The sequence below is a fragment of the Antennarius striatus genome, chromosome 9, assembly GCF_040054535.1.
Source record: "Antennarius striatus isolate MH-2024 chromosome 9, ASM4005453v1, whole genome shotgun sequence".
Classification (NCBI taxonomy): Eukaryota; Metazoa; Chordata; class Actinopteri; order Lophiiformes; family Antennariidae; genus Antennarius; species Antennarius striatus.
The window spans coordinates 12537641-12790978 of record NC_090784.1 but is presented as its reverse complement, the minus strand read 5'-3'; the positions used below and the strand labels follow the sequence as shown (position 1 = coordinate 12790978).

General features: G+C 39.9%; 16 protein-coding genes and 1 long non-coding RNA gene across 29 annotated transcripts; 8 read left to right on the top strand and 9 right to left on the bottom strand.

Annotated features, from left to right (window-relative positions):
* Positions 1-57035: 57035 nt before the first annotated feature.
* kirrel3l (kirre like nephrin family adhesion molecule 3, like) lies at positions 57036-91297 on the top strand. Of its 2 annotated transcripts, none has more exons than XM_068324517.1 (15): positions 57036-57651; positions 78958-79113; positions 79805-79954; positions 81984-82141; positions 83661-83811; positions 83909-84014; positions 84336-84484; positions 84604-84731; positions 85880-86006; positions 86172-86272; positions 86971-87169; positions 87916-88023; positions 88241-88350; positions 88510-88599; positions 89088-91297. In XM_068324517.1, exons 1-15 carry the CDS (start codon positions 57612-57614, stop codon positions 89577-89579), a joined length of 2265 nt encoding a protein of 754 aa, XP_068180618.1. In that variant the 5' UTR covers positions 57036-57611; the 3' UTR covers positions 89580-91297. The 2 variants fall into 2 exon arrangements, with proteins under 2 accessions (XP_068180618.1, XP_068180617.1); XM_068324516.1 differs by having other exon boundaries at positions 87916-88035.
* Positions 91298-91712: 415 nt separating this feature from the next.
* Positions 91713-112379, bottom strand: st14 (ST14 transmembrane serine protease matriptase). Of its 3 annotated transcripts, none has more exons than XM_068324636.1 (19): positions 112138-112379; positions 105262-105415; positions 104382-104542; positions 103376-103446; positions 102957-103129; positions 102295-102330; positions 101590-101818; positions 100208-100347; positions 99840-99943; positions 99348-99457; positions 98858-98988; positions 98299-98403; positions 97543-97650; positions 97258-97371; positions 96649-96768; positions 95996-96176; positions 94767-95035; positions 94080-94216; positions 91713-93954 (listed from the first exon to the last, which is right to left on the bottom strand). In XM_068324636.1, the coding sequence occupies exons 1-19, from the start codon at positions 112162-112164 to the stop codon at positions 93793-93795; spliced, it is 2532 nt and encodes an 843-aa protein (XP_068180737.1). In that variant the 5' UTR covers positions 112165-112379; the 3' UTR covers positions 91713-93792. The 3 variants fall into 3 exon arrangements, with proteins under 3 accessions (XP_068180737.1, XP_068180738.1, XP_068180739.1); XM_068324637.1 differs by having other exon boundaries at positions 101590-101815; XM_068324638.1 differs by having other exon boundaries at positions 104382-104536.
* Positions 112380-113817: 1438 nt separating this feature from the next.
* aplp1 (amyloid beta (A4) precursor-like protein 1) lies at positions 113818-145807 on the top strand. Of its 4 annotated transcripts, none has more exons than XM_068324643.1 (18): positions 113818-113926; positions 114017-114103; positions 135207-135386; positions 136354-136483; positions 137755-137867; positions 138183-138376; positions 138458-138759; positions 140004-140131; positions 140884-140958; positions 141072-141230; positions 141373-141501; positions 141759-141858; positions 141969-142136; positions 142258-142278; positions 142379-142437; positions 142545-142610; positions 142701-142844; positions 143045-145807. In XM_068324643.1, the coding sequence occupies exons 2-18, from the start codon at positions 114038-114040 to the stop codon at positions 143144-143146; spliced, it is 2136 nt and encodes a 711-aa protein (XP_068180744.1). In that variant the 5' UTR covers positions 113818-113926; positions 114017-114037; the 3' UTR covers positions 143147-145807. The 4 variants fall into 4 exon arrangements, with proteins under 4 accessions (XP_068180744.1, XP_068180740.1, XP_068180745.1 ...); XM_068324639.1 differs by having other exon boundaries at positions 141036-141230; XM_068324644.1 differs by having other exon boundaries at positions 113819-113926; positions 143048-145807.
* A 4052-nt stretch (positions 145808-149859) lies between these two features.
* zbtb32 (zinc finger and BTB domain containing 32) lies at positions 149860-160710 on the top strand. 2 transcript variants are annotated; one of them, XM_068324647.1, is made up of 5 exons: positions 149860-149936; positions 152153-153186; positions 156271-156380; positions 157975-158139; positions 159630-160710. In XM_068324647.1, exons 2-5 carry the CDS (start codon positions 152183-152185, stop codon positions 159857-159859), a joined length of 1509 nt encoding a protein of 502 aa, XP_068180748.1. In that variant the 5' UTR covers positions 149860-149936; positions 152153-152182; the 3' UTR covers positions 159860-160710. The 2 variants fall into 2 exon arrangements, with proteins under 2 accessions (XP_068180748.1, XP_068180749.1); XM_068324648.1 differs by lacking the exon at positions 157975-158139.
* Positions 160711-161545: 835 nt separating this feature from the next.
* kmt2bb (lysine (K)-specific methyltransferase 2Bb) lies at positions 161546-187441 on the bottom strand. 2 transcript variants are annotated; one of them, XM_068324635.1, is made up of 37 exons: positions 187136-187441; positions 185610-185688; positions 181717-185406; positions 181464-181642; positions 181172-181288; positions 180765-180951; positions 180181-180412; positions 180015-180082; positions 179685-179927; positions 179428-179534; positions 177024-177134; positions 175578-175691; positions 175251-175397; positions 175078-175170; positions 174852-174969; positions 174634-174747; positions 174019-174203; positions 173750-173851; positions 173504-173614; positions 173084-173160; positions 172580-172797; positions 172376-172479; positions 172106-172243; positions 171759-171917; positions 171316-171433; positions 171136-171214; positions 170889-171049; positions 170624-170788; positions 167384-170516; positions 166983-167083; positions 166681-166818; positions 166282-166534; positions 165952-166059; positions 165670-165753; positions 164169-164298; positions 163734-164048; positions 161546-162041 (listed from the first exon to the last, which is right to left on the bottom strand). In XM_068324635.1, exons 1-36 carry the CDS (start codon positions 187439-187441, stop codon positions 163773-163775), a joined length of 11745 nt encoding a protein of 3914 aa, XP_068180736.1. In that variant the 3' UTR covers positions 161546-162041; positions 163734-163772. The 2 variants fall into 2 exon arrangements, with proteins under 2 accessions (XP_068180736.1, XP_068180735.1); XM_068324634.1 differs by having other exon boundaries at positions 161546-164048.
* Positions 187442-189306: 1865 nt separating this feature from the next.
* psenen (presenilin enhancer, gamma-secretase subunit) lies at positions 189307-192910 on the top strand. The gene is made up of 4 exons (XM_068324653.1): positions 189307-189399; positions 190027-190102; positions 190322-190426; positions 191830-192910. The coding sequence occupies exons 2-4, from the start codon at positions 190042-190044 to the stop codon at positions 191967-191969; spliced, it is 306 nt and encodes a 101-aa protein (XP_068180754.1). The 5' UTR covers positions 189307-189399; positions 190027-190041; the 3' UTR covers positions 191970-192910.
* A 126-nt stretch (positions 192911-193036) lies between these two features.
* Positions 193037-194830, top strand: hspb6 (heat shock protein, alpha-crystallin-related, b6). Of its 2 annotated transcripts, XM_068324652.1 has the most exons (4): positions 193037-193577; positions 193660-193817; positions 194152-194274; positions 194366-194829. In XM_068324652.1, exons 2-4 carry the CDS (start codon positions 193662-193664, stop codon positions 194528-194530), a joined length of 444 nt encoding a protein of 147 aa, XP_068180753.1. In that variant the 5' UTR covers positions 193037-193577; positions 193660-193661; the 3' UTR covers positions 194531-194829. The 2 variants fall into 2 exon arrangements, with proteins under 2 accessions (XP_068180753.1, XP_068180752.1); XM_068324651.1 differs by having other exon boundaries at positions 193037-193817; positions 194366-194830.
* Positions 194827-199476, bottom strand: proser3 (proline and serine rich 3). 2 transcript variants are annotated; one of them, XM_068324645.1, is made up of 13 exons: positions 199084-199476; positions 198853-198961; positions 198463-198737; positions 198175-198320; positions 197930-198033; positions 197291-197376; positions 197077-197210; positions 196686-196924; positions 196092-196579; positions 195851-196019; positions 195412-195580; positions 195107-195188; positions 194827-194945 (listed from the first exon to the last, which is right to left on the bottom strand). In XM_068324645.1, exons 1-13 carry the CDS (start codon positions 199092-199094, stop codon positions 194879-194881), a joined length of 2079 nt encoding a protein of 692 aa, XP_068180746.1. In that variant the 5' UTR covers positions 199095-199476; the 3' UTR covers positions 194827-194878. The 2 variants fall into 2 exon arrangements, with proteins under 2 accessions (XP_068180746.1, XP_068180747.1); XM_068324646.1 differs by having other exon boundaries at positions 197098-197210.
* Positions 199477-199628: 152 nt separating this feature from the next.
* On the top strand, positions 199629-202963 carry lin37 (lin-37 DREAM MuvB core complex component). Its single transcript, XM_068324650.1, has 9 exons — positions 199629-200085; positions 200415-200490; positions 200573-200623; positions 200771-200800; positions 200974-201059; positions 201189-201349; positions 201733-201864; positions 202009-202082; positions 202607-202963. The coding sequence occupies exons 1-9, from the start codon at positions 200052-200054 to the stop codon at positions 202692-202694; spliced, it is 732 nt and encodes a 243-aa protein (XP_068180751.1). The 5' UTR covers positions 199629-200051; the 3' UTR covers positions 202695-202963.
* Positions 202964-203112: 149 nt separating this feature from the next.
* On the bottom strand, positions 203113-206098 carry LOC137602073 (chymotrypsin-like protease CTRL-1). The gene is made up of 7 exons (XM_068324649.1): positions 206022-206098; positions 205782-205885; positions 205632-205711; positions 205458-205539; positions 205160-205340; positions 204887-205017; positions 203113-204566 (listed from the first exon to the last, which is right to left on the bottom strand). Exons 1-7 carry the CDS (start codon positions 206071-206073, stop codon positions 204405-204407), a joined length of 792 nt encoding a protein of 263 aa, XP_068180750.1. The 5' UTR covers positions 206074-206098; the 3' UTR covers positions 203113-204404.
* Positions 206099-206710: 612 nt separating this feature from the next.
* On the bottom strand, positions 206711-211812 carry hsc70 (heat shock cognate 70). The gene is made up of 9 exons (XM_068324324.1): positions 211675-211812; positions 210210-210414; positions 209847-210052; positions 209076-209228; positions 208444-208999; positions 208098-208300; positions 207780-207978; positions 207412-207644; positions 206711-207238 (listed from the first exon to the last, which is right to left on the bottom strand). The coding sequence occupies exons 2-9, from the start codon at positions 210412-210414 to the stop codon at positions 207032-207034; spliced, it is 1962 nt and encodes a 653-aa protein (XP_068180425.1). The 5' UTR covers positions 211675-211812; the 3' UTR covers positions 206711-207031.
* A 716-nt stretch (positions 211813-212528) lies between these two features.
* On the bottom strand, positions 212529-218718 carry si:dkey-238d18.4 (TBC1 domain family member 15). The gene is made up of 11 exons (XM_068324661.1): positions 218595-218718; positions 218231-218441; positions 216806-216991; positions 216573-216691; positions 215826-215929; positions 215047-215114; positions 214732-214878; positions 214274-214364; positions 213618-213766; positions 213388-213529; positions 212529-213295 (listed from the first exon to the last, which is right to left on the bottom strand). Exons 2-11 carry the CDS (start codon positions 218439-218441, stop codon positions 213127-213129), a joined length of 1386 nt encoding a protein of 461 aa, XP_068180762.1. The 5' UTR covers positions 218595-218718; the 3' UTR covers positions 212529-213126.
* A 1458-nt stretch (positions 218719-220176) lies between these two features.
* LOC137602082 (uncharacterized) lies at positions 220177-223600 on the top strand. Its single transcript, XM_068324662.1, has 9 exons — positions 220177-220481; positions 220599-220664; positions 220751-221122; positions 221229-221255; positions 221364-221405; positions 221521-221638; positions 221899-221973; positions 222153-222231; positions 222685-223600. The coding sequence occupies exons 2-9, from the start codon at positions 220604-220606 to the stop codon at positions 222769-222771; spliced, it is 861 nt and encodes a 286-aa protein (XP_068180763.1). The 5' UTR covers positions 220177-220481; positions 220599-220603; the 3' UTR covers positions 222772-223600.
* A 504-nt stretch (positions 223601-224104) lies between these two features.
* On the bottom strand, positions 224105-228862 carry LOC137601847 (myelin-associated glycoprotein-like). Of its 2 annotated transcripts, XM_068324292.1 has the most exons (8): positions 228462-228862; positions 228019-228381; positions 227183-227470; positions 225191-225448; positions 224986-225073; positions 224621-224713; positions 224429-224501; positions 224105-224350 (listed from the first exon to the last, which is right to left on the bottom strand). In XM_068324292.1, the coding sequence occupies exons 1-8, from the start codon at positions 228508-228510 to the stop codon at positions 224306-224308; spliced, it is 1257 nt and encodes a 418-aa protein (XP_068180393.1). In that variant the 5' UTR covers positions 228511-228862; the 3' UTR covers positions 224105-224305. The 2 variants fall into 2 exon arrangements, with proteins under 2 accessions (XP_068180393.1, XP_068180392.1); XM_068324291.1 differs by having other exon boundaries at positions 224105-224501.
* Positions 226804-228193, top strand: LOC137601848 (uncharacterized). The gene is made up of 3 exons (XR_011037101.1): positions 226804-226963; positions 227250-227500; positions 228057-228193. It is a non-coding gene; the product is annotated as an uncharacterized lncRNA (long non-coding RNA).
* A 5818-nt stretch (positions 228863-234680) lies between the features above and the next one.
* LOC137602009 (urokinase plasminogen activator surface receptor-like) lies at positions 234681-236958 on the bottom strand. Of its 2 annotated transcripts, none has more exons than XM_068324528.1 (5): positions 236829-236958; positions 236342-236455; positions 236109-236255; positions 235175-235285; positions 234681-235076 (listed from the first exon to the last, which is right to left on the bottom strand). In XM_068324528.1, the coding sequence occupies exons 1-5, from the start codon at positions 236872-236874 to the stop codon at positions 234874-234876; spliced, it is 621 nt and encodes a 206-aa protein (XP_068180629.1). In that variant the 5' UTR covers positions 236875-236958; the 3' UTR covers positions 234681-234873. The 2 variants fall into 2 exon arrangements, with proteins under 2 accessions (XP_068180629.1, XP_068180630.1); XM_068324529.1 differs by having other exon boundaries at positions 236346-236455.
* A 1080-nt stretch (positions 236959-238038) lies between these two features.
* smg9 (SMG9 nonsense mediated mRNA decay factor) lies at positions 238039-247863 on the bottom strand. Its single transcript, XM_068323851.1, has 13 exons — positions 247429-247863; positions 247269-247343; positions 246899-247133; positions 243111-243208; positions 242892-243004; positions 241870-241981; positions 241612-241707; positions 240861-240946; positions 239954-240060; positions 239735-239842; positions 239523-239648; positions 239283-239427; positions 238039-238469 (listed from the first exon to the last, which is right to left on the bottom strand). Exons 1-13 carry the CDS (start codon positions 247567-247569, stop codon positions 238391-238393), a joined length of 1521 nt encoding a protein of 506 aa, XP_068179952.1. The 5' UTR covers positions 247570-247863; the 3' UTR covers positions 238039-238390.
* Positions 247864-253338: the final 5475 nt, after the last annotated feature.

Sequence of the window (253338 nt, the reverse complement as noted above, 5' to 3'; positions counted from 1 at the left end):
ACAGATCTTCACCTAGGTGGAGGACAACACAAAAAGGTGTAATGAGCATGCTAAAAGAGCAAAAAGGAGGAGTGATTAGTATATCATCATCCGATGAAAGTACATTAATATGATCCTTATTCCATTGCAAGGACATTTATAAACATAAAAATAAATCATTAAATTGCTGTTTCCCAGGTTTGGAAGTAAAATCTAAAAGGATACAGGCTTCTTAGACATAGTGTAACTTTTCATCTAGAGGATTTTCTGTGCATCATGAGGTCAGAGGTCGGATAGGATCACTGAAACAATATTATTAGGTCAGTCTGGGAAGAGGAGCAGGGTCAGATAATAAGACTCAATCTAGCTGAGTGAAAATGGATGGAAGGGAAAGTGCTGACACATCCCTCACTCTCAGTCATCCAATTCCCAGCGCTTACTTTGTGGCGCTGATATTCATGCCGAGTTGTCTGTCCATGGCCCGCAAACTTTAACGTTTGCTGTCTTCACTGCCCCATCTATCACCCCACAACATTGATGGAGGAATGGAGAGAAAAGCAGAAACCATGGTGGACGGGTAGGAGCAAAGCCTTGAAATTTGAGGTCAGAAAAGACAATTGTTGTAACCATTCCTCCATATCCAATTCCCTTATTAAGAGGCACCTCATCCATGTTAAATAAATATGTGCACAAACATAGTTATAAAGTTTATAACTTAGTTATAAAACACACACACACACACACACACACACGCACACACACACACACACACACACACACACACACACACACACACTAACATAGATATCCCTACAGTCCCACGGAAACAACGCCAAAACCTTCTATCACAGGATATTCAATATAAGGTTATGAAGAGCTTAAGCAATACCCAGATCTCAGCAAGAGATGTTATAGACTCTGACAGTCAGGCTGTGCCACACAGTCAAGGCTGTTCTCCCAGTGTCACCGACAAAACAAGGATTAGAGAATGAAACAGAGCTAAATGAGGGTGAAAATAAGGCATATAAACCAAGCCTTTAAAAAAAGCTATTGGGCATAAAAGGCTACTTCAATAACAAAACCCTTGTGTTCATTAATTTATATGCTGCAACCTACTTACAGTGGACACACACACACACACACACATACACACACACACACACACACACACACACACACACACACACACACACACACACACACACACACACACACACACACAAACACATTTCTACCTCTAAATTTTCAATGAACGGACCTCCATTGACTGGATCCATTCTTTTGCAAGCTGTTATCCGTAACTCTCACCTCCATGTTCTTTAACTACAGTGAGCCGAGGTCAGCAGTAATGTTCCTCTCCACCTCTCTCTGACAGCATTAGCGTTACCAGGGAGATGAAGATTTTCAGATTTTTCCGCAACAGCAATACATTTTCCTTTTTTTGTGACAGAGGCCCAGGTTATTCCATTTTTAAAAGAGTTATTGAATGATTTTAATGATTCGGTTTACCTTTCATAGTGACCATTAGTGAGTGATGATTCCTATTGGATGATTTTGCAACGTCAGCCTAATATCCAAGGCAAGAAGGAGAGGAAGAAAGTGTGTTCGTAAAAAGAGAGATAAGAGGAACACCAAGACTATAGAAATGAGAGTAGGGACGTTGAATGTTGAAGGATGCTGAGTTTTGAACTGCCAGGCAGGAGGCCTAGAGGAAGACCAAAGAGGAGGTTTATGGATGTAGTGAAACAGGACATGAAGGTAGTTGGTGTGAGAGAAGAGGATGCAGAAGACAGGGTTAGATGGAGGCAACTGATTCGCTGTGGCAACCCCTGAAGGGAAAAGCCAAAAGGAAAAGAAGAGCCTAATATCCAAGGCAAAGCTATTGTTATGAGGGGTTCTTGGCTGAGTTCACAATGTGTATGGAATGGACAATAAATGTAGAAATGAAATTCAAAATTCTGCATTGCTGTCTCAGGCTCACTTTTGTGGCGTGGGTGTTACTTTTGTGGCGTGGGCATTACTTTTGTATTTCATTCATAATACAGTGCTGCGGTTGCCAAAGACTGAATATGCAGTTGTTAATCGTATGTGTGGCTGCCATTGTTATCATTAAGTAATGTCTCTGCTTTGTGTAAACATGAGACTATGTACCATCTCATCCAGCATGTTGCCATGGTTTAACGAGGGAAAGCATAATAATACTAATAATAATAATAATAATACTAATACTACTACTACTACTAATAATAATAATAATAGTAATGATAATCATAATGATAATAATAACATTAATCATCATCATCACCATCATTCTTCTTCTTCTTGTTATTATTATTATCATTATCAACAACATTACTCTTATTATTGATGTTGTTTTTGTTATAATTGTTAGTATTTTTACAATCATTACAGTGTTATGACTAAAGTAATTGCTATAGATATTACTAACAGTAATAAATTACATTATTCTCTCTCTCCCATCTCTCATTTTCTCTTTCCCTTTCTCTTTCTCTCTTTCTTTCACCCTTTCTCTATGTCTCTCCCTCTCTGTTTAGAATTCTAATTCATGTTCTTTAAAAAATCAATAAACCATATTCTGGAAAATATGAAAAATCTATGCGCCATAGCTGCAAGAGGAAACACCTGGCCATCTGATTTTGTCCCTCATTTTTTATTAACTTTAACTGTAACATGAACCTGACTTTTATTTTAGCTGCACTGACTTGAAGCTACAAAGCACATGCAAAAATTCAAGGTCGCTGCAGAATGACTCAAGATGACTAGTTGGGAGACGACAGGTTTTTTTCCTTCTCTGTAATTTTTGGGCAGCAAATATGTTCAACCAAGAGGCCATCATATCATTTTGAGACAAGAAAAATATTTTGTACTTTCATATATATTTTTGGAAACTGATCACAGCACAAAATGACCTCAATTCACAAAAATGTGCTAATTTTGAAGGCTCAGACTGGTTCTCACAACCATTGAAGCACTGCAGCATATGCAAACATACATTGAGAAAAAAATACAATCAGGCCCAAATTCACCTCTGCCAACAGATGGGTTTATGGATTTGTTGAGGTGGAGTTTTCTATCCTGCCCATCCCATTTTCACAAAAGCCACTTTAATTAACATATCAGAGCTCCAAACGGAGCTAAAGCTCCTCTCTGCAAACTGTAATCTGCCCAGGTTGGACTGACCAGCCATAGAGCCAACATGATAAGGCTTGCCAACTGAAACACAAGGATAATCCAGTTATACCTGCTTATGCAGCAGATAGCAAAAACACTTAGCTGACAGGCTGTCTTCCATCCATTGGGATCATTCCAAAGAGTTTTGATTTGCTTCTAGCATGTGACTCAATCTGATAAAAAAAATTCTCAAAGTTTTTTGTCACTTCATACATCATAAATCACTTTATATTTTTTTTCTTGTTTAACATTATACCTCTCTGTCCCTCTTCTGTCCTCTTTAGTATCTACTGTGATTTGAAAGTTTCACAAGAGGAATAGCAGTGTGACTGCCGTTCTTTCCACCTGCAGACTGCAAACTAACTCCCTTAAAGGACCAACAGGGAAAGTTGCACGGCCCAACAGATGAAGTCTATTGTCTAGGGGAGGGAGTGGCGTGGCGTGGAGGGTGGAAGTCACAAAACTGCATTCGAGTGCCTGTGAGTCTCTGAGTGTTTGTCTACTTCTTTTTAAAGGCTACCTTTGTTTTTTGCGTTTGTGTGTTGGGTGGGTGGGGTGGGGGGGGGGAAAGTGTAAAACGGAAGAGACAAAGGAGTTTCACAATTTAGCACAAGATGTTTAAAATCAGTTGGCAGCATGTCACAAGACTGCTTGGTTAACAGTCGCCTGGTATGTCCGCTCTAGCAGTTTTAATGAACTCTGAGCCAAAAGGCCTAATGAAGCATGCTCCGTTTGCCAAAACAGTCCCTCAGCTTGACCTTCCTTGACCTGTACCACTCCCACGACACTTGAGGGTGAGTCTCCATAGTAACCAGCCTAAATGGTCTACTGGGTCACGGTTGTCAACAGGGACAAAAGAGGGAGTTAAGTTTGAAAAAAGCAAGCTGTTAAGAAAAAAGATTTCAGAGCATGTGCCTGCTTGTGTTTAGAGATGGAGGTGGTTTCAAAAGTTTAAGATTTTAACTGTTTCATTTTTTTTCTCTTCTCTTTGTTATCCTGCCAACAAGCCAGTTAGCAAAAAGCTTCTCTTTTCTGGCCAAGAAAACATTTTTCTTAACAAGTTCTTCCCCCTGTCACCTTCAAAAAAGATGCACAAATAGAAATGTACGTGCACATGCACATGCGCACGCACACACGTACACACACACACACACGCACACACACACACACACACACGCACACACACACACACACACACACACACACACGCAGTTCCTCAATGCAGTTTAACAATTCTTTCTTCAAGCAGAGCCAGAGCCTCATTATTCAATAAGTTAAGACTATAATGCCAGCACTGCTGTGTATTCAAGAGGGTTGCTGGAGTATGTATGTGTGTGTGTGTGTGTGTGTGTGTGTGTGTGTGTGTGTGTGTGTGTGTGTGTGTGTGTGTGTGTGTGTGTGTGTGTGTGTGTGTGTGTGTGTGTGTGTGTGTGTGTGTGTGTTAAGTATGAGTTAAGGACTAATAAAGTGCAAGGCACCTAATTAAACAGTCTTTGTTTATGCTCCATAGCAGTGGTATAAACTCAGCAGGCACAATACAGGGTGGTATGCCAGGTCACTATGCTCTCATTTGAATAACTACAGATAACAGAAACGAGCGAGAAGGGGGCACTCAACTTCAAAAGAATTTCTTGCTTAATTGCAAAAGTGCGAGAAAGCTAGCAAAGACAAAGGAGAAGGAACTGATTAAAATTACATTTGGCAGAAACTGTAATCCCCAACTTAATGTGAATGAAAGTACATTGATATTGGGATGAAAATGTTGTAAATAACATGCACTTTGATTAAAAATGTCACATTTTGAACAGGGTTGTTACAGGAAGAGAGAATTTTTCCAAGTCTGCAAATAGATCAGAGCAACAGTTTTCCGACCAAATAACTTTTGATAGATCTTATTGTTTTGGTTATTTTTTCCATAGTGCTGTGAATTGAAGTGTAGCGCTATGAATTAGAATAACAAGCACAAACACTGGAGGGTTTCGTTATTGTACAAAATATATAGAGAAACAAACTGCACATGGATGGTTGGACTATTTTAATTAGAATGTGACTAAGTCCTTACACCCATCCACCACTCCTTCATGTCTACTCTTTTAAGAAAACAAGGTGGAAACCTAAAGGGTCAATCAGTGTCTACGCACCAGTGCATATTCCTGAATTCAGGACTCAGTGCTATTTATTGTAAGCCTTCAAAAAATGAAAAAGGCTTTATGATCAAATGAAAAATAAACATGGCTGTGCATATTTTCAGAATCAACGGATTAAAAGCGTCAAGGAATGCTATTTTACCAGTGTAACCGTCTCCTCTGTCTTCGCTCCCACACACAAACACATGCTAAGCATTGCTGATCTCCCAAGGTGCTGCGAAGAGGTGTGATGGGTGTGGGTGGTTAGGGTTCATATACAGGCTGTTGTTACCTCAAGTGGAGGTAAAGTATATGATTGGATTGTTAACACAGACATGTTAAAAAATGTGCAGATTTGTTCACTGTAACAGCAGAGAACACTGACTTACATACCTTTGTTTTCTCCTGCTTTCATCCATAGAACGACTTTTGTTTTGTTTTGTTTTGTTTTGTTTTTTGTGTTGCCGGATTAGAGCTGATGCAAATACTCATCGAGAGATGGGGTGTCAGAGTGTGTTGGGGGCAGAGCTCGAAATTTAGTGTGATATGTTTGTCTGTGAGAGAGAAGAACAGAAGGAGCTCCTGAGTGCTACCAGCTGACATTCCCATGCAATCCAAAGACTAATTGATTAAAGGGTTATGAACACATGTGTATGGAAATGCTATTGAGTGTGAATGTCTGCATGGCCAATATGTTGCATATGGAGGAGGCATCACATCTCAATTACTATGACTGGGATAAGTATTCTATGTATCAGTACTGCCTGTTCGGATAACAGGCAATTTGCTTAAATCTTCACAGGCAGGTTTAAGATGTTGTATACTTTCAAAAACACATAGCAAATATTCGCACATACATAATAACTGAGAGAGAAGATGATTTCCTCATGTTTGGGGGCTTCTAGATGACCCAAAAATCCATGTTACTTGTTTGAAACCATGATAGAACTGTTTGCATAATTTGGTTCCTTCTACTCAAGATGACCAAAGCCTTAAACTCTAATGATTAATAATGATCAATCAGACCTTTTCTATGTGTAGGATTTTTTTTGGATGAAACAAAACACAGAAGCATCCATACAAGTTTCTCTAAGCACCAGCACCAATGAGGTCTATCGATGTCGGTATACGAACAGTAGATAAAGTCCCAATATCCCTAGGTGGGATTGTGGGCATGTTAATCAACAACAGAAAAGGTTAGCACAATTCTTTACAAATGTAATATAACCTGAAATCATTAATTATAACATTGTTTTGCATTGGTGTGATTTATACAATAGTATTAAAACAAATCTTGTTGTCACCGTAAGTTTGCAAAGTACAAGTGGACTCAATAAAATCACTGAAGGCGTCCAACCAAGAAAGAGCTGTCTGAGCCACAACCATGATATTTCTAATAAAAACAGACTGAAATGGAGAGACAGATGCAGGATATGAGTTGAAGCTCAAAAGTGCCTTTGTGGGTAACACTAGACAGGCTTACACAGGAGGTACATGTGACTGTAAAGAAAAATAATTAAATTAAAGAATAAAAAACTGAAAAACAAGGGAGTACACATATTTTAAAAAAAATCAATCGAAAAAGCAAAATCAATAATTGGAGACCACAGCTGAAACACCATGAACAAACAACAATGAATGAAGACCATCTGGCAGAAATGAAAGAAAACAAGGAACCAGGGGAGTAGGTGTGGAGTCAGACAACAGCTTTGCTGTTTTCCATTTATTCTTGTATGACTTGACCATCAAACTGATTTAATGTATATTTTGGTGATCAATAAATCAGATTATGTCTTTTTAAACTGAAATTGTTCAGAGAAATCTCCTTTAAATTTTTAATCTAATAACTGAACAATTCTGTTCTGTTTATTTTCAGTGGAAAGTTCACATTTGCAGGACTCCAAAGTGAGATTTTAGCCTATTTACAGGGCTGTGTTTTAATTGTAGTGAGAATGTGCATTTGGGGTTTCTGCTGGATGAATCAGTGCTAACAAATTAAACTAATTGCACTGTTGCCCAATGGACCACGTCTAAGACTCAGGAGAACAAAGGGCTGAGAGCAGTGAGTACATTACTGAATCCAACTAATTTCTCACACCTGTGAATGCCCAGTTGACTCTGCTGGGAACACTAAAGAGAAGTGCTGGAAACCAGTGAAACCAATATTTATCTATTGGCATTGGTCAAGGTTTGCTTGATCAGCCTGAGGTCCTTTCAGAGGCTGACTTCAGAAGTGTGCATATTCTACATTTGGGGTCACTTTGGCAAATGCAAGTACAGGTCGGCTTTGTCACCATCTCAAATACTCAACCCAAGCTATAGCTCTCTGCTGTCTCAAAAAGAATAAAAAGTCCAAATACTAAATCATGAATTATCGTGAATACTAAATCATGAATTGGACTGCCTCCAGTTTCAGCACTGTCTGCTTTTATTTACCGGAGAAGATTACCACAGGAACAATATCATATGGCGAGTTCAACACATAAATAACAAAGCAGGTGAGACACAATGGCAGAATGGTGTTTTATAACTTAAGGCTGCAAAGTTTACTTTTCGAAAATTTCTTTGAAACTATTGTGCGCATCTATCATCTTGCATGTGTTTTACAACTATTAATTAATTATGATTTTTGTGTTGAATGTGGTCTTTGCATTTATAGTAAAAATTCTTGGGAGGAGCTGAGCAAAGTAAGGATGGGAGAAGAAAGTGAACAGAAAAAACTTAGAAGCCAGGAGTGTACTGAGATAGTTGTTGTCTGACCAGAGGCTTCCTGGGAAGAGAAGAGATGATCTTTGAGACTCACAGCATGAATTCCAGATACCCTTCAACACACAAGCAGCATGACTTCTGTGCATGTGCTTCGTGGTCCACACACACAAACACACACGCACACATGTACACATGCGTGCGCACGCGCGCGCACACACACACACACACACACACACACACACACACACACACACACAAAGTATCACCCCTGGCGAGACCTCAAACTCTGACTCGTATAGTTTCCACAGTGTTTTCATTATAATCACCAAAGAAGTCATCTTAATCCAGAGGCTAAACAAAATATACACAAAAACCCTCTTCTTCTGCTCAACTATTTCCATTCCGCCCAATCATTTCAAGGATGACGCTGTTCCTTATGGTCTACACAGGAACAGCCAATCAGGAGTATAAGCCCGACTGTAATTAACTGTAATAATGCCACAGCTCAATGTCAGAAATACCCACGCAAACAATATATACCTCCGTATGTTCATCAGATTGAGAACTGGCCCTTTTCCCAGGTAGGCAGTCATTGCATTCTGCTTCCCTTCTCCTAGACAATATAATACAAAAAACATTTGCTTAAATAAATGTATGCACTTCACTGTATTTGACTGTAATTCATCATTCGTCAACTCTGAATTTATATATTTTCAAGTCCAACGCATGCAGACTGTCTGGTGATTCTCTCTTTTGTACTACATGTAATTGTGGGCCTTGTGGACTTTGTTTTTTTTTTTACCTTCACCTTCATTTTGTTGCACCGTCTGCTTGTACCTTGGTAAGGTTAACTCATCTCTCAAGGGGTGCGCTACACCTTACGTATGGGACATAACAAAGGAAACACCATCTGTATGGGTTTGGTGTGCATGTCTCTGTGTGTTTGCATCCACGAGGGTATCCCCTATGGCCCATTGTTTTGGAGGGGCATGACTCCCGCACCCTCCTTTGGATTTCGGGAGAATAGAGCACAGTCTGGCTAAGATTTAACTGATGACTGTGCCTTACAGACTCGACCGCCATCCTGTCACCAACTGTCAGGACCTGAGCCATCTCTGTGCGAACATCACTGAAGTGTGTTTGGGTAAAATAGAATGTGGAGGGATGGGGGTCTGCACGGTATCAGGGGAGAGGGGTATGGGAGAAAATTACTGTTGGAGAGCCCATAAAGGAGCTGAGAGTAAGGAAAAGATGGATGCACAGAGCTGTGTGGGAGGCCAATAGGTCCAGGAGGCTGAGAGAATGCCATATGCTACCTTGAGGCAGACAAAGTCTAGTATAAGGCAAAGGAGAAGGAGAGTTAAACGAGAGTGGCTGGTTTCCATCAGCACTACTATTATATGTGTCTGACATCCACATTTCCAATCATGGAGGTGGGAGGGACAGAGAGAGGGAGAATGAGTGAAAATTATATAACTTCATCAAGTGGAAGACATAGAGAAGAAAAATAGAGTCTGTAAGGGCAAAATAACAAACAGAGTGGAAATTAAGGGGAAGTTGGGGAGACAGGAAGAAGTGACGAGGGGTAGATAGATATAAAAGATTCAGCAATGATTATTATTATCGGCTGATTATTGTTATGGTGCTGCCAATGTGGATTGCAGCCCCTGGTGCCAGGCAAATGTAGTATTAGTCACTTCAATAATTAATCACCCTGGGAGCATGTCATTGCAGCCATGCGCTGACCCATTTCATAACACTTTCTCAACAGCAACAAAGCTGCAGAGCCTTTCCTCCTTCATACCTCTACCAGGGGAGGTAGGGTATAGGCTTAAATCCACTGGTTCAAGCCTGGTCATTTATTAGCCACATTTCTCCGGAGAAATAATAGCAATTGCGATGCTGTTCTCAAAGGCTGGAAACCATGCCGGGAGATAGAATAGAGGCCTCGGCTGTGGCCCAATGGGCTTTGCCGACTGTCTGTCCTAGTGAAATATGAAGCCCATATGTAGGACAACCATCTGAAAGAGGGACCCAACAGGGCTCCTTCAGGCTTTGATGCTCATCACCACAAAAGCAGATGGCTGTGTCCTGGTCTTAAAACTTTTTTCTGCTGCCACCTCCCAATTTCTTTTATCCAATTCTATCCGGCCTATTAGCCCCCTGCCTGTCATGGTCTAGCTGCCGATGCGTAGCCCCCCCAAGGGGCTTCCAAAGCTATGGAAAGAAATCAAGCTTCCCTATTGACCACAGGTCTCACTGGATTGCTTTGAATAGAAGTCAACCAAGTGAAAAAGCATGTTTTAGAGAAATCAGAAGAAGGTGTATAGAATAAGGTGTGGGGTGGATCAATACTGCTCGGTTGTTTGGTCTGGAAATGCTCTGCTCTCTGTGTTCACAGACAAAGAAGTGCTGACTGCAGGTGGCAAAGAATTTTTCCAGACATTTGGTAAAAAGTAACAAAGAGTGTTGTTTAATGGCAGAAAAACTGTCTGTCGGTCAGTCCGTCTGAAAGATTGTGATAAAGCAAAAAGATAAATCCAATCTGTGCTTTTGATAGGTGTCGCTGCCCTTTACTCTAAAACAGACACCAAGGTTTAATCCGAACCTGAGTGCTGTTTTAGAGTAAAGGGCACAGGCACAGTACAAATAGGTCTGAGGGCCCATCTGTAGTAATCCAGCAGTCCCCCATGTACTAGCCTGCTCTCCATCTCAGCCTCTTTGTGGCGCAAGCCAATTAACTATTTGTTCCAGAGCCGAGGATGAACACCTTAATTGATTACATGGTTATCATTGATTCAATTATCAATTTAGGCAGAGAAAGCTGATCCAAGTCCAGAAGTTTAAAGAATGAGTTATTCAGTATTTGGCAGGGCATTGTTGTGTGTTGGTATAAGTGTGGCAATGAAAAGTAAGGGAGAAATGCATGGAATACATAGAAGAGCACTAGAAGACTGACACTTGCTGGAGCTACTGCAGGTTGTTTACTTGCAGTCTCTGACACACACCTCCCCACTGCTTCCTCTCTCTCTTCAACAGAGACATTCTCTGCTGCCTGAAGCACACAAAGAAACACACAGACAGAGAGGCAGAAATACATATACACCTAAATACACATTTGTGTTAATTGTAACAAGAAAACAAATAATGTGGTTTATGTTGACATAGACCCGTTGTATTAAGGGTACAATGTGAAATCCATATAAAACACCCTGGATGCACACCTGGTTTTGATAGCTGTAATAACACATTTTGGCACCACTTTAGCAAAATTAATGTAAAATCAATGTGGGAAGCAAAAAACTAACTTAATAACCTTTCCTGTATTTCCCGGATCACAAGTTTACAGCTTTTTTTCATGGTTATTTATGATCTGCTCAAAGTTTTAAAACTTTCTGTGAACAGATATGGTAATAATATTGGTTTAACTTTTTGTGAATGCATTAAAGTCTGCAGTCAAATATGTTTGCCAAAATCTTCCACAAACCTAGTGGAGGCATTGCACACAAAGAATAAATGTATACATACAGTGTGTGGGGAAAAAGAAAAACACACGCACTCTCATGGGTGCCAATACATAGACACACAAATCCAAACAGGTATATAGGGATTTGTTGCTATTGAATCGCAAGAAGAAGAAAAAAAAAAGATTTTGCTTCTGATTTCGCTTTTGTTTACTCTGTCATGGAGAGTTGCTCTGTTCGATAAGCTGCAGAAGCACTAGGTTGGGTGGTTGTGCTAACGAAGTCTCAATGTACCGTCTGTCGACAGGGTAATTTCCCAAGATAGCTCTGTGTTCTCACTTCTCATGGTTCTGCTGGTAAAGACAGAAGGAGATCAGCACCTGAGTCATTGGAGAGGAGAAGCCAAATGGGTGCAGATTTCTTCCCGCCAATCCACCCACAAATCCTCTCAACATATCTATTTCACTTGCCTACATATCCTTTCTGTGGACGTGCACCTATCCTCTAAACTATTAATGTCTGCATAATGCTATTGTTATGAGAGTTGGCAATTTAACTCTGTAGTTGGCACTGTAGAAACAAATTGCACAAATGGAAATTGCATTCAAAGTCAAAGTAAATGTGCAGCAAGTTTTTATTTACTGCTACAACCAAAATATTAACCGTTAAATTACCAGAGCCTTTTGCATTTGCTGTACACTCATATATACAATGAATTTGGTTATGCTTTCAATGAAAGAGGAAGATCAACATTACCGGAAAAACGTGATAGATATGTTCTGTCGAAAGAGGAAATGGTCTCTTTAGGGTTTTGCGGACAAATTCTTCGACTGATTACAGCACTGACTGTTTAGTGTTGTCATAAAACTACACAGAATCTTTAAACGTGCATATACAATGATTTGGGGGGAGGCATAACAAAAATAAAAGCATGTGATGGTGCAATAGGAAGCATAGATGTTTCTTCTTCCTTGGGATGTTGTTTGCAGAGACCACAAGCAAAGTGTAGCTGGAACAACTGCAAGCCATGATGTCCGATTTTTGAGCAACGCAAAAGCTTGATATGCCGTTGTCTATGTCTAAATGAAGCAGTGGCCCTGACTCCTTCCATTCACTGTAGTATGAGGGAAAGAAAACCATCTCTCATTGATTATGGCCCCCCTATCAGGCACAGATCACTGTCTACAAAATGACAAATAAGTCACACTCCTTTGTTGCAACCAGACACCAAAAACAATGTGTTTCTCTAGCTGTGCAGGAAGGTAATAAAGACAGAATGCTCTGATTGTTGGCAGGAATGGAGGGGAGGAGTATTGTGTTAAACAATTTCAAGAAGTTGTTGCGGACAAAAAAGTGTGCCAAGGGGACCTTTCCATCACCCTGTCAGGAACCTCCTTTGCCCAGCATGGACTAAGGATGCTGTGTACTTTTGAATACAAGTGTGCACAGCAGGGGATGCATGGGTTTAAGGCACTGCAAGTGGTCCTCCCAGATGGTCGTGTCCCACTGCTGGTAGGAGGTCTGCATTCTTTATCTCTGGCAGGCAGTAGGTCTTAAGATCCCGCGCACACACCACCCTGCTCCTAGCCTGAGGTCTATGAGCCAAAAGTTACGAGAGGCAGGGTGCCCCAGCCTAGGAACAATTCCCTACTTCCCCTCAATTTTTTTGATTTTTTTACTGAAAGAAAAAAAGACCTCAAAGACAGCTTCTGCTCAGAAACACAGGGGTCTGAGAATGTTCATTCTGTTCTCTGGCATGGAGTATCTGCCTGAACTTACACACACACACACACGCACACACGCACGCACGCACTCACGCGCGCACACACACACACACACACACACACACACACACACACACACACACACACACACACACACACACACACACACACACACACACACACACACAAATGCCTGAACAGACACTGACATGCATAAAGACCATAACATGGTTTCTTCCTCCTCTGAGGGTTGAAGCTGGTCCAGAGCATCAGCATTGTTGGAGAGGCTTAGTGAGAGAGAGGAGGAAAGTAACCATGAGGAAGAGCAAGAAGAGCTGTAAGAAAAAGAAATGGCAAGACATAGAGATGCCAGGAGCCACTGAGCCACAATGCTCTCCTAATCGACTTGCTGCCGACTTGCAAATCCAGCTTTCTCATCTGGTCTATGCAAGGTCAGCGGTGAAATGTACTGAAACAAACTGAGGGAGACAGAGGAACGCATGGGAGAGAACTGAATGAGTAACTGGTGCAGTGAGTAACTGATGTTAATACAGAGCGCTGACAGGTTCCAGATTTAGGATAGTGACTGCTGCTATATAAGGTGAATTTTTAAAAACTGTCCGCTTCATTGTCCTCCACAGTGGCACCTTGTTACAACTCAAATCTCCTGGAAGTCATTTTTCCAGAGGGGCCGGTTTGTGTCAGCATGTGTCAGTGTTTGTGTGCGTGTCATAATGAATAGGGGTTATACTTTTATCCTTTGAACCAGATTTGAAGGAGAAGTGAACAAGGGACATGAAATACATGGACCTCCCTGCAAAGCTGGGGTCATGTGCAATTGGAACACAGGCACACAATGGCACAACTAGCCAAGCAGAAAATAATATTATGCATAGGCATGGATCATGCCGACACACATAGGGTACATGCCCACAGCATTGCATGCATGCAAATACATTTTGAAAAAAAATTATTTGATCAAGATGTTCCACAGTGGGACATGTCAAGTGAAAATTCACACCTGCCACAGCCCCCACAACTAACGTACTTGTTTCGATTTGTATGAAGGAAAATTCAATCACAGAATATTGTTGGCAAAATAACTGTTCTCTGTACAACTGCACATGATTATTCACATTTGCAGGGAAATAATATATTCATTCATTCATTCATTTCTCTGTGACATTCCATTGGACACATACACAGAGTTTATGTAATGGATGAGAAGAACAATGCATCAAACAACTTTAAAGGGCCCTCGGTGAAGTTGGCATGAATGAAATTAAACAACAGTTGCAAAAGGATTGAAGTGAGAATTCCAATCCTTATCAATGCAAAAAAAAATCAGAAGACTAAAGAACAGATAAGACTTTGGCACAGAGAGAAATAAATCATCATTATTATCAAAGACAAACAGGTTAGAATCTTTAAAATCCATGCAGGCAATACAGTTTGTAAGAAGCCTTTGAGGTACTTTTTTGTGTGATTTTTAGAATATAAGCATGAATAAATTAAACTTGTGTTAACCTAATATGCTTAGACATCCCAAGGAATGATGAAAATGAGCATTGGGTCCAAAAAGATTTAGAGGAAAATGGCAGGAGCCAAATGGACAGATACAGTGGGAAATGGGCAAATTTATAGACAGAATCCTGGAGACACAGTATTGGGCTTCAGCTAGTGTTAAAAATGGTCCCTCATGGTTCCTCACTTCTGACCACCTCACATCCATTCCTCACCCACTTTCAATCCCTCCAACATTCTCATATCACCCCTAAGCCAAGGTAATAGCTAAATGCAATCCTGTAACCACTCAACTTAGTGCCACAGCCAATTGTGCTGTCCAAAAAAAAAAAATTCTTTTTTTTTCTGAATAAGAATGACAATCTTTGGCCAGACTCCTACAACTGCACTTTTTAACTACTGAAATCCCTTCACGTGCATTTCTTGTTGGAGGTGACATGTCAGATTGGAGAGGAAAGCCATTATCAGGACAAGTGTGAGGCAGCCTCCTGCTGGTATAAGTTGAAACCAAATACAATGGCTCCAAGCCCCAGAAGTATTCTGGGAAATCTAATACTGCTATTTTCTTGCCTTACTGGTAATTCTAGTGAACTTATCCTTACCCCACATGTGATTGACAGGTTTTTTTTTCCAAAACTGAAGACCATGTTTTTGTTTTTCTTTGACTCAGTTGAATATTCATCATGGTGCAATATCCCATAATTCCAAAAAATATTACATCAAGGTTTTATTTTCTTTTTCTAATTGACTTTAGAAATCCTTTGCCACCTCTTTAGTAATTGCAGCTTTCCTCTCTTCCTCATCTCTAGTCACAGTAAAGCCTGGGAGCTTGGCCACATGGTACATAGCTGGGCAACAATGTAAAAGAGAGGGACGAGAGGGGATGAGAAAACAAGTGGGGGTTCAGAGGCATAAAAGTTCCTTTCTTCTCCACCCTTGCCTCTTTCTCTGAGCCAGAACAGTGGGTTGCCACGGCAATGAAGTTGGTCTGTCTCCCACGGCGTGGTCTGGGAAGAGCAGCAGCTTGCTCTGACATTTACTTGGGCTGGAGGAAGCAGAGATGATAAAGGAGAAAAACACAGACATTCACACACATAGGGCGAGGAAAGAGAAGCAAACGCATTAGCAACTGTGTTTGCAGAGAGTGGTTGGATAAAAAGATAAAGCCAGCAACACCAGAGGATGGGTACACAGACAGAATTGCCTGTCCCTGGCTATTTAAAAACCTTCTATCTTTTTTTCTGTGTTCATTAATTCCCAACTTCTTTCCTGGACTCTTTTGTCATTTGTTCCATTTTACATTGTCAAGATATATTTCAAAATATTCAACTATTCTCTGCAAGAGTATAACATACAACTTGTATACAGGCATGAGTATAAGCAAACAAACTAAGGGCATAAAAACATACATAAAAAAACATCCAACCAAAAGGCCAGCCATCAAGTTCTGCAGTCCAAACTGGAAATTTGCCCAGACATTTTAGTGAATACAGCTCAACAGCTTTTGGTTAACTTTTCAGTAGAGAACAAGCCACTGAACAGATAACTTTATTGGGCTTGTCTTTTCTGTATGTGAGTAAAATGGAGTGTTTGATATTGATCTTATGTCAAGGTGCAACTATCGACAGGTCAGAAAGAAAGACAAATTGCAAGAAATGCAAAGAAAGTCAATAATTCTGCTCTATTGTCAAATGCTGCTACAACACAATCTGTATCTGACTGACATCCACATAGGAAAGACAAAGTTATTGAATTGACAACTTGTAGCTAATAGCAGTTAGCAGCTAACTCAAAGAAGAAAAAAAGCTGAAAATGTCAACTTGGAGAGATACAACAGCTGATTTCTATTAGAGGACAAGATAAACCATCACATAAGATGTTAATACATTCTTTACAAAGCGCATGTTAGATCGTCACACTAGACCAGTAGTTCTTAGCCTGGGTTTGATCGAACCCTAGGGGTTCGGTGAGTCAGTCTCAGGAGTTCGGCGGAGACGGAGGTCAAGACAAAACACCCGACACAATGTTTTGTCTTGACACGTAGTGTCAAACGATGTGTCGGGTGTTTTGTCGGCAAAACACCCGATTTGTCGGCAAAAATACATGGATGAATCACTGTACGTTTGACACATCGTGTCGATTCGTGATGACACGCCCCCCTTAGGCATCACTGGCTGCAGGTGATCACGTGACGCTACATCGATTAGCCTACCTGTGCTAATTTTTAATTCATAGTAACTATGTTGAACTAAGAAAGTGGTCGGACGAATATGTGCAACGTGAATTTACATGTACTGTACACGTGATGGGAGTCAGCGTTCTGCATGATTTGCAATGTCAAGTTGAGAAACTCTAGTCTGGCACTGGCAAAAATAAAGGAACACTTCCTTAAGCTGCATGGAAAACAAAAGAAACAGACTTTGCTGGGAAAATGACATGAGTAACACTTGCCAAGGTGAAGCCACGCATATCTGAACTGGTCTCTCAATAACAACAGCAGAAGTCACACTGATTTGCAGGTAGGTCATTTCATGTGAGTTCATGCACTGTCTTGGTTTTGTTCTTTGAAAAAGGTGACATTAATGCACAATTCATTAAATATAACGGTAAAACATATACAGTATTTTACGCAGCTAAGAGCCTTTCATTTTCTAATTTTTTTTATAATCTAATGTACCTTATGAATGAGAAAAGTTTTAAAATAGACCATTCATTGAAGATGAGTTCTCAGATTTTATAATCCAGTGCGCTTTATAATCCAGTGCACTTTAGAATGAAATTTTTTTTAAAAAATGAAAATAGGCCATTCATTGAAGGTGCGCCTTATAATCCAGTGCGCCTTATAGTGCGGAAAATTGTGTACTTATGTCTTAAATTTGAAGAAAAATGATTTTTTATTTTTTATTTTTTTACTAAAGAAGGGTTCGGTGAGTGAGCATATGAAACCGGCATGGTTCGGTACCTCCAACAAGGTTAAGAACCACTGCACTACACCCTGTACCTGGTGTGTTAATCCTCATGTTGACTTTGTTCTGGGAATACTATTGCTTAAAATAATGCATGCAGCAATTCCCCCTTATTTTGTTCAGTGCTATCAAAGGTATTCTGGAAAAAGGACTTTGTTGCAGTGATATTGTGCAATCCTGAAGTTATAAAGACGACATAACAAATGCAAACATGCACAATCATCCGTATGTGCTCCTTTTGTCGTTGAAATACCCAAGGCCTGTTTCAGACGTGAATGTTGTCAATGAGATATGTGTTTCCAAAGACTAAAGCTCCAGTGGAAACATTCACTTTGAGCCACCCTCACCCTTCTAAATATAAAGTAAGGCAACTTCATTGTGGAAATGCATTGCCTTTATCCACATGAACATAGAGATAGTGACATAGTTCTACCCACATAAGAACAGATCATTCCCTCTCCTCAGAACATTATTTGCTCATATTTCCTCTAGATTTTCCCTGGACAGTGCACTGAGTAGCATTTTGGCTGTGATGTTTAAAGCACAAAGAAAATTAGAAAAATTCAACAGCAACATTTCTTAATAATGAAAACTTGGAGACCTTGTTGTAAACTGTGGAAAATGCTTTCTGCAATCTGGTTATCTCCACACAGGAAGGGGAAACTGAGTAACATCTCTAAGTTTTGAGGAGTAACTCTATTACTGAAGACAATCTGGCTTAATGGAAATTGCTACAAGTCAAATTCAATAACTAAACACAAAAGAGTTTGAGAAATGACTCCTCTTTATCCATATTTTGTGTTCAAATGTACATTTAGCAATTCCTAACCTCCAGAATAGTGGAGGAAGTCTAGGGAGTTCAATTTTCAATGAATCTTGCTATACAGCACTATATCAAGACTTTCTCTAACCGTTGAATCCATGGATGAAATTTGCACTCTGGTTTGTTTTACCAGCTCATGAAAAAGTTATCTTGGCAGGGGGCCTGTTGTGTGCCTGAGAGAACTTTGTGTGGATTTGGTGTTCTGTAACTACACAACCAAAAACACCAAATAAAACAGCATAAATAGCCCTTAAGAATTGTTTAGACATGTTGGCTGTGTGTTGATTCCTTCTGGAACACATTCAACATGGGTTAATTTAAATTATTGGCAGTATCAAAAATATTGATTGATGTGACTGAAGTTCCTATTCCTATTCTGATTCCTAACTGGAAAAATATAAATCAGCAAACATCAGAAAGCTTGTCTATAAAATTATCATCACTTTGTTCCCCTCTTTCCCTTGATAATGTATCTGGCACTGAGGTTTTTTTTGGTTCCTTCAGTCATCAGGCTATGCAGTGGCAATGTCTGTGATCCTAGCATATTTAATAAGACATGTGCTTATTGTTCAGGAGAAAATCAAAAATGAAGCAATCTTTCTCCTTTGATTTTGTGACAAGAATAGTACTTTACTGTATCTGGACAATTTTTAGTACTCCATCTGCCTTAGTCTTTGCTCACGGCATGGCAGGAAAAGGTGTTAGCTATCACCCTCTATGATTCCAAGAGTAAATATGATGGTCTGGCTCGATTTAGTTTGGCAGACTTGCAGGATTTTCTTATTTGTCGCTTTTGTATTACTTAATTCTTCTGCACATAAACAATCATTTGTTTTGTAGCCAATACCGATGACTAAAATTACTATCCAAACATTATTACATGTAGTTGGAAGCCGCTAAGGCATGGAATGGAATGATTAAATATTAGCTAGTTTTTATTGCTGTTAACATCAGTTGCTGTACTTGTGCAGCTAGTTAGCTAACAGCAGTGGACAGATGAGAAACCAAGGACAAATGTTACTGTCACAGTTACTTTCAACAACCACAACAGAGTAAACACCCCACTAGTAAGTGCACTTAGACAGATACTTCACCGTCATGTAAGAAAAGAACATGGATTTAGCTGTTAAAGAATGTGAGTTAAATACTCCTTTATTTCTTTGTCTGCTGTTTTTTTTGTCTTTGATAGTTAAATGCGTTTACATCGCTGTCTGTGTTTTAACACCTTGCTGTATCGTTGCGGCTATGGATGTTAATAAATCACTTTGAATGCGTGTTGTCCTCAGCCCTGAAGCTTTTAAAGGTACCAACAGTTATCCACACATATATAACCCCTAACACCTTGAATCATTTTGAGGATCCGTACTTTTGATTGTTCAATGACCTGCCGTCAGTGTGTGATTTATAAATGAGCCTTTGCAGGTTGTCTCCCGGTTGCTTGAGAGAATTGTTTCACTCTTGTCTGTAATCTGTGCTTCCATAGAATAATGTTACAGCAGGCACTGTGGGCTTTTATATGTAAAGCAAAAAGATAAGGAAGTATTTCATATGTGCATTGTGTCTGTTGGTTGTAAAAAACCATTCAAATATAGTTGCTCAAAATACACTATTTTGCTTCTCACAACTCTGGTTCCTTTTGTGACTTGTAAATTCCACCTCTTGAACCATGAAAATTAGTGTCTAGCATTATTTTTAATACTGCTAATACTGCTTTTAATACTTCAAACTAGACTGACACTTACCAAGGCCAATGGTCCCCTCTAATTCAATCAAGGCTTTTTGTAGACTAGATTCATAGGTGTGAAAAAAAAATCCTTGATCAACCCCTTTATATGGATCCATGACAAAATTTAACTGTGTCTGTTCTGAACCACGACCCATCCTCCTGCCAAGTTTGTGGAAATTCATTCATTAGGTTATTTTAAAATTATCCAGTTGGTTGACAATCCAACCAAGCAAAAGGGATATTTTTTGCACAAAATTGCACACATAGATTTGCTTTGTAAAACATAATCACAAGTTATTCCCTGACAAAACTACATAATTAAAGAAAATGAAATGAAAATCTTCCAAAGAAAATGACACGGGTGAAAACATAACCTAATTGTCAGAGGTAACAAGAGCCAGAGCCTATACAGCTCTTTCGGTGTGTGTTTGTAAAAGAGATAATGACTGAGAGTTTAATTCGTTGTCACGTTTATGAGTCTAAATGTACAAAACCTTTCAACTGAAAAAAGCAACAAATGTCAGCAATTTACATAAACATTTCCTATAGCTATGCCACAAGTAGGATCTGTAAAAATAGTAGAAAAAAAAATGAATGGAATTCTGCCTTAATTTACACACAATATTTCTTTCTCTTTTTTCTGGATGTTGCCCTCTTTATTTGTATTCATTGTAAGATGCCTTAGGATGAATATGACATGTGGTCACTCCAGTGACGTAGGGATACAGACATACCAAATAATGCTGTGCAGCACAATCACCTTTCTTTTAGTAGGATCTCATCTCTTGCCGTAGGCGCTTGGCTACAAAACCACTGGGGGTCTCTAACCTGTTCCTCTCTGCCACGTGTCCCCTTTGCCCCTCAGTCTCGGGGGGGTCAATCATTCTGCCGAGGCTGAACTCAGGGGGATAGAAGCAGCAGGAGTGAGATGAGCCTGGAGGGGATCTTCTCACCCTGAGATGAGTGATTACTTCACTGGGAATAAGTTATGCTAATGTATTCATCTCCAAAAGCCCTGTGATTATTTAGAGTTCCTCACCAACTGTTTTAGATTTTGCTCACTTGCTATTTTATGCAAAGATGTTGTTTTTTTTTTTTAGTGGGTCCTCCATTGGCACAGCGTTTGCTGAGCTAAGGGAGATAAGTGGGGAGAAAATTCAAAAGATTGTTGAATTCTTTGCCCTTATTTTAATGTGCCCTTGATGTGTGAACGAATGCAAATCAAAAATTTTTTTTTTTTTTGTCCCTTGAAAATATCACATGTTGCAATTTTCCAAAATGACAGTGGAGTGGAATAAAGCAGATTATATTGCGTACAGTGTGTAATTTTCATTACTACCCTGGCCTTCAAAATTGCCCTATGTTTTATTTAGAAGATTATTGCACTCCATACAAACTTTTTGGTATTTTTCTTCCTTCCTTTGCGTTAGAACTGAAATGCCCACTGTATCATCTGGCCAGTTTTGATTCCACCTAATATACGTCATGTCATTTACACTGAAACAATATTATGGCCTGGGTGTGTTCCTGAGAAGCAGAGTCAGGGATATAAATCTAATACCCAGCTGAAGATGTTAGAGCATACTCACTCTAATCCTGAGCACACTGTAATCAGGGGAGACTGGCCTTCAGTCCACTAAGACCACACAAACACATGACATTCATATTCTGAACTGTGCAAAGGTGTATGGGTGTGGGAGGGTGAGGAGTCAGAAGAGGAGGTGGAGGTGTCAGGGGTCTGAAGAATTTCAAGATTTTTTTAGGAGAAGCAATAAAACAATATAAAAGAAATCAAATAAAAGAAGAGGAGAGGAAATAATCTGGCATCTGATATCACAGAAAAAATGCTCAGAGAGTGAGGAGGAAGAGGAAGAGGAGGGGGAGAAAGTGATGGTCAAGAAATAACAGGAAATAGAAGTTGCACACAGATTTAAAGGGATTCTGAAGGCCTGCAGGGATTTGCTGCGATTTTGGAGGAGATTTCAGAAAATGAGAGCACTGGCCAGATGTGCTGCATAAAGCAGCATCTGCACCATTAATTACAATACCCCCCGCCCCCTCTCTCTCTCTCACCCCCACCATACTCTGCCACCTGTTTCCTTTCAATGGCCCCAATATACGTGAGTGAAATCCAGGCGTCCACATTGAGCAATATGGCTGATGCAATCACACACAACCTGCATTCCCTTCCCACCTCTTCCTATTCACACACACACACACACACACACACACACACGCATGCACGCACGCACGCACGCACGCACACACACACATACACACACACACACACCACCACCACCACCACCACCACCACAAACAATTCCCAGTGGGTATCTTGATGTCTTATCTATTAGGAAGTGAAAGTGAGAAAGAGAACAAATAAAGGCTCTCTGTCACCTCAGACGTCTCATGCATGTGGTTTGTTTCTTCCTTGGTGCAGAATTGATTTGGTTGAGACAACTGCCTTACTGATTGAGAGATTGTCAGCCCCAAGAGCACAGAAGCCCACTCTGTTTGCAGTGTGACATGCACTTTGCCATGTCAGGACTGAGTTTTGCCAGTGTTGTTGTTGCTACGCATTGCCACTATCACAATCCCAAGATTACATCTGCTCAGATGGGATTGTTTTCATGCTGCTCTCATGGAAGGATGGTGAAATTGAATCAGAGATTAAGCTCAGACTATTTCACAACATTCTGGCCAGCGATGAGCTAAGATGTGGGTCGATCTTTACATTCTAAGGTCTTAGTGTGAGAGCAGACTAGTGTAAAGTAACACATATTTTAATATGTTATATCTCTAAAAGGAAGATGTGCAAAGAGGATTTGTGGTTTTAAAAAAATCAGCTCTTAGTGGCTGCATGCTTCCCTCATGAGGCCAAGTGGTGAAGACCCAGGCTTATCTGGGTAGAGGTGAAGGATTGATGGGGAATGAAAAAGCAGTGCAAGCCCCTTATAATTGAAGATCTCTCAAAGAGAGGAAACATCTCATGTAACCGACCACAGGACCTCTGTCAGCTCTGTTGTTGCGGTTTCTACCAGATGCTGCAGTGATTTTTGGACTGCTCTGTTAAAGATTTCAGTGGCAATGTTACATATTTTTAATTATATCTTGTACACAACTTTGTCTTTTCTATGGACATATACACACAGATATCCACACTCGGCAACAGACAGGCACGTATGGGGGGAGGGGGGCAATAGAAAGATTGATGAAAGACATATAAAGGGAGCTCAACAACAGAGGAGGGAATATAAAGGTGACCTACAGTGGAAATAATAACTATTACAGCACTAATGAACACCAACATAGAGGCAGAGCAGAGATAGAAAACTACATTTCCCTCCTTTCCACTTGACCTCCTACTGAGATACAGCAGCTTTAATTCTCCTGGTTATGTTGGCTTCCAAATAGCTACAGTGAATGAACAAGATAACCTATTTGAACATACCAGTAAATCTTATCATATTGGAGCAGGAAGAGAGGCTGGAAAACAGGACTGAAACAATAAGGTTAACTGACGAGATGCAGGCACCCATAATTAACACAGTTCTATTATTAAACAAATGTTTTTATAGTATTCTTTAACTTATACATTCTTCATCTTCACCTGTGGAGAGATGTGATGTGTCATATGTTATAGCAGCAAACAATCATTCTTTCCGGGCATTAAGGATGTCAATCTTTGTTATTCTAAGTTAATCAACTGTGGATTTTATGAGACTTTATTTTTCAATGTCATCTCTTATTTCATTTTAAACCTGAAAAATCTTTGTAAAATTGAGTCATCTAAAGGTTACTGGAAGTAAAGGATCTCTGTTCAAAAAGCTGCCCAGTGATTGAAATTGAAGCAAGTTGTATCAAATTCAGTAAAGGTAAAACGTCGAACTCTTTGGATTCATCCAGTCAGATTCCATCCTAACTGCCTTGCTCAGTGTAAAATGGTAAAGCGCGGATTCTGCTTGTTAAGTGATGGGGGAGGTCAGAGATGGCACAATGCATCCCGTCAGATGCCGATGCAGCTGGTTGAGCTGATCCATAGGCTGGTTCTTTGGGGAGGTGGCTCTTGGTCTCATCATTAACATCATGCCTTATGATAAATTCTTGTGACTGTCAGAGGTAGTTCTTATGGGACTGTAAATAAGATGACTACAACAGCAGACATAATGTAAGCTGGGGGCTGGGTAAGAAACATCACTGCAATAAGCGCATATGACAACAACAGTGATAAAGGATTTGGGGGCTTAAGAGAGCAAAAAGATGTGGAGCTTTTTTGCCACAATATGTTTTGACATGAACATGCGAAATGTTAAGAGGAAGAAAAAATATACACCAACCCTCCATACACACACAGAAATACAAAACACACACACGCACACAAGCACGCACGCACGCACTCACACACACACACACACACACACACACACACACACACACACACACACACACACACACACACACACACACACACACACACACACACACACATACACACACAACAGCACTTGATAAATGAATGATAAAAATAGGGGAAAAGAGATATTTTTCTTTTCCTGTCTCTGAGCAGAGGCTGAGCTTCACAAATCCCTGTGTATCTCATGTTAAATCCGTGTAATGTGGATTATGACCTGTTGAAACGTACACACACATACAAACGCGTGTGCTCGTACACACACACACACACACACGCACACATACACACACACGTACATATATATATATATCTACATATATATATATATATATTTATATATATATATATATATATATATATATATATATATATATATATATATATATATATATATATATATATATATATATATATATATATATATATGAAGATTTATCTGGGAACAGATTGGGATGGACATCTTTGCCAAATCCTTACTTGTTTGCCCTGAAAAAAAAAAAAGACTGTACTGCTATGAATAAGCAATAGGGATATATTGAACAATTTAAATCATTGATATCAGTTTTTCATAAACCTCTATATCCTTTTATAACACCTGCGGGTGTTTAATTCACTTATGGCAATGAATACATGATCAGGACTGGTTTTTGGCAATATTGGATTTAAGATTGTTTTTCCATCAATCTGATAAATTGCTTTGATTTATCCCTTACTTTGACAGTATCCACACAGCAACAGATATTTTCTATTCATAAATTAAGCTTTTGAGTCAAATTTCAGGGTACAACTGAAGCAAGTATTGTAGGAAATCCATGTAAATACTTTCCATATGAGAAAAAAATAATGTGTCAACCCTTCCTGATATGTGCTGATCTCCTGCTGGTGTGATGTTTTCATCATTGTCAATCAGAAGACAGGTGGAAATGGTAGTTTCTCCTGACTCCAACACGGAGACCATGCTTAACCCATCAAGCTGGCTAGCTGCTGTCGACTACAGACAAACAAAAGCCTAGAAGATTGCTGAAACAGTGAATGCAGCAGATCTCAGTCACTTTTAAGACCTCCTTGGAATATTTGTATAGAACTTTCAGTTGCGCTTGTAATTCTTAGTCAGTCCCCCTCTGCACACCTCACCCACCTCTCTCCAAGTTGCATACCTTTTGATCCCAGTGGGAGTGTAAAGATGAGTGTTAGAGATGGGATGAGACAGACAAAAAGTTGGAAATAGATTGAAAGACTGTGTGTGAGAGAGAGAGGCATTACATTATGTATTCAACCTGCATACTTTATTGTACCTGAGACATAGCACTGTATACCCAAAGCATGACTCCACCACGTCCATCTCCAGTCACACTACTTTCATAATGTGTCATTGCATGCACAACAAAATATCAATGTGTGTGTGTGTGTGTGTGTGTGTGTGTGTGTGTGTGTGTGTGTGTGTGTGTGTGTGTGTGTGTGTGTGTGTGTGTGTGTGTGTGTGTGTGTGTGTGTGTGTGTGTGTGTGTGTGTGTGTGTGTGTGTGTGTGTGTGTGTGAGTGAATGAATTGAGTTGTTTTGATATGACCACTGATCTCATCTTGGCACAGAGAATGGTGGTACTTATTGAATGGTTGCCTGAGTACGCTAATGAGGTAATATTACCACACAAATGATGAAAAATTCATGTTACAAGTTGGTGTTGGTGCAGATGGCTCTCAGGAATTTCATTTGCTGTTTGATATTGTTACTTGCCAGCTCAGCAGGCACTATTGTATGATTGGAACAGAAAACACACACACACACATATGCACATACACTTAGGGCTGAAAGCCCAAGCTATTACCGTGAATAGCCTGTAGACACAGCAGCAAAAGCATGTTTGTGTGTACACCTCGGTGCTTTGCACAAGTACTGTAGGTGTATGTGTGCACTTGCATGCGTGTATGGGGGCTGCATAGGTGAAGGTATGCATAATGAATGCTAAGTGATCTTTCTGCCCATCTCATTGGCATTGGAGAGCTTGTACAGCTCTGATAAGTGTATTTATGGAAAAGTCAGCACAGCTTTATCTCGTCATTCCAGGTTAGATCACAGATAAAAGGACTGGACTGCAAAAAGGTAAATTAAAAAATCAAGCCTGAAGCCAGCATCAAAGCTTGCTTCAGACTGACACACCATCGTATGGCCCGATCACTAACCCAGGGCTCTGTAGTTGGCTTTGGTGAGACCACCAGAGACACTTTTTTGGAGAAACCATTGATTGTACAGTAAATAGTTGTCTTTAGCTGAGTTTTTTTGAAGTCTCACAAAAGCTTGTCTAAGATAAATTTTACTTGGAATGTCAATTTGTGCTGATATACTTTCAAAGCATTTAATTCCACTACCTTTTTTCCCCTTTTTTTTACTCTGCATCTCTTTTCTTCCATATCTCTGATATTATTCTTCCTTCCATTTTTTTAAACACATTTTTCAGAAAACCTTCTTTCTCCCTTTCTAGTATCCCTTTCCCTTTATATACCCCCCAAACCTCCCTGTCTCTGTTTTCCTCTAAATGTCGAAATAAGGCTCAGTGGACCCTTAGGGTGATGGTGATGGAATGCATTTGGGGGGCCAGCAGCTTTCGCTCTCCAACCTGCATGCAAAATCATCCCAATGGGGAATCACTGGCTCTTGTCGACAACACATGCGAAGGGTACAAGCACCATGGTAACACCGTTGCTGTCCCTAAAACCCTTGACATGTAGATCTGCACAATCACTAGAAGTAAAAAAAAACACGGCTTTACTGTTAAATGAAATATAAAAATAAAAAAATAAAAAGCTGAGGGGGGGGGGGGGGGGGGGAATTGGCTGAAAGTACACTGGCACACATCCAGGCACATTAGAGGTCTGTTTTTTAATTCCTGTTTCATATTTCTTGACTGAGAAATTAAATTTATGAGCATGACAGAATGAAAGATGGCTTCTTAGTTGTACAAACACAAACTTAATACATAAATAATGTTGGAATAAAGTCATAGTCTATGAACACAGTTGCCAAAATGGCAAAAGGTACAAGAAAGAATTCAGAACAGAAAACCAAGATTTCAAACATGCACACGAACATAAAATACTCCCTTACACACAACTCTCAGGAACAGCAGCTTTTTCTTCCTTGTGGAATGCTCATGAGATTAAGTTCAGGGTGATTCATAATACTTTTGGTGAGACTAAATGCTTTGCCCAGGTTTCCATTATGAAGAATATATTGATTTATACTGAGGATATATTTTTCTTTCTTACTTTTTTTTTTTGCAGAATGATCCTGGCAGTTAAATATTAGCATGCAGGACACTAAATTCTCAACATGGGCAGGAGGAGAGAGCCATAACTATCTAAAACCACACAATTTGGCTGTTGTTACTCAAAAAAGTTTTTCTCTTCAGAAAATTGCCTTGCATCATAGAATTTAGATACAATTCTGTAGAGAAATATAAAAATAAACTTAACAAGTATGTAAAACTCTTAATTAAAATGTGAATAAATTAGGGGTTATTCTTGCATTTCTTTATAGGGATAATGGAAGTGTAGGAGGAGATGGTGGGATATAGAAAGCATGTGAAACAGAAGGCAGAACTGGAAAGGTGAACTTCATTCATTTGGGAGGAAAAGAAAATGGAAACAGTTCCTTTCAATCCTATAATGAGGATTAACTAAGAACTTTACTAAACTGCCATTCCATCTGGGAGTGACAAAAAGATCCAATCTAGCTTCTTTTTTCTCATCTGCTCAATAATGTCTTATTTAGTTCTTCAATAATATTTTCATGTGTCTCCCATTGTGGGATTGGGACTCACAGGCTCAGTGTGATTCCGCCCCATCTTGAGAAATTATGCATTGGCCTCGATGCACCCTGCCGAATCCCTGCCGGGGCTGAGCACTGTTCTGGGATGCAATCCAAGTCTAATCAGCCAATACAAGTTTAAAGGTAGCAATGGGTTTTTTTTTTTTAATTTACAAGGGGTTGGGGGGACAACCAGGAGGGGGGCCAGCAGAAATGTCCCGGAGAGGCTTCCATTTGCAATATCCAACTTCCCTCACAAGAAGCATGGCAGGTAATGAAAGGTAAAAACATACATGAGTGATCTGCCTGCAGTACTCACAGGTCTTGATTAGCACTTGTTTCCTTGTCTGTGCTCTGTCGGGGACTCTGAAGTTTGTTTCTACTGTCATTAAATTGCTCATTCCACATTGCACTCACAACATTTGCTCAAACTGTCCATTTGTCTCTTTTACACATGATGTGGCCACATATGCATTATGTGCTTCTAAACAAACAGACAAATGTTTGAATAGATCTGTCCTTTGAAATAAAAATACAACTAATACTACCTTATCAGTGCAAGTAGGATCCAACTGTTTAATGCAACAACACTGATTAAAATGCATCCAAACTGCTGGGTTATAAATTAAATAACAGTAAAAGCAAGAATTGAAGTCAACACCTTTGAGATCTTTGTCACTTATTAGTATCCAAATAAAAACCACCTCCTACTGTACTTTCTGACTGCACGTCAGACAATATGCAGAGTCTCCCTCCCCAGCACTCTCCCATCTCCGATCCCTTTATCCTCTTGTCAATTACTCTTGATCCCTGATTTCTTCTGTAAGCTGACTGCATTTGGATAACCCAGTAACCCATTGAGATTCAATGAGGTTATCACTCCTGGCTATGCGTAATTACAAACGAGGCTGTGGATAACATGTTTGTGTTTACACTAAATCAGGGAAAACACAAGGACAAATAAACAATGAAGATGTAGGGCAGATGACAGATGAAGGAAGATGGGCTTATTTTTGAGCCGGTCACTCAGCATTGAAAACTTGAAAAATACTCATTTATATTGTTGTACTGTATATAAAATTAATGGACAAACACAATTAGCATTTGCTTGTCACCGTGGAAAATATAACTGTTGACACTGCAAAGATTTTTATAGGGCTAGAATGAGGGATGTTCAATAAATAATGGGCCAATAAATTATCATTGTGATAATGGCTGAATGTGTATCAATGAATATGAGATGAAAATGAAGTGCCAGCAAATAAAGTAAAGACAATGAAAACAAATTGCTTCCATTGACTTCACAACCACAGCATCCACACACTCTGATACACTGAGAAGAGATATGCACCTTTAGATGATGTTGCGATCTGTCACTGAAATGCTGATTTCTCGTCCCAGCCTGGCGCATTATCTTCTGCTATGATCAGTCTTTGCTTCCTGCTCTCATTGTCTGGGACTATCAATTGTGATATCAGCTGCTCACATCTATCCAAATATGCAGTGATACAACTTCATTGTTAAAAACTGCTGTTGTCTTTTTAAGTCTTTACCTGTGGTTCTTTCATGATGCAGTTATGTATTTCGTCTCTATCATTCTCCTGACTTCACTGATCCACCAACGCCATCCTTTCCTGCATTTGTAGCTCATCAGCCACCACATCTTTATAAGGACCTTCATGGGAGCTAAATCTTTCTATTAAACTTTATGGCCAAGAAATACTTTTTGATAGAGTAACTATATTATCATTGTACAAACACTGTCATCTGCAGGAATAAACAACTTCATTCAGTTGTCTTTTTTGATTGAAATGACTGGTCTTCTTGCCAAATGGTCCATGAAACACATAAGTCTCTATCCATAGTTGCCGAGAAAAAAAGAAGAATTTTGGCAAGGAATATACAATTTTGATTTGAAAACCAATCTTGTAAAAAATGAAACAGAGGAATTAGAAATAAAAGATAATGTCAACAAGACAAAGTTCACCTTTTCAGTTCAGAAAAACTGACAACAAGAGAAAAGACATTTTACTGCATCATCAATGGACCTTGTAAGCTGTAATGGCTTTTATATTATGCCAACGAGAGCAAGCTTTCCAGATGGTTTCTTTAATGCATGTTGTAGGGATATACAGTATGAGTGTTTTCTGTATAACACTCATACTTCTAATGATTAGAGAGGCCACTTTCAGGCATTTTAAACCTTTCCAGTGATGTTACTGCAGGAAATATTATGTGACATTGAAGCAGCAAAAACTAAAATCAGCAGTTATAGACTCTTCATAGAAAACAGAATAAATTCAACTAATATTCTGAGATTTCCGCAGGGATTTTACTTCCCAAAAGGTTACACACATGGTCCTTCAAGCAAAATTGTTTGGAGTAAAGCAATTGTCTCCCTGATAGACAGGTGAGGCGATGGCAGAGATTCAGTCAAGTGTCTCTAAAATACTATGTTCATGAGAATGTACATGCTGATATGGATGATGACATAACAATCCACACTTTATTAGAGAGTGGGAGTATTGTGATGCTGGCTGTGTAAGCATATTTTACTTTCTGAATCATGCACTTTTTGGATAGAATAAGAAACACAGCACAATTCATTCTGTTAACAGTGCAGAATTTGTTACTTACACACTTATAAATGTATACAACAGGAAAACTAGCAGTGACACTTAGGTGAAGCTACTGCCATCAGAGTCCTACGTTAATATACTGTGAAAGTGAATGACAAAAGGTTGCCTCTTGTTCGGTGAAACTCTGTCTCCCTGTTAAGAGATCCTGTACACATTTACAATAAGGAACAAAAGCTTAACATCAGTGATGAATGTTTTTTGCCATTCTACACATCCAAAAGGTCCCATACATGTTCTGCATTTTAAAATGCAAAATACCATATTGAATCATGAATACAAGTAGAGAAACGTATCTGTGACCGCGTCAAAATGTAAGTTTGTGTTGAATAACAAGCTGGCATGACGACACTTCAGATGTTCAGTGTGATATTTTACATTTATGTTGAGCAGCGCTTGGTAAAAAATGGTGTACCATAATAATACCATCATAATACCATCAGAGAGGGAGGGAAAACTACAATGTATAGATTGTGTAAATGTTGTCTGAATGGTACTACTGCTTATGTACAGAATATGGGCAGTATAAAGACACACTGGCCACGCATTGGACAGCTGGTGAAAAAGAGGCTATTGACTGAATGGGGGGAGTGCATGGTGACACACTTTGGCTGTAATAAATCCCACAACAACTAAACCATAGGCTCCCTTAACACAGCATCATTTTCCCTGAAACTGTTTTGTGCTGTGTATTTTACACCACAATGGTAGGATGGTATCTTCATGGTTACATGGTTACACACATTGTTTTTGTGTACTATTTTTGTCACGTAAACATCCCCTTAGGAAAAAGATCAATAAATGCAGATAATCATTCTTCAAGTGAATGTTTATTTAAAAACTGTTTATGTATTTCAAATGCAATGTGCCTGAGGAATGGCATGCATAAAAAAGTACATTTGAAGTGGCCCATAATTTCACGTGTGGCAATAATAAGAATACAGGATGTATTCAAGCCTTGCAATGATCATGTCATGCAACTGATGACTTGGAAAAAAGAAAAAGATAAAAAATAATAATAAAGTAGGCCAAAACTAAAAAATAAGCCAATTTAGAAAAAGAATAAGCTCTTAAGTGTACAAAAAGGGAAGAAAAAAAAAACATTGTGGGATCAGACTTCGATCTCTCTGCTCTGAATTTGGATCATTTACAATGCAATTCTACCACTGGTGCTCAGGGGTGGAATCTGCTCACAGGCCAAGAACATCATTGTCTTTGAACTACACAATAAAAAAGCAAGCCCCTGCATAGGCTAAAAACAAAGTCAACCAACAGCCTCACACTTGAAGACCAAACTGGTGTAATCGGCTATAGAAATAAGCTGCAGGATGTAATTGAAACAGTGCTGACAGAAGTATAAAACCGACTCAATTGAAGGGGGGTGAAAATGGCAGCAGATGGTGCTTTCCTTGTGGTTTGTGATGCAGTGAGAAGCTTGTGTTTAGTTTTCCTGGGTCATCTGTTCAGTCGGAAATGTGGAGGAAACATTTCTCCTGTCATCTCTGATAACACAATAGTTAGACTTGTATCTTTCAGACTGCTGGCCACCTCTTTTCTCCACTTCTATCCCTTCCCCTCCTTGCCTCCTCGCCGGGGTCTTTCATGCTCTCTGTTGTGGCAACCCTGCAGGCATGCTGTCTCTTCTCCTGTGCTCAAAGATTCTGCAGCACCTTGGATGCGCCCCTTATGGGAAGAAGACGAAAAGAGAGCCTAAGAGCGGGGGGGGGGAAACAAGTGCAAGAGAAGCGGAAGATGGGAAAAAGTGAGTTGTGTTTTCATGTTCACAGACTGTCCCTTTGATGTACACACCAAAACAACCTGAAGCCCAGTGCAACCAATCCCAGTAGCTGTCAGTCGGTTTGGCAGCCACTTTGCACGATCGAGACTGCACCCTGCTCCGCCTCTATTCCCGCCCTGTCCTGCTGTGCTCATGACCATCCCCTCCCTGTCCTTTCATGGTGTCCCACACCTCCCACTTCCCAACCCAATCTTACATGCCAAAGCACATTTGGCACCTCAGGACCAAGCCTTCTATATCTGCCAACCAGGCTTACTGTGATGCCAGTGGCACTGGAAACAACTCCACACCATGAAACTGGCACACCGTATGTAACACAGAATACTGCCCTTTTACATGCATCTTTCCAAATAAAAACGGTAGGCAGGGTGAATCATTATTTTGTCAGAGATCTTTATTGGACTGATCTAAAAGTTGAGAAATGCAAGGGGAGGAACAACAAGCTGCTAGTTGCAGACCCATATTCAGCAGGATTGTATTAGCACTAACAAATGACACAATAATCATGTTCATTATGGAATTCACAACAGTAATAGGTCCTGTGCCAAATAAAAATAATTACAACATAGGAAGACTAATTAAGATATGGGAGATCATTATATGCATACATGGGCAGCAGTGTAGTGATCATTACTGTTATTGTGTTTTATTGTCTTTTGTCTCTGTCGAGAGGCGATGAAATCAATGGCAGGCTCTCCCTGCGGCTTGTCAACTGATTGCAACCCTCTGAAGAGGACGGAGATCATTCTCTGTTATAGCACTCTCCTCATACACACACACACACACACACACACACACACACACACACACACACACACACACACACACACACACACACACACACACACACACACACACACACACACACACACACACACACACACACACACACACACACACACACACATATACACACACATCACATCCATGTGTGTAGTCACATACTATGCACACAACAGACACAAACTTCTCCCACCACTGGATGCTGTAGAAGGAGATTGCTATCAGGGTGAGGCAGGGTTTTAATTGATCTTGGTCACAGTTTAATGTGAGGCAAGGATTAGCTGTTATCAGTGGCAGGGAAGAGGGAGAGGGAAGGGTTTGGGGAGGAAATATCACTGTCCCTGACGTTAAAACCCGCTGCCCTTGATGACTGAATTTCTGTGATGTGACCCACAAAGATGTGAGAGTGCTCTCAGGAACATACAAGAGGAAATCTTGGCAATGAAGAGGAGGGCGACATCAAGCGGGACTTAATCCAAATCTCCCTGTGACGTTTTGGGCCAGATCTTAGCTATTTCTAGCCTTATATAGAGCAAGCAACAAAGCTGGTGTCAGATTTTTGCCTGTGCTGTTTAAATGCATAATTTGTTAATAAGCTTTATCAGAGTATATGAGACAAAGTGACGCAAGTTTGATTGTTGGCAGGTACATCATTAGAGAGCTAAATGGGCATGTGTTAAGGTATTTACTGTACTCAGTCACATAATGAATCTTTACACATTGTTATGACAATCAATCATATTATCAACCTAGTTGAGTAATTGTGATTTTTGCTCAGATATATGCTTGCTCAATCATCTAATCATCTATATACTGTACATTATAACTACGCTTTAATGGTTTATTGACTGTTAAGCTAATGTAATAGAGTCAGATTATTTAAATTTATCAGAATTTATTATGCATAATATGCATATTGTCATATATGTTTAACACTTAATGTCTTGTTCCTCACAAACTCAAGGTCTAAACGATAAAATGTAAGTCTCGATTGCGTGTTTGGACCAGATAGCAGAAATCATCCAATATATTTTCAAAACATACCAGAGTCATTGTGCATTTTTTCAGCCTCACTATTAAGAAGTAATTGTTGTTTAACATTTACTGATTTCTGACAGTTTATCTGAATAATATTAAAACGACAGCATTCAGTGTATCAGTGGTAATAATCAGTGGGTGGAGCATCATCCTTCAACAAATAGTCTAAACACCAGTGTACCTAACAGTGCACTATTTTTTGTTTGTTGGTTTTTGTGTGTTCTATCTGTTGTGTCTCCAGTTTCTTGAGCTTGCACGTCTCGCTCTAGGCCTCTACTGCTTTCGCCTATCAGTGCAGATAAAACAGAGAAGCACAAAGGTAAGGATCAAAGTTAGAAGAAGGGGGCACCTTCAGAAGGTGGTTTTTGCTACAACTCATCAAAAATAATTTGGAGTAAAAAACAAAGAATGCTCAGGAATAAATGAGTAGATAGATATTTAAAATTAGACAAATAGATGTAGATACCAATATATAACTATGGGTACACAAAATAAATCCATAAAAAAGTCATAAAAAGAAGCAATCAGTGATCTTGGCTAGGAGTAAATATATAAACTTAAATTCAAAAAAATATATATAAATGGTAAATAGATCACTATTCAATGGTAATTGTAAACTTAACAAAAAAGGTTGGGATGAGGCCTGAATATAAATTGGACTGACATAATCATCACATTCAGGAAAATGCTGGCCCACATGAATACATTCAATGGCTAAAGGAGCTTCCAAATTCAGTGAAGGAATATGGAAAGCTCAAGATGACAGAACAGTTGAAACTGCCCAACACCTCATTGACCTCATCAGAACAGCCTGCAGCCCAACCTTGTCAGGGAAAAGAAGAACTCAAACAGACATTCAGATGCATTAGTGGCACCCATTTCATATTGTTAAGCAGCAGCTGTCTGACTGTGTGACCTACAACTACTACAACAGCACCCTCCCCTACAAAAGGTTTCTATCCAGTGCCAAATGTCCCCTGGCAAGATATAGCCATAGGCTACACAGACATGGGGTGAGAAAACGTGGTTCAGGGTTACCAATATATCCTGGTAATGGTAGATAGGGTTACAAAATGGGTAAAGGTCATCTCGTGTAAAACAGAACACACTGAAAACGTAGTAGAATGGCTAACAAAAGAGCTGCCTCCTAAATTTCCCTAAATTGATCCTTTAAAACAATGACACACACTTCACAATCGTGTGAAAACTGGCACTGGCAAACGGCCAACCAGACGTTAGGGCTCAAACATAAGTTTACCAAGTGCTTACCACCCAGCTTCACAAAGTTTACTAGAATGGGCCAATCACACTTAAAACAAAAAAAAATTGCGTGAACTCCAAGCTAACTTGGGTACAAGCATTTCGCCTGACCCTCATGAACATGAGAACCTCCAGGGGTTCTGCCACTAATCTGTCACCTCGTGAACTATTGGCAGGTAGACTTATGCCCAGTCTCCCCAGAGATCCAGTGATAGAACTGGCCCCGGACAGTCAACAGATAAAGACCTCTCAATATCTAAAGGTAAACTACAGAAAAGTCTTTCTGTCCTGGTCCAGCAAACAGCAGCCATTACCAGTCCTGCCCTGATCCAGAGACACACAAGAAATAATCATGCCATTCCTTACGGTATCCTCCAGGTTCTATTATCTTTCTCTCCAATGTGTTTTCATTGATGTATATAACCACTGATTCATTTTATATTGAATATGCATCCACAGATTGTTTTGGTTTTTTTATTTCCTAAATTAGTTTCCTTTGGGTGGCCGCAGGAGCTGCAGTTTGAAAGAAATATGTCAAATGCTGTCAACAGGTTTTTCACTGTTCTACTTAATCCAGATTGAAACGATACAGATTTCTGATTATATTTTGATTTGCTTTCTTTATTAAACTTTGTAGGCTTATTTTCTTCGCATTGTAATTGATGTGAAAAGGGGAATTGTTACCTGAGGATTCGAGAGTTCTGGTCCACTCAACCCTGACACATGAAAGAACGACCTTCGAATATGAGTGGTACTCAGTTCGTAGCAACATTCTGCTAGTGTCCAAAGTCCAACAGCTGCAGTCTTTGTGATTCTCCATGGTTCAATGAAATGGAGAGAAGTCAGTTACACGATGGTAATCACTTGTGTAATTATGAAATTACACAAGTGAAAAACACAGTGGTGTATCCTGTTGCCACCACACATCCCTGGGGATGAATTTAACTTATTTTGAGCTACAGATTTCAAAAAGTGCTTTTTCTGTATCTTAAATGCCAGGGCAACATGAAAAAAGTAGAGTGCCAGTTGATGAAACTTCAAACTGAATGTGTAGGGCAAAATACACAGCTGAAACCAAAGAGAACATTGTTAAATTCCTAATCAGACAAAAAGGAACAAGGAACTTGGAAACGGAGACTGTAAACAACACAGGGAGTAGAAGAGCTAAATGCCTAGCAGTAGCTAGGCATGTCTCTCCTCTCCCATCCCATAACTGTCTGCATGGAGCTATGCTTGGTTTTCCTCAAGTGTATTTCATTGATGGTGGAGGAGAGAGGCATGGAGGGTATAGACAAGTGAATAAAATTATCTAAGGCATGAATCTGTTGCTTCTTCTTCTTTTCTCCTCTTGGACAATTTTCTCATTCAGCACTCTCCACTGACAGTAGACGATGGTTCAAGAGCCTCTTAACAGTCTCCCTCACCCCATTCCACCCCCAGCCGCCTGCTTTTGTCTAAGTTCCCAAGACAAGGCTTAACCCAAAGAATGGATGAAAAATCAGAGGCAGCAGAATGTTCAATTTCTCCACTGAGGATGCAGTAAATGAGATTGAATTTGATTTGAGTGTTGTGTTGGATAAGATGCATTCGTAACATTGTTGTTACAAATGGCTAATATAACAGAAGCCTCTTCTACAAGATGGATTGAAAAACAAGGCAGCATCAACAGTCCAGTCCTTGTCTTACACCCAGGTCTCATCTCCTGATGCTCAACATGTGAATCTATGACTGACATGCTGTTGATTTTCACATTGTATAAACCAATTAAAGTACAATGTTTTATGGCCTGTAGTATGAGATCTTATTCTCTACATCCACACACACACACGCACAGCACACACACCGACACACCTTTATGAGCACCAAACATCTTCGTTGCCCAACTCATTCAGGGCAATAAAAACATATTTATGAGAGCATCAGGCCATTGAGCCACAGCAATGTTTGCTATTTTCTCTACACACTATGATTCCATCCAAGCATCAAGATTGATTCTGAGAGCTCCTACTGGGTCACCCTCCATAAGGAATATATGTATAATTCAACAGCCTGTTTTTTTTTTCTTTCTTTTTTTGTAAACACTCATACTATTTCTACACACTCATACATTACCAGGCCTCTGGCCTGGTGGGGAAGTTGCTGGTGTTTGTGGATTGGTACAGATTTGTATTCCTTTTGATGCCCAGACCACTGCAAACACAACTCCTATGTTGTTCTTCATGCTGAGACACTAACAGGCTGTCACATGCAGTTGCTGCCAGCTGAACAATCACCAACACCAATCCTGCCTGGCAATTGTCAACCTATCATTTCTAATGACCGCAGAGGGTCAAATCCAAACGGAATATGCAGGATGTGTAAACTTAGACTGCAGCTGATGTTTTATACCTGATCTTAAGAAGGAGGCCATTTTTGTGCCTGTTGGTTCTGACATATGCTGTAGCCTTTCAGGCAACAGGTGACTGGTCACATTATGACTTTTGTTTCTTCTTCTATCTACGCCTATATGTGCGTGCCCAGATGAATATGTACATGCAATTTGTTTATGTGAATTTGTGCCCTGTAAGTGTGTGGTTCAGGCAAGTGCCTTCCAGCCAATGTAGAGCTCACTGGGCTAGTAGGGACTACAGTCATTACATCCATGCTCTCACACAAGCAGATGGTAAAACAGATGATTCTCACTCATCTCACTCATGACCATCCATATTTATTTCAGCTGGCCCACAGAACTCCCATCCCTATCACTTCTCCATGAACGCCTTGGCAGAGAGAGGGCTGCCAACACATACAAGTGTTTGGAAAACAAAATAGGCATAAAAAAGGATGCAAGTGGGAAGGAAAACAAGTGAAAATGAACAAAAGAAAAATCTGTGAATATATTAAAAAAAAAACAGAAAAACAATGGCGCACGCAAATGGTCGCTCATCAAACCTGCTAAATAACTTCACATTTATCAAAGACAGCAGCAAATCCATGTGTTGTTGTGAGCTACCATTCATGACTTGGGCTCTGGTCGATGCTGGTTGACATGATTTATCCTGCTTCTTAGAGTGCCAATAAATGAAAGGTCTGATTGGCCCTGTGTAGAACTGGACAGAATGACTCTTCACTCACTGCCTTTGATCTGCTGTTACTTACTGAGGAAATGAGAAACCTGGCCTGAGACAAACTCAAAGAAAGCCCCATACATTACCATCCTATCCCCTGGAGCCAAGCCAGAGCAAGAAGGCCCAAATTGGTCCACACTAAAGCTGTTTAATGGAATGGTATGAAAAGAGGCCATTTTTAAATCTACTTGACCGGCTCAATGTGGACTGTGTGACATCAATGAAGTATAGCTTTTGCTGAGGCAGGAAAGTTTGAATTTTTTTTTGCTGGTATCCTAATTATGCTCATCCTCACTTCTCTGTTTTATGTATTGACTTGCACATTAACGGGTGGATTTATTCTGCCACCATCATCAAATTTTACCTTGGCCCCCTGTTCGACCCATTCCTTTTCGTCCCCTTGCTCTTTTATTGTGGATGTCTCAACACATACTTCTCGGTCTCACTAGATATGGCAGTAGTCTTGTGGACGATGGATGAAATTTAGGTTAATCATTGGAAGTGACACAGAGGTGTCCCCTAGGGCCAGCAGCTGAGTGAGCAACTCAATTAAGAGCAAACAGTCTTGGACAGGGCCACCCATGCAGGCTGGATCTCTGCGGGCTTCAGGGAAGAGGTGGGGGGACAGATATCAGCAAAATCTTGTTGCCCTCTTTCTACTCTTACTGGGTAGACAATGGATTCAGCACTGGCACTGGTAAGGCAGAGCCAGGGGGCAGAGTGACGTGTGCTCCACTTACTCTGTGGCAAATGATTCACAATAACCAAAGGGAGCGCTTCAAGCAGGACATGTGACATACACAGATGAGTGGACGTTAGCTTTGTTCCATTATCAGTCAGCCATGGGATGGAGGGAATGAGAAGTTGGGCATCAAGAAAGACAACAGTAGTGGGATTTTTAGACTATGTCCAATTTCCATTTCCACATTTCCTTCTCTTGAGGCCAGAAAGAGAAAAGCACCATAGTTGGGTTAGTGATAAGGGCAGATTGTGACCATATTGAGAGAGAAAGAGCCATGAGTCTCATAATAGAACTAACTTTATGAAGGCTACAAATTGGCTCTTCCTTTTAAGTGGCTGCATTTCAAAGAGCAACAAGGAAAGAGAAAAGTCTGCAGCCGACTTTTGCCGATTTGTTGAACCCAAGGACAGAAGACAGCTAAGACATACTTTAAAAAGCTGTGTGGCTTTATAAAGATTAGTGTAAGATTTGTGGATTGCAAAATGACAGCAACTACATTAAACATAGTATTGTAAAAACAGAACTGCACCTATGCCAACTGATGGTGTTTGTAAGGGGTTTGTGTAATAGTGCTCAATGTGGTTCAGCATGAGAACCACAATGTCACACAGGAGCTGTGCGTGCTATAGAGCAGACCAAGCATTGCTAACATGCAAAGTTGGCAACAATCAGCTGTCTGCTTACAGCGGAGATGGTGCACATGTGAGGAGCATGCAAGCTCAGCTTGGATTGAAAGAGTAGGATGGGTCTGAAGGCTGGGCTCAGGATGTATTTTGACAGGTAGATACAGACATTTTGCAGCCTGTCCTTTACACTATTGCTTTTCATAATCTGCAGGTTCATACAATGAAGTTTTAAGGTCATTATCCATCTCGTAACACCAATTGGGATGGCAAACATGCTACAAAGTACAAAGCTACAAAACTACATCTGAAAAGTTGTATATTAGGCTGTGTGGGCTCTTAGATCCTTACTAAGTGCATTGGTTCTGTCTGACTGCAAAGATCAAACAAATCTGGAGATTTTCTAACACTACCTCTAGCAGTGTGTTAAGAAATCCCTGTATTGGCATAGCAGTTAACATATAAAAGTGCTATTCTGACTTTTATACTCTTTGACATTGATTTAACTTTCCTTTGCTCGAGAGGATTTGAAATAAATTAGATATCCAGGATACAATCGGAAGGATAAAGTTTCTGTCAACCAAACAAACACTTGAAGCAGGTTTCTCGGTGTACCCCTACAGATGAAACAAATATGACCTGAACCTGGTACATTATGATCTCAACCCCTAGCAGGTTGTGGCCAACAACCCACTGAAGACCTGTGGGAGAAAAAAACATATATAGTAATTACAATTTCACCATATAATAAAAGACACATTTGCTGTCATTTATCAAACCATTCTTCAAACCAAATTTTCCCAGGGGAGCATGGATTTCAGTGAATTATTTCATGCCCAGGTCCTTCTATCTGCAGAATGTAGTACCAAGTCAAGACCTGCAGGGCATTGTATTTATGAGCACCACATCCACTGTATGTCGTCCCCAAACGGAATGAATTACGTACATCATGTCACATGTTCATATAGTGACTGATGGCTGTCGTCTCTTTCCTACCCATCTTCACCATCTCCTCTCAGCCTGCAGGCTGACTGGTTAATGAGATAACAGTAAAAGACTGTAATGTGCCTTTTCTCATCACCTCTGGGTTTTGAGAGCCTTGTTGCTGTGGCGATTACGGAGGGCAGGTTGTGGTGCCCTGGCCTGCAGTCTCTCCAAAACGATAATGATCCTCATGGCTCCCCAAATGAATGGCACTGGCAACCGAAGTTCACGTTGTTTCCCCATAATGAGCTTCCATCCTTTCAACAAAAAATGCCACAAGGCTTTTTTAGCCTCCATTCCAATCCCAAACTACTTCTATAAGAAATAACTATGGACAAAAACCAGAGTACAAATATGCCAAGAGCCTTCAACGTGGTCATGCACACCAGTGCATGGAATAGTAAGAGTAAACAATAAGAAATGCAACACCAGCTGACATTTTGAGGTCAGCATCATTCTGCTCTTCGTCTCTGTATCCCCGGCTTTCCTGATTAGCCACAGTGGCTTTGAAGGGGATGCTAACTGTTTGTCCATGGAGCTAATTAAGAGCGACTCACAAAGCAACAAACAAAACAACATATCAGCTACGTTAAATCTTTTTGAAGCGGCTGAGCAGTACAAACATGCCAGTCACTCAATCCCCCCCCCCCCCCCCATCCCCAGCCTCGAGCCTGCTGCTGATGCTGCTGAGGAGACAGTGAAGGTAGACAGCACAGTGATGTTTGGCCATCAAACACATGTCATCTTCCCTGAGTGGGCAGGGAACAGAGGTGGCCGAGGGAGACAGTTGTTGCAGCGCAGTCTTGTGTGATGGGTGAAGTGTGTGTGTGAGTGCGTGTGTGCATGTGCGTGTGCGTGTGTGTGTGTGTGTGTGTGTGTGTGTGTGTGTGTGTGTGTGTGTGTGTGTGTATGTGTGTGTGTGTGTCTGTGTGTGTGTGTATGTCTGTGTGTGTGTGTGTGTTTGTAAGGGGCTGTGGGGACCAGATAAAGGGTAAAAAGAAGAGAGAGGACAGTTGCTCACAGCATAGGGACTTTACAAGTGTGAGCCTGTCAAGCATGAACTCCCGTGACAACCACACAACTCCTAGTGAGCTACTATTTCCCCTACTATGGTCAAGATTACAGCGATTGTCCTCACTGCATGGGCCACCTATAAAGCCGCAGATACTTAGACAGACAGAGCTGACTATGGCAATAATTCCTGAGTGTTTGGCTGTATAATGTTAACAGAAACTCTCCAGAATCAGTATTTGAAGATACAGGGCCTGGATCTCCTGTGGTTACTTATGCAGACATGTTTTTCTGAATTAACATTCCAAGCCCTTTCAACTATATTCAGTCTTTTTTGGGGGGGGTATTCAGATAATAGTACTTCACATCAAATCATCCATTATGGCAAAGGTATATTTTACTTGTCTTTTCATGTGAGAAATTATAACGGCATCCTCCTGAGGAAAGAAAATGGGATAATACCAGTTTTATTATCGAGAAAAATGCATGTGGAGCAGGGATTTAAATAACCTCTTTGATACCATCATGAATTCAAAACACCTCTCGTCTTCACCTTATTGTTTGCTAATTAGAGACAGAAACCAGTGTGAACTTGGCCCAGTTGAATGAATACTAAGCGACAGTTGCTGCTGCTGAGGCTCCAGTCCCATGGAGCAGTGCGGGATTGAGGGAGATCTGAAACCTGGCCCAACAGACTCTCAAACAGCCCTATAATGACAGCTCTCAGCAAGGCTCTGATTTCATTGAGGCTTTGATGTGACCGCTAATGGCTGCTGACAGATAGGCTCACACATCACTCATCACACTTGTTATTGTATTTCTCCTACTACATTTGGACAAAGCTCTGGCTGTACCAAGAATTGATTTAATCTGACCTTTCCCCAAAGTCATGCTAAATCCACATTAAATCATCTAGCGTTAATGTAGAGTACGGAAGAATGCATTTGTTGTAGTGGCCCATCATACAGCAGATAATTCAAGCTGGTGACATTAACTCCAAATGTGATAGCTACTGTGGAGTGCTATTCCATTTTCCTGCTTCACATCTTTCAGTAATTCACAGGATGAAATTGTGTCTGTCTGTGGCCAGATTTGCGTGATGCCATGTTTGTTTTAAGTGTGCAAATGTTTAGGAGCACTCAGCTTCTGTAATGTTGTATTATGTTTCATGTCAACCAAGGAAACAACTAATCAATTCACACATTCATCCATAATACAAACACGTGCATACTCTGCCAAACACGGTCATGCAGTGTCACACAGGCTCTGAATATCTTACTGGATCATTTGTTTATACTGCTCTACCCTTCATGAGCTGTGGCCTGACCAGCTAACCAGAATATTTGTCATGAAGCAGTCATAACATTTTTGACTCTGCATTCAGCCTAGTTTCTGCATATTGAGTTAACAGATTTCAGCAGCAGCGAGGGCATGTCAACCCAAGAATGCACTAATCAATCGTATTTCACTTGAAGCACGCATGTAGCTTAACCGCAACCTAACACCATTCTCCCAGCCTCCAACAGCTCCTTCTTTCTTGGGTATCTGTGTCTCTTGAGCATACAGTGCAAGAAAGACTTAATGAATCAGACAAACTGTTTACATGGACAATAATGAGCAGGTTTTGTTTGACGATAACCACAATATCCAGTTTCCTCAAGGGTACTTCAGCTAGTGTTAAAGCAATAATTAAATCTGCAAGTAATGTTGAATGAGCGCTCACACTCTTACTGTAATTTGGGGTTCACAGATGCTGCGCCGTTTCTGGACACCGCTCATTGACGCAGCTGATGTGTCTATTACAATGTATAAAGGGGTTAAATTTCACTTAAGTCCACCATGTGTAGTTGCACAATGTTGTTTCACAATGTTTATTGTAGACAACACCATGAAAACATGCTAGCAGGTGGTGTTATTACCCGGACTGAGTCCCAGCTTGAGGACATATCCATGTTCTGAAGATTGACCTCTTATCACACATACAAAAACAAGAAGTGAATGGATAATGTTACAAAAAACTTTCTGTTTCATGTTGAGGAATTTGTCACAGCCACTGTGGGACTTCTTGAAAACACACTGGCTTCAGTATTTCACATCAAAATCATCAAGCCTGTACATTTGAGACAACGAAGAATCTTCACATCATCATCTTAGTGAATAATTAGTCTAAATGAGACATGATAGGAGACATTGTCATAGAGATAAGAGACAGATTCGGTCCCATGACTAATCTTATTGTCTTTATAGATTGGAGGAACCCATGAATATCTGCTTTGTACTTGTCTGTAATGGGAACTGGGACTTGGGATGTCTGTATTTGAATTGACAACAATTAAAGTCTTTGTAAGCAAAATATTCACATCATAATATTTACTCTTTTCCAGATCTGGCCCATTATGCCCACATACTGAGTTTGTTGTGGATGGGTATCATGAGGTCTCAAATGTACAAGATAACAAACATACTGTAAACACAAATATAGTTATGGGTGAGCTTAAAATATTTCAAAGTGATATTTTGCGATCACATATAATATAAACAGGTGGCATGGTGGCGCAGTGAGTAGCACTGTCGCCGCACAGCAAGGTGGTTCCCAGATCGAGTCCCACTCTGTGTGGAGTTTGCATGTTCTCCCCATGTCTGCGTAGGTTGTCTCCAGCTTCCTTCCACCTCAACAAAACATGCAGCTAAATGTGAATGGCTGTAGGTGTAGGTGTGTGCGTGCATGGTTGTCTGTTTACGTGTGGCTCTGCTGTGCACTGGCATCGCACCCGGAGTATACGCTACCTCCGTCCAGCAACAGCGTACGAAGCAGGTATTTGACGATGAATTAATTAATAGATATAATATAAACAGACTAGAATAGTCTTTGTGTATCTAATAAAGTAATTGATAATCACTTTTCTCCAAGTGTTGGTTTATTCATCACTGCTGCTATAGCAGATTTTAAAAACAAGATTTCAGAACAGATGAATAGGAACAGCCATCAGGAATACCAGGACACAAATTTCACTGACATTAGTTGTAAATATATATTGGCCATAAAGTACTTTAGGCATCACTGACTAATTTAATGGTCTGTAACACTTTACTAAAAATGAAGGGGGAGGGGGGGGTTGACATTTTTGCTGACAACAGAATATCAGAAAATTTCAATTTCAATATGGGCAGCATTGTGACGGAGTGGGTGAAGCTGTTGCCTCACTGTAAGGAGATTCCAGGTTAGAATCCTTTCTCTGTGGAGTTTGTATGTTCTTCTCATTTCTGTGTTGGTTCTCTCTAGGTTTTTCTGGCTTCCTCCCACCTCAAAAACCAGCAGCTTATGTGAATTGCTCACACCAAATTGTTCGTAGGTATGAGTGTGTGCATCATTTTTTATTTTTTTTTTTGTCTTTCATGTGGCCCTGCAGTGAGCTGGCTTGTTATCACGGATGTACCCAGCTTTTCGACCCTATTCGACTGGCATAGGTTCCAGCACCCGTACGGCGGATAAACAGCTGTAGGAGAGACAATGGCAATAGTCTTGTCTATAAGGGATTGGATTAATGAATTTAAAAATTGGTGATTAATAAAGCTAAAAACAAGAAGAGTTTTACCACATTGAATTACAGAAAAATACAGTTAAAACTTTAAAAGGACCTGCTGAAGAGAATGCAATTTGTTTACAACTTTTTAATACATCAAGATCACTTCTTGTCAACTTGGACCGAACCCAAATGCACCACTATCAAGACAAAGTTTAAAATAAACTATCTTTGCTAACAGGGGGAAAGGCAAAAACAACTGAATATCATCTGGCTGAGGAAAAATCTTCAATGTTATCTTCGTGTTACGGTAGTGACAGTGCTGACAGTGCTGTGATTACGTTTGCAAAGTTGTACTGTATCCCCTCAACCATGTTGTTTAACATTAACTCATAACTTGCCTTGCAATTTGAATTTTACAAACACAAATGTTTATAATCAATAAAATAAGGTCATTTACTATTTTACGTGACTTCAACATAGCAGCACATCTACTGCAACGTGACATAGATATAGAACATTAAACATCAAGTTATTCACATACTGAAATTGTAACCTGTAACAGCTCCTTAATGGTGCACCTCCAATGAGCAATTTATAAAGGGGATGGCACCTTGGCAGTGCTCTGCAAGTAATTTTAAATATTTTACATTCTGTTTAACATAAACCAAACATATATTTTAAAATATACCATTGGACAAAATGAAAAAAAAAAATTTTAAGTCTTACTTTCAGGGATTGAAAATTAGGGGTTGGAGATTGGGACAACTACTTCTCACTAGAAAGTACCTAGGAAGGTAACATAAATGACGATCTTGTAAACATTTATTTTAATTACTATCTAGTTACAGTATTGTTTTTAACTAGATCACAACATAATCTTTGTAAATTTTGGAAGTCTGAATTCTTAACTGTTTTGTTAAGTAGTTTTGTTATTGTGGGACAGCAATTTGCACAAATTCGGTAGAAATGTTTTCTCCTGTTGCTAATAGGCAGAAGTACATTACAGAATATAGACGTGGACATGTGACTCAAAAATATGAAGTTTATTGCCATTTAGTGAAGTTGGACATTAATCCCTGTCTTGTGGCAAAGACTCAATATTTGCATTTCTTCCATAGCTATAACAAAAATTGCTTTATAGTTTACCATTTCTAGTACCTTTAGGTTGGATTGACGCAATCTGAAATCAATCAAGTTAAATCCAGGATAGGCATTTGTTGGTACTATATAATGCATGCAAATGGCAGATACCAAGCAAAAATTACAGACTAAATTCCTGTTTGTGTTTCACTGTAGCGTCATAGGTACACCGCTCATGGACGCAGCTGATGTGTCTATTACAATGTATAAAGGGGTTAAATTTCACTTAAGTCCACCATGTCATCATCTTAGTGAATAATTAGTCTAAATGAGACATGATAGGGATATAAAGACTTATTCTTCTTTAAATCTCACCATTTTATATGTGTCTTGAAGTCTGTACGTGCAGTTGAAATGAATGGCAAGGACCATAATTAATTACACATTCATAGGCGGTACAATGTAGTCATTTCATCACAATTATGTAGAGACCCATAAACTACATAGATTTCCACACCTCTGGTCTTAACTATTCTCTCATTATAAAGTCAGCTCCGCACCAGACTAGTCTGGAAAGAAGTATTTCATATGCCAATAAAATATCATTCATGTCACTAACTCAGTTTTAATAGTCTTGAAAGGTAACTCTAAAACTCTCTTCAGGAATTCCTCTAAATGAAGTTAAACAATGTAAACAATGAAAAAGCGTAGCTGTAGTAATAAGCAACTTTAGAAGTCTTTGATGTATTCAGGGATAAATTGCCATATCCCCCTCCCCCCGCAGTGGCCCCCAGGACATCTTAACTGATATAAATCAGCTTTACTGCGACTGGTCAAAATTTACTTATTCACATCACAGAGCTTTCAAGTGATCATCTATCAGCAAAACTAATCTATTTTCCTCTCAAAAGGGGCCCTTTTTCATTTCAATTCATAGGTCCATTTAATTTGAGCACAACCTGTTTTAATACAACACATATTATGTGGAACGGTTGTACCCTTGAGCAATGTACTTTACCTGCATTTCTCTGGTGCAAGCTCTGTTTTGCAAATGGTTTCCAGAATTTGTGTGTCGCTTGGGATGAACTTCTTCACCAAGCCATGAAATAATAGCACTAATATTTACATAAAATCTCCATGTCTTCTCCATCTTTGAATTTTCTAACTGTTATAATAGTTTAAGAACACTAACCAACAATTCATATTGCTTTCTACAAACACTGTGACACAACCTTGACTTACAACCTCCGGTGTAAATTATAATTAAATCACTGTGGAAATCGGGGCGTGTCTTGACTGAGGTTTGTGGCAAGGGCAAGATGAACTTCCTCTCTAATACTTTTTTCAGGAAGCTGTTCTAATCATGGTGAAGACATAGCCTTTTACAGGAACTGCCTTGGAAAGTACAAAGCATACAAGAACTGAGGATGCTGTTGAGACAGCAATGAAAAATGCAATCAGGAAATAGTGGAAGGAAGGCAACTGCAGAGAGCGGGTGGCCAGCTAATAATAGAGCTGATAAGAGCGCAGCATAACCCAAACAATACACACACTAACTGCTTCAAATCTCCTCTTGCAGGAAAATGAGTTTATCATTTGCACAACACTAGCAAGCCTCATGAAACGGATGTTCAGATATGGATGAAATATTACCAATTTTGTTTTTTTGTTTTTCAAAATAAATATTCTACAACAAGATAAGATGTAGAGAATAATTAATTCATTGTAAGGTCATTTAAAGATACAGAGAAACATCAAATGCCATTTGGGCAATTTCATATTAGAAAAACCACATTTGCCATTTTTTGAATACAAAAACAAACGAAGAAATCATTAAATTGACCTTGTATATTTTAAATGCTCTCAAAATGTTTATGTGCCAAACTATGCAAGTATTACTCTTTCTTGATTTGACCAAGGTAAACAAGCTAAAGGTGACTATTCTTTTAAATTAACTATGATAGAATGTAATCTCTCCACTTGTAAATTGATTTATGGGTTTGGCATTCCTTTAAGGATCCTATGGTGAATCATAACCTTTTACTCAAATAAAAATAAAAATATCTTTTTTGATCAATCTTTTGAGTTTTACCATCTTACAACTACAATCCAACACAATCTTTACTGAAAATCACAATTTATGATCTCCTCCAGGAGGCAAGGTCAGGCAACAAACAGGAAGCCCGTGTAGGAAATCACACCTCCTTTTTGAATCAGAACAACCTAATTCCTTATCAACAAAAACGCAATCTGTTAGGCTGATGTGTCTTCCAAGATGTCCCCAGCAACAGATGTTCATCCTGAGCCTGTAGATGAGAGATAAAGGAATGACGCAAATGGAACCAGCTCTCCAGATGTGTGAAAACAAATTGAAGGCCAGTGTTATATCAATGACTGGGATCCAGTTCTCTCCTCACCCTGACTTTTTAAAAAATGTTTTTATTCACTATTCAAAAAGAAGACAACAATGTATTAAGTATTGAATGTGATATGATACAGAATATGAATCTATGTTGCTTTCTGTTACTTGGATTTAAGAATACTAACCTGTTTCCTATTTTTGGTAGAACAACTTGTGTCGTAGGCTCATATAGCGGGGTCGAAAGGATCTATGGACCCTTAAGACAGCTGAGGTAGCCTTGTAGATCTTAAGCTCCCTTTCTTGGCCAGTCTTTAGCCCCGAACACAAGGGATCTTTGTGTCTCTCCCTCTGCTTTGGCTGGCAGCTGTGGGCTAAGCACTCATCCATAGATTTACACATTTGCAATTTTGAAGAGGTAGTAGCAACACCAGTCATTTTTTCCTTCTTCTTTCTAATCTTGGAAATCTTGGAAATGAGACTCACTAAGCATCGCCAGGGGAGGTTGATTATTCGAGCTGTGTATTTGCATGCGTTTTCCTACAGACACACTGCTTTTCCTTTCCAACGAGTGCCAAAATGACAAGAAGAAAGAAAGTTGAGGAATGATGGACAGTAACAGTCAAATAATCTGCAGAACCCTAATGGATTCACTTCATGTCATAGCATGTCTAAATATTCATGCATATGGAGAAGCATCATGAGATGATTACTGCAAATGTGAGTGGATAATCACAGGAAAAGTAAGATATGTATTTATGCTCACACTGAAAGGAATGTGGTATTGATTTAGTGCATATGGGTATTAACTTACAGGGTTTTTAGACTTAAGTAGGGGATCTAAGTGTGCTGTGGTATATTTTGTTTATATACAGTATTTGCTACATTCATGTAAGACTGAGGATATATGTTGAATAGGTATGGCAAAGCCATTCCAGATGTTACTTTTTAAATCATGTCATCTCCACTTAGTGTAATAGTTGGGGAACTCCATTTAGAGTAAATGCCTCTCAAACAAGGTGCTGCAGTTTTGCAAAGAATTTGAAGGAATCAGCAGTCTTTGATCCACTCTCTTCATCCTCTTCCCTTGGCTCCCCTGATCTTTTACAAACCCGTTGTGACATTCACCTCTTGAGCTAAGACAATTTGACAAATAAGTGATGACCGTTCACATTTTTAATTTAGGAGAATAATGAAAAATTAACCGTGGCCAACTCAGGACCTTGATTATTAAACAAGTCTGTGACAGCCTGCCCGTCTTTCCCACACTCCTCTCCATTCACTTTACAATCCATCTCGCTTTCCATCCCTGTGTGCATCCCTTCTGTGGTGATTTTTTTTCTCCATTCCCCCATTCTGCCCATTTCCCTTCTTGCCCCATAACTAATCCTTAATATGCCTCTCACATAAACTGTGGGTCTAGACCAGAGTGCCCAGCCACACAGGCTAACAGGGGTAGGATGACAGAAGAGATTGGGGGAACATTCATAAGTTGAAAAGGGCCAAGTGTCCAAAAAAGATGGCCTACAGACTGTGTTTTATTCCTTCATTTGGGAGTTCATTCATTTTATTCCTCTGTCATCTCCTACTCAGCATAATAACTCCTGAAAGGTAGATAACTATTAATAGAGTTCACACAGCACCGCAGTCATATAGATTGCCCTGCAGCGCTGTGACTAAGTAGAACTGATGTCTCCTGTGACAAGCGCCCGTGTCGCTGTCATCCAGGACGTGCAGACACTCCGCATACATTACTGACTGCTGGCTTCCTCTTCTCTGTCCCCCCCTTTTGGATGGCACCACAGCTGTCCCAAAGTGAATCCCAAATGAGAGTATCTGTCAGGGTTTGTTTGCTGCAGGCCTTGATTTGATGCTCTAACTCTGCAGATGGAGAGGCTGGCTCCGTCTGAGGGAGCCGAGAGCTGCTGGTGGACAACACTTGCCTCAGGCCTGGCCTGGTGACACTGAGGCACATTTTGAACAAACAGAGCGCTGAAACCAATAGGGGGTGAAAACAGTTTCTACTTACTTTGAGTCTCCCTCTGAAAAAACATCCTTGTCTGATTCTTCAACATAGATTGTGTTTGTATTACCAAGACTGGTAGTATCTCTCACTCATATCCCCTCTTCAGCCAGATGTTCCTCATTCATTTTTCTCAGACACAGCTGTGTGTATGTAAATAATCCATGATTTCCCCGGCTGGATAGGTGGGTTGGGGCATATTGTGCATCTGTTTAAATAAACAGTCTCTTCTCTTGTGGCAAGGGTGGGGAACTGTTTTCAAATTCAAACCTACACTGATGATTTTCAAGAAGAGTCCAAGGATAACAGAAATTCTGTGTCAGCATGGTTGAGTCAATCACTAAACACAGTTCCAGTAGAGTTTTATCTCAGGCAGGCTGCATACAAGTAGTCAATTGGTGTCTTGACTGAAAGCACCAAGCAGGTTTCCCTCCGCTGCTACTCTACGCTAAATTTTGCTCCATCACAGATCTTATTTTAGGCCCCAAAAGTATTTCTTCTTTGAGGCAACAGTCAAGTGCACTTAAAAGAAAGACTGACAGAAAACCAACTGAAGAGGTGTGTGGATAAGCCGACCAGAACAATAACAGTACTAGAGTCAGAGGCAGGAAGGCGAAGAGGACAGACCCTAATAATGTCCAGGCCATGGCTTGACAAGCTATGAAAACTGACAGTGGACAAGTCATCCATTATTTATAGCAGTGCAGACCTGTTTATTTATTTTTTTCAGCAGCATGAGTAGCAAGGGATCATGGCACAAAACAATCAGCCAGTCATGGCCGATTCGTGTGACTGTCAGCAAACAGCGAGGCAAGTTTAATGATGAAGGAAGTTGTGGCTGTGGTTGTGGCCTCCGTGGACACCAGGACAGGATTCACCTTGACTACTGCTGACTCTGTGTCTATCCCTCTCATTGTCTGTCTTTCAAGTCATAGACATCTAAGGTCAGTGTCAAGTACAGATGGGTCAAAACAGTGTGCTAACTACTTTAAGCATGCAGCTTTAATGCTATGTGATATGACGGGGTGCTAGTCATGTAGTTCAGTGTGAGTAAATGAATCGAATAGTGCTGCAGTACAATTGGAAAGGATGGACAGCACTTGATCCATGCATGCCACATCCCTTTAGAAAACTTCTGTGGCCTTTTCATTTAACAAAAGATTTATACTCCTAAATTTCATTTTAACAATCTAAATCATGTAAACACATTTATAACCTTTAATGTCAGGGGAAGTATGGAAGTGCATGACAGCCCAGCTTAATGCTACATCACCAGGTACAATGTTTTTAAATGCGTTTTATTTGCATCTAGTTTTTACTAAGCAAACTGCAATGAGTGCAATGGCAAATGTATATCAGAATGGCTTTACTGTACAATGTAGGGAATGATTGGATGTGATGGTTACCAAATAATTATGATAGACCCAAAAATAAAGGAACACATTCAGCTCTCACTGTGCAGCTGCCATGGCTAATCTATCTGTATGCATTATCAGAAGTGTTCAGTCATTATGTCGGGGCAATTGGATTTCCATCGTTGTCTCAGATAGTTATTGTAGCTGAGTGGAGCTTTGTGTGTCTGGACACGGCTTAGTACAGTAGAGATGCCGTGGACGCCATCAGGGCATTTCTGGCACAGAGGAACGTGCATGACATCAGGAACAGATGTTGCACATGGTGAGGCCCATCAAGGGACAACAACTCTGCATCAGCACATGAATATTTTAGACAGCTTACTGCTGCACTTATCAACTGAGACACAGCCAGGCTGGCCGAGGACCCAGTCAATCTAACCGTAAATTTTGGTGACATTTGAATCACTTTATTTAAGAAGCAGGTAAAAATGCACCACCAGTTTGGTGAAACTCACACTTGCGGTAAGAGGAAGGTGATGTTGCTTTATATGCATTTTTATTAAATATGACAAATCTTCAAAATTTCTAGTTAAAATATTTATTATTCTGATAATTCTGAATCTGAGCTTCCTCTGATTCTTATAATGATTTTACCACCACGTGAGGGTTTCCTTTAGTGTCCCACTGTCAGACATCAGTTTTTTTTATACATATGTAGAAAAAAAAAATCATATTTCTGTAATCCACACCTTTTTCACTTTGCCTATTGAACTAGAAGCCTCAACCTCTCCTTGACCTCTGAAGAAAAGAATCCTTCAGCCGAGTCCCCAGAGGAACTTTCATTACAGACAAAAACAAAATCCATGGGTGGCCAGAGTCATATTCTGATATTCGGGCAGAGGACATGTATCTGATATGAGGATAGAAATAGTCCTATAGACTGCAGAGTGAGCCCCTGGTCCATGTTGGGTTTAATGGCCCTCCTCCTGTTCATCAATCACACATAAAGAAAAACGCTTAATTGCATATTTTCAACCAGTGAGCAGGACTGACGTCATATCATATTGAAATGGGAGAGAAGTGACAGGTTTCGAATTGCCCGTGAGGCGGGCAGATGAATACCACTGCCTAGCAAAGGTGTATGTCCTCATGAGTTATGAGGTTGTAGCGACGTATAGAGTTATGGTTGACACAGATCAGCTCAGCATTCAATACCACAATTACAGTAAAAGCTAGTGTAATGTTTCTCACATGGAAAGCATAAACTTTGAAACCCCTGAGAAACCCAAACACTGCAACTTGGACCACATCAAATAGAGCAGGTTATTAATATTCATCAATCTATCAGGCTATGTTTCAAACCTCAAGACAAAATGCATTAATTAGCAGATTCAGTTAATTGACAGCGATTTGTGTGGATTGTAACAAAATATATGATCATTTCTCATACGTGTATATTTTATAATGTGTGTGCAGTATTAATTTCATTGAAAGCTCTGTGGCATTTTCCCACATTCTGTGGAATGTTTTGAGACCAAACAAAAGTCACATTCCTCAGCTTCTAGTTCATGTTTACCTAGTTTACTTTTGGAAGAATAACGTCTTCTTCTTTTTCCTGTGGTGAAAAATGAGGTTGATTTTATACAGTCTAATATTCATTCAAACCAACACATGGTTTATATCAGTTTGAATACATTTTCCTCCACTTGAACATTAGATCGTCTTTCTAGTCAGACAGAAGAGGGAGCGAGCAATTGTAATTTTAAAGCCAAGGTTTCTCCACGATTGACATCACTTTTTTTTTAAATTGACCCGGGGTCAAACAGGGCCCGGGATAATATTTTCTTAAATTATTTTAATTTCCCGTGAATCACATTTCCATATATATTCACTTCATGCCTTATTTATTGCCTCCTTACAATTACCATGCAAACAACGTCTTAACTGTCACCCTTTTCTCCCTCTGAACAGTTTAGTAAATATCAAACCATATTTATTATTAATAAAGCCACAACTGAAAAACCCCTTTTTATTCCTAAATTATTCATACACTCAAAAGCTTGGGGAGTATGGGCGCCCTCCATTTGATGCCACAGAGGCCAGCACAATTAAGACTATTGGCTCAAAATGATACTGGTGCATGTTTCATCTGTTTACTCTCATCTGTGTGTCTATCTGTGGAAGCCATAGCAGCTCATACATTTAAATGGCAGCATCACGCCCAGTGACAGCCGCTGCACAGTGGATCTTGATATTATTATCACAGCACAACTGTTGGAGGCATCATGCTGTTTTTACAGCTCACCCGAACCCTCATTTTCAGTCACACACAGTGTTCATGTGTGTGCACTATGGTAAACACAAACATGTGAAAACAAACAGCACAACTTCTGTTCGCTCACACCATCTTTCACATTTCAGGTCCCTACACACAACTTAAATCACACCTCGATATATGTAGAAAACGAAAGTGAAAACTAATTTTTTCAGACATACACACAACACAGATTCAGACTTGATCATTTACCCATGTGCTAACTCACACTAACCTGGATTGGCTTCCCAGCTGCGCAAGCTGTTTCTTCCATCAACATGTGTTTACTGGCAGGGGACCCTTATGTTTGCATTACAGGGAGGCAATAAACAGGAAGGCCAGCTTCGGGGCGTTAGAACTACTGTTTGGAGGAAACCCTCTGGAGGAATGAGCCCTAATCATTGACTGCTCCAGCCTTAATTTAATGCAGTGCAAAATGTCAAAAAAGACTCTTATTCTTATGATGTTTTCTGGAACTCACACAGCAGTCCTTAGTGTCCAAATTTACACACACTTTGATGAATTTTTCACAGTCTTGTGACGCTCTAACCACCTGGTTAACACGTGTGTGTGTGTGTGTGTGTGTGTGTGTGTGTGTGTGTGTGTGTGTGTGTGTGTGTGTGTGTGTGTGTGTGTGTGTGTGTGTGTGTGTGTGTGTGTGTGTGTGTGTGTGTGTGTGTGTGTGTGTGTGCCTTATCATGTGTGTCTGTGAATTGGGCATGTGTTGACATTAAATTAAATCGTTGCTTTGCACAATACACATACAAGCGAAACACTGATTAACCAGATGACTGCCAGGCCTATTATTTTGGTTAATCAATAGATCCTTGAATAACTAATGAACAACATCAAAGAGTACGCCTATAAACAGCCACAGGCAAGTGATAGACTCCAACGTTTTCATCTCGTTATAAAAGCCTTTTGTTGAAATATGATAATGATTCTGTTCTCTTCTGTTCATTTTAGCACCCACTGTATGAAAATGAACAATGAGCTCATTTTAGATCAAACTACACCTGAAGAAAGTAGGCTGCGTTTTGAGCCACCTTGAAGCAAAAAATAATGTTTTGTAAGCCTATGAACTCACTCTGCATAAAGTATTAAGACGCTTCCACTTTAAATGCATTTGTGAGTTAACTGAATTGATAGATGCTTAAATGACTTGTTTGGATCAAGCTGAGTGAACAAAAGACAAGTTGAAAGTAATTGATGATTTACTCTTCAGCAAACGTTAAAGTTTTGAGTCAAGTGATCATTTCAACATTTGGCAAAATGTCTGCAGCTGATGCAGCTCTAATCCATCCACTTACACATAATTCACTTCAATTAATTTCCCAGTCTGTTGGGCAATGAAGGGAGTGAGCTGGGTATTAATTTTCAAGGTTTAAAAATTAATTTTTTTTTTAGAAAAGTTTACCCGGAAATGACCAAAAAAAGGACTATTTGTTAATTTCACTTAAAAGAATGAGATATTTCTGTTTGTATCTAAAGTAAAGTCAGGTCAAGCTTTCATAGACCTCTGCGTGCGATTCAGTGTGAGTTAATGATAAAAATTAGTTGGGCTTTATTCACTCTCGGTTAAATCGTAAAGCTGTGGTTTTTAAATTATATTGAGCTGGCATCCACGAGTGGAATTTAAAGACAACTATTCAGAATGCAAGGGGATGCACATTTCTTTAAAATGATTTGACCAGGGGTCGAATTTAAGTCCACATGAGGGCTACTCCACCCTAACATTTTAAAGCAATCCTTTAACTTGGAATAAATGTTTTAAAGACCCTCCCAGTGACGCTCGCTCAGCCAATAGCGGAGCCCCTGGGGACGACCCCCCCCCCCCAACACACACACACACACGCACGCACACACACACACGCACACACGACAGACATCTGATGCGGAGTTCCTCCTCCGACCCAGCTCGTTCCAGCTTTGGTGTACCCCATCACCACCACCAGATGACTGTCAGTGCGCATTTTGAATTGGCGAGGGAAAGTGAGAAGTAAATAGAGAAGATCGCAGGGGGAAGATTGTGTCAAAGAGAGGTGTGTGTGTGCGTGTGTGTGTGTGTGTGTTTGTGTGATACAGTCAGATCTGAGTAAGAGGCTACTTCACCGGGGTCCATCCGGAAGGTCTACGCTGAAGCGCATCACACACAGGCGGGTTTAAAAAAAAAAAAAGTGGATGGAGACGAGCCTCCTGAACGCCTGATTCACTCATGGACTGTTGGGGAGCGCAGTGAGAGCTGTGCCAGCGTGACGGGGATCGGACACTGGAAGAAACGCAGATGCAGTGGAGAAAGTTATCAACTGTGGAGATGCGGTGTTAAGAGAGAGTTGACGAACTGTTTGACACCTGCAAGAGTAATTTTCTTGAATCTGGATGCTATTATAGAACAACCCCAGTGTGATTGTCCGTCCAGTGATATTATTCGGTACAGCGGTGGCCCATCAGCAGCTCAGCCTCAGAGACGGAGCGAGTAAATCTTTGCACGCAACACAATCAACAGAGAGAACTACTAAAATGACGGTGTCATACATCGTGTTTTGCCTTTTGGTCACAGGTAAGACCTGCTTTTGCTTTTTTCATCATGTAGTCCCAATATAGAGAGGATGGACCACGCTCCGTTGTGGCGCGCTGCGTCAAGACATCCAATGCGCCTTTCAGCGGGAACCGATGTGCTGCAGTGCTACAATTTACAGCTGTTTATTACCGATACCTGTATAATTAGTTTTTTGTTACGAGTGATCAGGAGGGTTCATTGTCTGCTAGGCGATCCGGAGCATCGGGGAGCAGCGGTACTGCGTAATTCGGAGAAGCTGCTGCTGCCGTTCTGGTTCATACTCCCGATGAGTGAGAAACGATCCGTTTTAGCGGATAGTCAGGAGCCGGATGGACGCAGGGCGCACACGGGAAAGTTCCACTTGAAATAATTATTTGCTTGGATGGTCCAGACTGAATCGTATGCGTCTATTCTGGACAAATAAAAGACTATTATTGGAATTTGTCGTATATTTATATCGATTTGGGCACATCGGCTACTGAAAAGTGATGCGAAGCTTTGACAACAACGTACTAAGACTCCGTATCCCTTCGCCCGTAAGTTAGTGATGGTCCCCTGAATGACTTATTTTAACCCAAATAAAATTTCTTAAACAATTTTAGTTTAGTTGAACAATAAACGTGTTGAAACAATATGGAAAGTCTCTCTCACGACAGAGAAGTTTCTCGTTTTGATGAGCTTTCCAATCCGATCACGGTCACTGTGAACAGTGCGTAAATGGATAAAAGGGTGCTTGGTCCATCAGTAGGGGAGAACAGCCTCACGGGTGTACACGTCTGTGATGGAGCAAGGCAATTACATGAAGAATTAGAGGTGGAGCAGATAGAGTGAGTGAGAAAGGGATAAAGAGAGTGAGCGTGAGGGAGACGAGGAGGAGCATGTGTTTTTCAGGAGACGGGCGAAGATATAGCGCACCTGTCTCCATCCAGCTCCATCACACGCACACACACACACCCGCTGCCTTTTGTTTGCAGAACTGAGTTGACTATACTACTTTATTTATGTATCATTGTCGGACTCCGCACCATGTAAATCATATTGTGAATGTTTTATGGTAAAATTAATCGTTTTTTGAAAAACTGTGTTTAATGTGATTCATGTCCTGCTTATACAGCCGTTTTCAGCTTTATGGATCACCACATTTATCTTTTTATTAAAGTCATGCTCTAACTGAATTATGTTGGGGTTTTTTAAATAAATATAATCATTATAGAACAAGCGACCTACCTGACCAGATGCTTAAATGACTATGTTAATAAAAGTTTGCACAACAGTATTTATATTTTACTTGACAAGACGCAGTTTTTGTATCATCAGTTCTTGATCACATGCAGTTTCAACAGTTTTTAAAATCACACATGTCAAAGCACCCTTAGCAGACATTTGTTCTGTGTACATCTTTACCTTAAGTTCCAGCTCCACATGGTTTTGTCATTATTCAAGCTTGGGGGAGGGATATGACATCAGCAAACCTCTGCTCCCTGACAGACAGGCAACAGCTGGATGAGAATGAGCTGAAGCCAGACAGTGGCATATTTTCCCCCAACCCCACACACATGTTCACACAACTCCTCTCTCCAACTCTCCCACAGACACAAATAATATGAATGGTAACAGCTGTCTTAATGAGAACCTATGAGACCTTATATCTCATTTAATTGTGCCAGTCCTCCACAGAGTCACATGTGGTCATGGTGTAACCCTTCACTTTGAAATGCATGTATTGCACATATCTTACATTTTTATGTATGTAGTTTTGTACAACAAACCGATAATTTATTTCCTTGGAAAGTCCCTTTGGCTCTCAGAGGAATTGGATTCCACACTGCATCAGTATTCTGAGTAATCTTCAGTGAGCTCTTCTTTGGAACCTTTTGCTTTGGGTCGCTTGTGTCTCATCGGGCCAAGTTCAAAGTCTGCGAGCTGAGATTACAAGTTTCTCTCCCTTCTTCTTAAGTCGTGTTGCCTCTCATGTCTTACTACACTGAAATGCTGTGGAAATTTTCCACCTTACTTCTTCTGCAACTCTTTTGCCTGAATGTAAAATGTGTGACTATGGGACACCAGGACATGAGAGCATTTCTGCTTAATGGGCCGGAGGCAGCTGGCAGACTTTCACCAGAGGTTGAAAAAGGCTGCTCACATACAAATGCTTCATGCAGGCACACACAGACACAAACAGAGGACTGATATAAGCTGAGAAAGTGATAAACCCTGACCAAAGCCTCTCCTCCCCGGCCCATCGCTTCTTTTGCTTTTCCTTTCACAAGATTTGCCTTTTTGCCACACATCTGAAATGTATTTGTGGACTCATTAGCAGTGTGGCCCAAGAGGTTGGACTTTGGGAAATGTGCATATTTTATGAACTGTCAATGCTCGTGTAATTCTTGTGAAGGCAGTCATAATGGCAGAGAGAAAAAGTGTACAATGAAGAAGCAGATGGAGGGAGCAGGGTCTTCTTGTAAGGATACAACTTGTATGTGTCACCTCTGTCTTGATGATGAATCAGCAGGGAAACACAGAGGAACATCACTGAGAGTTGTTAACCTTTTCACTATCTCTGTCAGACAAGGGCACAAACACACAAATACAGGATATTCATGCTTTCAAATCTCTCTCAGTTTTCCTTTGCTCGCCTCCAATTTCATTCCTTGAGCATCTCTCTGATACTAAGAGACTGATGATAAAGTAGGGAAGTCAGAGAGAATTTGGCAGCAAGAACCACAGCCACCCAATGAAGAGTGTTAGCTATGAGGGGCATGATAGTGCAGAGGCAGCAGAACCTGAACACATAGCTCAGTCTTGAACAGAAGTGCCTTGCATTATTTAGGGGACATGGTCGCTGCAAAGATATTGTTGCCCGATAGATTAATTTTAGCCTATTTCGATTTCCTGTTTTCAACGATTATGCTCTTTGTTGTTATGTGGAACATCTAGATCCTCTTGTGGCCTCTAAAATGAACATCTCTGTATTTGTCATAGCTGTAGCTAGATGTTTACATCCAAGATGTGTATTTCAGCTTTCCTAAGCAAGAAAACAACAGTAAAAGTTCATGTTTGAATATTGCTGTTAAATAATTTTTGAAGAAAGCCTCTTTTTTCTTGCTGTTACATGACAGATCAATGAATCATCAAAATCTTAAAATATGGCCAGATATTCTTCCCACAGCCGAGAGTCATGTCACGCACGCATGCTGTTGTTTTTCTCCTCTTCGTCATACACAGTTATCCTCCCATTCCTCCTTCCCACAAACAAACATACTCTATGGATGAAAGAAGAAACTGGAGTTAGACAGAAGACAGTTGGTCTCAATAAATTTGCCTGACTATAATCAGTTTTACTCATGCTGATAAACACAGATGAAGAAGTTGACAGTGTGTACTTTGACTTCAGTTGTTCCATATACAGTATGTACACTATATTTAGTATAGTATACCTCAACACAGGAAGTCAGTGTGTCCAGGTACCAGAGTGTGGGTGGCACGTGGCCTCTTCCAGTATTTTTATTTTTTACCTCTGCCCACCCTTCCTCTATTTGTCTTTGCTTTCTACTTGTGTCTGTCTCTGCACATCCTCACCTTGTATTCCTGTGGGGCAGTCAGGGGATCAAGACAGGAAATGACAGGGAATAGGACAATGGAGGGCTGTGTCAGCTTCCTGCCATTGCCTGGAGACTTCTTCCCCAGCACTTCAATTTGTATCATCAGCATACAGACTGGTGGGCAGCTTAGACTTGTTTACTCTGTCTCTGTACAAACATAGTAATGGAAAGAATAGAGAGAGGGGCAACCTGGGATTCAGTGCATCTCATTAAAACAGGCCCCAGAGGGAAACAGTCACACTTATACATTAGAAGCTATTTTAAGAAAGGCTTGGAATGCACTTATCTCCCCCCAAAATACAACTGCCATATCCTCCTAGTAAGATATATCACCAGTCCAGAAGACCTTAAACCCAGAAGTCAACAAACAACAGAAAAATTGCAGAGACTCTATTCACTAGACAGACATTCGTTTTTATTTTCCAATGGATTGCTCTCCTGCAAGACAAGAATTTCATATCTGCTACCAAGACACAGAAACCAACAGCAAATTGAAATGTATCTTCCACGTTACACCAATATGTGCTCAAGTGTTATCTTCACCAGACGTGTTCCTTAACCTCATATTAAAGATAGCTCTGTTTGAGACAGATGCTCGCAGCTGAGAAGAGACTCAAGAAAAAGAAAAGTATAGATTTGAATAGCGCCAGATCACGTTTATTTAATTTTATATTGCTGACTTACTTAACATCTCTTTTCACTTTCCTTTAATGAAATGTAATTGTCAGCGCTACTTGGAACAGAAGATTTTAAATGGTGCCCTGGGTGGACCAGGGCTTTTGGAGTATGCACATCATCCACAAATGACTCATAAGGAGCCCAAGGAGGAAACACCGTTTACACACACTTGCGTGCACACACACAGGTCAAGGGCAAACATGAGGGTAGAGGATGAAAAGCTTAGATGAGTGTTTGACATCTTCAGGGCTGTGTGCCCTTTCTGAAGCGATTAGTCAAAGTCCAACTGTCTAATTAATGATGCTGCAGCTCTGAGAACATGTCATCTCCTTAACCAACTAGGGAAAACACATTCAAGGAAACGAGAGACGCCGGCTTGCTGCTCACTTATTAGCACTGGAAAAAGTGTATACTCTTGTGAGACTCTAAGGGCAGACCCTCGGTCCACAAAGGACTCAAACTCATGCACAACACAGGTGAATTCCACAGATTTCTTGCGTCATTGTGCTCATGAGTGTTCCACCTTAAAAAATCCCCTGTGGGTATAGATAGCGTAAAACAACAAGGTGGTTTTTTTTATATTTAGGTTACCTTACAGCAGCCACACCTGACCAGTTTTCAGCTGACAATGGTATAGTCTGTACAAATTGCACTGTACAAACTTAATTTCTTTCCATTTCACTTCTTTCCTCATCTAACTCCCTTTACCTCCATCTGTGTCATAGACATAGTGGCATCCTCTCCATGAATCTATATTTTGTTACTTCTCAGGATGTTTTCACTGGTATCTGTTTGTTTGTTTGTCACTCGAGTAGGACTGCACAAAATTACTTTTCACTAAACATGGTACAGAAGTTTGGCATGTGACAGAGAAGAGCCTGTGAAATTGTAAAGTGGATCTAGATAAAGGGTTGAGTGTTTTCTAGCGTAATGCCGTGAAAATGCTCTGATTAGCTCTGACTATGTTGTCCCCTTGAGGACCTGTGTTACCTCCGCCAGTGCGTAAGAGCTCATGCAGAGAATGATCTGGGGACAAGCATTTGTGCCATCTGGGCAAGGTGTTGTCATTTGCATTAGTGAGTGGGCATGGTGCACAATTTCAGCTGTAAGGGTTTTCTCCGTAAAGTCCAGTCCCTGCCTTTCTTATTCTTCTTTTCATCTCTCCTTCCTGTTAGTTCCAATTGCCTGAACTGCCAAGGCTAATATTGAGTTAGTGACTCAACCATTAAACAAAATAGTAGACTGGCTGGGGCTCAATCTGTTCTTTCTCAGCACCAAAATGTATTAGGAGGCTGGGTGAAGGGTTAAAGAAAGTGTTGCTATTCCTATTATTTGTATTCTATCATTTCAGACTGGGATGAGAAACTCGCCACGGGAGGTTTGCGATAGATGACAGCCAATTTCCAATCAAGTGAAAGGTGTCAGTCAGAGCGTATTGATCGGGTTTTTAACTGTGTCTCCTTCAGTGGCAAAACATGTTAATGTTATTGAGCTGTGTGGAGCCACGAGGAACAATGTAGTTGAGGTGGGTGGTGGTTGAGCTGATAGGAGGTTAAAGTATGTCTTTTTCCTGCTGTCTGTTTTTACCCAAAGAAAGCCGAAGCTAACACAGCAACAGGCTCAGCATGAGAGCTGGGGGAGGGAGAGGGAGAAAGGAAGAAGAAAAGGAAACCAGAGGGGTCAAAGGGATTTACTGCCAAAAGCCTAGCATCTCAGGTAATGGATATGCTTGTATTGGTGTAAACCAAACCTGCTATTTTCCTTCCTGCATGGCAGAGGTGAAAAAAAACAACAAAGGTGTAGCTGACTGCAAGTCTGAGGGGGATTAATAGAAAGTTGATATTTCAATACCTCAGGCTAAAAATTTGATCTCAGGTGCACACTTGGACACACAGAAAGTGGCTGTGTGTGTGTGTGTGTGTGTGTGTGTGTGTGTGTGCGTGCGTGCGTGTGTGTGTGTTTTTGTGTGTGTGTGTGTGTGTGTGTGTGCGTGTGCGCGCGTGCGTGCGTGCGTGCATGCATGCGCGCGTGTGTGTGTGTCAGTTCACACAAGCACAGAGTTGTGAACATGGGGTGGATGAGTTTGGGTTCAGGAAGGAGTATTGTGGGCTTTTTTTGGGGGGGGGGGGGGTCTTGACACATTCCCGTGAAGCTGCAGTAAAGAAGGCATGAACACATGGCTAAATGCTTCCCAAGCTGGCTGAGGTGAACCTAACACCCCTCCTGGAGAAAGCAGCCCAGCCATTGTTCCAGCACATTGCACCCGTCTGACTGAGGCATCCTGGTGCTGTGTCGATCCCAAGGGGCTGGAGAGAGAATGAAGCAGAGGAGGAGAGGGACTGATTGTTCCCAGCTCAGACTATCCACAGATGGGGCTACAGCACAGGATGATGGCTGTTTGCTTTAGAAAGTCTCAGGCATTTGCTTTACATTCGTGGTGTGTAGAAAACTCTGGGGGACAGAAGAAAGTGCCAGTGGAGACTACAGCAGGGGAAGGGAAAGGGAGAGTAGAGCAGAGATAGCAAAAAAAAAAAAAAGGATAGAAAACGAACCTTACCTAATATGATGTCAGTGTGAATATAGTGTCAGTGCCAAGAAGGGAAGACAGATGATATAGCCATACAATGATAGGGTGTTGGGCAAGAGAGTGCTCAAGTCTTCCCCTGTTTTCAAACAGAGACATATAGAGCTGGAGATAATGGAGAACGGAGGGAGATTAAAGAGTGGTCGAGGAAGGGAAAAAGGAAGGGATGAGATGCAGGGAGCCAAGGCTGCATCCATCATGTGGTTTGGTGCAGAAGCCATTTGTACCTATTGTTCTCCATAATTTGTTTTCTCAGAGCCTGCAATGGGAGGGGTAAAGGGGAGAGACATAGCTATGGCAGCCATTTATTTTTGTGCTAATTACATAAGTGAGACAGCATAATTAGACATATAGCTAAATAGACAATAGGCTGAGAGAGAGATGCACAGAGGAAAACAGACAGGGAGGTGTGTACAAATTCAAATAGATGAGAGGCATGGCTCTCTCTGTTTCACAGTCAAGATTGCATGGGAACACATTAAAAGAAGTAAATGGGTGGAGAGGGATAAAGGGAAAAGAAAAGGGAGAGTAAAGGAGATGGGGTAATAGAGGAGATAAAAGATAAGAGGAAAGGAGAGAAAAGCCCTCTTCACAGACTGCACTTTGAGGTGCGGCCCAATGCTACTGGAATAGTCACCTCATTTAATACACCTGCTCAGCAGGAGGGAGAAGAGATATAAGGAGAAGTCATAAAGAAAAAGAAAAAGGGCAAAAGAGAAGAGAGGAAAGAGGAGCCAGATTTCATCTCTGCTTCTTGATCAAAGGCAGGGAGCAGCAACAGAAACCTGTTTGTTGTGGCTTGTTTGAGAGGATCTCCGTCTGTGTAAGGTTACGGTTTGACCCGGTGCTTTTTTGTTCAGACGATATTTTACTTAAGCACAGCCACATGCCAAGTCCTCGATGGTGTCACAGCCTAAAGGGCCTGGGACAGGTTTCTAGAGAAAACTTGTGGTGCTCGAAAGCAATAAAGCTTTTGGAACGCTGTAAAGATGTTTTAAGCTCTCTAATAAAAGACATGAGGAAACTTAAACTTTGTTTAAACCACCACAATTTGAGAAAAAGACATTTGAAAAGAACTGTGTTTGTAGCTTGTTGTGGTGCTGAATGTACTGAGTGCCCTGCTACTGATGTACATCTGCTCAGGTTCATATGTAGGAGGTGCGTGGGTGTGTTGAGCATGTCAACAGTATTTCAGGACGGTGATACAGAGGAAGATAAATAAGTCCTTGATGAGTCCACTCAATCACAAACCAGTTAAAACAGCTGACCAGCGATTGAGGGGCAGTCCAGCCTGATTGGAGGACTATTGAAACCATCTGAGTGAAGCTCTTGAGCCGTCACACTTCAGATTAGCCATTCGCAGCACTATAGACCCAACCCAACTGCCCTTCTTTCTTTACACAGTCCTTTGACACACTAGTAGCTCAAGTTGGTTAACTGGGCAGTTCGTGAAGAGTCAATTTAAAGTAAGTCCTTTGTTTAACTCCCCAGCAACTCAAGCTGGGACACATTAAATTGTGTGTGTGTGTGTGTGTGTGTGTGTGTGTGTGTGTGTGTGTGTGTGTGTGTGTGTGTGTGTGTGTGTGTGTGTGTGTGTGTGTGTGTGTGTGTGTGTGTGTGTGTGTGTGTGTGTGTGTGTGTGTGTGAGAGTGTGTGTCTGTGTGTGTTTTTTCTCACTTGGCTGACGTTGAAACTATGTGCAAGCTATCTTTCTTTTTCTTTCTATCTTTCTTTGAGCATGTGATATTTTGTTAAAAAGAAATGGATGTATCTCAGAACTGGCACTGACTATTTTTTGGAGTAAAGAGAGGATGCTTGAGAGAAATCAATGGCCCAATTCAACTTATTATACCCATGACTGTTGCTGTAATGGTGTGGAAATAGGCAGTGGTCATGTGGATTCCTTCTATACCTCCAGGCCTGGATCACAACTGAGCTCTGATTCTTTTCCTTCCAACTTTGATTAAAAAAAGCAGTCAGAGGTTTTCAAAGAGTCTCACATGATGGTGAACAGACAGGAGATCCATCCGTTTTGGGAGAAGGATGAGACCTCCATTCTGCTTGTTTCGCCAAAGGACAAACTTAACACTGGGTTGCAATTTTCCTTGACAAATAGTGACCCCTCTGGACTTTTCTCCTTCCTGCCTCTGCTTCTTTGATCCCAGGTAATGTGTTAACAAGCAACAGGTTCATGAAATACCCATAACGTTAGAATGTGTATTCATTCTGAGGTGTGAGAGTGTGTGTTTGCTCTAGTGGCTGTTTTCACACCAATTAATGAATTGCTTTATATGCCTGCTGAGGTGACAATGGCCTGTCTCTAGTAGGGCATTGCCTCCCCTCACCACCACCTTCTGCACCACAGTGAATGCATGATGGCCAGAGCGCTCTCCCACACTCGCCCACATTAATGAGACCAGTCTAATTAGTTCTTGTGGTGCCATACAGGGGACCCCAGAAACCGCAATACAATTGTGATTCGGCTTAATCAGGGACCACTCAAAGACTGAGGACCCACCATAACCAGTGAGAAAGTTCACACATATAGGGAAACCTGCCTGGATTCACAAATTATCGTTTGTCGCTAATTGGTATGAGAGCAATAAATAGAAAAGAACTGACTGTATTATCAGATATGTGGCCACTGAGGATTAGATCTTGGCTCCTTCCTGTTTAGCTTCTGCTCTACCAGAGGGAGATGCAGAAATATTATTTTGCTGTCCTTCATCCTTCTACCTCACTCTAGATAATTCAATCTCCAGTAAGAAATCTTTCCCAACTTTTTCAGCTTATTTAACCCTATCACTCAAACAGCTACCATTGAGGCTAGGGCTACCTTGTTAAAAAGAGAGAAGGAAAGAGGAATGGCAAATCGCTCCCATAGGACTGCTCTAAAGACTATACCTGTCATTCTCATGGGTCTTATGTCAAATATGAGACAAATAGATTCAAAGGATAGGAGCATAGTAAGATACAGGAGAGGATAAGGAAGACGGACATGAGCTATAAGAAAGGGGGAGCCTGTTTGATGTAAGGTGTGGTACTTAAAATCTGAGGCTCCAGCATGTGTCCCAAAGCACTTAACATGGCCCCAGCCATCTCTCCTGGCAGTTAATTAGAATCCAATAAGGTTGCTGCCTGTTGGTCATTGTTCCTCCAGTGTGTTTACCCTTTCCAGAGGCTCCATTCGCTGCTTAATCTGCCGAGAAGCTGAATGTCAATAGGTCAGGCCAAGACTTGAGAGCTCTGGAGGAGTGGGAGGGACTGAGGGATGATGGAGAGAGGATCAGGGGATGAAGGAAAGGGGTAAATTCTTTCTCCTCTCAATATTTTTCTCTGCAATTCCAGTCTCGTTGTTGTTTTCCCCCCTCCTACCCTTGCGTCTCCACTTCTCTTCTATTCTTCTCACTTCTAATCCGTCCTCTTGATTGTTCTAAGCTGCTTTCAGCCAACCCTAGGGACATTGGGGCGGGGGGGTTTGCAGTCTGTTTTAATTAAGATTTAAAAGACGACTCCCTCAAGAAGAGAGATTTAAGAGCAGGATGGACCGAGCAAAGTAAATGAATGAAGGTAGGTTGTAGAGACAGCTCTGCAAATATCAGAAATCGATTAAAGAAGCTATCCCTTTACAGACAGATCCAAAACTCACAAACACCAATACTTTCACACAAATACACACTGACTCCAAGGCATTCAAGTGGCTAAGCCAAGTGGGATTTTTTTTTATTTGTAATCAAGCAGAACAATCTATATAGATCAATCTCATCTTCCTGTGATTCATACTGTATCCTGCAGGGGTAATGTGGGATTAGTGATAGCCGACAGACAAGTTGAGGGAGTTATCCCTACACCCTTTCTAATGATCGATCATCTCACTAGATGGGCCTGAGCACATGCAACGCTCCAATTGTTTATGAGAGCCTCAAACCGAAGTTCTCTCAGTAGATGTGACCTACAAAAGTAGACAGGAAGATAGAATGGATGAGAGAGACTAACGAGCTCAAAACATGTGTTGGGAAAGTTTCAATTTTACTTTTTTGTTGTCTTTTTCAAATTACCAGACATAAGGATAATTTTCCTGTGTAATGTGGTTGTATTTGGGGGGTGGTGTCACCAGAGTGGAGGCTCTGTGACCGGCCTGTGAGGCACTTAATTAACAAGTTTATCACGACAGGACAAAGGACATTTTCTCTGTAGGAGTCTGGCTATCAAAGACACCAGCACTGTTTACTTCTACCATGCAAACACTATGTTTCACGACCAAGTGCGTGTCCATCTGTGAGAGTCCCAGCAGCCGGAGAAAATGTGTGTGCTCCATGTTTGACTAAACATTCACATAGCAGACATCTGTCCCGACTGCAAACCATACATTCTGTACCCAGATTCAAATTCTAAAGGGAGCACACCCCAAGACTGACTGCACATTTATGTGCTTAAGTTTATGAAACGGCAGACTCCAGCATAACCAGTAAGGTGTTTAAGGCCAGGCAAGGGTCAAAGGCCCAACCCATGGTATTCTCTGGCATGATACATCCCACCACACTGCCACCATATGTGCATGGTTTCACAGTCAATGGGCCGACCCACCCTGCATGACAAAGACATACTTACTCCCAATTGACTAAGGAAATCTGCAATGCCATGGTTTGATTAGGACAGAATGCAGCACTAGTCCATTCAGTTGCTGTCAAGAAAAGTATAGACTGGAAGAGACTGGGAAGTAAAAGGAGCGTGAGAGAAAAGAGTAAGAAGACAAAGAACTTTACAAAACACTTTGAGCCAATAAATGCAAGCATGATCTTGCCCTCAGCTTGCTGCAGCTCCATTGCTCGACTCCATCAAAGCCCCATGAGATTCTCCCAGAACATTCTGCCTCTGTCACTCACAACTCTGTTAATAAGGCCAGCAGTAAACGCCAGGAAAGATATGCAGGGATGAAAGATCCTTCTCTCATGTTACTTGCTTTGAGGATGCATTTCCGGGTGTCAAGGGGAGGTGGGGAAAATGCAGCTTTATAGTGTAATGCTGCATTTTAATAGAAACAATAAACCCATCTGCTTATAAAATAATATTTTGTGTCCCATATCCTGTTGTGTAGCAGCTCTGGGGAATATTGGCAGACTTGAAAAAGCCCCCACTACCACTAAGTTAAAGGTATAAAGGAAGCCTGTGCCAAAGAATAAAGTGTGAGGAGCTCCTGGGGGAGGGCTGTATCACACATATATTCTTTCACTGCAGCGATTAATATCCGGGAAAAAAAGGTCAAACCTTACTTGAAACGGTCCAGTATATCACACTTACATTCGGAGCCTGTATTTCATACATCAATCCCTGCTGTGATGTCTCATCAGCCTGGTCACACAGGAGAGACCCACACTGCACATTATCAAAGATTGATGGGGTGTCCTACTTAAAGACGGGGGCGGAGAGATGACTAGTTAGGCAAGGGAACTTTGAGTTGCTGTTTCTCTCTTTAGAGGGGCTGACTGCGGGTCGCGTGGCCATTGACTGCCCAGTGCAGACATCTGCTGTAGTTCACAGGCGTTACACCAGTCACCACTACTGTGTAATCTAAAGATTCATCTCTTCGATATTCAGGTCGGACTTTCAAATGCAGCTTCTTTTACTGAAGGTAAAAAAAGGTTCAAAACAATTGTCCAAACCGTCCGTCTTCTTTGATTGTCTTCTCCCCCAAAATGCAAGATAAAACACACTACCTGAGCAAACAGGCAGATAATATATGTACAACCTAAGCATTTGTTATACCGACCATTCACTGTCAATAGTCACGTTTTTTGTTCTGAGTGCTTGCTTAATAATTAATTGATTAATTAGTTCCCTCATTAATCATTTATTCATTAATCATGGCCTGATTTTTCTAGAGGAAGCGGTGCAATCTGAAAAAAACCCTGACTTCACATTTCACTCTAATTATGCTCCCTTACTAATCAACGCTTAAGAAATGGAGTTTCAGGAAATTAGTTTCCCTCTTCTCTTCTTTTGTACAACACAAAGCAGAATGTATTTAGGTCGTCAGGTAACAATCCACCCCCCCCTCTCCCCATGCCTGTCTCCTGCCTTCTGTTCTGGAAGCTCTTAGTCATCATTGTTTTTAAAGGACTGATTTAACTTACAGGTAGTCTGATGAGCAAAATGAAAATTTGATGTTAAATTAAAACTCGACTCATCTAAATGAAAAGGGATTCTGGTTACAATCTCACTACGACAGTGATTAATATTTGGCCACTTGATGTGTGTTCATAAGAACCGAGAAGTAACAGCTTTGTGAAACACACTCTCATTGTTTCCACCGCAGCCATGAATGTCTTGGGAAGAGGAGGTCATTTCTTTAGTTGCCAGAAAGTATGTTGTCCTGATGTAGAGATGGGAAGATAATTCTTAAATATGTTCTTTAATGCAAAGAAAGGATTAGAAGAATGCACTGAAGTGAATGAAGTCAAATTAGAAGTGTGGTTTTGTGTTGCTGTTGGATGCAGAGTTCACAACAAAGTTCGAATGCTTTCTTTGAAGTGGCTCTTGTCAGCTGCGGACAAAAAAGAATTGTGCATTAAATTAGAGAGAGCTCCAGAGAAATGGAGGCAAGCCGAGCATTAACCTCTAAGCTTTAAAAAGCACACATATTAAGCAACACTAATGAGACTCTCATTGAGTGAGCTCTGTTTTATATTCTGGCACATACAAAAACATAGCTTCACTTGAATGTGCCATTACTGCTTCTGAATGAGGTTGCCTGTCTTGTTCATCTCACCAGCAGCACATGTTCCAGAAGTGAACAATAGTGTAGATAGGCCTTTTACGCTAATGAGATGCATACATTTACAGCATTACCACCCTCATTAAAAAATAATATTAATAAAGGGGAAAAAAATATTAATTATGAAACGCACTGCTTCCTATCTTGAAGAGCCAAGGGGGTCTCTACCAGGCTCAATTAGGAAGAGTAGGTCGCAAATCCCTAGACTAAATTAATTGACACTCCAGGGCTTTGGACCCAGAGTCCACAGAATCTATGTAGAGAATTCTTTTTGTTTTTCAACCGCCCATTAGAAAAAATGAGATGGAAGCATTTTTTTACGTAATCTTGTAATTGTTTTATGGACTTAAAATCTAGTATTTATTTATTTATTTATTTGTTTCATTACTCATTGTCTGCGGCAGATAACAAACAGATTTCCTTTTTTAAAATCCTGTCTGTGGGAAACCTCTCTCTCACGTGTCGTACAATAGCTGTTTTCCACCATGTCAGCTGCTATGTACACACTAAAGCAAGGGTTTTGCAAACAGCACAAAAAGTTAATGATTTAAAAGCACAGTAAATTATATTGAAAGCCCTTCCATCCAAATTCTTGTGAAAGGGAGGGAGCAGAGAGGTAAAATAGGATACAGAAATAAAAAGCAAGAGACAGAAAGAGAAGGAAATAGAGAAGCTGGGAGACAGAGGAGGGCTAGAACTCTGACACAGATCCAGCCAGCAGCTGTCTTGCAGTGAAAACACCAGGGGGTAAGTAGGAATGACATGAAATGACAAGACTAGCTCAATCAACATCTTGTCAACACTGCTGGCTGATCTGTACAGACAATTTCATATCGCCAACACTGACTACCTCCCCCTTTTTTATATGGCTTTTTCTTTCCTGTCCTCCTGCCAGCCAGCCAGCCAGCCACTTGCTATCTGTCTACACGGAGTCAGCTCTCAGCTCTTTAGCTTTTGGCTTCAGAGTAGGGGAGCTGTTAAAAAGCTAGAATTATTCACAGAGAGATGCTTTTGCCCACTAGAAACCCTAAAGATATGGGACTGTGACAATGAGTGTGCATTTACAGTGTGTGTGTGTGTGTGTGTGTGTGTGTGTGTGTGTGTGTGTGTGTGTGTGTGTGTGTGTGTGTGTGTGTGTGTGTGTGTACATGCGGCAAGTTTGAGTGCATTTATGGCACATTGTATATGGATACTGCAGCACAGTGACTGCACAAACCATTCACATACACTCACGCACTGACTCTGTCACATCAGCACTCTTGCCCCCCCCCCCCCTCCCTTCTTCCCCTCCTTGTATGCATACCACTCTATTACTCTACCCACTGCATCTGCTGTAGCAGGTACCCAGGGAGAAACTGCCACTGCTCTACCATGCGATCAGCCTCACTGCCGCCCTGATCAAAAAGTGCCCTATTCCAGCACGAGAAAACATGGTGGTGACAGTCTTGTAGACAGACTGATTACAACGTTCCATCAGTCTCCTCTCCGGCCTGCTCCCTTGCAATTGGTAGCTGACAGGAACCCACTTTTTCCATATTTACCTTTCTACCATTTTTCCGGTCTTTCAAATATGTAGTGGGGCTTTTTTTCCATCGTTCCCTCTCCCATGCTTTCTTGAGTGTTGTGTTGACAAGCTGACACAAACCCTTGTGATTTTCGCACCAGGGATGCAGAGAGCGAGAGAAAGGGACAGGGGATACATGAGGAGAGGAAGAGGTGGGGAGAGAAAGTACAAGAGAGAGGCTGGCAAGAGGTGACAGCTGACATGAAGTCTGAGAAAGCGGAATGATGGCAGAATGAGACATGGAGAAAGCAAATCAACAATTAGTAACACCTTATATAACTCTCAGAGGGCGTTTGCTAGGCGTTGATTTCTGGGTTTGTTGCTCACTCAGTACAGACGTAATGAGTGATAAACAGACGGATAAGAGGATAGCATTAGATTGTAGAAGGACATCGGAATGAGAGGGAATGCCCTGGGTGGGGGTATCAGCAGAACAGCAGAGGGGGCTGGGTGGATGAGTGAGTCCACTCTTTAAAAAAGGGTCTAGGTCTGTGCCAAGATTTTCACAATGGAATAAAGGCTGAAAGGGGAGGCTAGGAGGATTAAACTCCAGCAAAACAGCTCTTAAAAAGCTGTTAGACTGCAATTTGGGCTAAAAAAAAAAAAAGCGGAATGAGAGAAGAGATAGTGAGAGTGGGTGGGCAGGAGTGCAGCTGGAATGCAACATGGGAGAGAAAGGGATTGAAGGGATGCATTAAGGTGTGAGAGGAGGCCATCTGCAGAGGCACGAGTGGAAGATGTTTGCAACCGCCCAAGTAAAAGAAAAACACCGAGGTGCTTACACATGGAGAGCATATGTTGGATGCCTTACTGCCACAAGTTGGTGGGTGGTATCTGTAATTACCCCCCCTCCCCACACACACATATACACACATACACACATACCACCTCCCACCCTTCAAGCTCTCAGATATACTGTAGGACTAGTAGTAGTAATGAGCTTAGTAGCCAGATCAAACATGAGATGGGTGTAGGGTCCCCTTTGGGACTAGCTCTTTGGTTCAGCCATCTCAGCACTACTGTCTACTTTGTACACATACGCGCGCGCGCACACACACACACACACACACACACACACACACACACACACACACACACACACTGGTAGGGGAAGACAAAAGAGCCTGACTCAAAACAAAGGGATAATAATTCCATACAGAGAGAAACGAAGCTTGCATTTTCCAGCCTGATTTAGAAGTCTTATCTAGACAAGACACAATGGATGGCGTTTGGGAAAAGAGGTTGTTTATTCCAAGCTTGACACTTTTTTGCCAATTGCCTTGTTTTGTGCTGCTTTTTTGTCTGTTTTTCCTCCCCATTTTCTCCTCCCTGGCTTCAAATGTAGAAAACACACACAGCCTGAGTGCAGCTTTGCCTTTTCACCACCAGGGGAAACATCTTTTTTAACATTTTGAATTATTACTGCACAGAACAAATTGTCCAGTCAAGTTGAGAGAAAATATATTTATAGACCCCACAGGACCGGATGTTGCTCTCTGCTCTGGATGGGAATGAGGACATGGGAGTTAGAACTAAAATAGAGATTTTATGATTGTTGCTCAGAACAGACACAAAGCGTTGAGTGTCATCATGAGGGAAATGGACAGTTTACTTGTTACAAGTAAGAGAGTCTGATGACATCTAATGTTTTATTGAAAGGATCTGACTATTTGATTGACATTTTAAATTGATTTATGGTCTGCAAAGCTATTTTTTTCTCTCTTCAGATTACCAAAATGGACAACAGATTATGAGTTAGTAGTAAGTGCGCTGCACTATGTGCTAGATCTACACTTTGCATAAAAGGTCATCTGCAGTGCCATTATCTTACTCGGTCTTTAACATCATGACACACACACACACACACACACACACACACACACACACACACCAGTGTCTGGTTCAATCTAATTCTCAGGGCAGATGTGCGGTGGATGAGTCACTGCTGACATCTGTCCATCTTCCATCTCCTCCTGATCCTTCTGATGTGTATATATCCCTATCATTTCAGATGAAGGAGAGAGAGAGAGAGAGCATGCAGGCAGGACTGGGTTGAGGCAAAGCCCTTTAATAGGTTGTGTCCATGTCAGAGAGGCATGCTTTGCACTTAAATCTGACCATGTGACAGCAAAGCAAACTCACTGTGTCAAAGTAATTCCTTAATATGCCCTCTGGTGCTTGAAAGGTTGCTTTCTCTATAAACACGAACACCACCTGACATGCTGATTCACACACATGCACACGCACACACACAAACAGAACAGAGAGAGAAACAAAAGAGCAAAGGAAAGCTCCAACTGCTTTAACATAACTTTAAGAACACCACAAGTTGTACATATAATTTGCGCATTGCAAACAATGTCCAGTGCTCTGGTGAGATGTGGAACCCACTCCTGAGCTGATGCTTGTACGTCTCTCCCTGACACATAAAGTAGACACCTAATTGAACAAAGAAGTCCTGGTTTAAAATCATATTTTAATTCATTAAGGATTCTTTTTTTGATAACTGAGCCATCAAAGTGAAAACATGTTTTCCTTCTTAGAAACTAAATCTAAAAATCTACCAAACAATATGAATAATTGGTTGTTGCTAGACTACATACACCGGGCCCGGGTTACTAACAGCCCTGTTCAATCAAATCATCACTGAAATAGACCATTTTTAGGAGCATGATGATGGCAAGTACAATATTTTGTCAAAAATCAAAAGAAAGTTTAGAGGAAGTGAAAAAGAATCTGATTGAAACACATCACCAACTGCAAGCCACTCTCTCTCCTCATTAAAGGACAGTGTTCTTGGCTCCAATATTGAAATGCAGTGAGTAAAAATGACCTCAATGGGAGAGTGATGCGACATAACTTCATGCTAACCCCAAGTACCATTAAGGCTGTTCTGAATTTTGTCAGACCATATTCTGAAGACCCTCAGTGATTACAGTGTATTGCTTGGACGCTTTGTTGCTTCAGGGTGGGACTGCTGAATTCTATTCTCCTAGAAAGTTCTAAAGAATGTCATAGAAAGTTCATAAGTGTATTTGTTGAAGCTCAAGAACAAACGATTCATGCAGTTAGACAATAATTCAGAACATAAGAGTCCATCGCTGAATTAGAGGAGGAAGAAAATGACAGTTTTAGAATACAGACCTGAATCCCACTGAGATGGTGTGACAAGACCTGAATACTGTTCATGCTTACAAAGCATCCAATGGGACTACAGTACACTGAAGCAGCTCTGCTTAAAAGAGAAGGGCCATTTCCAGCAGTGATGTCAGAGACTGAGATCCAGTTACGAGAAGTTTACTTTTGCTAAAGGTGGAACAACTATATGGTAATTTGAAGGCACAAATATCTTTTTCACAATGGTGAAACTATTTATTGGATTACCTTTAAAAATTTGTAATTTTAACATCGCTTTGATTTACATCGTATATCCTTACTTTCATTAAATATCCAACACAGCTTCTTAAGAGACGCACAGCAAATTAGGATGAAGGCAGGAGCGGGTCCAATACTTTTCCATGGTATCTACCTGTGTAGCATTCAAGATAACATGGTAAATAAACCATTTACAGCAGAAATGTTGGGGTTTCAACAGGATTCTAATCTTTTTTTTTTTTTTTTTGAATGAGATTCAATCGCTGCCAAAAAGAAGATGCTCATTTTAAGTCTGCTGAAAACAGTGAAATCTATGGTGTGGTGCTGCTTGTGTATGTGCATATGTGTGTGTGCACCCAAAACAAGCTTCTTCACACCCACAGCCCCCTACTCCCTCTGATTGACTCTGCTCTGCTGTTTCTTTGTCTGGTTCTGTTCCTTCCTCTCTCCCCATCAAAAATGTGTTCGTGTAATTAAGCTGCTAATACACCGTCAAAGAATTGTCTAATTCAGCAAGGAGGAATTAAAGGAATCTGGCATGAGTCATTAGCCAGTCGAGATGTACTGTTGAGCATTTTCAATAAAGGATCTGGAGAGCAATGAATCACTCTTATGGTGTGAAGACATTCGCTACGGCACATACTCTGTACTCTATATTTGTATGCCTGCATTTGTATGTGTGAGTGTGCGTGGCATTAATTGCCATATGTGAGCATGAGAAATTGTATGTGGGTGAGGTAAAGAGAAACGATTCAATGCATGTAATCCATTTGAACAATCAACCAATGCAGTGAATTATTACCTATTGTAAACATTTAGACACTCTGGGCAAGAAGAAATGTTTGTATTGGTGCAAGTACAAAGAAGAAAATCCCAGGCTCGCTTTGCAAGTGGGGGCAAATGAAAACAATCAATATCTCATAAAAGAATGATGTTAGGGACATGCAGGCAGGTTGTAAAAAACAGCATTTTGAAGATATGATGGGGGGGAAATGCCAGCCCTCACTAAACGCCTGGTAGTCTCAGCGAGAAGACATTTCACTTCTCATTGACGCCCTTAAATCGACTGCTTTTGATCCACAGCACATGACACACATATATTTTGTGTACACAGCTCGATATGCTTTTCAAAGTCTTTGGTAAAATTATGTGCAGGGAGACATCATTGGTGAGCTCACCTGTATTGTTCTCCGATCTTTTTTCTTATTCAGCTATCTATTAAATTCTCCTTTGGCCCAGATGGAGAACGGGCACATGTGAAAATTTGGTTTTGAGGCAGTTGTTGAGAACTACAATGATCTGAGCCATGGAGAACTCACGTTCCTGATTAACTCACTGTTTGGAGGCTTTAATTGTGCTGTTGGGAGGCAGAGGCAGGACGGTGTAAAGGGAGAGGAGAGGAAGGGGAGGCTATAGGGGCAGGGTTCAATCCACGCTGCACCCAGAGATGAAGTGGATAATTGAGTGTGAAACAAACACTGCCAACAACCTCGGAAGCCCCTTTTTCAAAACGAAAGAAAAAAATAGCTAGAATGGAGTGAGAAAGAGGGGGAAGAGCTGGGCAAAGAAAGAAAGGGGTGAGAGAGAGAAAATCCCAGCGACCCTCTGGGGGGAAAAGCTGCTATTGAAAAGCTATTAAACTTGCATTTAGCAGGATTGATTGGAAATGAAGAGGCCTATTAAAAGAGAGGGACAAGGGGACAATAGCGCGTCTCTGGCCGCCGTATGTTGCCCTCTTTTTAGCAGCTTTCTTTTGAAAGGGGGTGGGGGGTGGGGGGGCAACGCTGTCTGTTTAAGCGCTCCCACCAAGAGAAGCAGTTCAGGGGGGGGCTTAGTACTGCCTGAATAGAACCCTCTTTATCTTTCTCTGTCCCCCTTCCTTTCCATTCTCCAGTGAGCAACAAAGAAAGAGAGAAGAAGAATGAGGCAAGGTTTTTTAAGTCTGCTTCCCGACTCAAACAGACACGCCATTTAGATAACCAACCGCCTTTCTCCCTCTCTTCCTACCATTCCCTACAGATTAGTTTACCTCTGGAGTGTTGCCATCCTCCCTGCCAGTAGGGTTTGTAATACTCAATCTTTAGCATAGTGCAGAAAACAGTCGGAACTGTGGCTTCATATTCACGCTGTGTTCCTGGGGGCGTGTGAAGACAGGCCAGCCAATCCAGCAAAGCCTGTATTGTAAAACAGAGCGGTGGAACTGCAGGTGTCCCTGCAGACTTTCAGCAAGCTCAAACGGATGAGTCCCACGGGACCTTTAATGGAGTTTTGATTGTTTAACATCCATTTTTACAAAAAGCACACAGAGAGTGGCAGATTTCTCTCCCTTGCAGTGTGTATGCTTCATGTTAGCGAGTATATAACCATATGGCCTTGGGAAAGAGTTAAATAAGTTATGAGGACGCAGCTGACTCTTCCTCTTAGAAGTCACATTTGTTGGAAAAACAAATAACATTTTCACACAGTCAGCCTTGTCCACGCTCATAGCAAGTGTCATGACAACAAGAGAATGAGCAGACCAGAGCGGTTTCATACTTATACTACAGGTTTAACTCACTCCTGCCAGTTCTGAGCACATAATGTAATGGCAGTACCATCATATTTCTGTTCCCAGCATTCTAGGTCATAGAATCTACAACTATTTTATGGAGTACATTATGAATTGTCCATTAATGATTGTAAAAATGTGAATTCCATGACATAACATACATTCTCTCTTTTCTCCCAGGTGCTACCCAAGCAGCCTACTTCTCCCAGCAGCCTCAGGACCAGGTAGTTGTCTCCGGGCAATCAGTGACTCTACCCTGTGTCATAGTGGGCTATCGGGGAATGGTACAATGGACCAAAGATGGCCTGGCACTGGGTGGAGAAAGAGACCTACCAGGTATTATCTGTTATTACTCTCTCTCTCTCTCTCTCTCTCTCTCTCTCTCTCTCTCTCTCTCTCTCTCTCTCTCTCTCTCTCTCTCTCTCTCTCTCTCTCTCTCTCTCTCTCTCTCTCTCTCTCTCTCTCTCTCATATATATATATATATATATATATATATATATATATAATATATATATACTTCATTTCTTGTTTCTCTGTTGCTGTCTGTGTCTATTGCTCTCTGTCTATGTCTTGCTGTGGACAACAACCAAGTCTCTCACTGTAAACTGCTTTCTTCAGAAATTAATATTTAGATAATGATAAGCAGGTCAGCTACTGCACTTACCAAACTTTAATTTGTTACTCAGCATTTTAAAGGTGTTGTAGGAAGGTAGATAATCAATTGACTTTTGTCTTGCGCTGACATTTAAATGTGTGGCAGACTAGGGAGAACGTGGAGAGGCTTCCTCTTGACCTTAGCCACCCTATCTTATTGTGTCTCTGTTTAAAGGACAGACTCCTCACGTGTTGCATTTCCAATCTCATGCGAGCACATCTGGTCTCTTTCTTTTGTGTCTTTGAAAGAAATTTGCAATTTTTCTCTACACATTGTTCAAGGCACAAGTCTTTTCATTTTGTAATGCATTTATTTTGTGCTGGTCGGTTTTGTTTGTGTCTGACTTTTTTTTCTGTGATGGCGTCACACAGGCTGGAAACGTTATTCCTTAATGGGTGACCCATTATCAGGGGAGCACAGCTTGCTGATCGATTCGGCAGACTTGGCGGATGACGCGGTGTATGAGTGTCAGGCTACACAGGCAGCACTGCGCTCCCACCGTGCCAAGCTTACTGTACTAGGTAAGATACCCAGCTCATGCATGATCCGCACAACCAGCCCTCGTGCCAATGCCTACAGGCTGGCAGTGGTTGGGAAAAATCAGGGTAGTGTCTTCATCATAAACACAGGAGCGTGAAGACAAATACACAAAAAATCAAAGCAACAATGCAGAAAACATAATCACACTCCAAACCCAATTTATCATAAGAAAAATTAAAAAACACATCAAAATGTTCTTCAAGTGATTTGCCTTTTATTAAACAATGTCTTATCACCACTGAAACGTAACCCCATCCTAAATCTAGATTGTTCCTGGGAAATAAAAATTTTGAAATCCAAAAGCATAATTCAGACGATGCCAATAGACAGCCCAGAAAAAAAAGGAAAACCCTTTGCTCTCTGTAGGAGCAATCAAGACTGTGTACGTCCAGGGTAATGTGATTGCTGCAGTCATAAATGACTCGCGTGGTAGCTTGAAAGTCAGGGTCTGCACAGTTAGCACATTTTACAGTGAACCACAACATTTATCAACCACAAGGCAGTATTTGCATTAACGTGATTTGAGTGATCTACTTCTTCACACTGATGTCTTGAGGTGGGGGTTAGGAAGATGAGGGCCTGGTCTTGTGGGAATTGGAATAGCATAGCACTGCTGGCATCTGGTGGCAACGCAAAGGAATATCACTCCTTAATTAGTCCTGACAATTGTCCATATAGTCACACACAAGCGGGGATTGTACAGAAAGAAATGGAAGCAACTATAAAGGTGTGATGCTGTAGCTTTTGCTACATCACAAAGCATTCACTCCAAAGCCCATTTTCCTTTAAAGTACGTGTCTCCAGTACGGTATTTTGAGTTCATTCAGAACGGTTTGCCAGTTGCACAGGTTTACTGTGGAAATGCAAGACGGCTAAGATCAAAAGCAATGTGGACGAAAGTTTACGCAAAATGAATTGATCTAGAGTGAGCATCTGTGCTCATCAGCCTGTGTGTCACTGTCAAACCTACATGGAGCTGCACCAGGCACTGCAGTCAACACATGCCCACACACACACAGCCATAAAGACCCAAACGTGGAGGCAGCAAAGAAAGTTGATAAATATGCCTTTCTACATGAAATGCACTCTGAAAGACTGAGCCAGGTGGTTCATATTTCATAAACATATGAATAAAATTAGGTGCATCACTCAGGAGCCTGAAGTTTAGTTATGATCATGAGTGTTAAAGAGTGTATGGGTGCGCACATTCCTCTTTGTGTGTGTGTGTGTGTGTGTGTGTGTGTGTGTGTGTGTGTGTGTGTGTGTGTGTGTGTGTGTGTGTGTGTGTGTGTGTGTGTGTGTGTGTGTGTGTGTGTGTGTGTGTGTGTGTGTGTGTGTGTGTGTGTGTGTGAATCAATGTGGCCAGATGAGACCAAAGCAATCCTGCACAGTCAAAGGACTCAACGGCGAGAGTGCAGTCAGGGGAATCGACATGGAAATTAAAATCACCTGGCACTCAGATTCCATTAGTGTCCGTGCCGCGGCAGCGGAAGGACCTCTGACAATTCAGATACACAAAGTGAAATTGGTTCGGTGAAGGGAGCGGGAAAGGCCAGCACAAACACCATGTTTATGCCTTCTCTTATTGGTTGGGGAGATAGACGCCTTCATCAGGGGTGGCACGCTTGGCTTGCCAGTGGTGCGTGCGAAACCATGCAAATAAATGAACAAATAAGCAATTCAGTTGAAACATCACTGCAACTGTAAGAGCAAATAGAGTAATAATGCTAGTCCCAAGAAAGGAAATAAATAAGGCTGAGTCTTTTTTCTTTTTTTTTCAGGACAACGGCTCTCCATCTTTTGTCATGTCTGGAACTTGTTAAGCTCACACATGACCATAATGAGATATTGTTCTGCTACTTTTGCTCCTGCAATATTTGAATTCTTGGCTAAAAGCAGCAGCAAGCACAATATCAGTTCGGTTTCTTTTTGGTTCTGTATTGGCCTGGAGCTGTGATGAGTTGTTGTTATTTTGTGTGTTTTGAGTGGTATGTTTGTTCTGCTTTACAGTGCCTCCCTCAGATCCTCTGGTGGAAGGCGGCCCTGTTGTGCGTCTCAAGGCCCACACACCACACAACCTCACCTGCAAAGCCTCAGGAGCTAAACCTGCCGCTGAGATCACCTGGTATAGAGATGGAGAGGTCATGGAGTCTGCAATTTATTCAAAGGTAGTGTGAGGCCAAATCTGTGGTGTCATTACTGTTCCACCTCTAAAACCTACAAAATATTAAAAAATGTAACAGCAAGTAGAAATAAATACAAATATATTTCAATTAGAATTATTTTCTATATTTCCTCTTAGGGTATATTTCTCCACCTCTTCCTCCATTTTTATTTTTCTTATATTTCTTCTCACAGTCTCACAGGTTTTTGTTTTCATCGCCACCCTTCTGTTATATGATTTGTCCATGCACTCTCTGCAGTCCCCCTCCCATTTTCACTCAAGTATGACCCCCACTCCCACCCCATCGCCTCCCCCTTCACTAGCCAACCCCCTCCACCCCCTTTGCTCACTAATGCAGTGACACTACAGCATAACTGGAGCATGCCAAAGCTCAGACAGGCATGAGAGTTTCATACAGTAAGGCTTCTGCAGAGAACAATCACCCACAACAATGCAGAAGCACAAAGGGGATGCGGCAGAGCGTAAGCCAGCCACGGCTGGGAAAGTGTCACATTTTTCATGCTCTCTGACCACGCTAAACGACGCTAAACGCCACATTTAAGGAGGCAAGAGCCTGCAGTGTGAGGGGAGAGGATTGTAGGGGGGGGGGGCAGGGGGAGGAGAGGAGAGGAAAAGAAGAATATAGACTTATCTGGTGAGATGGGTTTGTACGAAACCTACAGAAGAGAGACTGGTGATAGAGAAAACACTGAGCAAATTAGGGGTGGTGACAGGAAGTGTTGTGATTTGATCTAGTATAAAATACTTCCTCTGTGTCTGACTGAGGAAGTGAAGACCTGGGTCCATTGATTCAGCTCATGAAAGGAAGGCTCATTTCTGACCAGGTCTTGTGTTTGTCACTTTTTTATCACTATCAAAAGAACAGACTGACAATTATCTTGGATATCAGAGTCCTTTTCTGTGTGTGTGTGTGTGTGTGTGTGTGTGTGTGTGTGTGTGTGTGTGTGTGTGTGTGTGTGTGTGTGTGTGTGTGTGTGTGTGTGTGTGTGTGTGTGTGTGTGTGTGTGTGTGTGTGTGTGTGTGTGTGTGTGTGTGTGTGTGTGTGTGTGCATGTACATAAGGAAAGTCGAACACTGTGAAAAAGCAGTGAGCCATATCTTGAGAATATACACATTTTCTCACTTAGGCATATTGATTTCTGTGAGCAGTAAATAGATTTAAAAGATGATGACAACAAGGAACTCTTGACGGGTAACACTCAGAAATGTGGGAACAGCACAATATCCCCCATAGCATCATAAAATATATGATTTAACTGCCATGCCAAAGGACAGGATTACAATTTTAATGCCTCGCATATGAAAAAACAAGACCTGCAGTGTCATAAAGATATTAGAGGAGTTGTAGGATCACAAATGGCAAGAGAGTGGCTTGTGTATCTCTGAACCGATGTTCAGTTCTACTAAATCCTAATGGAGTCTCTCTAAACGTGTAGCTCATAAACTGTTGTTTAGGACTTCCATCAGCTAATAGTTTATCTGCATTCTTGTGCCACTCCACAGACACTGATGGAGGATGGGAAGAGGGAGACGTCTGTCAGTATGCTTCCAATCATCCCGGAGGATAGTGACACCGGACGCACCTACACCTGCAGGGTTCTCAACCTGGCTGCTCCAGCTGGACGACAGACATCAGTTACCATCAATGTCCAGCGTAAGTGTTCTGGTATCAGCTTTCCTGGAAAAGACTGCGTTTAGGTCAAACAATCATCATTTGTCAATAACAAAAATAAATGCATTCCATCTTCCAGACCCTCCTTCAGTGACTCTGTCAGTCCAGCCTCAGACTGTGACGGAAGGAGCCAAGGTTCTTTTTATTTGCTCCGCTTCAGCCAACCCTGAGATCACTGGATATAGGTAGCTATCCTTTGTTCAATATTTCACTCTGATCTCACCACTACACACACAGAGTCAGCAGTCTGAAATGATCGAGTACAATCACACAACAATTTCAAGGCATTACATGCTGGAAACAGGCCAGATTAAAGACATCATCCTAAAAGGAGTGCAAGCATGCAAGTGTTTATTAAATTTATTGGGTTAAATGGCTGCTTGATTGACAGCTCTAGATTGTGATTGACACAGGGCATGAATTAGCTAATAGCCACTTTGATACGCATGGATAATTACCTTGCCTGAAGTAATGCACCAGTATAATGTGATTATTCTTTATCCCAGGTGGTCAAAAGGAGGAGCCCCCATCTCCGAAGCGAATGGGGACAGCCTTGAGGTGACTGTGGACTACTCTTACTTCACAGACCCGGTCTCCTGTGAGGTGTCCAACTCAGTTGGAAGCACCAATGTTAGCACGCTAGTGGATGTCCAATGTAAGTGTAGCTTTTAGCAGCCATACAGTGCAACTAAGCATTGATATGTATTTTGATATTGTCAGAAAGTGAGTGTTTTAAACAATCCCTACAATAGTTTTCTGTGTTGTGCATCCCAGTTGGTCCCAGACTGCTATCGGAGCCTAAGCCAATGACAGTGGACATAGGGATGGATGCAGCTTTTACTTGTGCATGGACTGGAAACCCTCCTCTGACTCTGGCCTGGACAAAGCAAGGGTCTAGCGTGGTAAGGCAACAAACACTAGTCACCATTTAATCTTGGTGGTAAGGTGAAACTAAGCATCCCTCCAGGGAGAAACTTTCACACGTGGCCGTCAGGCATGAATCCTTCACACTATATCCCCACACACAATTTTTTCAGACTGAATTTTCAACACCTTCTGCTCCCTGAGGACTTTTGCCTCTGGCAATAAACTGTCTGTCCACTGACGGATTCGTACTGCATCTTCAGAGATATAACATGCTTTCATAACTGTAACTAAATCAATTGCTCAATTAATCACTCAGTAAACCACTGAGCCACTGTCTGGTTGAAGCAAACAGAATTACAACATATGCTTTAACTTTTAGAGCAATGCATGCACACAGCAGCATCTCTGCCTCCAAGCATTTAAAAAGGCATGACTGCACTTCAGTATCAATTTCCTCAAAGTCAATTTTGTAGGTGGAACAAATGTGACATTTCCACCTTCACTTAACGTAATCCTGATAAAAACCTTTCAGCACACACAAACAATCAGTGGTGGCATCCCGTAGGAGCTTCTCTCTTAGCAACTAATATGATTTCTGAGGCAGAGCTTGAGAAAACACCCAAGTAAAGAATGCTGCTGGAATGGAGAAAGTGATGCTGTCATCTCAAAGGGGGGAGCTCTTTCTGCCTATCTGAGAGAAACGAGCAGGCATTTTTCTAATCCATTCATGGCCACTGTCCCTCTCGTAGTCATGAGTAATGGATTAATTGGGTTACTCCATAAGATACAAAAAATGGACAGCGAAGGAGGGAGGGAGGCAGGCAGGAAGATGGAGAGGGGGTAAAAGGATTAATCACAGCTTGATGGAATGACAGGATCAATGAGCTAAAGAGTGAGTGAGTGCAGCAGCTCCAAAGGCTAGGGCCCAGTCACACCATAGTACGCTGTGTTCTGTCCCCACTGTTTAATTACAACAATCTCCCCAGCAGCATGGTCACTCAGCGGTGGCTGGAGTGCTTAATGCTGTGATTAAAGCTCTTCACAATGAAATTAAACTCAAACCGCCAGCAATGGTCAGCCCACCTCCATGCTGCTTCCACAAAGAGCCACAGATAAAGTCCTGCCTTTGTCTGCGCTTTCTCTCTGACATGCTTTTCACTTGTCTTTCTTCATTTCTCACTAGGTGCTAAGTAATGGAAACACCTTGCAGCTGAAGGCTGTTACGCAGGAGGATGCGGGAACGTACACCTGCAAAGCCATTGTGCCACGCATTGGAGTTGCAGAGAGAGATGTCACTCTAACTGTAAATGGTGAGTGATCTTTTTCATACTTGTAATGTCTTGACAGATCTTTTGAATCCGAAGCATCAGTATGGGTATTTGACAATTTGGTGTTGGTCAATATTTCAAAATGTCCTCTTTCTGTTTTTAATTTCCCTGCTTGCTCATTCTGTCTGTCTTTCTTCTTCGCCCCAGGCCCACCTATCATCACAGCGGATGCCACACAGCATGCTGTCAAACACTCCAAAGGCAAGCTGGAGTGTCGGGTGGGAAGCAGCCCCCCACCTGATAAAATTGTAAGTGAGCTTGTGTTTGTGTTGTGTACTTGGTTTGTTTGGGAGCTTAGATACTAAGTGTACCTCCAAGTCACACCCACCTGAGATGGATCACTCAGTCCAGCTTCATCCCTGACCTCACCTTCACACCTTTCCACCACCTCACATGCTAACGAATGCATTCACACATACAGTATATTCACAGCTATAATTGCGCAGACACTGACTTGAGACATAGTCGGGTTGGGAGAGCTGTGGGAGACCGGCTTCATGTGGGTTTCAGCCAAACCACATTCAATTAGCTGCCCAAGAGGCATCACTTGGCTGACCCTGTTGAACCGCTGAATGTACGCCGGGCTGAGAGAGGATAATTAGGGTGTGAGGAGGAGTGAGAGACAGACACTTTGCTGGCCCTGTGTTGGAGATGGCAGAGAGGAAGCTTATTTTATAGTGCAGCTACCTAACCCTCCATAGGCCTCACCTGCAGGGCACACGTGGGAGGAAGCTTAAACATGAGCCTCTGAGCTGTGTCAGCCGCAGAGCACCTTAGAGGTCAACATAAGAGAAAGCAGAGTAAAGAGAGAAACTGGTGTTCAGTCAGTGGTGAGCAAGGATCTAAGGATAAACAGCCGGGCAAGCCTTGGCATTGCTCACCTGCCAATAATTCTTTATAAGAAAGTGAGTTACTCCCTGTTGTCTCATCTCTTGCTCCCCTCCAGGTGTGGACCTTTGGAGACATGAGCCTGTCCTCAGGGTCCTCTGGTCGTTACTCAGTACAGACAGTAAACAGCGACCATGGGGTCCTTTCTTCTCTGGTGTTGTCTGAGACCTTGGCACAGGATTTCCAGCTACGCTACAACTGCACCGCCTGGAACCGCTTTGGCACCGGCACTGTCCTGGTCATGCTGAAGGAGCAAGGTACACACTGATTCTGAGGACTGTTAATCCCCACCAGCATCTTCGACTATAGTTGGACTTTCAATAATAGCTGTGAAGGGGGCCAGATTAGGTGAAAAACATGCCCCTGCTTATCTTAATTATGCTCTAATCAATATGATTTAATCAGGAGATGGTTCCTTTTAATGAATATGTTTGCCCCATAACATAGATATTGATTGAGGACAAAAGTCAATTACAGGATGTCATGTGTTCGTGCTTGGACCTATATTCTCTATTACTCTCTAGCACCAAGTTCACCATCTCTGGCTGCAGCCCCTGTAAGTAATCTTAATATTAGGCAGTAGTACAACTACAGTGATGCTAGAGAAAGGCTTTGTTGAAGCAGACACCAAAAATAAGATCCTTGGCAGTAATTTACATCAATGTAACAGAGTGGAGTCTCTAGAGAAATGGGCAGTGGTATCTCCTGGAATCTCTAATTAGATTACTTTCTGTTGCTTCATTGCATGTCAGGCCTTGTTACCATTTTTCCAGAGAGATTAGAGACAATAGCCAGGCTTTGGGGTGCCAGATTGCCCACATGAGCATACGTTAGCCGTGAGTAGGCCAGTGCATACTGCAGATTAATCTATATAGACTCTGACGTTCCTCGCATTAGCAAAACAAATGAATGGATCTCTTTTGTTCTTTTGCTCTGATCTCCCTCTGCTTTTCTTGACAGTCATCCCTCACCCTTCACAACTTGTCAATTTCTCTTGTTGCAGAAGCCCTGCCTATGTTGATAATTGTTGGTGGAGCAGTGGGTGGAGGCTGTGTCCTCCTCATTTGCGTCATCACTCTGGTATCTCTCTGCTGCAGACACACAGGCAAAGGTGAGCTCAACGGTTAGTATGGACAAAACAGACAGCAGCCAATTTTTCAAATTTCAAAAATTCATTCAAATGGTGTTAAGAATGGCATGTGAACTCTGAAACTGAAAAATTATCTTTTTTGTTAAATTTCCATGCTTTTTACCCTGTGTTTAAATGGGATTTTTGATGTCTGCCAGACAGTGCTAATTATAGCTCCACTTATTTTCAATCCACACAGGTAAAAGATGTACTCGTCTTTCCAAGAGTGACATCAGAGTTCAGATTGTTCACAGTGATCACAACGCTACACGCGGCAATGATGATGAGGAGGATGTTAAAGAGCCTATGGTAAACTTCTTTGTTCTCTGTCTTTGCTTTTGAGATGTTTTTTCTAATAGTTGGGGGAAATCACATTTAGGATGTGATGTAATAACAATGTTTTGTTTTTATACAAGAATGGTCTTGTTCATCGTAGTAATTCTTCAGAAATACTTGGTGTTCCCTCAGGCTCCAAACAGCAGCGAGTCTCCTGGGACATCACGCACTGAACACAGCGACCTCCTGGAAGAGGAGGAGGATGAGAGATCGGACATCAAGGTAAAACTAAAAATGCTTACTCAAAACACTCAAAATAGCAAGAATGTATTATTTTCATCTGTTGTTTATGAGCTAAAATGTGTAAATGTCATGATTTAATTGTGTCTCTGGGCGGCACGGTGGCGCAGTGGTTAGCGCTGTCGCCTCACAACACGGTGGTTCCGGGTTCGAGTCCCGTTCTGTGCGGAGTTCGCATGCTCTCTCCATGTCTGCGTCGGTTCTCTCTGGGTTCTCCGGCTTCCTCCCACCTCCAAAAGCTTCAGGTTGATTGGCTGGTCCCAAATTGCCCGTAGGAGTGTGTTTGTGTGTGTGTGCATGGTTGTCTGTCTTTGTGCGTGGCTCCACGGTGCACTGGTGTTGAGCCCTGAGTGTCCCCCGCTTCACGCCATATGCCAGCTGAGATAGGCTCCAGCTCCCTGTGACCCGCTACGGTGGATAAAGCAGCAGAAAATGAATGAATGAATGAATTCTGTCTCTGCTTCTAACAGGATCCCACCAATGGTTACTACAATGTCCGTGGCCATGATGACCGCAATATCCGCAGTAGTGGGTTCTCTGAGTATGTTCCCAACTCTCGTCCAGTCTACACTCCATCACAGCTACCCTCACCTAGCCCTATTTATGGTCAGCAAGGCACTCAGCCTCGGATCTATGACTTCTCTCACAGATATGCCACCACCACTGCAGGCAGAACCGCATATGAACAGCAGCAAGCTGCCCAGCAGCAGCCTGCCCAGCCCGCCAGTATTTACCCTGCTGATCCCATCTACAGTGGCTCTGCTTACCTACCTGCTACCTACGGTCGTGCCTTCACCAGCTATGTTAAGCCCGCATCTTATGAGAAGGTGGATGCATATGACCAATCGGATCAGGCCAGCAAGGTGTCCAGCTCGTCTCGTTTCTCTTACGCCTCCTCACAAGTGTCCTCCCAGCAGTCTGACTATGGCCGACCCTCACAGCGTATGCAAACACATGTTTGAATGGACTAAAAACATTTGAAGAAAGAAGACTACAGGAAAATTGTCACTGCCGCATGCATACGTGGCTGGACTAACATGAACAGAGACTTTCTTTATTCAGACGATCCTTCACGAACGTTGGGACAGTATTTGGAAGGAGTCATGTGATTTAGGTTATGGGATAACCAACCTTTGCCATGATGGCTTGAGGGATCTACAACAAGGCTAACCATCGAGCTCCTGTGTTAGAGAGCTCAGCAGATTGTGATGTGCAAGTAACACTTGTGAATACGGTGGGATATCTCACGGAGTTACGTCTACATGACAACCATCCAAACCTGTGGGGATATATTGTCAGCGCAAGGACCGATGAGAAAAATAAATCAAATGCATTTCCTGATTTCAGGTGGCAAAGCTGTTAACCTGCCTTCCAGAGTTTACTTTTTGTCAACACCTTGTGTCAAACATGACTTCTAAAATACTCTGTAAGACAATATGACAAGCAAAGAAATATTTGAGGAAAAAAACAGATATGAACAACCTACTGTTGTCTGTAATTTGGTGTTTTGTTGGCATGCGAACGGAATACTAAGCACATTTGTGTCTCTATCATCAACAAAAGACTGAGCTATCCGCAGAGACAGACAAACTATTCTGCACAATTGGCTAGCTCTACTGACCAACAAGTGCTGCAGGCACTGTACTGTATGAAGAGTCTAATTAGTGGTGGAATATGTCTGGCCTGAAGCTTCTTCTGATAATAACCCTTCTGATAATAACAAGTTGGATTCTGCATTGTTAAAGAAGATATGAAGAGAATGTGTATTTTTTGCCTTTATTGTAATGGCGACTAAACGTTAATATTAACTGTGAGTTGTACTATGATGGACATTGGTAGACCATGAAAACCCAAAGATGGTGATAATTTAATGAGAGAGAAAAGAGGGCTGAGATTGAATATTACTGTCCAACCCCTGGTACTGTTTTCTGATTGTAAAATGAAGAGGAAGGCTATTACCAGAACAATCAAAAGTGGCGTTTTCTGAAGGGGGAAAATCGTGAACTTGAAATAAACTTGAATGCAGTGTGAACTTCAGGTGAGGAAAGAAAGTCCTAATGAGGACAACACACTCAAGTTTTACAACGCAATCAAATTGTCTCATATGTTTACAAGAAACAGTACTACCCTAAAACACTGTACAAATATCTGTACAAATGGCTGAGCCCATTCTTTCTCTCTGTTGCATGCAAATGACGTGTCTAGTGAAAATCTTCAGCGTTTGTATTCATGTCCATTTCATGTTTGAGACATTGGTTTCTTGACCTGGTCCAGTCGCATTCCAGTTCCTGGTTGTTTCAGTATGGATGCCTGTACTGCCATTTGTCTAAAAAGTGGTTAGCAGCCACCCGATAAGCAAATGTTACTGAAAGTGAGTAGGCAAACATCATTGCTTGTCTTTATTTTTATAATTTATATATGCCTTAATGTACAGTGTGTAAGCTGCTCTACTGTAAAGTACCTTTATATGCATAACGTATCTATCTTGGTTGATTTATTTAGGCCCACAGATTTTTTTGTCTACGTTGTTCATCAATCATTGAATGCTGTTGCTTTTTTTTGGAACACAACTAATTGCCATTTGCTTATTATTTTAAGAATTATTAAGAATTTTCTTTGCTAAATATGAGCTATTGTTGCTTGTACCTTTGTACACATATTTATATTTAAATAAAACCATTTCCGATAAACAACTGGCTGCCATGAATCCTAAGTGTTCAGCCCCGTGAGCTGCTTCATTGGGCATGGGAAACAGTGACAAACTAAGCTTTCCATGTAGCAACAATGATGAATACATAAATTAGCAGCACTGTCTATGTTGATTTTCCTATTCCCCCAGTGGTGCGCTCCTTTTAATGAAGACAGATGAGATTGTAGAACTCCCACTGTATGTGTATCCACCTCCTGAAGTCAGCATGCCCATATTGCGGGGTAATAGGATAGAGCTGTGACAAAGGTGGGTATTTGTCAATGAGTTTGTCATATCACCTCCATTCCCTTGGTAGGCATGCTGCTCTCAACAGGGAGGAGAAGTACATCCTCATTACAATTCGACTGTGAAAAGGGACAAGGTCTCACAAGAAACACATTTATTATGCACTACATAATACAAAACAAGACCTCATCAGACATAAACAATACAGGTAGTGCAATTGGGTATTCAGGGATAAGATGAAGAATGTTTTTTATTATCTTGAATTATATAAAAACATAGAAATACACACAAAATAAATTTTAAAAAGTATACCATCTGAATTAGTCACAATGTACAAATTTGATGAAACTGCTTTTCGAAATTGTAGCCTCTTCCCTCTACGGCAAACATTTACACTTTGTTAAAAGCTATTTTTCCTCTTCAATAAATAGTACTTATGCAAAGCTTTAATTATCCAGGATAAAGCATTTCAAGGATAAGTCGGGGATAAAGGAAGACAGATTAAAAAGAAACCATCCAGTGAAATCTTTGACTGAGAAGTTAATCAAGACCAGAGAGAGGACTCTCTCACTGGGTTAGAAACTCATTGTCTTTCTCTGGCAGCTAGTGAGAACTCGATGGTTTACTGGCTCTCTGGTGCGTGCCATTAAAAAACAAACAAACATTACAAGTTTAACTAAAGGCTAAACTAGAAAGCAGTTGCAAAAATGCAACAGGATATAACTATTGACATCAAACTTCGGTAAGTAATTCACAGACTGGCAACAGCAATAAGCATCTGTAAATATATAATTCAAATACTGAACCCTGTTAAGAACATTCATCCACCCATGTATAAAAGACCAATTTGGGATTGCCAAGTCACCTGTATCGTCTTTTGGACAGTGAGAAGAATCTGTAGTAACTGGGGGGAATCCAGAAAAACATGGGGAGAACATCCACTAAAACGAAGAAAACTTTGGTCTGTGAGCACTAACAAGAATCACTATGATGTTTTAACCAACAGACTACTTGGTTCGATTCACATAGATGCTGGTGTAATAGTGGATAATAGATAAGAAGCTGATCTTTTACAGGGAACATCATAACACTTTCAGGTGAAAGAGGTTAGCTAAAGAAAATATTAATTCAAGATATCAATTAGCTTAAGGGAAAGAAAAGATATGAATTAAGAAAAGGCGAAAGACAGTAATAGTACGATAGTAAGTAATCCCCCTTTTTCCGGAGTGTAACACTGGCTATTTTCCAAGGCAAAACAAGGGGCTTTCAGAGATTGATTAATACATTTTCAACTTTCAAGGCAGATACTGGTTTTAATTCATTTTAGTGTTATATGATAATGCCCCTGCATAATTTCTTTCCCGTTCTATTGTTTTTTTCTCTTAACTTCGGTTATCATCTCATGGTAATGCAGATGTCTCTACAAGTTGATGTTTACCCTTTGCTGATAAGAACTGAGACTAATGGCGCCCTGGCAGATGGGTAGATAAAAATGCTTTAATCAGTCCAAAAACCTATGCAATGCTTTAGAAAATGGCCAGCATTGATGTATCAGTGTTCTGCAGCAAATAACTGTAAAATGGTGTTATGTTTTGCTACGATACCAGATAAATAAAATAATTTATAGTTATCTGCACCATGAGTCCACTGGCAAATGCAACGTTTGCTGCTGCTTGTGGGGATAAGGGTCACCTCCTGTTTAGAAATACAAGGTAGACCAGCTTGAAGCACAATTACTTTGTCAAAGAGGGACATCATGCTCACAAACAAATGTAAAATGCAACCCTAACTGTATTCCACAAATAGCCTAAAGCTACACTTTATATAAAAACATGGAAAAAGAGATAATTCTCAGTAAGATGTATTGATCTAAGAATATTCATATTTCAATGCATACACTGAAGATCTATCCGCCAATGAAATATGCTGGTAAATTTATAAATTAATTTACCCGATAAAAGGCACAGTGCTGTTTTACACCTTTACAAACTCTTTGAAACACAACTTCCTGGGGTCTATGTGTATATGTGTCATATTGGGAATAATGTGTTGGTAACCAAATGGAGTGCTTTAAATTATTCATGTAAGTAACTAGGCCCAGGCAACAGTGTCCAGTCTGCTCTAAATGAATGACTTGGAGAGACATGTCCTGAATCAGACCAAATGTTCCATCTCCAATATTTTTAGCAATGTGACATTTGTTTCCCTCCCTGCACCCCTCTCCGTTTCATGTAACACCATCAAATTCCTGTTTCCTGCTTGATCCATTTTACCAGTTTGGTAACTCTTGTGTAGACACCAGGCTTGTCCCGACGAGCACAGCCCTCTCCCCAGCTTACGATTCCAGCCTGAAACCACTTCCCACTCTCCTCGAAACACACCAGCGGGCCTCCAGAGTCTCCCTAGCAACAACAGTCAGGGGGAATGTTATTACATTGGGTCGGGATGTGTCATAAACATAATTGCATGGTTGTGAATACCCATCCAAACAACTCCTTTGGATGGAGAGCTTGTTGCATGCTCTCACCTGGCAGGCATCAACTCCTCCAGCCAGGAATCCACTGCAGAGCATTCTGGAGGTGACTTGGCCCTCCGTGACTACGTTACATACTGTATCATTGATCACTTTCACTGAAGCCTTCTGTAGTATCTGTGCCTTTTGACCTTCAAGGCAAAAACAAAAGGGGTCAGTGCTCCATCTGTGTTTGTCACCAACAACAAAAGGGTTAATGGACTGGATTTGTGTTAGTTGATGAAGGTTTAAGAGGCTTCCCAGGACAGCCAATGCCTGTCTTGATATACGGATATATGGAAGAAGACTTAATGGAATAGAACAGATTAGGAAAAGGTGAGGAAATAGAGGGAAGGATGAGGAGTGGAAGAAGTATGTCATGATGGGGGAGATACAGAAATGGGAGGGACATTAAAGGAAAGAAAGAAGATCGGATAAAGTGAAAACAAGATGAAGGGAGAAGAAGGGAGCATGCAGGGAGAGGAGCATGAAGGACAGAGATGAATAGATAATTGTGAGAAGGATGGGGGAGGAGTGGGATGCTTTAATTTTGATGCGAGTGGGATATGCAAAAAAGGAAAAGCACAATTGTAGAGTGGGTCACGCATAGCGGGAATGTTGAAAATGAATACAGTAATCAGTTATGATAAAAATAAAAGAACATGACTGCAGTTCTAGTTCTAATCACCAACTCCTGCATACCTCCTTCTCGGAGCGCGCCCCAGCCTGTAACCCAGCAGGACATGCCTGCAGGGAAGATGTGGGAGGAAGACGGTAGGCAGATTGGTTGGATGGTGTTGGTGAACTCCAGTGGCTTGTTGAGCTCCAGTAGTGCAATGTCATAGTCAAAGGTCATCTGGTTGTAATCTGGGTGGGGGATGATTCTCTTCACTGCGCGCTGCTCTACACCGTCAGGCTTGTACTGGTCCTGCATGCCACTGTAGGTTTGCCAGTTGGATGCAATGCGGTTGCTGCAGTAGCATATATATATATCCCATAATGGGGGTAAAAGTTATATTTATGCACAAATGGGGTGAGATTGTAGATACAATATCACTAACATATGTGTAAGATGACAGGAAGAAGAAGATTAAGATCAACCTTTATTAATCCCCTTAACGGGGAAATAACTTTTTTCACTCTACTGTATACATGTCTTTGTGTTACATACAGGTATATATTTATGCAGACCCCTGAAACACACAACACAAAAGGGGCCTGCGAGCATGCAGTTAGTGAACACAGCACAACAGCACAATTGAACACAACAGCTTTGTAAAATATTGTACACTAAGCTTACAATTTTTGTTGAGTGTGGGTGTCTGCTCATATACTAACCACAAACCAGGTCCTCACTGACAATCTGACTGTTATACAGTAAGCAACAAATGAAGTTGTTAATTTAGAAAATACCTGACTGGATTGCATCACTGTAAATAAATAAATAAATAAATAAATAAATAGACAGTTCTTCCATTTAAATAAAAGCACTTTGTATGTCTACTATGAACACTAGTTGTGAATCTGACCACATTTCCTGCCCAATAACAGTTAAATGAGGTTTGGGTCGAAAATCAAGGCTGGTGCTCCACCTACAGGGCACTCTGATGAATACAACGCCATGCTTTCAGGGGCGAGATGTAAATTCAGCCACCCCAAGGTAATTCTAATTTAACTACATCACCAGGGGCTAATTTTCAGCCTTTGCAATTTGTATATAAATGGCCCTCTGTTGTGTACAGTTAGACACGCAGAATGTGTGTGAAAGTTTGCGCAAGTCAAAATAAATTGTGAAATAATGTGATGAATAATAAAATATAAGGAAAACAATAACAGTTTATTAAAGAAACGGAATCAGAGGCGATGTGTTACATATCACATAAAGTACAGTCCTGATAAATGCATGCATACGAGTGCCAGCTGAGACTCACGCGGGGCTGTTGGTGACAAAGCAGTGGGCAGCCGAAAGCAGCCACCGATCACTTATGATTGAGGCGCCACAAACGTGTCCGTAGGTCAGGAAGTGAAGGCTGACCTGCCAGGGCCACTCTCCCAACTCAGCGTTCTGCCCGCCCACGATGCGATTCAGCTTATAGGGCCTGGTGCCGCAAGCTGACATTGAAGAAAAAAGTATAATGAGAGAGGAGGGCCATTAGATAGTTGAATGCAAACATTTGGTGAAACTGACATGATCGATCAGAGTGGAAAAAAACCCAAAATAAAATATCAGAGAATTAGATTAGCGGTGCCATCATAATGCTGGCCTTGGCTGTGAATGCCATGATAACGCTTTGAATTGTAATGAGGCACGCTGACATATTAGCTGATCAAAACATAAAGGGGAAAAAACACAAACGCCCCGAGGCTTAAATGAAGGAAAAAACAAAAACTTCAGAGATGACAAGAGCTGGTTTCAAAGAAGAAATAAATAAATAAAGCCGTCAAGGCCTCAGGCTCTTTTCTAACAGACATTCCAGCATTCTGCTCCTCCAGCTATTTTATAATCTACTTGGATGACATTGAAGAGATAAGAATCACTTTCGGCTGTTTTTTAAGATTTTACATTCTGACTAATTTTTCTTACCACAGCCGGCCTCATCCGATCCATCGGAGCAGTCGTTGATCCGGTCACATTCGGCATTCACCTTATTGACACATTCGCTGTTCTTACACTTGAAGCTGAAGTCAGAGCAGATTCCTGGGGCTACAACGGCATGGAGATGGCTCTCAAAATCAAAACACAGCCCTAATTTAATTCAAAGCACTTGAGCATTACTAACCTTTGTTAGTAAAATACTAGGCAATCAGAGGCTTCAAAGTGAGCCGTAAGTGCACAGTGAAAAGTGATTGAGGAGCAAATGGCATTGATTCTGGATATTGATTAGGGTTGAGGTCCAATATGCCTCTTTATTCACAGAGGTGAACATTGAACGGGTTGTGCCCGTAGTAGTCGTGACCACAGGTATACTTAGAATCGCAACTGAAAGTGAAGAACCAAATAAAATTGTTGAATTTAATGAAGAGAAATTTTTTTAATTTTTGTGAAGCATCTCACAGAAATTAACAAATTAATGAGTGTGTGACGAGATAGAAGTTCATTCATTGTGTAATTATGTAATACATTTACAAATCATGACAGAATTTTTCTTTCAAATGGAGCACAAGCTGCATAGGGTATAAATGCACCACTTACACGATTTACAAGAGGCCTCATCACTTCCATCCTCACAGTCCTTTTTCTCGTCACACACCACATCCTGAGGCAAACACATTCCATCACCACAGCGCCACTCATTTTCCTCACAACCTGGGGCCAGAGAAAGAAGTTAATGAAGAAATAATAAAAGAATTAAGGTTAAAACAATCAAAAAATTGCTACACACATGCCAGAAGTCAGTGGCCATAGCCTTAGAATCAGATGTCTAATTTTTTGTATTAAACACAGCATTATTGTGTTTGTGCCTCTTGAACTACTTACTGCATTGTTCCTCATCGCTCCCATCGCCACAGTCATTGACGCGATCACACACCCACAGTTTTGGCTTGCACAAGCCATTGGAACAGGAAAACTGGTCCTTCTCACACCCTGGGGGTTTTGTAATGACGTGTTAAACAATACAACAGAACAACATCACAACTCATGTACTGCCTCTTGGTACATTGAAAGATAATAATCACAAAAATGAATGTCTGGATTACTAAAACAGTTTAACTATTTTGGGAAATATAGATCAGAATGATGCTAGTTTCATGTTAGTTGATGAATATGAGGCATCAACCAATGAAAAGTCAGCTTAGCTTAACGTGAGGACTGGATATAGCCAGACCGGCTCGGGCAGGAGGTATCAGTATCCAATTCAGTTTTGTAAAAGTCACAGATTAACATATTCGGTCATTTCATAAATTCATACAGAAAAATTGTGTTTTATGAGTTTGGGCTTTTATTTTCATGTTTTTATGTGCAATTATCCACTACCAGCCTTGGAAACAGTCTTCATATTTCCCCCTATCTCTTCTTTATGCTAAGCCAACTGGCTTCTTTTGGCTCCAGTCTTAGATTTAATGTGCAGTCATCAGAGTTGTATTGATCTTCATATCCACCTCTTGTCGAATAGTAGCGTAAGAGTATTTTCTAAAATGTCGAGCAAATGCCTTAAAGTACTAGAGACAAGGATAGGACACAAAGAAGAGGGGGAAAGACAGAAAAAGTATGTCTTGGTGGAGGGCAACTCACGACATTTCATCTCGTCACTCATGTCCCCGCAGTCGTTCCAGCCATCACACTTGAGATCATTCGAAATGCAGATGCCAGATCTACAGGCAAAACTTTTGGGGCAAGCTGAAGGAGGGAGCAAAGAAGAGAAGTGAAGTAGACAATGATGACGAGGCAAAAGAGAGGGAGTGACAATGTATGTTTGCAGCATCCATCATACTGCCAATGCTTGTCCCTGTTGATCGGAGCGATTACAAATCCATTTTAGTCAAACTGGGAGGTATCATAAAGAGTGGGCGGTTTTGAAAATAGAGTGCTTCTGACAGACAGTGGCAAATAAAATGGACCCAATAAACACTCTCTGGTGATTAGTCTAGCTCTTGAGTTTCACTGCCACTGTTTCTGAGACTGCCACTTAGTGGCTCTATTTGTCTGTCAGTCAGCTCCTGTCTCATAGTTTCTCCGACTATACCACGGTACTCCTGTCTCACGGTAAGCTGTGAGTGTCAAAGTCACGTTGACACATTTATCCATCTCGTAAAAAGCAGAGTAAATACAGGTTGAAGACTTTAAAACTCACGGTTTGAAGGATCGAAGGCGCTGTACACAGCACTGAAGCCTTTATCAGCATAGGACTCATCAGAGTGAAAAGTCACTTCAAGGACATTGCTAGTACTGGTCAGCGCCAAGGAGGACATTTCTCCACAATACCTGGTATAGAAAAAATTTTATTTATTACAACTTCAACTTCAACTTCTGTTATCGTAGCATTTATGATATGAATGAACTCAATAAAGTAACTGTAAAGCAATAAAAAAAGATTTTAAAAATTACATCACTTTATCGATAACTGTAACAGACAAGTTTTCCATGCAACGACTGTTCAGTGACATCATATTAATCTCTTGAAGACAAAACTGAAACCAAGGAAACCTAAAATGTGAATATTGGTACAAATGAAAATAGTGTCAATACATTAAAGGTTTAAAGTTTGACCAGGATGTTTGACTAGGACGGACGTTTGTGATGAGTGTTCAAAGGTATAATTTTGTATATATCTCATATCTTACTTGGTATCCATAACCATCACATAGTCTTTGTGACACACACTGATGTCCACCCCAGGCTCTTTCATCCGAAACATGTTGAACTTCACACGAACCTTCTTTCCAGGAGGGGCCTACAGCACAGAGGAGGTGGTTATCCACCATACATGTCACTCCTCCACCCAAACACAAGGACATGTGTCACATTTAAAATGTAAGCAGGCAAGTTGCAACATGCCACACAGGTCGTGGGTGCACAAAGAAATGTGTACTCGGACACATTCCAAGGGCCTTCACATCAGCTAACAGAACCAGCACACAAAACACTGCAGCTCAGCTCGAGCTGCAGCAAAAACAGCAGACTGACAGATGAAGATAGAAGAGGTACTGAACGGCTTGGCTTCTACAGCGCTGCCTCAGCATTTCTCTCGTGGCAAGCAGACGATGGAGGAAGAGAAAGAGGAGGTGGGTAGAGGGGTTTTAAGGTAGAGGAGTAAGAGCAGTAGTGTTACAAACCCTGATGGTCCACTTGCAATCCACAGCAGGAGGGTAGAAGCTGGGGTGAAGTGGGGATGTGAAGACTCCTTCGCTTTGAGTGAGGACGCCACCACAGGTTTTAACTGAAATCATTTAGGTACATATGTGGCTTCGTATATACACACGGAATGAGTATAAACAGAATTAATGAAATGTAGTTCTAGTGCAGAACACAGCTGGAAAATGGATGATGTTTCATTACTCATGTTTTAATTGGAAAAGAGGTTCATGCTTAATGAGGCGAAGCAAATTGTACTCAGTTGATTGAAATCCGCTAAATTTACTGCTGCTAGAATTGACTAAATCCTACACAGTGGATGTGTAAGTGCTGTGAATGTCATCATTACCTTTAGACATGGGTATGGAAACGTACTCTGCCTCAAAGCCAGGCCTCTGAACGACACTGTCTGTGATGAAGTTAATCAGCATAATGTTGCCGGATGACACCACCCCCAGCGGATTGGAAGGCGGCCTCTGACCGCACTTCCTGCGTGAGAAGATCAAGCGTGATTAGAAAATGATGAAAAAAGCAGCAGATTGTAGTTGATGAAGAATAGCAACAGTGAGTCATAAGTTTAATGTCGGATGCATTTAATTCAGCTGAATACAAATTTCAATTCTTTTTAGTCATTAAGCAGTAAAACATCAATTCAGCACAAAGTTTTAAATTCTTGAAAAGAAATCAATAGATATATGAAGTGTGGTACAGAAGGAGATAAATAAGAAGAGATCTGCCAGCTCTAGATAGAAATTGCTTAGGTGGAGTTTTAAAAGTCAAACATTAGGTATATTAGTGAAACGTTGCACAATACTTTCACATCTAGTAGAATAATGCTGTATAGAATACTATATTATGGCTCACATAAAACCTGTGTCACCTTGGATAAAGCTGATTGCTCAATAATGTTATACAAATTTTATGAATCGCTTGGTAATGCATATTTGTTTGGCAATGATTCCTTAGCTTGAAATAGCCTGCAGCTACAATTGGTGTTGCATTCAGGAGCCTGTACAATCTCAGATACATAGCCCTCCCCATAGTCAAAATGCAATTACACACAGTGGGGTTGACAGACTCAGTTTGGCACCCATGACAAATTTGAAAGGAGAGGTCTTTTTGAGCCAACGCAATCTCACTTAGGTCTCACAAAGTTAACAATGAAATGCGACATGCAGTGCTAAAGGCTTCAAGGCTAAAGAAAAGTTGTGATCACAAACCCAGTGAAATAAATCAAGTGGAACATTTTTTTCACCCACATCAAAAACAGTGTTAACTCCAAAATCCCCCTGCAACTTTTCACTCAAATACAAAGTGGTTTCTGATAGTTGCCCTTCAGTAATGTGTACACCTTTATCTCCCCTCTCTCTGATCACTGACAGGAAATGAGACAAATGTTATGCTTGAGTCCCATCAAACAACCCCTGTACCAATGTCCAAGGCAAGATAAGAATATGTTTTCTGTAAAATTGTGTAATTTGATGGACTGCAGGTTGTGCTGTATGTACAGTAAAATTACTAAATTTAATTCAAATAAATTCCTCCTGGGGGGTGTGATAATACAGAGTGTATATAGCTTAATGGTAAAAACCAATTCCAGCAGGTAAAGACCACACTCATATATATATACACACTATATATTTTATATACAGACACAAGAGTTTAGAACATTCCATTGTAAGAAATCACTTCAAGACATGGAAAAATACCTTTCACAACCTCATGACTTACTCTGTGATGGCCTGAGAATCATCTGGACTCAAGGAGTCAAAGATGGAGACAAAGTCATCAGAGCAGTCGTCCTCAATGTGGAAGAATGGGAAAGTGACAGATATGGCGTTGTTCTCTGCAGTTCGGATTTGCCACTGACACCTAGACTTGGGTGGGTAACCTCTGGGATACCCTGGTGACACAAATTTCTTTGGCGTTCCTTCTGCCTCCAGACGGTAGAAACACTCTTCTGGGAACGACAGCATTGGTTTTGTCATACAGTAAACACACACACACACACACACACAATACTAATAATTGTCAGGTTTGGTACCTACATTTCATTTTCTTACAAATACTGATGGTAATCATTACATGTTCCAATTGTGAAGGAATAGAAGCAATAACACAAATACGTAACACATTTGACTGCAATGTACGTTTGTCCATCATTATAGCTACAGATGTATTTAGAGGACAATTAACCTAAGGATAGCACAGCGGTGTAGTCCTCTCAAGTGTATAATCACTAGAGTGTCAAAGTGTCAGACACAGTGACACACACACACACACACACACACACACACACACACACACACACACACAATGAGACACACACACAGGCTTGATAGGCTTCCTGACCAGAGCAGCACGTGTAGATGTGAGCATCTAGCCAGCTGGAAAATTACAACGGCAAGTGACTGAAATTGAACACGTTGTACTCACGGGCTGTGGGGTTCCTGGCCATGCGAGGATCTGTGGCTGGAGATGGAGAATGGGGGGGGGGGGTATAGCAGAGAAATGGGAAAAGTAAGAATGGATTAGTAACATTGGGATGCTGATGGAAATTGAGGCACGAGTCTAAAACATTTACGCTGCACATTTTCTGTTTCATTTCCCTGCAGTTAAAAAGCGACCGGTGATGGTGTGTTGCTCTCTGTTCCATCTCACCTTGCTCTACATTGCCAACATATACATCAGTCACGTCAAATCATGCCAACAGAATCATGTTAAAGAGGACTGAAACCACTCAGTCAAAGGGGCAAACGCTTGGCTGGTGGCTAGGACGTGGACAAATGTAATGTGAATGCTGAAAAGACAGACGGAAGAAAAATGACTGCTTCAAGACGGGCCAGGGCCTTGCTAATAGCATTAGATGAGCCCAACAGCATAAAATGTGCAATCTCAGATGCAACACGAGCAGAAAGGTCTGGCATATCTGTTATCTTATCAGCACAGCTCACTGTGCTCCCATACTACAAATATCAGTGTTAATAGGAGATGACAATGAAATATTCAGATCTGTGTTCACATTACTGTCTCTGATTTTTAAATGTCATCATATGAGGTCAGCCCCCCCACACCTGCCAACACAGGTGGTAACCCACCTGAGAGAGTGATTTCAGTAATTTGGATATCTTTTTGACTTGACACGCTGCGTGTTGCCTTAATGCCGTTCTCCAATGTCTCCAACACCCGCTCTTCTGACATCTCCGGCAAGACCTCCAAGTCTGTAGGTGGAACATCAAACTGGCACCAGTAATAAGCCAGCACACCTTCACTGGTGCAAGCAGAAACGAGAGGGCAGTCAGCAAGAGGACAAGTTCAAGTTCAGTAGAAGAAAAGATTAGTTGTAAGAGTAAGATTTCAGTTCCTCTACACTGCAAAAGACAGTTCTAGTAGTGGCCCCAGGCGTTGGCCAATTTGGTCGATTCCTTTACTTATCAGTGAACTTCACAATTTACTTCAGTGTAATGGTACATATAGAACTTGAATACACAGCAGTGAGTGTGGATTATAGAAATACCTGAATGCAGTGACAACACACTTAGTGTAGTATCTTGTAAGGAATTCATCATTTTTTAAGTTTCTTCCAAGCTGTGAAGACAGAAAAAAAATCCATGTAATATTTTTTTTCCCCACTGAAAAGAAAATGAACACGATTTCCACTTGCCCCCCTAAAGAAAAAAATTCAGAAAGTACAAATTACCATGTTAACATAAAAACTGTCATCCATGAAAAGCTCGCTACAATAGCATTCTCAATTAACTGTCTTGCCTTCAGCTCTAGTGAGATACAAACTATCCCAGACAATACTGCAGTCATGCTTAGAGTTCTTAAATACAGGCTACAACTGAATGTCATGCATTCACATTGTTATTGAACTCAAGAGAAAGTGCATGCTATCAAAAAAAAAAAAAGGAACATGGGGAAAAAGACAGTGATGCAGAGGAATTTTGGTTGAAAGCAGAGAAAAAAACTGACATGATAAGGGAGGAAAATGATTAGTCACAGGAAATAAGTGGTCAGTTATCAGGACTCATCCCAAAATAGCCATGCATAAAGTTACCTAATATATGAACTCATTGTCATTGTGTTAAATCTATTCATCCAGGAAACACAAAGCAGATAAAATAAAAGCATTATCAAGGACCTCACAGACATATGGTGCTAGAGCAGCAGAGTAAATAGTCTGGTAAAAACATAGCATTGGCCTCCATTCAGTCTGAGCACAGCTCTGCTGACTAGACTGAGCTCTACAATTTGTACCTGCTGTTCAAACACTAACCTACTGTATATGTGACCCTATTCCCCAGTGGGACTCTGTTTTGGGAGGAGGAGGGGGTTGCAGCCTCCAGTAAAAAAAAAAAAAAAGATGCTGCTGAAGATATTGCTAATTATGTGGATTGAGAGAAAAAAAAAATTTAAAGAGATTTTTGCATATAATGTCAAACAACATCCTCAACCAAGAGAAAGGAGCCAAAAATGACAGAGGGAAGAGGGAAAGTCATGTTGCTGCATGTCAGACTCACAATCTCCTCCAGTTTTCCTGCCAAATCTCTGAATTCCTTGCTCTCTGTATTCTCCAGCTTTTGGTCATACGATACGCCAGTCAACTTCATGTGTCCACTGAAGACCGGTGTTGATGGGGTCTTCTTCTCACTAAGTGTGCCTTCTGGATCAGCATCTTTAACTTGGAAGAAAGAGGCAGATGAGCCAACTGTTTGATGAAGAGGAGACTTGTTCAAAAAAGGCCTATGAGCAATATTTCAAAACAGTGTGATCTCATCCCAAACAGACAGTCTGGCTCATCAAGCAATTATAACAGCCAGTTGAATCAAGACGCTGTTTATCAGGACTTTAGAGGCCTTTTTATCAGATAAATGTTAAAATATGACAAGAAAATTGTGTCATGGACTGTGACATTTGTCTACTTTGCAGTACTTATAAAGTCGACAGCCTGAGCTGTCAAACAGGCAGACTTTAGTGGTAAATTACAAAGAAGCTACCATCACACTCATATCAAAGCTGGATGATTAATTACTAGTGGAGGTCATCTGATCTATGGTTTGATTTAATTCTATAAAGAACATTTTATTACATACAAAGATGCACAAACAGTCCCAAACGGTTGCTAGATAAGAAAAAAAGCGGTTGCACATCAACTATGTGTTTTTACTATAGAGTGCTAGACCAAATAATTAATTTTGGCACACACCAAAATAAAAAAAAGTGGAAATGTGAGTACTTTGTCCTCCCTTGATTAATTTTTAGATGTGCTACCTTTTGGGACTTTATCCCTATTTTTGATAGTCCCAAACGGTTTTGAGCTTACCCAGAAATGCCAACACCATACTTCAAGTCACTTTTCCCTGGAGCATGCATTGTAATAATGTTCTCAAATACACTCACATACAAACAGCCAAATGAGGAATGCTGCAACAGCCAAGAGGATGAGAATCCCCACAACAACACCAATCACGATCCCGGTCTTCCGTTTCGATGTGGCCTTCTCTTTGTTGGTTAAGAAATCAATCCGCTCATGATTGGTATTACGGCCCTGACGCTAGGAAAAGAGAAAATCACATTCAGTTTATGTTCCATAATTATATATTTCATTCTGAATGATAACAGTTCTGGAAGATAACATTTAGTTCTTTACTATAGAAATAGAAACAGGGGGTAAAGGTTTCCTGCAAGGTGCACTGCATTAAAATGATCAATCGCAGCAAACAACTTAAATTAGAACACCAAATTATCCTAGATTGGGTCATCAGCAGTAGATTTTTGTAACTACATACGGACATTTATTCTCTTTATTCTACACAAAGTTGGTTAGTAAAAGAAATAAGTTTTAAATGAGAAAATTATATCAGCCGCATGCAAAAGTCTTCTTTAAAAGCAGACAAGGTCCCCCAGAGCATTCACACAGAAATGCTGACTGAAAATATGTTTTTTCCAATGATTCAAGTTCAAGTTGAGAGATTCATATTTGAGGAATAGAAAAATAGAAACTATGAAACTGATCTCTGTTATAAATGACTAATAGAAGGCTGAAACTGGGTGAAAAGCCTGAAACTGTGATCAAAGAGTGACAAGTTGAAACAGGCGACATGCATACAAGACCTCTGCAAAACTAGCTCAACCTGTTTAGTAAATGTGACAGTCGTGCACTATCGTATTAAAATGATTGTGAGGTAAACCTCGCAGCGACCATGAAATGGACCCTGTGCCTGTCTGTTGACACTGAATGTGTGTGTCTGTTTTTTAGTGCTTTCAAATGGGCAGGCTGTAACAAAGATTTCAGGCCAGTTAGTAATCAACACACAATGAATTCAGATCCTGCAGCCAATCAGTGAAGAGGCCCAAGTGCCATTAGGGACAGAGAATCGCTTCGGTATTAAATCAATTTGTCAGATGTGCTGCCCCCTAAGATGGGGGCTCAATTACATGAGTCTAGATGATAACTCATGGCAATTAAACCTTATTCTTACCCGGCCTGGGCTTCCACATGCCTCCTAATTGTAATCTCTAACAGCAGTCATGGGCTAGAATGAGCAAAATAATTAGAGATGGGGTCAGCAAGCGCCCAAGGGTCTCAGTCGCTCTGATCACAGCCTAATAAAATCATTAGATGCTCCATCATATCCCATGCTTCACTTTAGATTTCCCATTCTATCTCTTAAAGAGACACCATCAAGTGTTTGAACAATCCAGCCTTTTTTTTAAAGCTCAGAGTACTCAGCTCTTATCATTTTGAGAGGTAGTGTCATCTATCTGACCGTCTTCCAATTTTGAAAATCAACCTGCAGATACAAACTACAAGAAAACAATCTGGGCTGTAGGTTACACAATTGAGACTGCCGGTTAACACTTGAGTGTGCCATGATACTGAATTCACAAATAACAGGGATTTTCTGAGCAGTCAAACCTGCTTGACAAGAGGAAAAACACGTTGATAACAGTAAGTGTAGTTCAAGAAAAAAAAGAGGGTAACCTGGAAACAGAGCTGCTGCTGGTCCTACCTTGAAACAGCTTATTTTTCCTCAGTCAAGACCATCAGCAGGTACAGAATGTAGTACAATGTTCCTGACTTAGCAATACCTACACCCCAGTGCCTAACGCCATCATTTAGGTTTACCTAACTGCAAAATTTTGATTCCTCATGTAATTATATTATCAATGTCCCGTTTAAGACATTTCTCTCAAAATGATAACATTCTGCCTTATTCTCAGTTTATACAGCTTTCCAGATTATTTTTTTTCTTCTGGACAAATGTGAAGTCAGCATTATTCCTCGTGATCCTCTTTTCCTGTTTATCCTAAGTGGCATCAGATGAGGGTGTGGACAAGCTCTCACTTTAGCACAGAACCACATGAAAGACAACCAAACAATCAGACTCTCATTCATGCCTATAGAAATGTACCAGTCACCAACACACATATACTACATGTCCCAGAGAGATCTGAATCCAGAACCTTCTTGCAGTAAAGCTCCATCTCTACTACACCACTGTCTAACCCCTCGAAACATTTTAGTTTGCATCTAATAAATCCTGAATACAGAACGCCCAATTTTCACTTTCTGATATAACTGACAAAAACAATCTATTCTAGTACTAACTAGTATGAATTTTTAATTAATATTGATGGTATATTTATTTTCATGCCACAATTTACAGCTGAAGATATTAACTACTTTTTGCAATTATAAAGTATCCAAGTCAACTTTGACAGTAATTTTTTTTCAACTAACTGACAAGGGGTTTTATATTCATTCTGCATGTCAAAGAAATTGTAACTCAGTTTAACCAAATTTGGAAACACGTTTTTCTCCACGATAGAATCTGAAAAAACTGCAGCATCATGCAAATGTAGAGGAGTAAAATCACAATATTTCCTTCAGAAGTGTAGTAACAATAAGAATTTAGTAAAAAAAAAATTAAAAAATTAAAAGACTCAAGAATCTAAAATTTACTTAAGCACAAGGTAAATGATTTTTGTTGGCACTAGCCTCGAGCTTTTAGTAGAGATGGAAAAATGCTACTGACATACAGTAAAGTCTTCCACAGAAAAATAACCTCACAAAATTCAGATATTTTTCTTTAAACAGTAGTTTTCATTGTCAACTGATGTTGTCTCAAGTGATACTGCCTGAGGCAACATCAGATTTTGTCCAGCTCCCAAAAGAGGAAAAAAAGACCTACGTTTTTGTTTTTCCAAATATGCATACATTTGTAAACAGGAACCAATGCAGTCACAGACTGCAACATCCCGCGACACCCCCGAAATCAAAATTTAACCCTGACCTATTTGCATAGGTCAAAGATCAAAGCTAGTGCTCTGATCTATTGTTATTGATCGAAGCACTAGCTTTCTCTAGCTTTGCTAGCACTAGCTTTGCACCTAGTTTTCTCAAGGTCAAGGTCATAATTTCATTTTCATCCCCTTTGCTGCCCGAGTAATGTGCTTTTTGTTTCTTCTGTCTATCTGCAACAGTTGCGAAGATATTTGGTGGACTAACAGACGAATGGACGGACGGACGAACACACAAACACTGACAATTACATCATCGCTTTGAAGCAGGATGTAATAAGCTTTCTTTAAAACACTAGGAATTAAATGCGTTGTCAGATTTTTCTGTTAAGGAATATCATTGACCTAATTTAGCTGATGTTGATAAGCTTGAAATAAACAACTAACTTTAAGCAACACCTATCCTGTCTGACATTCTGTCCAACGTTTTGAAGCATCAGTTTCAAGTCTCTTCTAAAGAAGAGCAGTCTTGATGCTACTGTAATCCACCCACTGGCCTATGTTAAATTAAATATTTTAAGTTCAAGTTATTGAAAGGGTTGTTCACCGACAACTTGGCATCTTTTTAAAAATGCAAAAAAATTCCATTAAAACGTTCAATCAAGATTTTGACACTGAAACTGCACTCTCAAAAGGTGATAAATAAAATTTACTTGAACACTGAGTCGGGCAAAGTCTGGGCATGAGTCGGGATGTATCCCTGAATGATCTCATGACAGGAGGAATTTTAACCCCATTTCCACTGTGTAGCACCAGCTTGACTCAGTAAAACTTCACTCTGTTTTGTGCGTTTTCAGTTGGTAAAAAAGGATCAGGTTTTCTTTTTTTAGTACGACCTTGGTTGTGGTTCTGGGTGAACCAAGCAGGGAGTAAAAGGTCTCCTGAAATGTTACAGACCCCTGATTGGTCAATGCCTGGCACGCATCCTGCATAGCACAAATCAAAGGCCAAGATGCTCAAACAGCCGAGACTTTGCTCAAAGTTTGTTTATCTTTTCTATTACGGCCACAACAAGAGGTCTGGTGTGTCACTCTGAAAACTACAGAGTGGCAGTTCCATGGGGCGCTCATCTGACCTAAAGCGGCACTATACCACAATGGACAAATACCAGCAGAAAAGTAGCAGACACCATGGCGAGAAGGGTCTAATCTAGAGACAGTACTACGCAGTGGAAATGTGACTTTTGGACTTTTGTCCCAGTTGGTAATTGGGTGTCAGAACCAATAGCCAGGATATCTGCAGTTCCACAGGTGTCCACTTTGGTCAATTTCTGAATCTTTCATGCAACCAAATCCTGCAATAGAATTAAGCAACTCACCATGATTATGAAAGACAGGTGAGTATACATATGATTGAATCTCTGGGACACAGTGAAGGCCACAGCCATCATGAAAAGGTTTAGTTTCCCTACAATCAATATTTGTTGAATTCTTTGTTGTTCACTTTTCATTCTGTTGATCTTTAAATCTTTTTTAGGGAAATAAAATGGTCTTTTTTGAAATTTAAACCTGTTTTCTTTGACATCTTGGTCCATCAAAGGCCAAGAACTGAACAAATCAATAACATGATTAAACTGCGTTTTCTCCAGATTATAAGGGAGCCTGCCAACATAAATGAGAGAGCAAGTGTTGCTTCTCACTTTTAATTCATCTCTCTTATAACCAAAAGTCAAGTAAGTAATCTTTGGTTTTAACCTGGACTTGGATCTGAATTTTCATGGTCATTACAGCTCAATAAATTAATCTCAATACAAGGTTTCCAGCAACTTTAACATATTCAGAATGTTGCCACTACTATACTGACAAAAGAGAGGAAGAAAGAAAGACACATAACTCCAACTCTAAAATCATTACACTTGCTCTCTGTGATTCAGCTGATCTAAATTTCTTGCTTCTAGTATATAAATCTTTTTGGGTTGTAGCATCGAAATACATCTCTAATGTGGTCGTGAAATAAATGAGCCGGGACCCTCAGGACATCTGGGACTGGCCTACTGGCCCTTCCATAAAGTAAAACAAAACATGATTTAGCAGCTTTGTTATCATGCAGCACAGACCTGGAATAACCATCCAGATAATATTAGACCAGCCCTGACTGACCACGTTTAAGTCAAAACTAAAGACTACTTTTACACTGCACACTTCAACCTGTAATGACATGTAATGTCATTTTTAAACTAATTTTAAAGCTCAATTTTAGTTGTTTGATTCCTATGCATCTTCTTTACACTGGATATTTTTAAAGGGGAATCTAGAATATGTGGTGCAGCTTAAATTTTATTCGTGTGTCCTGTAAAGCACTCTGAACTGCTCAGTCTTCGATACATGCTAAACAAATTCAATTGAATTGCCGTGTCTGGTCTCGTACAATGAATTTTCACATTATCAGAGAACGCACTACAAGAATCATGGTAGTTTCATTTTAATTAACACCTATGACTGACATTGTAACATACAATCAAATATCGATGCTTATAGAGATATACTCATGATATTGATTAAATGAATACAGGATTTGTTTGTTGACTATTATTAGATTCTTGTTTAAGTGGTTTCTCGATTTTTAGCTACACTTGAATTTAATGACAGATTTGTATGTTTTTATCAGAGCAAAAAAACAAACAGCATATCCATTTAGAATCTGGCCAGTCCTAAAGCGATTTTATGACTCACAGGGTAACCTCCATCAAGAACTCATGTCTACCATAGAAAACAATATTTAATTACATTTTATCCTACATAGAAATGTCAATTTTCAAGGAATAAACTGTAATGCACATTTTTATAGAGAACTCTGTGAGGAATCTAACATCCACAATGATAACCATATATAACTTTGAAAACAGCTACTTGGCTTCCAACAGCAACTCAAAACTAGTAAATCAAGTAACAAATTATGGCCTTGCATTCCACAGAGTGTCATTCTACATATGGAAAGTTAAGACATTTGTCGAATACCTCAATAGATGAGGTCAGAAAAAAGCTGAGAGATGTATCCAGGCACTGTTTTTTCTCATTAATATCACATAATATCGAGGAAAAATAGTTTGTTTTGCCAGAACTTTGTTACTGTTTGCTCACATTATGAGCGATACACAATCTGGTACACTTTATTCCCTCCAGGGTGAGAACCACTTTACTGAAGCGGTCAAATGAAGGTGGTAAATACTGTAGCTTTTAGGAGCACAGGCCAAGGCGTGATAACTACAGTACAGTACAGTATTACTAAGTTCATTCACAGAGTGAAGTTCAACTTTGGCCACGTGACCCTATTTTCCACCCACATCCTTAACTGGAAAATCATTCACCTCAAGGGAGGCTCACTAGTGCAGCAACTAAAACTTTGAGGACATTTGTGTATATGTGTGATTATTTGTAATATATGTGTGGATGCAGCAGGAGAATTTGACCTAATAGGTTAGAAAAACTGAGTTATTATTTACATCTTATTAACCCCCAGGCCTGCAGAATATCTCGCAAGTAAAAACAATGACTTGTTATGTTAAAAACATTAATGTGACTAATTGGTTGACTGAAAATTACTAAAAATAACTGTTGCAGCTTGTAAACACTGAAGAGTATTATCCTTTGTTATTCAAATGAAATAAATATCTTTTACCAGGAAATAGTTGCTAGTTGTAAAAGCATACACGCACACACACAAGTACACAACTTGAGCTAGTGGGAATTCAATGAGACACAACTGGCTGCAGTTAATATCTACAATAGTTTCTGACTGCAGAAATAAAAACAGCTCTAAGAATCTTCCATCAGACTAATATTAATATTACTAATACCTAATACTACTCCAGTGGTTATAGTTTCTCTCATTCATTCAAACAACAACAAGGGAGGAAACGCCCGTTCCAGGATCAGTGTTGATCCAGGGCGAGGAGCAGAGACCCGGACAGGCTGTGAGAAGAAAAGTCACAAATTATGGTTTCATGAAGGACTGACATTCAAAAAAACTTACGCCGTATTCATATCTGGCGGATTGCATCCTTCAAAAGCTCCACCTGAAGCGCAACAAACAACTTCCCCCTTGTGTCCTGCTACCAACAAGGTGAGCAAATGACAAGTCCTTCGCTCCAAGTACCGACAAACAGACGAGGTGTAATGTTCCAGGTGTCCGGAAAACGTCCGTAATTCTTGTATTAACACGAATTTAAACCGAATTTAAAAGTTTCTTGAACGTCTTCCTCGCACACCCCAGACGGTCACCTGCGATTGAGACCACGCCCCAAATACCTGAAACCCCGCCCTAAATACCTGACTCACCTCAACCGCAGTTTCAGTTGTGAAAGCCACGCCCCCCGCGGCTGACCTTCAGTCAACCTGAAAAAACAGTCAGACGTGAAAATGGTGCGAGGAGAACGGTTCACCCGCCGGGACGGGCTTCCGGTTTCCACTCCACGGTCTCTCTCCTGCATTTGAGGAGGTTCGAGCAAAAATCTTCAAAATAAATCTTAACAAAAACCTTGAAAATAAATCTTAACAAAAACCTTAAAATTAAATTTTAATTTCAAAATGCATACCAGGCATATTTCAGTTTTGATTGTGTGTGCGTGCGTGCGTGCGTGCGTGCGTGCGTGCGTGCGTGCGTGCGTGCGTGCGTGCGTGCGTGTGTGTGTGTGTGTGTGTGTGTGTGTGTGTGTTATGAGAGCAAGGTACACAGTTGTCAACAACTGTGTACCTTGGAACAACTGACATCTCCTTTTGCAGGTTCCTGATGCCCTCTAGCGGTTTTAAGCTCCACAGCTTAACCATATAAGGCAGTCTGTTAAAATAACACCATCATTTTCTAGGATAACTTTCTAGCTGTCATTTACTATATTATTTTTAAATGTATATACTGTATTACCTTGTCGCATTAGTCTGTGGACAGATGAAAACTGCTCTTCCGTTCCCTTAAATGTGCGTTGAGCCTAAAAAAGCTCACCCCACAGACAACTTTGAGACGTGACTTTTCACTAAAGCAAGACACATCTTGTGTGAAGCAGTTCCAAATCTGGAACAGTTCCCAATGAATGAGGAGATGCTGTTTTAAGGAAATACAGCCACGGTTGAAAATATTTATTTAAAAAAATGACATTTTAGATCCCAACCTTTTATTAAATCACCACAAATCATTACCTTAAACCAAACAATACTTTTAAAAAAACTTTATGATAAACTTTATTGGTTCTTGTGATTTGTGGTTTTATGGGTTAGTTTTTGAAATAAATATTTTTGTAGGTGGACACCAGCATCTGTGTAGTCTAAATTAAGAGCAAATCCCATAAATGACAGTTGAACTGTACTATTACTACTAGTAATTTGTAGATATTAGTTTATACCCTTATTGGAAGATAACGTGGTAACTTACATATAAACACAGACACACACATCCACATCCACAAACATCCTACATCCTAATTTGAACTGATAGATATTTCTAAGAAATTAAAGGATATTGAAAACAGCGTGTCAGGTCAGTTTGCTGCCATCCTGATGATGAAGTTATTTTATTTGTATCTCTTATCTCCAATTCTTCCTGACGCAGACCATCGGGACACGAGGCCGAGGTGCGTTCTCGGTGCGTCGCCACCAGAGGTCGCTCTTTAACAACGCACAGCGAAGGCGCTCTTCGTAAAGTCCGCAGAAACAGGGCTTGGTTCTGACAGACTTCATCCACATAAAATCCCAGGCTGCCATTGGGGAGCCCGTCGGCAAGAACGATCAGGACGCAGACGCAGGAGATATCGCAGGAAGGCGCCGAAGAAGTCAGTGTCAATCACTTCAGCTGATTGTAATAAGACTGCGTTTGTTCGTTGTTGTTTTATTTTCTCATCTCAAATTGTTATTTTAAAAAGAGGCAAAAGAAAGGAGGAAAAATGGGACATATCGCAATACCTACGGTGATGGCTGTGTTGTCCTGCTGCGTGTGGGGAAATGTCGAGGTAAGAGCGACAATTTGTGGATCGGGATAACAATGGCGCATCGAATGTCTAATAGAAAATCGATGCAATATTGACAAATTCTGTATTTGTATTTTATATCAATATTGTACATGTCACTTTCACGTTCTATTTTGTCTCCATATCGGTGTCACGCACTCAAATCCGGGTTGGGTTTCATGGTCAAATGCATCCAAACGCACAGTTTATAATGGCTAAATAAGTTTACTAAAAGGCAATGATTGGGAAATGATCTGCCACAGTGCTGAGACACGAACACTCACTCACGGGGGGGGGGTTTCGGTACATTCGGTTCGCTGCGTCAAGTCTAGGCCTGTAACGGGCGTGAAAAAACCTTCCATCCGCTGGAAGCTTTTCGCAGGGATGGAGATCACATCCCATCTCGTTGCATCCCATCTGGCCGTGTGGAAATCCAGCTTTCATCCCTCCTGTCAGTGTGCTGCAGGATGAGGTCGAATGCGTCCTTGTGTTACCCTTGGTTTCCGTGACATAACATAATGTAGAAGATGTAGGAGTCAGAATTCATACATACAGTATTTTTTGAGTGTGTTGCTTGTGAAAATGAATGTGCAGACACTATTGATCTGAAAGGCCATGACTTTGACACATCATTGGACATGTGGTGCCTTAGTGTGATACGGGGTGTACTCATAAGTGTTGTAAGGTCATTCTACTGCCACCCCACATCATTAAAAGAAAGGAAAGAGATGGTGAAGGTGTCTTATATAGAGCCATGGATCGGTGGGCCAGCGCTTCCTTCCTTCCCTTCTGTTTCATCACGATTTCTAGCCAGCACACCATTTGATGGATTCCACCTTTATTTCTCAATCATTTCTCAGTCATCCATCCCCTGCCCATCTATGAAAGAACTGAGGCTGGAAGTCACATTTGAGAAAGCTGATGTATGCAGGAACAGGGTAGTGTTGGGGGACTAAATGTGAAGGCGTAGGGGGGGGGTGGAGGATGAGTCATGACATCACAACTGAAGCGGGGGTTCATGTTTCCAATTGTCATCTACGTATTAGATCTCCTCCGTACCTGAGCTAGAATATGGAGGATCTTCTCTGTTGGTTCAGAGTGTCACAAAAGTTCCAAAGAGGATTTATGAGATATTTATTTATTAGTTATCTACTACAGTGAGTCTGTAACCGCCGTATGGCCTTTTCTTTCGTTCTGAAATAATTTCACTTCTGTAAGAGCCTTAGTGGGATTACTGCTTTGCTGAGGAAGAGGCTTTACTCTATACACAGAGACCTGTCCGTGAAGGTTTATGCTAAAGATTACTCATTGAGAGGGTTAGCTGGCTGGATTACATTCTGGTATTAGTCGTAATAAAACTGTCAGCTTCCCGTAATTTACCCAGCTTTCATTCAGTGAAGACATAGATTTAATTTTCAAATTAATTTTCTGGACCAGTTATTGTTTTAGTTGAAATGAAAAAGAAAAATCAGCATCTTACCTCATTTTTACTGTGATAAGAAAGACACAGTGATGCCAGTACAGTCAAAGCTTTCCAGGTATCTCAGCCCTAATAACACTTATTTGTTGCAGCACCACAAACATGTAGGTAATTATCACACTGAAGAGAAGGGCATGCATGAACTTGCAAGTGTGAACCTCTATGGGTGCCGTAAACTTCATTCACAAAAAAATCATGTAATCTGACATTTATGGAGTAGGTGAGGTTTGGATTAGCTTCAATTGATTTGGTTTTGTGTTAAGATTCCGGTAAGAGACCCCACAAGCTCCAATGAAGAGATTGCAGATCATTTCAGAACAGCCTCCACAGGGAAGCCCTACCATAGACCAAGCCCTGCCATGAATCCTGGTTCATGTTAGGGTTATGGTTAGGGTTAGGAATAACCATAACCCTTCTTTCAATTCTTACTGTAACCACTACTTTAAAGGGGTAGCTCTAATATGGATATCTTTTTTTGGCAATTGGTCAGGAGAGTCATTTGGCCAGGGTGACCTCTCTTGAGTCCAGAGTTCTTGTGGTAAAGAGAAGTTTAATTTACTCAGAAAAGTCCTAAAACAGAAAAACGGGCAGCAAATCCTTCTATGATATCCTCAGGCTCTGTGATGAGCTCATGCGATTGTGTTGTAGTGCAGAGCCTCACGCCCGGCCGGGTAGTAGGGGGAACCGCCCAGCCGCTGAGTCACTCGGGTTGACTCTGGTCAGTTGTCTTGAGAGCAAAACAAAGTCCTTCTTAAACCATCAAGTGAGTGCAGGGGGGAAACCACAAACGAGTAGAGGTTTTCACTTGAATTAATCTTACCTGGTTTTGAGAAAATAATCCAAGTGAGGATAATATTTCTACTCCGTTCAGTAGAGAGGTCCAGTGTGGCAGCTAAGAAGTCCTGAAAAGTCCCGATCTTCAGTCATTTCGGAGCCCTTTTATACTAATTTGTTCTTTGGGCTGGCCTTAGCTGATCAGACCACTAGTGACATTTATCTTATTTGTCAACTAATCTTATGTTTTCTTCATCTCCTATAGCTGGTTGTTTCCAGGCTGAGGGTTTCAGCTTGACAGTGTGTCACTATTCTTTATGTGATTTGTTTTTTCACAACATTCCCGTATTAGCTAAACCTTGTATGCATTTGATTCTCATGATTGAGCATTAGTTATCCTAAACCTTAGCATGAAAATTATTAAATATTGTCATAATCATGGTCATCTGATCTTCAAGGAATTGGAAGGATGGGTGGGTGGATGGTTAGATGCTCAGTTCACAATGATATTGTGAACCCTGTCAAAATAAAAGACAAAGTCGGACTGCAGTAATTGAACTCAATGTTTGCTGTTACAAACCCCGACAGAGAAAAATGTGATTTGAGGAGCAAAGCAATCAGGCAGTAATTGTGTTTGTTTGTAGCGATATAAGACGAGAGAGAGGCTAGAGACCGCAGGCATTCTCAGCTTTAGTCCACCAATGATTTTTGTCAACCAGTATTTATCAAGATAAATGACTGCAGTGTGATCCTTAGGTTGTGTTAAAGGGAGGTGTTGTAGCCCTGGGAGGCTGCGGAGGAACAGCCAGGGGCAGTCGCAGAAAGTAACTCATACTGTCTGCAGGTTTCAGGAAATAAGGAAGTCGTAAAGCGTAATGGGAGGAGAAGGACGGAGTGAAAGGGAAGGAAAGAGTGGAAGGGCAGCAACATTATTAGCAATTTTAAGCCTTGTGCTGAAATAAAGATACAGATTCATGCAACTCCCAACCCCATGTGCCTTTCAGTGCAGGAACAGAAGAGAATCTGCTAACGCAAAAGATAAGGATGAACAGATTTCTCTCTCTCCCTCTCTTACTTACACACACACACACACACACACACACACACACACACACACACACACACACACACACAATTTCTGCCCCACACTCAATTAATTTTAGAGCCAAGAGATAATCGGGTTCTACTAATGGATTCCTGTGTGTATGCTATTCTCTACTACATATCCCTGTACCAGGGAGCATAAAACGTTCTGTTTTATTGTATCACATGTTTTCCCCCTGTTGTCTTCATCTGACTTCCTGTCTAAGGTTTTAAAACAAAGGACTTGGATTAAATCCTGCAGAGTCATAGCGAAATGAGAGCTACACTATATCATAGGAACAGAGCACTGTAAATGTGCCATAGCAACGGGGTTGTTACCAGAGGTGATGAACTAATGAATCTTACTGTTGGACTCTTTCAGTAATCGGCAGTATTGGAGTAGTGGCTTATACATTTTGTGTGGTTAGGGTTATATAGGCATTTCATTTCCTGTCTTACTGTTTTGTAATTGACAGCGTCTGTGGTTAAAAATAAGACATAAATTTGTATTTTTTTCTGGACTTCTGAAACTAAATTGATTTTTAATTTTTAATTTATGCATCATGTGACTGAGGATCAAGGAAGTTCTGTTAAAACCCTGGAGTGAACTATTCAGTCTCGTCTTCTGGCATTTTGAAATAGTTCAAATGATAAGTTATAGCTAAAACAGGAAATTTCCTCAGCAGCACTTATTAATGTTTTTAATTTTCTTTGATTGTCCAATTTTATTAGTTTATAACAATAATCAAGGCTTTTTAACTAAAATACGTCCCCAAAATTATTTTAGATTTTTTTTGTCCGTGAACTGAATATCAGATCATCTGTACTGTGCGTGCAGATGAAGAGAACTATTTAAACTTATTGCAGATAAAACCTAATTCCATGCAGTAGTGTGCTCTAGATGCATCCAAAGGTCTTGTGTGTGTCCATTTATGTTACAAGTTTGTCCAGTGTCACCTTGGGATTGAGATGGAGCGTAATCGTTTTGATCACATCCAGTTGTGACTCTTCTCCAGAGTCTTGCAGAGAAGAGATATCATTAAGCCTAATGGGTTGGTTTTCTGCTGAGAAATTTAATGCCTCTGCAAAGCAAGATGTTTAGTCCTGCTGCAGCTATTTGGAGGTTTCAGAGGAGGCCCTCCCCAGAAACATCTGCAGTGTGGTGATAACACTTATCCTCCATGTTCGTGAGGAAAGTGAGAGAGCACAGTGAAACAGATTACCTGAGAGAGAGAGAGAGAGAGAGAGAGAGAGAGAGAGAGAGAGAGAGAGAGAGAGAGAGAGAGAGAGATGGCAGATAAATACAACAAAATAAAATGGTATGACCAGCATAAAAACGGTTCTTTCTTTTAATACAATTATAAAAATGAATCCAATGTGTATAGAACTTTATCAGCAGTGTCTTCATAACATCGTAACGCCTGTTTCTTTGTTTGTTTTGCTTGCTCGGGAGTTTCAGTAATGTATTCTGGGTTACCGGCCGGAGCGCCCCATTGGAGAGGTAGTCATGTGATCGAGGCAAGTATTTTGGTATTTGTCGAGAGCGAGTCGTAGGCAGATGTGGCAAAGAGTAGCCAGTAACTTTCCAAAACAACGCATTGTTCAGAATCACATCACAAATAAAAGTTATGTCTTCTGTCTGTGCGGCCCAGTACCAATACCGGTTCGTGGCCCTGGGGTTGGGAACCAGTGAGAGCATGTAGAATGGTATTTGGGTTGCAGGGTGGAGTGCATGCTAATGGAAGAAGCAAAGGCCTATTGCTACTCAACCTGTGCTGCTGGTAGAGCACAGAGATCCATCTCTGTCATGTACATGTATTCACAGGTGGCCTTGAAATGAGATGAGGGTTGGGTGGGAAGAAAAAGCCTGTGGCCAGAGCAGAACACTGAGCTGTATGAAAGCAAGACTGAAAAATCTCATTTCCTTAAAGGCCTTGGCTGCAGGTTTTAAGAGTGTGGGGTTGTGGGGTCCACTGAGACTGTTCTGGCCAGTGTTAATATTCTGCAGAAGAATGTTGAAAGCTGTAATGGAGGGAAATGGATGTACTCTTCGGCAGGTCATTTTTTGCTCTGCCACAGCAATGGCTATACAAGTGCAAAGATATTTTTACAACACTATGCAGTGCTTAAAAATCATCCTGAATTTATTTACTGCAACAAGCTTGAAATAGAAGAAACAGGAGTTTGTCTGTGTTCCTTTAGTCTACCTCCTTAAGACTGGATGAACCTTACAAACACAACTTCCTGAGGTGAAGTATTTCTGACATTTGTCACTTGTCTTACCTCTTCCTTGTCTGTTTGTCTGTTGATTTTCAGCAGGATTATGGGAAAATAACAGGTTTCAATGAAACTTGAATTACATTTTCATCTGAACACAGCAAGTGTTTTTTTTGGTGGGCCTTCTTTAGCATTGCTTTATAAATATTTGTTGTCGTCTTTTGTTTCTTATTTTCTATTTCCAAGGAATAATTAATGGATTTTGATGGTAGTAATGATAATAATGTCAGATCAAGAGGCTAAATCAGCCCAGATTTTATTCCCTCAGCAGCATCAGTAGCTACTCTGATGAGGCACATGGCTGAGTCCCATGGGCCACCGTTTTCTTCATCTCTGTGGATGGACTGGTATAACAGATCTCTTATTTGTTGTTTTACCGTTCTTCATTCTTTAGCAGTATAAATAAGATATTTTTTTGTATTTCACTTTAATTCTGGCACTTTTGCATTTGTAGTTCATCAAAAGCGTTGATGTAGTAGTGATTTAAACCTGCTCAGAAATGTTTCAGACCACTGAGAGGGAGAACAAAATAATCCAAAAGTGATGTGTTTACATTTTAATTATTTCAAAAGCTGAGTCAGTTTCCATAAAATAAACATTTACTGAATAATTAATTTCAGTATGATCGATTGATTATGATTGAACAATTTGTGTGTCTTTAAAACTCACAGCTCAGTTAGGAGGACTAAAAACTCACTTCTAATCAAATGGAGCTCAGGAGCAGTGATATCAATAGGAAGAAGTCACTAAACACATACACCCATGTACTTGCAGATACATTCTAAGTACAAACACACACACACACACACACACACACACACACACACACACACACACACACACACGGTACACTCTTGCTTCTTTATAAAGATGGCACACTGCAGAAGCTGCATCAATTATTGAACGCCGTGGAAAGGTCTGGGCTCCCTCTTGTCAACGGGGCTTTGCCACTTGTCACGCATCCTCTCAGCTCTGCTGCCAGGCCTCTCTCTTCATGCTACCTGTGTCTTAAGCACCACACCCTTCCCCTTCCTCCAGGTCTACTCCCCCAGTCTCCCTCTAGAGAACACAAAAGAAAATCCCCATTCTGGTCTATTTGCCTCCCCTCATCCATCGTCTGTGTCTCAGCCTCCCCCGTTCTCCCCCCACCTCATCCCAGAGGCAGTCACTCCTCCCCTTCCTACTGTCCCAGACACTGCTCCTCCATCTGCCTCCACTGCTTCTATTGGCCAGTGACCATTTTTCATTTTCCTTGTGATTGTTCTTGAATAATTCATGCTACCCCCTCGATTCTGGGCTTTTTTTTTCTTCCATTTTGCATTTTATCTTCATTATCTTCACTGAGGGGGGTTACGCTTTCTATCACGTTTGCTGCCTGGCTGTTGTTTGTCTGTTTGTCAGTAGGATTTTGGAAACGCTACGTTCTATAAATCTTCATGAAAACTGGTGAAAGGTGCACAGTGTGCCAAGGAAGAACTCATTATATGTGTTGTGTGACCCTGTAGAGCAGGTGAACAAACAAGCTAGACATTGAATGAAGAGAAGGGGTGGCATCAGTGGCAAACAATCAGCACATCTAAAATTGTTGGGTCCTTTTTTTTCCTGACTAGGTCAGGTTCTAAAGCATGGATACAGTAGATAGGTAGATAGATACTGTAGGTAGATAGTATCTATCTACAGTATCTATCTACAGTAGATAGACTGATGCATACATACATACTTTCGTAATCCCGGGGGAAATTGCACATGTGGGCATCCTCACACCTTTGATTCACCTTTAACCCACACTGCAAAATATGAGATGAGATTTGTTTGATTTATCTATTTATTTTATTATTTACAGTAATAAATCAAATGCAAGCACTTCCGCATCTGTCAGCCAATGGAATGCGTGTACGGTATCATGTGACTAGCCACTAAAAGTCAGCGATGTACTGAAGTTGTGCATCTTGAAGCGCAAACATGTGAGCGATTACTGTATTACAAGTTTGCCAGGAAAACTATTGGCCATGTCCTTCTGGTTTTTGATATTTTCAGTCTTCCTCTCGTGATTTTCATCTGCTGTTTCCTCTACAATGCATGCAACAAATTTTGACTTCAGACAATCTAACACTTTGGAGCAGTCAGTCTTGTTCAATCGGCCACATATTAAGAGTAATGAGTTCTTAAATGTAATTTAACTACTAGTTGCAGCCATTTTCCCTTTATGCATACAATCAAAAGATCATTGAGTCACTTATTGCATTCTCACAAAGCTTTTTGATGATCCCCTGACAACTGGTGTATGCGGAAACAGTAAAGCTATCATAATATGGAAAATTGGGCATTGAAAGTGCTTTTTCATTTTTCTTTGTAAGGTATCTAAGATTAAGTACATCAATAAATGCAGTTACAACCCTTTTTTGCTTGAATGTGAAATTTATATTTCACTTGTGGCCTCAGAATTCAGGAACTGTTTATCTAGCAGTGTTTTTCATTTAGTTTTGTTTGTGAGGAGTGTACAATTCCTGCAAAGGAGACTCAAATATATTTGTCTTTTCTGAGACAGAATGTTCCCATGGCATTTGACTCAGCCGCTCATTCCACAATTGAGACAGGAAAATTTTTATTTTTTTTTCCTCATCTTGGAGTTATGTGCTCTCTCAGTTATCGAATGCTCAGCTGAGAATTTGGTGGTTACTTATGAAAATGAAATTAAAATAATAACACAAAGAACATCGAGTTCTTAAGACCAAGTGAAAGGTCTTTTGTACAAAGTTTCTCAGTGATTCAAGCATTTTCCTTTCTGTTGGGCAGTCTGTGCAGACTTTATGACCTGAGGAAATGTGATGACACTAATATTTAATCTACTGAGTGATTCTGCAGCACAGACTACCAGACTACACATTATCTCACCAGCGTGCTCCGGTCTGAAATAACACTGAGACAGCCAAGGCAAGACAGGACATGTCAGCCTGACATGATCTTAGTTATTTTGTCTTTTTTTTTGTCCATAGAACAGCTGCTAGATCAACTTCCTGGTAAGTTAGCTGTAGGTAAGAGGCTTTATCGTGTGTGTCAATCTGCTTTGATGTTGATGATTCATATTAAATCCTTTCTTCTGCAACAGTGTGTATGAGCATCAAATCAAATTAACAGTCACTGATTCATCACCTCCTTTGTTTTTTTCAACAGTAAAGATGGACCAACTGTTTACTGACCATCAGCAATAATACAGTATTTCCTTGCGCATTCATGCATCAACACGCTCGGCATTGCGGATTATTAGTAGATAGTCACATGATACCGTACACGCATTCTATTGGCTGATGGCATTCTGAAGTGCGCTGCGTTTTATTTATTACCGTAAGTAATAAAATAAATAGTTCACCCATATATCATACAATTTAGTTTTTGCGGGTGGTTCCTGGAACACGTTAACTGTGAGTAACGAGGGATCACTGTATAATACAATGCTGTCATGGTGGAACAATAGTCATCAGCATTGTATTTTCTAATGCAATAGATTTCTTATTTGTTTTGCTTTTTTATGCAAAAGTGTCAATTTGAAATATTTGGATTTTGTTTGAAGAACCACCAAAATAGTTAATAGTAATTGATTAGTTCATAATAATGTATTTATATATTACATTTTTAGATTATTGTTATAATGCTATAAATAAAAGTGCATTGCTGTTCTAAGCATTGCATGCGTATCTGTTCTGACTGGTCTTGTTGCATTTTTGCTTCTACTTTGATGTTGATGCTTTAAATTAAATGTAATTTGCTCTGTTATCCAATAAAACATTATTGGCATAGTAGAAACAATAGAATAAGAGACACTTTAGGTTTTCTACAGGCCCCAACAGTGAATAAGTGATTTAAGTGGCGTAAGCACAACCAGTAGACTGTGAAAAACAAAGCTAACCAACCATGAAGCCAGTGATAAGGGACTTTTCAGGGATTTAAAGTCAATCCAAACGTGGGGACTCTCATGTGACAAAGAAAAAGAGATAGGTGGACTTGTAATGAACGAGAGAGAGGGAGAGAGAGAGGGAGAGAGAGAGAGAGAGGGAGAGAGATGCTTGAAATTCTGTAGGGACCAGTTGCTACGGTAACAGGGAAGGTAGCCGGCTCCTGTGGGTGGTGTTACCACGGTAACCACCCTCAGTGGACAAGGATGCTGAGAGAGAGATTGTGGAGGAGAGCGCTTAAATAAATGTGTGTTCATGCTTTGGATGGGAGGATGTGAGATAGATGAGGAGGATGACAAGTGAGTGCAAGCTGCTGTTAAATGCTGGAGAGTGATACCAACTGTGTTGCACGTTGTTTCATTGAGTGGCCTGAATTTGGAAAAATCAGCATTTATTTGTTATTCTGCAGTTCATTAACAAAGCGTCATTAATGTGAGGAGTGTCGATTCACACTCTCAGAGGTCTGTGAGGAGGTCATCCTCCCAATCCCCCTAAACCAGGCTGGGTTCTTAAATCGCTGATGGTTTTTTCTCGTTGGAAATTCAACACTGTGCTCATAACTTGGTGATACTGTATGCTTCTGAAGTAAGAAATCAACCAGCAACGGTATACATACATTACTGTTAATGACATGGAGCTATGGATACCACCAAAGAAAAAAATATATTCTCACTGTGATTCCAGCTCAATGGAAAAATAATAACAATAAAATAATAACAATAATAATAATCAAGCGTGTAATGCGTGTACACAGCCCCCACCTCAGGTTCTCTTTGTGAAGCTCACACAACCTCAAAGTCCTCATTTCCATAAGAGGCATCAGCTAGAAGGATCCCAGGAGAGCTGGCATGATTTGATCAGAATTATATATGTGCATAAATAAGATACAGAAGGAAAGAGATATATATGTAGGTGTGGTGGGCAACTAGATTTATTACTCTACCACAATGCATGGATTCTCAGAACCAGTTTATTTAATGATGGGTTTTAATTGTTAATAAAAAATCTGAATTGATTACAATTTCAAAAAAAGTGAGCTTCAGAATGGTGCAGGAAGAAGAGAGATCATGGAGTTTATAGTTAAACCAGAGAACCAAAAAACAAATGTGATATGAATAAAATGTATCGATAACCCAAAGGACCTTATTTTGAAAGATTACCAATTTGACAGATAATTCATCAATCTATTGTCTTAACAGCTTCATCCGCTGTCGCGGGGAGCTGGAGCCTATCCTAGCTATCCTATCCAGCTGACTCGGGGCATGAGGCAGGGGAAACTCCAGGCGCGACGCCAGTGCACTGCGGAGCCACACAGAGATGCCGACAAACAAGCACGCACACACACTCACACCTACTGGCAATTTGGGACCGGCCAATTAACCTGAAGCACATGTTTTTGGAGGTTGGAGGAAGCCGGAAAACCCGGACAGAACCCACGCAGACACGGGGAGAACATGCAAACTCCGCACAGAGCGGGACTCGAATCCAGAACCGCCTTGCTGTGCAGCGACAATGCTACCCACTGCGCCACCGTGCCGTCTTTGACAGATAATAAAAATTAAATGTATATTTCAGCGTCAAGTGATTTTCCTCACTTTAAAATTGTGTAAGTTTCAAGACAGCTCTGCTGCACAATATGCAGTGTTGATAGATGTGTGTGCACAACTTAGAAGCTGCTTGAAGAGACAGGAAAGTAAAATTAGAACTGTGATGAGTGTCAACATGTGGATTGACAGAGAATACCAGAAAAAAAAAGACTTCAGTACAGAGAAAGACAAAAGAGTCAAAGGCAGTGAGGGCCTTGTGAGGCGGTAGGATAAGAAGGAAGCAAAAGTACGCATAAGATCCTAAGATGTTGGCTGGTGTGTGTGTCAGAGAGACCATGGAAAGTCTTCCCTTTAGTGGATCACTTATTAGTGTTTTAACCTAAGCTTGCCCCCTTTTAGGCTTCAGGTTAACTTAAACTACTGGGCTTGCACTAGGATGTAGTATGACTAAGCCACTGTGGCTCAGTGTAAAAGAATTGAGCAAACCACAAAAAGCCACATTCTGTATCCAAGACAGTGGCACAGTGTGCGGACAACCGACGCTCGCTGCGGGCTGCGTGGGGGGGGGACACCCCCCCCGGGGGGGGGCCCCTTGGGAAATGTTTTAGAGAATGGGGTTGTTTTCCTGCATTCTGGTGCATTCTGAGGACAAAATCTTCTGTTCAGTTTACCTACAAAAATACACTCAAGTCAACAGTTCAAGCTGAACTATCTTTATTTCTGTCCTATTTTATGCAGGTATGAATGTGAGATTCAACAATTGAAAACATGCATTCACTATGTGAAGATACAGTCATACAAAATATTACTCAATGTTTACTTGTAAGTTTTACTTGGGACAAGAATACACTTTAACTTTGACTTAGACAACACCATTGGTATGCCATAGTTTATTTTATTTTTTTTTTTTTTAATTCAACAGCATGACTTTTCATTTTAAAAAAGGCATGAAAAACAGCAAGCGAGGTGAATACACATTTACATGCATCGCTGGTTATTCCTGCCATTCATAGGTATCAAAAGTCTAAGACTACAAACAAGAATTGATAATATCTTTAACTTACCTTCTAATCGGTCTGTCTCCACTCCTCCCCCCTCTCAGCATTCACAATTTGTTTATTAATGAGGACTTTAACACAAACTCTACTATAAAACACTGGATTCTTTTGATCGATCGTCCTTATCTTGTTGTACACAAATTCGCTGGTTCAGCTTGTAAAAAAACAATATTTTGTTTTTCATTGGACGAGAGGAGGTCATGACCCGAGTGCATATTTAATGATCGGGAGCATTCAGGTCAGTTCGGCATGCAGAAATAGCGGCGCTAGTGCCGCTCACTAGAGGAAATAGCGAAAGCCGCTCGCTAGCAGAAATAGCGAGCGCCGCTAGCGAGCGACAAAGTTTTAAGTTTTAGCCTTTTTTCCATAAAAATAAGAACGCCACTGTGGCTACACAGTCTAAAAACCTTGTAGCCAATCTGGAATTTACTTCGCCTATGGTGAAGTGGCGAATGGGTAGCGCAAGCCCAGAACTACTTTTAAGTATAGTCAAAGACATCATGCCATTACTTTAAGCAATGCATGCATTCTTTCAGTGCCTGCATGCAACCCCCCCCCCCAAAAAAAAAAACAACACAATTTCCTGATACCACATTCCGCTGTGACATAAAGTAATCACCTCTGGACTTTCAGTACAAAGATGATCTAAATGAAATGGAATACTATTCTAAGTATTTTCTTTTCATGACAATTATTTTCTTTCATTAAAATTTCAGTTTAATCTTGTATGTTTATACAGGAGGTTTTGAACAATGTAGGAAAGAAGACTATTTTTTTTGTTTATTTCAGCTGGGGCAATGCACAATATGCACTCACAAATCAAAGTTTGAACATTAAAGCACCAGTTTTTTTGCAAGGATTTGTTAAATTTACACTTAAAAAAACAAAAAAAACCAAAACAGATCCAACCAGCAATGAGCTTTTGCTAATGCTTTAAGGTAACGTCCTAAATTTTACCCATCCCTCTGGTGGTGGCAATGGGTCAGGTGTAAAAGCCAGAACTATTAAGATGTGATTAAATGAATAGAATTAGGTAGACAAATCAGTAATCATAATTATTTGCGCGAGCAGTTTATCACCAGCTAAAATGGTCCTGATTGTGACAGGACTATCTGTAGTGTATAAGTGCAGATTTGTAGAGCTTGTTTGCATTGTGGGAGTCACAGTCTGCCTGCAGAAAATCCCTGCTTCACTGGTGATTGTGTTGACATTAGAAGGTTTCAGCCGGACCTGCGGTTCTCAAATCTCCGCTAAGCCTTTGATTCCTTCAATCCCCTGAGGTTACTCTTCAGTATGAAATATCTGGAGGCAGAGTGTTTGGCAATAATACGCTGGCTTTCCCATGATGTGTTGCTTTCCAGTGAGCAAGGCTCAGCGGTGTTATGTAACAGTAAAAAGTAAATCAGCAATACTACCTGAAGACAAAATCCTTTCATTTTGGCTGAGTGGAAGAAGCTAAATCGTGCAGGGATTTCATGTATTCATAGTTTGTTTTTCTGAATTGCTTTATGAAACAACGCGACGCCTTTGGGGCTCTCCCACATATCTGCAGGACACTGTGTCATGAACATGATAATGCTTTGTGTGTCTCTTTTTGGAGAAAATACGCACAGGGTGTCATTATTATTATGCATGACTCAGAGGAAAAAAATTTTTTTAAATATGGGTAGAGCACACACGTAATATTCAGCCTACTCTATTTGCAACGCAAGTATCACAATCACTTGTTGTATCCAAACGTTGTTTAATGAAGTCTTTCCATAGAACTGGGGAACGTCACACATGAAATCTGAACAAAACAGGAAACTCCGATAAGCGTAGAGTCTGTGAGAGCTTCACCGCAGATGCTGCTGTTGAATGGCAGGAACTTCAGTTGAATAGAAAAGACCCGACAGGAAGTAAATGTTACTTTAACAATGAGTATAAAATTCAGATGTGTAGTCAAGATTGTGTAAGACAGAGTTGACAGGATATTTCTGAATGTAATGTTAATTATGAGTCATGAGGTTGAACATCTGGGAAGTCTGTACTGATAAGCTTACGTAATCCTGAACAGTGTTAGAAATCTTTTACAAAAGACATAGATCAGCTTCCTTTTTCTTGTTGGGAAGATAAATGCTGAAACTTTAAGAAATGTCACTCTGATGTTATATTTACAGAACACCAGTGGGCACAGCTTTGAGTAAAACTATCTCTAAATAACACCGATCATGAAGGTGTCGCATCAGCTTCAGTTCTATGAAATCTCTGGTAGGAATGCCATCTAATGTGATCTGTATTTAAGCTATTTGAATTTAAATAGAATATTAGGAGCTGGTTTTGGCTGCTGTTTCAGACATCGATGAACTCTGGTGATTATAGGGCCATCTGCTCCCAGGGAGCCCAGCTGGAGGCTCGGGCCACTTTAATCTGGACTGATGAAGTCTGACTTAGAAAAGGTTGTGAAGTTTGCATGTGCATAATAAAAGGTCTCCATTACGATGGCGATCAAGTATCGTAATGAGACATAATGGTTAATGTTCAATAAGTGACTATATGTGGCTTACAGGAAGACACTATAGAGCAAAACATAAAGGACAAAGCAATGTTTTCCGCTCTGCCCATCAGTGTCTACTGAATAGAAAATGAAAGGCAATTAGCTATTAGTAGATGAGAGATGTGCAATAATGAGTGAATGTGCAGCACTAACAACCTTTATCCTCCTTTGTCCCCTCCTCACCATGAGAGTCTGACAGACTAATGTTGCTACTCTAATAAGTACATGCCACACCAAGAAGAGGCTGATGGAGCCTATGAATAATTAACCAACATGATTATAATGATGAATGTTCCCAAATCTATCTGGCCATTTAGCACTGGCCTGGGGAGGGAGGCCAATCAACAGCGTGTCAGCATTGTGTGAAAGCTGTTAGGAAAGGGAGAAGAAAACAGAAGGTTATCAAGGATGAGGCGGCTGGGGCGGATGGAGCTCAGACTTGAGAAAAGGTGGAAAGGGAGGGGCTCCTGAGAGCAGGAAAACGCCCACCAGTCAGCCATCTGTGCTGCAGAGAAGCACAAAGAAATGCATGGAAACACCCCGTTTGTGTGTGTGTGTGTTTCATTCGTTCATGGGTTATAAATTGTTGAGCCCCATTTGTACAATGTTACCTACACGAGTGATGACATTTACCAGTTCACAATGTTATTCCAGTGGACAGCAACAGGATTTAAACAGGCTTTTCCTTCCAGAGTTGAAAAAAAGTCATTAGCATTAGATATAACAGTAGACAGGTACGTTAGATTTATCAGCAATGTAGCTAATGAGAATTTAATGATTTGACAATTTAATGTTTTAATGAAGTACAGTGAACTCTATCAACAATTATTGAGCAGCTGTTGCTGCCTGGAGACACCAGAGATTAAGTTCAGGATGTTTTTCTGCTGAGTGTCGCTTTTGGTAGAGGGTTTGGGGGTATAGTAGATGGATTGAGGCAATGAAAAGGGGTTAGACTGTAACTACAATAAATAATGAAGCGCTAGGTTTCTCTTCACCAAACTAGCCTGAATTATTGCTACAACAATGGCCGAAATGATTATCCAGAGATGAGGTGGAGTTGATTCGAGACTGGGTTGATGAGTAAATGGAAAGCATGTGCAGCCTGATCAGATGAGATGATTGAACATCAATCGGGAAGAAGCTGGAAAGTGACAGCTACACAGACACACACACACACACACACACACGTGTGTGCACGTGATGGGGCGTTATCACATCAATTAACAATCAACATTTTTTACGTCAAACATTCATCCTAACCCCAACACAATATATTTTATAAATAGCTGTCACTTATGAAAACCTGTTGAACTGAAGTAGGCAACGTGCGGTCAGTCCTTTTTTGTGAAACAGTAAAGTGGGATGACGAACCAAGTGGCCATTTTTATGGGAGAACACAAACAGCCTGAAGCAGAAAGCCTGGGTTAACAAACAAAGCTGATAACCACCGCTGTGATGCCCTTTACATCAGGCTGGGTTTTTATGTTCAGTCAAACCGGCTCCTGCAAAGAAAATCAGGTTGAACATGCTTTATAATACTTGTTAAGTATTGTGCGTCAATGTGTGTATCTGCCTGTATTTGAAGCCAGAGGTTGTCTATGTGTGATAGGTAGTGTATTTCCAAGTTAAATGGATTCATATATGGCTTAATAAACAACATAGTGCTTCACACAACAGAGACAGAACCATGTGCTTCAGATCACCTAGAACATGTATGACACGTACAGGTAAAATTTATTAAAGATGGCAAAATAAAATTAAAGAAACAAAATGAATCACATTTTTGTGTGAAAGGAATCGACTGAAGTAATATACATGAAATGGCATGTTACTACAGCACAGCAATTATATTTTAAAGCCTCTGGTGCATTTATGGTGTGGTTCTTCACTGTACAGCCTCATAGCAACTTGTATGAAGTGACATATGATGGGTGGGCTGCTCTGCTTCTACTGGTCTAGCTTGCCTGTTAGTGCCAGAAGATTGCATCATTACAGAGGATGAAGTCATGCTGTAACATGAGGGTGGAACAGGTGCTAAAATTTTAATTCAAACGGGGTTGAAGAGTGATCATATCTACGGCAGGTATTTATTATGTCCTCCACTCTGCAGCATAATTTCCTTTGCTGGTGGGATGTGTGGGTAAATATATTACCCATTATTTTATCAGTATCAGCTGTTCTTGTCTCAGGCACAATAAGTTCCTGTTTCTGTGGGATCAGTTAGTTTCTTCATGATGCTCTCTATAATGGCAGAGAAAATAAAACAGAAAGGGAGCCAAAGGAAGCAAACAAACTGGTAATAAGGCAGGAAGCCAATCGATGTTTAATATCACCAGGTTGTTATTAATGATGCAGCACTCTGCAGAGAGGAACTGCCAAGTTTCTGGAACTTCAGTCTTATCAGCATTACAGCATGATATATTGAACTCAGGGTAGTTGCAGCAGCACCTTACCACATCTGAACCGCCACCCGACCCGCAAGTACGCCTGCAAACTGTGGTGGACAGAGATGTTTAAGTACACTGAAGCGGTATCTCACCGAGACGTGGCGAGCAGCCGTTCTTTCGCCAGAGAAGAAGCCCAATTGGTGACAGATTGTGAAGCATTATTGTGAGGCCAGCTGGATCACTGTGACTCAACTCCTGATGGAGACTGGGAATGCTTCATCGTTCCATCCTCACAGAGTGAGTTTTAAAAATCGTATGTCCAGTTATCACTAAAATGGAGACAACACACCACAAAGACACTGAAAAGCTTTCGACCACATGTTCTCCAATCTAAAGGGAGATGCGGCTACAAATTTTGAGTAAAAAAACATGGACAAAACAGGCTAATTTTGGCACAAGAATGTGTTTCATTCACTGCAGCTAATGCCATTTTTAAACTGTGAATAAAAGCCACATCCTTCATAACAGAAGGCCATTGTCCATGTCTGTTTGGTCTGTGTCTGTTGAATATAGCAAGGTGCCTGCAGAAATCCTCATATCAGAGAAAATAGTTGTTGGTAACATAACCTCAGTTAGATAATATTAAAGAGGCATATATTCAAATGTTTAGTAATATTAAGTTGGATTTATTTATTTCTATAAATTATGTATGATATCAAGTAGGTTTATCAAGTTCAACATGTAAGTTAAGTGTGCTAATATTTACCAAGTTGCACTGAAAAAATATAGTGAGTATGATAGATAACAATTTTGACCGGTGATGACGAGGAGAAACACTACGGATTATTAAAGTACATCTGGGAATCATGAATGTACCGTAGAGTTACGGCAATCCTTCCGTTTAAAAGTTGTCAATGTCGCAGTCATGCTCCAGAAGAAAAGACAAAATCACAAAGTCAGCAGGCTTTGTCCTCTGGAGACCATGAACTTACTGACATTATGACCCTAACTGTAACCCTAACCCAACACAACATACAGTGTTTTAATTCTGGTTGGACCAGCGTGGTGAACCACATGTCCAGCCACATCACCCACATGGTTTGTGCCCTCTATTCACTTTAGCTGCATGTTGTTGTTGTTTTTTTGTTGTAGTTTTTATTGAAAATAAAATTGCAATTGGCTACAATAATATTTTTTTTCATCTCATGATCAAAAACATCTGCAGATGTTCATTTTCATCTTCACAATAATATCGTTATTATAGGCTCAAGGTTCAAGGTTGACAACATGTTGGATGCTCTCCGCTGTCCCGTTGAACATAAATATCTGTGCAGCTGCTTGGATGTTACAGTTGACTTGAACAAAAATACCATAGTTTTGTGATCTATGAATTAAATATGCACAATGTAAATATTAAAATGGTAAATTGCATTAAATACACCACACCTATTTGTAAAATGAAGTTTAATGAAACATAATTATGTTATACCACTAAATCAAATAAACAGCCAGGAAGAGAAGCGTCTACTTGACAAGTCCAGACAACAGTATTCACTGGGATGAAATTTGGCTTCCGTTTACATGACGAGGCTCGCGCACAGCCTCGCCAGATGTGTCCCTGACTCCTTTGCATTAACAGATTTTTTAAGTCCGTGTACAGAGAGGCCGACGAACAACACGCTGATTTTTTGACTGTAGATGCCCCGTTTGACCGTGAGTCACTGCACGTCGATATATATGTTGTGGACGTCTGTACGGGCAACCAGCATGTGAAGAAACATTTTCATAACTGGGTCAGAACCCAGCTGGTGTCCTGCTTCTACCATACAGGAAGAGAAGAACACACATGTACGTCTTATAGTCTACACTTGTCTTGGTCATTTCTAATTTAGGTTCATCATGAGAGTGAGATCTAATCTGGTCCCAGATCAGCCTGGAGATTCGATGTGCATCTTCGCTGTGCTGGAGGTCAGGGCTTCAGGCCCTTGATGGAACGCTATTAATTGGGGGGGTGGGGGGTGGCGATACAGTTGCAGTCGCTCAGCATTGATTTTCTGCAAGTGGAGTAGTGGAGAGCAGGCAGAATGAGAGAGCTGGACGAGGGGGAGCTGCCAGGTTATCTTCTCAAATATCCGGAAGTTTTTTCTCTCTTTTTTTCCCTGTGTGGCACTGACCTTCTCTGAGTCAGAGGGATATATCTCTTTAGACATTAGCTCAGCAGCTGGAAGAGACAGATTCTTTCAGCATCTTCAGCTGCTGTTTCTCTTACCAGCGCAACAATACACTTAAAAGCTCCAGTGAAACACAGTCGATAAATTACACAGCTCTGCGTGAGAATATTTATACAAAAACTTAGACAAAGATTAAATGTGTTTTATGTTAGCTCAATGTAAATTATAAAACAGTTTTAAAACAGACTTTATTCCTGATATTTAATTTATTTTTTGAGTGTACTTTCCATTCTTATAGCCGCTGTTGCAATTTTCCAGCAAGGTGAACATAAAGGAATTAGATTAGGGTGATATGAGTGATTTGAAATAGACATGTCAGCTGACAGCGAGGATTTAGAACTGACAGCAACGTGATTTCAGAAAAAAAAAGTATGAAAAATAAGAAAGAGACAAGAGGAAATTTTCAAAATTATGTTGTCAAAAGGGATATTATTGAATTTATACTGAAGCATGAGACTTTCAGCTGTAACTAGCACACAGTGTTAGCTTTAGTAAACATTTACAAATGAGGATTATATTTGGAGTCCGTTACCGTGGAGATTTAGAATAAAAGATGGTGTTCACTGTGATTGCGACCTGTCTCTATTGTCATGATAAGACTGTCTTGTCTCATTACTAGATTTAAATTAATTGAAAATAATTGGCTAAGAAAGGTAAGAAAAAGTCAGTCATGAATCGTAGAAAATCGGTCGGCTTTGGGACATTGTCGGCGGTAATGAGAAGTAGAGCTGTAATTTGTAAAAATCCGCAAGGACATGCAGAAACGGAAACTCCTCTTAAACAATAATTAATAATTAAAATTCTCAGACTGCTCAGGGCTCATCTCATTTTTATTTTTTTTTGTAATTTTTTTAAGTTCTGTGTTACTTTTAATTAAGACTTCAAAAGCTTGAGTTCCGGTCAACCAAAATAGGGCTTCCCTTTGATCAGGCGTCATTCCCTCAGATTTTTCTCCTCCATTTCTTCCCTTTGGGCATCTTTGTTCTAACTGGCTCAGCGTTGCTCATCTTGTCTGACGTCATGAGGTCTGGTTCTCTGCTTGTGAGCACAGACAAAAAGATATGAGCTTTACATAAGCAGTTATAGGGAGTGGGATGCATTTCGTTGAGTTTCTGCATTGGACAGTATTGCATGATCCTAACATGAACATTACTGCTGCAGTGAATCAACCAACATTTCTTTTTTAATCTCATGATCTTTAGTTTCTGAAAAATCACTTATGTCTGTGGAGGTATATGAAGTCCTCCGTGCTGTTACTAGAACTTCTCTGCCCCTGCGTAGCCCTTTATTCACTGGGTCTGTTCTGTGTGTTAATGTAGTGAAGTGGGACATCGGTCAATGAGCTTGTATTAACACCTGAATCCCAGTCGTAGCTGCTGTTTGTGCCTCTGTGTCAGATCCCCTGGGCCGTCCTTCAGGCAGAGGCAACATATCCAATGATCAATAGCAACAACATTCTAGAAGGCTGCTGCAGTTGAGGAAGGAGGAGGGGGGAATTATTTTACACACTCTTCTAAATCTTATTGTACACTGGCTATTTATTAGTCCATTTTTGGCTGCTTTAGTGTCATTTCAAAAATCCGCTATGGATCACTACATTTTAGGTTCGCTGTCGTTCTCTGGTGCAATTTTCAGTCATGCCTGCTGTGCATGCACCTCTTTCTGTCTTTAAAATTCTGTGTTCTCCCCATCCAGGATCAGTTTCAGACACAATATTATAGGCCACTAAATTTGTATTGACATTCTCACTCCTCATGTTCCCCCTCCCTCAATGCTGCAGGCGCTGTCCATGACCGAGGTGAACGGACCAGGCATCCAGGTAACAGAGCCACAGATTGCCATGTTCTGTGGCCGTCAGCTCCTGCACATGGACCTACAGACCGGCCAGTGGCAGCCAGATCCTCAGGGCCGGCAGGGCTGCTTCAAAGAGCCCAGTGAAATCCTGTCCCACTGTCAGGAGGTAGGGTCCTCAAGCTGGTGATATTATAAATACGACTACCAGTGTGGATCATCACAACAAATATTATCAAAATACAGTAATCAATGGAAAAGTAGACCTGAGCTGAGTTTGAAATATTTTTATTGATTAAATGTAAAACAAGCAAATTTAAATGTTTTTTTCTTCTCATATTTGTTTTGTCAACTCCCGTCCTATGACTCTAGACATTTACCCACATTTAGTGAAGCGATGGTGGCCTGTTGGAGCATTTAATTGTTTTGTTCTTGCCACCATCCGCTTTTTCTTGTTTTCTATCATGTGTACATACCTATTACCGTTTACTGTGAAGTAAACAGTGGTACACATACTCTCCCCACACTTCTCCAAACATTTTTATCTGACTCAGAGGCAGCCAAGCGCCATCTGGTGGCCAAAGCCGACATAGCTGCTACAGCAAGCTGCAGCCATGAGCCTGAATGGACTGTAATGCGATTAGCTTACAGTGGTGAATCTGTGATTGCTTTTACACAAATGCCGTCTGTTATTTTAATGTTTTTTCAATTTGTAAAAAAAAAAAAAAAGCATGCAGATTCTGGGCAAGCCACATTTCTCAGTATTATTAACAGTATTATGCGTTTGTGAATTATTGGCCTAGATTTTAAATTAAATTTGTCAGATGTGAAATGTTCATTGAAATGAATGAAAAAATCTTGTCCAACACGGCTTCAGAAGAAGTTCTTACATGTATTTGTGCCTGTAGATCGAGAATACTGTGTATTGCATGACTGCTTCCCTTGTTAGTCTTCTCCAACCTCTTCTTCCCTGACCTCGCTACTTTTATTCTACCCTCCCAACTAATCACTGCATCTCTGTTCTAAACAAATTCATCATGTCCCCTACTCCTCTTGTCTTCAACCCTCTTTGTTCTATCCATACATCTATCTGTTTTCTGTGTTTTCCTCAACTCTGCATGAACCTGTGCATCCAGATGTACCCAACACTTCAGATCTCCCATATAGAGGAGTCAAAAACCCCCGTCACCATCTACGCCTGGTGTAAGAAAGGCTGGGGACGCTGCCAGACTCACCCCTTCATAGTCCTGCCCTACCGCTGTCTAGGTAAGAACAGCTCATAGTTATCATTAGTAAATTACACAATCACGTCTACCTGGGTTTATAATTTTGTGTCTTTGAAAAGAAAGTGCCTCATCACACGTGTTTTTTTGCTCATAGATTTACTGCACATCCATTTTATAAAATGAAGATCAGATGAAATGAAGACCTTTTTCTGACCTTTATTTTGATAGTGTGACACTGAAATGGAAGGAAATGTGGGTGGCGAGATCAAGGATGATTTTTATATAATCATATTCACTTTCTTGCTGGGAGTTCAATGATAAGATTGATTGAAATCTCATGTTTTCCTTTAAAGGATAAACTATAGGAATCAGCAGGAAGTTAGCTTACTGTATCTCCGTGGACTGAAAACAGAGGGAAGCAGCTAGTTGATTTCTTTCCAAAAGTAATAAAATCTGACAACTAGCAAATCTTACTAATTAAAAAAAATAAGAAACAAGTCTAAAAGCAACAAATCATCGTTGTCACATTCAGTGTTTGTACATAATAAACAAATAATGAAATGTAATATCTGTGTAGCTGTGCCAATCTTTTACCTGACTCACAAGGAAAATCCAATAAGTATATTTCCCTAGATGGTAGAATATTAATTTTGCTTTTATTGCATGAGATTCGTTCATCTTTCAGAAGTTGACATAACGGTAAAATTTCATCCCCATTAATTGATTTTCATTTTTTGTAACCAAAACACATCCTTTAGGAATAAACTTCATAATTTAATTTGAACTGTTGCGACGCACTGATGCACAACAGTGTTGTGCAGCTGAAGACACATCAAGCATCTCTACGTGGGGATTAAAGAGAGGCCATGTGTGCTGCATACCACCAGAGGGTACTGCCTGTTGTGTGGTTGGACCCTCTCCTTTATGCATGAGCAAGAACAACATGATAGCGCTGCTTCAGGAAGAACAAGTTTAAGCATAATGCAAAATCTTGTTTATAACATAAGCCTTATTCTGTTGTGTAAAACAAAACAGTCAAATCTTTACCTCTGTAATCAATGCTTTATTCTTAGCTTGAGTGAAGAATATTTGAACTGAATTATCTGTATTCTCCCAGGCTAGCTTCTCTGTCATAATACTTTTTCATGTTCCCTGGGTTTTGTGCCATGTTCATTCATATGTTCTCTTCACAGGTTTCACATTTACATTTCAGGCTGCAGGTTCAAATACAGCACCGACTTCTGAGTTGTAGATCTTAGTTTTTACTGTTAGGAGTTATTTCACATTGGCTTTCCTTCAATCGTGCTGCAGAGGGCGAGTATGTGAGCGAGGCCTTGCTGGTGCCCGACCGATGCCGTTTCCTCCACCAGGAGCAGATGGATACTTGCAAGAGTTACGTGTATTGGCACAACATTGCTAAGAAGGTGAGGGGGCAGATATATTTTAGATGTTCAAAATGTAGAATGAAAGTTTTTTAAACCATATTAGAGCCAAAAATTTTATTTTGTGTTGGACTTTCAGCTTGTGTATCTTATAAATTTGTAATATTTTACTGCAGACACAAAAGTTTCTTCATTTGTATGCCTTCTTTAGAAGTATTTTATCGTGAAATTCAGAATTATATCTGATTATAACAGAAATCTACAACATTTCTTCCAAGTAATTAAATATAAAATGGAAATAAACCTCACATATGCTGTACATTCTGTTTTTAATGTACATAATGGCCTCCCCCCCAGGAATGTGCGACAGATAATCTAGAGCTCCACAGCTATGGGATGTTGTTGCCATGTGGGGACCATTTCAGGGGGGTTGAATACGTGTGCTGCCCGGGCCGAGTGAGCACCAACAGTAAAGGAGAGACAGAGGAGAGAGACGTCCCTGCTGGTCCTCAGATACTCACATCACAAACCAGTGGAAAACTCAACTCTCTGTAAGATGATCATGAAAACATGCGGATGGTGGAAGGTGACGGATGAAGCCTTCAGAGTAATAACTGTTTCCTCTCCTGCAGCTCTAAAGCGACACCCCCCACACCCAGCCCCTCTCCTGACACGGATGTGGAGGAGACTGATATGGAAGAAGAGGATGAAGAAGTGGTAGAGGAAGAGGAGGAGGAGGATGAAGAAGACGAAGTTGATGAAGAAGAGGTGGAAGAAGAGGAGGAAGAGGACGCAATAGCTGTGAAAGACTTAGATGAGTATGAATATCCTATCGACTCAGGTCCCTACCAGACGTCAGACTATCTGGACTCCTTCTACTATGAGAAAAGCCACAAGCCAACCACCTCCACTCCTCTGATTAAAGGAGACGGCTGTGAGTGTCTCTGCTTCTTGCTGCTCGGCCTTTTATTCAGTGTCAGAAGGTTTAGTCTGTGGTTCTCAACTCCTGAACTTAGAGCTTTTTTTTTTTCATTTCGTAATGGGAAGACCACACTTCTTTCACAACACAAATTAGATAAAAATAGTCCACATTCCCCCAAGCGTGGATGTGTTCTATGTATGTCTCTAACATGCACATATACGTCTCTTTCTAAATGTATACTAGTGTGTTATTCCTCCACACTCACAGGGAGGTCCAGGCATCAGTGGAATTTAAGCCCATATGCACAAAAGTAGAATATCTGACCGTCTGATGGAAGAACAAAGTATGCAAATTTAATTTAATTCACTTTAAATTCATTATTTTCATTTTAAATAAAAAAATATGTGCATAAGGTGATAAATGTGAAATACCTCGACGCAGACACGAAATATTGTTGTTTTTTATTACCCAACAATATTTTAAAGAGACTTCACCCAAAAATCTTTTATTTTAACCCTTACTTGCTCTTTTTATCTAGCTTTATTTAACTAATATGGAAATATCAGTTCAGGGTTCTGTGAAATGGCCGTCTAACCAGACCTTAAGCAAAACATCTTCAGGAACTATTTTCTGGCAACACTGCTTTAATATCATTTTTAATTATTGTATATTCTTTCAAAACTTAGCAACTCCCACCTAAATAATCAAAATGCTACTTAAAGGAAAGTGGAATTTTTGATGGGTATGAATAAACTGGCCCTTTAAACATCATTCCTGAAGTATTTATATTTCAATTATAATTGAATGTGTATTTCTTGTCTAAACCACATGTATTGATTACATCATAACTATAGCAAAATCATTTTGGTTTAGTTTGATCTCTTTTCAATAATCTTCTTAATTTGTTTCCTCTATTTGATATCAGTTAAACACTCAGGAACATCTAGTTATGATTGTTTCTTTGTTTTACAAAATGTGGTGAAGATTAACCTGGTAAGGACTCTGGTATAAATAATTATCATTTCACACCCAAGTTCTCTCTCCGACAAAGCAGGCATAGTTCTCCATTGTTGTTTAATTTCTTCCATTCTCGTAACTGTAGTGTAAAATTACCTTCTTTCTTTCTTGCTATATCTTCATTTCTCACCCTGAGTTACATTTAGGCCAGGGTTCTTTTAAATTACTGGATGATTGATCTCTTGATTTTGCCCTCTCTGTGACCATCATAATTTCTATCTATTCCTCATCCCATTTAGTGGCCACTCCTCGGCCCACAGACGGTGTTGATGTATATTTTGAAAAGCCAGTGGATGACACAGAGCATGCAAACTTCCTCCGTGCCAAAACTGATCTGGAGGAACGCAGAATGAAGCGCATCAATGAGGTAATATTCACACTACAGACAAATAGGTTTTGGTTCATGTGGGTCAGGCTTTAAACAGTTAATTTATTTTGTTAATTTAATTTATTTAGTAGTCTGAGATTAAATTTCCTCTTTTAATTCACAAAGCTACAGGGGCTGATGTCCCTGTTGTTTGAATTATATCAAGCATTCTTGCTCAACAACTTCAGTGGTTATTATGTCTTTAGGAGCACAGTTAAAATGTGCTTAGTTTTCTTTAAGAACTACTTCAATGAAAAAAATGACATAAGAATTTGGCAAACATTTCCATGGTACAATCCTCATTTTCAGAATCAGAATCTTTATTTGTCATGCTGTTACACTAGCTCTGATCTACGGTCTTACTCACATTGGCCTTCTCCCTCGTCTTTCTATCCTATCCGGTTCCTGAGTGTACAAAAGTTGGAATTTGACCTTGACCTAGTTTTCTTCAGGTCAACGTCACCATCTCATTTTCATCCTCTTTGCCGCCCGACTAATGCATTTTTTTTTAAAATCTTTCTATCTGCAACGGTTGTGAAGATATTTGGTGGACAAACGGACAAACAAACACACGAACACTGACAATCACAATACATCACCGCTTTGAAGCGGGATGTAATTAAATGTGGGAAATGCTCTTTTTCTATAAGAATGTTTTTACATCCTACAGCTGTACAAATTGAAGCTGTGCTATATTAGATATCTCTTTTAGAGCGTTTCATTGAGATGTCACACTGTCACATATTCCTCAGATCATGAAGGAATGGGCTGAGGCAGACAACCAATCCCAGAATCTGCCTAAGTCAGAACAACAGGCCTTAAATGAAGTAAGGATATTTTAGTCACCCTGCACTATTACCTTGATTAATCTATTGATTACGTTCTTTCTGCATTGTGAGAACAGATTTACTCTCACGTGTCCGCACCCTCACCCTTCCAGCATTTCCAGTCTGTGCTTCAAACACTGGAGGAGCAGGTCGCTGGAGAAAGGCAGAGGCTGGTGGAGACTCATCTTGCCAGAGTGGAAGCCATACTTAACAACAACCGCCGCCTGGCTCTGGAGAACTACCTGACCGCTGTGCAGTCCGATCCCCCTAAGGCAAGTCCGTCATTGTGTGAAGAAGAAGGGAGAAACATAAAAAGAAAGCTCATCCTGCGTCCTACAGAGCTGTACTTTCAAGTCTTTCTCTGTGATTGGTTGACACTTTCATCTGCGTCCTGTCTTTCACTGTGTCTTATAGCCGGAGCGTGTGCTGCAGGCTCTGAAGCGATACATGGCCGCAGAGCAGAAGGACCGCAGACACACACTCAGACATTATCAGCATATTGTCGCTGTCGACCCCCAGAAGGCTGAACAGATGAAATTCCAGGTGTGTGTCTGAAATAGTCTGAGATATTTGCCTCTGAAATGCTTTATGCACACTCGGATGCATTTGAGATGCTGGGATCATTTTCTGCTGACTAAGGAGCACATAGAACTTTATAGACAGAAGAGTTAATGCACACTGCATGTAACAGAACAGAGTTTCGCCAACCACCAGTTTTAGTTTCATTATGCTTGGGTAAAATCAGACTTCTAAAGCATCTTAGGACACAAGAATTAAATAAAATGTAATGAAATGTGCAGGTCTACACACATCTTCATGTCATTGAGGAGAGGATGAACCAGAGCCTCGCACTGCTTTACAAAGATCCCTCTTTGGCTGAGGAGCTACACGATGACATTCGTAAGCTGAGTTACTTGTACCCATCATTTCATCAGTTGTTGTCGGACAACTGTCAAGATGACTCCTGCTGTTTTTGAGGGGTTTTTTTTTAAATTTCCCATCACTTGTAGAGGAGCTAGTCAAAGCAGAGAGGGGAGATATCAGTGAGCTAATGACCACCTCCTTCTCTGAGACCCGTACTACTGAGGAGCTCCTGCCAGCGGAGAGCGAGGAGGAAAAGGATGATGAAGAGGAGGAGGAAAGAGAATTTCAGAACAGGCCTTATCCTCCCCGCATTGGTACGTAATACAAATTCAATATCCTCAAGTTCGTCCTAGATGTTGTACTTGATGGAGGTCATGATGAACCACTGCTCACAGCTTTTGTTAATGAAACTTGTCTCCTCCTTTTTCCCTAAAGAGCTGCAGCCTAATAAAAAAGGTGAGCTTGTACTTAAGTTTTTACAATGATAACAGACTTTTACATTTCTTATTTGTGCTTCCACTTCAATATTTAATTCCATTTCTTTAATTGTCTACAGTTGATGAGTATGATTATACTACATCTGAGAGAGGTCCCACATATGAATATGAGGAGAAGGTAAAACATTCCAGACACCTAGTTCAGTAGATGATCTGCTTACTAACAGGAACATTAGCCCTGTGTGTGTGTGTATCATCATTTTTTCTCGTTCCGTGTCCTCATAGATCAACACGTCTCTGGAGCTCAAGCAGGTGGTTAACAAGCCTCCTGAGATTGAGAGAGATGAATTGGTAAATACGCAGTATTATTTCCAATTCCTCTAATCTATTGTCTCTTCATATGTGCCTTTTCTAATTTTCACTGCCCCTTTCTGTCTATAGCAACCTGATGCATTGGAGACATTTAATCGAGGTGCCATGGTGGGTTTGCTGGTGGTTGCCGTGGCAATCGCCATGGTAATGGTCATCAGCCTGCTACTGGTGCGCAGGAAGCCATATGGCACCATCAGTCACGGCATCGTGGAGGTACGATCCAAGTCAGGCTGTATTTAGCATCCTGTGTTTAGTTCGCTGTCACTTTTTAGTGCACAGCCATAGAAATATATATACATTTCTCAAAATGTCATATTCCACATTCCATATGTTATTTACAAAAATTTGAGATGTGGTCCTTGCTCATGATTTCATCTTTTGTTGCTAATAATTGAAACCTTTATTTTTCATAGCAGGTTGACCCCATGTTGACACCAGAAGAACGACAGCTCAACAAAATGCAAAATCATGGCTATGAAAACCCAACCTACAAATTCTTTGAACAGATGAACTGAGGTTTTGGGGCCACCAACAAGTCATGCCTGACCACATCTTTTGCCCCCGCCCCCCCCATCTTCTTCCTTAAAGTGGTATCCCAGCTACACTTTTCTTTGACAGATTTACGATGTGTCTCAAACATAAAATAACTGAATAAATATGGCGTACGTCCCAAACCCATTGTAAATGACCAACAACAACCATCATTATCGGAATGTGAATAATGACATGTTACAAAGTCACACATTATTAGGTAATGCTCATCTGGATTAGAGTATTGTTCAGTCCATTAGCAGTGTCTGACAACATTCACCTCATAGACACCATCCCAGTGGCATGACTTGACCTATTGCCCTTCACTAGAAGCTAAAACTGAACGGTGCATAATGCTTTATAGTATTTATTTTTCAGTGGTAGTCTCTTTGTTGAAATTGTACCACAGTTAGATATAATGTATCTGTGTAGATGAGTGTAACAGCCTAGTTAAATTATGGTGTAATTCTCACTTTAAAACCCATTCAGTGAATAAAAGTACTAAAAATTGTCAAATTAAATTTACATCTAAATGCCACTATAATATTGGAAAATACCAGTGATATAAATGGTGAGGAGGAGGAGGAGTTTACTTTGAATGTGTGAGATATTTAAGCTCAAAGGCCAAAAAGACTGCAGTAGTTGGAGCTGATCTACTGTGCGCTGGTGGTTAAAAAAAAATTATGTTTTTGACCTCCGAGAAACAAATTATTTGTGAAAATATACCAAATATTCCATTTAGATACTTCGTCAGTAAATTTATCTATTTTATTTCTACTGCTACCTAATGAGCTGTATAACAGAATAATCAGACGTTCATTATTTTAATGAAAGCATGACAACTTGGTGTATGATGCTGCTGTGCTTATTTGTGTTGTTCTTGTCATTGCTTTTTGAAAAGTCTGAAACGACACCGTTCAAAAATGGACACTGTAAATATCGTAAGAAGTACATACGACTATATGTAGACATTTCTATGATTAGTTTGCATTGGTGTAATGGAATATTACATAAAAATAATACATTGTGCTGTTAACGAGAATGAGAAACATTTTCCTAACATGGCTGATTGAAAACGGACTGTTGTAAAAACCAGCACAAGACAATGACACAGTAACTTCTTTCTGAATGTATTTAAGGTAGACGTTGAGATTCCATCCTCCTTTAAGTAAAGCATCATCCCACTAGTAGAGCGAGTAGTGATAACATCCAACAGACACACTACGTGCCTAATGCTCTTTTCACCACTTCCTGTGCAGGCATGTTCATTTTCACATTTAGCGGGTGCAGAGAAACTTCAAGCTGAGGCATGTCATATTAGCATCAAAACATGCTGTGTGTCTTCAAATCTTCCAGACAAATGTGGACTCAAAGAACATGAAATAATAGAGCATCAAAGACGCTAGATTTAAGTTACTCTCTTCCTGAATAGTTTCTCACTGAATTACTCATGGTTTGTCGTATTTATGATCAGCATATTACGGAGTGTAGGGAAATAAAAAGGGATTTCCCCTTTTTATGGCTCTCAGTTGCTTAGTATGTCAAGGTTGATTTCCATTCACCATTTAAGTCTTAAAAGACCAGGGTCAAGATGTGGGATGTTACTTTTTTTATTGACATGTACCGCTAGGCTATAGCATAAATAATCCATACCAAAATCTTTTCATATTTTATGAAGTTCATACAGGTAGAAATTTTCTCTTAAAACAGTAATTTGTCCATTTTGAGAAATTTTCTTTTTTTCATTTTAATGTACTTTGAAATAAGCAAAACCTTTGATTTTGCATCAATCTTCAGTTTCTCTGGTTAGGCAGGTTCATTGCAGGTTGTGGTTGTGTTATGACAGGTGAAGAGAAGTCATAGCCATTGTATACTTTGTACAGCTTAGTTAGTGAATGAAAAATGTTGTATGTTCACAGTTTAAGTCAGTTGATCTTGTTATGATACTACTGAAACCATAGATGAGAATAAGCTTGCCTGTGTTTCCCAAACCACTGAAGGTTTCCTACCAGCATTTAGCAGACTTAGAATGGTGTACACTGTAGTTACTCCAATCACATTTGTACGTATGTCCTCTGTCAAATTCTAGACTTCTTTGTTGGTCTGTCCCTTAATTCCTGACAAAATATAGACAATGTTATTGAGATTTTAATTGCTGCATTATTGCCTTTTACAATGCTGTGTTTTGGATGTAATTATTCTGTATTTTTTATTTATATGTAATAATCAGTCAGCAGCACAGTGATAAGTGCACTGTGCTGCTAGGGTCATGCTTTCACCTAAAATTGTAGAGGTTTGGAAATGTGAAATAGTGTTGGACATATGATCTCTGTCTAATTGACAAGGAGTCGCACTAAGCACAAGTAGAAGCAAATGACTCAATTTGTGTAGAGATTGCTAAATATTGGCAATTGATAATATCTGACTAATTTCAATTACGCTGCAGACTGTAGGAATGTTGATAGCATCATTGAGAGATCTGCTTTTCATCTCCATTCAGACCTTTAACCAAAGACATGTTCCAAAAAAACAGAAAGATATTACAATTTGGCAAAAAAAAAAAAGTTGTGAGACTGTATGTGCAATCTGAGAAATAAAACCTGATCAAGCTGATTAAGAGTGTAATAAAGTAAAAGACCCATAAACCACTGTGTCTGTACATTTAATCACTTCTAGGCAGGTAGATGGTCTCTCTCTGAGAAGACAGACAGGTTGTTATGGAGACAACACAAGATATCTGACCATAATGTAATGTGTGTGATGAAACTCATTAATCTCATATGAATGTGTTTGCTTAGTAGCAGGGCTAAAAACCTAAGATAGAATTTATTGAAAAGGGTGTTACAGGGGAAAAAATGACCAACTCCAGAGGTTCATACAGTCCTAATTACCTCTGGTAACCTCCGAGGAACCGATGAGTGTTGTGCTTTTAACTTAGAGGAGGTGTACTTTAGCTGTGTCCCTCCAACCTCTGAGCAAAGGGAAAAGGGTTGATTATTTTAAAGCATTACCAATATTATTACTATGTAGAAACAGATCAGATGTGTTGACACATTTTCCAAGCAGCAATGTAGTTGATAGTCACCAGCGTGGGTAGAACTCACACTTCCTTCACCCACAATTTACAAAGAAGTTTCAACCCCCGGGCTCTCGCCTGCACAGGTTCTCTTCTTCCAAACCACAACACTGACGGGTAGTCCTCCTTCCCCAGATTACTGTGAAAAGGCTCTGTGGCTGTACAGTGACAGTTTGTCACTGGTGCCTCCTCACATTACTCGTCACACTTGTGGTGTGTATGAAGATGAGTCCTTGCATATCGCCACTGTGGTAAAGAAGAGTCATATTAAACTAGACCTTAAGTGCATTGTAGTCTGAGTGTGTATTGAGTTCAGTAACACTTTGATTGATTCAGCAAAGCAACAATATGAAACCTCTTAGAATGCAGAGATTAAAAACTTACATAGATCGAAGGTGTTGTTACAAGAATGCAAACATCACTGCGACCGTAAGAGGTGACAACTGCAGAATGTGAGAGTTTAGTTCAAAGACTCCACACCTCTGTGAGCCAGCGCTGGTGGAGTGGAGTAGCTGGATGGTGATTAAACCGACTGAGGCTTGAAGTCTTGGTATTACTGTACTGGTACGTGCATCAGCAGTGGCTGCCTCCTTTCCATATAGCACAAGATGACATTTAAGCACTGCTCTATTGCTGATTCCTCTGAGAGGAAGAGATGAGATCAGACTGTCTATTGGTTTCAGCTGCGCTTGACAACAACTGCTCACACAGTCAAAAGTTTGCACAGTGGCCATTAATGTCAGCATGTAGATAGATAGATATATACTTTATACCTGCAGACAATCGAAAGCATGCAGATGAAGTTATTATGAACTGTCAAATATAGAGTATATTAAAAGATGGTTGTATAGTGAAAGTACAAAAAACAAAAATATGAGGAGAAAGAATTTTCCACAGAATGTCACTGATGCTCTCCCCCGAGAACTGCCACCTTCTCGTGGTGGGGGAGTTTGAGTGCCCGAATGATCCCAGGAGCTACGCTATCAGGGGCTTTACGCTCCTGCTAGGGTCTCCCTTGGCAAACAGGTCCTGGGTGACGGGCCAGACTAAGAGCAGTAACAAAACCCCTATGGCAAGAAATACATAAAGGACCATGAAATCACCTGGTATGGTGCAACCGGGCCCCCACCCTGGAGCCAGGCCCAGGGTTGGGGCTCATATGTGAGGCATGTCCTACCAAGAGGAGACCTCGGGGAAGACCTAGGACACGCTGGAGGGACTATGTCTCTCAGCGGCCTGGAACCGCCTCGGGCTCCCCCCGGAGGACCTGGAAGAGGTGTCTGGGGAGAGGGAAGTATGGGCATCCCTCCTGAGACTGCTGCGCCCGCAACCCGGCCCCGGATTGGCAGTTGAAGATGGATGCATGGATGGATGTCACTGATGCTCATTTATAAATGGATCGACATAGCAAACCTGACATCACAGAAACGACAAGGAAACCACATTGTGTATCTATAATTAGATCCTGTAACAATATGGGTGAAAAAATGCTTGAGGAAGAATTACTCAGACATTTCATTCAAATTTATGTAGACATAATAAAGCAATAAGACCCTGCTATTAAGTCCACCACACTCATTCAAGAAAAAGTGCAAATGATGACGAGTCAAACACGGGTAAAGTACCAGTATCCAGGATGAGATTATACACACACACACACACACACACACACACAAACAGTATATATATATTACAAGGTTATAATTATTTATGCATTGATGATCTTCATTACTTGCCCTTGAGCAACTCACTGGCGTAGACTTACAGAGATGTTTAAGCATTTAATGCTATTCTACTTCATATTCTTGTACTTTGACTCTATTTATATTTTGTATAAAATTTAAAAAATGTTCCATGTAACTAATAAGTAAAGTTACAAAATGAATGTCACAGTGAATTAAATGAACTTCTCCCTCTCGAGTTGCCAGTCTGCCTTGCTGGTCACAGGTTTTGCTGGAGCCTATCCCAGCTGGTTACGGGCAAAAAGCAGGGTACACACTGGATGCATCACCAGCGTGTTGCGGGGCCCCACCAGAAATATGCAATTTCAATACTCTATTGGTGTGAGTGTGAGCATGGCTGGGTGTCTGTCATTTTGCGCAGCCCTGCGATGAACTGGCGACTTCTCTGCAGCCTCTGAGATCAGCTCCAGCATAACAATTCCGATAAGTGACTGAAGATGAGAAGATTCAAGAAGATGAATGAATTAATCTTCAATTCATTTTAAATGTTCTAGGTTCTACTAAATTGAATTGAACATATTCTTTTATGGGCAGGTTCCAGATCATAATCTGTACCTGTAATATTTTTAAAGGAAGCTTTCCCATTGGGGCAGTAATGAGACTTTTGCTTCAAACTGAAGGACTACAATGTAGCGCCTGCAATGTAGTGACATAATTTGTTCAATGACATCGCTATCAGACACATCTAACCCAAATCTGGATCCAAGTAACATTCCAAATCTGCTGATGGTGAATGTTTAAACTAACGCTGAAAGTGTGAGGTTTTAATGTGGTTGTCAAATTTGACATTTCTTGAAATGTCACTATCGAGACTGTGAAGAGTATCACCATTAGAGAAATATTGCTTTTCTTGAATAAGTAACAACAACTATCACAAATAGCTATAGTGATGTGAATCCAAAGAGTCATGGAGGCATGATGTGAGGATCAAACTATCGTGGGTGTTTTAGGTTCAGTGACACATTGAGGAAAGTTGTCTTTCATTTATCTAAGGGATGAACCAGATATTTCTCTTTTAAGGTAGTAGGTTGAAGTCAAGCCTTGTCAGAATCTGTCCCGTATATGTTTCCTGTCATAGGTGTGATCACTGATCAATGTCTTTGGTGTTGTTTCTGTCTGATTGCACAACATCTCACTAATGTAAGGATCAGCAAGTGATGGTGGAGGAGAAGAGATTGTATATCTGTATATCAGGTAGATGCTATACCTGAACATTGCATGTTCAGATATAGCATCGACAACACCCCCCCAAAAGTATGGCAGAAATAACCACTATTCTCGGAGGGTGTTCCTTTATTTTGTAATAAAGAAAAAAAGGTATTCGAAAAAGGAAGAGTGATCCTTTTTGCAGCCAGTCACAACTGCTTTCTTAAATCAAGCAGAGGAAAAAATGTGACCTAATTTAATTCTGCAGATTTTACAGTTCAAATACAAAACCTGCATCAGATTGAATATGATAATTGGGCTCCTGTTTAAAGAGAGAAGAGCTGCTGCACCAAGCAGGTTGACATGAATCAGTACAAGAAATGTCAGCCACAGGTAATGCAACAAAGTACCCAAGGTGTGTTTTTCTTCATGATTCCATAGATTTTTTTTTCTGAAAATTGAGTGATTCCATTTTTTTCCACTGCTTGATCTAAAAAGGGAATTGTAAACGACTACACAAGTGTATTTAGGTACACAATTCAAGAACATTAAATGGTAAAATAGCCTTCAGGTGTCACGCAAAATACAGTAAATGTAAGCAATAAAAGAACTGATGAGCAAACCATTTAGCACCATTATAACTGAACCAATGTCAGATAAGCTGCAGAGGAGGGACTGTGAATGCAGAGGGGGAAATCACCCTCTCTTGTCAAAACCCATCAGTCAGGCATGTCATTTTACAAGTCCCTCCACAGTCATGGTGCAAGGTGGTGCGTTTATTTACCAATGAGACCATTCACTGAACACAGGGTAAGTATCTCATGCACACAGCTTGCTGTTTCTTAGGTTGTTGAAACCTGAAACAACAAACAGATACACTGCTATGTTTCTCATGTTTGGTCTGATCAACACTGTTCTGTGATCATTTATAATCACAACCTTGTGTGGCACTGTTGATTTTCTGTTGCCTATGGAGGCTTTACATTTAGGTTTGCTTTCTCTTGTGATTCCATTTATTTATACGTGACTTGTGGGGACTTCATGTCCTGCCAAAGGATGTGTAGATCTGACAGATGCATGTTTTTCCCCCTATGTAAGCAGTGAGCTAGTACTGCGACTGCAAGAAACTCAGATACTAACTGTGTCACCAGAGTGCCTTCTAAGAAGGCATGGTGGATTTAGGTGGCTTCAGAGGAAATTTGATTATTGCACAAGCTGACTGTAACAACATCAAGAACATCCTGAAGAAACAAACAATTGAGACAATGCTGAAAAGGATATGAAGTATTAGTATTAGTACAGTATACAAGTATTAGTACAGTATACAATTCAATAAAAGAACAAATTAATAGGCCAGCGGTCTCAGGCTAATGACTCTATGTGAACTGCCTCAAGGTAAAATTCTAAATTATAGAGTACACACGTCACGTGCATCATACTAATTCAAAGAATTTCTTTACGCTCCACTCACTTTATGTGCTGAGTTTGCATTTGAAAATATGGGGATTTATGAGCATCATGAGTAAATAAAGAAACAATACATTACTATATTATATATTAAAATCTCTTTTTTATGCTCATAAAAATCACTGCAATTTTATTTCATTTTAATCCTGTATAATAATTATTTCAGATCTCACGGTAATAATCGTCCATAAGGTCTATAAATTTAAGCATTCTGTCGCACCACTTTAAACTGTGGCATGCAATTGAGCTTATGGAGACATCATCATGTAATTTTTTTTCCAGGTTTTGTCAGTCAAGTTTGAAGGCGAAACTTTGTAAATGACTCCGTCCTTCAGTAGTAAAGAGTTATTTCAAAAAAATAATACAACTAGGGTTATCGAACTATAAACGTATCTCATAACTCACTAATTTACAAACTTTTTGCAAAATCCTGCAAATAGACAAATAGCTGTAAAAAAAAAATGAATTTTTTTGGAATGATTTTCCAAATTAAAAAAAATCCCTCAAATTATCAATGTCATTTAAAACACACACAGAAAGATTTTCAACAGCATATAATTATATATGCACACAAAAAATAAATTGCAGCAAAAAAATAAACACAATTGATTCTGTTTCACCATCAGAGGAGTAAATGGGATTGTGCTTATGCAATAACTATAATTTTTTTAAAAGAACTTTATTAAAGAACCAAGAAAAAGCAACCATACAATCCATTATAACTTCAGATTGTGACTGAAATAGCAATTTCAACATACAGTCCAAGCATTTAAAACTATGTTCTCATTCTGAGATTCAAAACTCAGCATCTTTGCTGTCACTTCACATACTTACATATTTATGTATTCTACCCCTGAGAATTCTTCCATTTGATGTTTACAGTTGTATTGTTGTCAAAACTGTTTTCATGTTTATTTGTGTGTACAGTCATTAGTCATGGTTTCAGACTGTGTACGGCAGAGCTTCCGGTCGTTTGAGTGTGTTTGCAAGTGATGAACATCAAAGCTTTCACAAAACTAAGTGGATTTACACACAGGAGTCAGACATTCATGCAGAATACCAGACAGACATAGTTGAGATTGAGTAAAATGTTGTCGGGTTTTCTTTTGGGGTTTTTTTTCATCCCAGAATGTAAAAAGAAAGTGTGTGAATCCATCAGGTTTTAGGATACTGATACTTGCTTTTAATAACACACATAGTGTAATCTACCAAAATGCAAATGCAAAAATCAAATTTTGCTACATTCTACTGTGTTCATAATTGTATGAGACCACCAAAGTCTCTTCTTCTCACCCATTAAAACTAAAATCCACCTTATAACCGACTCACCACAGTATAAACTCATTTATAAATAATGATATGACTTCCGGTTTGTTCTTTCCCCTCTCACTACAAGCTCATTCGATCAGTCGATTTGCAAAATAATGTTTCTTCTCAAAACTTAAAATTTTCAGAAATGTGCCATATCTCTGACTGATGAAAATAATAAACACTTTGTGGGTATAATTTAATGGGATCCCCAATTTATTTATTTTATTTTTTTGATTTTCTCTTCTCAGATTTAGACTTTATTTCTGCAAACTTCAGAAATGATCCGAATCGACAACCCCCAGTACTTCTACTTCCTGCAGCAGGCAGATGCCCTACGTCATTCAGGGTCACTTTGTGATGCTATAATCTCGGTAAAGAGTCAAACTTTCAGGGCTCATCGACTAGTACTGGCTTGTGCCAGCAGAAGGCTAGCCCAGCGGCTAGCTCTGGGAGACATAGACAACCCTGTTCACTGCAAGTTGGATTATTTCTCACCACATACCTTCCAGCAAGTTCTGGACTTCACCTACACACAGACTCTGGAGGTGTCAGTAGATGACCTGCACCTGCTGCTCAGAGCTGCGCAGCTGTTGGAGATGCAGCCACTGGAGGACCAGTGCCGGAAGCATCTCGAAAATATTCATTGCAGAGTAAGAGAGGAGAGCAAAATTAGAAAAATCATACATGTCAAAAAAGAGACAGAAAACGTTAAGCAGATAGATGAAAAGGAAAAAGAACGTCTAGCTCAAGAGAGAGAGAAATCTTCGTCAGATGAGGTAGGCAACACCAATGTCATAGAAAACATTTCACCCACTGGTCTTCTGAGGAAACACTACATCAGTCCACCATCCACAAAAAAGAACCCCAGACTCCTTCCTGTTTCAGAAACACTTTACAACAGAGAAAGTGTTATTACTAGGCCTGCCAGCAGCGGATCGTCCTTCTCTTCTCCCTTGGCTTTCCCTAACATGTGGAACTCAGTGAGCACCCTGAGGCAGATAGCAAAGAACTACTCAAACTTAGTTGCAGCTCAGCCTCTGCAGCCCCCTAACCAATCACCTGTAGCATACCCATTTTCCTTCACATCCTCACACATGCTACCTCTACTAGGCTCCCATTTTCATAGCTCTGTAATGGCCTACTCAGGTTTTCATCCAGGTCATGAACAAAACCTTTATGTTGGATCCACAAGGATGGAGGGTATAATAAATCAAGGCCTGCTAAAAAGAAAAAGAAGAAGTCAGATACCATCTAATGAGACCGTTCAGACCAGTGAGCAGAGGTAAGTCAGCAGTCCAACATGATTTTGGAAATGTGTGTCTTATTTTCTGTCGTTGTCTCCTTATTTTTCCTCACAGACTCATTTATAACCCTCTAATTTGCTCAACTGTTCCATTAAGACACCTATAGCTACCTGACTCATTGCTGTTTGGGCAGATGTGTGTGATCAAGCCTCCTGCACTTTCCAATTAGAACAGAGGCATTTGTTAACCCTTACCTGGCAGCCAGAGTCAATCAAACATTCTTTTGTTTTTAAGCTCCAGTTCTCACACCATAGAGCGCTTTGTTGCTAAATATTGCACAATTCACTTGAACTTAATTTTGGGTGAATTTCCTTCTTTCATCTTACCAATGCTAATTGTAAAGTGCTCCTCGTAATGTAGCCTGACAGTGTGTAAAGGGGAGCCCCCTAAATTTCTCCCCACCTTCATACAAGAGCGTCAGCCTACTTAAACAAAGTTTCAGCCCTTTGAAATTGCACCACAATCAAATGGGAAAACATTGGTCAAAATGGAAAGAATTAGCTACTCTTTGCTGCCACTTCACTACACTACACTTCTTTTTTATGATTTGAAAATGAACTGGAAAAAAAGCAGAATAGAGGATTGTATTGATGAGGAAGGTAATCACTAATACTAAACAAGGTAGTCGGAGACTGCAACATCCCGCGACACCCCTGAATTCAACATTTTACCCTGACCTACACATTTTTTTGCCTCTTGCTTCCTGAAAATGTTACTTTTTGTTTAGTGATTACATATCAACAGGTTTCAGAGATGTTTACCTAAAAAGGAATACATTGCGCCATCACTCCTCGTGGTTAACGCATTCCAGGAACCACACGCGATTAACGAATTTCACGATAGAGCGATGAACTATTTATCTTATTATTTAAAGTAATTTAAACGTTTATGACCCTCCCTATACTCCTATTAAACCACCTTCTATCTGTGTTACCTTTTCCCACACTCTTATCGACTGTTTAAAGTATTTTTGTGTCTCAACGAAGTCCGCGACTCACAGGACGTAGTGCACTTCCGGATGCCGTCAGCCAATAGAATGCACGTACGGTATCGCGTGAGTGCCTACCGAAAATCCACTATGAGTACAAAAGTTGAAATCTGACCATGACCTAGTTTTCTCAAGGTTAAGGTCATCGTCTCATTTTCATCCCCTTTGCAGCCTGAGTAATGTGCTTTTTGTTTCATCTTTCTATCTGCGACGGTCTTGAAGATTTTTGGTGGACAGATGGACAGACAGACGAACAGACAACCACATAAACTCTAGCAATTACAATACATCGCGGGATGTAATAATCACTACTACTACTGCCAGTACTACTACTACTACTACTACTACTACTACTACTACTACAAATTATAATACTACTACTACTACTACTAATAATAATAATAATAATAATAATAATAATAATAAGAAGAAGAAGAAGAAGAAGAAGAAGAAGAAGAAGAAGAAGATTTTTTTTTTTTTTTTTTTGCAAAAACACTTTAATCTCATTCAAACATTTAGCAGTTTTACATTAGATGAAAGCATTTAAGTGCCTCAGAAGATCTTTTCCAAACAAACTTCAATCACATTTAACATTTAGAACATTTAGAACATTTAGAACATTTAGAACATTTTACAATTTTTCATTAGATGAAATTTCAAAAACACTAAACACTCAAAAACATTAAACACCAAGAAACAAAGGGAAATACAATATAAAAAAAGAAGAAGAAGAAGAAGAAGAAGAAGAAGATTTTTTTTTTTGATTTTTGCAAAAACACTTTAATCTCATTCAAACATTTTGCAGTTTTACATTAGATGAAAGCATTTAAGTGCCTCAAAACATCTTTTCCAAACAAACTTCAATCACATTTAACATGTAGAACATTTAGAACATTTAGAACATTTAGAACATTTTACAAATTTTCATCAGATGAAATTTCAAAAATACGAAACACTCAAAAACATTAAACACCAAGAAACAAAGGGAAATACAATATAAGAATTAGTGCATTATAACAGGAAGTTTGCAAAAGTGAGGTGGTCATCAACTAAAGTGCATAGGACATTTTTGTAACACCAGATGTTCCTAAAGTTATTCAGGTCTTTTGTCAATTTATAGAAACCAAATTCTAGTTTTAAGCGACATCTGATGTTACAGCAAAAAACAGTAGCTGCTTCTTGAGCGGTATCGTTTTCAATTTTCCTCTTCCTGGTCACATGAATTGCAAGTTTTGCCTCCCCAGAAATAAAATTTAAAAGCTGCCACTTTCTCTGATTCGATCTATTGTACCCAGCACCGTAGATGAATTTCCTGATACTAAAGTTTTCATTGAACAAGTTAAAAACATTTGTTAGAAGAGTGAAGAGTACTGCAAGTCTCCCACACTCACTGAAAGTATGAAAGACTGTCTCCTGAAGAGGACAGAAGGGACACTGGCTGGACACCGCAGGGGCAAAAACAGAGACAAAAGCATTGGAACCGACGGCACCATGCAAAATCCTCCACTGGAGGTCGGCTGTTTTTTTCTTGAGGGGAGGTTTGTACAGAAGTCTCCACTGCGGGTCAGAAGAAGAAGAAGAAGAAGGTTTTTTGGATTTTTGCAAAAACACTTTAATCACATTCAAACATTTTACAATTTTACATTAGACGAAAGCACTAAAGTGCTTCAGAATAATAATAATATTTTTTTCAAAAAACCTTCAATCACATTCAGAACATTTAGAACATTTTACAATTTTTCATTAGATGAAACTTCAAAAACACTAAACACTCAAAAACACTAAACACCAATAAACAAAAAGGAAATACAATATAAAACTTAGTGCATTATAATAGGAAGTTTGCAAAAGTGAGGTGGTCATCAACTAAAGTGCATAGGACATTTTTGCAACACCCGATGTTCCTAAAGTTATTAAGGTCTTTTGTCATTTTATAGAAAAAAAATTCTAGTTTTAAGCGACATAAAGAAGAAAAAGAAGAAGAAGAATATAAATAATATTAATAGTAATATATATATAATATTATTGTTATTAGAATTAGAATTAGAGTTTTTTAAAATTGCCTTTTCTGCAGCAACCATAATGGACCAACAGCCAGCATAGCAAGAGTTAAAGACTGCCAACACACCAGTGCAAACCTCCTCGATGATCCAGTGCTGCAGAAGTCAGTCTACTCCCCATCAGGTAATATAGTATAATGCAGCAAAACCAAATAACTTGCTCTTGTTACTGTTATTTTACACAGTCTACATTTAGCATGTAAGAACTATACAGTGATATCAAGGTAGAAGCAGACTTGATGTGATGAGATATGACAGGAAGAAAGTTCTTTTCATGACCTCTAATCTCAACTCTATGCAGCTATGCAATGGAAAGTGATAAAAAGAGTTGTGGTTTTGAGAAAATGGTGCAGCAGGATTAGTACTGTGGTTACTAGATATAGTTATACATGCAGTACAGTACACACTGTGATAGGAATGAAAATTTTTGTGAGTGTGTGTGCGTGCGTGCGTGTGTGTGTGTATGTGTGATAGTTTGCCTTGTAAAAGCTTTAACATAGTTTATCTCAGCTTCGTGGAACGTTATGTTCATGTTTCAGTAGATAAGCTGATAACTGCTTGACTAATGTGTAATTCTTTATTACTTCATTTGTAAAAATAAAAATTGTTTTTTGGGACTTAAAAATGTATGAAGTGAGTACTGTATTTATGGTCCTTATATGTGTTACAATGATACAGCAACAGATATAAAAGTGTTTTACATTCAGTGTTTTAAAAGGGAGACCTGATGACAGTTAATGGATAGGAAACAAACTAACAATACCAAGTCGTGTTTGGAGGGTGAGCGTTCAAAAGCTGTGGTTGATTCTTATTGTCTTTTTTTGCCCTGACCAACCAGCACCTCTTATTTCAGAATCCTGTCTATACAATGAGGTTCAAGTTTTCACTGACGAAAATTTAAAAATGATCAGATCTGAGACGAGCTGTCTAAACCTCACACCTTTGTACAGATGAAGTTACAGACATGTGGCGTGACAAGAGCAAGCTTGCAAGACATGAAATCCAGTGTTGACCAAAACACATACAGAAAAATAATAAGAATAATACATATAAATGTTAGTATTCTAAAGCTGGTCAAGCAGGTTGTTTGTGTTTATAACTGGTGTTATATCAAAAGGGTCTCAGTGAGTCTCTTAATAATGATAACTACCATGGTTTTATTATCAATTCTGAATATTTGGTCAATAAAGTGAATTAATGAACTCCAACAAATGTTTTATTCTCCCAAAACCAGTTCTAAAATGTATAGTATAATCATATAAAATGATGTAAAAATCCTATAAAATGGAAAACTCAGTGATCACAGATTAAAATTTCATCAAATAATTTGATAAAAAAATTTGTTTGACTTGACTTGATTACCCAAATAATAAATCCCAGTAGCTCAAAAGTGATTTTGCAAACCTGATTCTAAATAATACAATGAACACATGTGAACTGAAATCAAGTTTGTATCCTGGTACCATTTATCTAAAAGAACTGAAGTAACCATAACAAACCTACAAAATGTCAGAATCCTGCATAAGAATTAACTCAAACGTTGCAAGTATCCAAGATTATCAAAGAATATGTTTAATACCTTTGTCTGTAACATACTGTCTGTTGTAGGAATTTAACTATTGATGCCTTTGAAATGTTTTTTTTTTAACAGTCAGGTCACTTAGTCCACCGCAAGTTCACACCTTCATCTGTTTTCGCATGCATGTTGTTTTGCACAGGTGAGGCCTGTGCAGGGTGTCAGTTCAGTGGAAGCAATGGTTCACAGCATAAACCAAAAACCCATCAGCAAGAACACAGAGGGGATAAACCTTACCAGTGTCAACACTGTCCAAAGAAGTTCAGTCTGAAACACCAACTAGACACGCACCATCGTGTTCACACTGGTAAGCACACTGTGTTCTGAGAGTCTAAAGAGTTAAAAGAGTTTTATAGATTGACAGGAAGAATTCTGAGTAGAACTTATTGATACGTTTTTAAGACCTCTTTGTCCTGTAATTCAGCTCACTTCATGACTCTTCCTGAATCCAAAATGCTAGAATTCCTGGAATTCTAGCATTCAATTAAATCAATATTATTAAACAGCTAAATAAATTGATAATAGGACTGGTGTGCTTGCTGCTCTGTGCCAATACTTTTCAGCATTTTTTATCATCTATTTTGAAAGGCAGATCCTGCGTTGCCTGCTTATGCAATTTCCTCCGGGTTTAATAAAGTATCTATCTATCTATCTATCTATCTATCTATCTATCTATCTATCTATCTATCTATCTATCTATCTATCTATCTATCTATCTATCTATCTATCTATCTATCTATCTATCTATCTATCTATCTATCTATCTATCTATCTATCTATCTATCTATCTATCTATCTATCTATCTATCTATCTATCTATCTATCTATCTATCTATCTATCTATCTATCTATCTATCTATCTATCTATCTATCTAACACCTTCCAAAGACTTACTGTGGCAGCAAGCGATGTGCACACTGGACAACAGAATGCTAGTCATGGAAACTGGTGGCCAGACATTTAGTAAATTAAGTAAATAAGAAATGCAGATGAATCATTTGTGTTTCTTATTCCTTATTTATCGAAATTTCTTGCTTGCTAAACCACAGAATTAGTGCAAAATACATCTTTATGAAATATGTAAATTTTGTGTGTGTGTGTGTGTGTGTGTGTGTGTGTGTGTGTGTGTGTGTGTGTGTGTGTGTGTGTGTGTGTGTGTGTGTGTGTGTGTGTGTGTTTTGCAAAACACACACACACACTCATTCATGTATAAATTTCATGCATCACATGCAAGTTCAAACCAACGGATAAAATAGCTGCAGATTCCTTGGCAATAATGTTTAGTGTTGTTTATGTTATACTGTTTTCAATATTCATCCTGGTTTAGATCAGAGTTTTATGTTTTAGGTTATTTGTGCAGAGTTACCACACATGTATCCATGAGTTACCCTTTAGTCTCCTTTTGTGTGTTCTAAACACTTATTACCTGTAACGTCAGTCAGTCATTTTCTAACCCGCTTAATCCGCTAACGCAGGTCGCGGGGTACCTGTAACGTGTCACCACAAATTATCTATTTATCTATAGACTTTGTTTCATCAAGAGACATTCCATTCAAAGATCAGATGAGACTTAACGGGTCATGCATGTTCTGATAGAGATCTGGATGGTTTGCATTAAAATAGCACAGTTTAGTTTACTAAACCACAAGTTGAAATTGCTATTAATATAGCAATACCCATACAAAAAAAGGCAAGGTTTATCACTTATGAAGTACCAGCTATGCTTCATTGTCTGAAAGTCACACCTCTTGTGTTCCTCAAATGTTTTCCTTCCTGTGTGCCCCATCCCGTTTCCAGGAGAGAAACCCTTTGAGTGTCGTCTCTGTGGTCAGCGCTCCAGGGACTATTCAGCCATGATCAAGCACCTACGGACTCATGGTGGAGCGACTCCCTACCAGTGCACAGTTTGTCTGGAGTTCTGCAGCAGCCTGGTCGCCATGCAGAGACATGTCAAGAGTCATGCATTACAGGACTTCCCCCAAAACTGGAGCATCAACAGCACCTACTTATACAAATCACACATCTGAGTTAGAGAGATAGAGACATGAGGCACAAATCGAGGGAGATATGTCGCAATAATTTCATATTAAAAACTACAGGCCAGCACTAATGTCCAATGAAAAATGAGATACTCTGATATAGGTTATAGCGCCATCGTGAGGGAAAACACTGTAAGAATTGGATTGTGCTGATTGTAGATTTGTTGCCAATTTGTTTACAAGGATTTAAAAATAGTATTTATATGGTACTAGAACAGCCAATTTTCAGAAGCTGTATGATATAGATCTATACATTTTGTGATACCTTCACCCTCTGTTAGAATGTTCATTTCTATATCATTATAAAGTGAATTTTTTTCTGGCCCACTGTCATTTTACTCTCAAAGGAAAAGCAGTTTGAGGTTGTAAGGGAGTTTTTATTATCATTAGCAGACACACCTTTACGTCAAACATTGCTTGCAAAACAAATGACAAAATCCCATATATTGTATGAATAAAAAGTTAATGAAAGGCTGTATTTAGAACTTAATGAAATTAAGGAATGTTGAGGTCAAATAGAAATGTTTCTTAACAGGTCTTGCATGTTAAACCATTTATAGGATTTGCTGTTTCATCAACTGATGCCACAGTAACTGATTGGCGGCAGGAAATAGAAATGGAAGTAGTTAAGTGTGCCTCAAAAGTAAATACCATATGGATTATAACAACTCCACACAAGTCAAATGACTGCGATGTTTCCCCTGAATGTAAATGTGCAGTATGTAATGAACAATAATTTAAATAGCAACTCATAGGCCTGTTTTTACTGCTTGCGCTTTGCCAGTTTGTTCAGCATTATCTTAATTAGAATTGGGTTTGATTTAATAAATAAATGTTGGACTCCTTTTCTCATGAGCTTTAATTGATCAATATGCTATGAGACTGCTAATGCACGTAATAAACATGCTTTCAACAGCCATTGTGGCATTTTATTTTCCTTTTTATAAGTTACAAAGATATTAGAAGACATGAGACAGCTGAGTAAAACTCTGTTGTCTGTTCAAGTGTAATGACCTACACATCAAATAGAGAAGTATTAAAAGTTATGGCACTGCTTGTGTTGATATCAGCTGTAGTTGACCCAATGTGACGATGCCAGACATGTATGTATACCAGATATACCAACGTTTTTAATCAATTAGAAACTAAATTACGAATGATTCCAGAAAATTGACTAAATGTGCGTTAATGCCATTTTTCTACACTATTACATAAAAATTATACTTCCAAAGATTTTGACTTTTCATGTGCACAAAACTAGTTTCCATATTTGTGCTCATACGTCTTATTCCACATTTACCCACCCACATTTACTGCACTTAAACTCAGTCAGAATATGTGCATAGAAACATTTTGATGGATACTCAATTGAATAATTTAAAGCCTAGTCTTTTTCTAGCATACACACGTTTCATAAGTGATAAAAAAAACCTAGAAAAAAAAGGTGCCATTTTTCATTTGACATAGTACAGTACTTTTAGCTTGTGAATGTGGTTGAAGATAATTGGTTTCTAATCGTCTCATCTTCAACAAGTTGAATGAATGCGTGATTTGATGTGCTTATCCCTTCACTCGACAATTCCCACTCAAATTTTTCAGACTAATAGACGCAATTGTTCAAACATCTTAACATCTTTATTAAGCAAATAACATTATAAATAAAAAAAAGTGCATAGAAAAATTAAACAGGTTTAGAAATATGTATACAAATATTTACAAACTCAAGGTTTATTTATACATGGTAACAAAGACGTAAATTTAAAGATCACTTATTTCCTCATTTGTATGTCTTTTACACTTACTTTAAAATAACCCTACTATATATATATATTTATATATATATATATATTCATACATATGTGTGTATATATAACATACAGCTTTCTTAACAGATTCTGGGAGAGATGGTCTTGATAACTTAAGGTTTTAACTAGTGCTTTGCATCCTTCATTGCAAACACACACACACACACACGATGACAGACGCATCCACAAACGCACATACACATCAGCACTACAGGACATTAAAACCAATCTACACTTAAATTATCATCCTCTCTTTTTGCATCAGTATTCCCAAACATCTGTGTTAACAGCTGAGGTAGAATCCTTGCAAGGAGTTGGGAGTGACTCTGCTCTTGTTGTCAGATTGTTGTTTGACACAAGTTAATCTGGGCTCCATCCCAGTGATTGGACATGCAAGAAAAAAAAAGGGGGATTAAGATCAATGCAAAATATGGTGAAATTTTCTCTTGAAGTTTGAAGAGAAGGGGGGGGGGTCATGGGTTTGGGGAGGCAAACAGTGGTCACATAACTGCTGTGGCTAATTTTAAGACCAACAGTAATCTATCATTACAAAAAATAAAGTAAAAATTACTCTTTAAAAATACCTGCTTTGGAGCAATTTTTTGTCGAAAAGGCTTCAATATGAGACCCAAATGCCCCCAAAAATGATTCAAGTAAATTAATGAAACAAAGGACATTTGTAAACAAAAAGAAAAAACAATAGATACATCGGGGGGGGGCTCCTACAGCATTATACTGCCACCATTTATCCACAGCATGACCTTTTACCATTAAAAAATATAAATCTCAATACGAATAAATACAACTACAAATTTGAACAGTGTGTGATTTAGATTAGCCTCGTGAGTGACAGCGCTGAACATAGAGTAAGAACATTAACATTATTTAAAGGTGCTGAATAGCTCCAATTGAGACCGAACGTTTTCCGCAACATAATCACTCTGTTCTGACAAGCCTGCAGCAGGAGCCAAATTAAAGACGGTCAGTGGCGATGCTTTATACCAGTGCTCTCTCAATTAACAAATAAGCTCTAGAATGTTTCACAAAGACGAAGGTAATTTCTATGCTTGATGGTCGCTTGTGTAAAACTGTACAGCAGCAAAGTCTTATTGCATTCAGTAATGAGCATCTGCCATTAGTAATAAAATATATTTAAAAAACAAAAACAAATTCACGTTTCAATTTTGGCTTGTGTAGTGTTAGCTACATAGATGAGACATAAAAAATTGTCATAAAAGACAAATTTCTGTCTTTATAAACATGACACTTATTGACTGAAACCGTTAGATGATATGCTTTTTGAACATCGACACCAAAAAATATAACACTAAGTTTGTTAAAGAATAACGAATAACGAACTTAGCACGCTGCAAATAAAATTGGAGTAGAGCTGGAGTGCATAATGTAAAGATAAATGGTCTCAGCACGACGAATATACAGTTAAACGATTCCTGATCTGCAGGACAGCTTAGATCCAACTAAACTTTACAGACCTCTGAAAGCTTAGCACCACGTTTGCTCTATTATTCATGAAAACAAATAAGTCTTAAAATAACCATTATTAACAAAGTGAGAAGTGTCAAACAGAAAATAAATCACAAATAAAAAGTTTGGGTGAATTTACAGCTCAGGAACTGATTTTTCCACTACACGTCTGGGGCTGTTTTCATCACTAGGGGATGGAGCACTCATGAATAAGAGTGTACTTTTGAGTACATTCCTCCCCACTAAAGAAAAATAATTCAAACAGATAAGGCTTGGCGTGTGAATTAAAGACATGTCATCCATACTGACTCAGGAACGCCCTACGTTTCAAAAACCAGGTTAAATGTTATATTTGTAAGGAACACCAAAACCACCTCCTCCACAGACCGAAGTACCTTTTGAACATGTGTCAAGACAAAACTTAATTCAAAAGTTAATTCACTTTCTGTGTGGGCTCTCCTCTCAATGGACAAATATTCTGGAAAGTTCTCATAGTGGCTAATTCCCCTGATGTGCACACCGCCCTTGGCCTCCCCAAACCCAATCCAGTGCCGTCTTGATTTAAGGCTTACAACTAAAGAGGATCCTCTCCTCTTTGTATGAGAGATGCCTCAGTTGAGGAAACGGCGACAACGTCGGGCCCCGCAGTTACAGCTGAGTTTGTTACTGGCATCTTCAATGGGAAACTTGTAGTCATAAGTGAGTTCCTCCCCTCGGTAGATCTTCCGAAGTGCAAAGATGACTATATGCTTCCGGCCTTCGACATTGATTACTCTTGAGTAACAGTTAGGTTCACAGGAGTGGTTGATGAATCTCGCAGCATTGCCATGCATGGTTGCATCCACCACATCAAAGTCATCGATACGGAACATGTAACACCCAATGCCCTGCAAATATATACATAAAAAAAGAAGAAAATTTAAGCTGTGGAAAAATCGACTCCTCTCATTTAAAAGCTGTGGTTGTCGTAGATAATTATCATAAAAACAATCAGACGACGACCTCACCTTGCCATCATAGAACTTCTCCCTTTTGTCAGTGAGCACCGAGCGGATGACAATGCCTGCATATTCTATCACCATCTCTCCTGCTTCAATGTTCCTCTTACAGAAAAGACCACGCCCATGGATGGCAGACCTGCAACAAACAAGCAAAGCGTCAGAACCAGTTACTGTATTTGGGAATCTGGATGCCTGAGAAAATAGTATTATGGTGTGTCAACTCTATCATAGAGCAAGAAAAGGCACAGGCTCAAGCAAGATGTAAATTAACAATGTTCTATTATATGATATGTCTAGTAATAACTTCATATTATTAAACAATGGTAGGGAATAGACAGTTCAGAATTAAACTATTACTACTAATAATGATGTATTACTTCAATAAACATATCACTGTCATGATAAAGTGCACTTTGATATACCATTGATACAATAATCCCTTGTGCATAAGCGCATCGACACGCACAACTTCATCTCAATGTAGACTTTTAGTAGGTAGTCACGTGATACCGTACGTGCATTCTATTGGCTGGTGACATCCGGAAATCTGACTACACCCATATCACAACACAGCCTTCATAGTTATTCTTTGTGTTTACATACTGTATATTTAGTGTACAATTTTTAAAATCCTAATATCTTCTGGGTTATTATTGTGATGCATCTCTGGATAGCACCCAGAGAGTTAATTATAAATTCTTTTTGGAGTTGCTCATTTGAAATTAACTGCAGCCATTCTTAAAAGAATCCAAGAGCGATTCTGCAATATTTGACAGCACTCTACCTAAAGATGGCAGTAAGACTACACGGTACATTTCAACAGATTATTACTCAGAGGTCATGAGTATTACTCACTAAAAATGTCAACAGTCTGACTATTGTCATGTGTCATTTGAGGGGGGTTTTTTCCTATAAACTGAATGGATACAAATATTCCTCACCTTTTCTTAGTCATTTTTAAAACTATGTGCGTAAGTGTGTAGCATGCACATCAACAGGAAAATATTTTTAGCAACTTTCTATTTCTATATGAAACTTCTGGAAAGTATTTTAGCAATTTTACTTCATAAATATTATATATTTTAAACACTGATAAAACTGAATGAATGTTGTTGCAATTAAAATGTCATTAAGCATCAGATGCATGACTCAAATGTTCTTATGAATACTTTTGCAACTAATTTTAAATTTTAAGTACAAATAGATTACACTTATTTTTATATGAACAGCTTTTAACTCATTGATTTGACAACCTGTCTTATTCAATATATATCAGTCATATCATTAATGGATTTTAACTGGAATACTTCAAAGTCAAAACCTGGAACCCTACAACTGAACAGATTACACGACAACTTTTGTGTGCATGTTTGCTCTCCTTTCTTTGATTTAAACCTTCTCACCCTGAGGTGAAAATGTAAGAAATTGAGGTCCAGAAAGACAACGATATGTAACTTCTTGTTTGATTCACTATGAACACATTTTGAAAATGTAGGACTGTGCTGACCTGTACACGCCGACAGCCTCCTTGGAAGTCCTTTCCAAATGCCTGAAGCGCATGGCCATGGGCAGCTCCAAACTTGTGGCCCGTCTAAAAGAAACAAAACAATTATTTTACTAAAGATTCAGGCATTATCAAACAAACTTACATACTACAGATGTAATTTGATACAATTTAACAACACATGTCAAGTCAAAAATGATCTTTCTTTTTCTAATGAAACAGCAAGACATTTCTAAAGATCACATTTTATCACTGGAAAAAATCTACAATCATGTAAAGACGGACCTTGTGGACTTCAAGAGAACCTCATCTTCCTCATCATCATAGGGCCCAATGTCAGGAAGCTGTCTGTGCTGAGAGGCCAGGAAATTGAAGATGTCAAATGTGGATTTTCTGTTAAAAGGAAAGAAAAATTATATCAGTTCTATGCAGGTATAGATGCATTCATCAACTTCATAGTTTTGTTAAAACTGATGCATCATTTATTTGTTTTGGATAATTTTACTCACTGAAAATTTTAAAATTAAGTTATAAATAGGATAACTATCAATAATAATTTAAGTTTTTTTTGTTGTGAGATATTTAAGGCACAGCGACAGTAATGGCCTGACAAACCTAAGGTACAGCTCAGAGCGGGCACAGCCACTGGGATTTACTGGAAGATCATCTTCCTGACTGAACTGTTTGAAGAAACGGAAGATATGCCGCTGACAGCGATGGGCTCCTAAAAGTTGCTCAAGTAAGAACATCACTGTATCATGGACCAGGCCCAGCATGCTGGTTCCAGTCATTCGCTGACAGGACAGAGGTCTCAGCCTTGCGATCGCTCGGGCCTCCTGCACCCCATCTATAACTGCCCTCCAAGCCACTGAAGGAATAGTCAAGAATCATATGACACACAGTCAATATAATTTGCCACAATTGCTACAGAATGAACATTTGACATTTATTTTGTTATTGGAATAAAATGTCTTCTTATATTTAAGGATATCTGTCTTTAGTAATATGTCATACCCTCAATGTTGTCTGCCTCTACACTGAAACCATCATCGCTGCTTATTTCAAATATGAGGTGTGGCTGATCTTTGTTGGTTGGATAGTCTTCATCCTTATCTGAAGGTGGTGACTCATCATCAGAGGTAGAAGCAGCACCTAATAAACACAATTATTAATGTCAGTCTAATATTAAACATGACCACAGCAAAGTGAGGATGTGAAGTGAAAGAGCACAGAGAAAAAAGTTGAATTTTACAGAAAAGAAAATGCAAAGAAAAGTTTAATTATGCGTATGTTTAAATCATAAAACTCAACAGTACCTGAGTACTTATTCCAGTCAGTCAAGTTGCTGTGACCCACTGGTTCCCAAGCATATTGTTTACCTTGTTCGCAATGAGATATTAAATCCCCAGGCTCTGATCTGAGGAAGAAAATATAGAATAAGTTTGTCAAACACTCCCTTGGTAATCAAAACCCTTTAATGTATAACAATTTTGTGGCTGGGATACATTTTTTCTTAGATTACCATGTACAATTTTTACTAAGGATTTTTAACGGTAGTATGTTTTTGCTAGTTAAGTCCATTTTAAACAAATGTCAGATCTAATATTAGATATCTAATGACTAGAATGTTTTTCAGGCTGCTCAAATCCATAAACTGTTGCTTTTCTTTGACACTTGACCGATAAAGAAAATAGTTGCATAAATAATAAAATCTTACCCAGAGCTGTCAGAATCATCTATATGCTCCTCCTTTAACTCATCCAGATTCAGTATTCCTTTCACTGTCGGTGTCTTGATGCGGACACCCGAAGCCCGACTGGAGACGCTCGGAAAAGTAGGTCTGTGCCGCTCCTCATCTTTGATGACTGGCTCTGGTTGTAGGAAGTCACCTTTAGATTTCTTTGTGACAATGCGGTCAGAAAGCGATGATACTCTCTTCATGCGAACATGGGTACGAGGACGGGGTGGAGGAACTGGTGTTGGGGTTGGCGATGGAGAGCGAGGCACCACGGAAGTGTTGGGTTCAATCAATAGGCCCGGTGGCAAAACCAGTGAAGAAGGACTTAGTGTTCGAAGCCCACTCCATTTGGGGGTGTAGTTACTTGCCATTGCTTGATTGATAATTGCTTGAGCACTTTCTACAGGAGTCGCTTGAGGATTCTCAATTTTCAAAGGAGGCTGCCCTGAGGCTCTGGAGGTTTTCGATTTTTTGGATGCACTTGAATCCTTTTTCTTTGACTTTTTTGACTCTGGAACACTTCCATCTTTGGATGTTTTTGCACTTTTCCTTGGTTTCTTCTTGTTTACAGAGGCCACTGCACCATTGTTATTGTGAGTCAACAGCTGCGTAATTGTAGCTGGGTTCTGAACAGCTGGAGGAACTGATGGAACTGCTGTTGTTATGTTGGCCACAGCTGGTGGAGCATTCAAATTACCAGCTGCTGCTAGTGTGGCTGAGAGCGCATTGCTTTGTAAAAGGCTGGCAATCTGAGTGACACAGTTGTAAGACGGGGAGTTAGGAGAGGGCAACTGGAAAGTATTACTTTCTGGGTTTTTCACAAAGATCTGGCCAAGTCGGTTTACCAGCAAGACGTGTGGTGTTGGATCTACATTCGGACCTCCCACCTCCTTCACAGTTAGAATAGCATGTCCTGGTAAAGCCTGGGGAGCTACTGGCTGTTGAGGTTCTAGAGCTTGCCTGGGTGCAGAAAAGTTGATGGAAATTGCGTGGCCCGGTGTGGCGTCCTTTTGAACGGATGGAGAGCTGTAACCATTTAAGATCACAGGCGTTGAAGTGGTTTGGACGGGTGTTTGAGCCACTGAACACTGCGTTGACAGTCCAGAGAGAGATAATACTGATGCAGAGGAGGAAAGGATGGTAACAGCTGTCGAGACAATTGGCTGTGTTTGTGTTGAGAACATGGGTAGAGGAAGAGTTCCACAAGTTCCTCCTGGGGTACCTGATAACAAGGGATCATTTTGTGTGGAAACATTTATCTGTACTTGTGTCATGTCTTTGATCGAGGTCAATTTAGTAGACAAAGGCTCCATGGCTGTCGACTCTTGTGAGGATGTTACTGGCTGAAGTGTGATACTTGCTAGAGGAGGCTGACTAAAACCTCGTAAAGAAGAACACATTTGCAGAGAATCAAAAAAGCCACGAGAGGGGTTTTGCAGCACAGTAGACATTAAAGGGGATGGCTGAAGAAAATCCAGCAGAGTACCTTGACTGTTCACATCAGAATCCGCTGATGGGGCCTCCTCTGAATTAGCCGTCACGCTGTTCAGTGACACAGCAGAACCTTCATTTGATAAGACGTTGCTGCCGTCAGGCTGTGAGCTCGTGGGTTTACAAGCTTCTGACTGCTGGTTCTCAAGCAATGTGATTCCTTCAAAAGGAACCAAATCAGGTAAATGTTGACTCACGTTACATGTTTCAAGAACAAGAGGTGTTCCAGATGTAAAACCTACTGTAGAACCCTGGAATAAGTCCTCTGAATATGAGGTCTCAGGCACGTTTGTGAGTAAGGTAGGGACAGCATCATGAACTGGGATAGGAAGCACAGTTTCCTGATTTACTAAAGAAGAGTCAGGACTTTGCTCTTTGAGTGCAGATTTTATGGAAAAGTGTGGAGAAGCAAATCCTGTATTGTCTTCATTTGAATGCCTTGTGTCGTGGGATTTAGGTGGATCATGAGGTGTACTATCTGTAGGTCTTTTGCTGGCAACTGAGATGGCACCTGTGGATGGATCAATGAGCTTATCATTGGATGACGCTTCAGAGAAAAGACACTGAACAGCCTGTGTTTCTTTCAAAATTTCTAAGTCGTGGATATTTTTATTTAATTTTTTGGCTTGTACTTGAGACTGACCAGAACCCGCAGGTTTTTGTGCATCATTTTTAGTCACTATACTTGCATCGCTCTCTGCACCGTCATCTACACCATCCAGCTGAGCCATAGGTCTGGAAGAAGGTGAAGAGGGAGATTTAGAATGATCTTTTGATCCAGGACAACTGACAATTGTGCGCGAGAAGTCAAAATAGTGCTCCATATCATCATCGGAAGAAGTGTTATCTAAGTCATCCCTGGCTGAGGCTGCAGACCGGGGCAGGTTGGCGACAAGAGGCTTCCTCTTGTGCACCTCTTGGGTTCTTCCCCAAAATTCCTCCTGATCATCACCTTCCACAACTATTTGGCCCTCACAGTTCATGGCGACGCCCTCATTCAGGAGTGTCTCTTCAATCTCCAGTTCTGTCCTCATCTCTTGGCTGACACTAATGCTGGGATCCTTGTGGAATGAACTGTAGGAAAACTCTTCTTCCTTCCGCTGGTCCAAGTCTCCCTGTGGTGATGTGCCATTTGTTGGTGAGATATCTTCAGGTTCTGGTGAAGCTAAGAAGTTGTGAGGGACCTCGACTGAGTCTGATTGGCTCAGATCAAATGACAAACGAGTTCTGGGTAACTGTTGTAGAGATGAAGACAAAGACAGACTTTGAGAGGAAAAACTGCTTGCACCGTCCTGCCAGTTGGACTGAGGAAAGAAGGATGAGGTACAATGGGTCATTGATTTCCCAGGGCGAACTAAGGAAGAACTTCTTCCTCCAGTTGAGCGGGATGATTGAGAATTTATCAGGTTGTCTGCAGCAACATGTGGGAACAGCGGAGAAGTTGGAAGGGAAGACTTTGCAGCACGAAGAGTAACTGGTCCAGTCAGCGGGCCAAGAGGAGGAGGGGACACATGACTGCGAGGGCCCGTAGTTTGTGAGTGTGGTGTGTGGCGACGGACCCGACGGGTCTCATCCAGATCACTTATTGTTAGTATGTGATGGGGTTTCAGTTGGGTAAGTCCTAAGAGAAAACAGAAATTGTGTTTTTTCAATGGATCAAAATATGTTTGGTTACTAGGGTTAAATACAGTAATGATCACCAAAAGATATCCTGAATTTATATTTTACCTGGGGATGGAAGAGGTCGAGACAATCCTCCAGCTGGTCTCCTAATTAAAGAGTAACTGGGAATCTTTGGCCTTGCCCCATGATCTGACTTAGATGGGGGTCCTGGGACGACACTTTCCTCTGTTAGGAGTTGGGGTTCTGTTACCTCAGTCTCTGGTTCAGACGCTAAAGATTTATAAGAACAGTTTATGAAATCATTACAATTTTTAAATTACAATAAATTCTTTTGCAAAGCACTCTAGTTTTTGAGCAACTAAATACACACCAAGTAGAGGACAAGGGCTGTGGGCAATGGTGTGATTGTCTCCATGGTCTGGCATATCCTCAACAGGCTTCTCAGGGACAACAGGACGTACCTCTCGGACTGTACATCTATACCTGCACCGGCGTAATGGATTAACTGTACTCCAGTACCAACGCGAACACCTGAAGAAGGAAAAAACGAAGTTTTAACAGTGCTTTAAATTCCATTTTGCAATTGTTTTATTTCGAAACGATAAAATACAACTTACTGAAAACCCACAGGACATAGTTTTCCTTTGATAGCTGAAAGTTCTGTCAGCACACCCAGACTTTCTATCAGTAAGGAACCTGTAGAGTCATAGTGGTGACACCAATATTTAGCTTTTTATATAGTCACAATAGAAAAATGCAACAAGGCAACTGAAACCAGCTGAAATGGAACTGCTTACCAATCATCACATTGATTAATTCTGGTTCCAGTCCAGTCAGAAACTTTCTACGGAGGCTGATTCCTTCAAAATCCACATAAACCCGTCGGTTTACTTCAAACTGTTGACCGCTTATCATCTGTCCAACAAAGGAAAACCAATGATAACAAGAACCAAGGCGGTCAGAGACTCCAACATCCCGCGACTTACCCTGACCCAGGGTAGGTCAGGGTACCCTGAAAGTAGTACCTGACTGGTGCATAAACTAGTGCATATGGAGAAGGCCAGTGTGAGTAAGACCATAGATCAAAGCTAATGCATAGGTAGATCAACGAACGGACGAACACACAAACAGTGACAATCGCGATACATCGTCGCTTTGAAGCGGGATGTAATAACTCAGAATCAACTTGTGAACCTCAAAACTGACATTGTAAGAGATAAATTGGAAAATCAGAATTTACCGTGCCACTTATGAGATGTCGGTGTTTGTAGCAATACACCTTCTTATCATCCTGGAACACACAGTGACGGAAGCGGGCGCACATAAAGTGATAGTTGCTTTGACAAGATGTCAAGCAGCAGCCCACTGTGGCACCTGTCTTATTGCAGCGCTCACACCGCTAAAGCAGAGATGGGATTGATGGCAGCAGTGCATGAAATAAACAGAGCCCAAGAGATCAATGATTAACAACTTTTTCCTCTACTTGAAATTATCAACAATTTCAGTTTTCATGCAACAATCGTTTGGAGGAATACGGATTAATAAACAAACAGGAAGACCAATTTATAAAATAGATTGATCACTAACCATCAAACGGCCCCTTGTGACAGCACTGTGTACGTGGAGCAAAGAGCCATTTTCTTCTTCAAACACCTCAGCCGACCACAGACAGCAGTTGACATGGGCCCATTCATTCTGGCCCAAGTACAACAACCTGCCTGCTTCCTATGCAACAACAACACAAAGGAATTTATTACAAAATGTGAAGTAATAAATTAATGATTTATTCCCAGTATTATTGAGCAGTTTACTCAAGTAGATAGATAATTACAGCGAATATTAAATGCATTAACTTACATTAGGTTTGAGGTCTCCATATTTTTGGCACAAAGAACATTGCCTCACATCATCTTTTGCCCATCCTGTGTCTAAATCAGCTTTTGAAAGCTGTCCCCTTTTCCCTAAATAAGTGCACAAAAATGAACATTACACACTGCAAAAACAACTTGATATTGGCAATTTCATTCTCTTTGTCACTAACTATTGTTTTGAAAGTATTACCTTTGGGCCCAACAGCCCTGCTAGTTTTAAAGTGGTTCAGACTTGTTGGTTCCCCAGACATCAGAGCAGCTGTCTCTTCTTCCTTTATGTCAAAGGTTTGTCCATTGTCCTCCTGCAGGAGTCCAAGTGGCACCACGGCTGAGATCCCCTCCCTCTCCTGCCACTGAGCATAAACATGCTCCGTTGTAGGAGGCTGAACAGCATTGGACAACATCCCCCTAATTAAGGAAAAATTCAGGAATTCAAGTCAATAAAGTTTACAATAACAATAAAATTACAATAAAATTGTAATTCAAAGTAGGGCTTTTCATTAATTTAACCCCAAATACTTTTTCCTTTATAGTGACTAAAAAATGTCCTAAGACTACATTGCACCTCCAGCACAACAAATACACAATTGAGATTGTTGGTTATATGTAGAATTTACTGAGTTTACAACGTAAGCAGTGCCCGCAAAGTATTTTTAAAAGTAACAAAGGCCAGTAAAGAGACACAATCACTCACCTCGGTAAATCTTTGGTACAAGGGTTCCACACCTTTGGATCTTGGCTGTTGAACCAATTAAATACCTCCTCAAGGAGCTAAAGAGAGGGTAACAACAACCCATTAAATGATCACACACCTACACTACTATGACAAAGTTTTCCAAAATCCCCCCAAAAATCCCATGTTTGAGAACACAGATGCCCTAATACTGGAAAAATTGTATATGTGATGACGTGGACAGACCATAGCCCCTATCCTAATAGAATCACATGAAGATCACCCAAATTCAGATATGCCCAAAAAGAAAAAAATATCACAAGCAACATGAAGAAAACAATGGCATGCGTGTTTTTTAGGTACTCAGGAAAGAGAGGGCATTAAAATAAAGTGTTCACAGATGATTCTACAGAATCCCTGCACTGCCGTTAAGGCCATCACCTTTAAGTAGTAGGAGCGTGCCAGGGCAGTGGGTCTCTGTTCCTCTGGAAGGTCCTCCTCTTGCTCAAGTCTCTTTCGTACCACTTGAACGACATCTTCATGGAACATTTTCTTTTGGAAAAAAGTATCAAATTGAAACCTGTTATACTCTCCTCATCACTGTATAACCATGATAACCATATTTTTAGAAGTTTCTTTCAATAATGAATGGGTGGCATGATTCCCAGCTAGAGGCTGAAAACTCACCAACGTGGTATAGAGGCCTCTGTCAAACTTCTTGCCAACAGCTCGGAGGTCACAGGCTGGCTGTCCTTCCGCTCCATTGTCAGTGTCAACCAACTTCTCACACTGCAAGTGAAACAGAGAATGTTTTATACATTGACCATAACAGGGGACACCTGAGAAATGTAAATGAAAGGTAACACATTCTATAACACCTGCAAATATATATTTTTTAATTTGCTGGTGTTGATTTGTCATGGTACATTTGATTACTTCGACAAAAGTTGAGTTACCTGTGAGCAGGCAACAAGGTGCTGGGTGAGAGTGGAAGAAAGCAAGCAAGCCAGCACCTTCTCCACCCCAGCCCTGAGCTCAATGTAGAGCAGCTCTCTCCAGGCACTGGGTTGGGTCACACTGCACGGCCGACAGGAATACACCACACTCTCAGGCAAACTGGACAGGATCTCATACAGTTCGTCTGAAATAGTAACACAGGAAGTTAGCTACGAAGGTTTAACAAAATGCATTCTTAATTAATTTTTCTGCAATTTAAAAAAAACTGGGCCAATCAATCAAAACATATTTCCATAAGACCATGTACACTACTGTGTGTGTGTGTGTGTGTGTGTGTGTGTGTGTGTGTGTGTGTGTGTGTGTGTGTGTGTGTGTGTGTGTGTGTGTGTGTGTGTGTGTGTGTGTGTGTGTTTGTGTGTGTGAGACACAAGCAGGGCGCGACAAAAAGGGCAATAAGTAGTTTCATGCATTTTCCACCTTCACTGGCATTAATCTTTTCCTTTGTGTAGTTGTAGGCCATGCAAACAAAGCTCAAATGTTCAATAGTAAGAACAACGAACGTCAATGTCATCACTTCCTACTTTCATAATCAGTAAAATGAAATAAAACATCACCTGTCAGATCCTCACACTTGGCGTGAACCCAGTGGTTACAGGTGCCACACTGCATCATCTGACTGTCATAGTCATTATCCTCATAGCACTTGAAGCAGATTGGACAGAAGTTACCTTAAGAGAGAAAGATTTGTTCAAATGAGATTAGTCAACATGGATGGTGTTGGATTATATTCAAGAGGAAAAACCATCTAAAACTCTCAAGACTTAATCCTCACCAAGTTCAGAAAGTTTTGAACAGTCTGGACAGAGTCCTTTGTCGTGGTTCCAGTCAGTGTCCCAACTCTTCCCTGGTGTGACACCACAACTTTTACACCTGATGCACGCCACACAAACCTGGACAGAAACCACAAAATGAGGGCTTGTAAATAATCTATTCGAGCCTCAGATTGCTTACAATAATCATGTTTGTGTTTTTTGTTTTCTTTTTTAAATTGAGCCTACCCATGCTTTCCTCTTCTTGTTTTGTTTTGGATAGTTGGGTCCCAGACATGAAGCATGATAACAGTTCTGGCATCGTTCACACTCCAACAATGGCTGAGATAGACATGAACATTTCTTACTGAACTACACTTTTGCTGAGAAGTAAAACGAGGAAAACAATCAGGAAGCTGTACCTTTGAGTGCTTGTTTCTCCTGCCACACACATGACAAAACTTGCAGCGACGACAGCACCAGTTTTCCTTGTTTTCCTCAGAGGGGCGTTCAGCAGATTCAAGGCAAAACAGGTGGAAAGGCTCACAGCATACTTGGCAATATATCATCTGTGACACAAAATGTTGAGAACACAAACTTGTGAATTTGAAAATTTCTGGATGGTGACAATTCAATTTTTATCTGAATCATTGGTTCTGTTTTACAACAGAAAGTACACTCAGTCAAAAGTGACATAAAAGGATCCTCTCTTTCCATTTAAATAGAGACAAATATTTTTTACTACTTACCTCATGTTGCCCTTTACTGGCACACAGAAAGCAAACATAGGGTGGCATGAGTGGCGCAGATGTTAATATACTTAAACCACCCATATTCCAGACAGTCTCCAAAGTGCAGTCCTCCTAACAGGTAAGACAGGAGAGAATTCAGAGCTTGTAGTAATCTTTACATGTAAAACTTCTGTTCATAGTTTAACTGAGCCATTACATGATGATATATTCTCTACTATGAAGTAGAAACAATATGCAGAGTTCTGGAAAAAATTAAGAGAACACTCCAAATTTTCATTAAATCAGTATCTATATGTGTATGGTGGCATTTCAGTCTACTGAGTTCCAACAGAAACACACCTCTTTCTACATAACAAGATAGAATCAGAAAATAACCACACCAAAAACATTGGAAAGCTTTGGGTGTGGAAAACAAAAAGTAAATTCTGGCTTTACTGGGACTGGAATACAAGAGCGTCAAAATTGCTTTTATCCTTAAAATTTGAAAGGAGATAGTTCACACGAACAAGGTTGAGCAACAGACACCAGGAACAACAAGGCAACAGACTGGCAGAGCGCAAAAATAACCCCCCACTGACTGGAATGACCGCCATCTCATTTGAATGTGACTCAATAACTGGCATCCAAAAAAAAAAGGCAAATGGCTGCTGGGGTGAAGTGCACAGCAAAAACAAAGTTTTTAAAAAAAGGGCTTGTCGGGGGGGGGCTGAAGTTGTATAGAGCTGGAAAAAGTCCCTTCATTATTATGACAAGCTAAGAAGAGCCAGGCTTAGGTTTGAAGAGAACCATAAGAACAGCTGAGAGAACCACATTGGACTTAAGTAAGGTCATCAATTTTCACGACTCCAATATTCCGCTAATAGTTAAAAGGAAACCCAGAGAGGCCTATTAGCCAGTGTCTGGCACCCACTGTGAAATTTGGTGGAGGATCAGCGATGATCTGATCTGGGGGTGCTAACAAAGCTGGAATTGGTCATAATCGTCTTGAGAAATGCAAAAATCAAGTATTGTACAAGGTTATTCTGGAAGAAAACTTTCCTTCTGCTGTTACGCAAATGTTTCTTTTATTTCAACGCACACCTATGAATAGTATAATCAGAGAAATTGATCTTTTTACAGTGTTCTCTAAATTATTTTCATGTATGAGCTGTATGATCCTGCACTATATTTTTTGGGATACTAACAAACCAATGATATCTACTGTGCAATTTACATCTCAATGGTCAATTTACTACAGTGTTAAAAGATTAAATATGTTTTCTGAAGAATTATTCAAAGCAAATGTAAATATGTTTAATCTCATTTAATTTGCAATACATAGCTGTTTTTAAAGAACAGAAATTACATAATTGTCACCACTGAACATCATAATATCTGTAAGTGTATAAAATGTGTGTATAACATATATATAACACATGTAAGGTGCTTTTACAAGTAACCAACCTTGAAGTCAACCCTGATTTTGTGGGTAGGTTTGGAACATTCCACATCTCTCTGTTCAAATCCATGGGCCAGGGCAGCCAAGACACTGGGAGGAGTCTGTTCCAAAGGACCCTGGGAAAAAAAAAAATTCAACAAATGTAGCCAGTGATGTCAAATCGCTTTCATCTACAAATTATCAGCGATATCATGGATACTCTTTACATGTGTTCAATGTAGATAGAGTACTGCTGCTTTGTGTGTTATGAGGATACTACTTTGATGCAAGAGTAGGAGAAAAACCAATGTGAGATCATATTTAGATAAAATTATTCTTATTGCAAGATGAAAAAGACAAAGGTTTGGAATTTTCTTGATTTTCCAGTCTGTCAAAAAATAAATAAATATTTTAACTAGGGCTGTCACTTAAACGCTTTAATTAGATTGATAACGCTGCAAATTAAAACGCTATAAAAAAATAACGCAATTAATCGTGAGTGGCAAGTCAATGCGCAAGCATTTTAAATTTGGCCCATTGACAGACACGTAGGCTGCAGTACCACGCCACTTCGTACCTGCGCCACTAGTCAAAAGCGGGGTGACTGACAACAGAGATGGACGCGACACAGGAGAGCGAGGCAAGCCCACTCGCACCTTTGGGCGGAAAGTTTATTTATAAAAAGAACAAAGACGGAACTGTCAACAAAAACGTAGTGATTCTGCGCTGCCAATCTGCGCTGTGGACGCCTCCGTCAGTCTGCCCCAGGGCAGCTGTGGCTACAGAGGGTAGTTACTATCACCAAGTATGAATGAGGAGTGAATGAATAATGGATCCGATGTAAAGCGTCTTTAAGAAAGCGCTATAAAAATCTAATCCATTACTATTATTATTATTTGTACCTTTTGTAAAAGAGTATTTTCATATCACCGAAGCAGCTCCAGCCTACACATCATTTAAATGCAAAATATGTCAAGGACACAGAGTTGAACGTTAGCTTACTCTTTTAAAGGAAGAGCCTGTTGGCATCTTGCTATTGATGTTGCCTTATTTAGAGGCATCTTATACTATTCATTTTGAATTGCTGTATTGAGTCAGCTTTAGTATTCACTTTGATTGAGGGTCTGCTTATGTGCCTATTTGAGACTCAGTCTTATTTTATTTCTAAATTTTATTTATTTTATTTAACTGTATTTGCACTGCGGGCGGCACGGTGGCGCAATGGTTAGCGCTGTCGCCTCACACCACGGCGGACCCGGGTTCGAGTCCCGCTCTGTGAGGAGTTTGCATGCTCTCCCCGTGTCTGCGTGGGTTCTCTCCGGGTTCTCCGGCTTCCTCCCACCTCCAAAAGCATGCGCTTCAGGTTGATTGGCCGTTCCAAATTGCCCGTAGGAATGAGTGTGTGTGTGTGTGTGCATGGTTGTGTGTCTGTGTGTGGCTCCGCGGTGCACTGGCGTTGTGCCCGGAGTGTTCCCTGCCTCACGCCCTATGCAGCTGAGATAGGCTCCAGCTCCCCCAGACCCGCAGCGGCGGATACAGCGGTGGTAACCTGAAGATGACTGACTGACTGTATTTGTATTGTATTTTTGAGAAATGCACCTGGCCTAATTGGTTTGCTGATGTGCTTGGCCTTTTTTCATTTATAAAACACACTTAACCAATAAAAATGTGGATTTCAAATCTTCTCTTCTTGGTGTATTCTATTTATTAGTCATGCACTACAATTTTGTAATGTCCTAGATTTCAAATTATTTATTTGGGGGCCTTTAGCAGGTATGAGATTAAAATGAGATTTATTAAAAGTAATTACAAATCCTGTAATTAATTAGATTAATTTTTTAATCGCCTGACAGCACTAATTTTAACCCTCAAAGTAAATCATCAAGGCTGATTCATGCTTAATGCAGGAATAAATGTAGTCTTGTTAAACAGAAAAGGTTTTTCATATAATGTCAAACATTCATGATTAGGCAATACTGTAATTGCATTTCCCACATGACTATTTCCATACTTTATGCTATTGACTACCAATTCGCTATAATGTTCTTATATAGCAGGAGTTACATTCATCCAGGTGACTTGTTTTTTCCCTCATTACAAATTATGTAATCACTGCAGTCTAGTGTCATTCTGACTGCAATTCACAATGGAAAATACTTTGGTAGTTGTGTGTTACTCAAACATACAAATGTCAGTGTTATTGACAGTACCAATAACCTCCTCTTTCACCGGGGAGGCACGTTGGTAATGGAACCACATGGTATATCTGAAACTGCTAAAATACTGATGTATATTTACTTTTTTAGGAAGTGTACATTATGGATGGCACTGCCCATGTTACAGTGGTATGGTTATGCAATGTGTAACATGTCACAACTATCAGCCATGTGGTCTACATGATGCCCTACACATGAACTCAGAATTACTCACCTTCTCAGGTTTACGTCGACCGGGTGGCCCACGATGCGAACTGGACTTTCGCTGTCTTACTTCGTCATCGGAAATGTCTCCAAGGAATCCATCCAAAGACACAAAGTCTGAAGAAAGGAAAGCAAATAAATCTTAAATTAAGCATCATTGCATAAGGGCAGATACACTGTTACTGGAAAATTCCCCAAATTCAAATAAATTTGTGGTTGTAATAAAAGCAATAATACCAATACTAATTCACAAGAGTGTTAATTTACCTTGACTAAAGCGGGATCCAGCACCCCTTCTCCTGGATGGTGAAAAAGAGCTTTGGAAAGCTTTTTCATCAAGATCAGAGTCGTAATCCACCAGGTCAAAGTAGACACGAGGTTTCACAACACGCTTTGGCTGCTTCCTTAGTGATGGACTGTGGCCAGATGGTGAATCACCCGCACCATCATTCCCCTCGTCATTACTGGAGTGACCCCCACTAAAAGAGGATCGCCGTCGTTTAAAAGAACCTTTGAAAAAAGGAAAGGCGTGTCATTGAGTTTCTGATTGTTTGTAAGAAAGCAACATGAATTCTGGACAGTTAAATTCAAAGTTACTTTTGGGTGCTGCTCGTCCACTGAGTCTGCGTGCTTTTCTCTCTTCAATTTGGTCACATCTCTTATATCTTAAGATTAAAAAAAGACATTTAATTATTAGTTTTCCTTATTTCTAAAGATTGTAACACTGTAACCATGAGTTAGAGTAAGCGCAAACTTAACTTACACGCAACACTGCCGTTTGGTATTGGGACCACCAAACTTTGGTTTGTCAAGGCAGTTAATGCACCTGCCACAATCTTCCTCGTGGTTGCAGCCTTTGCAAACTCCACACCTGCGAGACCGATAGCCAAATGGCCCGAGACCTTTCCGCTTCACAAAGCTTGTTGGCTTCTTGACCTTGGTTACCTTTGGATCTGACAACTCCGGACTGTCTGACTCAGAAGGAGAGCCAACATCTGGAATAGCAAAAAACATTTATTCAGTAGCCAAGTTCTCATTAAATCCTCATTATATTTTTTTATTGACTTTAAATAGGCTTGAATTTATTGTGTGTAAATCAAAAATCTAAATAACAGGCTGATGGACACGGTTTACAGAATCAGTGTGAATTGATAAAAATCCATTAATCATCATTTTCATTACTGTTGTATTATTCTGATCCGATGCGTTTGTCTGAAAAGAAATAATTCAATTTCTCTTCAATTGTAACCCGTGCCTCATTAAAAAAGCTGATATCAGTACTAGCAAAATTCTATAAGCATGTCAAAAAAAGTACACAGTTATTACCAAACATTTCTTGACACTTACCTTTAGTGACGTCTGATGGGGAAATGCCAGTTCTTTCATGAAGAGGCAAGGCACTAAGCCGAGGAATATCATCCGGCACTAAGGCCCGAGGCTTCCCCAGCACCACCGATGCAGCACGACACACATGCTTTATACGGGGACCTCCTGCTCTGCGGAACTCCTGGCACAGCGGGGAGATGAGCTGTGGCTAAGGAAATTTAAATGATTAAAATCTGATCAGGAAACATATACAGAACAAAAGAAGATGGAATTATGGTGAATTATATTATTATTGGTCATAAATTTTGGCGTAATACACCAAAAAGCACAGGCTGAGAAAAACAATTAACGTTGATTACACCAGTGACAAAAACAGGGTTTACAGGTGGATCGATTTTCATCATGGACCTATTGATTTTTGATCTTACTTGGCCTTGAGCAGATTCTGTCTTGACAGGAACATCAGCATCAAGCTGAACCCTCTGCTTTCTCCTTTGTCTCTTACTCACATCTCGAGACCTGGCACCAGTTGGGCCAGATAACAGCTGCAGGTTGAAAGGCAAGAAAGGGACATCAGTAAAAACATCTGACAATTACATCATCCTATATTAATTACTATCAGCTAGAACTGTGTATTTTTATAATAGCTCTTATAACACGGTTATATATGTTTTAACTATTACAATCTTAAATGATAGCTTGTGGTGATGGCGTCCATACCCCAGATGATTTAAGATGTTTCTGCTGGTCAATCTTAATGAGCTGGACTTTGGCTTTCCTGAGGAGATTCAACATTCTTTTATTTGCACCAGTGAGACGTCCTCTTTGTGAAGCTCCCTTCTCTACAGGTCCAAGATAGTCGCCTTCACCTGCACCAGACAGTCCTGACCGGGCCTCCCCTGTAAATACAGTCATATATAATTATGTTAGTTTAGCATTTAGTAATTTGGTGATTCTGAATAATTATAGTTACCTAAGTGAAGTTGGATGTCTTTCCCAGCTAAATCCTCCTCTTTATCATGCTGAAATGCAGGTGACTTGGAGTTCATTGTCCGAACACACACGGCAACTTTTCTCACCACCCCAGGGGAATCTAGGTCTTCAATCTTCAGCTTGGATTTGTCTTTCTCTGTCTTGGTATTCCTCTGCCTGAGGCTAATACTCATGGCCTCATCATCGAGTCCCTCTGCTAAATCAACAGGAGGCTGAGGTGGTTTACTTATACTATCCATCTCCGTTATGTTCTTGCTTTTGGGAAGATTCGACTGGGCCTTCTTGAGCCTTTGATATATCTTGAGATGTGCTGTGTGCTTCTTAAACTGAGGGGAAGCTTTCTTTTTCTGAACATCCAATAGGTCAGTAGCTATTCCTGTGGGCTTATCCAGTAGTGTTGATAAAATCAGATCCTCACATTTACTTTCCGGAGTTGTGTCCAGTGTATACACTTCTTCACTTGACTCTTCTGGCAAGTGCCACTTGAAACTAGAATTTTTAAAAAGAGAAGACTTAGTTTCCGTTTTATCCCTTTTTCGCTCAGGAAACAGGTCATCAGCTATATCAAGGCTGTCATCCAGGTCCTGGGTGGAAAACAGGTCATTATCCAACTGAGCTTCACTTAATATATCCTCTTCGTCAACTGGGAGGATCGGTGATATCGCTCTGCCTATTCCATCGTCTCGCCTTTTCCCCGGGCGCATTTGCAATCCAAGCTGTAAACCCTTCTTCGGAGAGTTTCTTCGAGGCAACACTGACATACCAGCATCATCCATAAACCTTTGTGGAGTCTTGATCACTCTTGAGGATCTGGCACTTACGACTGGCATAATGAAATGTTTGATGTTTTTCACAAATTTTGATTTAGCAGGGTGCTGATTTACAGCGTGAGCTTGTCCTCCGTCAACTAATGTATCTGTTTCTTCTTGCTTCACACTGTCTTTTTCAAGCCCAATTTCTATCATCTTAGAGATTATTTTATCTTCTGGCTTTGACCTTGTAGACCCTAACAACTGAAGACATGACTGTCTCTTTTTGTACTTTTTCTGTATTCCAATAAGTTTGGAGCCTGGCATCACGGTGCTTGTGGCCAGCGGGGTGGAAATGTCATTCTCCTCTCCTAGAATTTCCTGACTATTTTCAGATAATTTAAGTGGAGCAAATTTCCCATCTCTGCCCCTGTATCTGTGTTTTGGACGTTGTCCAATCAACGTTTTACGCTTCTTTTTAACATTTTTGAGAAACGTATTTTGTAGGCACTGTGTGTTTGGATCACTCACTTGACTTTCTGGTATTGTAGGTTGACTAGCAATCAAATGAATGTCTGTTTCCTCTTTTACTGGTGACTGTATCTGTTCTTCGACTGACACAGAGTCCTGTTTTGTTTCTGACGGAGTAACTACAGTTTTTAAAAGCTGAGTATTTTCACTTAGCACAGACCCTGTGTTGGTAGTTTCAAAAGTATCAGACTCTGTATTGACAGCAGATTCTGTGTTGGCTGCAGATTCTGTGCTGATCGCAGATTCTGTGGACCCAGTGATGTCCAAAGATCCTATGTTCTCCACAGATCCTGTCATGTCCACAGATTCTGTATTTTCTGCTGCTTCAATGCTGTCTGAAAATTCCGTGTTGGCAGTAGATTCCATATTGACAGCAGATTCCATGTCGACAGCAGATCCCGTGTTGGCATCAGTATCAGGAGAAACAACAGCCTTCTTCCTTTGAATGGGCCTCTTTTTCCCTGTTTTATTATTCCTACATCTTCTAATTTTCGAAGGCACAGTCAGTGGTTTGGCCTCTTCTATCTGTGGTTCTATAGCACTAGCAACCTTCTGTGGGGAAACTTCACCTGGCAGTGACTGGTGATCACCAACAATGCTTAAGAAGTTGCTATCAGGAATTTCAGAGGAGTTTCCACTGGTTACCGGTGAGGGGTCCTCAGTCAAAACCGGTTGAAGCATTTCAGAACATCCAGATGTGCTGGAATCTGTAGTTGAAGCCTGAGAAGGATCTTCAGTGTGCCTTTGTATAGTATCCTTATTCTTATCTTGTGGCCTCGTTCTTAATTTCCGTTTTGGAGTGGTAGCTGGTTTACGATTGACAGACTTTGATAATGGAGTATCCAAACTTGATGTCCTTCTTAGTCGCCTTACTGGTTTGGGATCAGCAACCAAACACGATGGTTTACACTCAGTTATTTCACTTAGCTCAATCAGAGCATCCTCGTTGTTTTCAGACGTGGGACTAATTTGCTGAATTAAAAAGGCAGGCTTTGAGCTTTTATGCTTCCCAGGAGAGGAAACCTTTTTGATCTGAAGAGGTGGAACAACTTTCCCACAATCTATTTTTGTCATCGTGCCAGGAACTGTTTCATTTATGTTTTCCACTTCAATTTCCACCTGTAGAGTAGACTTTTCCTCAAATGACAGATTGGATTTGTTTTTGGAGCCCTTCTCATTATTATCCATGCTTTTGCTCCTTTTTGAGCCAGCTTGCTCCACTTTTGACTTTTTAGCCATCTCCTTCAAGCTTTTGTTGACGCTGGTGTCACAAGATGTAGATTGAGCAACTTCACTCAATGTGTTCTCTGTTACTTGGACAATGTTTTCTGCACATTTTGCATGACTTTCTCCTTCCTCCAATGTTAAAGTCCAGATATATTTTTTCCTTTTTTTCTTTCGAGTAGAGTCCTTCGCACTGACTTGAGCATCATATTTTGGATTTTTGACCTTTCTTAATAATAGACTTGGGACCCTCGTTTCCTCAGTTTTCAACGGCAACTTGTCAGATAATTCCACAGTTTCTGTGGATGATGGACTATCATTGTTTTTCACTGTGACATCTTTATTCAGTCTCTTGCTTTGCCTTCTTCTGTCACTTCTCACCAGTAACTTGGCCTCAACTGTTCTAGAAACCTCTGATTCTACCATAATGGCATTACTTTCTGGTTTTGTTCCACTGCCTGAGACTCTTTTAGACGGGTTGGTGAGTGGGCTGGTGACTCTGTTACTCCTGCGAATCACTTGTTGATTAACTTCAAAAACTTGCTCTGTTTCCTTCTGCTTTATTTTTTTTATATTTGTTTTTGGCTCCACCGTCCCACAGTCCTCCACAGCATCAACTTGTTCTTCACATTTTCTCTCTTTCAATTTTTTGTCATTAGTCCCCTCTTTGGTGCTCGTCTGACACACAGATGATGTATTTGAGGCAGATCTCCCACGCCTTCTTGTAGATACAGTCCCAACTTCTTTATTATCCGTTACACATTTATCCTCATCTGGCTCCGTTTTTAATTTGACATGAGAATTTGAAATTTGGTTGCCTTGACAGTCCTTGCCTTTAGGCTGATCCTGAATTTCTTTCATCTTCAACTTCTTTGCACATCTTTTATTAGGCTCCTTTATACGTTTCATTTTCTTTTTAGCCACCAACTTTATAGTAATCCTTGGTGTTACTGATGATTTTGTGGACTGTCGATCCATAGCACTTCTTCCTTTCAAACCTTTCTTGGAATCCTTTGCAGTTTTTGCTTCAGGAGATGAGCTGCATATTTCCTCCAAAGATTTAACATCTTTTAAAGGATCAGGAATAGAAACAGCTTTTTCCATCTCTGCTGTTTTAAGCGGTGGCTTCTCACTTCGCCGTTTAGATTTTATGTTGACAGGATCACCTTAACAAGAAACAAATATATACATATAAACTCAATGAATTACACCTTGGGATATACAGTATAAAGCATGTATCTACTAAACACAAAACTGCAATAAAAAGATCCCTCTTATCTTGGGGTGCGTAATAATTCAAACTTTAGCTTGTGGTTTTATTCATAATAGACCTTAAACACATAGTATGCCGTGTAATATATATGCTCACCTTTGGAGGGATTTTGTCGCAACGATGCACTTCCTTTGGAGCTTTTTTGCTCTGCTTCAAATCCTCTGAAGTCATCTCCCTATACGATAGAGAAAATAGGTTATTAACATTAATACTAATGACACCCCTCTATCGGAGGCTGCCGAAGTATGAGTGTATACACTTACTAAATCTATAGTATCATTTTTTTTTTTTAAATGCATGGCCTAAATTGCAAGTTCTTCCTCGCAATCGGATCTGAGCCCAGCATGAAGATAATTTTTTTTTACAATCTCAACATAAGAATGCACCTGTATTTTACCATATGTGATAGACAAGTCATAAACAGGTTATGCAGTTAACAATTTAAATTACTAACAACGTACAATTGCTCTCATTTTCTACTTATTCTGGTCAAATCTTTTCATTCATCTCATCTAAGCATAAATATGAATAAGGCCTGCACCAATAGAAATTACCATTTTGGGGGATGTCTTAAAACTTTTTATTGAGCAGATGCACATAATACAATAATAGAATTTATTTTATTTGTCGCCTAAAAAACCCCCGAAATCCACGTTGGAATAATCAAACATGTGAAACGGTGTGGATGAACATTCGCACAGCCTACAAAAAAATACAGTGAAGTAGGAATGTCATTATTCCCCGCCAAGTAACGTTTGTGTAAAACTTGCAGCTGTGTCATAAAATATTTTTTACTACAAAGTTGACTCCATGTGTACTTGTTGAGAACTTTTAATTTTACTAAGGTTATAACTTGCCTTGGCACACTTCACCACAACCATTTAAACATGTCGTGTTAAGTGACATGCGCTAGCACTTAGCCGAAATCTGTCTACAAAAAAAAAAGATACCAAGCTGAAATATGTAGCAAACATTAAAATGTGAGAATATATAATTTAGACAAATAAATAATTAAAATAAAATGTGCATGCTGTCTTATTAAAACTAGCTTTGCCGACAACTCTGCCTGCATCTGGATAGCGTATGAAGACGGAACAGTTAGCATGTAGCCACTGTGCAGGGTACAGAGTTGCTCGTCCCCCGTTCTTTGTGTTCTTTCCAGTTAGCCAAATGCTAACTTACTCCGGCCCAATATCGAAAGGGCCAGACATGAAATAGCGTTACTTCCGAGCTCTGTAAACACAATAGCATACGAACTGCCTTTTTAAGAAACACGATATAGTTATATTTATTCCGCTAACATTTATCTCAACTGACACCAATTTAGCGAAAATTGTTAATCAACTTAAACTCCTTCACTACTTTGTTGAAGTGGTGTGCTGTTTTGTGACTGTTACATGTCACGGAAAGCTACACTATGCTAACATTTGTTAGCATGTAATGTTAGCTTATCAGGCTTGACGCTAAAGTTAACGTTAGCCTAGCAGAGGGATGTTGACATTTCACCCTGGCAGTAACCATTCACACTGCTGAGGACAACACTCATTCTTATACATTTAACGATCACACAAGTGAGAAAATGAAATAAAGATACTAACTCCTGGGTCGGTTTGGGACCTCACCTCTTCACTCCCACTAGAGCTGTATCCAGCCTGGCCAATGATCTTATGACTCGCCTCTATTCCAAGTAAGCGCAAGTGAGACTGGTCTTCGTTTAACGAGAGAACCAGGTTTGCGGGCCGTGGCCCTCCGTTAGTCACATCATCAGCTTCTAACCCTGATCGTCCTAGTTGCCATCGCTTCTCTGAGCGCAAACGACTGCGGGACGACCAAGGCCGACCGGGGAAACGACCTCTGGCCGTCGCGGTTCCACCTTGGCCTCCTACGGCAGCCGCGGTTGCTGATCCGCATCCCGCTGCCGCCATCATTGCTTGAACAACAACACAGACCGACAGCTAGTAGCTTGAGCTGAGACAAGAGGGAAGGCGCGAGATGGGAGGGGGAGGCGCAATGTTTCACGGGAAACTGAGTTTTTTCGGTGACACTCAAGAAGAGAGATTGGATTGACCTCTGTTGGTGAATGTTTGAACATCCATAAACAAGTGCACATATATTACCTTACTTATGTTAAAAAAAATTAGATTTTTTTTTAAATTTTAACCACAGTGTAAAAAAATAAACGTTTTAACTACAAATAATTCTTTGATACTCTACATCTCATCACAATAGATGTTAGTCTCACTCTTTGCTGTCGCCAAAAAAGCGCTGACTGCCAACATAAAGAAGAGAAAATAAATTTAGAAATTGAATAAATTCACCTCTTACACGATTAAAGTGATTCAAGAGCACCCAAAAAAAATCAGCTGAACTTGCTTTAGGTTGGTGGAAGGCATTTCACCTCTAATCCAAGAGACTTCAGAAGAAGTTTCAAGCAACCTAAAGCATGTCCCGTCGATTTTTTTTTTCTTATTGATTTGCCTCAAGCTGGATGACTGAGAACATACACAGACAAATATCACAGTGCTTAACTAGATAAATACTTTATTGATTTCGGAGGAAAGTTATGCTGTACATTCATTTTGTGTATTCATACATGTGGCTTGATCACACCGGATGTGAAATAACTGTCCCTTTCTGCTAACAGGTCGACGTTAAATATATGTAATTCAAATGCTGCCGTATCTTCTAATTACCATTGTAAATATTCAATAATAATAATAATAATATAGGGAACTTTTAAAAGATATGTTGAAAATACTTTTTCCACAATACATTACCTTCTCCCACTTTGCCTCTGTTGAATCAGTGTATACTCTTCATATATCTTAATAAATCCACTCCTTCATTTTCTGTGTGGTGTGCATGGGGGTTGAATGGCTGCTGACTTTTGAATGTGAGGCCAGCTCATCATACACTTCCATCCATCCGTCTTCTGGACCGCTTTATCTGCTGTCGCGAGTTGCGGAGAGCTGGAGCCTATCCCAGCTGGTTTAGGGTGTGAGGCAGGGGAAATTCCGGGCACGACGCCGGTGCACCAAGGAGCCACTCAGAGACGGACAAACAGGCACGCACACACTCAAACCTACGGGCAATTTGGAACCGGCCAGTTAACCTGAAGCGCATGTTTTTGGAGGTGGTAGGAAATCAGCTTTTTAAATTGAAATTTAAATTATGTAACTGCATTTGTTTTGGATAAATGGCAGAGGAAAATGCATTAGAAAATAATAAGTAATTTAAAAACGTTAAAAGAGGCAATTCAAAGAGGTGGAATAAGTAGAAAAGTATACCTCAGGAATCAAACATAATTCACTTTTGTACAATTAGGTTAAATAACCTTATCCTATTTAATTGAAATGTTAGTGGATAAACTGGCACATGAATAATTAAAAGAGTGATGAATAATAGATAACTGGAGTTTAGGCAAAATCTATTTCTCACTAGGAGCTTGATTTTATGTCACCATAAATGAGTAGTTTTTGTTTCGAGCCTAAACCTTTTTTCAGGATCCGAAACGCCACTGTGGGGGCAAAACTTTATTTAATTCAAAAACAGCGAGTATAGAACATACAATAAACTGGCAAACAACGTAAAGCTCTTCAGAACTTGACAAGAATTAGGGTTTTTTTTCTATGTGTGACAAGATATATAAAGACTAGCGTCGAAGAAAGTTGATGACTGTTGTTTGCTGAAAATGAACACGGATGGACTTCGTCAGTTCGTAGTTTTGTCCACGAGGTGGCAGTAAGTAGTAAAGGCAGTCACCATGACAACAAAAAGACATACGAAGAAGATCGTGCTTCCGAAGAAGAAGTAGGAAATGGTCGATGCATTTCCTGTTAAGTAGCTTTCAGTCCGTCCGTCGACATTTTTGGCTTGAAAATAACTGGTAAATGTTGGTATTATTGTTCAGCATTATAAACGTTTAGCGACATAGCAAGTCGTCAGGAATCTACAGACTTACAGATATAATTGATTTTGTACCAGCCAGACAAAGCTAATGTTAATAAACTGCTAAGCTATCACATTGACAAAGGTAGCCTAAGGTGTTTTATGTAGAGTAATGGATGGATGGACAGAGTAGACTATTGATTCCAGTCTGAGAAATTCTGTGTCAGAGCAGAATACCAACAGACAAATAATTTTGAATATAGAACACTTTTGTCAAATGTAGGACAGATATGCACAGTTGTACGACAATGCAACTATTCAAGATGTAAGAATAGCAGCATATATGAAAACAACAGTTAAAGTACATGAAAAAAGTAGTTTAAACAGCCTGTGTATTATTGCATGGTGCCAGTTAAAGTTGGAGTTATCCTGGTCATGTGCTTTGGAGTCATGACAATTCAAACCAAGCCAGCAAACACTAGTGACATACCTCATTGCCTATATCTTGTACAATTTTTATAGGAGTTGCATAAGTTATGTTCAGTCATTTATATTAATGTTACAATGTGTTTGATTTACTTTCTTAAAAATTTATTTTTCTTTTTTTTGTGTTTGTTTTTGACAGCACCATAAAATCACAATGAACCTGGAACGACTACCCAATGAGGAAAAACTTGGCCTTTGCAGAAAGTATTATTTAGGTGAGGGTGTTTAAGAATCAATTAATACAAAATGATTGTTATAATTTATCTTGACATTTCAGACTTGACTTGAAAATTGTTTGTTAACAAGTATTAGTACCTGTCTCAAAAGTTGTATACTGAAGTGAATGGTCTTGTTCTTTTGCTGCCATGTTGGTGACAAAATTTATTTCACGTACTGCAACTATTAATGATTGTGGGTGTTTTCATATTTACCAGGTGGATTTGTGTTTCTCCCATTTCTGTGGCTGGTAAATGTTGTATGGTTTTTTCAAGAGGCCTTTGTTAAGCCAGCCTACACCGAGCAGCTCCAGATCAAATCTTGTGAGTATCATTGGATTACGTCATAAAGAGTCACTTGAGCAGTATATTTTATTTGTGTGTGTGCACAATAATTAAAGTACAATTTTGAGACACATCGCTATTATGCTGTTTTATACACCGCTAAGTGAAGAGTTGTATACTGAAGCATTAAAAAGTTTCTAAAAATATGTTACGTCACATTACATTTTTTCAATTATTCCAAAACTGCATAGTTAACACCAGAGTTCTTGGAAATCATTGCTACATTACATTATTTTGGATAATAATTCAAATATAATTCCCCAAAAAGGTAACACTTTATTTTAAGATACACCTATTCACCATTAAGTAGTTGCTTATTAACATGCAAATTAGTAACATATTGGCTCTTAATTTGTCATTATTAAGTACTTATTAATGCCTTGTTCTGCATGGCCTTATTAAACAACCAGTAAGCTATTAACTAAGAGTCTTCCCTCAATAACCTCAGAATTCTTGCTTATTAGTATTAAGTAAGGAAGTTGTTGTATATAAATTACGATCTCAATATGCTTTGCTTAGTATGGACTTAATAAGGTTGTAGTACCCCAGGAATAGTTATTCTCCCTTAATACCACTTAATGAACATAACAAAATTACAAATATTAAGTGTCCAAATAACTCTAAATTAAGTCTTTGTTACTTAGAATATGTTCCCCATACTAAAGTGACATCTTGATCATTAGTAATTCACTAATAGTTGAACACTTATTAACCAACACATGTTCCCTAATCTAAAGTTGCCTCCTTTTCACAATTAGTTAATATGTTATAGCACATAACTACTGCAATAAAGAAGTGATGGGTTACATCTTTGAAAAATGGATCTATCTATACAGTAGGTTCCCTCTCATTCAGTGGTAGAATAACAAAGACAGCACAAGTACAAATACCTCATTTATTAGACCACTTACTGGTTGTTTAATAAGGCCATGCAGAACAAGGCATTAATAAGTACTTAATAATGACAAATTAAGGGCCAATATGTTACTAATTTGCATGTTAATAAGCAACTAATTAATGGTGAATAGGTGTACCTTAAAATAAAGTGTTACCGCTGGAGCTGATACAATAATTTAATTTTTTTAATTTGCTGAAGAAGAACAATCCTTGATTTCATCCCAAAATGGAAAAATTAATTTTACCATCACTCACTCACACACACAGACAGACACACACACACACACACACACACACACACACACACACACACACACACCACAAAAGAGACGGAGGAGTGATGGGCAGCCATTACTGCCATTTACAAGCCTAAATTTCCAGAATAAAATTTAAGTGAATGTTTGAGTATGATTTTTGTCTCTACGTGTTTGACTATTGTTATAATGTCAAATAATTATACTGCATCTTGTGTGTTTTTCATCTAGATGTGAAGCGGTCAGCACTGGGTTTGTTGTTGTGGGTAGCAGTACTCACCACCTGGATTACTATTTACCAGCACTTCAGAGCAGAGTGGGGGGAGGTGGGAGATTACCTCTCCTTTACAATTCCCCTTGGTATTCCTTGATTTTTTTATATGTATAAATATATGACCAATCTGAAAATAGTTGTTGATCCACAAACAGTTAACCAAAGAATTTTCCTTCCTCAATGACAGTGAAGCCGTTTTAATTTTCCTCATCTTTGCAACTAAATGTAATGTCTTACTCAAATAGAATATGTCATCATTGGATAAAAGCTGTAATATTGAGGAAGTAATGTTTTTGCTTGCCAAGGCGTTTCGGAAAGTTCTTTGGTTTCTAAGTCTCGTATAGTTAACAATATTATCTGTTATGACCATTTAACAGTATGATTCGGCATATTCCAGGATAATGAACTACAGGTTTTTCCTCACCTTGACTTATTAAAGGTTGCTCATGTCTAATTGTGTTCAGGAAACGATTTTTACTCAATGTATGAAAGACAAACTTTAAAAAAAAATTGTATGTAATTTGTCCAAGTTGCAATGTTTTTTGTCAGTGTGCTATATTTCCCATGAGGATTCAGATTGTAATTATATGTAGGAATATCATTCAGCTGCAGGAATGTATTAATCTATGTGGACTTGTTTTGTGACTCATGTGTGAGTTATTTTAAGCTACATATTTTCTAATGTTTTGCATTGTGAGAGGTCTTTTCAAGTCTGGAAAAACACTGGCGCCTGTTGTGAAACCCAATAACTTCATCCCTCAAAGTGTGTGCACTTCCCCATCATCCTATGTGAATCATTATATAATCAGAGCAAGTTTTAGTCAGGCATAACTGGCAGGAGGAACATCACCATTTGAACTGATGAATTTATGATTTGTTATATAGTATAGTTGTTATCAATACTTTTCACAATACATGTGTCACTCAGTTATGCAAGCTGTTGGAAGTAAAGAATCTGGAAATTGAGTTTTGTATTAGGTTGTGTTGGAGGAAGGATATGAAACCATCTACAGTAAATACAGCTTTTCTTAATAACTATGATGATTACTTTTCGATGAAGGTTGTGTTCTTGAAACTCACCTGTCTTATAGAGTTGAATAACTTTCACAATTACTTCTGCTGCTTTGTCTGGGTAAATACTGTGATTAGTGAATGATGGGGGTGGGATGGGGGGTTATTTGGCTCCACGTGCTCTGACACGTGTTGTGGTCTGTCCACATCAGCTCAGGAGGGTCAACAACAACGTCTTTTAAACTTATTTTTGGATAGAACACGGATATGCCAGCCGACCTTTAAACACGCACTTCGTAACAGGTCGTTCCTCTCTGAGCCATCATCGCTAGAAATAAACCGGAGGCGGCAATATCGGTAATTGCTAAGACGATAATTGTCATAAATCCGCAACAGCTGCATTACAGCTCAAACAATACAGCAGATCCCATATAGCTGCCTAAATACCCAAGGGTAGACATTAGGCCAGAACACAGGCACGGGGCCCATTGTGGATTCCCGAGTCATTATGCAACTCCAGTATAAAACACGCACCGTGACACTGGCGCGTCAAACAGCGGGAGGCTGCAGACTGACTGGCGCAGCAGCTCATCAGCTCTCATTGCAGGACATCAACCCAGCGGGGAGCCCAGGCAGCTAAAAAAGGGTTGTCCACAACCAGTGTCCACACTTATTTGGGCAGGGAATATAAGAGGTAGGTCGTGGTCAGTCAGACACACATCTAACCTCAACATCTTTCAAGACAACTCTGCTTAAACAAATTTTCTGATTATTAGGAATGGATTTTATTTTGCCACACACGCTGCCAGCCGGTGGAATCCCATGGGAGAAGGTTTTGCCACCTTTAATTCCTCGCCTGAACGAGATTTATGGACAATATCAGTGGTCCCCAAAATTACTAATTTCAGAGACTGATAATAGTAGCTCTGCAGAGGTAGGTCATTTATAGAACAGCAACGTAATTTAAAAATGTAAATCAGACAAGTCTGTTAACAGTTGTTTTGAGTCTGTATAACTGCATGAAAATACAAACTCCATCAGGTTTTTACAACGCTAACCTGATAATATTCTAATAATTCCTCATCTACATTCTCTATTTACTGAGATGCAGTTTAAAGCAAATATCTGCCAAGAACACTAAATCGATTTTCTCACTAAAAATGTATTGAGAATATCAATTAAGTGCAGTTTAGTTTTTCCTTTAATTTGCTGCACCCAAGTGTATTTAATTTCCAGATAATAAACAGTATTCCTGTTTGTGTTGGTAGGTGGACTGTCACAACGGTGGTTTTACAGTTAAAGTTGACGTGAAGGACTTCAACCCACAGGACTTGACAGTAAAAGTGGTAGGAGACTTTGTTGAAGTGCAAGGAAAGCATGAAGAAAAAAAGGTTTGTATTCTGGAAAAGGCATTGTTTTACCTCTTGGTTTATTGAAAATGGTTGTGATTGTAGCTGAACTTTCAATTGTCTCTCTTGTTAGAAGGCAGGTCCAGGGTTTACAACTCGACAGTTTAACCGCCGTTATCGAATCCCAAAGGGGGTACACACCATGGCTCTGGAGTCAGCAGTCTCTCCAGATGGCATCTTGATCATATCTGCACCGATGCTGCAAAATGAAACCTCAAGAATGCTGAACGGATCATAATACCAAACACAAAGGCACAAACAGAAATAACTGCTGGCACCTCCAGTTACAGTGACTCACCGTGTGACAGAACACTCGTTTGTTCTGTTTCTACTATTCCCTGCTCCGTGACATTTGTATATACTGCTCTGCTGTCACTCGTCAACATTAGCGTTATAACATGTAAGGATGCATTCTTGTAAATATTATGCTTTCACAGTTCAGACTGCTACTTCTTTGTGCAACTTTTGTAAAATGCTGTATTATAAGCACTGTAATCATGCAAACAGACATATCTTCAAACTCTTGTGTGGAAATATTTCTTGAAAAAAACTTTATTTCTTTCCAAATTAAAAACAAACAAATACATCAAGTGCTTCCCATCAGTGTGATTGGTTGCTTGTCCTGGAGTTCATTCAACAGAGAGTCGACTTCTCTAAAATAGAAAATAACAGATTATGTCTCTGGAATATTGGGAGTTACACAAATAACATTAAGTTAGAGAATAAGATTAAAAATAATACTGATATAATTCTTCAAAATGATGGCGCTTAATGAGGCCATTTGAGCAAATTCATGTATAGACTATTATTTTACCTGATCTGCTCCTTTACCCATGATCTCTGCTTACGAAGGACTTGCAACAAAGGGTCATCTTCAAATTCTTTTTCATCTGAATCTGGAAAGTAAAAAAAGATTAATCTGACAATACAATATTGGAAGTATGTTCATTAAGATCAAGCCTGGAAGGTACTTAGTAAATTGCTAAGAAATGCAGCTCCACATGCTAAAAGCAAGAACAATATACTAAGAATACTTTTGACCTACAGCCTTGTGGAATGTAAGGAGTGAAAGTAATTTAAAGGTCAGAATATACTCTCCACTATGAGCAGGAGGCTCACCATCAGCCTCTTGCAACAGCTGTGAAATGACCCCCATAGAGTTCTGTGCATCACACGCAGGAACTGAGGAGGGTAGTGGTGCAGAGCTGATGAAAGAAGAGGTTGACGAGATGGAGGCTCTTCGTGCAGGATAAGAATCTGCTGTAGCATTCAAAACCTCAGAAACTACCTATCAAGAACCCAAAACAGCATTCTGGTTAATGCAGCTTTGAAGTAACAACTACGACAAAGCAGATATCTGAATATCTGATATCAGAAAAAACAAACAAACACTTATTGTATTTGAGCAGCAGTAAACTAGAATATTTCAGTTAATCACATGTATTGCTGTGAGTTCCCCAAGTCAAAAATACAAACAGTATCCTTGTCTTCAGAAGGCACTCATATAAATGAAATGACATTAAGTTAATATTGTAGATCTGGTGGCAGGACTACTAACCTCTCTTAAGGCACTATGGACTGGAGAAGGGGGGGGTGCAGGCATACTTCCATCACTAGATTTCTCCTTGGCTCCTTTCTCTTGTTGCTGTTCCGCCTGCTGCAGGACCTTCTGACGATCTTTTTGAATAAAACCCGGGACAGCTGGTTTCCTGCTCCCAACAGTATGTCTGCAAAAAATTATGTTAAGTATTCAGATCATTTTGTACACTGTTTGCCCAGCACACATTTCCATACTTGACCTTTTGTGCTTTCTGAAGGACATGGTTGTTTTCTGCGCCAACTCGGTTTTCTTGACTTTGTCATTCTCAATTCTTGCAGAGTTTTCACAGTCACTTGGAACTCCAGATGAGACAGGTGGTGGGGATGGCAAATGTTCACGACAAGGCTCATTACTAGAGCTATTTCCTGAGTGTGCAGGAATCTGAAGTTTTTTATGGGCAGTTCTGACATGAGACTCATCAATATTTTGAGAAATGTTTTGCTGCCTGCCATCATGTGATGACTGAATGGGACACGGCAAAACATCACAGAGTAAATGCATGTGGGCAGGAACATGAGTCATAGCCTGTGTTTGAGAAACTGAAGAAGAGGAGACATGAAAATCAGGAAAGGGAGGAACACCTGACGATGGAGGGCATGATGGATGAGCTTCTATGGCTTCTGGGCAGGAATGAGAAATGTATGGATGAGCAGCTTTTTGTGAGGATTCAGGAGGCTGAGTGCTTTGCTGTTGATACAAATAACACATGACAGAGGTCATTTTAATTACCATGTATATTAAGAGTAGATGTTGAATACTTAAAATATATAATTACACATTCACACATTCTCACCTTGTAAAATTGCCTGTCACTTGTAGGATGGCTAAAGATGGGGCGCTGCCAGCGAAATGTGGGGCTATGAAAATTGGAGTGTTGCAGGGGCTGGGGCCGCTCCCTGGCCTGCTCCATTTTTCTCCTTAAACGCCACTGGAACAAGATGTCCTCTTCTGGGCGGGTCGGCGTCACCAGAGTAGGAATGACAAAGGGTTCTTGGAAGGAAATAGCTTGACCGGAGTATGAGCTGGAATTCACTATAATGATAATAAATGAACACAACATAGCAGCAGCATTTAAAGAATAAAAATAACAGTCATCATCTACAAGATGAATAAGGAAGGAACTTTGCACGTTTAATTTAAAAAATTTCAAATTCTGCTTCAAACACAAAGGTCGTATTATTTACCAGTAGTAAATTTTGACCTACTGGGAATCAAAGGTCTTCGCAGCGGTTCATCTACGCTGACTTGAGTAGAAAAATCTGAGCATCCCAGGCCGTCTGAGCTGACATGTATGGATTCGTCACTCTGAGTGCATTCACTGTCAGAGATATAGAAAAATTACTTACAATTGAAGGACTTAATTGACTTATCATGAATGCTACTAGCTGGACATTGTACTCTCTCAGCAGAAGCCTGTTAGCCTTTTCTTGAAGCTGTAGGGTCTCTGTGTCATCAACTTCACCCTGGGAGATATCTGACAGAATCTGAGGAAAAACAACAAACAAGTAATACATTTAATAAGCCACAATTTTGCCTGATATCACCGTCACAGTGAGGTTAAATTTACTTGGAAAAAGAAATAAACATTATTTGCAGCATTGAGCCTTATTTTGACAGCATTCATACAGAGGCTTCTTTAAAATTTTGTGAGGGTGATACATTTGACCCAAGCATCCTGACCAAGCCATATACGTAAAAAACATGGCTGTTTTTAATAAACAATGAATGTTCCAGATGAGCATGTGGTGTGGTGATAAAATGCAAATATTTATGAGCACATTTAATCATAATAAGGTGTCTCTGCTGCAGACTGTTCTTGAGGCATTCAAAGAATCCTTGTTAAACGAGGACAGGGTGCAGAATAAACCATCACAAAACTATATTCAAAGAACAAAAAAAAGAAAAATCTGAAATAGTATCTGGTGTTTTTGATATTGAAATATATAAGTATTTGTATATGCTATTTGTATTTACTATAGACAGACAATAAAAGGCAATGCTGTGGCTCATCCCCACAAATGTCATTAAAATACTCACATTAAAGGATTCTCTGTCTGGGGAAATAGATCCATCACATTCACGATCTCCAGGTGGACTGAAAACTGCAGGTCCATGCCCATCCTTTAAAGACTGAATTACATCTGTTCAGAGGAAGAGATCCCAATGTCTGGTTTAGCAAAAAAGGTCGATTTCCACATTGTTTGCAATTTACGAGCAAATAGTTTCTAATCATTCAAAAACATGCACCTAAAAAAACAAATAAATAAAATGCAACATTATACCTCCGTCTTTGGTTATAGTTTGTGTTGAAATGGGAGATGAGGGTAGAATCCACCAAAAAGGTAGCTGTGTTTCTCCAGTGGCAGAATCAATTTTTTGGCGATCCTCTCTACTCTGTGGTGGAGCATGGCGAAAACGTTCAACATACCTGGGAAGGAATGGTGACTGAATCAAACACTAACAAAAGCTTTACCATTGGCACTGTCAAGTTAATTCAGCCATATTACAACTTTTATTTAAAAAATAATGTATTACTCTGTAGTTAAGTGTAAATTGTGAGTAAATCATACTTAGACAGTAATGAAGATTGTTGAACTTCAAACTCAGATGAAGCTGTGGGTTTTCCAGCTCTTGAAGCCTGTTTGTTTGTGCTCATGTCACATGAGTTTGTGGTGCTGGCAGGAGAAGATCCACTCTCCGTGGAAGGCCAGGACTCTGTGAAACCAGGCTCTCCATCTGCAGAGGCAATTTGGTTGTGCTGCTTCTCTGTGAGCTGTTGGCTCTTGTGGCTCGCAGTGAGTGATTTGGGACAGGATTGCTGTTTTAAACGTACAGGACTCAAAGTCTGCAAAAGAACAAAGAAATCACAGACCTGTTTGTGATGACTTTAGGTAAGAAAAACCAAATTGGGGTGTGGATCATTATTTTTTCTGAGTCATTATTTTTTCTCCAAAGCATACAGTTTTTTTCTCTTTCTTTGACAGGGTTTTTTTATGGGATGGGTGATAGTGTGCTTTCTCCACTCTGGACGTTGTCTGGAAGGGATTCTGCCTTGTGAACAGAGGTCTGCTGTAAAAACAAACAAACAAACAAACAAACAAACCAAACAAACAAACACAGTAATAATGTTTGAGAAAAATGTTAACAATTATTCTTGGTAAGAAAAGTGGGATCTTTGGAGATCATCTTACCTGGATTTCATAACAACAAGCAAGTGACGGGTGATTTATTTATAGCAGACACATACAGTAGAGTAGATATATCCAGCATAGGTCTGCTATCCGTCTGGTCAAAAGTAATCCCGTTGAAAAATGATTGTAAGGGGATTTACATACCAGACCGACTGGGTTGCTTACATCAATACAACTCACAACGAATGAACACGCAGTCGACTTTGCATGTCCACAAACAAAAGTTACCATGGAATCTGTAGTTATGTACGTAAAATGAAACTATGTAGTTAAATTAAGCTACAATAGTGAGCATTCCGATTGTCTATTCATGCAATAATGCAATGTTTTATAATGACAGTATTATAAGGTTCCTCCTGTGATAAAGAACAAGATTCTCGACAGAACCAGAAGTGCTTCTTTAGTATTTTCATTTTTCAAGCAAACAGGCAGCCAATAGCGAGCGAGTATCATGTGATGGGCATGCAGTCTATCCAATCATGTAGAAGAACTTCATCACATAAGCGCCAACCAATAAACGGGAAACTGTCAGCGCGCGGAAGAGGAAAGTCTGTCTGTGTACCCGTTCGTGATCAGCTAAATTAGCAACAGTTATTCCAGCTAGTAAACGCGTCGGTACGAAACAACGAAATAAAGCTACCATTGAAAAAACAAGGGCTAAATCGTTACGTACCAAAGTATTACAGGCGGTCAAGTCGTACAATTTCATAAAGCTTACGAAATCGCTGTTTTATATCCAGTGAATGCTAGCCCGGTGGAATCGGTCTTGATCCATCCGCCGCTAGCCTGCTAACACAATTGTCAACAGCAAACAGGCTTCGTGTATTTTACCAACGTTAGTATTGTTAAGTGACGTAAAATATTCGAGGTTACCAACGTAAAGACATTCTAATTCAACCACAGAGAGGGACTGTGTGTGTTTCACAGTTTTAGAAATTTCGCTACAAACTACAGATAAAGTACAGATAATGCACCACGTCAAGATCAAGACTGAAAGGCCAGGTAAGAAGCTGCACCCCTAAAGCTGTAACAAACCCTTCCATCACGCTGTTAATTTATTTCACGTCATCTGTACCTAGCATACAGTATTTGACAATATAACCGCTGTTTAAAGGGGTTTTGAAGTACGATCATTTCACCAACACTTGTAAATAATATTAAATCTGCTGACTGCACCGATGTGAATAAATGACGTGTTCGGAGTGATTCGAATATTCACATTTCAGTTCGACATCCCGCTTTATGAACTCACTATTGTGTTTTTTAAGTAAGAAATCGTGGTTAATGTAACGTTACTGTTTATGAAGTGTAGTATTTATTTATTTTGTCAGAATTGGAGTCCACCGGTGCACGCAACAGATTGGATGCCGTGCTCCAGGGACTGGTGGAGAGGAGCGAAAATGAAAGGTCAGTCAAATGATCAGTGACCGTGGAAAACAAAGGAGTTATTGTCACTTGCCTGTTAACCTAATATTGTATTTTTGAGCAGGGAGCAAAATGAGATCGATGCAGGTAAAATATCGACTGACTCTTTAAACAAGTAAGCATCAATTATTTGTTCTTCAAACATACTTAATGTTGTAGCTGCTGACATGAAGGTATTCTATAATATTTTATGTAGGTCAATATTAAGTATAAATTTCTGGAAAATTTTACATACATTTCTCATTCTATTTGCTATTTCTAGGGATCTGTCTCCATCATCTGCTGGAAAAAGGCAAGCATCTTCTTTCCTTGAGAGCTAAAAGAAAGTGGAAAACATTTGCTCAGCAAGTCGTCTTTCTTCTGTTTTGGCAGTCGTCATTTACTGTCAATGATTTTATAATGACGGGTAACTTTGTGGATTTTGTTCACATACTAAGGCTTTATTTATTTGGATTTTTCCTCTAGGCCATCTGCACGATTTCCACAGCATCGAAGAAAGAGACGGAAAGAGATGGATGAAGGCTTACCAGATGGAAATCAACATAAACAAAGTACTGAGTGGAAACTTGAGAAAAACTGAAGAACATTTTTGTCTCTCAGTTAATGTGCGATCACATTGCTCTGTACTTAATTGTACAGTTTTTTTGCCGTTTCTTGATTCTGTCTTTCTCCATTTACAGATTCTTACATCATTAAGTTGTTTGATCGCAGTGTGGATCTGGCTCAGTTCAACACCAGCACCCCACTTTATCCTATCTGTCGTGCTTGGATGAGAAACAATCCTTCCGTCCGTGAGACAGCTACTTTTCCAAGCCCTTCACACAGCATGGGAGACGAAGAGGTGAGGCCTCACAATGTTGGGTGTGAGCAGTTTTAGTTTTTATAGTTAGTTACACCTGAAGTAAAATCTCTTTGGATATTTGTGGTTTAACGTGAAAACTGTACATTACTGTAAATGAACATATCACCACTAAACATTTCCAGTGGCAATTGGGAAACAATTATGTGTCTCAATTTTGTAGTAGGTTTTAACCAACCTTTCAAAATAGTAAAGCTAAAACTTAATCAATTGTATGATGGATAATTTAGCTGGTGAAATAAGATTTAAACGAGTATATTTCAAAATTCTTATTTTCGCTTGAGCATATTAGCCTGTTAGATTGTCAGTATGCCATACTTTGTGCATCATAATACAGGAAATCTTCCCAAATGTTTTTTCGTCAGGTTGCAGACATGATCAATGGTAAAGGTCAGAATGTGTACAGACTACCACCTCCAACTTGTTGTCCAGTTAACTCATCTGGAGAAGCCATAAATCTCAGGATCCCGCAAATAGAAAAACCCACTGTGACTAAGGTATTGTAAAATCCACAAATTAGAATTATCAGTGGTGTTTCACTTACATAGGGATACCAAGTGGTATGCATCTCTCTTGTCAACCTATGATTATTGAAGTTAACTCATGAACTAACTAAATCTCAGCATTTCTTCTGTTCGCAGTTAAATGAGTCGGTTCCCATGTCTGGTTCTTTCATATGTGACCACATGGAACGCTGGAAAAAGATAAGACACAAGTATGTTCTTCATGAAGTAGCTTTTTTTGTTGTTGTTGAAAATAATTATATAACGGTAGGTTTGCTGAATTTTTTAAAATAGTTTTGTTAATGTTTGTATTTATTAATTAACCGTAGAATTGTCAAACTTCAATAATTTCTATTTCCCTTGTCTAAGAAAAGGCGAATCTTTTGTTTTGCTCATTGATTTGGTGCAAAATCTGGAATTGAATAAGATAGATATAATTGACTGATCCCAAACTGGAAAATTCAAAAAACAGATATTTGTGTAAGTAATGAAATGCATGTTCATGAATACCAACATGAGTGACAGAGTAAGAATTCTTTAAATTAGAAACAGGAAAAAATAGGTCCAACACGTGATTTTTCAATAAAGTATTATGGTAAAATAGTTAAACTCTTGCTGCAATGAAGTCTGATCATGATGAAGATATTATGTGAATTTTTGCAAGCTTGATTTCTGACACAAAACATCCAAAACTTTTGAATGAGTTCAGCTGATTTTTTATCGTTCTTTTTTCCAGATGGAAGGAGTGCTCTCACAAGAACCAGTTAAGATACAGCGAGAGTATCAAGATCCTTAAGGAGATGAAGGAGCTCTATGATCACTGACTGGTTTATTGCTCCATCTCAGAATGGATTCTATGCAACTGGAAAACGGCAAAGGTGTAGAAGTCAAATTTGAATACACCTGTTCTCTACACTAAAACTGGTCTTGTAGGAAAGCTTGAACAGAAATTAGAGCCTTAAACAGATCGTACTGTCATGCCTTGCATAAAAAATATTTTGAAAGTATGGTATATTTACTGATGATTTTAATGAAGAATGACTGGTGCAGTGAAAAAAATATTCACATTCTCATCCCTAATTTTTTTTTTTTTAGACACGTTTGTCTTTCACCATGATTAATTCATACAGTTGGTAGCATTATAGTTTGTTATCATCTGTAGAGCTGGGGGTGCTCATAAAACATTCTTAAACACTGAAGACACAAGTGACTCTAAATCTGTTGATAATCTTCTGTTTTGTTTTTCCTTTAATCTTGCATGGCTGAATTGTTAATGTAATTTAACTGAAAAAAAACACCTGCAGTCTGTGGTGCTGCTGTTTCTTGTGTCTATAAACCGTATGGTGTGTCTTTTTAGGAGCTTAGAAGAACAGTTCACCACTCATAGATGCATTGATACTCTTTTGGCCTCCCAGATTGAGTATTAAAAGCTTATGAAAAAAAAAAAACAGTATGGATAGAATAAATTAGTCACAGGGAGGCTTGTAGGGTCACCCTAGACTAATATTCTAATCTCAAGCCCAAATTTTCTGTAATTTCAAAGTGTAAAATTAGGAGAACAAAAAAGAAGTACATCATTCATTTTCATGTACTGCCACTGTATCCGCCGTAGCAGGTCACGGGAGCTGTAGCCTATCCCAGCTTGCATAGGGCTTGAGGTGGGGGACACTCTGGGAACGATGCCAGTGCACCGCGGAGCCACATACAAGCACGCACACACACATTCACTCCTACGGGCAATTTGGGACCGGCCAATCAACTTGAAGTGCATGCTTTTGGAGGTGGGAGGAAGCCGGAGAACCCGGAGGGAACCCACGCGGACACGGGGAGAGCATGCGAACTCCGCACAGAGCGGGACTCGAACCCGGACCCGCCATGTTGTGAGGCGACTGCGCCACCGTGCCGCCCAGAACCACATCAATCGGGTAGTATTGACTTAACCCTTAATCACTCAGCAATTCAAAGATATGACATAATGGTAACTAAATTATGGGATAGTTAGGAGTATACACTGTTCTACTGTTACAAGGTCATGGAAAGTGACATAAGGGATGCTGAAGATCTGATCATCACTGATGATCTAAGCTTTGCAGACTGTCCGATTGGTTTGTGCCCAAACCGTCAGCCAGATTGACTTATAGCTGTCAGAAGATACTAGCAAACATGTTGGCAACAAGCACTTGCCACTTGTGTTACATGCTTCATCAAATTGTTTTTCAAACACCCTGTGGCTTCGAGATTTATTATCCCTACCACACGATTACATGCAACCATCCAGCAAACACACAAATATCTTATTCATGTCATATCAGGCTAACATGAATTCAAAATATGGAAACTAAAACATTCTGAGGAAGACTTTTTATATAGATTTTGTCACAAACGTTACATGCAAAGTACATTGAACGGTGCCACCTTTCAGTCGTGTATGTAGTGTTTTATGACATACTGATGTTATATAGAATCACTCATTGATCACAGTGAGAAACAGAGTTTAAGTGTAAAACATTGTAGATTTTGTTTATGTTTGTACATTAGTTGGAAGAAATAGTTTGGTCGATCCAGCGACGTAGGTAGGATACCCGGGCATACACGGCTGGGGCGCGTACGTTACAGTTGGAGGTGCCCCAGGACACAATACCCACAAGTGACCACGTTCCACTGTGCTCACAGACCAGAGGGCCACCAGAGTCCCCCTAAAATGAAGAATACATTTTCTGATTGACTCGTGAGCAATAATGCAGCAATAGAACAGAACAGAACCTCTTGGTGTTGAATGATACTACTATGTTAAGGACTACAGTAATTGTAAAACAAAAATTAAGGGGTGGTCCTTTCATTTGTTTGAAATAAATTCATGAATAAAAAAAAGTTATATGCATTTTTATTTTAGTAAATCTTTAACAATTCAATTAAATCTGTTAAAATGAAAAGAGCATGTACTATACTTACATTTTTCAGTTGATTCAAGAATTTTATCATTTTTCTTACAAATGTCAGGCTTTAGAATATCTACCTGACAAGAGGACACACCAGAAGCACCAGCGCAGATCATGGCATCAGTGATTCGGTTATAACCCCAGTACTGCTTACATTGAGCAGGGGAGAGCAGAGGCAGGGCGGTCTGCTGGAGGTATCGGGGGCTGGCTGAGAGGGGAAAGAAAATGGCAATAAGGCGAGCTGTGCAGAAAATATTTTCTTCTGTGGTTGAGGGGACTATTTGGGTACCATAATTTCCATTTCCCTTGAGGAAATGTACGTCTGTGTAAAGTTACAGGGGCTCACTCACAGGTTTGGCCAGTCCTGCCCCATCCAGTGGTGACACACTTGGTTCCCGAGGGGATGCTGGTGCTGGAGGAGGCCAGGCACACAGGAGACACACGGGGTGTAATCTGTGCTGGGTACGTCAGCTTCAGAAGCGTTATGTCATTGTTGAAGTTTTGGGAGTTATAGTAGGGGTGAGTGATGGCCTGAATGAAGAGGTGAGCATAAACCGCAATAAAATACGATACACCCAGAAAATAACTTCAGGTGGTATTTTTTTTAATAAATAAAGCTTATACTCTACATGTTATCATACAGCTCACCTTTGAAATTGTCTTGACCTGAATATTTTCACCACTGTGCTGACGATCATGTTCTCCCAGGATAACACGGTGGTTTCTAGGACTGGACGCAATGGAACAGACAAAGGAGTGATCATAGAAATAGAAATGTGGCCATTTCCTAACTTAGACATGAGAAACGTCACGTTGACTTACGACACACGACAGTGAGCAGCGGTGACAACCCAGTACTGGTTGATCAGGGATCCTCCGCAGAAGTGGAATCCCCTGCCATCCTAGGAGTGAGGAGATTTTATACTGTAATTCTTTCCACATTAAGCATGAGTGTTGAGGGTGCATTACTACCTGGAGCGAAACCTGCCAGGGCCACGACCCGGACACAGCCGTCTCCCCATTGACAATCTTGTTGTATCCACTCACTTGCGGCTTGATGGCAGGTACTCCACACCCTGAGTCCCAAGCACACAATCCAAAATGTATCTTCCATACACATCAGAAATGTTCTGTATATCAATGTGTTTGAAAACATATAAATGAACAGGTACACAATTAAAATGCTATCAGCCATCATTGCTACCCACTCACCCAGTGTGGAGGCCAATAGAGCGAAACAACTGACAAACAGGAACATTGCCATGTGTTAATTGAGATTTACTTCTCTCAGACTCTCTGTGCAGGACAGGGTGTTTTATATTGCACACTTGACACTGAGTTGCATGTCACGCTTACTATTGTGGATAACACAAGTGCCTGTGATAAATTTGGGCAGAGAACACCTGGTGATAAGCACTCTTGATGATTTGCTGTAAAGCTGAAACGATAAAACTCTTGGCCATATGCTTGTGTTTATCCTGATCCTGTATAAACAGCTCACAGTCTTTAGCAAACAAACAGTTGCAGGATAATTCCATTAGTAAGTAGCTGAAACCCTGCTTGTTGTTATTAATCTGAAGAGGCATTATGTAATTTCCAAACAGCCAGTATGTTAAGCTCATTTTGCCCTTGCTTGGAACTTATTTTTGCACTTCATACATGAATAGAAACAGGAAATAGCAAATGCTAGTAAGTATGATAATACTTCCCGGTATTTCTTTAACAGGAAGGTCATGTAGGTCTAAACCTGATCTGTTCATAGAAAACATTTCAACAGCTGCAAATTGACTGTTCCTTCCAATGCATACCTATAAGCAAAGTGTATTATTCAGAAATGTAAATGAGTGTTAAAAAAAACTATAAACTATAATTATGTAGGAAAAAACAGGACACTTTTCAAATCAGAATCCCATAGCTGAACTTTATTGATTTATTGTTTAGAAATCAGAAAGAGAGGGAAGGACAGAGGGAAAGAAGGACGGAGACAGACCTAACTTTTCTTCCACCATGCAAATTATTATTGGATCGTTGGATAAATAACGAAGACAACAAATGGACTGATGATGTCGTGCGTAACTGAATCCAATCTGGTGCAGAGTTTTTTTTAACATTGAATTCTTAAAGTTCTGACGAGATCTGCAATCTATGGTTTATTTTAATATGAATGTTGTCTACAAAAATAGCTGTAAGACAAATTGGGTTTTCAAAGGCCATTAGTCACTTCAGTCAACCTCCTCGATAGTTGGACCAGAGGAGGAGCCGCCTCCAGCTCCACCAGGCATCCCACCAGGCATTCCTCCAGGCATTCCTCCAGGCATTCCTCCAGGCATTCCTCCTGGCATACCACCCTGGTATAGGTTGGAGATGATAGGGTTGCACACCTTCTCCAGTTCCTTCTGCTGGTGGTCATACTCATCCTTCTCTGCCGTCTGGGTAACAGACAAAAAAAAGACACAATTTTGACACAGAATTCCTTTACTTCTTCAATGTGAACAAGGAAATGTGATCAGTCACAGAAATATCTCTCTGCTTTCGCGATGTGGGCCAAAGAACCTTTGTCATTAATCACTGTTCAACGTTTTACTATTCAGTCGATTCCTACCTGGTTCCTGTCCAGCCAGGCGATAACTTCATTGCATTTGTCTACGATAGTCTTTTTGTCATCAGGACTGATCTTATCTTGGAGCTTCTCATCCTCCACAGTGCTCTTCATGTTGAAGGCCAGAGATTCGAGGGAGTTCTTGGCTGTGACCTTATCTCTCTGCATCTCATCCTCAGCCCTGAACTGCTCTGCTTCCTGCACCATTTTTTCAATATCCTCCTTGCTCAGACGCCCTATTGGATTAAAAACAAAAGTCTCTTTAATTCCAGTTTCATGTGAAGTGTCACTCTTCTTGTACAGTGTAGTTTCTGAGCAATGTAAGATTTTTATTGCTCTCAACTGAAGAAGTACTTAATGTGGTCATCTACCTTTGTCATTGGTGATGGTGATCTTGTTCTCCTTTCCAGTGCTTTTGTCCACAGCAGATACATTGAGAATGCCATTGGCATCGATGTCAAACGTAACTTCAATCTGAGGAACACCTCTGGGAGCAGGTGGGATGCCAGTCAGCTCAAACTTTCCCAGGATGTTGTTGTCTTTGGTCATGGCTCTCTCACCTTCATAAACCTGAGCATAATTACCAATCAAATTCAATCAATTGTGTTAGCAATCAGCTATTTCAATTTTTCAAAGCAACGGTGACTCACTTGCTATTTGAATAAAACTTTGTTTCAAGGTCATATTACCTGAATGAGGACACCAGGTTGGTTGTCTGAATAGGTGGTAAAGGTCTGGGTTTGCTTGGTGGGAATTGTGGTGTTTCGTTTGATAAGAACAGTCATGACTCCTCCAGCAGTTTCAATTCCCAGGGAAAGGGGAGTGACATCCAGCAGGAGTAGATCTTGCACATTCTCAGACTTATCACCAGCAAGGATTGCTGCCTGCACAGCTGTGAAGTGTTTCCAAAAGGTGAAAACAATGCTATGAGTATAAGTCAACAACTTATTTTTTCTGGAACGGTTGAGAGTTTATATTTAGAATACAAGTTGATTTGCAAAGGAATTTAAATCAACATGGTGTGAAGATGCCAACCTGCACCATAGGCCACAGCCTCATCAGGGTTTATACTCTTGTTGAGGTCACGGCCATTGAAGAAATCCTGCAGAAGCTTTTGAATCTTGGGGATACGTGTGGAACCCCCCACCAGGACAATGTCATGGATCTGGGACTTGTCCATCTTGGCATCCCTAAGGGCCTTCTCCACAGGTTCAAGGGTTCCACGGAACAAGTCTGCATTGAGCTCTTCAAAACGTGCTCTGGTGACGGAAGTGTAGAAATCTATTCCTTCATAGAGGGAATCGATCTCAATGCTGGCCTGGGTGCTACTGGACAGGGTGCGCTTGGCACGCTCACAGGCCGTGCGTAAACGACGCACAGCCCGCTTGTTGTTGTTGATTTCCTTTTTGAACTTGCGCTTGAACTCAGCAATAAAATGGTTGACCATGCGGTTGTCAAAGTCTTCACCACCCAGGTGAGTGTCACCGGCTGTGGACTTGACTTCAAATATGCCATCCTCAATAGTCAGAATTGACACATCAAAAGTACCACCTCCAAGGTCAAATATAAGGACGTTACGTTCACATCCAACCTAAAATAAAGGGTGAGAATTACTAATGAGCATGTGGAATTTGGTTATAAATGTTTCTATTTTGTTGGTTTGTAACCTTTTTGTCTAGACCATATGCAATGGCTGCAGCAGTTGGTTCATTAATGATGCGCAGCACATTAAGCCCAGAAATGGTTCCAGCATCTTTGGTGGCTTGGCGTTGGGAGTCATTAAAATAAGCAGGAACTGTGATGACAGCATTGTTCACTGGCTATAAAGAGAATAAGACCTTCAGTTAATAAACAGGATTTTGGTTCAAATCATGCTTGATTTCTGCTTGATTTCAACTTTCAACTCCTCTCTGGGGAAGATGAAGAAGAAGAAAGTCCACACGAGAGCTGAGGGATGACACAAACAATACAGCAAAAACAATGCAAACACTGTAGACATTTCACTATACCCACACTTAACTAAGCCTGTTTATTTTTTTATTTCTATGCCTATTTATGATTTTCTATTTGTATAGTCTTGATGGGTTATTATTAATCTTTCTATTTGGTGTTGTACTACTTTCTATGTGCTGGTGCTTTCTGTGTGCTTTTTCTGTGTTTGTGTACTCACTATGCTGTGTGCAACGGAAACATTTTTTCCCTGATGGAACCTCCTTAAGAGATAAATAAAGTTATACTCTACTCTCTACTTTACGCTATGTGAAATATTTGTCAGCACTTTTCAAAAATGTTAAACTGTGATTAGCACTTGCAAGGCTACAGGGTTCTCTTGCAAAGGTGAAAATACCAAAATATGACAACTTATCCTTCCCATTTTTTTCGCCCCAAAAACAATCTACCCATTTTAAATATAGTGTTAAACACTTTTTTTCATTTACCTTGCCAAGGTAAGCTTCGGATATTTCCTTCATCTTGACGAGAACCATGGAGGAAATCTCCTCAGCATAGAATGTCTTGATCTCGCCCTTGTATTCAACCTCCATCTTGGGTTTGGATGAGTCATTCACAACCTTGAAGGGCCAGTGCTTCATGTCTGACTGCACCACAGGGTCCTCAAACTTACGACCAATCAAACGTTTAGCATCTGAAAGAGAATTAATACAATTAGGTGCAAGTCATACACAATGAAAATAACGGAGTTAAATTTTTTATTCAGACATTAGTTATCCACGTTCTGAATGGATTAGGAGTAACTATTTTGGGTAATTGTTGTGTAGACACATTTGGAGTTGCAGTCTTACCAAATACTGTGTTGGTTGGGTTCATGGCCACCTGGTTCTTGGCAGCATCTCCAATAAGCCTCTCAGTATCTGTGAAGGCCACATAGCTGGGTGTGGTCCGGTTTCCTTGATCATTGGCAATGATTTCCACTTTACCATGTTGGAAGATGCCAACACAGGAATATGTAGTGCCCAGATCAATGCCTACTGCGGGTCCTTTAGACATCTTAGGAACAAGAACATGTTGGAAATGGTAACCTTTTTTTAATTTTGGACAGTAATCCTAGATTTACTCATGTTATCATCATCATTAACCACAGGATTTGTATTCATTCAGTTGGTCATGATTGTAATAGATTTGTACTTTTAATATATATCTTCATATTATGTACCCACATATACTTAAGAGGATCATCTACAAGGTATTTGTCCTGCTCTTTAGATGATTCCAGATGCTCAGTCACGAGAGGCTCAGCTGAGTCCTGTTGGAGCAGCATCATAAGCCACCCCCAGACATTTGAGACCAAATGACCACACAATGTCATGCTGCTCTTTAATTTCCTCTCCATACTTTACTCTCCACTACTCTCTCAGCATATCACTAAAATGTCTCAATCAGGCCAGTGAGATGTGATGTACTGATCCTGGTTTATTGATTGGCATGCCTATTTTCCAACAGCTGACTTTAAATAGCTTACAGTCACTAAAAAAAGTATCAGCATGGCAATGTAAGGAATGAGGCTAAAAATTAAGGGATCAATCATCAGAAACTTGTTGCCGATGCATGTATGGTTCATATTCAAGTAGAGGGATAATTAACACAAAGACCTGCATGATTGAGATGGGGCAACATGTTTGAATAGTGATGCAGTCTACAAAAGATTCTTTTGTGTGGGGATGTTTGTAACAACACCAGCTGACTGAGCCAGGAAATAAACATTTTAGAGGCACAGCAAATACCAAACACACAGTTCAATTTTACACCAAATAGTTGAGCACAAAACTGGACTGACATTTAAATATATTGACGTGCTTTCTCTGTGTGGGTGTTTGTCTATAATCCCAGATATTTTTCAACTGCAGCAGAAGCTGCTGACGAAATGCTATTACCTCATTGTCCAACCCACACATGTCACAATGGTTTGCACAGTTTCAATGGGAAATTTCACATTGGAAATCATTATGGCAGTTCTGTATCAATATTTCTATTTAATGCAATCCTGAATAGACAAGATCACAACCTGCTTGCAGCTATGTGCAAATTAATGATTAAATAATATTTTTTAAAGAAATTAAGGAAACGTCTTGTTCTCTTGACAATTAAGTTTGTTGGCCATTTTCGTCAGCTTGTCACTTTATTGTATGACAGAAACCATGCAGACCTCAGTTTACTTGGAAAAGCCCTCAGGTTTAGCAAGGATTTTAAAGCAGCAAGCAAGAGAGACATTGAGGCAAGGCTGAATGTAATGTTTCTAGAAGGGGTTACCTTGTGGCGCCAGATGTTCGAGACTTGACAGTTTACTGAGTTCTGAATAGTACTTTTTGCCTAGTGCACAAATCTCCTCTCCAGTACTCCTTTCCCTCTCCCGGCAGGCGGACTAAGAGGGCGAGTATATCTGCTCCCCAGTGTATATAGAGCAGGGAGAACCCATCGGGGTGTCAAGTGACTCCACTTAGGAAAGTTCTAGACTCGTGTCTCTACTCACTCTCTGGATAAACTGCTCTGTTGTTTTCTCTATAGCCCTCTGAATTGACTGAAATAGCTAAGTTAAATTAACATGCGAACTGATAGACCTTAAATTTAGCTTCTAAACCCAATATGTTTTCATGTGGCATTGCCTTGTCAGGATATAATCATAGCTAATGTTCACAAGCCCTGTTAACTCAAAGTGCTGGGACACTAAAATGTGTTACAGGTTAACTTCTATCAAAGTACGTCATAACCAACCAAGAACTATGACCTTAAATTTCTGAAATTATAGACAATGTGTGCCCTTCACACACATTAAAAATCTCTGCTAAAGCCATTTATAGCAGCTATAACAGATTTGAGACATAATCAGCTCATTTTAAAAATACTAATTGTTAGCAGTGATGTGTTTTGGCTGCTTCTGGCACCAGAGGTAGGGCAGGTTATCCATTAATAGCAGAACCGATTTGATCTGCACCTCCTCCTGTCCACATGGTGGAATGCCCTTGAGCTAAATCAATGTGTGTGGAGGTGAAAGTTGATATTAATGCAGTCTACTGAGTTGAGCACTGGTGGACTGCAGTTTATTAACTAAATGCAAGAGTAGAGTGGAAAATAGCTAATGCATGATTTCAGTATTTTTTCTCGTTTTCCTTGTAACTCTTTTATTAAGGTACTTTCAGGACACTTACATTATGTCATTTTCATTTTCTAATACACAGCTGAACAGTAAGCCGTTCTTTCTCTTGCTGCATGGTCTCCTGCCAGGCCTTAAAAAAACGGCATCTATTCCTGTTGCATAGGCCTCTCTGACACATAGGCCATCTGGTATTAAATATCACAGCACTTTGCTGCTGACACCACCTGTTGCAACACACCAAATCTTAGTATTCACACATGCCTGTCAAGTAATTGATTTTTCTAGAAGTTGAATATTGCATCATGTAGAAAAAAATCTTTCAAACTTCTTTGAAACAGCATAGAAGTCCAAGAAAGCAATTAAGGTCAGTCACGCATAGATGGTGTTGGGCAAGTTTCACAAAATAAACACAACACATTTATAATTAACAGCATCAGTTGATCAAATTTAAGTTAAACTCTTATTAGTGCACTAGCGTGTTATCATCAGAAAAGACAAACAAGAAGAATATGTGCAAATGAAACTCCAAATAGAGAGCATGCTCCCTATTAAAAATGATATATTATAGTTTTGTAAAAGTGTTTGACATCATTTATCAATATTAGCTATCACTTTAAAACAAGTAACCCACGGAGTTGGTAAAGAAAGTCCTCTCCTTTGCTCTTGTGCGTTATGCAGTGCTCATTCACATAGTCCGAGATACGGCGCTTGCAGTAGTTGTACAAATGATGTTCTGCATTCTTCAGTATGCTGTTCAAATCCAGTGTTCTCTGAAGGCTGCACAGAAGGATGAATGCTTAGACAACACACTCATTTACAACAGTCCTGTGTTTGGGATTAAATCCTTATGTGTTAGGATACACACAAACCTGCTAGCAAACTGGATGAGTTGCACGTCATCGCTGCATTGCAGGAGAGCATCTCTGTTCTCTATCAGGATGGCTGCACAAATGAAGAGCTCGAAGGTGAAGTCAGTGTTGATGCTAGGCAGCTCTGAATCGGAACTATCCTCTGCAAAGATTATGAGAAAATCAGATATTAATCAGAGGCAACCATCCCTCCATATTCATCCTTGGTTATTCCTTGTTATCAACTTAACCTGTGTCAACTTTTCCTGCCAGCCTTTCCTTGTAATGGGCACGGCTTACTTGCTGGGAGATAAGCTCCAGGTGGTCACAACTCAGGATCTCAAACAAACGTAATGCGTCACTGTGCTCAAACTCCCTTTGAAAGCCCAGCAGCAGCCATCTGAGAGGAGAGACAATGCATGTAAAAACACAACCCATCCATCCATCCATCCATCCATCCATCCATCCATCCATCCATCCATCCATCTTCTTGTAGACAAGATTATTACAATCGTCTCATCTACAGCCAGCTTGCTACTCAAACAAACCCCTTACTTAGCCAGACAAAGGCTAAATAAGGGGTACGCCCTGCCCCACGATGTCAGCTCATTATGGGGCAACAAAAAAAACTAATAACCACTTATACCTATGGACAATTTGGTGTGACAAATTTACCTAAGCTGCATTTTTTTGGAGGTGGGAAGAAGCTGGAGAACCCGGAGAGAATCCACAGAGACAAACTCCATGCAGAAGGAAATCAAACCAGGGAAACTTGTTTGTGTGAGGCAACAGCGCTACCCACTGTGCAACCATTCAGCCCAAAAAACTGTCCATGTGGGATATAAATCCATATTTACACATAAAGAAAACATGAACAGAATGGAACAACAGATGTATGTGCTTTTACCTGTGACAAAAAGTGAGGCTTTCCATGCCATCTGTGGCCAAATGAGCACAAAGCTGAGGGTCCAATTCCTTCAGCAGGGCTGCCTCCAACTCTGAAAAAAAAACTCTTGTGAACAAATGCTTGTACATCAGTATCAGTAATATAATACATCATCTGTGTTCTTGCAAGAGTTTGTTGTGGTCAAATTTAATTTGTAGTCATTCCTTTATTTTCTGCACAATTACGTAACTTTATTCAGGTTTACATGTGCAAATACCAACACCTTTTTTATTGGTGTATAAAATTACAACTGACTGAATTAATGATCTGACATACAGTAGGTTTTCAATATGTTTCTCACCACTAGAGGTCACACAAATTTTTTTGTAAACACATTTCGGGAACCATTTCATAACTAGGACATCTTAAAAATTAATCGCTAGTAAGTATGAAGTTGCATTTCTTATTGGTAATCTCACCTATTTTTCTGTGCAGACCGTCTGCCCTGAAGTCTTTGGAGAATTTCTCCATAAAGCAGGAGAAACTCCAGAAAGTGTCAACCTCAGAGTCGAGAACCTCAAGGAACCGACTGCACAGGTCATTCATTCCTTGGGCATAACTGACCTCTGGATAAACAATCAAGAAAATATGTATACAAACAAACAGTACAATACACAAACAGTGCAGTTGTGTCAATAGAAACAGAAACTGTTTTCATGATAAAACAAAGCGCCTCCGGTTCTGTCTGATTCAATCAATATGATAGATTCTAGGGCAGATTCATTCTTGTTTACCTGGATGAAACGCAGCATAAGTGATGAGGATATCCCTCAACACCAATAGATTGCCGGAGCCTTCACCTCTGCAGACACACAGTAATTATTATTATATAAAAAGCAGAATTTGTGAAAACATCCAGAGACTAAATTACACACTGTCAATTCTGTTCTTATTTTAACTTCTTATTTTTCTAGCAACTGTTTTTTTTTGTTTTGTTTTTTTTTTGTTTTTGTTTTTTTCATCAGGATAATACCATTCCTTCAAGTACTTTAAATAGTTGGTAGTTATGATATAGTATAATTATGATTGCTGGTAATTCAAAATTACAGATGTTTCAAAACCCAATTTCAAATGAAGCACTGCATTATTTACTGTTTGCCTAATACGATAGTAACATGCTTGTCGTTAAAAAAAGTAGTCCGACTGTTTTAAAAGCCCACAAGGAACGGAAGCAAATTATCCTGATGACTCCATAACTAGTTTTGATCTGTTTTTTTCCTTCTTTGTTTGCAGAGGGAAAATTAAACCCACCTTTCTTGCCTTAACAACTGACAGTATACTTAATAATGTTCTTGCACTGTAAAAAACTGGTGAAACTCGTCTGACAACTAAAATTAACTTCAATAAATGACAAAGCTATTTCTTAAAAAAAGCCTATCTGGAACCTATCTCAGCTGGCTACAGGCGACAGGCAGCGCACCAGGTAGCGCACTGTCAACTGCTCCACCCTGGATAACATGCCAGTTTATCACTTGGCAAAATAGTGATAGGTTCTTACAAAAGATTCACTCACTGGTAATAGTTCAGATCTCTGTTTGTTCTCGGCACATCCTTGTCAATGATTCGTATGGCTTCTCGCAGCTCCTCTTGATCAAATGTGAACCGCTCAAACAATATCTGATGACATGACAGAAACATAATATATTGACTACTATTGATTGTGTTGAAGTGTTAACTATGAATAATCACCATTCATTTGTGTACAGTTGAATCTCAATTCAATCTTGTTCACAGTAGAGATGGGAATGGTCACAGGCAGGATGTAAACAGGATGTAAACTAGTGCAAATAGTCTGCAGTGTGTAGTTCTGCCAAATTTGCAAGATTAGTATCAACATGTACATGAACAAATTTACTCAAAGCACACAATTTCTTGGCAGAAGTGCAAACAGTATAGACGTGAAATGACACAATCTGCATATATGCACAATATTTACAGTTTGGCATAATTAAATCCCGTTTTGCAAGATAATTAACTCCACCTACCTTTAACAGTTGACGTTTACTTTTCCTCCAATACGTTTTCAACAGAAATGCAGACATTACAGCATTACACAAAGCAGCATTACATTGAATAGAACAAAGAAAGACACATAATATCTTTGACGGTTTTCACTCATCCAGGTCATGGTTATCCAAAGGTGTTTAAATCAATCAATTTATTTAAATGCCTTTGGGTGAAGGACACACAATATGAGATAAATTATATTGTTTAAATACTGTACATGGTTTGGTATCAACATAGATTAAACTCATGTTACCTGTGCCTGAAGCTCCAAAAAAGCCAGTCTCTCCCTGACCTCTTCTGACTGGTCCTGGGTCTGTTGTTGAACCTCTGCCTGCCTCTGCTCAAAAAATCTGACTGCTGCCACCAACTCAGCTGGAAAGGAGATTAAATCACACAGCGAACGATAAAAGGAGAAAGTAGAGCAGTAAAGGACAGGGAACATGACTGCCTTCATTGTGATTGAGCCTGCACATGTTTGTGCTTTACCATCAGTTCCATTGAGGTGTATCCGTACAGAGGAGGGGAGGAACTGCTGCCATTTTCTTTTCATCATCAGGTAGCGTACTACCAACTGCTCCAGCAGCAGAGGGCGCTCTAAAGTCGTTGAGCTGCAAGGGTACATGCCGAACAGGAAACGCCACACCAGGGCACGTTCAGATGGCGACACGCCACCTGGAGGAATTGAAAATCTAATGATCTGAACTAATGAAGATTTTCCAAGTCAAGGGTTTGATTTTGTCGTCAATGATTGGATTCTGTGACCTTTACTATGCTTTTAGAGGTATTACAGAGAGTATGGGGTGTTATGTAATGTTTTGCTCTGCAGGTTCTTTAATCTGTGTTTTCCATGTTTGCACTGATGGAATGTGCATTAGGGTCAAGAGGTCACCACCATGAGAGGGAATTCACATTCTTGTCCATTGTCTACATATTCAGTGTGTGGTTTCTTCTCATCTCCTCTGTACTGACTGTCCCTATGCGCTACATACAGTATACAAAAATAGTGACAGAATTTGAATGACAGACTAATAATTGTGTTTAGGTGATGGTTTAACACATTTGTGCACTGGAGTTTCCTCATTAATCGAGAGATAGTCTCAATCCTTAGGTTAACATTATCTATTGAATGTTTTTGTCTGACTGGATCTCAAATGATTTTGTTTCCCCTCTTAGAACTTTTAAGTCTCATAATGGTATCTGTTGTTTTAACATAAAGGTCACACTGGGGAGGGGGGGTGCCTATCATGTGCAAAGGAATGAACTAATTTTTTAAAGAATAGTCTGATTGTGATTCCTGTCCTAAAGCACAGCATCACTTGACTGAACAGTTGGCCTGATCTGATCTGATCTGGACAAATGCTGATCGCAACAATCATTGTTGAAACTTTTAGTCTGCTTTAAACTTACTGCTTGTGCACACAGCGCTTTATTTCTCACAGCGGTATTGACACATACATGATAAACATATGATGAGCACACATTCAGAATAACTAATATAATTTTAAACAAATAACAGTGTCTTTAATCCTTTAAACCTTTAAAAGTTTAGTTCAAAACGTTTCACTGCGTGAAAATCCACGCACAGCAAGCTTCACCATTGTGTTCTGGGCCAAAAATGTAATTATGTAAAAATATAGGTATCAAAGGTCAAAAGTTAATTTCGCTGGATTTGCACAGATATTAATTTTCCTATTGACCACTGGTTGATTGTTAAATTTAAGTCAGGCCTTTTATTTACTTTGGAATAACCAGTTTATACATTATACTCAGCAGCTATTGATTACATTACCATTCAACGTGCGCTGAAAGCAAACCATTACCGCGTTATGTCAAAGGTGACCTATTTACGGAAACACTTTGCGCGCATGGGGCGCAACTTTAATGGATTCTTATCTGAATGCAGTTCTTTACCGTTTTTGAAAATATGCATCCTCAGCCTCGACTCGTCGATCCTCCCTTCAGCGTCCATGACTCCGGGTAAGGTGAGGCGAGCGGCGGGCACAGCAGGCGAGCTGACCGCGGTGACTCTCCTCCGGGAGCGCACATCTGACCGGTGACTGTCCTCTGAGCGAGTTCCTGCTGCCGCTGGACGCCGTGGACTCCCGTCTTCCAGATCTTCCATCTACGGCAATATATATGTTTTTATATAACTATATTCATGTACAGCACTACCAACCACAAGTGAAGAGACTCCGTGATGCACCGCACACGGAGTCCCGGTACACAATCAACTCCCCTCCCTCTATGAGTGACGACCCTTCCATCGGCGTCAGACCTGGACCTGCGTCAGAGGCGCTTCACAGAACCATCGCCGGTCCTTTTTTGATTCTCTTTCAGCAATATGGCAGTCAAATGACAGCACCTTGAGATCCGAGGCTGGCCTACATTTCAGGTGGAGACCGCAGTGCGTGAGTTCTCAAGAAGTTTTTGCGCAGGTTTTACGCCGCCTAGTGGTAGAACCGGGTAGCGTCAGGCACCAAAATCTTTATTTGGAGAAGTTGTCTGATTTGGGTAACATTTGACACTAAAACGGAGTCGATCAAATAGATTGTGAAGTGAACAGGATTTCAATGCTCCAGAAAGTAGGTAGTGACATTTATTATGGCATGATGAAGATAAATTAATTATATTTCGTCATGGAAACATCACAATGTGGGGTGAAGCTTGGGTGCAATGATGTTATAAAGATGGATGGAAAGAATTCAGGATGTGAGGGCAGCAGTAGCTCAGTTGACTAAGTCTTGGGATAGGGACCAGAGAGTGACCGGTTCAAGGCCTGTGTGGACCAAAAACATTTGGAGTGTGAACTGGCAATGGGAGGTGCAAGCTCATCCTTCGAGTACTGCGGAGTCGCTCTTCAGCAAAGAACCATCCCCCCTACAACCTGCTCATTAGGGCGCACCATGAAGAAGCTGCCTACCGCTCTGCCTCCCACTGTATACGTATATTGCGTACCTATGGGCCCCTTGTGTGTGTGTGTGTTTCAATTCAGTTAATTTGTCATGTTAATGTAGTATAACGTAAATTCGTAGAGGTTTTTGGTTCCTTGTATTTTCCTTCCTTCCCATTTTCGTACTAGATTGCTTGCTTGCGTTTGGCAATGCAGGCTTGGAGGAACAAAACAAGAATTGCATAAACCTTGGGTTCCTTAACTGGATGTGAGTAACAAGGGCACTCATAATATATGTTAAGAATTTATTGCATAGATATACTGTAAATGAATAAACAATCTAAATAAGGACCAAGCACTTCATGGTCCTCTGAACCCCAATCGAGTAATATCACATGATGGAACTTGTCATTGTGAAAACATAGTAGAAATCTTTGATATCTGATGTTGCCAAACACCAAAAAGGAGTCATGATGTATAAAAAAACATATTAAAAAAAGAACCAATCCATCTTGAATATGAAATATATAACATCTGATTTATACACTATGCAAGTGTCCAAGCAATTAATTTACTTACTTAAATATAACAATGCAATTTGAGAATATCATTGCATATCAGTTCAAAATATTAGGAATAATGTCATATAAATGTACTAATAATATTACATAAACCTGTCAGAATTATAGACCAAATAATTATTTAGAAGCATGCATGCAATATATAAAAGTCTCTCTTTTCCACCTGTAAACAATAATCTAGAATAGTTTAAGCCTTATTAGTGAATCACTGTTCTTTATGAAGGGCACAGTGTCAAACTTTAACATCAATGTGCTTGTCAATAATAATGCATCAATGGAAATGTAATTCTCAAATAATCCCCAACACACTAACTTAATGTAGTGAATGAGTAAAGTCTCTTTCAGTGTGAAAGCTTGCAATTACTGTATGAGTCTATATGACAGGTTACAAACACATTTTTTACAATTCCTGTGATTTCCAGCTGTAAGATGTTTTTACAAAGATGCGTGTGAAAATACATGCACAATTCAAGCGAATGGAATTTCAACATTGTTTTGCAAACATTTGTGCATTCCACACTCTACACCACGAAGGTCATGGTTTGGTCAGGGATCACGTTCTGCTCACTTCTCCTTTTTGTCAGTTCACCACAGCTGAGCAACAGGAAACACACCCTAAAAGACTCATATCAGTGTTAAGTGCTATTGGCATAACTTTATAAAGGTCTACATCTTCAGGGCTCTTCACAGAGTGAGTATTTACTTTATGCAAAAAACGGCTAAGTTAATAGCAGCTTTCCTATAAACTAAAATCACTCTATTATTTCCAGTTATTATCACATTGCTAAAATAAGAATGTCTGTCTTAGATCGGATGAAGTTCCCAGGCCTCATTCATTTTACTTTCACATTGACTCTGGCCTTGAATTCAAAAGGTGGGAAACATTGAGTTTATATAACTTTTTTGATTGTAAAGCATGAGCTTTAATATACATTAATTTTATTTTGGCTTTGAACACAGGTCAGCAGTGGGACATCAACGTACCTAGAAAAATTTTTGCAACACTGGGCTCCAATGTGACAATTCCATGTAATTTCACATACCCGCCCAAACATTACACTGACGATGTTCACGTGTTTTGGAAAAAGCCTGGGAGAAGCAACTTTCACATCAATGACAACGATAAAAACATATTTATTTTTCATCCGAATGATACATTTGTACTTGAGAAGTACAGAGGAAAGACTAAGCTATGTGGAAATAAAGACAAAGGAAGCTGCTGCCTTATAATCCAAAATATCAAGGAGAATGAACTAAATATGTACGTGAGATTAATTGCCAAAGATGATCAGTACAGCTTCAGAAACAAATATGTCTCTATTTATGTGCATGGTAAGAGTTATACTAAATAATGCTACTAATATGTTAATGTGTTGATCTATACATCAGAAATATACATGCAGTATACAGTATGTATGTGTTTTTCCCTCATGACTAGGTGCTACACCAGTCACTCTTAATCCAGGTATAATCCCTTTCATTATTTAAAGTCATTCAAATTACATTAGGTTAGGTGCATCTTTTTTATTTCCACAGTACCAGCATGTAATGTCCTAAATTATGTTTTTCTTAGACACCAGTTATAACCCATCACCCAGCTTTGAAACAAGGACAAGTAAGTCAAGTAAATCAAGTGAATAAAATTTATACTGTTTCAGATTTTAGTTGAACATTTCCTAATCTGGGATTCAGCAGTAAACTCTAACAGCAATCGTACATTTTCTTCACAGCAACTATGAGTCAGAAGATGTCAACTACAACATATGAAGTTATCTTTGCGCCAGTTGCAGGACTTCTGTTGATTGTTTTACTTTCTGTTGGAACTGCCTTTTATATTAAGAAAAACAGGTGACTTCACAATGGGCTCAAATTTTCTGTGTTGCTTGTGAGTTGTGCTTCGGACTTAAATCTTGTGTAGATGTTTTAGCCACCCTCCACTCAAATATGTGCTTTGTGTCTTGGTCTCTGTTATGGCCAATACCAATGCACGGACATTTATTCATGATTTTGATTTGGAAGTGAATTGTACAATGGAAAAGGAAGTATTGTAATGTATAGTCACAGTCATTAACACATCCAAAACTAATACAGTAACCTTTATTGTACAGGTCAAAGTCTTTTGCCAGGGAGGAATCTGTACATTATGCAAATGTTCGCAGCGTATCATCAAACCAAGTCAAGAGGTTTGTTGCATGATGTCAATGTCAGCATGGGATCCGGAATCAGATATTATTTCAAATTGCCCCTGAAGGGAAAAGCCGAAAGGAAAAGAAGAAGAAGAGACTGTCATATGTATACACATTCCACATACTACAATACATTTAAAATTCCATCCAAACAGATGTTTTTGTTTTTTTGTCAGGGAAGTGTGTTGTGCACAACAGATCAACAAGAAACTTCGTGGACTGGAGATTGATGAACCTGTGTACATCAACTTAGAGGTACATTCCCCAGTTTATAGTATCTTAATCCAACATTAACTCACATAAAAAGTAAACAACAAAAGGTTACCTCGTAAGTGATCTGAGTTTGATAATAAAAGAAAATTACAGCAAAAACATATTCTCACTCAAAATCTCAAAACTTCTGGAAAGATGAATTTGAAGTTAGTAAGCTGTAATGTTAATAACTTTGTTGTCTACCTTTAAATTTACATTGTTTGCATTGTCTTCAGTTACCACCACCCGGGATGTAACTGGAATATCATATCAGCACTGTTAAGAATATGTTTGGCTAAGTCATGTGTACATACACATACATGAATATCACTCGTGTGATAGAAAGAAAAACAAGCAAACAAAACTGTGGCTTATTCTCCGAACTGCTCCATGGTGTTAGTAAATGCCGTAAGCTCTCCTTGAACATTACATGTGATGCATTTTTTGTCTCTGCAGGCATCTTCAGTTCAGACAGATGAAAGAAGGCATCATGATGACCAAATATATGCAAATATGGATCATTCAGAATACAAGAGGAACTAGAGTAGAGTAGAGTATAATTTAAGGAGGTTCCGTCAGGGAAATACATTACAGTACTAGATTAAAACTAGATTCCAAGGTCAATTGAGCTGGATTTGAATACTGTCTGAGTGGCCCGGTGGTACAGTAGGTAGCACTGCTGCCTCACAGAGAGAAGTTTATGGGTTCAACTCCTTTCTGTGTAGTTTTTGTTGTTGTTGTTGTTCTGCCTGTGTCTCTAGGTTCTCTAGCTTTCTCCACCTCTAAAACCATGCAGCTAAAATGAATTGCTCACTCAAAATTGTCCGAAGTTGTGAGTGTGTTGTTTATCAATGTGTGGTACCCCGCCCTTTACCCATAGCCAGGCGGGATTTCAGCTTGGGTATGGGTTTCAGGTTTCAGCAGACTATTGACCCTCAAGTGGGATAAGAGGTCTTCAAGAATATGGATGGATGAATATTACCTGAAATGCTATGTTTGTGTGCAGCATCGCCGCAGTGCTTTCTTTTATTACTGCAGAGGTTACCACAACAATAATATAGTACATTATAAGGTTAAGTCTTTGTTCATACTACTGTATTTTGATTTAATTTTGTAATCATTTTAAAATAATTACTTTGTTATGCTGTTGAATTGCATTGTTATACTGAAAGACGTGCATAACGAATTTAAAAATGCATTAGAAAGCATTTTATATTAGATCTTATTGTCACAAAAATCCCACATAGCATTGTTGATTACAGAGTTTACTCACATTATACATTCTAGGCAACTCTTAATGTGGAATCACGTTTGCAAAACATTGTATTTGCCTAGTGAATTTCTCTGTACAATACAACCAAGGTTATATGTGGCTGGTTTTTAGTGTGCTCTGTTTTGTAAATATGTGATATAATTACTTCAGTACACTTAGCTCAGATAATTCACTTCCCTTTATACTTATTGTCACTTTACTATCAACACATTTTTGAACCCAATCACACACATTGACCAAACACTCACCCATTTAATAAAGTCTTCCCTGCTTTTACTGAACAAATTGAATTAATGCAATACAGTATATTAATGCATGTATTTGTATGTATGTGTGTGTGTGTGTGTGTGTGTGTGTGTGTGTGTGTGTGTGTGTGTGTGTGTGTGTGTGTGTGTGTGTGTGTGTGTGTGTGTGTATATATCCATCCATCCATCCATTCTCTTATCCGGGTCTATATATATATATATATATATATATATATATATATATATATAGACACACACACACATTAGAGAAACTTAATTTGCTTAGTGATTGTTTTTATTGGAATATAAAAATGAACAGTTATCAAACATACCTTGTAATATATGGCATTTCAATACATTCATTCAGTAATACTGATAACTATAAATTTAATAAAAATAAAGGAAGCAAGTTGAACATGAAATCAACAGCTGCAAATACAAGTAATTTAAATTTAATAATAAAAATAAAACACAAGCATATGAATACAAATTTAATATGAAGGAAAATAGTATCAATTAGATGCAGAGGGACTCATCTAATTCAGCTCCTTCAGCAAATTCATTGGCTTTGAATATTGGAATATATGGCATCTTCCCATTCAATCTGTATAGAAAACAAGAACAACACCTTCCATTCTTTGATGCTTGGACATAAAATATGATTAGTAATAATTTTACATACCTTTATATTACCATATGCAGGATAATTGGCATAAATGCTGTCGCAGTTCACATCTTCCCAGCTCTTGCGTTGTCTAAGGACATAAATTCATAAGAATAAATTCATTTGTGCCTTGTTTTTTACCACACTGGTCAACAGCATTATGCAACTTTCACAAATAAACAAATTTATCATAGTGTAAATAATAGGAACCTTTTCTTTGTAGTATGAGGAGGGAGCTCCAGGTCTTTGTTTCCACTCCTGTTGCTTATGTGTAACGCTGATGGGGCTCCAGACTTCCTCCTACTGGCAGAATAATGCTATTTTAATTTAGGACCATCTTAACACACAGTCATTGGTAGTGTCTGCTAACTGCAAACCTAAACATTTAATAGAGGCCATTAATCCAATAGCACAAAATACAAAAAAAAATGCTATACTGTATGTTGTATACGTTTAATGTGTTTTACTAATAGACACAGTTCTACACATGATGAAATTGATCTACTTGCATGACAAATACAAGAATGACTTTTTAGTGCACAAAATTCCTAGTGCTCAGAATTGCACCAACTTACCAAATTTTAACAACTCCCACTGCTATTAAAAGCATTAAAACCACAACTGCTGCACCCGTGATGATAACATAAAGACTCAGCATCTTACCTGTACAAAAAGAAAACATGTCACATGTTTCTCTTTATCTAAATACAGTTCATGCTAGCGGTCTTTAGGTGTATGTTATGAGTGTCGTACATTCTGCGGATTTAAAAAAAGGCTTACTGTTAGGTAAAAAGAGAGTGAGGCTGGCATTGCCTTGTGTGTTGTTAGCGACACAGAGGACAAACTTGTAGGATCCCAACTCTGCCTTTATTGTCCCAATCGTTACAGAGTCAAGTTTCTCTATCTTGGTGTTTAGCAGGACTTTACCAAAAAGCACAAAATGAACTGTGCTGGGAGGTTTGGATTCCACAATGCAAACACACTCAGTCATATTTTCCTTTGTGGAGCAGGAAGATGCTGCTTTAATCTCAGGGGCATCTGTAAGGACAAGGAATAGTTGAAGTATGAGTAAATAATTTAAATCATGATAATAATAAATAATTGCTTTAGTACTATATTTAGGGCATGGGCACTGGGGCCTAACAGGCAAGGAGTCCCTTGTTATGCAGAAATAAATGCACTTTAAACCTTACAAAACTTGTCAGAAATATTACAAATTTCCATGTTTTACTGCATCCAGTACAGTGTGTGGCCCCCTTGAAATTTTGTAAGGCACCTCAAGATTTTATATGATGATAATAATAATAATAATAATAATAATAATAATAATAATAATAATAATAATAATAATAATAATAATAATAATAATAATAATAATAATAATAATAATAATGATAATAATAATAATAATAATAATAATAATAATAGCTAGAATAGGACTTAAGCAGTAACTGAAATATATTTACGACACATGCGATTACCGACAAACTGATGTTGAATAGTTAGGTAGCCCCTATATTTTTCTGGTTCAATCCAGGCGTGATGCTTCCTAAGAATTACTCAAGTCAAAGGAAAACCAAACCAGTCAGGCTTGGTCTAGATAGATAGATAGATATATACTTTAATGATCCCAAGGGAAATTCAGGAGTGACTGGTAGGTGCCCACATCTAGTCTAGTGCCCACATTAGGCAACCACCTTCACACAACAGCTGCTTTTTCTGAATCCATCACACAAGCCATTTACACACTCATTACTTTTGATATATGAATAATCTACTCAAGCTATATGACCATGTCCAGCCTGTTTAGAGACTCCCAGGCTGCTCACTCACTGGCAAGACTTTTCCAGGCATTGAAAATTCTTTTTTTTTTCAAAAGGAGAGAAAAATTAGACAGATGTCTATAAAAACGACTCTTCAAACAGAAGGGAAAGATCTGATTGACAAAAGCGAGGAATCAGCGGAGGTTTTTGTGCAACAGAATATCTGGACTAATGCCATGTACAGCACAATTGGACCCTACCAGTCACTTTCAGGAGACTCCTGTAAAGCAACTGCAAAGCTGCCAGTGGTTGTATAGTTTTGTAATATTGCTGCAAACAGGATGATGGGAGCAAATACCTTTGTTGGCAACACTAGACTGGATTAAAAAAAAAATCCCCAAATTATGGTTGAATACTCTCCAAACACAATGAGTCCAGATGAACAGAACTAGTGCAAATCAAAGACATTGTAATGTGATAGGAGGAAAGGAGAAACTATTAATCAAGAGGAAGTCCACCTGCTTATGATGTGTTAATTTAATAATAATGTCTAGCATCGTTTAAAGGTGAAATGCACAGTAAAATGTTTCCAGAAAGTTGTGTGGTGGTGAAAAATAAAGTAAGCAGAAACAATACAGAATGTTCTGCCCCAAAAGCAACCAGCTCACATAGTGTCGGTATGAGTGACATCATGATGTCCTTTTTCCACTGCAGATGAGCACATGATGACTCTAAATCCCATAACTGTGTCTGGATCTGTTTGGAGCAGTTTTGAAAGCTGTGTTTGAATGTGAGTGGGTTGGCTAAAATACACAAACTTTACTATGTAATATAAGATCACGTCATGAATACAAAAATTATATTTTCTACCCAACATACAATCAAATTCCTGACATTACATTTTAATTTACACTGTAAAGCAGAAAAATGGTTATATCTTGAAGAACAGATGAACATATATGAGGTTAGAGTACACACAGTCTTTTCACCACTGCCATAGTATACCTACATTCTACTTTGATGATCTTGAATGCTTTTTGGTTCATTCCTCCCCTGTATGTTACGGTGCACTGCAGGGCCTTGTTGTCGTCTGCTCTTGTCGGGTGAAAGTACAGGACAGACGTTGCTCTCCATCGCCCATCTTCAAGTTGCTCTGACTGGAACTGTGTCTGTCCTAAGAGACTCCAGGTGAAAACAGGAGGAGAGGTGGGGCAGGTGTGAGACACAGAGCAGGATGCAGATTCGGTCTGACCCTCTATTACCTCTTTCAAAGTGAACGCGATGGGATGTAATTCACCTGGAACAACAAAAGGACACATCGCAAAAGGCAAGAGCAAAGATCACAAGGTTACTGTATTGCAACTGATTGAGGAAATATATGTCTATTGGGCAGTTAAAAACAATATATTTTAAAACGTTCATTTTAATTATTAAAACAATTTGAAAGTACTCAAGTTGAAAGTATATTCAAGAAAAAACAGCCAAGACACAGGAAGATATACATAACAATGTGAGAACAGGTAACTTCCTGTTGGTATGACAACTCCACTTACTTCCCATAAATTATTTCTCACTAGTCAAATTTAAATTCATATTGTAGTCAAATCACCAAGTCAAAGGATTTTACTCGCATTTCAAATCAGCATAGCAATGGATTTAACATGTAGGATTTGTGGAAAAATGATTGAACTTGAAATGTTCAAAGTTATTTAAACGTATTAAAGTTAAAAAAACAACTTTTTAAGCTAGTTAAACTATTCAAGCAAGAGAAGACAATTTTAAGAAAGTATAGACATTAACTTTAGCTGCTCAAAATGTGAGTTTGAACTTATTTATATGACTTACTTATCATTTTAATAAAGATTTTCTGTTTGTATGTATAGTTGTCATAGCCTGCTATTTCAATCCTGAAATGAAAAGGCCCTTCATCCTTTGGTTCAAGAGGATCAATCATTAGTGAACAACTCTTCTGTCTGAAATCACCCAGCAGCAATGTCCGGTTCTGGTACTGCTGCAGAATTTTAGACTCAACTGGATGATATGCAAGGTGGTGCTTCACATCGATCCACATCCCAGTGAACTTAGTGAGAGCTTTGTTGCCTGAGTGTGGGAAATTAAATGAGCAGGGGATCACCACACAGGATCCAAGAAGACCTTCAATTGAGGAAGGCATTTCAATTGTCCAAGATGAAGCTTCAGTTTGAGTCACTGTAGAGACAAAATGCAGAGAAAATGACATTCATGTATATGTATTATATAATATACTGTATAGTGGAAATAACACATACCTTTAAATCTAAAGCACAAAAAACAAAGGATCAGTTTTGAAGAATTCATCTCGTGTCGCGGTCAGACCTTCAAATACAACTCGTACTGAAGTGTTGCTGGTGGGCGTCATCCATCAACGTTTCCAGGCTTGTGCTGTTCTGCTGTCACTTCCCGCTAGTGTGAAATGACTTGTCTAGTTTCCACTTCACTTTAAATACACTGTGCATCCACAATGTGACACACAAAACCTGACATTTAAAAAAAAACTAGGAAGAGTGTGGTATTTATTTATGTATTTATGTATTTGGTTTTTTTTTGCTTGTTTGTTTGTTACTTGTCATGACCATTGTCACCTATCCTGCACCTTTTTCCTCTAGGTCTTGCTGTCATGAACACATATATTTGAAGGGGAAGATGTCAAATTTGCTCTATTATGTTTCATTTTGTTCTATATTTTATTTCTACCACATTGACCATTTTGCTGCTTTCACTTCCTTCTTTGTCCAATTATTTGAATGATTTTAAATATCGTGACTTTGAGTGGTTTTTAATATTTTTTTGTGTTGACCAATTCATAAAACATGCACTCCATGACAGACAACCTCCCTCACACAGGTTTAGCCCGACATAAAGTTGGTTAATAAGCTACCTTAAAAAGAAATAAAAACCAACAGTGTGTGCTAGGACAGTGAATGTATTTCTACAGGAAGACTGTTTACATCATAATAACAAACCATATTTGCATCAAGGAAGACTTTAAAAATGTAGTAACACAATTTGAGAGAATACAGTGGCATACAGAAAAACATGCACAAATACAATTAAATAAATATTCTGGAAGGCCAGAAACTTTGAAAATGTTCCATTTCTTATATTTAGTCTAGGTAACAGTCAAAATAAGAACTTTCATAACAGTTAGTTCAATATGAGTTTATGAAGAAAAGGCACTTTTATTGTACCTTTACTTTTCAGTGCCACAAATGTAGTGTAGAGGATTACGTTGTGTTCTCATTGTTTGTTAATACCAGAAAAATTTGTTTTTACACCTCGTTTACCAAATCACACTGACAATGCCAACAAAGGGAAACAGAGCATAAAGCGACCTTTGACACCTTTAGCTTGCTTCCTATTAATGAGTTCACAAAAGCAATGATGTGGTTTTAGCACTCTTTTTGACAGACCTCTCATGATGCAGCATCGCAGGAAATGTTTGAAGTCCTGCAAATGTCATAGTTAATGTAACCCTCTTGTTGCGTTGTTGTATAGATCGAGTTGTCCTCAGTGAAATCAGACTGTCATCGTCCCTGATCTCCAACAAAAGCAGGGTTTAGCATTGGTCCGCCGGTTGGATTAAATTTGTCACCCTTTAGGATGGCCAGGTTGAAGTAACGGATGCTGCGAGGGATGTGGCCCCGCATATTCTCATCTCGCTTCGACACGTAGTCCTCCAGCTGGACATTCTGCACTTTCTGGCGGCCCCAGCTGAGTTTCCTGGGAGTAGGAGTGATGACGCTGGTGGATGCTGAGTTACCCATCACGGGAAATCGGATTGAATTTATTCACTGCAAATCTATGAAACAGAGTCAGAACATGTAACAAAAAGTGACTGCTGATCTGTACACACAACATATACACACAAACTGTGGAATACACAGAAATGTTTTTATTTTTTTTACCTGGTTAGTGAAATTTGTCAGAGTGATGTTCTGGCTTGCTGCTTGGTCCAACCTCAAATGAGAGGATCCTTCACTTTCCCACTTTTCAACACGGGGCAGGGCAGTTTGAAGGCCTTCAAACTGCCCTGCCCTAATCTGCCAACAAAGGGGTAATTATTCTGAGGGTGAGATAAAGAATTCATTCTTTATCACTGCTGATTGACGAATATTCCAGTCACTTTGTTTTCTAAGTCAGTTAATCAATCACCAGATAATCTCTTCAATCATAAGAACACAAAAACTCTACAAAATCCTACAGTCCTACAGTACAGTTTTACTTTTGTGCATTGAGGTCAGTTTCATGTCAGTAATGTTTCATCCCTTTCTGGTGGAGTAGCCAACTCAGACTACTTTAAAGCATAAGTAATAAGTATTTAATATTAAATTGTTGTAAGAGAGATTTGAACACAATATCATGAATTATGATTTAAAAATTACATGTTTGCAGTCAATCTTTCAAAGCCACAATAAAGGTAAATGAGAAAATATTTTTTCTGAACCTTTCAGACAATGTCATCCTCCTCAGAGGACAGGATGTGTACATTGTTATCTTCAAAGGATGTCCCTTGTCCTTCAGGTGTAAATGGTCCGCTGAGTCCTACCCTGAGGTGTTTGAACTCCACTTTTGTGGATGATGAAATTGGAACACCCCACCAGCCGTTCAGAACTGAATAAGCCTCTTGGATAAGAGGCGAAATGTCTTCAGGCTTTTCCTATAAATCCAGTTGACTTTATTCATCAGTGAGATAAATCATGACCTGGATGATTGAAAGCCCATGTCATGGTAAAAATCCCCTATCTAGCTGACATGACTGAATGAGCACTGAGTGGCCAGTTGATTACAGCCACCAGCAAACGACTCATTGTTAATCAAACCACTGTTGGAGGAAAGTCCAAATTCTACTTTAGTTAAAGGTGGTTTGATGAATTGGTTTGAAGCTCCAAGTGCAATCAATAAAAGATGTTTGTCCATATGATGAGTTGTATTGGAAAATACCTATCAAGCTACGATGTTGATGTAATCACAACAAATAAATTAAACTTTTAAAGAAAAAAACCCAAAACAAATAGGTATGTATAGATGTGAGGAATAACACTGAAATGAAAAAAATCTATGGTTGATAAAAGTCAAACATTGACAGAAGTCAGCAGACTGCCAACATTAACTTTAGTTATTAGCTGAAAATAAAATATAAAATATATTTAAAATAATTTAAAAATATAAAATAATATAAGATGTATTGAATATATATATGTATATGTATATATATATACTATATATATATAATATATTTATACTGTATATATACTGTATATATACTGTATATATACTGTATATATATATATATATATATATATATATATATATATATATATATATATATATATATATATGCACATACACACACACACACACACATATATATATACAGCATAAATATACAAATATTTTCTCCTGAACAATATATTCTCCTGAACAATGAGATGGATGACTTCAGCTCCCCTGCTAATCATTCAAATGGCTTCGGATATCAACCTTTACCGAACAACTTCATCCGGCCAGGTTAAATTAACACCAATGCACGCACACACACACACACACACACACACACACACACACACACACACACACACACACACACACACACACACACACACACACACACACACACACACACACACACACACACACACACACACACACATTTTGTAATCCACATTTAGAGTGATGAAACAGATTTCACAGTAAATTCTGCAGATCATCACTGCAGTTTTTGATGCTGATAAATTTGTCGGTGCAGTTTTCTGTTGTAATGAAAAATCTCATTTATATTCCCCAACTGATGGCTCGACTAGATTAGTAGATTAAATCAACACAAAACCAAACAGGGTACTATATTTTCTACAAGAACCTCAGTATGCATACAGTATGAGTGGGAGAACCACACCTCCTCTAGTTAAGGAGGTCTGACCTCTGACCACACATCCAGGTTCATAAATCCTACTTCTAAACACACTATTTTAACACAGATACCTCTAAATTCTAAATTCTTGTCTGTTATTAATTAGACTTCTTGCCCAATATGACGAGTAAGAGCACAATACAAGTAAAACTCATCAATACTCGTGCTTGTACCTGAAGGAAAATCTTCATAACTGACTGTGTTCACGCTCTATGATTGGCCAATCACACAGCGTTCGCCCCTCCCTACAGAGACATATCACTGCAGCCAGAGCTGTCACCTCGCTGCTCCACTCTCGCACACACACAGACACTGACTGATCTCTCTGTTCATGGCTTCACTGTAGCTCACGTCGCTTTCCTTAGGTTTTCTTCAGCTTGTCTCTATTTCGGTCTGTTTAAGGTTTCTTGATGAACTTGTTTCTTGTTTTCTTTTGTTGCATGTACGTGGTGCATTTGACCAGACTGAGCTGAAAACTGCTCGTATCGCATCGGTTTTTGTTTTGTTTTTTATCGGCTTGCTCTTAGTTTGACACTTTCTCACTTCAGTTCAGCAGCTCATCCAAAAACTGAACCAGCTCGGACTCAACACCTCCATATGCAACTGGCTGCTGGACTTCCTGACAGGGAGAAAAAAGGCAGTTCGAGTTGGTAACAACACCTCCAGCACCATCACGCTGAACACGGGAGCCCCCCAAGGATGTGTACTGAGCCCCCTCCTCTTCACTCTGCTGACCCACGACTGCACACCAACTTCCAGCTCCAACCTCTTCACAAAGTTTGCAGACTTTATGGTGGGACTGTGGTGGGTCTCATCAACAACAATGATGAGACAGCCTACAGGAATGAGGGGAGCCTCCTGGCTATGTGGTGCAAGGACAACAATCTCCATCTGAATGTGGAGAAGACGAAGGAGATTGTTGTGGACTTCAGGAGAGCACGCACCCAGCATGCTCCACTAACCATCGACGGTGCTGCAGGGGAAAGGATCAGCAGCACCAAGTTCCTGGGTGTGCACATCTCTGAGGCCCTGTCCTGGGGCCACAACACCACATTGCTGGCCAAAAAAGCCCAACAGTGCCCCTACTTCCTCCGCAAACTGAGGAGAGTAAGAGCCCCACCCCCCAGCATGCTCACCTTCTACAGAGGCACCATCGAGAGCATTCTGACCAGGTGCATCACCGTGTGGTACGGCGCCTGCACCATTTCCTGCCGAAGGCCCTGCAGCGCATCGTGAGAGCAGCTGAAAAGATCACTGGTGTCTCTCTCCCTTCCCTCACAGACATTTATAACACCCGCCTCACCCGCAAAGCCATCAGAAATGTTGCAGTCTCTGACTGCCTTGTTCTATCTGCAACGGTTGTGAAGATAGAACAAGGCAGTCAGATGGACGGATGGGCGAATACACAAACATTGACAGATTAAAATACATCACCACTTCGTGGGATGCAATAACGGTAAAGAATTTGCCTTTAGTAGGAACAAGTGCAATTCCAAAAACGCAATAAATTTTGTATTACAGGATACAGCTGTTTTATTTGATCAATTTCTGCAATGACTCGTTGTCCTGAAAGGAAGTGGTCTTCATCCACGGTCGCTTTTGGTATCATTCACCAGAAATGGAGAAAGAAATAACAGCCATGCTGATCATTTAAAAATAACTGAGGCAATTTTAAATGAACTAAAGCTGGGAAACAAACTGTCAGATGTAGAAACTCTTTATATGTTTAAAACCGCTATGCAGGGTTGGGGGTTACTTTAAAAACATACCAATTTCCTCTATTCTATCTTCTAATGGTACTACCACATTATTAAAGTAATGTCATGTCATTACTTTCCATTACATTTTGATCGACTAAAAATTTAATGGATGATATTAATTTCCTTACATAAATAAGGAAATTAATATCATTGCTGTAGTGTGGCCTATACAAATTCAAAGCATAAACATAAACATATTTTATAAGAAAACAAGACAATCCAAGTTTTTCGACCCCAAAACATTTCCATTACTCCTGGACTTTTTAAAGGAAACCTCACTTTTCTTTCAGTAAATTCAAGCAGCATTCTAGATAATACACAACATGTGACCACATAGTCAAACCACACAGAACTGGCAAGAAATATGAGAGGAGAGTACAATTCCTTACATTTCTTATTGATTCTACATTTATTATTGATTCTGCATAACTGACATTTCTTATTGATTCTACATAACAGTAATAGATGGGGAGCTATGGACACACTTGTTGATCAATTATTTTTATGCTAATGGAGCATTCAAATTCCCAGCAACTCATAATCAGAGTAAACTCAATGCACTTCATGGGTTTATTATAATTAATGGTTATAAGACACAAGTGTCAGACATACAGTGCAGTTGATATTATGTTGCTTTTCTTAAGTGGAATCAAAAACGTTTCGTTAAATTAATATGAAACCTTTTGATTATGTAAATTAATTGAGCCACTCATAACAAAATATACATCAACATGTTTTTACATTGTCCTTATTTTATTTAAAAGTAGCAGACAGACAGCGTTCTTATATTACAGTAAACAAAATCATTACCATAATCTATCATCTTTGTAACATGGCAAACAAAGCAACAAAAAAATTTATGGAACAAGACACAAAGGTGAATATTAGTTAGCTGGCTAAACTTTATAATTTATTATTTCATGGTTGAAGACACATTAAAACTGTGAGATGACAAAAAGAAGAACTGAGCAGTGATATTGTCATCTCCACCTGCTAATAGAGAACGGCTGAAGAGACCAGCGGCACCACCAGGAGCAGGAGACTAGAACTTGTGCTGCTGGCACTGTTGCAGAAGTTTCCCTGACAGCAGCTGATTTGCCCTACAGTGGTTGGTTTGATATTTCCAATGTTCACATTTGAACACATCTGGCTTGATGCACAGCCTTTCACTATCATATTTTCACCCCCTATAGACACTGAGATAGGAAACAAAGTATCACTTTCTAAGATCACTAAAATATTCTATACTGATGATACATGTGGAACATTTGAGTGTTTAATGCCAGACAGCTACCTGTTGCTGAAATGCAGAGGTCTTCATTACCCTCGCAGTTTTGAGTTTCAGTGCATGTTTGTCCATTGCAGTAGTAGCACTTTTTACCATTGGGAACGGTGCTGTTGGGCTCTGTAACGCAGAAGACGCATTGTTCATACTGTTAGAGCAGAACAAGCTGGACTGAAAAGTTGAAAGAGCAAATACTGTACATGCAAAGATTTATGCTGTTTGTTTATTGTCAACACACACACACACACACACACACACACACACACACACACACACACACACACACACACACACACACACACACACACACACACACACACACACACACACACACACACACACACACACACAAAGCTATGCACATCTGCACTGTTGCAATTGTATTATGCCTTTGGGCTACACTTCTCAGAATTTCTTGTCTCTCAACAATATATTTTCCATTATATCATGTTTTAACCAGTACTAAAATATAATTTCAACATTTGAAACATGATAAAAGCAACAAACACTGACTTTGAAGGAAGTCATGTCCGACCGAGTTCAAAAACAAAAATTCCAGAACATTACTTTTACAAACTTTCTATGCTGATGCCAAAACAAGCACTGATTCTGCCTCAGAATCTGTCTGTCTGTCTGTCTGTCTGTCTGTCTGTCTGTCTGTCTGTCTGTCTGTCTGTCTGTCTGTCTGTCTGTCTGTCTGTCTGTCTGTCTGTCTGTCTGTCTGTCTGTCTGTCTGTCTGTCTGTCTGTCTGTCTGTCTGTCTATCTGTCTATCTATCTATCTATCTATCTATCTATCTATCTATAAAAAGTACTGGACATATTTCTCTAAATGATTTGCGAACACAATTGTGAGAGGTATGGAATCTGTCGGGATCATTAAGCAAATGCAAAAAACCCCAACTCTAACCGGCTCTCTAATACTAATATGAATTGTGTGTTACCAGGGACAGGTTGAACGTTGCAGAGATTGGAGGTGCAACACTTGCTGGTAATTGTAGTTTTTATAATTCCAAAGTTGACTGTGCCCTCGTTACAATGCTCAGCCCCAACACAAGACCTAATGTTGAAATCAGCGACTTTTTCACCAACTGGAACAAAAGGAAACCTTTGTAAACTGGGGTAATTCCATTAGTTTCTTTAATTAATTAGAGCAATGCACCTCAAAATGTCATACCTACATATGTAGCGATTCTCAATACTCCACACTGAAAACCCATTGAAGGACATTCTTTCTCTGTGCCTTTGCAGGTTTCTGAGCTGTGACACTCATAACATTTCAGAGTGGTAGCTGATAAAACATAAAACTCATGATAATTAAAATAGTTTTTTTTCTGTACAAGGATTGGTTAGAATATACAGTATAATCTTAGTCATTGTATAGTAGCAGCAATATGGTTAATTATTGGAACAGGTATTAAAATACTTTATTAATTATGAGACTATTTTTACCCTTGTTTCCTTTTACTATAACTAAATAGAAAGGAGTCAATTCTTCTGTACAGCAACTGCAAGTGTGTAACAAAGAGGAACAGCAGTGGCAAAAATAATTAAGAAATTAACATGTCAGATATGAATTTGATATACAGTATGTGCATATTTAATCCCTTTACTTTTTAATATTGAACAGACTAAAAATAAAAGTAAACATAATAAGAACTTGCCTTTAGGTAGAAGAAGAATTCCAAAGACCAGAATCAGAAGATGCATTTTGTGATGGCAGGACACATCCGTGTTTTACGATCTGTTTCTGCCTTCTGCTGTGCAGGAGTTACCCCAGACCACACCTTCATTCCTCTTTCAGTGGAGTGTAGCAGTTTGTGTAGATGAAGGGAACTAGTTGGCAAGAGGCCTGGAATATGTCTGTGGGGCGTTATACTCCATAATAATACATACAGGAAGTTAGAATGAACAATCAGCAACAAATTGTTGCTGATTTTCTCAAAAGGACGTCATCCAGGGAAGTCAGTACCTGCCCAGTAGCTTCATCTTTAGTTTATGTAAACAGAAGACGTAACAATACACCACTTACTGGTCTTACTTGGTACTTTGTTATCACTTTTGCTAAATGGACCTCAAATTTCAAAACGCAAAAAGTATTGTAAAGTCACATAAACAGCTGTAGGTGTAGATATACTATGTAAAATCACTTGGTCCCAGATATGATTGTATAATTTTAGTGCAACAGGAACCAGTCATTGACACCAACCTCTGGTAAAAAGTTGAATCTGTTTCACCTGCTGAAACTGCTCTATTACGTAGCAGATGTGCAAAGTATATTTTATTCAAGTACTCCATGAAGCAGTATTCCAAATTGTTCAGAATCAAATGATTAAAAACATATAAATACAGAAGACTGCCTCCATATTTATGTCTGTTTTGATGAAACAAGGAAAACATTGCATCATTGCAACTCATTATTGAATGTGTTTTTAATGTTTTAACATTTAACATCAGGTTGTAAGCTTCAGGAGTCGAATGTAAAACATTTGATAAATTAAACACACAATCTGAAATATATTTTTAAGTAATCAAGTGCTTGAATTGTCATTAGACTCGTGGTCACTGGAGTTAATTTAACAACTTTAATATGGATGCCAGTTCATCACAGAGGTAACATCTACTGACAAACATTCATATGCACCAGTTAGTGTTATCTCATTTTAATTGCATGTTGGACTATGAGAGGAAGTTGCAGCACTCTGAGGGAGTCCACGCACGTCAGTCTTGCGCTTCACTTTTTTTTCTTAATATAGAACATTCACAGAAAAAATTTGACAGAAAACCCCCCAAAAATAATCCTATTTGTTGAAGATATTCCTCCTTGAAGAGAATACCTGAATTAAAAAGCTCTTTAAGAACCACACATAAAAATTCTCATCAGCATCCTTTATTTTCCGAACAAATGACACTCTTTCCATTGAAAATTTAAAAACAAACAACTATAGCAATTAAACAAACTTGGCACTCTTCCTTCCTGCTCACTGTCTTTGTACAGGTTTGCTTTCTGGATATTACAATTCTTGACGACAGCGACTGGCAAATTGTTGCCTACATACAGGAGGGAGATGTTATCTCTTCTCCAAGTCAGTCATCACCGCTGGACAGGCCTCCATGTCCTCTGGCCCTTCCTTTGGCTTGAGAACATGTGTAATTCCAGAACCATCTGTCTTAATGCGTAAGACCATGCACAGTTACTTTCCATAACAGAAGGCCGGCAAAGATGTCAGGAGAGCAGACGGCTATATTCAGAGAGGGCGGAGGACTTCTTCACCCCATCCCAGATTCGTGCCGCATAGTGAAACCTAAAAACAAAACAAATACAAGCAAATTACAAATTAGAATCTATGTCAAAGCAGTTTGCATGTAAAACAAAGTCCAAAGCACAGTTAAAGATAAACATTGTTAGTATCAGTAATTGGAATTCCAAACTAAAATATTCACAATATAGAATTTTTACTCTTGGCAATTTCAGTGAAGGACTTAGAACAGTAACTGCATATCTGCACCGTAGCATGTAGACTGGCTTTAAAAATATCTTAAATTAACGTTTTAAGTAGCCCATTCAAAATTTAAACTTAACTCATTTAGATTAAATTTGGCTAACCAGTAATCACCTCCATGACTATTTTTTCAGTTTACCTTTAACCAATGTGTGGAACTAAAAGGGAAAAAAGTGGTTCCTCAGCGCATGTGTGTTACTATGAAATAAAACTGGGCATTTTCAGAAAGTCTATCTTTATATTATATGATAATACAGTATAGCATTTTTATATCAACCAAGCAAATGATTGTTAATAAATTTCACAAATAATAAACCAAACGGAGCGTTATTCACACTTGTGTTCTGTAGGTTGGGTCTTTTTGAATGCTTGTAGGGAATGCGTGTGATGTCATGTGATTTTAGCATTTCTTGATGTTTTATTGAGATGGGCCTACTTGAATACTTTTTCTCTAATATGAGCTCAGTCTCTCATATACGATGTTCTTCAGTCAGTCAGTCTCTGCGTAATAAAAATGATGAATAAAAAACAGAAAAGCCTCAATAATGAACATTAAATCTTCCTCCATTTCCCGTGGAAATTAATGGAATGTGGTCACTGAAGAAGATCGTTTACCAGTTCTTTTCAGTGAGGATGGTGTGGGACAGCTGACAGCGAGGCATGGCCAGAATTTGACCGCGGAGCTTTGAAACCATGGTGGAGAAGGCAGGATGTCCTCTGTATCCCGGAAGCAGGGAGAACAACGGATATGTTCCCACTCCTTCAACACAGCACAAAAAAGATTTGTCAAATGATGTACATTAAATGGATGATATTTGAGTTTCACCATCTGTAAAAAGAAAAATTCCCTATTACCTGCTTTAGTGAGATTATCCTCGCCATCATTCTCCTGTACAGGAAGGAGAAACATGTTGACTTCAGTAGCCAGATAGTCTTGCCCCAAGCCAGGGAAAATATTGCAGTCCAACATGGACAATGTTCCTAAAAACAGAACATGTGTTATTTCAGCTCAGTTTCAAATATTAAAAACATCAACATAACACATTCTGTATTTGTGCATTTTTTACCTTTGTATTTGAGATGAGAGTGGGCCATTAATTTATCCATGATCATGTGCATATCTTTCAGATTCCTGGGGCAGAAATCATCCCTTCTGGCTTTATTTTGAATGAACACTGGAAGAGGAAGGAATTTATTAACAAAATGCTAAAATTTCACTATCATTATACCTGGTTGACGTGTGGGATGTGTGTTTATATACCGGTACATATAAAAAAAACCTTCACCTATGTGAGGGTAATACTCTGCCCCATCGTCACTGCCTGAAGACCCAGAGCTGTCATGGCTTGCAGATGGAGTGGAGGGTTTCAGCATCTCTGCAGTCTGAAGAAACCTGTCCACAAACATGACCTTGAACCCTTAACACTGGACTAGCATCCACATCAATGCTGCAGACATTGGGTCATCACATGTTAATATCATCGTACATAGTATTACCAATGAGGCATTTCTTTATAGAAAAACCATAAAATCCACTCTTCCAATATCCTCTGAGCACACAGTGGTGTTTTTATTAAAAGGGACCACTGAGTGTATTTTCTGAGAATGTTACATTATACCCACATACCTGGTGTGATCAAATTAGGTACTGAGCAGTTATAAATACTTGAAGCACGAAGGAGAAATACTTTTATGGGTGGTTCTCATTTAGTTTGGTCACGGAAAGCATCAGGAAAGAAGATTATATTTTGGAATCACAAGAAGGGGCAGATTTGTTTTTCTTTGTTATCTAACATTGCAAAACAAAGGAGCAGTAGAAAAAGATGGACTGCCTGCAAGTTACTGCTACTTGATATTAAGAGACTGCAGTTATTCAAGTTTTTTAATCATGCTATTTTTAATCATATTGTTGTCCTGAACAAACAATGGTGTACATGAATTAATGGCTCAGCATGTTGTATGGGTACAAAGCCAGCCATATCCAACATGCAATTATTGCCAACAAGACCATAGCAAAAACAACATAGCAGATTTTATGAAAAAGCAGACAAATATCCTCTCCAGATACAAGATGGAATGTTCAACATTCCTGCAAAAAATGATCATCATAGCATAAACAAGAGCTAGTTGCTTTTTTATTCTGTGAATCTAGACAGCAAGTGCACCACAGATCCATCAGGAGTAAGCACCAACCTGTAAAGGTTTAAGTCGGTGAACCAGTCTTGAACCACAATGACCACATGGCACACAGTAAAGAGGAATGCAGCAATCTGAAGAGACTGTGGACAGAGTATGTGCACGTTACATACGAGTACATCTGTAGAAAAATTAATATGTCCTTTAAACTTCAATAAAATAATAAACACCACTGGGCAAGTAAGATGAGATAAACTTTATCCTAGTTTGTGCAATTATTCTTTGTTAAATTGAATCGATTGAGCCGAAAACCTATTGGAGCAATATATATTGGAGCAACACAAGTACGAAAAAATACACAAATAGTGTGACGTGATTGTGCAAAACAAACTGTCAAGTTGATTAACACTTTGTTGACCTCCATAACAATATAAGATAAGATGTAATAGATGTAGAGGTAAAGGACAAAAGCTATCTTTTACATACTGCACGTCAGAAACAATAACAACATCTATATATGGATGCAAATGAAGGTCAAACTGGATAGCAGAACATTTAGAGGCACTGATCAGTTATTGGAAGCAATCAGAGATGAACAGAACAGCCTCGCTGCAGCTCACCGCATGGATTTCAGATTGGAAAAGGCTGTTTTCCAAAGAAAGAATAACAAAGAATATGATGTGTAATTGGGAATAGAATAACTCGTGTTTGCCTCACCTTTTTGCCCAGAGGTGTGAAAGAGGATTCTGAGTATGTATTGATTACTAGAGGTAATGCGGCTGTGCTCATTCATCCACTGGCTACTAACCTGCATCTCAACATAAAAATGAGGAAGGTTGTACTCAGGAGGCAACTTCCGATCGTTGTTGATGAGGTGATCAAGAATAGACGGGCTGAGAATTGGCTGAAAAAGAATCAGAATATTTTCCACCGTTCAGTATAATTATAACTATTTTCTATTCAAATGTTACATTTATATTCAAAATATATGATTTATTTATGTACTGCCAAAATTTATGCAAAAAAAAAAAAAAAAAGAATTACACCTCTGCGACTCAATTCTAACCTGTGTATCCAGGAAGATGACTCTCTCCTGCGTAATAAAGAAATCAATGCCTGTGCTCTGGTTTCCTCCCCTTTCCTTGATTTCTTGAGTCTGGGCCCTGAATACATAACCCCTGTGCAAACAAAGAAGAGAAGAGAGTTGTTTGCCATGTGCACTGGTACTAAGCGTATAGGTAAAATAGCATTCTGGGACAACTCTCAGTGTCATCTTTAAAAATACAAATACAAATACAAACATGGCAATGACAGTGAACGTTTAAAAAACGAGCAGCAAGGAAGTGAAGCTGCATACAAATACACTACGTACAAAAAAGTTAGGGATTTTTGATATTGGTTGAAAATTATGAAAATCGGTCAAAATTACTAGCCCCCATAAGAAATTTTAAGTTTTAAAAAACTTCCCGTGCTGCTAGACAGATTGAATTATGCTGAAAATTAAAAGCACTCAGGAAACTTTTGTAAACAAGACACATAAATTTCATATTAAAATTTTTGATCTTAACTGTGAGTACAACAATGTGCACATCTTGGTCAGGGAAGACAGATGGTTGAGAGGGGGGGTTAAAGAAGCCATCTACAGTATGTCAACCAGGAGCAGTCATCCCTCAACAGAGGAGTAGGCCTTCATCATCAGCTATCCTCACAGCACAGTACATTTTTAGGTTCCCTCCCCAGGAAGTTCAAATCTTATTAGCATAAGTAAGAAAAAAACAACTAAAGCCTCATTCAAACAACTGTCAGGTGACTTCAACCTTCTACTATGTTAAAAATCTGGAACACCCCACCAGCCATTCAGAACTGAAGACGCCTCTTGGATAAGAGGCAAAACATCTTCAAGCTTTTCCTACAAGTCCAGTTGACTTCATTCAAAACATTTTTGAACATACGCCAAACATCAGTTTCAAATTGAGGGACTATTCACAAAAATACCAATGAACTCAAATATTACTTTTAATCTTGTCTTTGTATCGTTTTCAGCTGAAAACAGTTTGAGCTTATTGTTGGCGTTAAGATGAACCTTACCTCTGATCTTCCTCGGGGGTGTTTGCAGATAATAATGACAAAATTGTAGATTTCCCAGCTCCCTGAAGACCAATGACTCCCACCACCAGCATGTCTGTTTGGTCCCTAAGATACTGCAGCACATCACAACAAAGCACCTTTCTTATAATGCACTACACTGAAAACATCAAGACTTTTCAAGCAATAGCTCCACAATCACCTTCTAATTAACAAACTCACCTCCATAGCACTGTCACACCAATTCATCTGATCATCCACTAGTTTTATGCTATGCTTCATCTTCTCTGGAGGAAGAAGTTTAGACTGGCCAACCATGGCTGGAAGTTAGATGTAAAAAAAAGAAAGAAGTAAATATTACTTTAAATATACAATCCATCAAAGTGGAGCATTTATCATTAATTTTGTGACTGACATTTACGTTGGAATGAAAATGTAGCCGCAAGAGGACACAAGCCAGTGTCTTATTGTGCCGGTCCCAAGCCCGGATAAATACAGAGGGTTGCGTCAGAAAGGGCATCCGGCGTAAAACTTTTGCCAAATCAAAGATGCGAATCAAACCTATGACTTCCATACCGGATCGGTCGAGGCCCGGGTTAACAACGACCGCCATCGGCGCTGTTGACCTACAGGGCGCCGGTGGAAATTGGATTACTGTTGGTCGAAGAAGGAGAGGAGGAAAGTGCGTTCGCACGAAGAAAGAGAAGAGGAACACCAAGAATATAGGACTGAGAGTAGGGACGTTGAATGTTGGAACTATGACAGGAAAAGGTAGAGAGTTGGTTGACATGATGCAGAGGAGGAAGGTAGACATACTGTGTGTCCAGGAGACCAGGTGGAAAGGTAGCAAGGCTAGAAGTTTAGGAGCAGGGTTCAAGTTGTTCTATCATGGTGTAGATGGGAAGAGAAATGGAGTAGGAGTTATCTTGAAGGAGGAGTTTGTTAGGAATGTCCTGGAGGTAAAAAGAGTGTCAGATAGAGTGATGAGTCTGAAGCTAGAAATAGAAGGTGTGATGTTCAATGTTGTTAGCGGGTATGCTCCACAGGTAGGATGTGAGCTGGAGGAGAAGGAGAAATTCTGGTCGGACCTTGATGAAGTGATGCAGAGCATGCCTAGAAGTGAGAGAGTTGTCATTGGAGCAGACTTCAATGGACATGTTGGTGCAGGAAACAGAGGTGATGAGGAGGTGATGGGCAGGTTTGGTATCCAGGAGAGGAACGCAGAAGGACAGATGGTAGTTGACTTTGCAAAAAGGATGGAAATGGCTGTAGTGAATACTTTCTTCCAGAAGAGGCAGGAACATAGAGTGACCTATAAGAGTGGCGGTAGGAGCACACAGGTAGACTACATCTTGTGTAGACGGTGTAACCTGAAAGAGATCAGTGACTGCAAAGTAGTGGTAGGTGAGAGTGTAGCAAAACAGCATAGGATGGTGGTGTGTAGGATGACTCTGGTGGTGAGGAAGATGAAGAGGGCAAAGGCAGAGCAGAAGACAAAATGGTGGAAGCTGAAAAAGGAAGAGTGTTGCATGACTTTTAGGAAGGAGTTAAGACAGGCTCTGGGTGGTCAGGAGGTGCTTCCCGATGACTGGACAACTACAGCTAATGTGATCAGGGAGACAGGTAGGAGAGTACTTGGTGTGTCATCTGGAAGGAAAGTAGATAAGGAGACTTGGTGGTGGAATGAGGAGGTACAGGAGTGTATACAGAGAAAGAGGTTAGCCAAGAGGAAGTGGGACACTGAGAGGACTGAGGAGAGTAGACAGGAGTACAGGGAGATGCAGCGTCAGGTGAAGGTAGAGGTAGCAAAGGCCAAACAAGAAGCTTATGATGACTTGTATGCTAGGTTGGACAGTAAGGAGGGAGAGACTGATCTATACCGGTTGGCAAGACAGAGAGATAGAGATGGGAAGGACGTGCAGCAGGTTAGGGTGATTAAGGATAGGGATGGAAGTCTATTGACAGGTGCCAGTAGTGTGATGGGAAGATGGAAAGAGTACTTTGAAGAGTTGATGAACGTGGAAAATGAGAGGGAACAAAGACTAGAAGAGGTGACTGTTGTGGACCAGGATGTAGCAAAGATTAGTCAGGATGAAGTGAGGAGGGCACTGAAGAGGATGAAGAGTGGAAAGGCAGTCGGTCCTGATGATATACCTGTAGAGGTATGGAAGTGTCTAGGAGAGGTGGCGGTAGAGTTTCTGACTGGGTTGTTCAACAGGATCTTAGATAGTGAGAAGATGCCTGAGGAATGGAGGAGAAGTGTGCTGGTGCCCATTTTTAAGAACAAGGGAGATGTGCAGAGTTGTGGCAACTACAGAGGAATAAAGCTGATGAGCCATACAATGAAGTTATGGGAGAGAGTAGTGGAAGCTAGACTAAGGGCAGAAGTGAACATTTGTGAGCAGCAGTATGGTTTCATGCCAAAAAAGAGTACTACAGATGCAGTATTTGCTTTGAGGATGTTGATAGAGAAGTACAGAGAAGGCCAGAGGGAGCTGCATTGTGTTTTTGTAGATCTGGAGAAAGCTTATGACAGGGTGCCCAGAGAGGAACTGTGGTATTGTATGAGGAAGTCTGGAGTGGCAGAGAAGTATGTTAGAACGGTGCAGGACATGTATGAAGACTGTAAGACAGTGGTGAGGTGTGCTGTAGGTGTGACAGAGGAGTTCAAGGTGGAGGTGGGACTGCATCAGGGATCAGCTCTGAGCCCCTTCTTGTTTGCCATGGTGATGGACAGGCTGACAGACGAGGTTAGACAGGAATCTCCATGGACTATGATGTTTGCAGATGACATTGTGATCTGTAGTGAGAGCAGGGAACAGGTGGAGGAGAAGCTAGAGAGGTGGAGGTTTGTCCTGGAAAGGAGAGGAATGAAGGTTAGCCGCAGTAAGACAGAGTACATGTGTGTGAATGAGAGGGACCCAAGTGGAAGAGTGAGGTTAGAGGGAGAAGAGATCAAGAAGGTGGAGGATTTTAAGTACTTAGGCTCAACAGTCCAGAGCAATGGAGAGTGTGGAAAAGAGGTGAAGAAGCGTGTCCAGGCAGGATGGAACGGGTGGAGGAAAGTGTCAGGTGTGATGTGTGATAGAAGAGTTTCAGCTAAAATGAAGGGAAAGGTGTACAAAACTGTGGTGAGACCAGCGATGTTGTTTGGTCTAGAGACAGTGTCACTGAAGAAAAGACAGGAGACAGAGCTGGAGGTAGCAGAGATGAAGATGCTGAGGTTCTCTCTGGGAGTGACCAGGAAGGATAGGATCAGGAATGAGTACATCAGAGGGACAGCACATGTTAGAGGTCTTGGACATAAAGTCAGAGAGGCCAGACTGAGATGGTTTGGACATGTCCAGAGGAGAGATAGTGAATATATTGGTAGAAGGATGCTGAGTTTTGAACTGCCAGGCAGGAGGCCTAGAGGAAGACCAAAGAGGAGGTTTATGGATGTAATGAGGGAAGACATGAAGGTAGTTGGTGTGAGAGAAGAGGATTCAAAGGACAGGGCTAGATGGAGGAAATTGATTCGCTGTGGCGACCCCTGAAGGGAAAAGCCGAAAGGAAAAGAAGAAGATTTACGTTGGAATGAAACTGTTCTCTTTAAAAAGATTAAAGATTAAATTCAACATTATTGATCCCCAGGGAAATATTTTTTCCCCCAAGTTCTACATGCACATAAATGTGTTAGACATGTGTTTTTTAACATTGTGTACAGGCCCCTGAAACAAACACACATTAGACTAGGGGCCTGTAAGCATGCAAATTGGTACAGTACAGGGGTGACGGGCAGCGACTTCGGGTGCTCCCCAATTGAGCAGCTTGTAAGGGGGACGGCACCTTGCTCAAGGACGCCTCGGCAGTGACTGGGAGATGAGCTGACACCTCCAACAGTCAGCCCACAATCAGAGGATGGTTGGGCAGGAGCGGGAGTCAACCCGCTGATCCTGTGATCATAGGATGCCCGCTCTATCACTGAGCCACTGCTGCCCCATAGTTTTAGGAGAACTATGATAACCTACGATCCACATTGCTGCTTGATGCAGAAGCACCCATCCCCCTGTTCTGGATCTGGTATACAGGCTGAGTAGGACGCTGTCCTTCCTTCTCCATCTTGGAAGATCCAGGACCGGAGGGCTGAGAGGCCACCTCTGGAGGCGTCCCTGGCTTCCCTCCTTCATCCCTTGCCTTCATTAGCATAATGGGCTTTTCCAGAACTGCAACTCCACTGACATGTGGATTCTGTGAGGGCTTGGCCTTGAAAAGGATGAGACCGTTCATGTCTATGTATCAAAGAACTAGAGTAGTTTAACAGAAGTAAAAACACACTTCGGTTTTTGTATTAAATATTATTATTTGTATTTATAAATATAAACACAAAGTCTAACATACTCTCTCTCCTGGGGGTTTTGCGAGAATGATGGGGGTCTTCTGAATGACTGGGCCAGGGGGATCTTCACTCCCATCCTGCACAACCAAAACATAAGAGAGGCACCAGTCTGAAGTACAGGGGAACAAACTAAAATACAGACTTCCTCAGTGTTTGAATTACCCTTCGTTCTCTCGGTTGATATTCTCGATCCCGACTGGGTCCAGACAAATTCTGACCAGGAAGCCCATCTCTGTCACGGCGTCGCCTCCTCCTGCGTACTTGGCCGTATATTCCCGACTGGCTGTGGCCGGACTCTGACATGACGCTGACGATACCCGATTTAAACAGAATAGTTGATGCCAAAGGAAGTCGCAATAACGACGGCAAGCTGCACCGTGCAGAGGTGGGCTAAGGTAATGCTAGTTTCAGTAAAATACATTCAGCAATGAACTGTGTGGCCTCTCTTTAAGTCACATCGTTGTTACTTTGTTACAGTCGAAGAAAAGATGATCATAAATCGGTCTCAAAGCGTTTCGTATCGAGACACAAGGACGTCAGTTTGCGCTTTCCTCAGCGCGCTTGTTAATTAAATTCGGAGTGAAGCGTTAACACAGAACATTGGAGAGGTGTATAGATGTTCACATGCTGGGCGTAACTCCACCCGCTCAGATTACGCCGTACATATAATCAAATACACCTTGTTCATTGGGTAAAAGAACTCGATCAGAAACATAATGTTATGGCCAGTTCCGCTAGTGAACAAAGTTCCGACCTTCCACCTAACCAATGTCTATTTACAGCTTGCTTCATAAAACCCATTCTTGATCAGCTGTGTTCTCCATTTTAACAGAAACACACAAGACTATGAGACTAGAAACTAGATCACAATACCTGCACCAGTAATATATTGTGCAGGAAAGTCACTCAGTCATTTTTGTCAAACTCAAAACATTAAGACCAACAAATGTCCTGGCCAAGACTTAAAGACTTGCAATCTCGATATTTCGTAAGGGGGACTCAAGGTCATGTCATGTTCGCAAATGTGAGGTGATTCTCAATCATTTCATTTCTCAAAAGTTAAAAACAAACCAATAACAAAACAAAGAAACTAACAATGATATTTGTGTAATACAAATTTATTATATGCAAACAACAATTATGAATATTCTCTGCCTAAAACATCAGTCTTTCCTTCCGCTTAAAGAAACACTTGTTTTGATTCCATAACTTTGCAATTTCTCTCCTAGATCTGCACACGTTCTACATTATTTTGGAGGGGACTTCAGCAGCTTCGTCATTCTTGGATTCTATGGGAACTTCTTACTGAAATAGGAAAATGCTGTATTTTGCTTTTTTAAAAGATAAAAAAGTCAGATTTTTTATTATTAATCTTTTATGCCATTCCTACTTCAAAGCGGTGATGTATTGTAATTACATCCCGCTTCAAAGCAGTGATGTATTACGATTGTCAGTGTTCATTTATTTGTTTGTTTGTTTGTTTGTTTGTTAGTCCACTGAATAACTTCGCAATCGTTGCAGATAGAAAGATGAAACAAAAAGCACATTGCTCGGGCGACAAAGGGGATGTAAGTGACCTTGACTTTGAGAAAACTAGGTCAAAGGCAAATTTCAACTTTTGTACACTTAGGAACTGGATAAGATAGAAACACGAGGGAGAGGGCCAGTGTGAGTAAGATCATAGAACAAAGCTAGTGCTTTGATCAATGCCATAAGGTCAGCGCACTAGCTTTGATCTTTGACCCATGCAACTAGTTGGGGTAAAATTTTGAATTCAGGTGTGTTGCGGCATGTTGCAGTCTGTGACTGCATTGGTTCTTGTTTGTTCTGACAAAGTTTAAATTCATAAATGTGAAGATAGCAAAGACTTGCATGCAGACATTTTTGTAATGATACATTGGCATATATAAAATTAATCAGTGGTTCACTGAACAAAGAGGTTTTAAAAACTTTAGATACTGAATATATTGGTAGATAGATAGATAGATAGATAGATAGATAGATACTTTATTAATCCCGGAGGAAATTGCATAGAAAGATGCTGAGTTTTGAACTGCCAGGCAGGAGGCCTAGAGGAAGACCAAAGAGGAGGTTTATGGATGTAGTGAAAGAGGACATGAAGGTAGTTGGTGTGAGAGAAGAGGATGCAGAAGACAGGGTTAGATGGAGGCAACTGATTCGCTGTGGCGACCCCTGAAGGGAAAAGCCAAAAGAAAAAGAAGGTTATGAATTGTTGCTGCTGTATTCCTATACCCTTGCCTTATTTTCAGATTACTACAAACCAGAAACTCCACGTAGTGTGTTATGATTTGGAGATCTAAACTATATGTTGATTACAGTATTTATAGAATAGAATAGAATAGAATAGAATAGAATAGAATAGAATAGAATAGAATAGAATAGAATAGAATAGAACAGAAACCCTTGATTGTCACTACACATGGCATATTGAGATTCGGGTAACTCCTCGCAGTGCAAAATGTAAAAGTAGAAAGAGTAAGAATAAATACAAAAACAAGTATATACAATCGTTACGCTAAATACCAATTATTTACAGGTGTATACACGGATTACAAGAAGCGCTGTGCCCAGCACGGCGTATTATTTTCTTTGTGGCCCCTGTTTTTTCTCTTTCTTTTGTGTCTTGTTTGATGTCCTCGTAGAAAATATAAAAAAGAGTTTAAAAAAAATATTTATTTTTTTTTTCCAAAAAAGAAAAATAAGCGTTGAGATTGCGCGGTATACAGAAATGCATTCTGGGAGATACAGGTCTTTGTTTTCCGGTTCGGAAGCGGAAAAAGAATATCCATGGGCGGAGCTGGGTGCGGAGACGCCATCAATAAGACGTTGCTGTCTACAGATGTGAATTTTAACGGATTTTCGCTTTGAAATGTACCGAAACGCATCTGTATCATTGCCTTGATCACATAGGAGCGTCTTTCTCCACAAATCTGGAGACGATATTATTTTTAGAGGCTGTTACGTTTTCCGAAATCTGTTATATTAATGCTACCGATTGCAAGTGATGCACGGTAACGTTGCGTGATTTTTAACATGCAATTAGCGTTTATTTTAGAGGCGTTAGATCATGTCTGTGTGGTCTGTCCTGTTGGCAATTACGTAAGTTTTCTGGTCCACTAACTACCGATGAACAGAAGTAAGTATATTCCATTGTGAATGAAAATGTAACACAACGTGTTCCTTCGTATCTTCGACCCAACCTTCGTGTGTCGTGTTAGCTGCACTGTGAACCAAACCTGGGATAGTAGAGGAAATGATGGTGTCGACTAACGAAGTGTAACGACTGTAGTGATGCAGGAATGATGTTATGGAGACAAGGCGAACCTGAATAGACCATAAATCTATTGGAAGACTGCGCGTACTGAAATGCAGCGCCGTGTGGCTGCCGGAAGGCTGCGCTCATCTGCTTATAATGCTAAAATATCACTGTCACTATGACTGTGTGTGTGTGTGTGTATATGAGTATGTATATGTGTATTTAAACGTGTGTGTATATAGTATTTACCAATTTATTTTTAGTTTATAAACTCAAATGGATGACTGCTATGAAATGATATTTTTTGTAGGTATTGAGCTGTAAACCATAGCCAAAGTATTTGAAACCCAAAAACCAGACCTGCCACACGAAGAGTCAGATCACCGAAGTTATAAAATCAATCTTCAGAGAGGATGGTTATGTCAACATCCTGGTGATGCTGGAGGTAACCAAAAAAAAAAGAAGTCATTAGATGAATATGTCAGAGAATGTCTGGCATATATTGCTGAAAAAAATTGTGCTACTATTAATCTTTTTATTCTTGAACTATCAAATACACAGATAAGGTTTTTTGAATATTCATTTTAAGACTTTTTTTTTTTTTTAAACTGCAATGCTTGTATGAAATCTGTATTACGGAAGCACCTGTTTTAAGTTTTTCTGCCCCATGTGCTTCACTGCAGGCCAGCCAAAGATTTTCTTGGCCAGATCCATATGTCTGAAGACTCCGGCAGTGATGATGATTGGCATGTATCCACAGAGAGGAAATACTGGGAATGTGGCAAAAAAATTGGCAAATCCAAAAGTTTGATATTGCACTACAGAAACCACAGGATCAAAGCCAGTTGCCATACCTGCAAAGTTATCTTCCGATTGTTGACATCTCTTTTCATGCACTTGGATTATACACAGTCGCCACCTTTCTGCAAAAATTGCCATCACTCTTTCAGAAGCATGTGGGAAATGAAAAAGTATGCAAAGACACATTAGCATCAGTTCGAGGCATCTACTTTAATTGCTACTGTCAAATACCATAGTCAGAACAGTAAAATGTTTCCTCATGCGAAGACTTCAGATAAAAGTGCACAATCAAAGCCAAGACCTCAAGGGACTGAATTAAAGCCTGAGATGTCTGAAACCAGTGTGGAGTATGTAGTGGGTGAAGATGATAACACTGACATGGACAGTGAGAAGGGAGACGATTCAACAAGCTCTGAATCTGATGACAAAAATAAAACTGGAGATTTGAGTCCTGATGATCCAGATTCGGATGGTGGCTCAATCTCAAGTTCAACTGATTGTTCCAGTGATGCATCTTATTGTCTGCGCCCTAGGAGAAAGAAACCAGTTCGTCGTAAAGCTGGGACTTTAATGTGTGCAGTGTGTGGGAAAGGACCATTTCGGTCTATGAAGCTCCATTTGCTCCACTGCAATGGTGTAAAAGTGAAATATCAGTGTACACTGTGCAAGGAGCTTTTTCTGACGGAGAAGTCTCTCAATGAACACTACATGCCTTTGTATACTTGTGATGTCTGTGGCCAAATTTTCTCAAATGAGAATTCCTACAAACACCACCAGTGTCCCAAAGGAAACAAGTCACCTATGGTACTCTTTTGTTCCAACTCAAGGCCACAAGCATGTAACGTATGCAAGTCGTTTTTCACCTCGGAAAAGACTTTGTTAAACCATTTCACCAAAGCTCACACCTCAGTGGTCAGCACCAAAGTGTGCATCATCACCAACCCGTCAGTATTGACCGATAAAAAGGGTTCCCCTGCTGTCCTTGGCTCTGCAGTCCAGCCGGCAACCAATCCTCCGCATGTAGGCAACCAGGTTGTTAACGGAAAGCTTCATGTTGGTCTCAACAGCACCAGTGGGCCATTGTCCTCTGCTGTGAAACCCAGCCCTTCCTCTCAACCAGCCAGCTCCCCCAGCCCAAGCAAACCTGTCCCGATGTATTTGGTGTCTGCTGCCGCCGCTGTCCCATCGGGGAAAGATTGCACCACAGCTGAACCAGCCAACCAGCCTCCAACTGATGGTTCACCCCCTGCAGCTGAGGTCTCTGCCCCCGTCTCCCCACCAGTTCCCACCATTATGGCCATGTTTGAGAATGCCAGTCACAATCTGGCTTTGGTGAAACGTATGAGCACAGGATGGCGTTCGAAGGCACCTTATCCTTGTCGGCAGTGCGGTGCTGTCTTACGACAGCCTTCCTTCATAATCAGACACCGATACCTCCACAGAGGCCCGCGCTTACACCGTTGCCACTGTGGCCGAGCTTTCAAGCACCGACTGCACCTCCTGCGACATTGTGTTCAGCATGCAGAGACCATTACCTACATCTGTGTCAGCTGTGGAGAGACTTTCACAGGGGCAAAGCTCTTAGCTGAACACATGAGGGGCAAGTCACGCAAAAAGTCCTGTGCTGGGAATAAACATAAAGGCAAAGTAAAGAGAAAATGCAAAATGCCTTTTATATGCGAATGCGGACAACTTTTTTTCAGGCCTTCAGCTTACATATGGCACCAACTTAGAAACCGGGCAAAATTGCAGAAGCTGAAGAAGTCCTTGAAAGCGCAGAAATCAATATAAAATATTTCCATGTACACCATACGTAGTGTTGAATCACAAGGCATTGTTCACAAGTATCAAATATTTGTCTTTCTCTCAGCAAGTGACATAAAGCAAAATTCTCGTCATACTCACTTTTAATAGTTTTAATGTAAGTACAGATTGTCGCTAAACATGTTTTCACCATGTTCAAATGACATGTAAGGAACACCGAGGACTTCCTT

Excerpts from the sequence above, each read along its gene's own strand:
- kirrel3l (XM_068324516.1), top strand. The coding sequence starts at position 57,612 with ATGACGGTGTCATACATCGTGTTTTGCCTTTTGGTCACAG. Across the intron at positions 79,955-81,983 it reads TGCCAAGCTTACTGTACTAG|TGCCTCCCTCAGATCCTCTG; the intron begins GTAAGATACCCA and ends TCTGCTTTACAG. Across the intron at positions 88,036-88,240 it reads AGGCAAAGGTGAGCTCAACG|GTAAAAGATGTACTCGTCTT; the intron begins GTTAGTATGGAC and ends CAATCCACACAG.
- st14 (XM_068324636.1), bottom strand. The coding sequence starts at position 112,164 with ATGCAATCCGCCAGATATGAATACGGC. Across the intron at positions 104,543-105,261 it reads CCTCATTTGGCTGTTTGTAT|TTAAAGATGCTGATCCAGAA; the intron begins GTGAGTGTATTT and ends CTTTCTTCCAAG. Across the intron at positions 98,404-98,857 it reads CGCCTTCGATCCTTCAAACC|CTTGCCCCAAAAGTTTTGCC; the intron begins GTGAGTTTTAAA and ends TCCCTCCTTCAG.
- aplp1 (XM_068324639.1), top strand. The coding sequence starts at position 114,038 with ATGGGACATATCGCAATACCTACGGTGATGGCTGTGTTGTCCTGCTGC. Across the intron at positions 136,484-137,754 it reads CCTGCCCTACCGCTGTCTAG|AGGGCGAGTATGTGAGCGAG; the intron begins GTAAGAACAGCT and ends ATCGTGCTGCAG. Across the intron at positions 142,279-142,378 it reads GCTGCAGCCTAATAAAAAAG|TTGATGAGTATGATTATACT; the intron begins GTGAGCTTGTAC and ends AATTGTCTACAG.
- zbtb32 (XM_068324647.1), top strand. The coding sequence starts at position 152,183 with ATGATCCGAATCGACAACCCCCAGTACTTCTACTTCCTGCAGCAGGCA. Across the intron at positions 156,381-157,974 it reads GTCAGTCTACTCCCCATCAG|GTGAGGCCTGTGCAGGGTGT; the intron begins GTAATATAGTAT and ends TGTTTTGCACAG. Across the intron at positions 158,140-159,629 it reads GCACCATCGTGTTCACACTG|GAGAGAAACCCTTTGAGTGT; the intron begins GTAAGCACACTG and ends TCCCGTTTCCAG.
- kmt2bb (XM_068324634.1), bottom strand. The coding sequence starts at position 187,441 with ATGATGGCGGCAGCGGGATGCGGATCAGCAACCGCGGCTGCCGTAGGA. Across the intron at positions 180,083-180,180 it reads ACCAAACGGCAGTGTTGCGT|ATATAAGAGATGTGACCAAA; the intron begins GTAAGTTAAGTT and ends TTTAATCTTAAG. Across the intron at positions 165,754-165,951 it reads GTTCTCTTGAAGTCCACAAG|ACGGGCCACAAGTTTGGAGC; the intron begins GTCCGTCTTTAC and ends TGTTTCTTTTAG.
- psenen (XM_068324653.1), top strand. The coding sequence starts at position 190,042 with ATGAACCTGGAACGACTACCCAATGAGGAAAAACTTGGCCTTTGCAGA. Across the intron at positions 190,103-190,321 it reads TTGCAGAAAGTATTATTTAG|GTGGATTTGTGTTTCTCCCA; the intron begins GTGAGGGTGTTT and ends CATATTTACCAG. Across the intron at positions 190,427-191,829 it reads GCAGCTCCAGATCAAATCTT|ATGTGAAGCGGTCAGCACTG; the intron begins GTGAGTATCATT and ends TTTTTCATCTAG.
- hspb6 (XM_068324651.1), top strand. The coding sequence starts at position 193,662 with ATGGATTTTATTTTGCCACACACGCTGCCAGCCGGTGGAATCCCATGG. Across the intron at positions 193,818-194,151 it reads ATAATAGTAGCTCTGCAGAG|GTGGACTGTCACAACGGTGG; the intron begins GTAGGTCATTTA and ends TTGTGTTGGTAG. Across the intron at positions 194,275-194,365 it reads GAAAGCATGAAGAAAAAAAG|AAGGCAGGTCCAGGGTTTAC; the intron begins GTTTGTATTCTG and ends CTCTCTTGTTAG.
- proser3 (XM_068324645.1), bottom strand. Across the intron at positions 198,034-198,174 it reads AACTATAACCAAAGACGGAG|ATGTAATTCAGTCTTTAAAG; the intron begins GTATAATGTTGC and ends TCCTCTGAACAG. Across the intron at positions 197,211-197,290 it reads AACAGGCTTCTGCTGAGAGA|TGAATGCACTCAGAGTGACG; the intron begins GTACAATGTCCA and ends TATCTCTGACAG.
- lin37 (XM_068324650.1), top strand. The coding sequence starts at position 200,052 with ATGCACCACGTCAAGATCAAGACTGAAAGGCCAG. Across the intron at positions 200,491-200,572 it reads GAGAGGAGCGAAAATGAAAG|GGAGCAAAATGAGATCGATG; the intron begins GTCAGTCAAATG and ends ATTTTTGAGCAG. Across the intron at positions 202,083-202,606 it reads TGGAAAAAGATAAGACACAA|ATGGAAGGAGTGCTCTCACA; the intron begins GTATGTTCTTCA and ends TCTTTTTTCCAG.
- LOC137602073 (XM_068324649.1), bottom strand. The coding sequence starts at position 206,073 with ATGGCAATGTTCCTGTTTGTCAGTTGTTTCGCTCTATTGGCCTCCACA. Across the intron at positions 205,886-206,021 it reads TCTATTGGCCTCCACACTGG|GGTGTGGAGTACCTGCCATC; the intron begins GTGAGTGGGTAG and ends CTTGGGACTCAG. Across the intron at positions 204,567-204,886 it reads CTGGTGTGTCCTCTTGTCAG|GGGGACTCTGGTGGCCCTCT; the intron begins GTAGATATTCTA and ends TCTTCATTTTAG.
- hsc70 (XM_068324324.1), bottom strand. The coding sequence starts at position 210,414 with ATGTCTAAAGGACCCGCAGTAGGCATTGATCTGGGCACTACATATTCC. Across the intron at positions 208,301-208,443 it reads GGCTGTGGCCTATGGTGCAG|CTGTGCAGGCAGCAATCCTT; the intron begins GTTGGCATCTTC and ends AACACTTCACAG. Across the intron at positions 207,239-207,411 it reads CCTGGCTGGACAGGAACCAG|ACGGCAGAGAAGGATGAGTA; the intron begins GTAGGAATCGAC and ends TCTGTTACCCAG.
- si:dkey-238d18.4 (XM_068324661.1), bottom strand. The coding sequence starts at position 218,441 with ATGGAAGATCTGGAAGACGGGAGTCCACGGCGTCCAGCGGCAGCAGGA. Across the intron at positions 216,992-218,230 it reads GATGCATATTTTCAAAAACG|GTGGCGTGTCGCCATCTGAA; the intron begins GTAAAGAACTGC and ends CAATTCCTCCAG. Across the intron at positions 214,879-215,046 it reads TTATGCTGCGTTTCATCCAG|AGGTCAGTTATGCCCAAGGA; the intron begins GTAAACAAGAAT and ends TTGTTTATCCAG.
- LOC137602082 (XM_068324662.1), top strand. The coding sequence starts at position 220,604 with ATGAAGTTCCCAGGCCTCATTCATTTTACTTTCACATTGACTCTGGCC. Across the intron at positions 221,256-221,363 it reads ACCAGTCACTCTTAATCCAG|ACACCAGTTATAACCCATCA; the intron begins GTATAATCCCTT and ends TGTTTTTCTTAG. Across the intron at positions 221,406-221,520 it reads CAGCTTTGAAACAAGGACAA|CAACTATGAGTCAGAAGATG; the intron begins GTAAGTCAAGTA and ends TTTTCTTCACAG.
- LOC137601847 (XM_068324291.1), bottom strand. The coding sequence starts at position 228,510 with ATGAATTCTTCAAAACTGATCCTTTGTTTTTTGTGCTTTAGATTTAAA. Across the intron at positions 227,471-228,018 it reads AATCTTTATTAAAATGATAA|GTGAATTACATCCCATCGCG; the intron begins GTAAGTCATATA and ends TTGTTGTTCCAG. Across the intron at positions 225,074-225,190 it reads CACTCTCTTTTTACCTAACA|GTAAGATGCTGAGTCTTTAT; the intron begins GTAAGCCTTTTT and ends CTTTTTGTACAG.
- LOC137602009 (XM_068324528.1), bottom strand. The coding sequence starts at position 236,874 with ATGCATCTTCTGATTCTGGTCTTTGGAATTCTTCTTCTACCTAAAG. Across the intron at positions 236,456-236,828 it reads AATTCTTCTTCTACCTAAAG|CTACCACTCTGAAATGTTAT; the intron begins GCAAGTTCTTAT and ends ATGTTTTATCAG. Across the intron at positions 235,077-235,174 it reads CCTCTGCATTTCAGCAACAG|TGTCTATAGGGGGTGAAAAT; the intron begins GTAGCTGTCTGG and ends TTCCTATCTCAG.
- smg9 (XM_068323851.1), bottom strand. The coding sequence starts at position 247,569 with ATGTCAGAGTCCGGCCACAGCCAGTCGGGAATATACGGCCAAGTACGC. Across the intron at positions 243,005-243,110 it reads GGTGTGACAGTGCTATGGAG|TATCTTAGGGACCAAACAGA; the intron begins GTGAGTTTGTTA and ends GATGTGCTGCAG. Across the intron at positions 240,947-241,611 it reads ATTTTTATGTTGAGATGCAG|TCTCTTCAGATTGCTGCATT; the intron begins GTTAGTAGCCAG and ends CTCTGTCCACAG.